At 37.7% G+C, this 288,358-nt stretch overlaps 5 protein-coding genes across 11 annotated transcripts; 2 read left to right on the plus strand and 3 right to left on the minus strand.

Annotated features, from left to right (window-relative positions):
• The first annotated feature begins 17,736 nt into the window (after window positions 1-17,736).
• CNGB3 (cyclic nucleotide gated channel subunit beta 3) lies at window positions 17,737-87,387 on the plus strand. The gene is made up of 19 exons (XM_062568369.1): window positions 17,737-17,850; window positions 21,840-21,915; window positions 33,544-33,655; window positions 40,006-40,018; window positions 51,691-51,838; window positions 53,194-53,379; window positions 54,005-54,213; window positions 56,099-56,149; window positions 58,145-58,231; window positions 59,852-59,916; window positions 65,301-65,423; window positions 72,537-72,678; window positions 74,673-74,832; window positions 75,242-75,339; window positions 76,125-76,208; window positions 77,859-77,977; window positions 82,587-82,733; window positions 85,776-85,950; window positions 86,951-87,387. Exons 1-19 carry the CDS (start codon window positions 17,737-17,739, stop codon window positions 87,194-87,196), a joined length of 2,355 nt encoding a protein of 784 aa, XP_062424353.1. The 3' UTR covers window positions 87,197-87,387.
• A 1,833-nt stretch (window positions 87,388-89,220) lies between these two features.
• Window positions 89,221-124,008, minus strand: CPNE3 (copine 3). Of its 4 annotated transcripts, none has more exons than XM_062570539.1 (17): window positions 123,938-124,008; window positions 123,094-123,278; window positions 113,907-114,046; window positions 113,147-113,326; window positions 111,893-111,967; window positions 111,220-111,291; window positions 110,326-110,409; window positions 108,720-108,809; window positions 104,006-104,104; window positions 101,577-101,663; window positions 100,916-100,975; window positions 99,891-100,024; window positions 99,420-99,474; window positions 99,270-99,321; window positions 98,713-98,846; window positions 96,011-96,247; window positions 89,221-94,567 (listed from the first exon to the last, which is right to left on the minus strand). In XM_062570539.1, exons 3-17 carry the CDS (start codon window positions 114,036-114,038, stop codon window positions 94,457-94,459), a joined length of 1,602 nt encoding a protein of 533 aa, XP_062426523.1. In that variant the 5' UTR covers window positions 114,039-114,046; window positions 123,094-123,278; window positions 123,938-124,008; the 3' UTR covers window positions 89,221-94,456. The 4 variants fall into 4 exon arrangements, with proteins under 4 accessions (XP_062426523.1, XP_062426522.1, XP_062426524.1 ...); XM_062570538.1 differs by lacking the exon at window positions 123,938-124,008 and adding an exon at window positions 123,548-123,592; XM_062570540.1 differs by lacking the exons at window positions 123,094-123,278; window positions 123,938-124,008 and adding an exon at window positions 123,548-123,589.
• On the plus strand, window positions 123,722-138,323 carry RMDN1 (regulator of microtubule dynamics 1). Of its 2 annotated transcripts, none has more exons than XM_062570542.1 (10): window positions 123,722-123,862; window positions 124,404-124,515; window positions 127,908-127,995; window positions 129,680-129,839; window positions 130,533-130,622; window positions 131,311-131,366; window positions 133,135-133,222; window positions 134,887-134,917; window positions 136,104-136,237; window positions 138,165-138,323. In XM_062570542.1, the coding sequence occupies exons 1-10, from the start codon at window positions 123,737-123,739 to the stop codon at window positions 138,201-138,203; spliced, it is 924 nt and encodes a 307-aa protein (XP_062426526.1). In that variant the 5' UTR covers window positions 123,722-123,736; the 3' UTR covers window positions 138,204-138,323. The 2 variants fall into 2 exon arrangements, with proteins under 2 accessions (XP_062426526.1, XP_062426527.1); XM_062570543.1 differs by having other exon boundaries at window positions 127,911-127,995.
• Window positions 138,324-140,317: 1,994 nt separating this feature from the next.
• On the minus strand, window positions 140,318-199,323 carry WWP1 (WW domain containing E3 ubiquitin protein ligase 1). 3 transcript variants are annotated; one of them, XM_062570535.1, is made up of 24 exons: window positions 199,185-199,323; window positions 176,715-176,805; window positions 172,773-172,911; window positions 170,235-170,359; window positions 167,118-167,255; window positions 166,951-167,014; window positions 164,668-164,843; window positions 160,960-161,302; window positions 158,739-158,834; window positions 157,963-158,137; window positions 154,929-154,983; window positions 154,751-154,835; window positions 154,524-154,652; window positions 153,397-153,469; window positions 153,235-153,306; window positions 152,486-152,574; window positions 150,709-150,868; window positions 147,769-147,902; window positions 147,540-147,680; window positions 146,181-146,301; window positions 144,917-145,021; window positions 143,972-144,068; window positions 143,603-143,675; window positions 140,318-142,464 (listed from the first exon to the last, which is right to left on the minus strand). In XM_062570535.1, exons 2-24 carry the CDS (start codon window positions 176,782-176,784, stop codon window positions 142,365-142,367), a joined length of 2,760 nt encoding a protein of 919 aa, XP_062426519.1. In that variant the 5' UTR covers window positions 176,785-176,805; window positions 199,185-199,323; the 3' UTR covers window positions 140,318-142,364. The 3 variants fall into 3 exon arrangements, with proteins under 3 accessions (XP_062426519.1, XP_062426518.1, XP_062426520.1); XM_062570534.1 differs by having other exon boundaries at window positions 166,951-167,017; XM_062570536.1 differs by lacking the exon at window positions 167,118-167,255 and having other exon boundaries at window positions 166,951-167,017; window positions 199,185-199,322.
• Window positions 199,324-220,700: 21,377 nt separating this feature from the next.
• Window positions 220,701-238,717, minus strand: ATP6V0D2 (ATPase H+ transporting V0 subunit d2). Its single transcript, XM_062568370.1, has 8 exons — window positions 238,494-238,717; window positions 232,606-232,777; window positions 230,581-230,759; window positions 228,516-228,595; window positions 226,569-226,646; window positions 223,151-223,327; window positions 221,657-221,734; window positions 220,701-221,117 (listed from the first exon to the last, which is right to left on the minus strand). Exons 1-8 carry the CDS (start codon window positions 238,621-238,623, stop codon window positions 220,956-220,958), a joined length of 1,056 nt encoding a protein of 351 aa, XP_062424354.1. The 5' UTR covers window positions 238,624-238,717; the 3' UTR covers window positions 220,701-220,955.
• Window positions 238,718-288,358: the final 49,641 nt, after the last annotated feature.

Below are 288,358 nucleotides of genomic sequence, written 5' to 3' on the forward strand. Positions count from 1 at the left end.
CTCAGCAGAAATTTTTCAGGATTATAATAGATATTACAGAAGGTGATCAAGGCAGAACTGCAAAACAACTGGAAAGGATTATTCAAAATATATTAAAGTGAAACACAAACTCTAGTACTGGGATCTATGCATTAGATGCACTTATTAGCTTCACAGTGCTTTCTTGTGTGTTTCTGAAATGTTGAAAGGTGATTTTATAAGTGGAGAGAGTACAATTTGGGGCTTTAAAGACACAGAGCCTCCTCCAAAGCCCAAATTATGATAAAAAGATAATGAGTTTAGGATTAACCCCCAGAAACATTGTTTCTCAAACACTGAGAAACAGTCACTGTTTCCTTGAAAAATAATAGCAATCATAGTATCTCTAAACGGATACATTTCTATATATAATTGTTTTTCTCAATAACAATATTGAAGCATGAATACCCTTTGGCCATCCAAGCTATTTCCCAAGAAGCAGAAATAATAGAAAACCTAGCATTCCCTGAATGTCTCTCCCACAGCATCTCTCCTAGATGTAGCTAATTGCAGCTCCCTCCTCACCTCCAGCTCCCAGATTTGTCCTTAAAATGATCCTCCTCTTTGCCTGAGCTCGAGCCACCGTGCAGCTGGTTGACTCAGAGCCATGGACAGACTGATAAGTATTCATAGACTTCTTGGCTGGCTGATTTCTCTTTGATCAGCTCAGGGCTAAAAATCTATCTGCGGCATCTGCAGGGGAGCAAAATTGTCTCTCTATCCAATTTGTGAGTGTTTTATACTCCTAAGATTTTGCCATTTTTGGCTAAATTGGCCAATATAAAAAATTACTAAGGGTGAACTAAAGACAGGTAATATCACTATATAGAGCCTTATTTTATTGAAAAGTCTTTAGATAAAAACATCATCACTTTGCTATTGTAAGTAAGCCTGTTCGGTTACACTCACCATCATATTTGTATCGGATAGTTTAAAGAATTTCAAAATCACAGAAACACTGAAAAAGAATATCCTGCGAATCATAGTGAAATATTTTTTATCCTTCTCTAGAAGTATGTTTGTCTTCTGAGTCTGCGAAAATTTTGCTTAGTGTTCCCGAAAGCTCCATGTACCTTTTAACTTAAAGCAGTGCAAGACAATGAAAATGTTGTATTTGCAGTATTACTTATCTGGCCTGAAAATGGCTTGAGATTTTATTACAAATATGAAGACTGGAGTTTTGGAAAAAGCTTCTAGTAACTCATCAATTTATCATCTTTGAACATGTGCTGTAAGGTAGAGATACTCAATTTATGTTTATTTTTTGTTCAGACTTGGAATCTTTCATGCTTATATTGGCAAGAACAAAATCACTTATAGTGGAAGAAAGAGCATCTTACCAAGAAGTTAAGAAATATACATAGATGAAAGAACAAGAGCAGTTACCTATAATGAAGTGAGTGTAGGACTATTATTACTTAATTTCACAGTCAGCAATGCCTTTGGCACAGAAAATATTATTGTTCACTGTTAGAAAATGGAACAGTACACATCAAGAAACTATATACCTGTGGGATAAGGCGTCCTGAACAAGAACAGTTGCCCTGGCATAGAGTAACCATCCACCTTGTCCAGCAGCGTGTCTGATTGTCAGTTAGTGCGTATTTCTTATGGGAACTCCTCCCTACACTCTCCTAAGCAATTTGGTTATATGATTGAGTGAGCTTTTCTTCAAATATTGGATCCTAACTCAGAGTAACCACTTAAAAGCTGCTGAATTACCCCTGCTTAGAATCTTTGCCATCCAGAGCTCTTATTTTAGGGGGAAAAAAGTGAGAATTTTTCAGCTACCTAACAGTAATCATGCTCCAGCTCAGGCTTAGGATGCAAGGGGAATGGTGTGGAGCCAGGGGAAAGGTTCATATTCCTACATAATGTAGTTTGGAGTTGCCCCCAAATCTCGCCAAAGTGAGAATATCCTTAGAACTGAATGGTTCTACTTGTGACCCTTTCTATTTTATACGGGTGATAAATCAAGTTACAAACGTAGTCCACTTTACCACTAGCCACCTTGTTAAAATAAATAAATAAATAAATAATCAGCCTCTCTTCGGCTTTCCTCTTGATGATAAATTCTATCTTTCACTTGAAGTCTGTCCCTTGTTAGAATTTTGTGCATTCTTTTCCAGGAAAAATTTAGTTTTGTTGAAGTAACATTTTCTGATTAAAAAATAAATAAATAAATAAATAAATAAATAATAAAAAGCTTTTCCCCTGGAAAATTCCCCACTAGCTCTAATTCCCTTCTTTGAGGTCATTAGAACAGTGCACAGCAATGGGAGGGACAGAGGGGGAGAGATTAATTTTTTTTTGATGTTGCTGACTCACAACTCATTTTCAGAATACATTAATTCCTAGTCTACTTCCACCACAACTTCAAACTAGATATGTAGCTATTCTAGAAGTATCGACCTGGATTTTTCCCTTTGCTGCCCCAGAGGTATTTGTCCATCTCCAAGCCAGTTCAGACTGAAGGCCTCACCTCTCCCAGTACTAAAAATCCTCAATACTAAAGGCCTAAAAAGCCACCCTTGGCCCATCCTTCCCCCTGAAGGGGACAGTGCAGCTCTCTGGCCCCTGCCATGGCTGGCACTGGCCATGACTGGTGCAATTAAAAGAAAGAGCATTACTAGATATTTGTTTCCAATTCACATTTTATCATTCCTCCTCATTCCAAAATAATAAAAAGATAGTATGAAACAGCACACAGATACCTCATTGTCCAAGTTCAAGCAAAAAGACAAGAAGTTAAGCATACAATCAGCAGCACTTTATCACTTTGCATAGTTGGGAGATATAAAGCTTGGCAAACAGTACTCAGTGATATATATGGTATATGTAATAAAATGCCATATAAAAGCTTATTTATGTGACAGTGGCCTAACTATACATAAAATGGATTTGACAAGGACAGACTTAATGATGTGGGTCTCTTTCATTTTAACTCCTATCTCAAGACAACGGATAAGAATTCATCCATCCTTAAATGGGTTCTTCTAGTAAGAACACCCATTAACCTCTCAGGAACCTTTTATAAACTAAAGAGTACTGAAAATGTTCTAAACCAGTAAATGGTGAAAATAGGAAATAAATGTTGCAGAAATACAAATCCACTGGGATTTATTCTTTGAAATCTTTCACCTTGCATGGGTTTGAAGACAAGGACTTTCTTTCTCTTCATAATAGGTATAATTTGAGTGATCGATTGCATGGTTGAAAATTGAATCTACTATTTTTGAAATATGCTTTGTTTAAGAATCCAATATATTTGAGCTTCCTTTTGTTTATGCCTCAGTAACTGCTCCACTAACTTCCTTCAAAGATGCAGCAATTTTTTGCCTCTACTTATTGTCAGGTTCTCTAGAAAACTATGCATCTTGCTTAATGATTTTTTTCCTCAAAATCTCTTTTAAGTAATTTACATCTCTTTTTATTTTGAATGAAAAAAATATGAAGAAATCCTATGAAAACTCTTATCTTAAGTGACTGCAAGACTTATGTTCCTCTCCAAATACAAATTCTGATCACAGACCCAGCTCATGATCCACAAATCCTATATTTAAAGAGCATTAAAAACATATACACACAGGCATATTTTTCCCCAGTAAAAACAGTCCAAGGGGAAACTACAGAGAACAGAGACCACTGTATACAAGTGCAAAACTCCAAAGTTTATGACTTAATAGAATGAGGCAGATTCTGTAGAGAAATAAAGAAGTGTTACCTATTTTATTTGCTTTTATTCCCAAAATGACACTTACTGGACAATTAAATAAAGCCGAGCAGTGAGGGAACCCATTCACTATTGCTCTAAAACACAGCAGAACTGGAGAGAGAATCTTCAAACTTAAGAGATATTCCAGCACTAAGATGCCACTATGGTCAGGTAAGAAGGCAAAGTTTCATTCTCCTCTTCTGACCTGTAGGGTACAGGGCATCTGAATTCACCGTAACTATGGCATCAAGTCACATTTACCTGGTTGTATTCACGTGCACCCACATATAATCATCATGTGCTCCGTAGAATACTGTCCCTTTACTATATGCAAACATCTCAATATTTTTATCTTCAAAATTCTGTGCAGATATTTCTTTTCTTATCTTAGATTTTGTTCTACTGAATATCCTCTTCCTGCTTCCAGGCAAAACAGCCACATTTTCAATAGTTTATTTAAATCCCACTTCTCTTCCCCTTCTTAATTATGCTATCTATGCTCAACCTATGCATGAAACATAACCTATTCTCTTCAGCTAAGCCATAGTTAAATCCCTGTTTCAAGTGAGAACACATCATTAAATTTCCCATATATGCACATATTTCTTATATTTACAAAAAAAGTCTTGCCTCCTTCATGCCTATATGTTATGCCATTAGCTCTTCTTAGCAGAGACTGCCTTTAATTTGTGTATTCAGAGTAGTGGAGTAAATTTCTGAAGTTGAATAAATATTTGTACTAAAATCATAATATCCTTTATACACAATAGATCATAAATGAACTCTGTATTTCAATGTCAACTGAATTTCTTGTATTTTTAAGCTTCATGTGTATATCTGGCACACTAATGTTAGGTAGGATGCATGATGCCTTCTGATAACTCATCTACAGAAAAAAAATAAGTGAAATAAAAATGAGTATTATGGGAAATCTTCTTTTTAATTCTAGTCAAAGAAACTGCATTTTGGAAGCCCAAGACAGCCAATTAAGAGCTACATAAACAAAATAGACAATTGTCTAGGATAGCATGGTGCTGCCACCTCTTACTACAGTAGGCCATCCTGATTTCCATAGGTGAGCAGCTGGTAAGGATTTACATCAGCTACTAGAGGAGTGAGAGGAAATCATGTTCCACAGAAACCTCAGCCCTTCTCTCTGTCCATCTTGCAGAAACAGCAAACTCAACTATCCAATGTGCTCTCATCTCAGTTCTCAGCCTTACCATGACAAACAGACTAGATTCTCTTCCCTGAAGGAATAAAATTCAATTTTACCTACATTTCTAACAAAGCTTGGCCAGCTGTTTCTACTGTTTCCCCCCTCTCATGTCAGATCTATCTATTAACAGTGCCTGATACCTAGAACACATCAATTAATTGGATTGATCTATCATACAAAGCCAGCGACTATTATAGGAGTATGCCTCAAACTGTCTACTCTAGTAGTGTAGACACTCCCAATATCTTCTCCTAAACCAGAATAGAGAAGGTGAGAGAAGGAAAACAAGTGAAAAAAGTCCTCACACCTCTCCAAATTATTCTGTGAATAATCTTTGCAGAGGTAAACAAAATAGCTAAAAGAAATAAAATAAAATTAATAAAATAAAATAAAAAATAATTATTAAAATAAAATAATTAATTAAAATAAAATAACAGCAGCCATAGTTTTCCAGGGTATAGAAAGGAAAAGGCACATAAAGATAGTGCAGGAGAACTACACTGGAATTTATGTTAGGAGCAGCACTCAGTGACTCCATCCAGAGCACAGAAAGTCTGTGTATCTTCCAAGACAGGAAGCAAACACAGAAGGACTCTGTCAGCCCTGGGTACCCCTGCAACAGTAACCCTCATGTGTTGTGAGTTATTGTAGGGCTAACATGGACTACTGCTTTCGAAAGAGGAAAATTTGTTGATTCATTAGAGAAGGACTCTTAAAATTTATATTCATGTCTCTGCTTTGCTGCAAGGTCTCTAAGTGACCATGCCAAGTGACATCTACAGGTCTTTTCCAGGCACTTATCTAAATTGTCCAGCTCAGAATCTAGTTGCCCTGGTTCCTTCTGCAATGTTGTGATAAGAAAGGCATAAAAGGGCTTAATCTGCTTTCAGGAGGTCTATTTCTTTCCCTAAGAATAGTTAGGATGAATTCCAGCCTCTGCACTTTAGTTCCCCAATGAGATAGTAGCACTACTTTAAGATACAGGAAAGAAAAGTAAATAAATGTGCTAAAAGTGGGCAGGTACTCAGATATTGTGATAATAGGATGACATAAATGCTGAGGAGGAGCAAATACAGGCCTAAGAATATTGATGACTTCAGGAGAAAGTTGTAAAAAGATACTGAGAAAACTAGTATGTAGCCAAAAAATGGAGGACATCAACAACAACATCTCCTCTTAAAGCAAATGTAGCCATCAGAAAGGAGTGATTTGCATTACTGAACTTTGCATTTCAAAAACAAATACATCTGAAGGCAAAAACATCTCCCTAGGATAATTCTGTCATTGTACACTGTGAAACAATTTCTTTTTTTTTTTGAAGTTTTTTTGTGACTACCAAATCAAGTGAGAAGAAATTTTGTTAGGTTCCAGAAACAAAATACACTATATCATATCAGAGATTTTATACACAGCACACCAACAGTTGCTTGTTTTCAAGGGAATCCTTTCCCAAACTGTCATTCTCAAATCCACTGAACAGACATATGACAAAGGGTAAATCGCCATAAAGAGAGGAGCAAATAACATACACAGTTGGATTAAGAAACAATTAATAGAATACAAAGAGTTGGCAAGAAAGGCACTGATGATTGGGATCCTGCTAATTATCAAAGTTGACAGCATGTTAGGTTGCCGAGGTTATTGTATTTTTCTAGCAGTAGCATCTGGCTCCTTGGCAGTAGAGTAAGTAGATCAAAGTCATTTGTAGCTTTGCACATGGTTAGACTACTAAACCCTGTGGGAATGTATAAACTTTTCTGTCTAGTTCTTCCTATAGGACTTATTTATCCAGCATTATTGTGATACAGAACCAATACAACAAATTCTGCTTGCTCCTACCCAAAAAGTAAACACTTAGAGAAATATCTGTTATTAAAATATTTGTATATTCAGTTTGCACTACTTATTTCATTTAAAAATAGCAAGATATATTTTTTCAGTCTGTATCCAAAGGCATTGTATAGACATGACATTATCTTACCAAACAGACTGTTCCTCCTGTGAGTCTAGGATCATATCTGCACATTTAGAAAAGAAAAATATTTGCTATTGCTTCTTACCTCTTTTTACCTCCCTTCGGAAATGGTACAGCTGAGAGCATATGAAAAAGATTTCACTTTGTCCAGCTGACAGTGGTGCAATTATCTGACAATTTCCCCATCATTTGTGCCTGAGGGCATCACTAAAGCAAAAGTAGTGCTGAAAGTAGAGCTTGGTTGTTTGTGAGAAATGGCAGAACAAAACAGTAGCTTAACTACAGACCACTCACATTTTCAGAGCAACCTTAGGGCAGCAGACGTGAGAGACAAAAGTTTGGCTAATGCCTAAGATGGAGTTTGGCTAGTTTCCAGGAGGTACCGTAATACACATTGCTAGCTGGGGTAGGGAAGCAACACCTGATGACACATGAAGCCATCTCCTGTACAATGCTATCCAGCAGTAAAACAAAATAAATAAATACATGAGCAGCTAAGCACTATCATGCAGGGAACTGGGATTACAGCAGGAGGCTCTGAATCCTTCTACGGCACCCTGGCTGTAAACTCCCTCCATCTGCTCCCCAAGCGTCAGAATAATATCCACAAAAGTTATTTCAGAGACCTTATACTACAACAGTCATTTAATATTTATCAACTTCAAAGGAAGCTAATCAGCGAAATAGCTCTGCAGATCCAGCACTTAGCTCTTATCAAACAGTACAGCACTTCTGATTTACTGGTATTAAAAGGATGCATGAAACCACGGACCCCAAACTTCTATCCAGGCTTTGGTGTTACCTTTATAACTGCTCGATGTACATAGGGGGATAGAGCAGGGCACAGGGCCAGGGTAATGGGAGGCGTGAATAGGTGTCATCTTCCACGCTCACACCCGTGCGTAGGTAAGGAAGTAGAACAAGGGTGTCCTAGAGTGCCTTATGCCTTACTTCTAGCTCACCTCCACCAGTCAGTTCCCCTTAAAAACAGAGGACCTAAGCTAAAGGTTGCGTATGAATGAACAGGGAAGTAGTAACTAAGAACAATTTTTCCAGGATTCCACCTGAAAGAAAACTGACTATTGGTCTGCTGCTTTATAACTCTGGAAAAACTACAGTGTAAAAAGACACACAAAGCTTTTGCTTTCTCCAGTAAAATCTACTGCTAGTCATCAACTGCTTAATCAGGAACTTAGCAGTGCTTTTGATTAATGGCTAGTGGCAGAAAAAAAGTTGTATTTTATCCCGGGAAGAAATGGCAGAGCTGTAGCTGTGAGAGCCATAATCAAGCTAACTCTACAACAGAAGGAAAATGGCTTCTTTCCAGCTTTTACAGCCCTGACTGAGCTTTTAAATACTAAATAAATCTTTTCTCACACATTGCTAAAATTTGCATTTTTTCAAGAACAAGCTTTAACCTGAGAGGATATCAAATACATTAGCTAGCCTAATATATGAGGGGGGGGGAAAAAAAAGTATTTTAACCAGTTTCTCTTTAAACTCTTCTTTTTTTTTTTTTTTTTTTTTTTTTTTTAATCCCAGCACTGGTGACCTTAAAAAAGCAAATATTTTATTGTACCTTACCACCAAAGAGATTATTCTACCTTTAGAATGCCTCTATCTAGGTTTATCTCCAGCACACGGTACTTTGGAGACTGAGAACATTCAAGTATAACTCCTGACACTTAAGACCCAGTCTTGCACAGGCTTACGGACATGATGAACTTTAAACAGAAAAATAATCTCATCAAATTCTTTTTTCCCCCATAGCTTTAGCAAAATAATTTACTTTTCTTTAACGTTAACCGTGTACGTAAGTCTCGGCAGGCCCAGAATCAAAGAGCATGATAGCTGATGGCTAAGTAGAAGAAAAATTACTGGTGGAAGTAACTATCTCCAGTAGCTGTTGCATTTATATGAGAATCAGTCCAGGGCTATGTGGAGATAAAGAAGACAGCTTCCACCTGTTTGGGATACCAATCCAGTTTCAGTACAACCAACTAGAGAATGTCAATATAACCTTCTACTTTGATAAATTATGTGACTGCTATGTAGAGGTAATGTTACAAGTAAAGAAAGATGTTTTTGTGGAGAGGTAGAAATACTAAGGTTAAAGACACGATCACCTAAAGAGAGATGAAAATAGTTAAGTTTGAAAGTATGGTTGTGGGTTAGTTGAGCTCCAATGGATTTTTTAAGCTTCTTTTTTTCATCTGCAGAATGGAAGACTATGAATTAGAATAATGATTTTTAATTGGGAAAGCATATACTACCAGTGTATATACAATAAATTTAAAGTTTTCAAGCAGGAGAGCTTTTAGTTCACATTGCCCTGAAAATTGAAGTAAAAAGTGAGCATGGATTCTTCACAGCATTACCTGAGCCTCAGTAACCCCTTCGCATGGCTGTGAAGCGAATACGGAAGGTCTGCCGAAACAACGAAGGATGCTTTTTCTGTGAAACGTTTTTCTCTGTAAACTCGTAAACGATTCTTAATGTTGAAATACTAACCTCTCAGTTCCTAAACCAAATCCAGCAGTGATAGTGTGGCCCTTGTGAGCTCTAAGCCAAAGAGGCCATGGAGCATTAAACAGGCCAGGTTTATTCTGCACATCTGCATTTCAATTTTCATTCTTATGAGTTTTATGCATTTTTTCCAGTGAGTGTCAGATTAAATTATTTGTATAGAATTCCTAAACAGTCCTATAGTAGTAGCTATGACAATGTTTTCCCCTTCCCAAATCAGGGAGCTACAGGAGTCATATGTCCTCTTGCTCTCCCTCTCCCCTCTGTTCCAGTCTGAGCTATAATCTATACAACAGCATTGATTTAAGAGGAGATGCTGAGAACAGCTGCTTTCCTTTCCTTGAAAGATCAACTTAGTGCTCTAGAAGAGTGGGACCTACAAATACGAATCCCCTAAAGTCAGAGATCAGGACCGAAGCCAGGTCATGTATTTGAGCTGGGGATACTACCCACTGGCATTACATTAAAATATTCTCATCACTCTTGACTGGTTTTCCATTAGAAGAAAGCAGCAGCCTATACAGCACTTGGTAAAGAAATTAATCATGTCAGGCATTACTTTACTGAACAAAGCTACTTACAGGAAAGTAAGGTGTTTGCTTAGCATCTGGTTTGTGTTGAGCACAGTCAGATCAGAGTAAACTGTCTTGTTAGTTTGCCTTGGAAGTACCATTAGTAATAGCTTAAAAATAAGCAGAGATTTCTCATCTAAACAACCAATTTGGTGTTCGTCATGATGGCAAAAAAAAAAAAAAAAAAAAAAAAAAAAAAAAGCTAGAATCAAAAACAAATAAATGGTCTGGATGCATGTGTAGCAGGGAAAGAAACCTCCTCCACCACAATTAGTTTTTCCTTTGGGCAAAGAAGTATCAAATTTTGAGGACTGGTTGAAACTGGGGTAAAGCCCAATTTAGTGCCTTATCAACTAGACCATATTGCCTTCATATTTAAAGAATTTTCTTTCCCTGCTAAACCACAGGTTCTGCAGCATTTGATTCGTTGTCTGTTGCTATGTTGTCGACTAGATTAGATCATTTGTGTTGGTGGCATGCTCTAAATATTTATGTTAGCAAAAACATAAGGCTTAGCATCACTGTAGTGGGAAGAGGATGCTTTAAGGGGACACAGAAAACATGATGGGTTTAGAGGAATATGTTACAGACTTCTTAGAGCTTTCATTCTTTTGATAACACAGTGAATTTCAGCTTTCCAGAAGAGATGCAATTTATAACCAATTTGCTTGGTATTTCCAGTTCCCTCAGATAGAAGTGTTAACATTATACAAGTGTTAACATTACTGGCATGAAAAACTCTAAATGTGTCACTCTCCCCTCCCCCCACAGTGATAATTTGCTTATAGGAGAGTGTAAAAAAGCAGTTACCACAGATGTTTATCCTCCCTGCTTATTTCTCCTCTTTCGCACAGGTGCCTGTCATGCACCTGTGCATCCTTTTTAATTCAAATTAAGCAATATGTCCATCTCCCCATGTCCTCTTCAAAGGATATATCAAGCTTTTGTGACTAAAATCGTTTGAAAAATAAAATACTTCTAGAGAAAAAAAATGGAGTATACCACTTAAAAATTATCACATTTGCTATTGTTTCTTAAACTTGACTTCAATCCTCAGTTTTGTTGAAAAAAGAAACTTGACACTTCTCAAAGTATAGACAAAACTATTTTCTCCTCATAAGTAAGTCATTTGCCCTCTTCTTACCAGAAGAGAATAAAACTGAGAAATGTTGACAAGAGATTAGTCACCATGCACCAGGAATAAGATTACATATTGAAAAAATTACAATTGAAAGAGAGTTCAATTTTTTTTAACAGAGAAAAATTCCTTCTTTTGTGGGGTCTGCTCTTCACCTCACATTAGATAGCTTTGAGTTCTTAAACAGAACAGGTGTAATGATGCAATGGTTCAAAAATATATCTACTTTTCATGGATGTTTTTCTGGTACACTGACAATTAAGAGAGTTAAACTCACCTGATGAGGTTTTTACGAGTTTCCTAAAAAATAATGAAGACCACTGTGCAAAGATAAATACTACCAACCTCGTCCACTATGGTCTTCCCATACAGACTGTACAGAAAGGCAGACATAGAATTACAATCTTCTTAGAGAGAAACAGCGATAAACAGCTAAGAAATTCAGTCAGGACCAGATGGTTGTGGGATCATATGAACACAGTGACTAGGTTAGTGACTCTTACATTCTAGCTGTGAGTAAAACGTTACATGTAAAACTGTGATTCTTAAGTGACTAGAGCTTTATTCAGTTGCTGAAATTACTACAGATCATTTTGTAACAAGATCATTACAGGAGTAGAGATTCTGCCTCAAGCAATGTGATAAATACAATTCTACTACTGACCATAATAAAATTTATGAAGGAGATATATTTTTTTTAAGAGCAGAGGAGCAAGATACATGCCAGGTTGTTACTCTTTCACAAGGGTTGAAATCAAAATAGCAGAACCACATCTTTCCTTCCAGGAGTCTTGGCAGCTTATTCAGCACTTCAGCAACCTACTATTTCAGTGTGTGCATACATGAGTTGGGAAGATCTTACTGATCCTACTAGCATTTGAGGGGGAAATGATTTTACCAGTGTGATTTGGTTTCAAGCCTCTTAAAATGTAAATAGAGTTTAGAGCAGTGAGAACAACTCATCTAGTTATTTGCAACCAAAATCCTTAAATTTGATGTCCAGCCAGGACAAGCAGGTTCCCTCTGAAGTTCATGTTCCAGTCCAGGAGATAGCCTTCTCCAAAAAGCACGCTGCCTGTCCTCCCTAGCTATCTTCTCCTGGGGTTTCCTAGAAGATCTTCAGAAGAGGAAGACTTGCCAACTTCTCTTCTGCAAATAGCTGCAGTCCGTATTCACTAAAAATGTAGCAGTACAGAACGAGTTTTGCTAACACACATTCAGGCTTAAAATAGAGGCTATTGACAGGGGGGTTTGCAGCTTATCTCACATATTTTAAAGAACTCCAGTGACCTAGTTTACTGTGACTCTTCAAGAACCTCATATACAGAGGACTTCACGTAGGAAGTATCCAAACCAGGGACAATGTACAGACAATTTCCCACTTAAAGAATGAGACAAAGAATCTCTTCCCATCTTTAATAATCCATTCCTCTCCATGGAGATGCACAAAAAATGCAAGAGAAAGGGGACTCTGGCCCCACTAGTATAAGTTGACTGTATGGCTAGATGTGGGATGAGAATGCTGCTTTCAGGTTGTTTTAGGCTATTCTGACATCAGCATGATTTCTTACACATTCCAAATCAGTGCTACTTACAAACTACGGTAAGAACTCCTCCTCACCTCAGTCTGATCCAAAGTTGTGTTAACTTGAGGTGGTCTAGTCATCCAGTAGGGATTACAGCAGATCTAGTTCTCCAGTGACCTAGTCTACAGCTTCAACTGCTCCAGGTAAGTCTCACAACAATCTTTCTATAGGGCCTTTGCTCCCCTAGGTATAGCAACTGCACAAGTGAGGAAGAGAGACCTTTGAGAACTATCCTAACTCACAGAGTGTTCTCATGAGATAACACTAGTCATGTGTTAGGCAACAACATGCTTTGCTCAAGAAACTCTACTCATAAGGATCCATAAAAAATATAAACACCCATTAGTGAGACCGTTTTTTTTCATAAAAAAGAAGAAGAAGAAGAAAGCTTAGAGTGCTTTCTATAGGTATACAAAAAACGTTTTCTCATCTCTCATTGAAACTGCATCCCAAAGGAAGTTAACTTTAAATATGAGCAGGCTTATTCTTTTTCTTCTGTCCTATATCCCATTCCTTTCTGATTCACACATGTTACTTTCATCAAAAAAAAAGATCGCTTGCAAGAGGCAGTATCAACCGTTGTAATTTTGGCAGGCAGACAGTCAAATTTTTCACCTCCTCCAACCCATCCATCATATTATGGTATGATAATGATAATGTCACACTCAGGGTCAGCCAAGATCTGAGAAAAGCTCCAAAAGATGCATCTTTAGGATACAGCTCCAACTTTAACTGATTAATTTTATATACAGAAATGTGAAAAGGAATAGAAAATATTAGCACCCTGTCTTTTCCAGCCTATTGCTGCAGAAGCAATTCCCATCTGTTTGTTCTTATAAGCTGATCGAATCCTGTCAATTAGATTTGACATATAGAACTGAATTTGAAAGGAAAAGGTAGAATTTACATTTCTAGAAGGCAAAACAAATCAGGATCATTGTACATTTCCAAATTCCCCCAGGCCATAAAACCTACTACGACTTCAAACTTGGGCTGTAGAGCCTGCATCTGGTACTTCTGTGCCAATATACAAACTGAAACACAAGAAAAATCTTATGAATTAGTGCAAAGACAGCTATATCAAAACACTGAAAAATCATTTTTAAGTAAACTATATCCTGACATATTCAGCTATAAAATGCTTCTAAGATATTTATCCTTATTATTTCTAAACACTTCTCTGAATAGTGATAGTACATACATCTGGTGATTACTGTAATAATACACTTAAAGAGATCTGTTTCTGCCAGACTCTCTGGAAGCATAGCCCATTCTTTTAACTGAAACACAATGAGTCAGATCATAGTCAGTGTCATCTGATTTTAGAAATGGGACAATGCATAGCTATTAAAAATCTGAGCTCCAGATCTTTTTTTTAATAATAAAAAGAGAAAAGTCTTTTAACAAAGTTCCCAAAGTTAAAGAACATGGATAATTGAATGCTGTGATTTTAAAAAATCCATAAAAATAGCTAAAATTGTCAGATCTTAAACTATGCAGAGGGAAAATCACGATAAATGTTAAAGATAACTTAATGCAGTTTTTGTCTGACTACTATTACATGGCTCTGAAGAAAGATGTCCTCATTTTAGTTGTCAAAATCCTTGAATCAATCCTTGAATCACAGAGACAAGCTTAAAATCAGATAGCTATGAAAAACACATACACATTACATTTTGCATCATGAAAAGATCTGAGTGGAAGTGAAACACAGGCTGTGACCTTTGTAACACACAACACTGATCTAATGCAAAAGAGAAACTTTGGATGATATTTATTGATCTACACATTCCCGTAAATGGAGCAACTGGCTGCCTGCTGAGGAACACAAAGCAGTCCTTGGAGTTCATGCTCACAGATATGCCCATTAAACACATTGGCAGTTAAATCTCTGCTTACAGGATTTTTGTGTATTTTATAGCAAATATCAGACAAAAATAGTAACAATGCTGAAGATAGGGTTCTCCCCTCCCTAGGAAGCACTCTAACTTTTCAAAGAAAGAAGCCATGCTCCTCCTTGTATATTCTAATGATTCAAGAAGTATTGCATTCTTTAGTACAGCTTCAAATGGCATAATGGGAAAAGGATCTGCAAGATTCAAAGCTGCATTAGCAGTGATTACAAATTAAGTGAATATTTGGTATATAAATAACCTCAGTTTATAAGATACCTGTCTTATTTCATGGGGAAATAATCTTTTGCACAAGTTCAGAACACAAGATCCAGTTTGTGAGTGTCTTCTTTGAAATTTACTCCATCACAAAAAAAAAAAAAAAAAAAAAAAAAATCCCAAATCCCTAGAGCAAAAACATTGACAAAAGTTTGGAAAACTGTGAATAAGCCAGGTCTTTAAATGGTGGAGCAACTAACATTTCTCTGAAACACAAAGTGGTCACTTCACTGGTTTCATGAAGAGTTAAAGTACATTACAGTCTTGTAAGTTTTTGAAGTAATCTTTGTGACTGAAGAGGGAATATCATTAACAAATACAAGATGTGTTCCATCTGTACCTAAAGAAAGCATGAGACACGCTTGAAATCCCTAAACCCTGTAGGTTTTGCTTTAATACAGCATATAGTAAACACTAGCCAGAGCCAACATAGCTAAGAAGCTAATTAGATACAGGCTATCTGCTTTGCGGGCTGTACTGTTAATCTTCTTACTTAACAGCACATCAAGATGTTCAATTAACTGAAGTGCTTGCAGCATGTTAAGAGGCTGATAAAAATAACTAAATATCCACAGTACGTAAAAGAGACACCAAATGTTGGAGCAGACTAACCATCCTACTGGACTCAGGAGGTGCACTTGTACCTCCGCTGGTATCAGTGTATCGGGTTTGTTGTGGTCTTCGTATTGTTTGCAAAGTGATATTGTGTCAGGAGGCTCCAAACATTTACTTCATTAGTTGCAGACTAAGCCAATATAACATTCATTAGTCATGGGTGTCAATAGTTATTAACAGGTTCCCAAAGGCGCTTTCCTTTTAATGTCTGTTACATTCCTTTTGCATGCCTTTTAATTATAAATTAAAAACCAGTGAAAACACTATAATAAAAAAGAACTCTCTATTGCTTGACATCTTTTAAAAAGGGAAAATTGATTCCAGAAATTCTTAACATAAATATATATTTTCCTCTAATAAATGTTCTGCATTTTCACTGTATTATGTTTTTATGCGCACCTTTATCATTTGACATAATCAAGGAACAAAGTTACCTGTTCTATAAATTTTTAGTAACAAAGAATTTTATTTTTATAATGAGATACTAGTTGCTCTAGAAGAGGTTCAGTCTGCAGATATATTTTGTATGTGGCAATTGAGTAAAGTTTCCTACATCAGCCAATTTAATCCATTATAATCCCACATAATTTATGTGAAAAACTAACTCATTTTTCCTGATATTTTTCTGCAATGAGCCAATGTACAAAGAGTATCAAGGCAGAATTACAGATCCAAAAGAAAAGCTCTCTATAGTCCTGACTTACATAACTAAGTGAAAATACTTCAGGTATTAACTGAGTCATTGCAAACACTAAGTTTCAGAACTTATCAGAAGACTAATCAGAAAGAATTGTGTTCCAAAGCAAGCCAGACAGCAGACCTCAATCAAAACAGAAGCTCAAAACTCTTGCTATATCTAACAACTATGAATTCATGCATGTGGGTTGTTTGGGTTTTTTTTCCTGTATAGGACTGAAGTCCAGCTGACTTTGAGGTCTGCCTCATAGATGTCTATGTAGGAACAAGGCTTGCAAATTGATTAAAGCCATTTGTTGGCTCATTCTTACAGATACTATCATAACAAAATAAGGCTTAGAGACCTGTCTTGACAGACACTAGAAACCCTAAGAAGGAGACAATGTTTGACAGCTACATGTAATTACTACATTTTCAATACTTTAATATGGTTACTAAATATGCAGTCATGGAAATAAATCAAAAGAGGAGGTTTTAGTTCTACATCATCTACAGTGGATGCTTTGATGACTTTCTAAGTGAACCATAAACTGTTAGTCCAAAATCAGTGCTTAAAGTGAATGGAAGGATCTGTAACGAGTAAAGTGAAATTAAGGACAAGAAAAATGAACCATTAAGTTTTAAAAATGCTTGTTAACCGGGATTGAATCAACACAGAGTTAGAGATGTCTAAAATTAAGTTTTATCTATAAGCCAAACCATGCTTAATTTTATAAAGAATTATACAGGATGATCCAAAGTCTATACAAACTCAAAATAATACTTTTATTATAAAAGCTCTAGAAAGTTGTATTTTATTAATCTGTAGGACATTCACATAAAACTTAATTTCATCATAATTATAGGTAAGACTTTGCATAAAATGTCTGTAAATACATTGGGAAATGAAAGATTAAACTAATTTCCAATTTTTCAAATAAAAAGAATGAATAAAAGAAAAATTAACTTGCTAGAAAAAGTACTGATGGAACACTTTTAAAGTGTCTTTTTTTTCTTAAAAGAGTACTTCAGGACTGCAGAGAAACTAAACCTCTGAGAGCTCAAATAATCTACAGTGTTAATGGTATAGTGCCAGGCTTATTGGCCGATTAACCTCTTTCATTTCCTGGTTAAACATTGGTGTTGTTAGGGTTTAAAACTCCAATTCTAAATATGAAGTTATAAATTAAATGTTAAATACCCAACACACAAAACTGGGCACTGATCTATTCTAGGCAGAAATTGTTCACTCTCCTCTGAATTTGTGCATGAGAAGTTGAGTCTCTGTACTTAGTACAACTACCCTAACCTTTAAGACTAGAAGCAACTTTACAACAAAAATACTAATGCTGAGAAAAAGCAGTGACTTGAACAGACTGTGCAGGGAATTGCTTTAAGGCATTAATCAGATCTAAACCTGATTAAAGGTCTAATTGGCTTGATTACTAAAGGCAAGAAGAAAACAAGTGCTATATCTGTTTATGGCAAAAGAACTGTAGAGGCTTCAAGACAGTTGAACAGGAAAGATGTTTAACAAAATAAAATTAATATTTTCTAGAGCAAAATTATCACCTGAGGAAGCAGAATTCAAAAATGAAGGCGTCCCTCCACCTCCTCAACCCCAGCTATCTACAGGCCAGGTACAGCCTTTATTCTTCATAGATTCAGTAATACTAGATTTTGTTTGGGAAGTATCTATGTAACTAGACCATAGAAGTCAAGGCTGATTTTCAAACAACCTTACAGTACTGCATATCAATCAACGTTTAGCTAAATCCGACAAATGCCTTTATTTCTTCTCATCCACCAGGCTTTTTTTTTTATGAAGAAAATACAGATTTACTTCTTCTGTGAGTTGCTTTCCAAATAGGACTAACCTGCCACAGTATAAGCTTGTGTGAGGTCTTGATCAGTATTGGAATTGAGGAATTAGAAATGCTGGTATGACTGGTTTTGACATGCTGATATATTCCTCTCCCGTCTTGTTTTCCTCTGACAGAAAATGCCAGTATATTCTTTCTAAATACTGAAATGGCACACAGTTGTATATCAGCCTGTTTCCCTATAATTATTGGAAAGGAAGAGTAATTTAGTAGGTTTTAAAATATTTTATTTGGTTTGTTTTTACTAATATAACTCCAGTTTGAAAAATACAAGTTGCGTATGTTAGCCTATAGTTATATTTTATTTTTTTATTTAGTGCTTCTTGATTATAAAAAGTAACACATTCTTTCCATATGAATTAATGGAGTATCTTAAAATAAGCCAGAAAGAGAGCTATTCCTTTACTTGTTAGCTTTAAAATCTTGTCTTTTCCCACAATGTCACACAAAATGTTCAGGGTCCCCCCCCCCCTTTTTTATAACAGCTTCCTAAGCCAAATTTGCAACAATGCAATTAACTAAATAATTAGGAAAGCAAAACCACAGTTTTTCAGAAGCTATATATTAGCCATGCACATGAAACTGGAGAGAGTGACCGTATGAGAAGGGGCATGCAGACATACATTCTAATCGACTAAAATCTCATAAAGAATTTAAAATAAACTATAAATATTGTGTGGGGAAAATAAAAGTGTTGAAATTCATCAGTCACCAGAATTAGATGGATATTTCCACTATTTTACAAAATTCAGTTAGTTATATTTATCATTAGTAACTGTACTTGGTGCTGAAATTTTGTTTAGCATGGCTAAATATTTTAGAAAATATTTTTTTTTATCGTAGCTCATTGGTTTTCAAGACAGTTTTGACTGCTCTCCTAATCTACTTTAAGCATGACAGAAGCACAATTCCTTGTGGGATGGAACAGCTTCACTTTCTGATACCAATAGCCTGAGAACTGCATAAAATGGAGGGACTAAGACATCAGCTGAGCTTCTACAGAATTGCACTAATTTAGGGAAGGTTTCCATTGCAAGATGCAATAGTTCTAGTTATTCTAATGCACATCATGTCAAGATTCCTAAGAGTAGAACTGTCTGTTCTTTACTGGGATTCAGAAGATAATGAGCTACAGGGCAAATTCCAGAGTTAACAGTGAAGGAGCTTCAAAGGTCCTAGAAAGTGTAAATTAGTACTGGTGAGAAAAATAAGCATTTCCTAACCTGGAAAGTTATTGCAGCTTTTGCCTCCCTCCTCTTCATCCAAACAAAAGCAAATGCTTAAATAGCAATTTAATGAACACTATTCATGCTTGTTTCGAGTTCTGCATATCAGTTTTCTGATATTTTTCAATAAAATATTTTCTTTAAAGAAGAAGAAAAATCCTCAATCTGAACGGCTAAATTCTGTGTAGTATCATACTTCACTTGGCAAACAAATTGGGTGTCAGGGGGAATGCAGGAGTAGGGGGATAAAACCTAGATTTCCCTAGAGACTTGGATAACTTTTTGCTAGAAAGATTCCATATATCCAATGCAATGCCCAGATCATACCCGCGTTAGTGCCCACCATTTAAAGATGTAGTTGACGACTGGGAGGGAAGGGTGATGAAGAAGGCGGAAAATGAGTCAAAGATTAAGGCATTCTGCCCATGAAGAGATGGCACTTTACCTAAAAAGAAAAGAAGGAATGGCCTTAGGAGGAAGCCTGAAATAGAGAAAACAACCTTCAAAACAAAAGTTTATCCAGATAGCTTTAGTATGCACAGAAATTCAATGAGTTTTTAATTTTATTTAAATATATATTAGAACTTCATTGTCAGAGAATAGAAGCAGACAGGAAAAAGGAGAAACACTTACAAAAAAAGACAAACCTTAAATTAATCTCAGTGATTCAAAAAAGAGAAAGATAATTCTGGAGAGGGAGAAAAAAGGAGAAGAACTGAAGTCTCCTGAAGTAAATTGATTTCCATATGCCTATTGTACCTAATATCTCCCTTATTAATCAGCATGATCAACGCCAGACACATTCATCTTGCCTGTGATAACAAATGCTCATGGGCTTGCCTAAGAAGTGTGCTGTCACACAGCACTGTGTACATGTAAGACCTACTGGACCTTCAGTCACAGAATCACAGAATCAGTAAGGTTGGAAGGGACCTCTGGAGACCATCTAGTCCAACCCCCCTGCTCAGCAGGGTCACTTAGAGCATGTTGGACAGGGTTGTATCCAGGCAGGCCTTGAATATCTTCAGAGAAGGAGACTCCACAACCTCTCTGGGCAACCTGTGCCAGGGCTCCGTCACTCTCACAGGGAAGAAATTCCCCCTCACGCTCAGGCAGAACTTCATGTGCTTCAGTTTCTGCCCATTGCCTCTTGTCCTGTCACACAAGGCAACTGAAAAGAGTTTGTCCCCATCCCCTTGACACCCTCCCTTCAGGTACTTATCCACATTGATCAGATCCCCCCTCAGTCTTCTCTTCCCCGGGCTGAAGAGGCCCAGCTCTCACAGCTGTTCCTCACAGGGCAGGTGCTCCAGCCCTCTGATCATCCTCGTAGCCCTACGCTGGACTCTCTCCAGTAGCTCCATATCTCTCTTGTACTGGGGAGCCCACAGCTACACACAGTGCTCCAGATGAGGAGGGCTGAGGAGAGGGGAAGGATCACCTCCCTCAACCTGCTGGCAACACTCTTCCCAATGCACCTCAGGAGACCATTGGCTTTCTTGGCCACAAAGGCACATTGCTGGCTCATAGTCAACCTGTCATCCACCAGCACCCTCAGGTCCTCCTCTGCAGAGATGCTCTCCAGAAGGTCAGCCCCCAACTTGTACTGGTGCCTGGGGTTATTTTTCCCTATGTGCAGGACCCTGCACTTGCCCTTGCTGAACCTAAGGAGGTTCCTCTCCGCCCAACTCTCCAGCCTGTCCAGGTCTCTCTGAATGGTAGCACAGCCCTCAGGTGTATCAGCCACTCCTCCCAGCTTGGTATCATCAGCAAACTTGCTGAGGAGGCACTCTGTCCCCTCATCCAGGTCATTGATGAGGAAGTTGAACAGGATGGGACCCAGTACTGAGCCCTGGGTGATGCCACTAGCCACAGGCCTCCAACTAGACTCCACGCCACTGATGACGACCCTCTGAGCTCTGCCTTTCAGCCAGTTCTCAATCCACCTCAGATCCTACTGTATCTTCTGCTCCTCAGGACACTCTGTCCAAGCCAAGGTGGACCAAAGTACATGCTACACATGAGAGCGTTGTTCACCAGTCTACCTCAGTGCGTGAAGGAGGCTGTGAAATTTTTACAGTAAAAGTTGACCTTGTCTGTATTTTGTGAAGATTGAATTGTGTCATTTAGTCAAAAGCAGGTCTATTGGCCCTGTAGAAAGTTTAGGCAGAAGACTAATGGGAGGATGCAGACAAGGCTCCCAAGACAATTTGAGCAGCAGCCCCAAATAAGCCAGCCTTGACAACACGAAGGAGGCTCTGGGAGCGAGCAGCAGCATAGCACCAGGATAACTAAGGTTGTGCAGTACCAGAGGACATCACTCTAACTTCAGCATCTAAGCCGCTTTGTGAACATAGATGGAAATTTGTGTCCAAGAACACACAGAATACCCAGGAACAATGCAGAGTATGTGTGAACTTGGGTATCTAAATTCCTATGCAAATACTGCAAGCATCAGCTCGTTCATATTCTCAACAATAAGAGTTCATATTTTTTAATATTTATGTTTATTTTCTTAAGGATGAAAAGAAAAGTAAAGATGAGCCACAAAAAGCTGAGGACAGGAAGAATGGAGGACTAGCACCAAAACAACAAGGTCAGTAAAAAGCCGTATATTAGAGCTCAGCTACTGTCTGGACAAAATATACGTATGGGATTTAGGGCTGTAAGTAAGATCATTCCTCCTCCAAATGCTATGCTCTGCCAGGTGCTGATCTTATACTTAATTTCTGGAAGAAATTAAGAACTCTGAATTCCCACTGACCCCAAACCAATAATTTGTTACAGGAATATCTGTGCTGTCCAACAATAATAAAGGAATATAAGCTCTCAAGTGCACAGTCCCTTCATCAGTTTGTCCACTTTTATCAGCTAGCCTAACAAAAGCTGTTTGCTTTTACTGCAAGTTTGATTTCATCTTGGAAAACTTACTATAAAATAAAGATGTTTACCAGCTTAAGAAAGAAAACCTGTATTTTTAGGTATCTTTTGGTTATGTTTCATATATCTATTATTTAATATATTATATGTATTCATATATATATATGAATTACATATACATATATTATATATATTATACATATACATACATATACATACATATATAATACATACATATATTGTATGTATTTATATACATGTATCAATTATATATTCATACATATATGGATATAGATCTTTGGGGTATGTTTGAGATGTGTGTGTATGTGTGTGTGTGTGTGTGTGTGTATGCATGCATGTATGCATGTATGATAAAATACTCAGAAGATACATTAGAGATATAGATATATACAACCGTTTAAAAGAGGAGACATTTTAACCATACGACACTCAAGTGTCGACAAGATGACAAAATGAGAAAAGTGACAAGATGAGAAAAGTGAGCAGTCATTCAAACCTTCCAAACACAAGTGCTTGTCATCACCATTCAGGAGATATGCAGGACTGGAACACAGGAACATAGAGCTCAGAGCAATAACACAAACTACTTATTTGCCTAAGCAACTGGTTGCTGTAAACAGCAGTAGCACAACCATGGCTATTTTGTCGTGTTCTCCCAATTGCCCCCCCTCCTTTTTTTTTTTTTTTTTTTTTTTTTTGAAACAGTCGCTCCTATTTTGCTCATGTCAGAGTTGAAAAAGCCAGAATGACTGCTGCAACAGCCACCAAAATGGAAGGCTAAGGATGGATGAGCAACAACTACTGCTAGGCCATGCCCTCACTATCCTCCCTTGGAGCATCAGTGGTACAAGCCTTTCCCTTTCCGTCCTCCCATACTGGCAAAAACACTGTGCCCAGGGGTTTCAGCAGCCCTTTTCTCTCTTTCTCACTTCTTTTCTTTTGGAGAACAGTTAAAGCTCTCCTCACCGGGGCAGCAAAGCAGAGGCTGAGAAACCTTCAGCTTTCTTTTGTAAAGATGATTTAAGGTGAGAGGAGCACTGGAAAAAAAACCATAAGGAAATTTGCATATTCCTTGCTGGCACTTTGTGTAATATTAAGTAGTATCACTATTCCTTTCCTGATATAGCCAAACTTTAAACAAAGTCCATTTAATGCAATTATCTTGTGCACTAAATCAATGAAAAACGAAATCTGACACGAGTTAACTGTACAATAAGCCACACACTGAAAAAACACATCTGACATGTTCTGTGGCTTTTTAACAACATTAAATCACAGATACTATCCCATGACAGAATGAAGTATAGTTATAGAAAATTCTTCTGTTGACATTCAAAATCCAATCTAATTTTTAGAGGTTAACATAACTGATGATTCTGTAGTTTGGAGTACAAATTTTTACTTCTAAAATGTAGAATAAGGTAAGCAGTGGCATAGAAAGCAACCACCTCATTGAACATTGAAGGAAAATATACTGCCACAGTTAAACTCCATCTTTCTTTGTTTACTGGAGGGTACTTGGAGTCCCATTTTCAGACAGCCACCAGGAAGTTTCTCCTTTTCCATGTGTGTATTAGTGAGTCAGAGAGTTTGCTATACAATCCACAGAACACACCTCAGGAGAAACCAATGGATTCCCTATACATAAATCCTCACTATCCAAATGGAAAAGGGGACTCCATTATCTGTTGGAAGAAAAGTAGGACTGGTCTCGAGCAGCTCACACTGTGGAACTTAGTGAGCTCTCTATCCTGGCCTAAAACCATGTGGGCAACAACTGAAAGAAGAAAAACAAGAATATCTACAAAGAAACAAATGACGGAAGACCAGGCAGCATTTTGCAGTGTACACACAAATTCAGAGAACGCTATAAACAACACAGCGAGGGCTCAACCAAAACTAGCTAAGGGAGACTACTTAAATGGAAGCGTTAAAGCTGCCTAGGCAGAGAAAAGCCTGTCTGAGATTTCTAAGTAGAGTCCCTCAGAATAAAACTGACCAGAAAGGACTCTAGTCACAGTCTGTCGTTACTGCTCTGCAGTCCTGAAGCACAAACCAACAGTTAGCAGGGCTTACCTCCACTCTCTTCCTCCTCCTCACATGGCCAAGACTAGCCATCACTTTCTGCTTTCCTGCTAGCGCTTGGTGAGGCAGTATGATGTTCCCAGCACAGATGAGAACTTAGCAGGAAGCAAAATTGGAATCTGTTAGGATAAAACTTAGCCACTTGCATCACTCAGAACACCTGGTACTTTTGGCTTCTCTGTTGGCTACTCATTGCCTCATCTCCACCTCCTCACTTACCCCCTCTCTCTCTCACTTGCTTACTTTGTGATTAATTCTCTGCATAATTATCTTACTCTGTAATTAATTCTCTATATTTTGTGGATTTGCTCTATAATGCATTCATTCTTTAATTTATTCCTTGTATTTGTTTACTTAACTAAATCTGATTCAGCTAATCACAGGTTCTCTGTGTTACTGAATGCTATCGCTACAGGGTCTTTGCATATATATTACCTCCTATAAATGGCTATACAAATGCTTCACTTGTTTTACACACAGTTGTTCAATAGCTCTGCTGATGGCTACACTATTTTGTGAGCCATATTAAGCCTCCACCTACTAGCTGGTGCCTGCTTTATCATTCTCTGTATCCACGTTCCTTTCCTCCTAACCGATCCTTCCTGTCCTTTTCGTTTGTGGTTCCTTCCAACTCGTCATTCTCCATCCCCTTTCTCTAAACCCTTCTCAGCTCCACATGTACATACTACTTTCCTGAAATCTGTCCTCCTTCCATCTCCTTCTCTGTTTGCCCTAACAAGAACCCAGCCTAACTATTCCCAGTCTTCTAGGGTTTGTCTTCCTACTTCTACTAAAACAACAAGTATCTCAACAGATTTTATCCATAAGCACAGATATATTTACTAAAACCCACACTGACCTAGCCTTGTTATTTGCACTACCTGCCTGAGAAAGCTAGACTAAAATTGTTACATGTATTTCTATCTATGCCACAATTACACCTCTGGATCACAGAGTGGACTAAATAATCTAGTTTAGGAGATTGCCGTGTTCATTTTCAGTGGTATTTCAGTCTCTTCATAACCTAAATGCTTTGGAAAATATTCAGAGGATATATAGAAGATTGTATACCTGTCCCAAATGAAATGCAAATGTCATGCTATAGCGCGCATGAGAATTTGGTGCATTTGCCAGACTCAGAAAATCTACATACTAGGTGGGAAGCTCAGATTCAGCCTGGTAAAAGGAATTCTAATTAGCATGTCTAAATGCCTAGTACCTACGAGGAACTTCACTCCTGACTTTTTCTGCAAAGACAAGTTATCATCTTCAGTTCTATTTAGATACTAACGGAGCACCAGTTTTCCACAGAACGGTTGGCCAAACAAACAAAAGAGGCAGACTCTGGTGATAGTTACTCTGGTGATAGTTTCCTTCTACCTTTCATACATTAGCCTAGTCGTTAAACTTCACCCTCCCATACTAAGGAAGTTCAAACCCATACCTTTCATGTTTCATCAGAGTGCCCTAACTACCCATGTGAAGTCTAAACTAGAGAGACAAGGGAGGAAATTCTTTAACCTTCCTAATAGTTGGGTCCCTGTGCAGAAAAGAATGTAAAAACCTGTGAAGACTGAGGAGATGGAGTGCAACACGGAGTCTGGCTCTAACCTAGCAATTAAGCACTAACCTTGTAGGAGGAGAGGTGGACTTTGATTTCATCATCTGTTTATATCACAATGCTGTTGAACCTGAGAGCAAGAGAATTCCTGTAAAAGGTGTTTGACCCTATACCAGACAAAGAAGGTCCAGAGCCAAGATTTCTTCTTTTCTAGATGAAAGCTTTGACCATGGACTGCCAAATAAAAGCAAGTCACTTTCTCCCCTTGCATTTAGAAATAAATCTGGTCCATCTTGTGAGGGGAACAAAATCCTGCCACTGTCAAGCCCCAGCTAATTTCTGCTATCTAGGCACCAATTAATTCTGCCTGGAGTAGGACCAAGTGAGTTTTAAGCCTCTGAGAAGGCATCTTAGAGTTAAGTGTGAACTTTCATGGCTGAAACCTGCCTGTAGTCTGCTATGAATCTGACTCTCGAACTGTTTTGTAGAATTTGTCCCTTGGCATCTCAAAATCTGGGGTTAAATATGTGGTTTGTATCTCAAGAGACTAATCAAGCACAGTATTTTGGCAGAATGAGCTGCGGCTGGATGAACAAAACCTGTAAATGCAAAGAGCCTTTTAAATAATAATCCTGATCCTTATCTTCTCATCCTTTATACTCTTCACTAACAATCAGTCAATATGGAACTATTATTCCCCCAAAAATGTATTTTTTAAGACGATCAAGAACTTGAATATGTTTAATCAGCTTGCTTCCCCTCCTGCTGTTGTGAAGCCTTTTAATTTCTTTCAGAACTTAACTTTTCACAAGTGACATGCAAAATGCTAGGAAAACAAACCCAACTTCTTCACATGATCTTTCTTTCTTTATGTGAAAAAACTACTTGATTATAACACTACAGTTTCCAACTAAAGATGAGGGTTTATCTTATCTTTAAATCTTAGTTAAGATTTAAGATGGACCTATTTACTGATTGTTTCATTTCAACCATATTGATTTTCAAAACATCCTTCCCTGCACAGAGCATCTGTTCAAAAAGTTTTACTTGAAAAGTCATGAAGGTGTGTAGTTTGTAATGTCAGAAATAAATCTTATTCTCTCCTTCTTCCATAGGTTTCCTATGTATTTATTTTTCTAGACATTTTTATGACTCTATAGCCACCTTCTGTGTGCATCTTTCAAGTATTTATGGATACAGTCCCAGAACACCCCTCTGAGGCAAGGACAATCAGGCAAATGATTAACTAATATGACAAAAGTAACTCAGGAAGTTTGTAACCCAGATCTCTCAATTTCCACGCTACTGCATTATCTATTCTTAATACAAGGTCATTCTTTACTCTTGCTGTTTAAGGGAACCTGTTCTTCACATTAGTTAGCAGGCGATAACATTTAAGAACCTCTTTGAGACTTTTAACCATAATAATGGTTTTCAGAAAGTGTAAATGAAAAAAAGCACCCATTTTAAGTGCTCAGAATTATGTTTCAATGGTATATATGTCGCTGAGCTAGCTGAAAAGCAGATTATTCAACCATCAGCTACTCCTAATACTAGACTCTACCCATTTCTTCATGCCATTTTCATGCATCTTCATGCCAGTTTCCCATTTCAAACAACAGTGTCTGTCCTCAAGTATTTCTATACATTGTTAAAATTGCCAGAATTGCTGTCTATAAACTAAAATAACTGTACCCTCTGAAAACAAATATTAAGTTACATAAGGTTTTCATGTAACTATTGAATCTATATATTCAACAGAAAAAAAACACAGGATTCCTCAAAGGATCTTGCATTTTGCTTTATATAGAGCATATTGGCTTTTTTTCTCCTATGACTATTACTTATGTAGCATGGTACTTAAATGCAGTTAGTAAGACATTATCATCGTGAGATAATGCAGGATTTCTTAAACACCAATTTCTTTTAGAACATTATTTAAAAAAAGTGACTAAAAAGTTAGTGGTAGAAGAGTGTATTTGACAAGTTTTACCTCCACATGTGCCAGGGACCCAACCGCCCCAGAAAGTGAAGGGAAGCCTAGAGAAGATACTGATCAGATTTGCAAGCACAAGGCAATGGAGCTGACTGGGAATTCTGAGGAAGAAAGTCTTACCTTTCTGAAGGTAGAAAGCTTCTGAAAAGCTAGAGTAATTTCTTTTTCCCGGACTCAGGAATACAGTTAACCAGTACAATCTAGCCCCTGGCATTTGTTCATATAATTATCTCTAAAAACGAATATATTATTTGACATTTTCCTTCTCTCTCTCTTTTTTTTTTTTTTTTTTTTTTTTTTTTTTTTTTGTAATAGGATAACTATTAGTGATGCTAGAGGCCAACTCCTATGGCCAAGGAATGCATATTTAGCCATAGCTGATCCAAAGATTATATCTTTTAAAGCTAGCCTAGCGAGCTATAGATATATATTTTATTGCATTTTGGGAAGAATTGGGAAATTCCTCTTGGGAAATGACTTGAGAAAGTCAGCCCTTTGGATTGGTTGACTGCTCCAGAATCTCGTCTCCTGATGCTGAGTAACCAGCAAGGCTGGTGATCTCCATAGCATATAATGCTTTCTTTCCTGTCCCTCAGCCTCCTGCTGCTATTCACATGCATACAAACAAGTGTCAGGCAGAACAAAAGAGACCACTTGCTCAGGCAACTCCTCCCTTGCACTGAACAGCAGGATGGCAGCTCAGCTCCTCTGTCCTCATACTGGCCTTGGCAGTGAATAAGGAGAAGTTGCTCTTCTAGTCAGCCTGAAGAGGTTATGATTGCTTTTTGCAGGTCTGGGGCATTTGAAAAACTCCAAGAACAGCAGAAATAGGATTTGAAATAAGAATTAATAATGAATTTGTGGAGAATGTCTGACTTAATCTGCACTTCTGTATGATAAGTACATATTATATTAGGTAATTATGTTACTCTATAATGATGGAAGGATCATGATAAACTTCATGGACACAAGCTAACTCATCCTTCAGAGGATCTATAGGGATTAGAAGTCTCTTGCTTGCATTATTTGTTGTCTAAAGAGAAGTTAACAATACCTCTGTCAAATAAGACTCGTGGCAGATTTCTGGATTTACATGTACTTATGTATACTCAGGACCGAACATTTAGGAAAAATCAAAACAGTAAAGAGGATGGGGGCAAGACTCTTTACAGTGGTGCCTAGTGACATGACAAGAAACAATAGGCACAAATGGAAATACAGGGATCTAAGGAATAACTTTTTTTACTACAAGAGTGACTGATCACTGGAACAGCTTGCCCAGAGAGGTTGTGAAGTCTCTTTCCTTGAAAATATTTAAAAACCATCTGGACACGGTCCTGGACAACCTGTTCTAGGTGACCCTGCTGGTGCATGGGTGTTGGACTAGATGTTCTCCAGAGGTCCCTTCCAAACTCAGCCATTCTGTGATTTTCTGCTTATGGTAAGAATGAGGATTCTAGAGGGATGTGTCCTGGATTTGGCAAATCTTCCTGTAGCAATGGCTTCCTTTATGGAGAAAGGTCCTTAGCACTACTGGCTGAGATTTCTGGACAATTTGTACAGTGCTAGATTTTAGAAACACAGATGTAGATCTGATCCAATACGAGCAGGTTTAAACTACAAACAACTTTGCTGGCTCTTCCAATGTAATGATTAGCCTTACAATATTGTCTTTTCCTTTGGGAGGGGCAGGAAGGAGGGTGAAGCCTGACCTCCTAGTTTCATGTGATTATCACTTAAAATTAAGTTTTATTAAAGAAAAAAATTCAGGTCTTGTGGGTTGCATTAAAAATTATGGATAAAATGTTTTAAAACTCAGAGATAAATACGAAGTACATAAAATATATGGGTTTTAAGCTCTCATTTTTTGCTTCAAAGAAAAAATTTGAAACATTCTGCTACAGAATATTCTGCAGAAGTGAGTGAGTGCCTGTGTTTGTGAGAGAGATACAGAAAGAGACAGATGAAGAGAGACAGAGAGAGAAGGTAAAAAAGGAAAATTGAAAAGATTGTCAAAACTCTCTATCCAAAACAGCGAAGTGAAAACTGAAGATAAAAATTATTTTATGAAAATGTGAACAAGAAGGTGAGCAGTATCAAATTCAGTTGGGTATGTTCCTTAAACAGGCAAAGATATTTTGGCTACCAAAACCTAATCCTGCAATTAGCAGGCCTTCTGATTTAACAAGGTACCTTTTTACGGTATTCCTTTGAGTAGTGTTTTGCCCACAGAGCTGTATTTTCACAACTGCCACTTTTCCATTCCATCTTAAAAGAGAATCAGTAACACATTTCCAAAATCAATTTTGAATTGATTATTTGATTATTATTCTAATGGAGAGTCCAAATGACCTACAATATGATGTGGACTGCATTCTTCAACTTCCACTCTTAATACAGAGGCAGCTTTAGCTACCCTTAGCTTTATTTCAATAGAGCAGGAACGGAAATCATTTGGAGAAAAACAAAAAAACTTAAATCTCCTGTTTTTCCATTCAGCTCTTTTAAAAACTGCTTTAGATGTTTGCACCTTGCCATAATTCTGTCTCCTTTTTCTCAGTCATGGCAATTTCTTTACCATAGCCAAATTTATGTAAAACCAATATAAATTTTATTTGCTGTCCTGTAAGCCAAGCAGTCTACCTGATGATAGTGCCTCTAGAAATAACTAGGTAAATTCTAAACACTACCTAAACAGTGATGCTTAAAGGCATTTGTTATGGTTGTTCCCATAAGTCAGAGAGGTATGATCTAAATTCTTTAAGCAGCAAAAAGAGACTAAGACTTTTTAAATGTGACAACACAGACAACCCTCCCAATTCCACATAGAAAGGAACAGCTACTACTTGACACACAGCTGGCAGTGGCAGTGATCCCAAACTTTGACATCCCAATTCTATGGCAAATGCCTTGTGCTGCTACTGGAGCATTCATGAATTCTAAAACCTATGGAAGTTTGAAATATCCACTGATTTAGTGTTTCCCATCAGTTTGAGTAGAGTTCTCAATCAGTGATCTGTGGCTTGAGACCTCAGGCTGAATGAACTTGAGAGCATCAATGATGCCATTACTAACAGGCTGAGATGCATTATTTTTCTGCAATGGGAGACAAGAACCATATGTTTTTGTGACTTTCTGGTCATCTTTTCCCACACCCACATTGTCATTCCAGAGACAGACTATCTAATTCAGAAGTCGGTTACTCTAAATTCTGTGTCCACACTAGCATATTACTTCACATGAAAATGTTTCTGAAGTGAATCTCCTGACTGTCCCCGTGCTGCATTTTGTGTTTTCACATGGGGCACTCTAAGAGTAGATAACTGGATTTCTTTAGGATAAAACCAAACTGGAAAAAGCACTCCACGATTATAGCTGGTATATTCACACTGCTGATGGACATTCGGTTCAAAGGATCACACTAGACCTAGCTTGAAAAATTGTGTACGCACACATCCCCAGCTGATATAGGGTGGATGCCAGGCCTTCAGCACCACTTCACTCTACTGACTGTTTGCTATCAAGTTGCATTACTCTGTAGTATAGATGTAGCTATGGGCAATTACAATTACAAATCTTCCCTGAACGTGTGCTTTCTGCACCTTGAAAATCCCCTGGATGGGGGAACCCTTCAGGCAAGATGAAGCATTCCCCAGGGTTAGATTACCAACAAACTTTTCCCTCAAGATACTACTGCAATGCCGGCTGCTACAGAAAGGAAATAAAAACCTGTATTTCCATTAAGTGGGCAAGATACCGTTACTGTTATCAACCTAAGCCATAACTCCTGATTTGGAGGATTTCTAGTTGAATATCAGAGTTTTAAATGAAATCCCTCACAAAAATCTTCTCAGCTTAGAGCTGACAAGTAAAACAAGCCCTGAAGACTGTCTCTTCATAACTTAGTAGTGCTACATTTCTCCCAGAGATCATTTGAAAATTAACCTATAAATTTGGTAATCCAAAATGCAGTCGGCCAGAGTGCTGGGGAACATGGATTTCTTTGCCTTCTCTTCAGTTCTTTGTCTGACTTTGGCTTGAGTCGTTCTGGTTTGTTCATACTCTCCAGGTAGAGATATCCACAGATACCTCCCTCTAGGTCTCACCTTTGATCCTGTTTATTAAATACATTCTTGTAAGAGTAGCAAGCCACATATGGGGCATTAGCTTTTCTTAATCTAAAAACTGAAGAAAAAAATAGCTCTAGCAGTACCCCACTGCTCTTATAATCAACTGTCCAACTGGTCAAAGTCTGATCAAGTCAGATTAGAAACAGTTGTGTATGCTCCTAAGCAATGCCTGGAAGAAAAAATTATCCCAAATCAGAAACAAATGGCAAAGGCAGGGTAGTTTGGCTTATCAAACTGCTGCAAACAAATTGATCCACTGTCCTTCCCCGAGTTCTTTTTTGGTTTTTTTTTTCCCGAAATACCATTTTGGGCAATCACCTTCTGACCAGGCAGCTTAACAGTTCGCTGTCACGACAGCTTGAACCCCTCTGAAATGAATAACAGCTCTCTAAATGTGGAGATTAACTATCAGAAAATTATTCTTATGCTATTTGCATGAAATACTCAAGGCTTGACTTCTTTTCAACTCTCTTGAATTTAAAATGCAGTAGACATAACAGGCTCCAGATTTATTTGCTATGATGTTTTGCTGCCAAGCCTTTTTCCCTATAATCATATTACTTAAAGTATTTATGAAGGATGGGGTTGTTCCTCCTTTATGCAAAGTGTCAGATTGATGACAGCTCTCCAATTATTTTTCAGCATGCAAATTTAAAGTAAAGAAATAAGACTAATTGGAATATTTAATCATATAAGGGCACTTAAATGGCAGGAGAGCATATCCTATGCATACAGAAAAGTGAAACTAGCTAGTCTATTTCTTCATTTTTGTTACAATTAACATTTTTAAAGAAGATCAGCAAGAAGTTTGTTTCACTTATCTGTAAAAGAGTTCTACATATCCACATCCCTAATGATATATCTCTATCATAATTTACTCAACAACGAATGGGGCTGTTGTGCCTTATATATAATGCAACCCAAACACTAGAGTAAAAATAATGTCATTAGCACACTTATCTGTAAAAGAGTTCTACATATCCACATCCCTAATGATATATCTCTATCATAATTTACTCAACAACGAATAGGGCTGTTGTGCCCTATAAATAATGCAACCCAAACACTAGAGTAAAAATAATGTCATTAGCATTTGCTATGCATAAGCAAATAAGCTATTCTTCATTTTACTTCCTGAATTTCATGTGATATTTCTGGACATCTATCTATCTGTCCTCTATCTATTTAAAAAATATGCAGATACACTAATTCTATAATATTGCATGAGTCCTTGTTTCTTAAAAGCCACAGCCACTGTATTGACCATTGTTGCCCTGGCTACAGAAACATCTACATTAAAAATCATGAGGAAGTTACGTCTTCTAAAAATAAACATATTCGTGTGTAGCACTATCAACATAAACATGTTCTGTACAGCTGGCACTGAAATACATTTATGAGGAAATTATTCAAAGCTCTGGACGCAGAATCTGTAATGTATAGTACTTGTCCATTGAAGATATAATGGCAGTAAAGCTGTGATTGTTCCAAAAGTGTTATCATAATTCTTTAAAAATTGATATTCTAAAATTACAACCTTTTCCTCTGCAGATACAGCTCCAAAAAAAACACCTGAGCCCTCAACACCTGAAAAATCAACTGAAGCATCTAAGACAACTCAAAAGGAACAAGGTCAGCTTAGTGATGGGAAAGAAGATGCCAGGTGAGTAAATTCAATTACAAACCACGAGGTTTTTTTCTCCTGACATATCAGAATAATTTTGCATTTTCATGTGTTCTTTAAAAGTCCCTCCTGCATCTGGCACACTGCAAGAACCTGAAGGGATTCTGCACATAATTTCAGTTCTAAGGCAACCACACATATGAGGTATTCATCTAGTAAGTGTTTTTGATAGGTTATTCTGTACCTCATTCTAAATTGCAGAAATGAGGAAAAGGATTTGCTCTGTCTACAGTGAAATACCCATATATGCTATTTCTAACATTATTACTGCTCAGTTATTATTATTCTGCTATGTAAGTCCTAGGACGCTGCCCTGAATAGCTGAAATGTTTGGTATATCATCTTGTTTTAAGAGGTTTTTACCTTGCATATATCTTTTGTTGAGTTATACCACTAAATAGGCATTAGTATCTGCAACTGGAGGATTAGGACTGTCTCTTCTCAAGAAGAAACAAACAAATGAAACTATAAAGGTCTTTCAGGGAATAATCTACAATTGTTCAACTTCTGGAAAAAGCTTAGGTGTCTATTCATTTTGCTAAAATAAAAATAAAGGTGAAATCCAGAAAACAATAATCTTGGAGTAATCTGTGCTCATTACAGAACCATAGATTCATAGAATATTTCATGTTGGAAGGCACCGCCAGAAGGTCCTTAGTCCAACCTCCTGCTAAAAGGAGAGCCAACTTTGAGCTTAGATTCAATTTCCAAATTAGATTAGGTTGCTCAGAGCTTTGCCTAGTCCAGTAGTGAATACCTGTCTCCAAGGACAGAGACTATGCACAAACTCTCTGGGAAATCTGGTCCAATTTTTGGCTGCTCTCATTATGAAACCTTACACTTAATCAAAGTTTCTCTCACCATAATTTGCTTCTGTTTCTTCTTTTCCTCTTGCAGTTCACCTCCAAGAATAGTTTGGATACATGTTCTGTATAACAGAATATTCTGCATAATTGTGGAACATGTATAACATGTTCCACTACCTGTTAGGTGGTGGAAAACTGCAATTAACTCTGTCTTCTCATTTCCTTTCTTTTACTAGGATAGAGTTTGTAGCACAATGACCAGGAATAATTGAGCAAAATACCAGTGCATACACCTCTCCCTAGAAGTAATACATGTGATAAAAATAATGCCTCCTTAAAAGACTGGAAATGTTATACATAATGCCTTCCAAAAAGACTGGAAATGTTATAAATAACTGAATAATCCGGATATGAATCAGTAGGTCAACAATGAAAACCCAGCTAAAGTATCTTCTTTATGCCATTCCTTGATATGTTGCTATGGTGAACTCTGTCGCTACGCTAAATGTAGTTGCAATGTACTTATGAAATAAAGGGGTATGCTGGTAACAGGGTCCATCAACAGGGCAAAGCGGTGAACCAGGCCCAAGGTCCATCCAGGGAGTCCAGTCAGGAGCAAAAGGAGAGCGGGCCAGAGACAGGGTTGAGCAAGGCTGTAGCCTTGCATGGATCCAAAGTCCAGACAGAGCCAACAATAGAACTGGAGACGAGTTACAACACACATGTGAGTGGCCTATTCAGGAGACAAGGCACCTACAGTACAGGTCCTAGGACTGTCCCAGGAGATAAAGCAGTCTGCCCACAGTTGGCAGGACTGCAGACAGGCACACCTACAACATTGCTTATGCAAGGAGTGAAGGTCCGGGCCTGAGCTTAAACAGAGCCCTCAGTCCCATGGGTAAAGGGTGTGGGCAGAGGTCCCAGGTGAGGCTGCTCTGGACCATTTAGGTTTGTTGCTGTACCCAAGGTCCTGACACTATGTTTTGGCTTATGTAAACTATTATCCTATACTAATCATTCTCCAAGAGTCAAAATTTAATAGAATGTTGCTTGATCTTCTGCCTAATAGGAAATCATCAGTATGCACATTGGAATGATGCCCACAGATCATCAGTGAGATCTATAGTAAGCGAAGGCTTGTGGGAGTGTATACATATCTGCTCACAAACCATATGTATCCAGAGCAGCTCAACTTTCATGGAAATTATGTTAATAGAAAATATTTGAATTTATGCTCTGCTACTGTAACTTAATTTTTTAAATTCATCTGCACAGGCTCAGAAATATGGGTGAAGGAAGAGAAAAGAAGGCAGGCAACGAGGACTTTAGTCCTTGTCACTATATACATTGTAAGGTGCAGCATTTGTTTCAACACAGTTGACGTGTTTTAAATTGCACACCTTTATTTCAGATCAGGTCTGTGTCTCTCCATACATAATTTCAGGGAGTGGTAATGAACTTCCACATAAGGAACCTAAATTCTTAAATCTTAGGCCCATGCCTTCAACTATGCAATCTGGCAATATGAAAAATTATACTAATGTGATTAACTTACTGAAATCAATTGGATTACTTATATGTATGACAGTTCATGAGACTGTGCGCTAACTGCAGCCACCCTCCAATTCATCTGCATTAGGCTAGCTTTTACTCCTGGTTCAACACTGCCTATATTATCTATTAACAGGAAAACAGTGTTGTGAATCTCCTCTGAAGGAACAAACCAATTTATTCTCTTGCTAAGTGAATGACTTAGCTTTGACTGAGACTGCATGTATTCCTGAAAATTCCCACAGAAACTGTTTATCTGCAAGAAAAAAAATGTTTTGGCTTTCCCTCTTAGCACTTTCTCATTTTTCAAATATAAAAATGCATCGTGACGGACATTAATAAAGAGCGGAGAGACATAACTCTGGTTTGCCTACAACCATCTGAACACTATGTCTAGAAGAGGAGACACGCTTGAATGGCTGATGGGCCAAGGCACCGAATTATGACAGAATGACTGAAACTTTTAATGTCTGTTTCCTAATGGCTTAGATAGGATTCCACACAGGTCTGCCTTGTTGTTTCTCTCCTCTATCTTTAATGATAATATAACAGAGTAATAGGTTATTTCCATGAATAGCTATCTGCTGAGCAATAATAATCTCTGTTTGAGAGGGAAGGCTAAGTATATGCAGTCTCTTCACAGCAAGAAATAAGGGCATAGAGGAACATTCACAACGTAATTTGCACTCTAATAGGCAGCAGAGGAGTCTTATTAACATGGTACCAACATAAAACATTAATTGCAGCCTTTTTAATATATCAAGATTACTTATGTTGGGGAAGGTTTATAAAAACATATATGCACATACACAATCCAATAATTTTTTTTAAATACAGGATAAAAATTGCATGAGAGATATTCGGTAGCAATTAGAATCATAGAATCATAGAATCAGTAAGGTTGGAAGGGACCTCTGGAGATCATCTAGTCCAACTCCCCTGCTCAGCAGGGTCACTTAGAGCGTGTTAGACAGGGTTGTATCCGGCAGGCTTTGAAGATCTCCAGAGAAGGAGACTCCACAACCTCTCTGGGCAACCTGTGCCAGGGCTCCGTCACTCTCACAGGGAAGAAATTCCCCCTCACACTCAGGAAGAACTTCCTGTGCTTCAGTTTCTGCCCATTGCCTCTTGTCCTGTCACACGGGACAACTGAAAAGAGTTTGTTCCCATCCCCTTGACACCCTCCCTTCAGGTACTTGTACACATTGATAAGATCCCCCCCTCAGTCTTCTCCTCCCCACGTTAAACAGGCCCAGCTCTCACAGCCATTCCTGATCATCTTTGTAGCCCTACGCTGGACTCTCTCCAGTAGCTCCATGTCCCTTTTGTACTGGGGAGCCCAGAACTGGACACAGTACTTGAGATGAGGCCTCCCCAGGGCTGAGTAGAGGGGAAGGATCACCTCCCTCAACCTGCTGGCAACACTCTTCCCAATGCACCCCAAGAGATCATTGGCTTTCTTGGCCACAAAGGCACATTGCTGGCTCATAGTCAACTTGTCATCCACCAGCACTCCCAGGTCCTCCTCTGCAGAGATGCTCTCCAGCAGGTCAGCCCCCAGCTTGTACTGGTGCCTAGGGTTATTTTTCCCTATGTGCAGGACCCTGCACTTGCCCTTGCTGAACCTAAGGAGGTTCCTCTCCGCCCAACTCTCCAGCCTGTCCAGGTCTCTCTGAATGGTAGCACAGCCCTCAGGTGTATCAGCCACTCCCCCAGCTTGGTACCATCAGCAAACTTGCTGAGGAGGCACTCTGTCCCCTCATCCAGGTCATTGATGAAGAAATTGAACAGGATGGGACCCAGTACTGAGCCCTGGGGGACGCCATTAGCCACAGGCCTCCAACTAGACTCCACACCACTGATGACAACCCTCTGAGCTCTGCCTTTCAGCCAGTTCTCAATCCACCTCACTGTCCACTCGTCTAACCCACACTTGCTGAGCTTCTCTAGGAGGATGTTATGGGAGACAGTGTCAACAGCCTTGCTGAAGTCAAGGTACACGTCCACTGTTCTCCCCTCACCTACTCAGCCAGTCATTCCATCATAGAAGGCTATCAGGTTGGTTAAGCAGGATTTCCCCTTGATAAATCCATGCTGGCTACTCCTAATCACCTTCTTTTTCTCCGTATGTCTGGAGATGGCCTCTAGAATGAGCTGTTCCATCCCCTTTCCAGGGATGGAGGTGAGGCTGACAGGCCTATAGTTGCCTGGGTCCTCCTTCTTGCCCTTCTTGAACACTAGAGTGACACTGGCTTTCTTCCAGTCCTCAGGCACCTCTCCAGTTCTCCAGGACCTTTCAAAGATGATGGAGAGCGGCCTGGCAACAACATCCACCAGCTCCCTCAGTACCCATGGGTGCATCCCATCTGTGCCCATGGATTTGTGGATGTCTAGCCTGCCCAGAAGGTCTCTAATCCCATCCTCCTCAACCAAAGGAAAGTCTTCCCTTCTCTGGACTTTCTCCCTCACATCCAGGCTGCAGGATTCCTGGGGGCTGCCCTTAGCAGTGAAGACTGAAGCCAAGAAGGCATTCAGTAACTCTGCCTTTTCTGTATCCCTTGTCACCAGGACCCCTGCCCCATTCAGTAGCGGGCCCACATTTTCCCTAGTCCTCCTCTTGCTGCTGATGTATTTGAAGAAGCTCTTCCTGTTGTCCTTGACATCCCTTGCCAGACTCCATTCCAGTTGGGCCTTAGCCTTCCTCGCCGCATCTCTGCATACTCTGACTGCATTCTTGTATTTCTCCCAAGTAGCCTGTCCCCTCTTCCACATTCTGTGTATTTTCTTCTTCTGTCTGAATTTGGCCAGGAGCTCCTTGCTCACCCATGCAGGTCTCCTGCCCCTTCTGCTGCACTTCTTACACATAGGGATGCAACGCTCTTGAGCTTGGAGGAAATGATGCTTGAATACTAGCCAGCTCTCCTGGACCCCCCTTCCCTCTAGGGCCTTAACCCATGAGATTCCACCAATTAGGTCTCTGAAGAGCCCAAAGTCCACTCTCCTGAGGTCCAGGGTTGCAATCCTGCTTGTTGCCTTAATTCTTCCCTGCCGGATCCTGAACTCCACCATCTCGTGGTCACTGTCCCAACCTTCACATCTCTAACCAGTCCCTCTCTGTTGGTAAGGACAAGGTCCAGCAGGACACACTTCCTCGTAGGCTCCCCCACCATTTGTGACAAGAAGTTATCATCTATGCATTGCAGGAGCCTCCTGGACTGTCTGTGCCTTGCTGTGTAGTTCTTCCAGCAGATGTCAGGGTGGTTGAAGTCCCCCATGAGAACCAGGGCTTGAGGCTACTTCCAGCTGTCTATAGAAGACTTCATCAACTTTCTCTTCCTGGTCAGGTGGCCTGTAGTAGACACCCACAACAGTGTCCCCCATGTTGGCCTGCCCTTTGATATTTACCCATAAGCACTTGACTGCCTCCTCCTCCTCCTCCCCTAGGCAGAGCTCGATGCATTCCAGTTACTCTCTCACATAAAGAGAAACTCCACCACCTCACCTTCCTGGCCTGTCTTTCCTAAAAAGCACATAGCCATCCATGGCAGCATTCCAGTCATGGGAGCTATCCCACCATGTCTCTGTGACTGCAATGAGATCACAGCCCTGCAACCGCACAAAGATCTCCAGCTCCTGTTTGTTCCCCAAGCTGCGTGCATTGGTGTACAGGCATTTCAAAGAGGTGGTCATGCCTGCAGGTTTCCCAGGAAGGGTGTACAGGGGTTGCCCATAGCCATGTCCCGAATGCACATCCCCAGTTGCATACACCCGTTGGAGGCCCCCCAACCCGAGTTGTGTTTTGTCATCTACCCTGTCTCTATGACACCCCTCTTCCCCCCTCCTACCTAGTTTAAAGCCCTCTTTTCTAGGCTGGCCAACCTGTTGGCAAAGGCAAATGTGCCCCACTTGGTGAGGTGAATCCCATCTCTCCCCACTGGTTGTTGGTCTTCAAACCATGTTCCATGGTCATAGAATCCAAAACCCTGTTGCCAGCACCAGCAGCGTAGCCAGCAAATGCTGAGTATTGTCAGGGAGCAGCAAGGCACAGGGGTTGGGGCTCTTGCTGAGACCTCCCCACAGCGGGTCTGAGAGCCTCTTCCCACCACCACCAAGGGAGAGGGACTGCCCACAGCTGCCCTGACTCTGAACTGGCCCTGAGCCCCAGCAACCAAACCTCCAGGAGGGGGAACAATCTCAGGTCCCTTACTCATATAACCTTTGCTGATTTTCATATTTTTTATTTAAAAGGTGCATTTTTTTCTCATCGTTTTAACCCAGAGAATAATTTATTTCCTTCAGTATGACGAAGATTTAAACTCAATTTATAAAAGCCACAGTCAGAGAGGCAATTGGTGAACAGTTTCTGGCAGTCTGAGATCATTCTGATGACTAAAACCTGATGCGCCTTTTCCCCTGGACATGTCTTCCCACGCCCTGTCCTGTGCTTGTGCAGCCATGTGGTCAGCTGGATCCAGTAGGAAAATAATCACTTCTCTTATGGGTTAATGCTGACCAAGGGCACCCCCAAAGCATGCGGGAAAGGTGGCAAGCAGCTGCTTCATCCCAAGTCAGCAGGATTGACTGGAGTATTTCATGAAACTGAAATCCTGAAAGTAATAGGTTGTGATAAATAGGACAGACTAGACGACGGTTTGTTCTGGTCATGAACTATAAGAAAAAAAAACAATAAAAATGTTTTGAAAGAAGCATTGTCAATATTATTTCTCTGCAATGAGAGAACTTGAAAAGTTCATACCTCAGCAGCTCCTAAGCTCAAGGAATGTTTTAGGTACCTGTAGAAAGACTTTACTGACTTTGGTGCAAGTTAAAACACCTCCGCAAGGAGAGAAATATTGCCATTTGTACAGGGGAGAAAACAACATAATATGTTCTGCAGGGGTATGTTTGGAACCTGAACTCTAATAAAAACTTAAAGGAAGACGCTATGATTCCAGTGATCACACAGGTGACACAGGAGAGACGAACGTGAGGTGCTTGTGCAACCCTGCACGGAGGGCTGGGAACCGACATACAGTCTGTGGCACGTGGCTGCTGTGTGAAGAGTTCTGGTGTGTAGGAGCAAAGGGGAGGCAGATCTGCAAGCAAGAAGTCGTAGGAACACCTGGTGTCAGGGGAGGAGGTGAAGAAGCTGCAGCAAGTCCTAGAAAGAGCAGGGGGTGAAAGAACGGTGCACAAAGCCTCCGAGAGCACAGAGCAGAGGAAACGGAGGGATACAAAGAGCTTCTCTGACCTGCTCTCTCCTCTGCATCTTTCCAAAGCCTTTAAGCCTGGCTAAAGGTGTAAGTGTATCATCTTCCAGATTAGCAAGGTGATTACAATGTACTATTAATAGTATGGCAGTATTCTGAAAGCCCAGTCAAGGATCATGAACTGTGAAATGCTGTGTAAAATGACAATCCATATTCACAGGCCACATATTTAAGAGTATGTAATGAAAAAAACGCACTGGGCAACTAGGACTTCAGGTGCTTTTAGATTTCTTGTCAATATCTTACATATTCTGGGTTATGGTTAGAGAGGAACAAAAACTTATAGCTCATATGCCACCTGCAGAATCTGACTGTTATGAATAAAACATGTTTAAATAAAATAAAATAAATGCATTTTAATAAAATATAATAATTCAATGAAATACATTTACCAGTCCCACACAGAACACACACGCTTCTGATTCTGCTTTTGCAAATTCAGAAACCCAACCTTCAACATTTTCAAAAAATAATAATAATAAAGAGAGCTCCAGTGTTGCAAACTGCCATATGAGGAAAGGTGATTCACATAGACTGAAGTCTGTGTTCATATTTTACCCTTTTCATAGACAAATCCTATTACCAAGCAGGTTATACCTGTCTTTCTCAGGCCCATAAAGGATATTTTTTTCCTCTCCAATTTGGCTAATAGCAAAAAAAAGATAACAAAACAAACAAAGATTAAGAGGCAATTTGCTCTGCGGTGCATAGCCAGGTTAATAAAGAGAACTCCTGCTGGTAGCCTGTTCTTAGTGAGTAATGCACTTCATTTAGCTCAATTTTCTTCAACCAAGAAAATTACCATGTTTATTAGTGCTTGCCATCCACTAGTTGCAACACATCAACCAACCCAGCAGATGCATCTTGGAGAGGCTAAGCCCTATCAGAGGATGAAATCTCAGCACCCTGGAGAAACACACTCAATATCAACCAACTGCAAAGACACCAGAATATCCTTATTTAGAGTAGGAACACGAGGGACTCATGGTACTAATTCCAAATGACTTGAGAGAAAGTAAAACAAGGCCAACGCTGAGCACTTCTGAAAGACCCCTGTTCAAATATAGCTACAAGAATATTTTATACAGAGACTAGTATCTTTCTCTAGATGTTTCCAGCTAATCACTACAGAAGTTAAAATTGCAAACAGGTGGATTGCATCTTGTACATAATTCTTGCCAGAAAGACTTTAAAGTATGAAAAAATCAAAATATTTTTCTTGGCACAAATATCCCACCTCCTTAGGTCTTTCAGAGCTTGTCACTTTTAGTGCCTGAATTTGAATTTCTGTATTGGATAAATTGAGAACCTGTAAATTAAATAGAAAGGTTCTGGTGTACAGCCTGTGCCAAAATGGATGAAACTTGCAGGAATCATACCTGAGATGTATTTTCCTACAGGTTTAAATTACATCTGTACTGCAGGATGCAGTTACACATGCTATTTAATGCAGCTCGCTTTGCAGGACAATCAGGTAGGTTGCCTGAAGTTAAAAAAGTAGAAAATTTCAAAGTTTGTCCTTGAGGGTTAAATGAAGCAAATAAAAGGACAGGAATGTCATTGTGCAGATTGAAATGTCATTTAGTTTTTTTTTTTTTTTTTTCTTTTCCTTTTAGTATTTTAAATTAAGCTTCAGTTATATATCTATTTCTGAGTGTAGAAATTGGAAAAAAAATCTTTTTTTAGAATCTATAAGAAAACAAGAGAATAGTTTTTCATACTCTCTTGCTGATTTACTTCTTTAATTATGAGCATTTTGTATAAATCCTTTGCTGATCTAACATTTTTAAAATAAAAAGATCTTTTTTTGTAAAGGAAGAAATTATAAGCTACTAAAAATATTCCCTGTGCTATTATTTGTTGAATCAATTGCTGAGAAACAGGCAAAGCAACGAGTACTGACAGATACACTGTGTGTGGTATAATTTCACTAAACAGTTGTAAATATATCAGTGTCTTTCTTGATAAAGCTGATAGGCATGTAAATCTAAGAAATAATGATTTACTATTATAATTTATTAAAGGAAAACTGATTATTACTTTATAAATTGTGTAAGTATTCATGCATATAATTAATCTTGTCTCACACTTTTTATTACTATCTTCTATATCCAGTTATTTACTCCTTTTCCAAATCTTAGCTATTTGAGATTAAAAAATCCCACAAGAAAAGCATCCTGCAAGAGGTGTGTTGGAGGATATTGATGTGAGTGCTTGCAAGAAGGAAATCAGAGTCAGAAAACAGCGACAGGTAGTGAGCGCTATGAGGACCAGATGAGAAGTCGGAGGAGTGTGGCACCCCAGCCTCGTTTAGTGACCGGCACAAATGGTACCCTGGAGATCCGTGATGAGACAGTCTGTTGCCTGCAGGGAACCTGCTTACTTTGTTGCAGAACTAGAAATGAGTGTGATAGAGGCAGCTCAGAGTGAGTATTATCTGCAGATAATAAACGGATGGTCTTAGGGGAGAGGCAGCTGAAAGTCCTCGTGGAGGGCCGGATTCTTGCTCTCTCCCGCCAAGTTTCTTTGTGATATATTATGAAAGCCACATGAAAGTAATTCTCGCACAGGCAGCTATATTACAATTTACCACTAATGAAGATAGGACCACAGCTAAATCGCTTGCCCCTAGCTAATTTGAATTTAGTGGCACAGGTAGCAAAGGAGGTGGCATCAACTTCAGTATATTGTAACCATCTTCCAGGGTTCCTAGCAGTGGAGCAACTTTAGTTGCCGCCTAAGCTGAATCTATGCAATCATGTCTTTATTTTCACCCTTGCTAGCTGGATTAAAGCTTACTGAGGTACATTTGAGCTAAAAACATTCTTATACAGCTCAAGCCTCTGTCCGCTGAGTACTCACCTCCTCCCACAGAGTGTGACAAATATTATTCCCATTCTCTGAAAAAGAAAGTACTGGAGCCAGTAATCTGTAAACTCTTTAAAATTGGCTTTTGGAGCAATGAATCAGGCTAGGTAAAGAGAGCTAGGAAATTGAGCAGCCTTCTTAGTCATCACACAATGAGGACTCTTTCCAGATCTTCCTTCTTGGCAAAAAAAAAAAAAATAAAAAAAATACAGGGTGTGGGGCCTGCAGTATTAAAGACTGTAAAGACTGTTTATTTTCTTTTATTTTACCACCTACTGCACATCATTACTAAATGACATGATTGTTCAACGTTTTTGTTCATCTGATTGTAATACCAAAGTGGTAACGAATCCATCATTTCTGCCTTTTCTGAGTTTTGCCATTTTGTACCCTTTCTACCGGACTGTGGGATCAAACAGAATCTACAGTCTTCCCAGCTGCTTTTTCTGATTTTATATCATTGGTGTATTTCACTCTCTACCCTCCCCGTACTGTGAGATCCAAGTTACATTTCCCCATAAACAAAATGGCCAAAGTTTTCCTTTTCTCAGACAAAAAGTTTCCATTGCACGTGAGCAAATCACTGACTTTCTAAAATCACTGTTAGCATTTAGTGTTAAAAAGCGTAGACTAAGGAGAGAGAAAATAACAACCTTCAAACATCTCAAAATAAAATAAAAAAAAAACTATATGTTTTCAACTATACATTTTTTCCCTCATATTCACAGTGGATAGGACAAATTGCATCAGAAAAGATTTCTGTTAGATAACAAGCAGAAATTCTAAGAGTGAAGATAATGAAGTACTGGGATAAATTCTTTGAGGAGATTATGAAATATCTATCACTAGACATATTTAAGAACAGATTAGACGAGAATCTGTAAGGAACGGCACAGGTACACCTTATCCTGCTGTAAGGTGTGGGAAATAGGATTATATGACGTCTCACAGTTCTCTGTAGTCCTACACTTCTGTGCTTTTTATGCTTTTTATGAAATCAGATGTCAAATGAAAACATCCATTGAAAATTAAGTTTTTGAAATTTATAACATTTTATTACAACTTTTTTTAATTCACTATGGAAAATATTATTGTGTTTTCATTTTATTTTCATTTCATTTCACTTTAGCTGTGATTTAGTGCTCATTAATAAATACGGAGAATGCAAAGTTTAAAGAAGGATTTGTTCTCCATGTTAGTCAATTCTATACAGCCCTGGATCATACTCTGATGAACATATTCTTTTCCTTAGTCATAAAATACGGTATGCTTAAGTAAATGATTAGGAGTTTGTATGTGTTTGAACATAACAGGCATATATATATGTTAAAAACTAACTTTAAAAATTCCTAGTAAGAGGCAGATGCCCCACATAGAGGAGATTTAATAATTTTTATGTAAGAAAGCCCTAAATGGTACAACAGCACCAGGCACATGAATAAGGAAGACAATCTTATAGCAGTTTTCTTTCCTATAATGTTATACTTGTTCTAAAGTAGTTAGTTTCAAAGTTGCTGTATTTTTTAAAATCACAGTAAATATCCAGTGCAATTAAACTTCTTTGTATCACTAGTTACATTAAAGAAAGGTGATTTTAAAAGTTAATTGATGCTTTCTACACTCATCCTAATTTCTTTGCAGTAGTCCATGCTGCAAAATTAGTAATTAAAAGAAAATATATTAACATTTTAATCTGGTAATTTAGGCAGAGTCTGTGTGTTCAACATTGAGACTGACTTCTCCTTAGAGAGTACTATGGAGAAGATTAGAGGAGCCGTGGCCTGTTGTGATTGAATGACCAAGAGGATTTTCAAAGAAGCTGCTGTGACAAACCTTTGAGCTGAGCAGGGGGAACCACATGCAGCCCAGATAATTAGCCTTCAGACTGCGCTGCGTGAAGAGGTTGGTTCTGAGTTCAGTGCCACTGGATAACTGAAAAGACAACGGCGTCCTTGAAGGTTGTTGCTTCTATATCCATTTTCCTATATGAATAAAAAACAAGAGAGCTGAGAAATGATCTCTACTTTTTACTTCCAGAACACTTGTTTAGGGCCAAAACCAACTTACAAAGACTGAACTAAGGGGAAGTCATCAATTGCAATGGCTGGCTTTGCTTACACACTGCCTATATGAAGCTTATTGATGCTTATGGCTTATCCTTGCTTGTACATACAACCAAAGTTACTTACACAAGTACAAGTCACCTTATCATTATATTTACATTAATCAAATAGCTAAGAAAATAGATAGTAGAATGAAAGTAACATCACTTTAAATTCAAATTCCATGGTGAAGCATAATGCTATCCTAAAACAGAATGAAAATAAAAACATATTTTATCCACTCTTAAAAAGTTACAAAGACAAGTTAACTTACTGCCATCATTCCAAAACATATGCCACAAATAGGGAAAGACATATTTTTACTGGATCACTGAAAGATCTATTTCTTCAGACACTTTCCCACTAGAAAAGAAGAAGAGATAGTGGGGCAGAGGAAGATAAAAGATATGCATGTTTCAAGAGTATTACTGAAAATTAAAGTTGAATTCAGAGCTTTCTGAAATTTCTAAGGACCTAAACCATCAACAGACTTGCTGACAGTTTAAATAACTACAGTTTGATAACTACAGTTTCTAGACTGTAAAATTTTATATATACATAAATATATATATATACATGTTAGAAACTCATTTCACATTGGTAGCACCTGAACTACTGAGACTTTGATAGTAGCTGATGTGGTGTCCCCTCTACCAGTAAAATTACTCATTCACTTCCCCCCTTTACATATTTCAAGTTTATTTGCTGAAAAGGGCTTCCTGTGCTGTCACATCCATTCTCTACATTCCCTACAACACTTTTCATGAACTTAGCAAATAATTTCTTAAAATCTGTTACGGTTGTTTCAACTGCTGCTCATATTAGAAGGCTGTCTAAAACCTCATCTTTGAAGTCTTAGAAATTTTCTTATGATCATTAATTCAAATTAATTCATGATATTTCTATTTACATTTGTTCCTCCTAAAATTCTATTCTTCATCTCAAATCGCTCTTTTCCCTCCCTGGTCCTCTACCCAGTTTTGAATTTGCAGTCATCAATCCAACTGGCTCTCAGTCTGCTTTGCTGGTTCTCTAGAGATCTGTCTCTCAGAAGACAGGTTCTCAACAGCCTTGATCATTCTGATGATAGACCTTCTCTGTGCTGTTTCCTATGTGAATTCACGTTTTGAGTGTAGCTGGTCAGAACAAGTCTCACCGTTGACTTGTATCCTCATATTAATATTTCCTTTACTTTACTGAGGACACATCTCAGAGACATTCTAGGGTTACATATATGCCACATTACGGTATGGCTCATAGGCATCCTGCTGTTGATTAAAGCCCTTGAATATTTCTCCTTCTGTTATCTGCAGTTTATGATCCCCTCATTCTCAGAAGAAATTCTTACAGTTTGTTCTTAAATGCATGACTGCATTATGTACCCATTAAGTTTGCCCTCATTTCTATTATTCAGTCCAAATAATTCCATTTTTTCCAATATAGAAATCAGTCCTACTGTAAAGTCCTGCTTTATAATCTTCCTAATTCTATGTCCTATCAAATGTCATTACCACACTACTACATTTGGTACCAAGGTCATTAATGAAAATATTAAAATACACTTTTAAATCTTCATAGGCTTCCTGTGAGGTAAGGAGAAGCGCAGGCTCATTTAGCAGGCAATTCAGAGCAAGAACTTAGCTCAGTCTTTCTGAACCTCTGCTCAGAAAAGCTTATCTCCTTCCTTTGGCTATAAAGAGAGCATGAGAAAAATTCGTTAGCCTTTCTGAATACCTCTGTTCCTCCCCCTCATAGATGACAAACGTTATTTTCCCTTACAGAACCGTGAGGTTCCCCAGTTGTCTAGGGTGTGTGATCTTGGCCTTGGAATGAAGGGATAGACACAGGGTTCGAGTCTCCGAACTATATCCACACCAGGATTATCACAGCATATTTGGCATGTGTCTGAATCAAGACCTTTCACTGAAGCCTAGAACTACATTCTGCAATCACACTGAAATCTTTTTCATCTATACCACCATGTTTTATGGACAGTTTTATAGCTATGCATTGTCATGTCCTTCTGCAAACTGATTATTTGGATGAGGAGTTTTACATAATTTATTAAAGACTGCAAATTATTTGTTCAAAACACAGGTTGTAAATATGATCATAAATCATAACGTTAGTGCTCAATAAAAGCATTAAAATCTCTACTGCAAGATGAAGAATTTTATTTGTAGGATCACAGGCAGACTTTTATTAAGTGCTGCAGAAAGAAGAATTGTAACTGAATTCAGTAAAAAGTGTTACGGATTTTTTCAGATAGCAGCATACATTTATGAAATATATTTTCTCACAGTTGAAATATAGGAGTTTATAAAACATATTTTGATAGAGCTAATCTGAAGTTTGCCACGTGGAAAAACTGCACACATAGTGAAAGAAGCTCCTCTGAATACAGAAAGAAGAGCAAAAGAGGAAAGCATCTTGGTCAGCAGGATGCTTTCAGACCCAGTAGAGGATGCAGAGCCGGACCTCAAATCCCACCGAGTCCTGCATGCACTGCAAGCCAGGTGCACGGCACTGGAGTCACCTAATCATGGTAAAGCAGCACTTAGCATGAGAGATGGAGTGCCATTTGAATAAGTTTCATTTGCTGAGACAAGTTAAAGTGCAGCTCCACACTGAGTACATGGATTATACACACCTTCAAGTAAGCCGTTTGCAACATGCAGCCTCTTCCATTTCCACTAGCCATAGAAAACCTAAGGTAAGCATTTATTTAGTAGAAAATAATAGAGGAGGAGATAATGCAAACCAAGTGGAAAGCAGGGCAAGTAAAATCAATTTCTCATCAACTATAGAGCATACAACTTTAATCAGATTCACGTAGCTTCAAAGCAGTACCAAGAAGCGAAATGTTTCTAGCTGCATCAGCCTATACAGTAACAATAAAGCAACAAATCTGTAATAGAGGAGACTTAATTTTGTGTTGGAAAGGCTATGAACTAACAAGAAAATGTCACACATATTTTGGCTTATCCCATAAGGATAGAAGAAGGAGCCTTTGACAGGACATTTGTGATAATTTCATTTTATTATAAAATAGTTAATGACCTGAATAAATATAGCAAAAAGTTAGAGTAAGAATTATTTGAAATTCTTTGCATAGAAACTGAAAGACTAATTGTGACATGATAGCTCAAAACAAGAAAGGATTTAATTGCTTCACAGATGGTCAGAGAAAAGGGAATAGGTAAAAGAAATTGTGATGAGATTGCAAAGTATATCAGAGTTGTCTGATTAATCTCTGGTTGGGGGAGTTTTAAGAAGTAAAAAAACAGAGAAAGCTTAAACTAGAGGAATGCTAAGCACATACTTCCAGATTTCTGCTGTTTCTTCTCCTAATGGTTTATCTTTATTTTCTCCAATACTTTATTTTTGATGGATTTTCACATCCTTAACTTACACTTCCTTAGGCACTGTGATATGTGTTGTGTCTCATAAAAGCTATGCTGCTCAAAAAGCTGCACGCATCCCTTTCCCACACTCTCCTCTTTTAATTACAGCTCCTTCTGTTAGGATCACTGAAGCAGTTTTAAGTCCTGAGGGGATATAGTGCTTTTTCAAAGATCACCAAGCAGTGTTTTTCACTTCTTCCCTATCAAGGGTGCTGTCATATTGCTTTTCTTTTCTTACTTTTAGGGAGGTTTTCTCAAGAAGTTTGACATTTCAAGCCCACTTCACTCTTGCTTTGCTGCTTTTCTCATTGTAACATCTACATCCTATGATATCTGGGACAGAAAGTCAAAAATCTTTAAGAAAGGAAAAACAATTCTCCTCTCTACTTGATGTATGGTGCAAAAATGGCAGAGTTTTCACAGCTGGGGCAGCAGTTGTGACCAGCATGGAGGGACCATGACGTACCCCACGTGGGTCAGAGTGGGGCCAGCTGGCTCTGACACCGCTGTGAGCACCCATCACCTGCCAAAGCCACAGCCACATAAGGGAGGCACCACAAAAAGGATCGTGGTGGCAGGGGACCCATGCTGGGGCGAGGACACCCTGAGGAACTGCAGCTGTGGGTGACACACCAGGGCATGGACACTCCAGAGGTGCCACTGCCAGGCCCAGACAGAGCCCTGGATGCCATGGGGCCACTTCTGGCAGGATCAAACTGAGTTTCACACTTTCCACCACAAGGTCTCTCCCCAGCATAATAGATTTTCATATTTTCTTTATACTTCTACTCACGCTGATTCCTTTGTTTCAAAAGTCTCTTTATAATTCCATGATTACTGTGCAATGCAGCCAATGATCATCATCCTTTTTAGCAGGATCAGTCTGGGGCAAACATCCTCTCAGACAGTTTTGGGTGCTCCATTCACATACGTCTTTGCACTCATAGTCTTATCTTATCAGCTGTTGCTATCAAGCTAATTTTGCCAGTGGTGGGTCCTGTGAGCTCTTCTACAGATCAGCAAACTAGTTGCTTAGCATCATGATCAAGATCTGATGCTTCAGTTATGCCATTGCACAGTAACATTTTAATCTTATTTAGGATAGCAGCAAGAACTGCTAGCCAGTTATATGTGTGTGAAGCTTTATTACCACTACATAATGTGGTCATAAATTAGTTTTTATGCATATTAACAATTTTGATTTTCATAACCTTATACTTCATAAAAAGGAACCACAATTCAGTTTTACAGAAACCATAATTTTTGTTTAATTTCTGATACATTTCCAAATCAGAATTATTTTATGGAGCTACAGATCTTTTTCTGATTCTCTAAGGCAAAAAATCATGCTAAGAAACACTTCCCAAATCTTACATCCAAATGTAGTACATTCACATCTGGACTCCACATCTGGAATTGGGCACATGCTCTTTACCTCATGTTCTTGTCTCCACATAGAAGTAGTCCAAACGCATGGCCGAGCTGCCAGCTGCTTGGGTCTCCTAAACATCTGATTTACAAAATCGTAGATATTAGATACATGCACATCACCACATGATAATAACCACATTTTCTTGCTTAGAACAGAAGAGCATACCTTTTCTCTCAGCCAATATGTATGTTAAGCTCTAGGCCTTACAAAGCTAAACTAGGACTTGGTGAGAATCACAAGGAGGAAGTTACTAGTGAAGTAGGCAGTAGGCATGGGGCATCCTGACTGCGTCTTCATAAATATCATGTAGGCTGCTGCACATAGCCAGCAATGATCAATTGATATAAGCAGAAAGTAACAGCAGACAAATTACAGTTATCTCATTTACTATTTATCGTAAATAATATTGTATTGTGAATGTATTGTATTTACAAATAAGCAATAAAAATTACAGTAAATTTACAAAAGAGATGCAGTCTTAATGTCTGACTTCTGCTCATATTGTAGCGCCGTTTTCTTCCATTGCTTTCCAGTATATCAAGCTTTTGGTTTTTTTTCCTTTTGCTTTAATTAGCACACAGAAGGCACCACCTCAAGCTTTCCTAACAAATGAGTATGCCAATGGCCAACTTCAAGAGATCGTCAGAAAAATGCGGGAGAGAACAACTGTCTACAAAGAAAAGCTGAAAGATCCAGTGCTGTCCTCGCCTGAAGGCAGTCCGACAGCTTGTAAGTGGTTTTAGAATGCAAGAAGTAGCTGTTCATTTGATGAATGTAAAGATGAAAATTCTTTGATGAGAAAAAATATGCTGGAATAAAATTTTCAGATAAGTATAGCATAGGATGTCAGATGCTCATCCACTGAAATAAATCACTTTGTGCCTGTGGAAGTCAATTTTTCCATAACAGGCTACAGTAAAGCAGCTCTGTAGGTAAAACTCCCTTTGAACCTCTTCAAGAATTTCAGAGCGAAATTTGGGACAATGTCTAGAACCATCCCTGTCAAATAGTCACTTATATTTGCTTCTAAGACACATATGTGTTTTTTAGCAATATAGATTCATCCCCATGAATCTGTATACCTAGGCACTATTTTAAATTATATAAAATGACTCAGAGATTAGATTTGTTGTATAAAAGTAAATAAAGTTTAATCTATGGCAGTAATCTCCCAGACACACTGAGTCCATGATTTGGATAGTGTAAATTCATCTGAAATTAATTAAACATATCTTTGACAACATATGAAATATCAAACAACATGTGATGTTCTTCCTCTTTAGAGGAAATTTGATTTTTTTTCCTTTTCACAAGAGATTGAACGTGGGGATTTTATACTCTACTATTTTTTCAGAAGCAGCCTGTCATTTACCTGAATTTTAATAAGCTAGAAAAAATAGTCCTTAAAGTATGATAAACTGTACCAACTGATAAAGAAATTCCATTTTTGTAAATTATTTTGCTAATTTACCTATTTTGCCCCCTCTGTAGAACTTGTGATCTTTATTTTCTAAATCATTATAGGCACAATTTTCCAATTTATGGCTAAGACTGTGTATCCTACTCAGAGGTAAAGCCACGAAAATAAATTGGAGCAATGTGTAGACAAAGTTATCCAGCACAAAGTTGGAAAAACTGGTCTCAAAGGAGTAACACGCGACTGTTACAAGCCTACAAACTTACAAAACCACACGCTTCCTATTAGTTTTACTTACAACTGGCATGTAAGAAGAAATGCCCAGGCACATTAATGAATGCTGGTTACCTTGCGGCTTGTCAGTCTTCTACGGCATTGGTCGTGTGTACTGTCTAAGGAAATACACTAATATAAGTATATATATTTCACTGTGGAGCATGAAGTGCCGTGTTAGTGACAGCAGATGTGCGTGATTATATCAGTGGTGATTTTATTCTCTAATCTGTTTTCTAATGCATTTCGTATTATAATGAATTTTAGTTGCAGTCACTGCCAAATGTTTTACTAGCATTTTTAGCCTGCTGAGGCTCTTGCATGTGTTGAAACTGGGCATAGTAACTGAGCCATTTTTAAAACGTTACCTTTTGTGACTTTCTTATGTTGTTAGCACCATCAAAAAAGAAGCCTCCACCTCCACCAAAAGAAGAAAAGAAAGAAGAAAAGAAAGATGAAGCAGAAGCAAAGCCAGAGGAGGATCATTACTGTGACATGCTGTGCTGTAAATTCAAAAAACCTCCACTGAAAAAATACAAGGCATATCTGCAGCTACCAGACAGCATAGACTCATACACAGGTAAATTAAAAGCCATGCAATAGCATGTGCTAAAGGAGTAATGAAATGACTTATCACTACACAGTACCTGCAAGCCCCCTTAGACCCACGTGCTGGTGTGCAACACAGAGGGAAACAGAGACTCTGCCTAAAAGAACATTCGGTCCAAACCATCAAAGCTAACATGAAAGCTAACAGTAGTCGTAAAGGCACAGAAATCTGTATGAGCAATTTCTCCAGTGCCCCGAAGCTGGTAGGTAAAATGATCACAATTAAAACCCTGAAGTCTTCTGATGCTTGAGCTGCAATTTGTCCCATTTGTAAGTGCCGAATAATCCGTCTGACACTTCTAGCATGCACCTGCAGTCCTTCCAAGCAACGCAAACAGTGTGAAAAATGGGGTTCCTTCCAATGGGTTAAATTCTGTATTCACTCATAAATCCTTCCTTTTTCCCTTTTGCAAACTCTGTGTATGACTCTCAGACCCAACATATATCACTTTAGGAGCCTGTGCCATTAAAAGAGGGAGAATGATAGGTTGCTCTGGACAGAAAAGTTCCCAGGCATTGCTCTAGACTAGTTATGTCTAAAAGAATGAGAAAAGGTTCTGATTTCATGCCTGACGATTCACTGTTTTGTCTTCCAGATCGTCGTTATGTAGCCTGGCTCATGATTGTGACAATCGCCTACAACTGGAACTGCTGGTTTATTCCCCTGCGCTTTGTGTTTCCGTATCAAACCCCAAGTAATATGATATATTGGCTTGTCATAGACATCATTTGTGATATCTGCTACCTGTGTGACCTGCTGGTTTTCCAGCCCCGAGTGCAATTTTTAAAAGGTGGAGATATAATAGTAAGTATTGGAAGTAGGGTTTCCACAGGTAGTAGTTGGGATTTGAAGTGCATTATAAAAATTCCTTAAACTCCTCGATACATTCTTGCCTACCATGTCACATCCATGTAAATTTTTATTTATCAAAGTATATCTATATTCTTCTTCACTGACCTCTCACGATTCTGTTTTGGAAGAAGGAAAGTGTCTATATTCTGCATGAGTCTTGCAAATCTAGACACAAAAGTCCAAAAGTCCTTAAAAAAGAAAAAGATTTAACAATAAGAGATGAGAGCAATCAGAACAGACATAGAACTCTCTCAGCAGGAATACGTTGATGCAGCTTCACTGAAATCAGGGGTTATATGAATACATACTCATACACATCTCTATACGTTAGTATACATGTCTGAAGTTTGTAGTCTTCCATTCATTTTGTAGAGAAATTGTAGCTGAAGACAGGACATATTCCACCAGGGCTGGGCCAGAGATGAATGTTTTCTTATAGATTGTGAGATCTGTGTTTTTTTGCCAAAATCAGAGAAAATCCCTGTAATTTCAAGATACTTAAAAACCATTTATTTGAGACATTTTATTTTGTGATACATTCATTTTTAATTTTACTAACATTTTTGTTATATTTTTATATAATAACACAAAATCAAATTCTAATCAAGTGTCTAAAAAAGTTCAAAGCTTTTCCTTAGCATATCACAAGGGCATCTAGAACATTGACTTTTCTTTAGAAAATTCCTAACCTTTGCTTCTTTAAAGTCTAGTGAAGAAAACCTAATGTGCAAAAAAATGAGTGTAGGTAATTTCAATATGACAGTACTGTGCCCAACAGACAGAAGATTCAAAATTATATATTCTCAGGGGTAATTTGGAACTAGCTTTAGTTCAGTGCTTTCAATGAAATGTTTTACACAGTATGAATACCTTTACACAGGGATCTCCAACAGGACTATATAAATGTAGTTCTTGTAGATATTAAAATGCAGTGCAGTATAATGTATTTTTTCCCTGCCAAACCATTCAGTAACTGACAATCTTGCCTAAATCTCACAAAAGTCAAGGTTTATGAACAAGGTTAAAAGTCTGACATAGGAAATTTATTTTTTTATTTCACTTGAAGCTATTTGTAAGATTCATAGATTTTAGTGCTTGAAGAGATCATCTGCAGCCTGATCTCCCACATTTATTTTAATACTTAAAATGATAACAATGAAAAGTTGGCCTGGAAATATCCTTATGATTTTAAAGCTATTTTTATAGTGTCCCTGGTATAAACACGGTAAGTATAGTAATAGATACATTTCTTTCTATACTTGTGATTAGCCTTTCTTATTAAGGTACTCGCATCAGTTCCCATGGAGAGCAATTTCCAAATAAATAGCTAATCATTTCTAATGAATGCAGTGTTGATTATTAAAATGCTAATGATAGCACATTCATTTAGCTTCCAGTGAGCTAATTTTGTACAGCACAATCAGAAATATTCTTAGTGTTTTTCCTGGAACCACTGAAGTCAAAAGGAGTTTTTGACCCTGAAGAGGAAGGATGCTGGGTCAAGCACCAACCTGTAGGGGGATCTCAAGAGTGAAGGGAAGATTTGTGGGAAAGTGCAACATACTCTAGTAGACCAGACAGGCTTGGAAAAAAACATACAAACCCCAAACCTTGTTTTTACAAGCAGATTTCATACAGGCTGGTCTTATATAGACTAGTCTAATAGAAAGCGTTACTTCTTCCTACAGGTATTTCTCCATTCATGCTTTTAGACCATTATTAATATAACTGTTATCATCCCCATTATCAGAAGAGTGCTGTTATTGCACATTAGCAGCCCTCATTGCTGACATATTGTTCTTAACTATGCTTTTCTCTCCTTTCATTGTTGCTGTAGTCAGACAAAGTGGAAATGAAGAAATTCTATCACAGCTCCATGAAGTTTCGGGTAAGTAGATTCCGTGTTATTGTAGTCATATTTCACTGCTTTGCGTTCGGGCCGTGGGGTTCCACACGGTTCTTCCATTCACCAAAATCATTCTTGATTTAAGAAAGGCACCAGAAGGCATATGACATGTCAATTCTCACCAGCTGAAGCTACTGTTGCCATCTTCATAAACGGTGTTTAGTTATAAAATAGAATAATTTTAAACACAACTGTAAATATTAATTTTAAGCAATAATTGTTGGGTAAAATAGTTGGATAAATTATTTAAATTCTTGATGCATTTCTTGCAGAGTGAGATCATCCCCATATGCACTGAAAGGTAACAGCACAGTTTGTCAGAGATTCATTAAACAAAATTAACAATTTAAAAAATAGATGATAATTCTGTTTGGTGAACTCTAGGAAGTACATTGAGGCAATGAACATGTCATTGCTCACACAGGTAAATAAAAAAAATCAAACTAAGTTTTTGATGCTCATTGCACTATATAAAAACAAAGATGCATTTCTTTTAGGAAAATTGCTCATTTTATTCCTAAATACTGTTTTTGCCGACAGAGGACAGGCACTCTACTGAAGTTCTGGTAACCATACATCTCTGTGACACAGAGCCCGCATCTTTTAAACTATGATCTTTGCCCCGCCTTCTGTGCATACTCTTGCACTTGTCTTTTTTCAGATAAAATTTGTCTATATGTGATTGACTGCTTGCATGCTTGAAGTTAAGCTATGCAAAAGTGCTGTCAGGAATCGAAGCCCAAGCAAACAGCTACAGGCAAATGAGCTGGAGAGAGAGTCAAGCTCAGATCAAGAGGATTAAGTAGATGTATCTGCTTTTATTTTAGGTTTCCTCTTGCAATATGTTTAGTACTCTTGATTTCTACAGAAACTAATGGGACTTAAGTGTTCTTACTAGACAAGATATAGATATAATTTGGGAATCTGTCATATAATTAAGTACTGATTAGCAGTAACTGATATTAAAACACTTCTGACTAAATTTTGCCTCCCCTTAGACATATGTCTGAAAGAGGTCATAAGAAGATTTTTGTTGTTGTTGTTGATTTTTTTTGTCTTGTTTTACAGAGTTTGGGTATTAACTGGGTCTTATCTGCATAGAATCAAAGAGTAGTGTTGCAGGCTTGGTTGCTGCCAACATGAGTTGTGTCTATCAGGGTATAGGCATTTCTGATGACAGTGAGGTAAAGCCTTCAGTTCCACATCCCTCTTTCATTCCCAAATCATGTCAGCAACAACAAATCAAGATGTTTCAGGATATGAAATGTTAAAAGGCAAAGCCAAGTTTCCTACAGCTTTCCTTCTGTCCACAGTGTTCCTGGAAAGAATAGCGTAGGCAGATAAAAAAAGAAAAAAAGTAATCACATGATTACTGGACTGCTAGAAGATGCTGCAAATGTTAGTGATATGGACAGGAGAAGCATCCAAATGTGGGGAAAAAAAAAGACAACATATTTTTTAAAAAAAGGTTCCATGAGACTATGATGTATGCACTACTATTGTATGCACTACATGGCTGGTGCAGGTTGGAAGCAAGGAGTCTAATTTGTCATGTTTCCCTAGATTGCTTCAGGGAACCTGGCTTTAAAAGCCATATGACTACTAAGAAGCGCTTGTGGAGTGCTTTCCCCACCTCCACTCAGCAGCCATACACATACCAGAGCACATTTTCGTCTCGACAGAACCATAACTGAAAGAACAATGCAATAATAGTCAAATATCTGAGATACTCTTAATAAGAATCCCCATGAAATAGATAAAAATCTCAGACAAAAGGGAATTAAAGTAGAACAGAGCAAAGCTGTTGACGTTTTCAAAGAGATAATCTTGCCTGCCAGTACCTTGAAAATTACGGGCATAGCATGCTGACTGTTCAGTGTTGATGCTCAATCGTGATTCAATCTAAGTGGGTTTCTGACAGCAAGTAACAGCATTATGATTTTTGTGAAGTTTAAATTGACTTGTGCTCTTCAACAGCTTGATGTGATATCAGTATTGCCGTTTGAAATTTTATACATCTTCTTTGGATTTAACCCAGCATTTAGAGCAAATAGGATGTTAAAGGTAAGATCTGTGTTTGTGATGGATGGCTAACCACACATAAATGCTTTTAAAATCGAGTGGAAATTTGTTTATAATATATAGGATTAAGGAATTCTGAAGTTGAAAATTATGTTTTAAAATTTTGAAGGTCTAAGCTACAACATCAGTAAGTAAACTATAAACAAGTATCAGATATAGTCCAGGTAGTTTAAGTCCTTTTTCTATATTTGTCTTCTGATTTTATTTTCCTTGTATTTTAAAAAGATATTTTGTGATTAAGACTGTTATACTTCCACGACATAAATTAATTTAATCTTAAATTACCTATTTAATTTTCAAAGATCAAAAACATTAATTTAAAACTAGTTAAGATCACTAAGTAATGCCAATATATTTTGCCCTTCTATTTCCCCTTCTGCCCCCCTTCACCTTCTGTCAGCATAACCCCTTCTGGTGACATTAAGCACCTCGATGGCAGCTGCTTAAAAGTAAAGGAGGGAATTGTAAGGACAATATAAACTGTGCACACTATATTTAATAAGCCCAAACCCACTTTTGTTGTTGAATCCAAGGACAGGCAATAGAGTGTGCAACCGAGGGGCTGTGCAGGGGAAGGACAACAGCTCTCTCCCTCCATTCCTCGCTACCTTGCAGGCTGCTCTGTGGCTAAATACGTTCCCCGCATGCAACCACGGTCTCTAGCTGAATTCTCCAGGATACAGTAGGCTCCACTTCATTACTTTGCACAGGTTAAAAGCTAAACGCTATCAAGCATCCATGTATTTTTGTTCTTTCTTCTTTTGAAAAACTGCCTCTGCATGAATCACTTGCAAAATAAAGTGTGTGAACATCCAAAGCACTTACTGATAGGAATGTGTAACAATGAGAGAGTCTGTTTTATTTACCAACCATTTAAGAAATTATGCTCAATATAGAACAATATGTTGCTGAGTCACATAAAGAACTGACTTTCAGCTAAGGATGAAGGGAGGAACAAGAATTCTGAGAATAAGATGACGATAGTTTTCAGTTCAGCTTTCAACAAAACTCCAAACTTCCACAAATCAGAACCAAAGCAGTATGAGAAAATGAAAAGTGAAGCAGAACTCAGTATGAGGCAAGCAGACATGTACGGCACAGAAACAAAGAAAAGGCACATGGGAATATTAAGAGCTAACACTACAAGTAAAATAGAAATTATTAATGGGAGAGATTCAGTACAGCAGCAAGTGTTACTACATGACACAGTCTAATATGTGGTTGCCGATAAATGTCACTAACTAGAGAATTACTGGAATTGTAGAATGAGAAAAAAGGGATTTTTATCTGTGTAATTTTCTCTGAAAAAATTGCCCACACAAATATATACATTTAAGGAAGCAAAGTCATTCATCAGCAGCAGTCTGACTGAAAGAGGAGGGTTATCTCCATAATCAGCTTAATGGGTCAATCAACACCCAAAAAATATTTATTTAAATTTTCATCTTTGCTTTGCAGTCTACCTTTAATGTTTAAAGAAAATCAGACTGCTGAAAAATTCTTTGCTTTCAAAATGTATATGTGAACTAGTGTCAGGACTATTAGAAAAATCTCTTTAGCAAAGAATCGTGGTTGGATTACTTTCATTTGTTTTCCATTCAGCATAACACATTCTTTGAGTTTAATGATCGGTTGGAAGCTGTCCTGGATAAAGCATACATCTACAGGTATGTGCTCAGTAAACCCCTGCGGCGTCCAAAGCTTGGCACAGAATGTCTTTCACTCGATCCATTGAGTTGTCAGTCAAACATTGGACTGAATATGATAAACCTTTAACTGATCTTTTTTGATTTTTTTAAAAAATATCTCTTTGTCTTTATTGTAATCTTGCGAATAATAAATGTGACATCTCACTCATCTATGAAATCCTGTTCAGTTCAGTTGGCCTGTTTGAGCATAAAGGCTACTTTCAGGTTATATCAAATTGAGAATACTGTCAAATTTAACTAATCAAAAGTATCAGACAGAAGTTTCTTTAATGAAGAAGAGATAAATGACAGTTTCTTAAAGTTGTTCACTGCAGTGCCAAATCATTGTCAACTCTGGTTTGTCCTATGCAATACTTATTTGTCCCCTGTTCCAGTTCAAAGGCATGTATTGCTCCTGCGTGCTGCTGCAACAGCAACAGGAATCTGTGCTTTATCACCTTATTCTGTTCCAGATATTATTGCACTTAACTTGCAGACTTGGGATTTATATGCTGCAAATGAAACAGTTTATAAGATTTAGAAACTGTAGTTAAATTTGTAAAGGAAAAAATCTAGTTTGTATTTTCTGATACTTGCTAATAAAACAAAACTTAGAAGTTTGAATTTCATCTAAAGTGTTTCTGATTTGCTAACCTCCACAAACATTATTTTTATGTTGCCATCTCCTTTCACTTATTTAAGATTTTTCTCTCTTGTTGTTACAAGAACAAGTTTCTTTGTAATTTCCACAACATGGGGAAATTGCTTTTTATTTCTAAATCACTGGCTTACTATTTTCTCCAATTTCTAATCTCATTAAAAAGAATGAGTTTTCTTCTTTGTTTCACTTATACTTTGTAATTTCTTCCTAATTACTCTTTCTTATTTTTATTTTTTTAATCCTATTTAGCAATAGTATCATGGATTGGATAACACCATATGGCATAGGTGCCTAGGGTGTAATAAATCTAGTTTTAGTATTGCAGATAGCAAAATGGATACAGAAAAGGTAAGTGACTTGTACTTAGAGTAAATAAAAGCTAGGTCTTTAAACACACTCCAGCAATTGTTTACCCATTTAATTCCATGTGGCCAATCATAAAAAATAATTCTCTTCTGTTGCTTAATCTTGTGGTGCTTAAGTTCCCAACAAACAGCTTGGTTTTAGCTGGTTGATATGAAGCTGTTTGAACTCCTGCCTGATGTTTCTAAGGGAACTTTAGTTCAAGTACAGGACCCAGAAGGCATGAAATAGGTTCTCAGTTAAGCATTCTCCAGTGTAGTGTGACAGCAAGCCTGAGCCCACACAGATATACTCACAACATATTGAGATTCTCTTTTATAAAGAGGCAACTGGAGAACAAAGCATTTGCTTTCATATACCTATGATTATCCAATTACCATGGACATGGATTTTGAACCCATGAATCTTTTATTCTGAGTCAATACTCCGAAAACTAGCTTGTGACTTATTTACTCTTCTTATTTATGCTATTTATCTCTCATCTGTGATTATATTACTCAACTTTCTCCTCTTTTTGTTTCAAAAAATGGAAAAAAATACTTAGGTGTCTGAGTTTAAAGGCAATTCATCCTATCTGGAAGAGATTGTATGTCTATGGCTGGGCAAGTCAGTCAGAGGTGGCTTCTGTGAGAACAGGTTTAGTTCCTACAAACTGAAGCATGATTATATGAGCATACCAAATACTATGATCTTCCTTCACAGATGTAGCTGGCTGTAGATCCAGTAAAAATCATTGTTTGAACTTCCACATGGTTTGAACTTCCTCTGCATTAAGTAGTCATCAAAATGGGCTGGTATTGACTGTAACTGGGATCTATGCACAGTGAGATTTTATTGGATGCCAAAGCCAAAATAAGTCAAAAATAATTGCTAGTTCATAAAATCCAATGATTCTTTTCACCATGCAATCCTTCTTTTGGCTAGCCAACATCATTTTCAACTATAGATGAAAGAACTCCTCTCTGTACAGCTGGTTACTACAGATAACAGTATTTGACATCTCACTGTCAAGCAGCTTTGTAAGCAAACTATCACAGCAACAGATTGTTTTTGCAGTGCAAAAGCACTGCAAAACTACTAGGAGTAGCAGTAAGTCCACCTGCAGCTGCAGAGGAAGGATGGGGACAAGGATGACAACATAGACTAGCTGTTCCTGGAGGATATTGTCTCAGATTAGCACCAGATAATACAGCGTTGTTCCTCAGCTTTTGAAGCAATCGTCGATCAAGGCAAGGATTTTGTTGCAAGCCTGTAATGAAAGAAACAAGAGGACTGGAGAGATCAAGAGTGAACTTTTTCTTCCAGTGGTCTGTGGAAAGGAGTTGTGTTAGATGTGAGTGAAGAGATGAAGATTAAAGGTGTATTTGGAGCTGTACTGCTGACATAGTCACAACAGGAGGCTGAAAGGGGAAGTCTTTAGGCTTAGCATGTGATGATTTACAAAGGAGGAGGAAGCAAAATGCGGATGAAGCACCATGCATCTCTCTTGCCCTATTGTGTCTTTTATCCTACTGTGTCCTACAGCACTGCTCCTTTTCCTGATCACGGATCGCTCTTTCTTTGTAATCTGCTTTTGGTTCTTCTCTTTCTCAGTGTTAATCCCCACTTCAGCCTAGCTTCAAGGAAACAGGTAGAAATCTGCCCCAAATTCATCTTTTGTTCCACTCTTTTTCTATTGTCTTCCAAATATTTGGTAGTCAAAAAAATCAATGTCCTTAAAGGTCTATTTTGCTTAGAAACATATTTTGTTTTAAATAAGGAAATTAACAAGTATTTTTCTTCATGTTTTGGGTAACACTCTTATTTCTAACAACTTTTCTGTATCTCCTGTAATATTTGCAATGGGTACTGCAAGATATGGATTATTAAGCAAGATGGTTTTAAATCAAGCAATTAGCTTGCATGTAACAATGATGTTGTGCTACACAAGGCTTTCAAAGAAAAGGGAGCAAACAAGCAAACCCATTGACTGGCCTTGATAGGCAGTCTTGCAAGAAGTAGAGTTTCACACTATATAGAGGTGTGGAATGGGAAATGATTGTTTAAAGTGACTGAGAAAGGGATGTGTACGTCTTTGAGAGATGTAGTGTTGATCTGTGTAGCAAGAAAAGAGAAAGAGCTCATTGAGAAAGGCTAAGACATGCACAGCAAGATCTCACTGGTCCTGCCTAATATTTGGAGTAACTGCAAAACAGGGCCAGCTTCTCTGCAAAGCTGTTCTGCTGTGTTGATTTGGACAGCTTTGTAGCATGGTATTGGTTGAGTGCCACCACTAAGAATTATTGCTTGTGTCTTTGCTTCCTGGTCACATCAAACCATTTGCTTTTTCCAGTATTAACCATGTGCAGAGGTGTGAACGCTATTATGAAGTGAATCCATTTTCTACCTCATCCTCTTAAGAGGCCAGAAACCTGAAATGTGTGAAATAGAACACTTTCTATAACTACAATGCAATTTCATATCTCCCTGACGATATACTGAAGAACCATGGTGAAGCATGTGGACTTCAATATTACTGAGCAAATATGAGGTTAACGTTATTGGTGCTTTATCATCTGCAGGCTTTTCCATCAGTGCACTGCTAGGGCATGCAGTTGAAAAAAATGCGAAAAATACTTCTGTGCTACCAAATGTCATACTTTGTATTTGAAAAAAAATCTATTAAATATTTCATGTTATGCTCTGATCGGATACTTTAAAATATACTTCAGAAAACACTGAGTTCTCAGTTCATGAGGCAGTCATCACTAAAAGCATTTTTATGGCAAAGTTTTTGTTTAATTGGCTTATCAAAAGACACTAGAGAAAGGAGAGGGAAAGAGAACAAATGGAGAAATAGCTGTACAGAAGACAACTGGAAATGGGAGCTAAGAAATATAAAATAAGAAATGAGGCTGTTTATACAAACCAGTGCATTTTCTTTCAAAGTAACAATGTTATTTTGACCTGCATTTCTGATATGAAGTCCTTTTGAGTTGTAAGGCGTCAAAAAAAGGTTCACTGCTATGCGTTGGGTGACGGCAAGATAAATACTGCACACAGCAAGTATATGAACCTGGATGGAGTCTCTTCTCAAACTCACTAGATCAAGCATGTGGGAAGAGAGCTAATAAAACTTACTACATCAAGTCTACCCGTTATGGTAGAGTCAGCATGTGCCTAGAAACATATATTGTAGGAAGGGCTTCTAGAAACTTTACTCTTCTCAGACATCAGGAGCCCACCTGCATGGATTCAAGCACATGCACAGGACCTAGCACAGTCAGTATTACCAAATTATTGGCTCATACTGGCTGTTTGCTGTTCTCAGCAGCTTGCAACCCTGAACAGACTAGTCCTGGAGACATACCAACATTTAAACAGTGGCATCCGTCTCTCATCATGCTGAAGAAGAAGAGTACATGTACGAGATTGCTCAATGACATGGAGGTACAAAGGAGGGCAGCTGAAGAACCAGCAAAGTAGTGCATAATACAAGCAAATAAAGAGACATTATCTCCCATTAACCTAGTTTATAGGTCTTACTAAGATATTAAATTTTCATATGACCACTCTCTCAGTTACTATGCATTTCATTTGCAGCAGATAAACTTACAGACCAACCTCTCAGTGTGTAGGCAAGTCCTGGTAGTTTTCCTACTTACTTGTCCCTCAGCTACATGAATACTTGAATGGAGAGCTGAATCCAAGAGATCTTTTCTTTTGATCTGCCTGGTTTGCACACAGGAAACACAATGAAATCGTTATTGCATTAAACAGAAAGCTGCCTGGTGCTTAAGTAGTTGATCATTGGCATTCTTTGAAGGATTGGCCCAAAGCATAAGAGCTCGGATTAAGAATAATACAAATCCTGCTATAGTCACTAAATCGTACTATTTGCCAGATCTACAGAAGGCTTTCTAACACAGCTCTTGTAAAGCAGTTCATTTCTGACCTCAGCCACTTCTTGGCTTTAGTTCAAAACAAGTTTAGAGTCTATCTTGAAGAGTTTGGTGAACTTACTAATTTGTACCCTCCAGCCTCATTAAAACAGTTTCACCTTTCTGTAAATATTCAATAGGCAGTTAAATAAGTGGATTATGGAATCCTCAGGGAAGCATGACCCTGTGTAAAGCATTCTAGGAAAGTTATTTATTTGACCTTGGAAGAACACGAGAGACAGGTAACTGCCAGCTATTTTTTTCACAGTTAATGCAGGTAGAGAACTACTTAGTGGATGCTTAATATAAACATTGTTGATCCAAAAAAGCAAAGGGTTCCATATTAAAAGAAGGGAAAAATACAAACTATTCTACAGGAATTCAGTCATCTGCAATTTGTAATCTTTTGACTTTTATAGAGTCATTCGGACAACTGGATACTTGTTGTTTATCTTGCACATCAATGCGTGCCTGTATTACTGGGCTTCAGACTATGAAGGACTTGGAAGCACTAGATGGGTGTATGATGGAGAAGGAAACATGTAAGTCCTTTCCTTCTAAAAGACCTTTGATTTGCTCCTTCCTGCCTCCCTCTTCTTTCCCATGACTCTGCTTGCAAGGTAAGCCCTTACTCTTACAAGTGCCTGTATAGCTAACTTTTAGCACCGGAACTGCCAATTAGTAGCTTTCATTACTAACAAATACTTGGAGGGCAGGTGCAGTAGATAATCAGTTTCTCACTTTTAGCTTTTATAGTTTTATGAGTCAGCACTAAGCATTAACCTAATTAAACATTTAGAAAGTATCAGGGGCCATAAATTAAACTTACTGATTACATATGCCCATGGGAAGTGTTAGAGGGATAGCAGAGCAACCCCTTCAAGGGCTCAGGGGTGGAGAATTTTTTTCTGCCACACAGCATTATTTCATTAAAATGCAGTATTTTATTCCCGCTAAACACCACAATGATCGGTCTGAAAAAATTCTACCCGCTGACTTTGATCTTTGGAGAAGGTCACGCTTAAACATGTGGTGAAGAAATTCTCCAGTGGGAAGGAGTGCATATTTGCACACTCTTCCACAATCTCCTCATGACAGCAATGGGTTTGGAGCCAAGTAAGAGACATTCCTTAAGATGATGGAAAGGAAGAAAGAAAAAATAGCAAAGTCATAACATAACGTGTTTAGGACATAATTACATAGGAATATATCTAGCAGGTTCAGCTGCATGAAAATATTTGCACTTCTTTCAGAGACTATAAGCTCAATTTGTTCATTAATTACATTCTTTGGAAGGGGACATATAATATAGTACTGGGGATATCACCCTTTAAATATTTTTTCGCCGTTCTCTTTTAATAGCTTAGAGATATATTTTTTTTGCTTATAATTTTGTCAGGCCTCATGAGTTAAGTGTAAAGTCACTATTTTGAAGGGAAATAAAACAGCCTTTGAATGTAAAATATGTTTTGTGTAAAGTAGCACCAATTTTTTAATAATTAGGTTCTCTCTCGAAAAATGACATGGTTGAAGTTTCCACACCCCAGAAAAATACACAGCTTGAGTAGTGCGATCAGATACCCATTTAAGCATGCCCATGGAGCTCAGTGGGACTACTTATTACACACAAGTATATACAAAGTTATACACAGGTAGTTATTTGAAAGCTCAACACTTCCATAAATCTGCCAAAAAAAAATGAGGGATGAATTTCTACTGTTTTCATTTTAATTAATACCATTCTTATATTCATTCGCTAGCTTCATAATTAAAAAAGAATGTAACTAAGTCTGAGAAACACAAAAGCACTCTGAAAGTAGGGTGCCTACTCAGTCTCTTTAAGATTTTACCGTTCAGAGCAGCCTAGAGAACAGACCAAAAAAAAAAGTCTTCCTGTTTCTCATGGGCAGGGATATTTTACATTTCATGTGGGGGAACCAGCTGGTAGAAATGATTTGCTAGCTTGATCACAGACAATGCAGTTGTGTCCAAAGGCAATCAATGGTCAGGTTGCTTAATACTTTATGGTACCTTTCCCCTGAGGAGACAGAAGAATTTTTCAAATGATATCACACAGAAATCATATGTGATTTAGGGTAGTATTATTATAAATAATAATAAACTGATAAACTGATAATTCAAACTCTACATCAAACTGAGATGTTGAAATAAAACACACATCCTAATATATCCATGCAGGCCTCATTAACTCATTAATCTGCCTCATCCTGACATTAGTTGGTAAATGCATGCAGTTAATGTTTTGCCTATACCTAACTCATACTAATAATAAATGATCTAATGTTCGTGGGATCCCACACATTATCATATGTTGAGCTGCACCTCATGAAATATATATCTCATGGTATCTTGTAACAACAAATGTCTTTGGCATGAGCTTATAGAATCAGGCCCTATATATTTTCTGGTTGTTGAATATTTGGAGATTTTTGAAATAGAGACATTTTGTAAATATCAGTTCTTACTGAGATTGACTGTGAATTTAAACACATTAGATAAGATACTTCTAGGTATCCTTGTCTCTTTGGAAAGCAGGAACTAAGAACTCTCAGGGAAAAATATGTTGGAAAGTGATCAGAACTGCAGTATGTGTTATGGTACAGTGACACAGACATAATTTCCTTTCACATAGCAAAAGGATTTGCCAATATTTGAAGCAGACAGAAGTAGAATGGGAACATGGATAAGAAAAACACAGTTTATCAGCTAATTTAAAAATGACAGTTAGCATTTTGATGAATAAAAAAAAAATTGCAGTGATCTCAGATTATACTGACCCAAAGCAAATGAACTGGCACTAATTTAGTGGCATTAATGTTTTATGTACCACCCCTACTGTGTCCATAAAATCTTGCTGGTGATGGCCAAATACAGTTCTAAAAAATTCCAACACTTCTACGGTCATTTTTTCCTTTCCTGGGCTAAAAAGAAGAATATACGTACAGCAATTTCCTTAATCAGTTTGATCGTATGCATGTTCCTGAACAGGCGTACTAACCAGTGAAATTTCAATTTATAACTAACAGATGTAGCAGAGCATTCAAACCACAAGAAAAATTAGCAAAATTACTGAAGTAGGTGTTTTTTTTTTTTTTTTTTTTTTTTGCAAATTATTGCTAGCTGTGTTCTTTTCCAGTTTGTGTTCAGACTCTAAAGCATTAGTCCAAAAAGGCTTAAAGCTTTGCTACGGCAGCCGTCAATCAAAGCCACCAAGCTGAGGTGCAGAGGACAGTCAGCTTCACCACCCTGCGGCATGACCAAATTAACCACACAGTACGTTCCCAACCTTAAAACTGCGCTGATGAGCTTGGTACAGTTAGGCAGGCAGACCTCAGATTCTCCTAATAAAGAAGAATAGCATTACACCTTTGCCACAGTGGCAAAGGTGTAGATCTTACCTGCCCAGAGCAGCAGGCTATTAAAAAGGTCTCCTAATTATAGCTAAGCGAACAATATGAACTCCGTTTTGGCCTGATTTAGGCACCTAAGGAAGAAACTGGTTTCCCTAACTCCTCAGAATAAGGGACAGATTCTCCAGAAAGTGATTCAAAGCAGGAAACTAATGTCATTGTTCTGAATTGTCCCATGGAATTATCTTTCTCTCTAACCACTGCTTATAAGGGAAACTAAGTGTAGGAAGCTGAAATTCCTCACCCAACCCCTTAAGCTCAACATTAAAATTAGGCACTACAAGTTGTTTCCTTTTGCTTACGTTTTATGAGTATATGAATTTCTGCCATTTGAAAGTCATCTACAAGCAGGCTGCAAAATTCATTAAAATTGAAATTTATTCATTAAAACATCCTTTTGCGTCCTTATGAATTTTCTCTGTAACATGTTGCCTTTCTGCTCTGGGCACAGACCTAGCAGACATCTGCATGGTCACTGTGCGTGCTTAGAGTGGCTGTACTTCTTTGGCACACATTGCCCAGTACTCAGTAAGGCTAGCGCATCTTAAAAGTGTCTCGTATGTGCAGACCTGTACACATGCGTACCAGCTAAACATCTTACCTGCGGTAGGTCTGATGCGTCGTGCTCACAGTGCTTGCTGTGCAGAGACAGTTTTGTGCCTGCAGAGCTTTGAATGTGCAGCCCAGCTCATAGATACGTCAGATTTGTTTCAAACCTGTTACTTGTAGCCACATTTTTTTTATATATAAAAGCTTTGTAGTTCACACTATACTGTTTAAGACCATCATACTCACAATCAACTGATGATAAGTCACTCAAGAAAAAAGGTATCAAGATGGAAGGAATTAGAATACAAGATCATAAAAGCTACCTCCTAACTCCACTTCATAACCATCCCAGTTGTAATCAGAGAGGAGTCTAATGTGACAGCCCTGAATTAATGCTTCACTGGCCTGAAACTAATGTGTGCATATCACCTTAAAATCTGATAGCCATATGCATAAACATTTAACTATATTAACCAAAACCATGCAAGAAATTTAGCTTATTCTGAAATGGACTTTTATGAAAAAGATATTTTCATTGGCATAGCATTACAAGTATCTTGTGTGCAGTGCTTTTTTTTCCCTACCTCAGACTTATTTCAGGGAAAAATCTAGTAGTTTGATTGCCTGAAGGATAAACATACCGCCTGAGTTGTACAGAGAGAAAATCCCTTTCTTGTCTCATGTTGTTTGCTTCAACAGTAATTTTACAGCAGGGTAGTAAGCTGTATGGCAAGCAATGATGGTTTCCAGACACTTTAACTATAGGAATCAGAGCTGCTAATACCACTGAAATTGGAATTTGTTTTTTTCTGGCTTTCTCTAAACAAAATTTACAATCTCATTTCTTCAATTCTTAGAAAAAAAACTGCCTTATATTTCAACTGTGTAACTCTTATTTCAAATTAAAATAAAAACAAAAGAATGAATAAATGGAGAAAATATAAAACCTGTGCCTAGGAAATAGTGAACATCCCATGTCTTTGCCAGCAAAAAGTTTCCTTTGAAATAAAATCAGTTGAATGCATTGTATTAACTATACCTTTGTAACGGATGGGTGATTCTGGAAAAAAACTTGTATTTTATACATGCATGGGTGCAGAGAAGACTGTCCCCCTGAAGTTCTTTGAGGAACTGTTTTGTTTCCCTGTTGATGTTCCCAGAGCCAAGATTATATTGTCTATCATGGTGACCTTAACAAGGTTGCCATCCAGGGCCGTTGGGAATTAAGGACTTTGTTAATTACTTTTATTTCCTGTAGTTACTAGCTCAGAACTAATGCTACTATCTTTATACTTCCATATTCATAAAGTCTTCATGTTTCAAGTGCCACAGCATTCTCAATTGTGGTGAATGAATATGATATTAATATGCTTTATCTGATGATTCCCCTCGGACGCAGTAGGGACATAATTTTATGCTTAAATATGAAATTTTCCTTAAGCAGATCTGAGGATTTTTCTTGCTATTAATTTATGTTACAGAATTCTGAAATAAGGCCACCACTTATGCATCCTTTGCTGGAAACATGCATAAGTGACAGCCTGTTTTCGAATGTGGGTATTATAGTGGTGTAATCCAGCTGTTTATTTTGCAAATACAACAGGCAAAAGTGACATGATGACACACAGGCAATGAAATTTTTGATTTGTGGAGGACTCTGAATAAAACTGCCAGTTCTATTTGCTACAATCTAAAAGCAGATAACTATAGTAAAAGTGATCATTATTACTGCATTTCAGGAATCTGAAACCAGGAGAAAAGTGACTTCCTAAGAAAAGCCAAAATCAATTGCTTGGTAAAGCCTAATCTTTTAAATGGAAGATCTGGAATCACTTTGAAGTGGTTTAAAATGAAAAAAATCCCCATTTGAATTAGTTGTTACTGGGAGTTCATTTTCTTATATTTGCAATAGAATTTAATCTCCTAATTGAACTGTTACTTGCACCATTTATTAATGGGAGTGGAATTCCTATCTTAAAATGAGAGAAGGTTAGAAGTGAGGGGTCACCAAATTAAAATGTAGCCTCAACTCTGCAAGCAGATCTGGTAGCCTCAAATTCAGGGCAGACAAGAGAAGATGCATCCTAGAGTGTCTATTTCAAAACAATCATCTCGAAAAGCATTTGCTCTGTTTTTTAATTCAAATTCAATAAATTCAATAGAACGGATCTTCATTGCATCAGAAGCTGTAGTTTTAAATGAAATAGAAATTCTCAGTGTACAATTAAGGGAAATGAACTTCCATTACAAATCATACGTGAAGCTGAAATGTGATTGTTCAGACACTCAGAAAGTTAAATTCTAATTAATAGGTGGCTTTAAAAATATTCCTAAACCAATAACTTGCTAGCTTAGAAACGAAGGAAACAATAGCACGTTCACGGCAACAATTAAAACTAATTAATCTCAGCTGCTCAGTATGGGGGATACCGCATTACTAGTGGTGCCACGTTTTACAATGGAATTTAAAACAGAATCTTAGAGAAGCTAAGGAACTTAATGTAAAAAATAGTGTACTTTGTATGATTATCATCACCAAATTTGAAAAATTCATTCTATCCAGGTCCTTTGTTTTTTTTTTCTAAGTTTATATTATGATACTAATAGAAATAACGAGCTGCTATATGGGCTATGATGTGCAAAGGGCTCTACTAACAGAGCAGAAAGACTCTGGGCCAGAGAGCTCAACTTTCAAGGATGAGCAGTGACGGACAGCAGAAGGGTACAGGGAAGGAATCCATATAGGGCCATATGATGGAGCAGAGTCTTAATGACTGACCAGTGCTCCCTACCATATTTGACTTCTAGAATAAGAGAGTTCTGAGAAAAGTGTTGAAGGATGTTAACAAGGTGCTTTTGCAGCTATTTATGGAAAGCTCTTCCCAGTCATGAGGGAAAGCAGTGAAGAAGGCAAAGAAATGTTTGTTTGTTATGGTAATAGGTAGAGCTAGAGGTAGAGGAGAAGATGAGCACTGAGGAAGACGAATACTGGAGTCAGCCCTTCAGTGCTGAATAAGAGAGGATTGTTATGGAGAAAATAAATTAGCCTGTAGCTTGTGAAAACAAGCAGCTTCTCTTTGATATAAAGACTGGAAACAGATCCAATGAAGAATGCTCAGAAGCAAAGCTGGGAGTGAGCACAACATGGTTAGCGGGGTGGGAAAATGATGCTTTGCAGCAATTTTCTGACTGGAGATGAGACAAGACTGCATCTGTCACGACCAGCAAAACACTTGACACTGCCATCATCAAGAAGTAACCATGAAAGAGACTTTCAGATGTTTATTTATCTAGTATACTATAAATATGGCCTGGGAAGTGTCTAACAATTTTTACACTACTTTCAGCATTACTGGATCTTCAAGTTTTTATGTTCCCCGTCCTGGCAATTTCAATTCCATGTTCTTCCATACTACTATGTAGCATTACTAGGCAAGACTGAACACAAACAGATGCATTTTCTATATATCCTTAACTTGCCGTCAGTGACAACATTCACCTCAATATGATCTACAAGATTGGATCATTTGTAAAATCATAACAATTTATAAAAATTTTTGAGAGCTTTTGGACGAAAAAGGCCTCACTGAAAGGTCCAATCCAGGCATGTATCTGCTTAGCTTCAACCACATAGGTACCTATAGTCAATAACAGAAATGCTGCCTGTATCCACAGGTATCTGAGGTGCTACTACTGGGCAGTTCGAACCTTAATCACCATCGGTGGTCTTCCAGAACCACAAACCCTGTTTGAGATAGTTTTTCAACTGCTGAATTTTTTCTTGGGAGTTTTTGTCTTCTCCAGCTTAATTGGTCAGGTGAGTCAATAAATCAATAGCTAGATATGTTCAAATTACTGTAACTCAGTGATAATGTATTCAATTTATTGTGATTTAGTTCTTCTGGGAAAAAAGACTAGCTTCCATAAGAATGTCCATTTTTTAACTATCATCATACATATTTTTGCTTCTGAACAAATAAATGTGTTTAATCAGTTCTCAGTTTTGTAGACTGTCTCCAAATTTGCACACAAGCTGATTTAAAGCCATGATTGCAGGACACAGATGATTCTTTAAACTTTTCCTCATAGCCAAGGAGACAGCTCCTTAATATGCACACTGTACTGTTAAATCTGGTATGAAACTTATAATTGTAGATATAGTCACATCAATATTTACAAAATTATTGAATAAATCATGCTTGATATTATCAGCAATAAAGCATTGTTAATGGAAATGCAATGATCTTTGCCAGACTAGTATTCTGTTCTCTTCTATAGGTTACATAATATTTGTTAAATTGAAAATTAACTGTTTTCCGTTTCTCTTGGTTCTCATTTGGAAGGAGGAAAAAAAAAAAAAAAAAGCCCATAGCAAAACAAATCAGTTATATTTCCAAATGAACACAACTCAGCATGAACTATTTCCAGATTGTAACAATTAGACTTAGGTTTTAGATCCAGAGGTTTTAAAATACTTTGCCAACAGAAAAACAAATGTCATAGTTCCTCTGTGAGATTGCATCTCATATTAGATTCCTATAGAAATCCTTCCAGACCTTTGAATTTGTATATGTATGTTACTGGGAGAATTAATATGAAAAGATAAAAAAACTGGTAACATTTCATTTTTATTTTGAGTACAGGATTTGAAAAAGTTCAAACAGCTAAAAAATGCACATACCTCTTGCTGTTTAAAAGTGTAAGAGAAGGTATTCAACTATAATGAAACAGACCCTTCCCATAGAATTTAAAATTAGGTCTCAATCAAGAATCACCAAAAATGCAGCAAAATACTTCTTCATAGAAAATATTTCTTCTGGCTAATTATTGAATTAGAGTATATTGGGTTAAACTCTGGAGTTTACATATTTATAAGCCTTTTTTTCTAAATTGATCTAACAGTCTCTGAAACCACCTTTTCACTGTTAGCTTCTGCAAATTAGCTTTTGCAACCAGCATAGTCAATTGCAGAAGCAAAACTTAAGTATCAATACAGAGCTTCATTGCAGCCTGTTTACAACTCCTGATTACAAAGAGCTCTTAAAGCTACTGAAATTATTAGTCCTGCTTTAGCACACTTATCTAAAAACTGTTATTCCTTGTGCAATCAGTTGTATCTCTGTAATAAGGAGTAGAATTTATCCCACTGATATACTAATCTTTGGCCACTGCAATATTAAGCCATTTTACTTAATAGATGTCTATATAGTTATGCTTATGAAGCAGGAATATCTATGAGCATTAACTCATCCTGCTTTTTAAAAATTAACTGACATTAATTCAACTACATTGAAATGTTAAATAATATTCCTGCACTAAAATCTTTAAGATCAACTTTCAGCCAGAACTGAATTTTTATGAGTGATCTAGACTCACTCAACAATTTAAACATTGGCAGGATCTTTGTTCTAGTGGTGCCAGCTGATGTTATTGCAGAAATTTAACCCAGTTTATTTCATTTCTGATTTGCATTGCATACCAAATGCAGAGCAGCTTTATTATGAATTTTTAAGAAATCATTATCTGTATTTTTCATCCAAGTGCAGAAATATGAGACAGAAGAACAAGCTGAAAAATACAAGTGATTCATTTAAAAATCACAAATATAGACTGCTTCTAACATAACAAGATTAAGTCATTAATGTTTCTGAAAAAGCGGATGAAGCAACTGCTCAAAACATACAGCTGAATATATAATACATCAACTATTTTGCAAACAAGTGTTTTATTCCCTTTATAAGTTGTTGAAAAGATATTCAAATCCAGACTGTTGCTGGTGAAATGTGTAGTAACAATGAATGATGTTTGCAGATGCGAGATGTAATTGGAGCAGCTACAGCAGGACAGAACTACTACCGTTCCAGTATGGACAACACAGTCTCCTATATGAACACTTACTCAATTCCAAAAGTTGTTCAAAATCGTGTTCGAACCTGGTACGAATACACATGGGACTCACAAGGAATGCTAGGTAAGGCTTTCAAACGCTACTCACATAGTAACTCCAAAGGCAGAATGCTCTGTATGGATATAAGATCAAATTCACATTTCTTCTCTTCTGAATTTCATGCAAGAGGGTGAGGAGGGTATTCAATTTGCTTCAGAGAAGCAAAATACTCCAGAGCAACATGATGCTTATTATTTCACAAATTCTATTAATGTATGCAATGTCTTGGTTACAACATTAGACAGAATGCAACTTAACTCAGTCTCTCATACTTTCACCAGAAAGGATGTTAGTATTTTCCTCATTTGAACTGATAAATGCTAGAATTACTCTACTGAGTTATTTTTCTATATAATGTTCATTTTTATGAACATTCTTCCTTTACATTTCCTAACTAACAGGATTTGAATCTTTTCTGTTGTTTATTCTGCAGATGAATCGGAGTTATTGGAACAGATGCCAACCAAAATGCAGCTGGCCATCGCAATTGATGTGAACTTTGCCATAGTCAATAAAGTTGACTTATTCAAAGCAAGTACTTTTACCCGCCGGTGCAGCAACGCGTGGTACTCGTGAGACAGAAATCTAGTTTTGTGCATTAAGAACATGTTTATTAGTATTCAAGGCAAAATAGGTCTAAGAGATATCTAAGTCAATGGAGACATGTTTGGACTAAGCCAAATGCCAGTCTTTGAATTTTTTGTTTCAGAGTAGAGATAAAGAGTGAACGAGATTAAGGTACTGTCTCATTACATCAACATATTAAAGCTGATGTTATGGACAGATTGTGATTGATTTCAGAGTATAACTGATCTCAAGAGTCAGGTATAGAAGAAAATAACTTTTAGTACAGTCTACACCGCTGTCTGCCAGCTAGCACAGCCTGAGAGATCACTAATGCAATCTGCTCTGAGAATACAACCTTGATACAGCGAATGTGACTGGTCAACTTCTGTGCACAGGAACTTTCTCTTTGATGTCATGATGGTTTTCCAGAGACATAAATTAAATGTTGATACTTAAGACTGTATTTTTAGCGCAGAAAAAATATATCCTCATTCCTCATTCCTCATGTCAAAAATGAGGAAAGGCTGCATTTTTGGAAATAATCTTGACATACAATTATCTTAATATTAATTTGCTTAGCTGTTTTCTCTGCTTTAAAAAGTGATCTTTCTGATGTTTTTAGATTGCATTCCACTTATGAATCCCTGCATCAGCAAACCCATGTGCCGTCGGGTTTTGCTGTCCAGTGTAAGCACTAATAATAACTTCAGTTACAGAATCAATGGAGCGCAATTTAATTATTTTAACAGGGGTGTGATACTCAGATGATCTATGACATGCTACTACGGTTGAAATCCATTGTGTATTTACCTGGTGACTTTGTCTGCAAAAAGGTGAGCATTGCTGTCTCTTTCAAATGCGAGATAATACGTATTGTAGAGTTCAGATATAGGTCACCAGTATACTTTAAATAAAATTAATCCTGACTGAATTAGATAGCATAAAAAATAATTATAGTATTATGTGTAATAAGAATAATAAACTCTCCAGTTTCAAGCTAGAACAAGACAATATGGATTTTATTACTTACGTTATCAAGCAAAACTGTGGTAGCCTGGGAAAGTATTTTATGTAAATACAGCATATCTACTGACACATTGTTAAGTCTGAATATTTAAAACAAGGTAAGTTCGATTTTTTTATAAATATATACATACAAACTTAGCCTACAGAGCTCAAGCTAGGATGCCTGTGAATACACAATGTTTCACTGTGTATCCAGAAGCTCTACATAGAATTATTTGCTGGAAAGCACAAGGCATCCAACACAGCTCTGTACAGCAGAGTCTGACCTTGCTGTACCTACACTTGGATCTTTGAGCCATCTCCAAGGTGCAAGCTGAGTATGTAGTTAGCTGCATGCTGGCCCTGTGGCTGGAACTGTGCCCTAACAGAGCTAAACAATAACAGCAACAGATTTAAGGTCTTGATCCTGCAGTCAGAAGTAAATAGTTCTCAGCAATGATGATTCCAAGAAATGGAAAAATCATTTTTTCCAGATTGATTAATTCCATTCATTCCATAAAAGGCCACTCAGAGCTACTATGTGGCCAACCACCATAGTAATGGTGTTAATACTGTATCATGCAGTAGTGAAACTCGCCAGAACTTGAGAACTGTGAGTTCATCCTACCTGGCTGTCCAGCATGCAGGCTTGGGGGAGCAAGTTAAGGGACAGAAAGAACAAGCCCCGTATTTTCAGCCCTGGTTGTGCTGCTATTGTCTATTCACTTTTAAGGTGAAGTTCCTGATTTATCTCAGTTACTCCAGATGCATGAGTAGAATAGTATTTACTTGTCCATCTTATTGAGATGTTGGGAGAACCATTAATTACTACATTTGTAAAGTCTATCAGGTTCTCCAGTCACCCTGCTTTTTGCAGAAAAGTTTGCATTTATACTGACATGTCACCCTTTTGAATCCTGACAAATCATCTCTAACATGGAAGATAATAAATAAGCTAATGATCTCTTAAGCCATCAAGTGATTACATAATAATAGCAAACTTCTGAATGGTTCATTATTCCAATTTTTTCTTTAAAATTAGGTAAGTGACAATTAGAAGTAATAGTGTGAAAACTGGTACAGGATTTTCCTTTTTTTCTTTTTTTTTTTCTTTTTTTTTTTCTTTTTTTTTTTTTTTTTTTTTTGCACCTATTATTAAATATATTTCTGCAGTTATTACCAGAATAGTCCATAGAAACAACTGATACAATCCTGATTGTTATGTAGTCTTCTTGTTTCAAGCTGGCCTGTAGAGTCTTACTCCTGCCTCACATCACAATTAGATCTGCCAGTTAGACCTCATGCTTATGCTCGATGCTAGGAAGGCAAGTACAAACTAACGTTTATTTCTCCATAACATTAGTAAATCTGTGTATGAGAAAGTATAAGGCTATTTAAAGAGGAGTTTGTTCAATTATTCTACTAAAAGAAACCCCGCTCGGCTAAAAAGGGTAATCTTTATATGTTTTTGTGCCCAGGGAGAGATTGGCAGAGAAATGTACATCATCAAACAAGGTGAAGTTCAAGTTCTTGGAGGCCCTGACGGTACAAAAGTCCTCGTTACACTAAGAGCAGGGGCTGTATTTGGAGAGATCAGGTACGTTTATCACTATTTTTAATGCTTTCCTTGGAATGTCAAATAATTAATGATTGTTTAACTTCTCACTGCTAAGCACGGCTGCAAAGGTTGGGTAGCATTAACCAAGAGGATATCAAGCAAAGAAATGTAGACAAACTAAAGAAAAATAAAGTGAAACATCAGAGACTAATTTGGAAAGATTTGAGATCTCCAAATGGCAAATAATCTGTTGTAAGTGTTTTGGGCAATGCGCTGTGGGTTATACAGACAGAATTTGCCTTCAGCATTGAGAAGATTTAACACATCTTCCTGCTCCAAGGTCTGCAATCTGGCAGGACTACATGTCTTTTTATCGCTCGTGTAGTGAGACTAGATGCCCTAGATGCCTAGATACACAGCAGATACTAAAAGTGATAATTAATTTCCAACAAGGGAGAGAAAATAAAAAATGAAACTGTTTCCCTCAGGAGCTGACATAGGGACTAAGTCACTAAAAATCAGGCACCCATAAATGAAAATGCATTTGTTTAAGAGAAATACATTTAAGAAAAATAAAATGGCTGACAAACCAGTTTTGGGGGTCTAAGTTTTTCTGGAGGAGAAAACTTTTCTCAGGTTGCTACAGATGTTTTTCCTGTTCCCCACATAGTTGCTATGCAAAATCCATTAACTTTTATGTGCCGTGTTCACCAGTCAGCCTAGCAAGTGCTGGATTTTAGGCACGGCATCCCCTGCTGAGGTTGGCCTGAAGAAAAAGTAATAAAATACATGTGCTGCTGCATGTGATAAACAGGGTCCTTGATTCCTTCCAGCTGCCTCCCTGTTACTGTTAATCCCCTTGCTGGTAGCTTTAATCTGCTTTTTGAAAAGTGGTAATCAGCACTGTGCCAGGTTCACGTTTATCTTCTACTTGCCCGTCTTTGTGGCAGTGGAAACATGCCAGCTTATGCAGTGATGTGTGTACAGAACTTGCTCAGACCTTCAAGGAGAAAACACCTGATCTATCGCATAGATACAGGCCTTTTTCATTGAGTGGAGAAATGAAAGTATATCAGCTGCTTGAGAGAAGGTTATTTTAAAAGTATTCCTCTGTGTGACAATATAATGTCAGAGCAAAGCCCCAGAACAAAATGCTGTGTTGTAAGCTATGTGGAAAGGCTGAGAATGCTCTGGTTTTCAATAAGGGATGGATACTGAAAAGATAAAAGAAAAAAGCTATAGCAGCTCAGATACATTACCCACCTACAAATTTCAATTATTTCCGAGTTCTTGATTTGCAGTGAGGACATTTTTTTAGAAAAACATGAGAAATGATAATGATAAATTTTAATGCAAGGAAGGGATTGTCAAGCTTTTAATCCAATGAAAGCGAGCATTTATTTCTTCATGAGATCCATACAATGACCAAAGTTTCATTCCACAATATATTTTACTCTGCACGTAATTGCCAATATGACCAATACTAGCCATATATCAGTAAAACCCTCAGCAATGCTAGAAGCCTTCTGCACGTCTAGTCTTGTTTTACTCATCATTTACTTACCATGTTGGTGGAGACAACGTGACATCCTTGCAAGAGTACCAGTACAGACACAGGTACTTTGGATGTAAGTGGCCTAATCTTGAGGACAAACTTGAGGAGAAAATACACAACTGGGATACACAGAAAATGCACAACAGTCTACAAAACTGAAGAAAAACAAAGGCCTGAACTATTAAGTGTGTTAGTAAAGAATTATCCTCCTTGTGGCAGTGTGTTAGAAAATAATGAGTTTATATAGCACTTCTCTGTATACGTTCTGTCAAGGTCTTTGAATAGTGCACAGTAGAAGAAAATGAAAAAACAAAAAACAAAACCCTCTTTAATGAATGAAATACTGCTTCACTTAGCACATCCAGGCTTTCCCCTCAGTATTCATAGCATGGCTATCACCACTGGTATCAAATTATCATGATTTACTTCTAACTTTTGATTCAAGTTTTGTTTAGAGAAATATGTCAGCTTCTTTCTCAGTGGTCTAACTATATAAGATACTTGCTAGTTAGTCTCAGTCTGTTCAAAATGCAAGTAAATCATCCTTGTCTCTATGGGAAAAAGAGCTGAAGAAAATAAAGAATTTTCATGCATTTCAAAAATTTAACAATGTTCAAAATGTGTTTGCCATTTTCCTGAATTATACTAGAAGACTAATGCAAGTTTAATGTTCATACCGGTTCTTTGCCAATTTCTTTCATGAAAATCATTATAGAAACAGACTAAGTCATAGAAGCTGCCTTCCATTTAACGTCTTATCCTCATTACTAGATAATATCAGTTTGGGGAAGCAAAATAATCTTAGAAGCAGAGGCAAACAGATTGCTGCTCTAATCTGTGCCTGTCTGCACAGATAATTGAGAAATTCAGGAGAGGAAAACTATAACAAAATACTTCATTAGCCCAGAGAAGTTTACACTTTAAGCCAGATGTCTTTATTCATCTGTTTTGTCAGTTATTACACTAGCACAATTTCCCATCAGAAAACAGTAATTCTGGAAAAATTAAAACATTTCTCTATTATGTATAAAATTTTTGACAGGATTTTCTGCAAAAGTTTGGTCTCAGCTTTAGCCTTTCAACAGTTACATTATTTTATCATCTATAAGACATGCAGAATATTCAACAGAATATTAAATGGTCTGAAAAATTAAATTTTCAGCTTTGGCCCCAAGTTTCCCAGGAGGCAGCAGCTGCTGCTTCTCGATGAGCTTTAGCATTTGACGTTCTGCTCAGACGCAAGATCTGGCCCGACTTCTCTTTTCCTGTTCTTTCCCAGTTCTGCCCGTACGCCCGCGAGCGCCGGCTCGGGAGCTGCGAGGCCGCGTGTTGAGCGCTCCAGGCCCTGCGCCGCGTCTGCTCGCCTCGGCGAAGGGCGGCTTCCCGCAGAGAGCAATTAGACCGGGGAAACTGACAGGCTGATTCATCACCTCGACAGCTGGACACTTCGAAATTGAAATTGCTACCATAAGAACTCGAAAGATAACCCTTCACGCTAATATTACAGCATTTTAGGTTAATAACTGAAGTAAAAAACATAAGGCAGAAAAAGTAATTTCTCTATTAATAAGGATATTATAGCCTCAAGAACTACTACAAGGTTCGTGTAGTTATTTTTAAAGATTTAGCCTATCACCCAACTGTTAGCATACTGGCCAGAGCAGACCCAGTCATGAAGTCCATAATCTTGTCCTTAGTCAAAGACGATTTAGTTAGAGCAAGGCCTTACTTGTAAAATTCACCTCACGTCATTTCTGTAAGGAAAAAGCTGATCTCTGTAGTCAGAGTCTGCCTCGATGAAACGAGTTTTCTCTTAGAAGAGCCTGAAACTGCGAGTTCTAAGATTTGTTGCACAGAGATTCATCAGAGCACAGGTGGTTGGAATTCTCTTTAGCTGCTGCCCCTGTTGTGCAGATGCCTGTTTTTCTATCTGAAGAACTGATACACTGGATTTTCAACTTGAGTTCATCTGTTGATTGCTATCTAGGGTCACAAAAACATGTGTGTTTGCACATATGTAAAAATAGCCTTATACACCTAGTTCTGGAGATCTCATGTTATGCTTCATAAATCAAGTATAATCAATATAATCCAATATTTATAAAATTTATGTATAAATATCCTTAAAACTGAAAGTAAATATTAATATATCCTTAATTAATATTAAGGTTAAATTTTAAATTGTATCTAATGGAAGATGGGTCCACATTTATCCTTTACAATTAACCTTTAAATTTGGATATTATTGAATTTTCTTTATAAACAATTCTGAGGAAAACAGTTAAGGGAAAAATTTCTATGGTAGATCTCCTTTAATACAGTGATAAAGCAGCTTTTAATACTAAGAATAAAATGCATCTTCTTTTGCTTAACACCATAGCTGAGAAGTGAGGTCTCTCTGTTTGTTTAATGCAAGATGAGCAACTTAATTGTTATTTGTACAACATAATTTTACATGGATATCATTCTTATGCTCAAGTACTGCTTGCTAAGACAGTCTAATGACAGTCTAATTTATAAAACAAAAAAGCTGCCTTTTCACACAGAGAGACCTGTCTGGTTTTAACTGTCAGGTTGAAAGACCTTCTCAACCTACATCATTCAACTTACCAACAGGCAAACGTGAGATGAGATATGTGAGAAGATCGAAAACCAGAGACCCACCAAAGTTACTCACTCAGGAAAAATAAAATTCTTGGGCTGGAGAATAATTCTTTCACTGTAAATACCTCTTTCAATAATATCAGAGGTGCACTGCTCTACTTCTCATGTGAATCACTTTCAACAATAAAACTGAGGGAATTCATAGCTCACCTGAGGACTAAAACAAAAGTAGTCCTTGCCCTGAACTGTGACTATCCAGCAAGACCTTTCACAATCCTTAGCCTCAGCACAGACCTGACCAGTAGCGACAATTTGCCTTCTTGAGGCAAAAAGATATTTTCTATCCTAACTGCAAAAAAAGTTTGCAGAATATCAGACATAGCAGTTGGGTAAGGGAACCTTGTGATGACTTTAGTGGCAAACACCAGCAAAGAGACTCCCCATGATGGCAAGAATCAACCTGACTGTCTATGTTTATTTTCATTCCAGCCTATTAGCAGCAGGCGGAGGAAATCGGAGGACAGCCAACGTGGTGGCTCACGGTTTTGCCAACCTTTTCATTTTAGACAAGAAGACCCTCAATGAAATCTTGGTGCACTATCCTGACTCAGAAAAGATTCTGATGAAGAAAGCAAAGTATGTCCTAATAGTAATTTTTAAATCAAATTGTTTACTTGTGGAATGAATAGTTGTGGCTTCTAGACAGATTTACACTCATTTCCTGGAAGAATAACAAATGTAAACACATTTGTATTTAGATGTCAATTTTTCCTGACAGCATTTAGTGAAAGCCATGGTCTTGGCAGGGATGACAAGAGCTGTGATAATGTGGTAAATAAAATGAAGTTCTGAATGCAGCCACCTTCCCCTTTATATTCAAGGTAACAAAACAAATAGGAGGTACAAATACATATCAGGACTCCTTATATACCCAAGAAAGACAGATATTGCCAGACAGATGTCAGGCAAGGAGCAGGTTTTCAAAGGTACAGCTGAGCACGTGCAATTAACTCTATAGACATAAGCTTTAACGTACCACAGACTTGCATATATTTCCAAAATCCTAAAGAGTAGATATGCATTTGAAGTACGGCCTGACAAGATCAGAGGTAAGTACACTGATCTGAGAGGTGTACAAAGGAATTATAGAACAGGATTTTGCACTGACACTGTTTTTCACCTTTCTTTGGCTGTAACTTGCTTGGGTGAGCTTCCCTGGGCTTTGTAAATGCAAAATATTGTAAGATTTTGTCAAAACAAAATGATGAAAATGAGTACCTTGCCACCTTTTAAATCTAAAATGTCCAAACACATGAAACAGTTTTTTCGTTATTAGCATAATTTAGAACTCTATTGTTCTGAATTGTTCCCCTGCATTGACATCAAAAGGTGGAAGACCTCCAAGATCTGAAATTCTACCACAGGAGACAAAACATAGTATAGGAGTGACATATTTAGTGAAAGTGCCATCAAACAGTTGTATTCAGCATGTTTCAACAATCCTGGTTATCTAATAGCAGTGTCAGAATCATCACTTTCCTGAGAAGCAAGAAACACAAATACAGAATGGGCTTATTGCCTAGCCCGAAGGGTGTTTACCAAAACGGTCTGTTGGACTCTTGCCCATGGCACTTCCTGTTCATGGTATAAGGTTTAGCAAGAGAGAAAGGAAATCTGAATCCATAAGAATATAATGAAGCCTAATAGCCAAAAACAATGAGGAGCTTAGATGCTAAGCAAGGGCGAGCAGAAGCATGCATGTCAGCCAGTCATTAGGAGGTTATTGACAGGGAGTCTGTGACATTAAAAAATGCCAGGAAAGGCTAGTCTTTCACCAACAGCAGTGTCCAGATGAACTGAAGACAGGGAGCTTATATCCAGACTCAGCGATGGATCCCTGAATGAGACAGGAGGGTTGATGTAATGCCTATGACACCAAACAGGGGAGCAGGAAATACACAGATCTTGCCCATTTGGTGAAGACACTAATGGTCTTCAGAGAGGCTGATTTTAAAAGCTGTCATCAACTGGTGGGAGGGTAGAACAAATCCACTGACTGATAGTCCCCCAGCAATTATACTTCCTACTTTGTCTCCAGCTTCATTCTATATTGGCATGACCAACTCAGCTTGTTATTTCAGCTTTTGTCTCTCACCACTTTCTCCTGTCTCCTTGCCCACCCCCATCTTATCCTGCCAAGCCATTCTGGATAGCCCTTCGCAGCAGCAGGAGCTTAATCATTAGCCACACGCAGCGTATATAGTCACATTTAGGCCCAAAGCCCTTTCTAGATACCAGCCTTACCTAAGGATATTGTCTGTAATTTTCAAAATATGTAGGATTATTTTTTTAACCATACTATTCTGTGCTGGAGGCCACGTACTGTGCTCACCTGTCTGGGCATCCATTAATTCATCCCAAAGCTCCCATGCACTGTGTATGGCATCCATGTGTCCTGAAAAACTAGGCACAAACCTGTGCCCTATTTTGATAAAGATTTGCAGCTATGTTCAATTTTGGAATCATGTCATTAGTTGTTCTGTCCTGAAAGGTTTACAGTGAAGATCTTCTCTGTGGAATAACATTGGCCATCTCACACCTGTAAAAGGCCTCTTGAAATAAACTACCTGATATAACTCAAAGGAGTTATTCAAGCAATGAATTTGTTCTGTTATCACCTGCCTGATATTCATTGCACATGTAAGTAATTAATCCATGGAAGCTGCTTAAGTGTACCTTCTTAATTTATGACAAAAAAACTAAAAAAAAACCAAACAAACAAACAAAAAAAAACCCCTTCACTGCTGAAATTCTCAAACTTGCAAAGTACAAACCACTTGAAAAAAAGTAGCAGTATTATGGGGTTTACCGTATTTTAGGCTGCCAGAATAGTCCTGGCTCACAAAAAAACTCAAGTCAGGACTTTTGCAAGGATAGAAAAGTTGCCTTGAAAACTGTACCATAACCTAAATGAAACTGAAAACATGGAAGTCTGCTGCTCTTCACTAGTTCTGTCTCGAAACTCTTGTCCTTAACTTCATGGTTCTTTACTTGTTGCTCTTATAATTGCAAATCAGGATTGTGTTGGAAGGGTATGAAAATCTAGTCTGTCTCATGATTGGCAGCACTAGTAATTTTAATATCTTAAAGGTAATTTACAGAAGACCAAAATAAGTGCCGCTCTGTAGCCTGAGCTCCGAGAGTTGAGCCATGCCGAAAGTTAGTGAATTGTTACCTCCACAAGCATCAGCTGGACTCCAAATAGGGCAGTAAACACACTCTGAATTTACATCCAGAAGGCCAGATAAGAGAGATGGTCACCAGGTTCAAGGCATCTCTCTCCCCTCACCTCTCTCCCCCCCAACAATTTTACACCTTATAAAGCTCCTGTCTTCTTTATGATACCTTAATCAGAGTCTGCACTTCTTTACTCTACAGGATATTGGTAAGAAATTCCAGATTAGATTAGAACAGCAGCTTCCAATTTTCTGTAAGATGTACTAGAGAAGTATACCAGGATAAAAGCCTTGCTCTTTCCAGCTTGTTCTTGGCTCCTGGAACTGGGATAAAAAATTGGCTAGAGAAGTTGCTTGATCATCATCCTTGAATTCAAGTTTTGCATGAACTTTTCTCAGTTTCTGAACACTGCTGTGTGCTCTCTTTCTTTCCTGTCTCCAGGGTGCTGCTGAAGGAGAAGGGGAAACCTGCTCCTGGGCCACAGCAGCCCCGGGGCTTGGCTGGCCTGTTTGGGCAGAAACAGGAAACTCCAAAACTGTTCAAGGCAATGCTCGGAGGTAAAGGAAAAACAGGCCTCACTATGCTGCTGAAGCTGAAGAGAGAACAAGAAGTTCAGGTAATGCCACAGAAAGCATAATAGATTCCTGCAGGGAGAAGCTAATGGGAGAACTTGGGAAGAGTAGAGGAAAATGTAGCCTTATCAGTGTAATCAATGGCTCAAATCTTCCTGGACCTGGATTCTATGTCAGACAGAGAAAACAAAAGCAAAAAAGATTCAAGGAAAAAGGAAAAAAAAAAAAAAAAAAAAAAAAAAAAGCCCATATTCTGTAAGGCAAAAATAGATTTTACAAAGACCTCCATCTGATCTTTTACTTTTATCTAAACAAAAGTAAATACAGAAATATCCTAACACAGTAATAGGATTCAGCTGACTCAAGTACAGAGTCGATATACTTTCCATCTTAAGTTCAGACCTTTCTTATTGCAAATCTTGAGGACAAAACTTTAAGTTTAGCCCACACAGCTAAACCTGATTCAGTGTGTAATATATTGCATTTATGAGAAAACTGTTATTACAGTTGATGGAAAACAATTCCTGCATTATCAACTCTTCTGAGAAATGTTCATGTTAGTAAGAAGCTACTCAGTTTTACACAGTTACCCAGAAGTGACAGAACCCTATTCTATCTTTAATAGCTGAACTGGCATTTTTTAAAAATTAAATATAAAATTTAGTTCACATAGGTTTCTACAATACTACTACTGAAGCAAAAACTTAAATATTTTATTTCTATAGTACACTACTAAAATAAGTATATAAAGGAAAGTAAGATCTGAAGAACGATTCGTGTGACCTAAAACACATTTCATCCTGCCATATTAAGAAGCAGACACTATCACTACCCATAACATTTTCTAGGTTTTATTTTGACATCTTCATTTTGAAATAACATTTTTCACTTAGAAGTTTAGTTTCAGTAGCTGAATGCAAAATTATGTACCTTGCATAATCTTAATCACAGTACCCACACTGTGCCTTACCACAACACACACAGAATAGAATTGCTTGAATTTCCTCTGAAGCAACTGGAAATGCATTAACTTTTCATTTCTAGGAAAATCAGACTAAAGCAGACGAGAAGCCTGAACAAAGTGAGAAGAAACCTGAACAAGAGGATAAGAAACGTCTGGAACCCCCTGTACAAAGGGAAAAGCTGAATGCAGACACTAAGCCCACACCAAGCGCAGTTACACACAGAGGAATCACTAACAAGTCTCTAATCATTAGTATGTCTCCTTCCCCCATAGCAGGTGAAGGAGAGATCCTTAAAGTTGAAGTTGAAGAGAAGAAAGAGGAATAGATGGGTCCTTTAGGCTGAGACCATTAGACCTTATCTGATGTCTTGCTGAAATCAGAGGACTTGCATGACCTTGCTTAGAGGTACAAAAGATAAAAGTAGAGACTGCTCAAGTGATAATCTACCCCAGCTCCTTTTCTTTCCTCCCTCCTCTCCCAAGACAACTGGATAAATTATTGTATACTTACCTTTTGACTTTGATATCGAAGAGCTCAGATTGTATTTCAGGACTTCTTTCTTGTTTTGTCCATGCTTTCTATTATCTCTTACTCTGTCTTGTTCCTGCTTCTCCTTTTCCCTCTTCCCTATTCTCTCTTTCCTGCTCCTCTTCCTATTGCTCAGTTTGCTTCTAATTTTCATATGTATTCTCTTCTATTTTATTCTCTGGTTTCCCATAGTTATCTTTTTTTCTTGTTACTGCATTACTGTTGCTAAGGTTGGCCATATTTCTCTCCATCCTTCTCTCTCCTCCTCTTATACCTCTAATTGGTGATTTGCTTTTGTGACCAGGGTGGCACAGTGCCGAAAACTGTTTGTGTTTGGATGCTTTAGCTTGGTAGAGGGCTACATTGACCATGCCTGCCCCCATCCCCCCTTCCCCCCCAAAAAAAGAAAACAACAAAATGCAAGCAGCCTGCAGAATTACTGACAACTTTTTCAAAGAAGGATCCTCTGCTCCAGTTTTCTCTATTGACTCTGGTGAATAAAACTGACTTTTTTGTTTGTTTGCTTTCCCCAGAAGTGACCTTTAACTTTGAGTTGCTGACTAATGTGTTTGATCTCCTTAAGGGGTTGGGCATTAATAATGCTCCCTGAAGACAGGACAAGCAGCTGATAACTGGCTTACTTTCTGAACAAAGCTGGTATGTGAACTGGCCACCATGGAAACTATAAAGGCAGGATTTAACGTTTTGTCTCAGTTGTGCACTGCTCCAGCCAATGCATTGACCGCTGCAATGGTTCACCTCCATCGCATGGTGCAAAGCAAGCCCTGTGCTTTACAAGGGCTGGGCTACGTCATACCTGTAAGCTGAAGTAAACCCTTTACCAGGGCCACAGCTGAAAGGGCTACAGCTTTCTAAGAGGCTCCTCCACTGTCAACACTCTGCATCAAACCATCAATTACCTTTGCTTTGTTCACTTACAGATGGTAACAACAATACACAGGTGCATCTAAAGAAACAACTGCTAGGATAAAACAAGAGAAAACCTCCTGCAAAGTGCCAGTTATCCTCCAAATCCTTCTGTTCCGCAACTTCGTGCTTCCTCTTTCTTCCCATCCACTTTCAGTTCCAAGAACAAAAGCTGTTTTCCAGAGACCAGCCAAGACATTGCAAGAGCAGGCTTCACAGCTGCTCAGCGGTCCAGCTGAGCAAGACACAGGTAAAGCACAATGGCGAAATGAAACAATTCACTGTGTAGGCTATATATGGCCCTATAGGCTACATATTATATGGGCCTGTTTTATAAAGCCTTTGCACTTCTCTAGTCAAAGGCAAAGGGATTAAGGATGAGCATCTCATACAAGGACAAGCTGGGACAGATCGAACTGTTCAGCCTGGATTAGTGAAGGCTCAGCAGAGGAGGGACAGGGCCAGACTCTTCTCAGTGGTTCCCAGTGACAAGATAAAAGGCAATGGGTACAAACTCGAATAGAGAAAATTCTACCTGAACACAAGAAAACATTTCTTCGGTGTAATAGTGGCTGAACACAGGAACAGGTTGTCCAGAGACTGTGGAATCTCCATCCTTGGGAGATGCTCAAAAACTGATGGGACACAGTCCTGGGCAACCTGCTGTAGCTGACCATGCTTGAGCAGGGGGGTTGGACCAGAGGATTTCCAGAGGTACCTTCCAACCCCAGCTAGTCTGTGATTTCACGAAAGCTGGCAAACCAACTAAAATCTGCCTGAATAAAAGCTAGATGAATTAATTTTGTATTCCATTCCACATGTTCTCTGGGATGACTAAAAAGCAATTCTCAAAACAAAATAAAAATTTCTGTTGCGTTAACAATGAAGTCAAGGTTTAGCTGCTACATGGTAAGATTCATCTTTATTTGCATATTACTTGTTATTTGGTATGTAAAAATAAAAAGATAACTTTTATAACAGAGGTGGAAAATAAGAGACATCATAAAGAATTATTCATCTATTGCACATCCAGAAATACATAGATACAATAACAAAATTAGAAATATTGCAGAACGCTTGCTTCACAAACAAGGCCTTCTGAGAGTAAGAAGGATCTATGAATACATTACAATATATGGCTCTTACATCATTTTTTGAGGCAGAGATGGCAAATCATTATGAAAGGGGAGAAAAGTACATAATTCTCCAAATTTAAAGATTTTTATATTGATAAGTGGAGTTCTTATTGCAAGAGATCTGACTCCCTTCTACCTGCACAAATGCTGCCAGTAACTTTAAAACAAGTATTTTTGCTGTTGGCATATTGAAGTTCATCAGTCATACACTGACATTACAAAGCAAAGGCTGACACTGCAGCAGCACATGTTACACTGCAGCAGCAGAGCATCCCATGTGAGTTATGCTACAGCTCTCAACAGTTCAGGTTTGCAGGAAAGGTTGTCAGTTCTGGCTTCAAAATTATTAACTTATGCACAGCTCTCAAGTTTTTTAGACCCAAAAGAAAGAGGAAAAATGTCAATGTTTGCATAAGATCATGGCTACCCAGAACTAGCATCCACCTGGTTTCCTCTGACTTCCTACATTTCTATAGTAGGAGTATTTTTCCCTTTACTTCCCAGAATTCCTCCAAGTTTTTTTTTTTGTTTGTTTGTTTGTTTGTTTTGGGGAGTAGGGCAGCAGAGGCAGGAAGGTGCCTACAATCCAATTATTTGCAGGATCTCCACCAAAAGAAATGGCACATGGCACAAGTAGCCAGGACACAGGAACGTTCTAGCACAGCAGAATCATCTGTGTAATCACATCTTTAGTCTAAGAACATGAGCATGCAGGTGAATGTATGTGAACACTGTTCCTGCTTAAATTGATACCACCCTGGGATGGCAGTAGCCTAGTTAGGAATAGTTTTCCCAACTGATCTGTACTGTCTTCCTTGCTCCTGCAGATCTAGATACCTTCCCTTGGTTCATCAGACACTACTGACAAAGCAAGGTATACAAGTTTCAGCCTCTTTAAAAACTGCTTTGAATCAGTGACAGATCAGGTGAGGAGTATTCAAGCTTTTCCTTATGCGAGAGAGAGACAGCTGAACCACAGCCTTTCACAGTCTGAGCTCTTACGTGAAAGTAATCAAGCATCCATTACTGAGTAAAACAAACCATCTATATTTGAGAGCAGAGGTGTTCTGCCAGTTACTAGCAGACTCTAAGCAGCTCATCAGAAGCCACTCCATCTGTAGCAGACACACTTTCCTTCTCCCCCTCCCCAGCGCCCTCCTTCTCTAGGATCCTATGTGCCAAACTCCTTCACATGGAAAGCAGTCATATAACAGAATAGAGAAAAAAAGCCTCATGGGAAAGATGATGGCTAGGTGCAGGACATTTTATGCATTTTACAGCCTGCTGCTAGGAGACATCCATATGTGAATACGCTACCCTCCTTGTTTCGGTGGAGCAATTTGTTTCTCACCCCAGTGGTAAAGTGGGTGAAGACGAACTCACCGGTGTGCAAGTATTACGTATAGCTTAAATTGTAGGCCAGATGCTTTAAAGAAATGTCAAGACCTACTGCATGTGTAAGATATATTAAGCTGTTCCAGAAACTAATTCTACCCTGTGGATTCCTGACTTGTGGAGATGTTGAGCGATTTACTGCAGTGCTTAGATGATGCAACTTGCGGTATCAAAACTCAGGTTCTCTATAACACCACACTCTCTCTCTAGTACCTCTCAGCTTCCCTGTAAAGTATCTTAGACTTGATTATACTTGAATGTCAAGATACTATGAAGGGTAAAGTAGGACAGTATATTTGAAAACTAAAAATAAACGTACAAACCCTCATCCTTCTCAAGAGTAGAAGCCTCTCTGAAAAAGGACTTGAAAAATCGACCATAACTGTATTGAACAGCCTGAATGGGGAAACTCTAATGTGGCAAGGGGAAGAAACACTCACTGCTAAACTGTCTGACCTCAGAACTCTTTTTTTGCCTAAAGTCAGTATCTTCTGCTTTATAAAATACACAGTGCACATTTGTAACCACTGAACAAAACAGGCATTTCCCCTCTCATCTGGTAATCTCTGTTACATATCTGAGCCATCTGAAGCTTTTGGAACACTCATTATAGCAACTGCAAAAGCATTGTTCACTGTTTCATAGAAAATGCTGAATAAGAAAGCACATCAGTATACTGAAATTACAGTTTTAATGCATAGGCATTGTAAATCAGTTAACTTCATCAGAACTGAAATACATACAGAAAGTACTTTTAAAAAATTCTGGTCATGGTTGGTTATTTCCTTACTGTACATATGCATATATTAAGACCATTAAATGGCAAAAAACATCTGATTATGAAGACTGCTATACATCATTTTTATCACAAGGTGGTGCAAGCGACCTACAAGCACATTCACTTTGCAAAGAACTTTGACAGCACTTGCTTTGTCACCATCAAGCTATTAAGGCATTTGTTACTTAAATATGTTATATATTAACAAAAGAAAAAAAAAAGGAAAAAAACAACAGAATAATACTCTCCACCCTGTGACTCACAATTTAGTGCATTTCTTGCCTCAGTATATTGTTTCAGCCAGACTGGGAAGTTTCCAAACTTTTCAACAGGCTGTTTGTTGTATACCTCTAAGAGAGGTATCATTTGGAAAATGGTTCTTGCTGCTATCAGTTCTGAAACTCTTTTACATATAAAGAGAAGCAGGTATCACTGATACACTGTCTACGTAATTCCCTAAGCAGGAGAAGTAAGGGCATACTTTCCAAATACAAATTAACTCTCTACTCTAGAAATCAATTTACATATAATCAGAATACCAACAAACCAAAAGAATTTTGTGTATTTTATATGCAGTAGAACTTTGACATAAAATACCTATTACCACCCTCAACTGCATTTAAATGCGCTTCCACTGCAACCTAAGACAGAACTGGTAAGGTAACTCGATGCAGCATCATTTTTTTGGCAGGCAGCTCAGGGAAACTTCAGCAGTATTCTGTACTCCTATGAGTAGCATATGTCCACTACAATGAATATAGATGAAGCATCGGATTCTCTCTCCAAATGGAACACCTGGCTGTGAAACAGTTTACTGCTCCAAAATCATATTATATCAATTTGCAGCTGTGATTCATATTTATTATAACTACTTCCTTGATCTTAATATTTTGTTGCATTTCTGACATGACAATTCATTATATTTTATGTATAAAGTAGTAACATATTTGCACTTCACTAGTAAAGGATGACTGCAGATTTTTATAAAAAATAAAAACATAAACGAGATTAAAAAAAGAAAGTAAGCTTGGCTTAATACGAAACAAAATCTTTTCCTCACTATTTCACTATCAGAACTATTTGGGAGCCTCCAGGGAAAAAGGGAGTGGGGAGTAATATTAATTCATAACTGATATTGAGGCAACTGTCTACAAACCATTGGGTATGCTTTACAGGATGTGTAAGACACAGCTATCAATATTAATGTGAATTCAGAATTTTGACAGGATTATACTCATATGGAAAAAGGATAAAACCAGACCAGCTCCAGTAACTAAAAAAGTCACATAGGCTATGTTCTCGTGCAATCTTGACTGCCCACAAAGAGGTTAAATTTAAGTGTTAGCTCGTTTTGTTCTAACACATTATAGCTAGATCATTCAAAATCAGATCAGCTGGATGATGTCTAATTCTAAAGCATTTCAAATACTTAAATGCAAAATTAGTATTTCGGATGGGAATTTTTGAAGTGATAAAGGAGACCTTTACATCCAAATATGTTACATACATTGACAGGATCAGAAAAGATTGCTTACAACAGCAAGCAGTAGTGCCGTTGGGAAACAAGAAAATCTGATCTGTCCACTAAGCAAATACATCACGCCATACTCTTTCTTATGTTCCATTCTGCAAGACAAAAATGGTGAACAGAAAACACAAGGCAAGAAGTTTTTTTAAAAAAAATGTTGTCTGCCCTAGAGAAAAATGGTAGGATTATAGGATTAGAATTTAGAGACTTTCTTAAATCTTCCTTTTGCGGGCAAGGATGGAAGATTGTTTTTTGCAGGCACTTTTTATTTGTCAGCTAATCAAAAAGATGCATGATTCAAAATACAATGAACCAGTAAAAAATATGTACTACTTTCAAGAACCACCTTTGCTTGATAATACGCATTTATAAAACCGAGAAAACACATTTTTAATTGTAAAGTGAATTCCCACTTCACAATAAGTTCCACTGAAGATCGATAGTCATATGTGATTGTTTTACAGAAGAAAAAAGGATGAAGGACAACCTGAAGTTCCCATTTTCCAGCATAGTACACACTCAAACGTATCTTACAGCCTCTACAGTGTCAGCCTTGAAGGCTAAGAGCATGCTTCTGAGATGTCTGAGGTTTGCCTCGACTCACTTCGGTTATCCCTGTAACACACTGAGAGACCGTATACTACAAAGGAGTTATACTTAATGACTTGTTTGGCTAATATTCACACAGCCCTGGATCCCAGGCACTGGCAAAAGGCACTAAAAAGGCAAATGTCAAGTATGCAAGCAAGAATGGCTTTTACACTCTGTTCTGGCACTAGTCTAATTCTGCCACTACTGTCACAAAATTCTGTTATGGTAGCTTAACAGAAACAGAAGCATGAAGCATTCCAGATTTGTTGAAGCACATACTTTTACCTGCTTGGTGTAGACATCCTCTTCTGCACATTAGCCCCATTTATAACCACTGAGAAATGGCAGTACTCTATGGAAATCCCCACTAAAATAACTGAATCATCTCACTGAACATATTTATCTAATAAATGTACAAGGCAGCCATTACCTCTCAATTGTTCTCCATGAATATATAACTTCTTTTTGCTGTTACTTTTCAAAATAAAACGCACCCACACAATTCCTTTTCCACAAATCAATAGTTAGAACAATTATAATTTTGGCTCTTAAAAAGGCACACTTGGCAAAGTACTGATTTGCAGGCAAAAGCTAATAGACATTACCATACAGGTTTGTGTGTATAAATGTATACAAAAGTATCTCAAGAACCAAAGCCAAGAAAAGAAGGCACAAAGTCTTAAGCTCCCCTCCTCAACCCCTTCACTTTGCAGCAGGATTCTTAGGAGGCTGAAGTTTGTAGGTGCTGAAGTAGTTCACCACTTGCTGAGGGACTTCTGCCAGGACACATTGTGCCAGAGCTTCTTTTGGAGCCTTATTAAAAAAAAAGAACAGGAAGTTTCAGGTTCCATTAACAGTCAGAGGAGATCCTAAGAGGTGCAACTGCAGAGGAATTTACACAGCGCCCGTGTCAGAGAGAGGGAAGTTTCCCTGCCATCTTTACCTTTTCACTCCCATTACCAGTGACCAGCTGACTACCTCTTTCCACCGAAGCCATACGAACTCGATGTCCGTAGTACTGGAGTATCTTTCATGACATAAAATTTATATATGCATGTATATGCACACACACACACACATACACACACACGTATTTGTCACATACACTGCAGACATAGAACTTAGCCATGTCAATACACTTCTCTTCAGCGGCTTGTCTAACCATCTGTCACCTTGGACCCCAGTTTTCATCCACTGTAATTCCATGGCTACGCAGCAAGTCCTCTGCAGAGACTCATTGCAAGACAAAGTATCCACTGAACAAAAAATTTCCCTTTTTCTAGGAAAGCATTTGAATATATAGCTTTATACTGAATATGAAGCTAGTTATTCTATATCAAAGGGCATTATTCAGTAAATATAGCTGGTATTAACTTTGCTCTCTCTCTCTCTCCCCCCTCTTTCAGTCTGCCTGAGTCACACCAAGATTACACAAAAAATTTGTATCAAAAGTGACAAGAAAGTATAAAAAGTATTATTAACTGGGTTAAGATTAAGAAACAACAAAATTAGAACACAATATGACTGATACTAAAATTATGAATCTTCAAGGTAGTTTATGTTGGTCTTATTTTCCCTACCTCTTAAGAAATTTTGAATTTTCTTAAAAATTAACTTTTTTCAGAGCTGTGACATTTAAATGGCAGACTGTATGAGACTGTGCACATATTACTGGGTTGTACAGCAAATAGGAATTCCATTCTTTTCACTTCCACTTTTTGCTATCTTTGCTTTAATGAAAATGAAACCTAATTCCATTGTTGTGGCCACCCACAATTTCTAATGATGACCACCTCCTTGGTTTAGCCTAGAACGTTAATACTGCTTGAAAAACTGACACATACAGTTGCCACCAATCCACATTTACAAATGGTCATGTCCACAATAAAAAAAATACCTTTTTGTAAGAAGAAAATCAGGGACACCCTCCTCTCAAATAAAAATGTATCCATTTGTTTAGGCTTAAGCAGGTGTGAGGGAGATTTACAAAGGTCATTCTCCTGCAACAACTGGTCAGAAATGTAGTGCAAAGGAGTCTTTTAAACTTGAGTCAGCTTACCTACTGGAAATTCTACAGGTGCCCAAGAAGTCTTTTGTTCCTTCTCCCCTCCCTCTCTTTTTTTTAAAGCATTTGATAAAGACGTATCTAAGACTTCAAAGCTCATCTTAAGGACCCTACAATGGCTCAGAACTGTATGGATGATAGTCTAGGATTCCTCTACAATATTTATCAAGCACACAATTAAGACTACTTACATTCTGGAACTTCCTAAATGGCACAAACTGGACAATGTCTCTGACAGCTGGTTCTCCTGATGAGGACCGAAGAACTCCATTGTCACCATCCAGAAACTCCATGGCATCGAAGTCTGCTCCTCCAACACCAACAATGATAATGGACATGGGCAATTTTGAAGCATTAACTATAGCAGTTCGTGTCTGATCAAGATCTGTTATTACACCATCCGTTATGATCAGAAGTATAAAATATTGCTGTCAAACCAATAAACACTGTGTTACAACAAAGAAATAAACAAGATAACATGTAGGCAACATTAAACAAACTTTCAAGAAAGTCATTTCTAAAAATCTTCCAAAAGCAATTACTCTTACCCTTCTTCTCTCTTACAAATCCCCAAAACAAATCAACAGTTAATTCATCTTCCCAGTATTTGCTCTAGGAAGAAAGCAGTTTATTGAGGTTTTGAACAAAACACATCTATGAAAATAATTTTTCTTGCCTAGTCTGTCAGACCAGAAGTCATACCCCTCACTTCATTCAGTTAGGAACAGAAGAACAAAATAGTGCTACCACGCAAAATGAGACAGGCCTTCATTTATTCACTGCATTTCTAAAATACTGAATATAGATTAAAATGCATCTTTTTGTACTGAAATAGAGCATGATCGCTTTCACACCACTGGAACCATTCAGGTTTCTTCCAAAAATAGTGTTTAACCCAGGTAGCATGGACAATTATGGCTCTGATATGCGGGGAAGGTTTTCAATGGAAATAAAAAGCTCTGTATACAGACAGATAGCTAATTGTTTCCCATTTTGAAATTGTCTGTTCAAATTCTTTTAATCATGCATATTAGTTGCTTTCTGAAGTTAATTGGCAAGGCATCTGAAATCACCTTGCAGTATTCTGGTAACTTAGTCAAGCTGCTTTGTAGTATTTTGGTAACTTAGTCAAGCTGCTTCTACCCTACTGCCAGAGCTTCTAAAAGTTTGCCTCTGTTCTGGATTGGAACAAATATCAAGAACAAACCTGGAGTATAAAATTCAGAAAATATCAAATATTTTGTGAATTTCTTGTCTTCTCTCACTTGGTTCATTTCAGATGATTACTAGGCAACATGGATTTAAGTTTCACTGGTACTCCCAGTATCCTTAGAAGCCTTCCACTTCAGTACTTTGCTTACCCTACCCCCATCCAAAATAATTATTTTTCCTCTTCTTCTCCTGCACGCAAGTACCACCTTTGCTCATTTCTTCCTACCACACCATTCCCTCACTCTAGCAAGAATGACTGCAAAGTAACCCTGACCAGGAGGCTGTGATCAGCAGCATGATAACACATGTCATGTTGGACTTATTTCTCTCCTCCTATATCTCTATCTCCAATATTGAAAAACAAGATCAAAACATCTACGATACACATTAAATGGCAAGGCAGCAAAATTTCTTAAATATTCCCATTCAGGCAGAAAAAAAAATCCTTTTTGTGGGTGTAATATGCCTAGCAAAAAGGACAGAAGATTTCTGCTACTGTCCTAATATAAATATTGTTTACAGTTACTAGCTAGGTGCAGAGTCCTGCACCTAGGGAAAAATAACCCCAGGCACCAGTACAAGCTGGGGGCTGACCTGCTGGAGAGCAGCTCTGCAGAGAAGGACCTGGGAGTGCTGGTGGATGACAGACTGACCAGGAGCCAGCAATGTGCCCTTGTGGTCAAGAAGGCCAATGTATCCTGGGGTGCGCTGGGAAGACTGTTGCCAGCAGGTCGAGGGAGGTGATCCTGCCCCTCTACTCAACCCTGGGGAGGCCTCATCTTGAGCACTGTGTCCCGTTATGGGCTCCCCAGCACAAGACATGGAGCTACTGGAGACAGTCCAGCATAGGGCTACGAAGATGATCAGAGGGCTGGAGCTCCTGCCCTATGAGGAATGGCTGCGAGAGCTGGGCTCTTCAGCCTGGGGAAGAGAAGACTGAGGGGGGATCTGATCAATGTGTACAAGTACCCGAAGGGAGGGTGTCAAGGGGACAGGGACAAACTCGTTTCAGTTGCCCCTGTGTGACAGGACAAGAGGCAATGGGCAGAAATTGAAGCACAGGAAGTTCTGCCTGAACGTGAGAGGGAATTTCTTGACTGAGAGAGTGACGGAGCACTGGCACATGTTGCCCAGAGAGGTTGTGGAGTCTCCTTCTCTGAAGATATTCAAATCCTGCCTGGATGCAACCCTGCCTACGATGCCCTAGGTGACCCTGCTGAGCAGGGAGGTTGGACTAGATGATCTCCAGAGGTCCCTTCCAACCTTACTGATTCTGTGATTCTACCGTTAGGACTACTAAGGAAAAACCTTACAGACTTCTCTGTGAATAAAAATCCACTGCTCTTTTCCAAATTGTTCTCCACAAGTACTTTAATATGTAAAAACTGCTAACTTTATTTCCAGTTTTCTTTGATATGTAAGAGAGAAATCCTTGCTGTGCTGAATGATTAAGAGCATATATTGGTTTAGGTTTCTTAAACCTGTATGGATTACTATTCAAGTGCTTAGGTAGTCAAAACTTGGTCTTCAAATTTGCTAATTCTTCATGTGATTAGCAACTCACATATGTGATTTGTAGTTGGGAAGAAGTTATAATGAATGCAAATGTATACAGCACACAGTTTTATAGTAAGGACAGTTCAATATATCAAAAACACACACACTATGGTAAAGAACTTACAGATGCTGTTTGCTGCTGTGTAGCTGCAGCAGCAAATCTTGCCACATGATTTATAATTGGAGAAAAATTGGTTGGCCCATATAACCTCACTTGAGGAAGACAAGCTCGATATGCATCAACAATGCCTTGGATTCCTAGGGAACACAAACAAGTTCATCTTAATTTTTCATATTAAAATTATCAGTGAAGTAGAATGAAGTGGTATGTCAACATGAGAGAACTGTTCCCAGCTTACCTGTACTATGCCCTAGCTGTTCAAATCGTTTCTTTCATGAATCATTAGAGAGACCAAATACTACTTCTAATAACAAAGGTATTTGATAAAGGACACAATTAAACTCCTTATCTATTTAATTAGATCAATATGTCAATATGCTTCACAATTCACCTTTCAAATATTTTTATCCCCTCACACCTATAGTCTAATAGGTTATATACTTTTTTCCAACATAAATTAGTATCATTAATATCATTTGAGAGTTGTGTTAGTGATGCCAGGAACACACAGGTATCCATTGCCTCGTATCATTTTAGAAAAAGTTAATTTTGAGACTTACCATTACAGAATGGGTTTGATGGGTTAAAATTTAATGGAAACTCATGTGACACCTGTCAATACATGAAAGACAATTAGGTCGGTACATACAATCTCCTCCTGAAGTAATGCTTTTAATTATCTGATGTAATGCATTTACATATTCCATTACCTGAAAGGAAGGAGGAACCTGTGCACCAAATCCAAAGGCTGGGAACATTTTATCTCTAAGAAAAGCAATTTAAAAGAAAATAAAGTGAGTGCTTTGCTTTAAAAGTTATCATAGTTCAGTAAATTGAGCTAATCAGTGCCTATCATTAAAAACGGTGTTTATTAAGAACTAAGAAGGAAAATTAAGTGCAAATTTCCTTCTGTAAACATGTCTAGGACCAAAAAAAGTCTTTCAACACCAAATCAACAAGAATTCAAATCTTTATTTAAATTAATGTGCTGTATACATCACAGATTAAAAGCCCTGCTTGTCTGCTGTTAAACACAAGTAGAACAGTGATTATGAAGCCCTTCATTCAGGTCAAAAGCTTTCATTTTGACACTTTTGTTGGTATCTTCCAAACTGTGGCCTATTTTAAAAAGTCACCACAAAACCATACATGCATTTAAAAAACAACAAATTAAAACTTACGTATCATAGTCTTGAATGACCATTCCTACCGACCAAATGGCTGTTAGGTATTCATTAACTCCATTAGGGCTGAGGTAATGCAGAGAGTCTGGGGAACGAGGATCTCCATTGGAGCCTGTAAAATCTATCCCCACCTATCAAATGCAATGTTTATTCCAAATTGTTGTTAGAGGTGAAACCATGCTTCTAATCTCAGGCAGAATTAAAGTGAAAGCCAAGAAAGTGTTAAAAACTCTGTTTACTGGAATACAAAAAAATCTAGCAGGCACAATACTTAAATGTAGGTTTCTTGGAATATTAACGTTTTTGCAACAATGCCACTACAAAAATATCAAAAGCTGTACATCCCTCAGAAGCCGTGGAATGACTTTCATCTTTCAACTATTCATCAGATTTGGCAGCTCTTCAATAGCTATGAAGTTAATGCCATTCTGTTTTTACCATACACACCTTCAGACTCATAAGATTAGCCAGACACCATAGAATAGTTTTTTCTCTGATCTCAAGAGATCATTTTCTCTGGGTCAATAACGAAGCACACTGCTAAGATGAAGAAATGTTACTTGTGCCACATTAGGTTTATGAATTAAATAACTTCAGGGACAGATCCCATATCATGGCTTCTGTGTATTGCTTTCATTATGCAAAGGGCCTTGAAAACCACCATCAAGTTTGAAAGAGAAATCTTAGGCACGGAAAAAAAATAATGAAAAGGAAACATAAAATAAATCTAATCACCGGAGAATTGTAAATTTCTCCTTGGTCTCCACCTACACAGCTCAGCCAGTTCCTACTAAACATTACTATAGGCTCAGAGCTTTGTACTAAGGGCAAAAAAATAATTTTTCGGAAACAAACTGGATGGACTCTGGAAAAATGGTTCCCCCTCTTTCCTCCCATGTTACAGAACAAAAGATATAGTAATCAGATAAAGAGCACAGCTCATCAACGGCATATTTCAGCTTGCTCCAAAAATTTAAAAGCTGCTTTGTATAAATATATATAGTAATATATAATTAACTTACTGTGAAATTCAGCTGGCACCCACCCATGATATAGTCAAGGAATGTGCATTCTACTATGATCTAAAAATAAAAATTAAAGACAGGAATTAACCTTTTTTCAGAGAGGAGAAAAATAGGCATTATTGGAACAACTCTTGAGGTCTCAGATGTACTGTCATTACATCAATGCACAGCACTGGTTTTACTCTCTAGGTTTTACCCCTCCACCACTGCAGTGAGGGTATTTACAGTGTATGCATCACACACATAACTCATCAGAATCAGGACTTCAGCAAAATTACAGGCAGATAACAAAGTAGCTCCAAAAACATCATCATTTTTAACACAATATATTAAGACAGACTTAACACATTATAACTCACTATACTATAGCGAGTTTGGAAATTCAGTGGTTCCAAGAATGGCCTTAAAATTGGTAAGCAACTTTTGCCATATGAATAGCAACTTCAAGGAAGTGGGAGGACAGTGGGTGATAGAGACACTGTTTTAACTGTCAAATATTAATCTGTCTCCTTATACAAATCAGGGCTATTAAATGTTCTTTATGTCTGTAACTTGCAGACGTTTTACAGTTGCAGACATTTTGAGGGTGAAGGCATACTAGATCAGACCTTTTTCACCGGAACACTTATAAACAGTCATACTAGAATATATTACTGACCTCACAGTGCTTAATGCTCACAATGCCAGAGTTTTTATAGCTTTTTTTCTTCTGTCTTTTCTTTTCATTTATGCATTCAAATTCAACCTATGTGAATGCAAAAAAGATAAAAACACAATAAATATCATTTATGCAATACATTCAGAAATTCTTTGTTCTAGGATTGATACTTTTGTCTGGTATTAAAAGTGCAGTTTATTACACTGTCAAAAAAAAGTTAATTCAGTAAACTCAAAATCAGAAAGGAAAAAAATCATCAGAGCAGAGAAAAATGTTAATCCTCTCTCTACCAGAAGCTTACAAAAAGTTTTATTCAGACAAGTGTATTTCAACCAGACGAAGAAATTCTGTACCATTTTCTTTCCGAGGATTGTGCTAAAAACTTTCTCTTTTGTAAAGGCAGAGTGATTCAGCTAAACCAACAGAACTCCAAGCAGCAGTGGCAGTAACAAATAAAATAAAAGGTACATATCAAAGTCTTCCAAAATCAGTTATTCAGCTTCATAAACTAAACCAGCACCTTAATCTAAATTTGGGATCAAGAGCTAACTAGGGCCTGTAACAAAGTACTGCTACCACGCAGTTATGATGGCATGTTATTTGTATGTAAATAGTTCAAAGAGGAATTCCAGATGCACCTTCTAGCTTGGAGTCAGAAAAAGGCCCTACTTTGTTTTACATTAAAGTAAGATTAAAAAAGCAATCTTGCCATTAATCTCAAGAGCAAAAAGGCACAGAACATACCAATAAGGTTAACATCTGAGAAGTCCGTATGTTTCTTCCTTGCCCTTCTAAAAGAACTGAATGAATTTCCTGGATATTTTACTACCTAATCAGCATCGCTTCCATTTCATGGAAGTTGTCTTTCAGTAACTTTTTCCATACTATAACAATTGCTCAGGTTCTCAATAATATTGGACACAAATATGTAGCAAACACATACAATTTTTCAAGTAAATTTCATAATCCTTTGATGGGAACTTAAAGCCTGGGGAAAATAAATACTTCCTAAAAGGAAAGAGAACAAAAATTCTCAGTAATTCTCCAGAAGCTTCCCATTCACTTCAGTCTTACAAGTAGATCAACATCCTGAGGACACATAGTCATACCCATGCTCACCTCAAGTAACTTCAGAGAAGCTGTGCCGAACTTCCCATAGGGGTAGTAGAAGTCAGAATTGTGGGAGTAACTAGAGATCACCCTTGCAGCCTATGAAGTCAAACTCTAACTTGCACTGGAAACATTTTAAAGACATTATCAAATGACTTGGATCATGTGGAATTACAGAATAGTTCCCTTTAAAAGTAGAAGAATTCTGCAGCACATTATTTATCTGTGTTGTTGCACATCTTTGCTCCATCCTACTGACACAGCTGAAGGTTACTTTGAACAGGTACAGCTACAATTCTCATGGAAACTTTCTTAAAGCATTTCGAAAACCAGCACATGAAGATTATAACTTAAAAAACATTTTCTTTAAATTCACAATACACATCACCTATTATGAGATCTCTAGGGGAAATGAAAACAGGCATTTGCATTCCCAGGGAGTCTTTATACATCAGGCTTTGCACTGCACAGGTACTTACAGCTGTGGTTCTAACAAAAAACATCTGTGCTGAAAAATATGAATGTACAGAATTCTGCCAGGGTTTATTCAGTTTATGATACTAATGATTTAGTACAAATACAAACTAAGCATTCAAGATCTTATAAAACTACACGCAGGCACTCGATATATCCCACTATTCATAATGCATGAACAATTTTTCAAATTTTACAGAATTAAAGGAAAAGATCATGAAATATTTAAGTAGTATATAAGTCCATAAAATAGAGATTTTTTGTTGAAGTTGCTATGCTGTCTTTTACTCTTGTAAATCTAAGTCCTTTTAATTAAAAAGTTTGCAAATTGTTAATGATTGAAAAAACACAATAATTTTACTTTAAGAGCCATCTAATGTAACACATCAAGTGGATTTCTGTGCAGTGGTAGCTAAATCTTGAAGTTTTTCGTATTCACTGAAGTACGCATTATAGTCGATGAGTGCTGCACTTGAAATAAGGATTAAGTAAAATCTGACAGAAGTACTACAAGCTTTGTCCTTTTAACTGCAGTGAAATTTGTACTGCATTCTTTATTCTGCTGATTTGTGTTTTCTGATTTCTGTATTTTTATAAATCTGTGCAATTTATTTGGGCTGAAGTTGGGTATTTACACATGTAACACTGAAAACTAACCAAGATCTTAACCTTAGGATAATGAATTCATAATGTAAATACCAAGTCTACCTCAACTATATTAGCATTTTAAGTTGTAGCCTAACACAACTTAGGTACTGGCAAACCCAGTGACGCAAGTTTTGCTCCAAAATGAGAAAGACAACGTAATAAAAACACATAAGCAGCTCAGACTATGCAAGACTTACAGGTGAGGACCGAGATGCTTCCTTCAGTTTTGACATTGTGGTTTGAAAACTTCCTATGAGATCATGAGACCCATCACCATCATAATCATAGCACTCTACCTAAAACGAACCATTATTCAGTGTTAGGAACAGCAACACCCCTATCAAAGTAATAAATATCAAAATGTCATTTTTAAGGCATTTTACAAACCTAAATATACACAGTACTCCTGAATCTCTTACACTGTGGAGTTTCCCATGTGCTACAGGCTTAGAGTGATACAAGCATCCAAAAGGCCAGCAATTTGGTAAAAGTCAATCTACCCAGTTTCAGATCGGATCTTCCACTGAAATCCAGGGGAGCTGCGAATACTCAGCAGTGCACAGGACAAGGTCTCATTCAGGTAGGTAACATCAATTCTGCTGAAACGCATGAGGTGCGGGAGGGGAGGGGGAGAGCGTAGGGAATTTGTCTCTAGGTCTTTTATTGTCATTAGGGATTATGAGACTTGATTTTTCAGAAGTATGAAAAACATTTAACTAGACATGAAATCAGACATAAGATTTTCTTAAGATTAGCAAATTTAAACAGCCTCTATGAGCCACTCTTCATAGATCAGAATGCGTTAACTAAAACAACTCTCTTCCTATATTCAACGTTCAATACTAAGGTTTTACTATTCAGCCAATTCATTTTTAAACATCCCAGCTCGCCAAAGGAGGAAGAAAAAGTTTAAAATAGAAATGCACCCCAATTATCCTTCTGAGTAAAAATTTGTGCATTTAACTACACTAGAATATACTACTTCTTTATTTTATTTCACTTTAGTATGACAGACATGCTGGTTAACTTACTTTAATTAATCAAATCACAGAAAAAAATTAACACAATAACAATCATAAGTCAAGGTAGGAATTCCCCATTATTTGGAATCAAAACGTAAGTCTTAAGAAAATTTTTCTTGAGTATTTATGACGTGAACTGAACAGCTCTCTTCATGTCCTTTTTTCCACTCTGAAGAAAATTATACTATATTCAAGAAAAATAGTTTGTATTGCTTGCCCATTTCATTTAGGAATAATATAGTAAAATGAATAACTGCAACATACTGGACCCTCTAAGGGAAACTCGGTTTCTGGAAAGAAACAGTAATGATGAAGTATACAGTATGTGTACCCAGTTCTACTCTGTGGGAAACATGCCTCTAAATGTTGCAGTGGGCACTGCTTCTACAATATCTTGAATACACTAATAAATATATAAAATGCAACCACATGCACAGATTATCAACTTAAATCGCATACAAGCAGCCACAATACCAAAAGATTTGATGAACATGCCAGATATGATGTAAATTCTTTCAAATGCTGTAAAGTAAGCCAATCAGACACTCAGCTGAGTGCTTCAGTACCAGAAATTCAAAATTGAAGATATTTCCTGAACCAAGAGCAGTATTTGTTCAAAATTAGCAGTTATTTATTTTTCTGGTTTTTTTGAAGGGTCAAAATTTGTCTTGCATGATATATTTGATCCATCTAACCCAATACACATTTCCAATATTGCATTTCAAATATTTAGTCCAGGCAAGACAAAAATATTCCTCTTTTTTTTCCCACATATGTTCTCTTGGACAGGCAAAAACACAAGGGAATGTGATAAAATTGCATGTATGCTTTCCTCAAAAGAACTATGCATGCTTGCTCCAGGAGACACTCACATTTTCAGCACACAAAAACTTCACTGACTCACTGCAAGCACACAAGAAATGTAGATATAAATTCAGAAGACATAGTATTATCTTGGTTTGTGTATTGCTCTGCATACACAAACTAAGCCATTTGATGGGTGAAAAGCAACTCATTAGGGAAAAGCCAGTAAGTGTTTTTACTTACTATGAAAAATAACCCATTTCGTACGCCACTGTGTGCATATAAACGTGTTAAAGTACTGTTTATCTGTTCAACAGTATTATAATATAACTTAATTTACATTTTAATGTTGAAGTGATAGTTCCCAGATTTCAAAGTTAAGATATGCCAGAAGCTGTAACTCAGCCTACTGCCTGCAAGCCCACAACTACCAGTAAAATCAGATTTCCTCTGGAAATAAATGCTTCTGAGGTAGGATTCCAAAGAACTGACATGATTAAAAGCCTAGACTGTATCTGGTCAGGTACTATGATTTTGTTTTGGATGACAGTAGAATTGAAAATCACTCAATTTTAACAGAATTATTTTAATCAAAGATCTATAGTTAACATGTTTCTTTACTAAAAAGAAAAAATATGTCCACAATATATGGAGAAGCAAGAGCTGTCCCAGCTATTTTGGGGAAAAGAGAAAGAAAGGAACAAAGAAGTAAAAGGAACAGAAGCAGTAAGGGCAGCAGCTTCTGAGGTTCTGGGTTTGTGAAGTTGTTCATTACTCTGCTCTGTAATTATGTATTTTAATCTATACAGGTGCTTGTGACACCCACATTCCTGTGGCTATTAAGCATTTTCCATGACTGCCTCAAGCCACACAACTAATATCTGTCACATGCAGCTCATGCTCTCATTTGTCCTTTCACAGAGGAATAACAGTTAGTGTAGTGGTTGTTTAGCTTTAATTCCATTCCTAAACTAAAGGAATTCCTGAACAAAATCATTGAAAAGAAACACAATTATTTCAAGGTAAGATTCGAAATACAGGTGTTAGAGACTAGCCCCAGTAAAACTATCACACCACAGATCTGCTTGATCCTCAGTTTTATCTGAGTAGCAAAGTTAATGGTGTACCCTTATTTAAGATCTTTTGAGAAAGGTAAATAGCTTGAGTAGATGGTCCTCGGTCTCTATACAGTCTTTCCAGGCCAACAGAACAGAACAGAACAAAACGGTTCAAGGGGCTCTTAAGGGAAAACATTTTGTTTTTGGGGATCTGGGCTATGAACAGAAGGGCTCTGTCTTCCTTTCTGCCTGCTTTTGAAAGTATTCTGAGCTAGATGTTTGAGAAGGAAGCCTGCCAATTGCATACAGAAGATTTCTTGACAGAAACTGCTGCTGACTCAGTCAGAACTTGAGACCTAAGCTTTCCTATCAAACCCACTTTACATCCCAGTTGCTTGAGCCAGTGTTCTACTGAATCACGTAGGGTCTAATTCTCAGGAGGCTCAGGATCCCAAGGGCAGGGAGGAACCTCTGTTTCAGAACAGCCTCGGTCAACATCACAGCCTTCAACCCTAACATGACTCATTCATAGGCTAGAAAAAAACCATAGGTCAAATTTACAGGACTTAAAGCATACAGAACTGAGTGGAAAACGCTATATTCCAGGAATTCAGCCCAGGCTGCTTGTTAGCTGCTGTGAATAGACAGATCCAAGCTCTAAGAGCAGCATTTCCAGATGACTGCAATACTCTGATATAAGCAAGGTGCCCTCACAGTTTAAGAGATGGCCAAGAGAAAGTCTTATCTGACTGAGAAATGGGCACAGACTTTCGTCCTTTTTGAGCCTTTTCCATAAAAATATCCAGATTTCCAGATTTCTCTCCAGAGCTCAATAAAAAGAGAAAGAAAAAAGAAAACATGATTGGCAAGTAAGGAGGAAGGAGTTCTCTGATCCTGAGATGATGAAGTTCTTGATTCTTGCCGTATAGGGGATAAAACCTACCTTCTGCCCCACTGTTCAGGAAGAGGAACAAGAGAAAGAGGAAGTAAAGATCTAGGCCCATAAAGATACTTAGATTCCAGATTTCAGCTCAGGTGCCTAAAGACTTGAGAGTAAATAGCTTCACATAGACAAATAAATATGCTACTTAGAAAACAGTTGCATTTTGACATGCTTTTCTGAACAGAAAGATATTACATGAACAGAGAGTGAGGCAGGGGCTTGCCTTCTGTTTAAAATGAGTATCTGTCAAGTATCAGCGAAAGATACCTTACTATGAACCTTCTAAACAAGTTCATATTGCCATGTGTTTAATCTTCACTGCTTAAAAGGTAATGCTTCACTTCAAGTATAAGTGTGCTTCATTCTAGAAGATTCATGATTCATATTATCATTAATTTTCTCCTGTGGTATGCAGCAACCAGGAGCATCACACAAATTTTATTCTATCATTCATGGCTAAATTAACTGGAGCTTATTGCACCACTGTTGCAAGAGGCTGAAAGATGATCAGCAGCTGCAACATGTGTTCAGGAGATAGTTAAAGACTAAACAAGCAAATACATTGTAATGTGTGACAGGCAAGCAAAGAAAAAAACAAGCAAGAATAAAAAGGGATGTTAAACACATTTAACACATGATCTACATCTGTCAGTTCTGGTAGTGTATTTCCATTCGTGTTACCTACCGCACCAGTAACAAGATGTTACAAGATTCATAAAACAGAAAAAAGTATATTCTAATCTTTACCACGTATCTTTCACGATACAGTTCAAACAACACTGTTTGATGCAACATTAAAACTGTATATCTAAATAAGAAACTGACCTGGAAGCTTCAAAGCTATTTATGTTGAACTATTTTCTCAGACTTTTAAAGACCAACTTTTACAGCATCACAAATTGGAAATAATTTTTTTTTCCAAGGCGTGCCTACATTTTTGTGAATTTCAAATACATAATAAAGAGGGGAAAAAAACCTCTCAATATAATTTGAAACAAAAAGAAATAACTAAAATAACACATTTATTACATTTTCTATTTTTTTGAATATATCCATAAGATTAGATGCATTTCTTATACATTACCTTGATTGACTTATCCATGTCACTGTAACACAGAGAATTGAGAGAGATTTTGAATGGCCTCCAAACCGGATTCAAGTTGTTTTTAATAACCTGTAAAAAAAGTCAAAATGGTAGTATTCACAAGAGTGAAAAATCATCACCATAACTTGTCCTACCTTCATGCCATGATTTTCATAAGCAAAAATTGTTGACTAATACCACTTTCCAATTCCTCCCACAATACAAATCCTAATGTATACAATTTAAAGCAAACAAAAAAAAAAAAAAAATCCTAACATGCAATATCATTGTCAAAACTAGATGACATCTTTTCAAATCAGTATTCTTTAGACTGCACTGTGATCTACTACATCATGCAGCTACTATTTTGGAAAGAATTTAAGATTTCACAACATTTATGTATATGCTGATACTGGTAGAGTCATCAGTGAACAGAAACATGACTTACAAATAAAAATATGAAACAAATTACATTGGAATTTTTGAATAGACCAAAGCTCTGGAGATTACATTTCACTCCAACCAAGGCTTATTCTGAAATGCCACTTCTGAAAACTATTTCTGTAAAAAAATCATGTTGTAGTTCAGTGGAAACAGCACATAAAAGGATATTCACTGCATGCACGTGTCTCACAAGCCAAAAGCTAAATTAATGAAATTTGGGAATAATACTGATGGATATGCAGAATTTGTCAATTAGAATACGTCCATAATATAAAACACCCTCTAACTTTGTTTGAAATCAGCAGAAACTCTTCCTTTAAAAGCAATAAAATGATTTCATATAGAAAAAGAAACCATACACAACAACATACCAAAAAACTTCCAGCACAATGAGATGGGATACGTGTGTGTTTCACAAAAGAAAAAATAACTATTTTGAAAAGTAAAATAGTAAATTATGTTAGCAACTTGAGAGGGTTTTTAAATTTGGTAATATACTGATGCTTACGATGCTGGAACAGTAAATTCTAGATTCATAATTTAACTTGAAGATGACTGGAATCATCATGAACATGATATATTTTATGAATGATACATTTTATGCAGAAGAACCACCTCATGAGAGAAACACTGCTTTTATAAACTTCACACAAAAACAATTTATTCTTCTTTGACATCAGGTGCTTCCTAGCTGGAAGTAGCAGCAATAGGCATGACTCGAGTACATTTTCTCTCAATGAGCGTGTCCCTGCTAAGCAAGCATTCAGCATAATTATTTTCGTTAGTGAATATTAGTGAGAAGTGACACTGATGTGAGTAGAACAGCACAAGCATGTCTAAGTTTTGCACACAGAGTAGAACTGAAACAACTGCTGTCTCTTTGCGTGCATTTAGTACCTTTTCAAAACATTTTTGTTTTCTACTAGATTTCAAAAAGTAAAACAATTCCCTTAAAAGAGGATGGCCTAAGACAGAAAAAGAGAAAGGTAGACTTGTTGTCATCAGAAAATCAGTGGAACATCTGAGATAATTCCTAACTCTGGTCTGCGCATCAACTAACAGACCGCTCTTTTATTTTGGAAAGCTTCTGTACTTTTAGCAGTATGACACACTGAAAATCAAATTACTTCAACTTCTAGGTTGTTGACAGAAAATATCCTACCTCTGTTCTGTGAACCATCACCCAGTTTCCATCTCCAGTCTGCTTGTAGAATTCCAGATAAGGATCTGACTTTCCAAAAAAATCCTGTATTTAAAGAACACGCAATTATCCCAGAACAGCCTGTGGCATGAATGTCATTAAATGCTAGTTAAATTTAGATTAACAAGAAGTAAAATAAATATTCAGGGAACAAAACTTGTTATTATTCAGACGAAGAAATTTAAGCCAGATTATATTAGTACCTGTGAAAGAAATGAGGAAAACAGGGCATAAAGTTCTGTAATGTCCATATAACTAAATACCTGACAGTTCAAGCAAATTCAGGGGAGTTACTTATACTACTAAGTTGGACAGTAAGGAAATTATAGATTTGCTCCAGTTCCAAAAGTCTTATTAAATCTACCAGAAAATACAAAAAAAGTAATACTTTTTTCTATTATTAAAATTATTTAAAAGATATTTTTAAATACAATAGTTTCAGCCAGTCCAAAACTATTTAACATAATAGATTCAGGCACTTTAAGAAACATCGCATATCCGTGTCTGTAAGTACACTTTTTATCATTTACTTTAATAAGCTTACAGGTAAGCAGTTACACAACTGCTCAAATTAACGGATATACAAAAACTCCCTTATCTTTTTAATTAAATGTGGAGATTTACATTTAAATGGAGAAAGGCCGCTCCAAGAGTATCCCTGCAATAGTTATAATTTATTTCAAAGCAGTCAATTTATTCTGAAGTCATCTTTCTTCATTTTTCTTCTAGTGTAAGCAAAATCTTAATGGACCTGATTACTTCAGCAAAACATAAAAATGAACATTTTTATATTTCCTCTTTTGCCAAGATTCCAATTTTACTGCTTCATCACAGAAACAGCAATCACTTAAATACCTTATTATCCAATTTCCTTGCTTCTACTTCCAATAACACTACTCTGTTATCCTTCACTTCTTCTGCTGTAATCTAGATAGATAAAGAAAATAACAAAGATTATGTATCTGGTGTTCAGAAACTACGTCATTTTTTCACACTTTTCACAACACTTCTACGACAGCTTCAAAAAAAATCATGTTTACTCAGAAATGAAGAATTAAGAAATGGGGGGGGGGGGAAGAGAACAATTTGGTTTGACATTGGGACTCACTACACATCACTGTCTGAAACACATTTCAATTCAGTACTCAAGAATGATGATGACAGCAATTAAATATGCCGCCCAAACAGTAGGGCATCAGTTGCTTTACTTTAGCCCTAACTGATTTTGAAAACTTCCCAGTACACTTGGAAGTGGTCAGGTGCACACTGGCACATGCACAGATACTGTGCCCAGAAGCTCTGTCCATTCCCTCTTGCTGTTAAAGATGCATGCAGTGAGTCGTCCAGATGCGGAAGTTGGCCAACCCTCCCTCTTGATAATGAAGAAATAATCAGTACAAAAAAATCCAGACTGCTGCAAGATATTCTTTCTAGCATTGTGGATTAGACATGCTGTGTTCAAGCTGCAAAATAAAACAAACAAACAAACAAACAAACGATCATTAAGGATAAAGAAGTATTGTCTTACCTGAATACTGCCTCTTCCAGCAGGTCTGCCATTTTTAAGTAGTAATGGTTTTGTTAAAGTCTTATTAGAAACTATCTGCCAAAACAAAAGTTGAGTATCCAGCATTACCATTAGAACAATCAAATCGTTTTTCAAACGTGTGAAATGAGATAGTGAGGTATTTTCATTTTAGAAATGTCTCCTTTGTCATGAAGATGAAAGCATTACATTTATCTCCTACTTTCTGCTACAGATAGATAGATAATACTTGATATATTTCAAAATTAAAAATAGACATATATACAGATGAACACATGCAGAGTTTCAGGAGCAGAAGAAAATAAAATGCCTTAAAGCAACATGATACACCTACATGGACAACAATAGTATCTTAAATTCTTAAGTTCTTCTTAAGTTTTTCATAAATACCATTTAAATACAGGCAAGCCACATTCCATAAACAGTTTCAGCAAACAGATTTTTAAATACAATGCATTTGTCATGCAAATAAACATCAGCTTCCTCCTGTAAGGTTTCTAGTTGATTTTGTTTTATTCTTTTCAGGCAATGCTTCCCCAGAAGACACTCTGCTCATTCTCTAGGTCTTTCTTTGCTGTAAGAATGAATGACTAATTATAAATTGTTAATTAATTTCATTTCACAATGTCTCCTTTTTCTTAATGCAGTTTAAATAAAAATAATTCAGACATAGAGGCAGAAAAAATGAGAAAATTTTCCTGCAAAGAAATTTCCTGAGAAGAATTCAAAAGATCTACTAGAAAGAACATGTTTGAAAAGAAGCTGTCTGAATGTGACAGCACATAGTGGAATCTTATAGCGAAACTGGGATGACATCAACACCAGGTATAACCAGAATCACTGCTTGCCTTACATGGAAAGCAATCATTATCAAGACTTATATAGCCCTTGTGAACACTCATATTTTGTCACACACTAATTCCTTTATTTTTGGAGCATACAAATAGGAATTTGAGTTTTAGCAATTATTACTTTGCGCATATTGGCAGTCCTCTTATTCTTAGATACCAATCTGGACAGTCACCATTCTAGAGTACATTTTAAGGTATCATTTCAAGATCTTTTGCAAATAGAAGGTATACACTGAAACGAGATTGGAAAAAAATAAATGGAAGTCTATTTTCAAATTACAATACCCTGTCTACACAATAACACCATGATCAATTTAAGATGAAAGTGATTAATGATTTGCAGTAAGCTTATATTAATTACAAAGGAAATCATCTGCATACTTACTTGCCCCAGCGTACATTCAAATTCTCCAAGGAAATCATCATCACTCAGATCAAAGGTCTTGTTGTCAATGTCATATATTCCAAATTTAAGTTTCTGAACAAGCTCAAAATAATAATCGATTAGGAATTTCTTGGCAAACTTTGGGTTCAAGGAATTCTTAATTCTTTCTGTGCGATCAACCTGGAGTTAAAAAGATATCACTTTACCCAGAATTTCTCTAGCCAGTTCAAACAACTACAGTAAGCACCCAAATCAAATGACTTATTATTAAAGGCCTTCAGAAGAATCTTCTTTGTTAAAATATAAAGACATATATTTCTTCAGGCCTTTTCATCAAATATAACTAACCACTGTATGTTGCAAAATACAATGCTGTGAGTCAGATATATTTGAGGAACTGTTTCTCTTTACTCTCTGTAAGAAGCATCTACTCCCAGGTAGGAAAGACCAACATAAAGGCAGCATATTTTCAAATCCAAGATGAGACCCGTTTTGGAGTACTGGATTTATAAAAGCACACTTAAGCACTGGAAGGCTTCTCTCTGTCCACATATGGTTAGGGAAAATAGTACTACAAATAGTAAACAGATTTAAGTACTCCTTAGAAAAGAATTCTTAGCGTGTTACCTGTATACTTGTTATAGACTTCTAATGAGAAGTATTTAGTGGTACTAGTAAATAATTGAAATATTTTAATGAAATTTTATGCTCTTGTGTTTGCGTAAGTTCAAGCAGGATCATGAGAAGCATCATACTTTACCTCATACCACTGCTGACCACTTGTATTCTGCAAAAGTACACACAGTGGGTCTGACTTGGAACCAACATCTTTATCCAAGAGATTTGTGCAGGCAACAGTCAGCTCGACCTTCGTCACACACTGTGCCGCCATTTGCTAAGCTAGAAAGTAGCAATAAGAAATCATCATTAAAAAATGGATTAAAAAGGAAACATTGGAAACCTCATAGTGCATTATTCCTCTGATTGATCATTAGAATCATCAGCTTGTCAGAGTGATATCTGAGATTCTAAAATGCCATCTTACAGATTTATGATGTACTGACATTAACAAGAAAGCTGCCACATTCTTAGCTTTATCACATAGGGACAAAACTTCACTTCAAAATCTGCATATAAGAAACAAGATCAGGTTTCTTAAAATGCCTGAGGACCCAAATGGAAAACAGAACACCACCACCAAGAAAGCACAATGGTTCAAACTATTGGCAATAAAGTTTGTCACATATTTGCATGTCAAGGCTTTTAGAATACCAAGTAAACTTTAAATTATATTCTGTAAAATACACATGAAGCTATATCTTACAACATAGCTATTAATAAAAACTGAATGAATTAGAGCAGATGAATCAGCAGATGAAATATTCTCCCACCAATGCTCTGTAATAAGCCACAAGTTTGGTGGGACTGGAAAAGTAGGCAAATGTTTATTGTGGGTAACAGGAACAGATGATCTTGCCTTAATTAATCTTCCAGATGAAATATAATTTTTGTAATAGGGATAAAAAACTCTGAAGTCAAGCAACAAATTAGGAGGAAGTGTTCTTTTTGGGGGCTCATAAAAAAAATAAAGGCTCACATTTTCTCTAAAGTATCTTAATCATTCTCTACTGGAACTAAGATTATACTAGTTGATAATTACAAACCTTTAAAACAACTTCATTATCAAGTATGAATCCCACTCTGGGATAACAGGCATCTTCAAGCCCAACTAGGTCTGAGCAGCAGATAGACATTTTCTATACATCCAGCATCTCAACTCTACTCCAAAAAAATACAGTTGATCCTTCCTGATACCTCTTTGGGAAGTGAACCTCTGCAGTGCAATTGCCGTTGACTCAGGGAACAGTACTAAAAGTTCCCAGAGATCCTCTTTCAGAAGCAACCTCTCTTGGAAGTTCCCAAAACTCTTTACCTTCATATTCTCCTTCTCTACAGTAAGAGCCCACAGTCGAGATCCTTCTGGATCAACTGACCTTCAAAATGCATCAGAAGACAAAAAAAGGGAATAAGGGAGAAAAGGCATCTCCTTTGATACAGCCAGTTCACTTCAATCACACCCATTGCAGTGTATCTGAATCTGAAACTGTATTTAGCCCAACCTCTCTCTCTTCTCTTCACTGTATTTAAATGATTTTCAGTGAAAAGGATTTTATTTTAGAGATGAAATGAGAAATAAATAAAGAGACAAGAAAGAGGAATACAAAACTGTAAATGCAGAAAAGAAAACACTGCAATCAGAGTTTCCTGAGGTTTCTTATATTTCACTTGGCCATGTTTCATATCTTGCCTCTCCAGCTCTGTTTTTCTGACTTAGAGATAGACCCTTTGAGACTGCTAATAGAATATGAATAATCTGTAACACAGCCACTGAAAGATCCATGCACATGCATTATTTATAAGAAGCACAGCAGATACACAGAAATCCTTTTATACCTCCCAAGTACCTAAATGTGATTCCATCTTTGTGTGCTCTTTCCGCCTATGACCTTACAAAGTTTTGGTCACAGTCTTTGGAAGGAAAAAAAGCTAAGCTCCAAGTATGTAAACTGTTTTTTTAAGCCAATGTTTTTGAGCCTTAGAAAGCATGTCTTTAAAAAAGCAGTCTGCTCCATTTTTCCTGGTTCTCTTTCTATAAGGTTTTCCATGCTTTATTGCTTCTGTGGCTGCCAGATAGAACTCGTTAAAGGTTAGTGGCCATAGGACCCAGTGCAGAGCAGAGCATAAACTCCTTAATGGCTGTTTCCAGAAAAGCAGCTTCACACTGACAAAATGCTGTTCTAATCTCCAGTAATGCTACAACAGCAGGCACAAAGGGCTTTCCTGAAATGAAAGAGAATTCAAACTTGGACTAGGACATATTCTGAAAATAGTCAAAATTTTCCTGCTCTAACTTTACTGAAACTCTAAAGAGTAAGGTAAATAAAGCTTTTTTAATGTTTATCTTAAGCTTGTAAAAAGATGCTTAGCCGCATTTCTTTTGTTAAGTACTGCTTCCAAAATCACTATTAAAGGGATAGCAACCAGTCAACCTAAAAATATGGTCAGTTTTTCTATTTAGCCTTTGTGCGTCCTTCTCCTCCCCATTTCTCTTATACTACAAGCTCTTTCTCATATGAATATTTTGTGTAACTTCCTCTCCTCCACATTTCACTGTTTCTCCCATTACGCATCTAATTTGGGAAGACAGCATTTAGCAAAAGAGGTGCTAACAGCATCCTTTAACACAGAGAGAAAGAAGGAATGAACAAACTGCTCAGTATCCCTTCACTGAAGCACAAATGTTAGAGACATAATTAGGTTGAGAGTAGCTAAAAGACACAAGTGCTTATAAGAACACATATTTATCTGAGTGGAGGATACTGAATTTGAAAGTCAGATATAAAAGCAAAACCTGCCAAGTCCTGAGATGATCCTTTACTCTGTCCATCCCCCATTCTGTAAAATGCAAGATGAAAATAATGCAAATTATTTTCCTCAGAGATTTTGAAAATATTAGGAATAAATATCTATATAATTGAAGAGGTCTATAATACTTTTAAAGCATCTGAAGGAATAATTTTATTATACTTGAAAAAAAGACAGTATGTTTCTTCGTAAAAATGTAAGACAGATGCTTTTATAGTACATGGCTGTACACAACCTGATTTTTAATAAAATAAACATTAAAAGATAATATACTTATCAATGAGAAAAAATTATTTCATTATTTCAAAATACAGTATTTATGGCAGTGAAACTTTTAATGCTGGTATAAACAACGGATATTTTTCTCATAACATTGCATGTTATGCAATTATCGAACCAGCTGGGATCATGCAGGCACTTCACATGTGCAAAATTAGAAGTCTTTTAAGAAGCAGTAGCTGTTGGAGTTGAATTCTACATATACTGTATAAAAAACCTCATAATCCCCTGTAAAAAATGTGTAAAGGAGAGAACAACCACAGCTTCACCCAATTCTTCTCATGTTTGAAAGCCTGTGTTAGCTGACACATGAAGGACAATAAGGTGACTGGGAATAGTTAGTGTGAATTAACGAAGCGAAAATCGTGCTTAACCAACCTGATAGCCTTCTACTCACTGGCTTGGCAAATGACAGGAGAGCAGATGATATCATTTATCTCTGCGTCAGTAAGGGTTTTGATAGTGTCCCATGACATCCTAACAGACAAAGTGATTAGTACAGGCTAAATAAGTAGACAGAGAGGTGGATTGAAAATTAGACGAAATTTGGGGCTCCAAGGTTTGTGATCAGCAGCACAAAGCCCAACTGGAGGCCAGTCACTAATGGAGTACCCCAGGGGTTGGTTCTGAGGCCAATATTGTTCAACACTTTCATTAATGACCTGAATGATGGGACTGAATGCACCCTCAGCAAGTTTACGGACAAGAAACGGAGAGAAGCGGCTCATACACCAGAGGGTTGTACTGCTAATCAGAGGGAACTCAACAGGCTGGAGAAATGGGCTAACAGGGATCTCATGAAGCTGAACAAAGGGAAATGCAAAGTTCTGCCCAGAAGGGAGAAATACCTCATGCACAAGTACAGCCTGAGGGTCCTGGGAATCCTGGTGGACAAGAAGTTGAACAGGAGCCAGCAATGAGCCCTAAGGACAAAGGCAGCCAACAGTATCCTAGACTGCATTAGGAAAACTGTTGCCAGCAGGTCAAGGGAAGTGATCCTCTCCCTCTACTCAGCCCTGGTGAGGCCACATCTGGAGCACTGGCTCCAGTGCTGGTGTCCCCAGTACAAGAAAGACATGGACATACTGGAGCAAGTCCAGTGAAGGATCTTAATCACAGAGGTGACTAAGAGACTGGAGCATCTCTCATATGAGGAGAGGCTGAGAGAGCTGGACTGTTCAGCCTACAGCAGAGAAGGCTCAAGGGGCTCTTATCAGTACTTACGAATATGTGGTGGGAGTTTTTAAGGACAGAGCCAGATTCTCTCAGTGGTGTCCAGTGACAGAACAAGAGGCAATGGGCAGAAACAGAAACACAAGTAAGTTCTGTCCAAACATATATATAAGAAAAGAAGCACTTTCTCTATTGTAAGAGTTATTGACCACTGATACAGGTTGCCCAGGGGGGTTATGGAGTCTCCATCCTTGGAGACATTTGGAACCTGACTGGAAACAGTCCTGGACAACCTGCAGTAGCTAACTTGTTATGGCAGGGGACTCGGATCAGATGATCTCCAAATGTCCCTTCCAGCCTCAACTAGTTTGTGACTCTGTGAAAACTCCAAAAGCAGATTTGGAAGTTGGGCGGTAGGATGCCCAAAGATGATACACATTTTCAAGATTCAAAGTCACTGTCAGGTAAGTAGGCATCCTCTTTTTGAAGACATGATGAAACACAAAATGTAGGAGACTCTATAAACATTTCAGGATAACTGAGATAAGGAATCCCTGCTGCACTAGTATATTAGCTCTTGAAATACTATTCTGTAACACACAGTATCAGATGCAAAATCTTTCAGATACATGACTGGATTATTTGCAGATTTGGGATCCTGGAATAATTTTAGATAGACAGATTGTATTGCTTGGGTTCTGGCAAGATAAGCCTTGACTTTGAGTAGGGAAGATGCATCACATCACAAGACACTAATTTATTTATTCAATTAGTTCTTACCATAAAAGTAACCTGTGCTTCCCCCAGATACATCTAAAACCTCTGCTTTTCCCAGTCCTTCAACTGTTTTTCCTCCAGGCAGGGTACACCAAAAAGTAAGGTAAAGCACACTGCACACTGAATTGGAGCCAGATGACAACTTGATATATACATATATATATATACACAAACATATACATAGACACATGTATTTTTTTTTAATGGAATAGTTTTTATAATCACAATAATGTATCAGGCTCTTAAAAAACACCAACAATTCTGGATACAACTAACAATTACTATACAAAGAGTATGGCGGTGCTGACAACATCCAGACTGTCAACTGCAGTAAACCTGTGGTCACAAAGGAGGTGCTTTGTCCTGATCCCGCAACAGGTCTGGGGCATTCAACAGCATGATTAGATCTGCTAAATATATTACAGGTCCTTCTGCTTCAGCTGTCATTGTCAAAAGGAAATTGTAAATCAAGGATTAGTCTTGTCTTGCACTTACACTGATCATAATGTCCTCTGAATTCTACTAATGATCCTATTCAAGACAAACAGCATCCACCAAATTACCTGGTAAATGTCAGCTCTTAAACAGAAACACATAGCACTCTGCTTGGAAAGGAACAGATCTCTTATCAGCACCTTCCTCTAACAGACCACTTCGGAACTGCCAGACTGTAATGTTAATCATGTCAATGCTGTAATGCCAGAGGAGAGTACAGGCTTGCCCAGATGACTCTCCAGGGTAGTACAATTATATGTTCACAGTTACAGCTGCTTAAGTCAAATCTGACAAGCAATACATAATTACATAAAGACAAAAGGCCTAATAATGCAAGCATTGCTCTAGCTCGGTTTGGCATCACTGCCTTTAGCAACAAGTCTCAAACATGTTCTGATGCAAGAAAGCTGTTGCTATTATAGTACATTTCCTGTCTCCTGTAAACCACAAATGACATTAGAACAATAATCTGTATTCTGTATTCACCATGGAACCCTGATGAACAGGGGAAAAAGTAAGAGAAACACTCCAAAACTCGCTAATACAGTACGTTTCTGATCAGTTAATATTCCAGCTACAGATGCTACAACACTTAAATGCATTAGGCAAATTGCATACTAGACTGAAAAAGGCAGTACCATACAGAAGCAGCGGTCTGATTCTCTCAGAAATACTAAGCATTTCACACAAACCTGGACAGATGACAACATGAAAATAAATAATGTAGATATACTACAAAAATGAAAGTCTTGAACCAAATCTAAGTGTGAAATAATAAAGATTAAGCTTTACCATCCTAACCGTAAAATGAATGCAATTGTTCAGCCTCTACTCTTTCACACAGGACTAAGTCACCACTTATTGCAAATAGCTATTTTTGTGGTAAATATCTCTAGGCCTGTACTCCTTGGAACCTCTTCTACTGCCTCACAGATGAAGCAACCACAAGACTTCTTGCAAGAGCCTTTCACAAAAAGGGTTCCACTGAGGAGCTGGGACAAAGGTAGACAAAACAGGACTGAAGAAAATAACCTGGGAGACAACATCTAAGAAACAACACCTGCAACAATACTCAATACATAATATCAGCACTGGCCTCTACCATCTCTTTGTAACTGCTACATATGCAAAGAGGCTAATCAGGTACAAGCAGAGAACAACAATATATGCCTGGAAAATGTCACTGCGGCTCTAAGCAGCAGACAATCAACCTGTGACAAACAAGGATGCCTTCCTCAACTGAGAGGCCTAGCAGCGACAATTTATAATATGACATTGGACTATGTATGTGTGTGTGTATAAACATGTATTCCCCCCCCCCTAAAAAAAAAAAAAAAAAAAAGAAGAAAAAAGCTCAATTCCTTATGACTAATTCCTAAGGAGAGAGACTACTTCACAAGATCTACTATTTAATATAAAGTTAAAAATGCCAAGATTAGTTCATAACCTAATTTCATCACTGCATTTGAATGTTAAAGGCTTCTCTAAGTGTCATACCTTTGAATAATTCTAGCTCCTCTTTTTCTCTCTCTTTACAGGTAACACAGCTGATAATTCTCCTGTTGCATTAGTTGATATGCTGACAAACTGATTGATAGAAGCTGAAGTAATGTGTCTTGAGTTGTTCCTCACATATTCTAAGAATCACACAGAACCTTCAGCATAAGTTGTATCTCATCGTATTCACAATCCAGCAGGTATTAAGGAACTATATTGTTCTTAATTGAAAGTGCAATTATGCTGATAAATATAAGACCCTCTGACCACACAACTCATTTTATTGTGGAATATTCCCAACAAAGTAAGAGCTAGTATTTAAAAAATCTGAGGCATATGAGTGTGTGAGAAGACAGAATTTGTTTTCTCTGTGGGCAATGAATCATCTGTTTACATAGGCTTCATCGTATTCATGCTGTTCAAATATTTATCTATTAGATCAGTAGCAACATCAGAGCAACAAGTCAGGCAACTATAGAGAGATTCTATATAAAAAAAATCTGTAATTAAGTTATTCTGCCAAATATAATTAAGAATTATAATTCCTATACTTTTGTATTATAATTCTGTATTTTAAAAAACCCTGTTGTATAGATCAGAAACTATTAATTTGACTTCCAGGACTCCTGTCCACACAGTGACTTAGAGATAGCCATTTCTGAACACCTCTTGCCTAGCCCTTTTATTCCTGAATACATATGTTCACCTATTCAGTATATATTTAATGCTGAGTGTTCTTTCCAGCATCAGCATCACACAAAAGCTTTTAATAAATTTGGATGATGTTTTGATCCAAGCTAGCTGAACCATAAAAGTTAGTATTCGGCCCTGCACAAGACAATTAAGAAACACAGCTCTCCTGGCTAAATACATTTTATTGCATTGAATAAACAGCATTCAAAAGAGGGGGAAAGTGGTTTTCTTGCACATATGTTTTATTGGTCAATTCCTTACTGAAAACAAAATCATGCAACCTGAACAGTATCTTCAACTTTGTCTTTTTATTGCAGTATCTACATGCAAAGGTACTGACTTACTTTACATAATTAACGGTAGCTGGAAGAAATAAAAGACAACCTATAACTACAACTTGCTGAGTTTCATTGCATAAAGAAGATGCAAGTGATCACATGTTTTAGACTAATCCTTCTTACAGTCCATTTCAAGTCTGGCATGTTGTGACCACACTTCATTGTTAAAAACACCAGTTCTCAAAAGTGCATTTATGATAACTTACTGCAGAGGTCTGCCTGGGCACCTCTCAGCAGAAGACTAAAGGTTCAATAGAAACATAAAAATGCAGAAGAAAAGGAAATTAAAATCAAGAATTGCTATTCCCACATAGCTACCAGAGTAACAGGGACAAACACATCCTCATTCTTATTAAAGTGAATACTTTCCTGTTGAACACTGTACATGTCCATGTAATGAAAATTTATGATAAACCTAGAGTCATTGACTGTTAGGGAATAAAGTACAATGTAATTCAATCATTAAAAAAAAAGCTCAGAAAGCAAATCTAAAGTTTTGGAGGTCTGGCAGTAATAACAGCTATGACAGTAGTAACTGCTTAGTTGTATGACTTACTGGGAGAGGCCTTCTATTTTCAACAGCTGAAGTAAAATTAGTCTAACAGCCACTTACTGTGGATTAACAGTGTAGATTAATAGTATGGATATTTGTATTGATTAATTCTGACATATTAAACACAAACAAGTTATTCTTATTGGACAAGCAATGAGTTTTCCCTGACAGTGACACAACACACACAAAAAAACTTCTGTCTTGTTCCTCTTGCTTCTCTATGTGTCTGTCTTGTTCATTTCTTCTTCTTCTAACAAATAAATACTTGCTTAGCATAGAACACTGCATGTTATGTATCCAAGCTTAAAATTTAAAACTTCAGTTAAAAAGAAAATAGTAACATCATTAAGGTTGAATCTAGTTACTTGCACTAAATACACATTTTTGTACTGCCACAGAAACATCTTTAACACTTAGGTTTTAGGGACATAAAACTCCTATGAAAACAAATGTAATATCCAATTCTGAAGGCAAGGATACATTACTAAGAGGATTTCTAGAGCACTTTGAGGATATGAGAATGAAAGAAAAAGTAAAGAGCTTTCATATTTTACCTTTACCAAACAGAAGCAAATTTTGACAATGTGTATGTCACCTAACTTTTGTCTCATGTAAATCTTGCGCTGCATAAAAAAAGGAAACATTCTTAACAGCTCAGTACAAACAGCTCAGTAAAAACAGCACATTTCCCTATAGAAATGACAGTAATTGCTGACCGTGTCCTTTCTGAAGACCGACCCTAATTCTCAGAGCGATGCCAGGCTGTGGCAGAGGCAGCGCAAGTCTGACTTCACCCGGGCGCCCCCGAACGAGGTGCTTGCCCCCTCGAGGCTCGCAGAAGTCGCTTTCCAAATCCTCTCGGCCAGCTGCGCAAGTCCTGAGGCGGGAAGTCGCCAGCCACCTGAGGGGGCGTTTCGCAAGACGGCGCCGTTAGGCCGCTGTCGCAACCGCGCCCACACCGCCGCCCCCGCACGGCCGCTCAGACGCGCTTCGCGCTCGCCCACCCGCCCGCCGCAGGCCGCCAGCGGAGCAGCGCGAGAAGGGGCGGGCGGCGGCCGCCGCCGCAGCCGCATCGGCGGCGCCGCCCCGCAGCGCGGAGGCCGCAGCCACAGGCCCCGCGCGAAAGCCTCATCCCCAGCTCCCCCCTCCCGCCATTCCGCGTCCCCTTACCTGCCCGGGGCCGCAGGCAGCGCGCAGGCGGCGGCCCCGCCCCGCCGCAGGGCGCATGCGCAGAGCCCTCCCCACTCCCGGCCGGGCGGGGCCCGCGGCCACCACCCCTGCTTCCCCCGGGCCGCGGCAGGGGTGGGGGACGGGACGGGCCGCGGCGGGCGGCGCCCGGCGGCGGCGGCGGCGGGCGTCATGGCGGCGCTGGCGCTGGCGCTAGCGCGGGCGCAGCCTTTGCGCCGCGGCCCCGCCTGCCTGGGGAGGCCGCTGCTGCGGGAGGCCGGAGGCGCCGCGGCCCGCCGCGGGGCCGGCGGGAGCGAGGTAGCCAGCGAGCGGCGCGGCGCGGCGGGCGGGACGCGTGACCCCCGCGGCGCGGCCCGCGCTGTGGGCCTCTACCCGTGAGGGCGCCGGGGCCGGGGCCGGGGCCGGGGCCGATGCGAGGCGAGGCGAGGCCGGGGCGGCAGCCGCCCTCCTCCGGCTCAGCGGGCGGGGGCGGCGCGCTGCGCTGCGCTGCGCTGCGCTGGGGACACCGGTCCCGCCTGCTGGTGGAAGGAACGCGCGGAGCCTGCGACGGGTTATTCCAAAATCTAGGATCTGCGCGTGCTTTTGAAAAATACAGGGTTTTTCTGTTGTTTTTTTTACCATGTGCTTATGACTTATTTATTTTCAGTCTAGTGCTCGGTTTATATTTTAAAGCATAATTATCAAGTCTCCTTGGTGGAAAGTTTGGAAAGAAGAATTCCTGGTTTTGTGGATTTTTTCCTTGTTGTTCTTTCTGTTAACTTATAAAAGCCCTTTCTGTATTTTAAACCTTATTCAGTATCATGGTGCTTATTAATATACATTTTATAATCCTCTGCAGGTGCTTGGAAAAAGCTTTAAAAGGGGGGTTGTGCTCTCAGCAGGATCCTTTCTGGTTTATGAAACTTACAGGCTGTTTTCCCACTTTGCTGAGGTTCATGCAAGCTTCAAAGGTAATATTCTCAAATTCTGAAGTGTGCAGGTCATTCCAAGGCAAAGTTGTCACTTTTAGTGCCAGGATCATATAGGATAGCTGTGTAAGGCTTTTAAGTTTCTCCACTGTATTCAGTGTGTTTCTGTAGTAGGATGCTTTTGAATTAGGTCAGAGTTCTAAAGTTTGGTGTTGGTTTAATAAGCAGTTCTTTCAAATGTCACTGAAAGCAGGTCCGGCATCTTGTCGTGGGTAGGATGGGACATGTGCACAAGGTGTAATGACAACCGTTTTGTGGCCCACTCTTTTTAAGAACAATACAGCTAAGGTGAGAATGCAGTCCAAACTTTAATCAATTTTTAGACTCTGTACTTAGTTCAGATTTTTAATATGAACACAGTGGAGTTCTTGTTTAGTGTGGTTGAGCAGCACTGTGATATTTTTTCAAACAAAAGTGAGAAATAACTTTCTTTTTTCAGTCACATTACAAAACAGGAACAAAAGCCTTGGTTTACCTGCCAGAAAAAGAATAGAGCAAGTGGTAAAATGTTCTTTTCAAGATCTGAATAAAGATAGTCTCTCTATTAGAAGAAAAGTATTGTTATCTTGAGATACTGTCACGGACTTAAGTTTCTTAAAACTCGCCTGTCACGTGGTTAATTAAAGGCATTACAGAGAATGAAGCCTAACTGAAACACAAAATGTATAGATAGTACTATAGAAAGTATTTGGGAGTTATCTTCCACCTCTACTTAGCCCTGATGAGGCCACATCTGGAGTACTGCATCCAGTTCTGGGCTCCCCAGTACAAGAGGGACATGGAGCTACTGGAGAGAGCCCAGTGTAGGGCTACGAAGATGATCAGAGGGCTGGAGCATCTCGCCTATGAGGAAAGACTGTGATCTGTGAGAGTGGCAAAGCATTGGAACAGGTTGTCCAGAGAGGTTGTGGAGTCTATGTCCTTGAAGATATTCAAAAGCTGCCTGGACGTGATCCTGTGCAACGTCCTCTAGGTGACCCTGTTTGAGCAGGGGGATTGGAATAGATGATCTCCTGAGGTCCCTTCCAGCCTCAGCTATTCTGTGATACTCAGTTTTGACTGCCTCTTTGTGCAAATTTCAAAGAAAGGAACATAATAGATCACTTATGCTTTTAGAAATAAAAATGTAGACAAAAGACTTCTGAAAGGATATTGAGCTATTTCTTTTACCATAACAGGAAGAGCTTTAGTGAGTAGATTTTAAGATGGCTACTGAGTATACAAATAGGAAAATTTAGTTTGAACATGAGGAACACGAATAATGTGAGAATTAAAGCACCAGAGGCCGCAGCAAACGTAATAGCATGATATGACATTTGCAGCAGTATTACTATGTTTTCCATGCAAGACAAGATATGGTCAAAATAAGAGAAAAAAGAAATACTTCAAAAATCCTCTTGGAGAAATAAATGCCTAATAATGTATAGGTAAAACACTTGGTGGGCAATGTTCTCAGAAGTTCTGAGCATTCACAGAGCAGTTGAGGTTGGAAGGGACCTAGTCCAAGCCCCCTGCTCAAGCAGAGTCACAAGAGCATGTTGCTCAGGACCACATCCAGATAGCTTTTGAATATCTCCAAGGAAGGAGACTCCACAGCTTTTCTGGGTAACCTGTTCCAGTGCTCAGTCACCCTCACAGTAAAAAAGTTAATTTCTATGTTCATATGGAACTTCTTGTATGTTAGATATGTTTCATTATATATGTTAATGTTCAGTGTGTCTTAAGAAGCAAGTAAAACAGTTGAGTGAAGGTAAAACTGAAGATGCACTCTGGAGCTAATCTTAAGTAAGACTTAGGTAAGTCAAGATAATGGTCTATCTTATCTTCAAAGTGGTTGAAAGAAGATACTTAGAGCTGACAGGGTAAAAAATTGCCCAGAATGCTCTTCTAATCTTTACTGTTTTGTACTTTTTGTACAGCTGTGATTTGCAAAGCTTTTTAGCTAGGGATGAGGGTTTTGTATTCAGTAGCCTTTGGTGGATTACTGTTCTGTAAATAAAACCGCACTGCTGTGAAACATGACTACGATATTCAATGATAACTTTTTTTTAAAAAAGGCAGGGGGGATTATTGCAAAGGAGGAATGGACCCTATGTTTAACTCAGACATTTAGTCACAGATGGAGTAATGCCCAGGAAATGATAAGCATAGTGATAAGCATTGCTGAAAAGTCTAAAGAAAACTAAGCAAGGCTTTTGACTTGTTAAAATACTCCTCTGCCAACACTAAAGCATTAAAAAATTACATTTAATAACCTTGGAGTTCTTTCTTCTATACTGTTACATACCTAATGGCATTATCTGTCTGCTTCCATTTGGATATTTCTTTTCTCCTAATTTCATCTAATCCCATGCTAGAATCCTGTATTGTATTTGATATTTCTGCTTGTGGAAGACTTATATATATATATATATATATATTTATATATATATATATATATATATATATATATAAAAATTATATTTAACCAATTATGAAAATCTTATTCTACCATTTCTGTTGTCAGTGTTTTAAAATACTCTCTAGAAAATTAAAATATCATAAGAACAATGTATACTTCATCTCATTAATACTCTAGAAAGCCAGCTTTTTTTTTTTTTTTTTTTTTTTTTAGAAGTTCTTCTTTATCTATTTTTGCTTTTGGTATTTTGAAAAATAAATGTTTCTGTAGATGAATTGTATTTTTTTGGAGTCATGAGTATTTGTGGAAAAAAGTGCTTCAATCAGCAAAATTTTAATGTTTAATTTTGATTTATTGAATAAGATATGGGCCTACATCTGCAGCACTATTTTGGCCAAACTATGGAATCATACTGAGAATCAAGAATGTTTTAACAAAACTCTTTTTTTAATTATTATTATTTCGTTATTACAAAACTTTTTGGATTTATTGTTTTGTTTCTTTTTCTTAATTGTTACCTCTAAATTCCATATACATACTAATGAGGGAGTCTCACTCCTTGACAGTCAATTGCACTTGCCTGCCTTGTTTTTTTTTTTTTTTTTTCTTACTGTTCCTTTTGTTACTTGGCCACTTGCCTAGAAGAAAAATTGCTTGTAATGTCTGATGCTTTGAGAAAGACGATGTAAATCCATTCAGTTTCTAAAGCTGTCTATAGCCAAAGGCTGTTTCATAGCTCCGTGAGAGAGAAGATCTACCCAGCAGTGTCTCTTAGCTGTTGTAACTTACCAATTCTGCCTTGCATGAAAGTTGTTTTTTGATTTAATCTTTAGAGTGATGGGCTAAAAAGGAACTTAGTTTATTCTTTGTGTTTCAGCTGGAACATCTTGCTTTTAATGTTTTGTTTATGCTGTAATATACCATTTACGTGTAATTTGTTCTCATGTTTTCATGATTCTCACTCCTCCTTAAGTAGAAGAAGTTATAGAGCAAGCAGACTACCTGTATGGAAGTGGAGAAACTGAAAAACTGTATCGTCTGCTGGTTCAACATAAAAATAGGTATTTGGTTGCATTGAATATGCTCGTGTTACTTTGACTTTACTGTGCTCTTCTGTATCAGGTTTTTCAGCTAATATTCAAATTGTGGTGTGCTGGAGAATCTTGCTTTCATCTTTATAAAAGTAGGAAAAAAGACTCTCAATCTCTTTCCTGCTGAGGGAAAAGCGGACAAAATGGACCTGATTGTTAGCTGAGTGCAGCTGTAGAAGCTGAGGGTTAACACTTAGTTGCCATTGCTGTAGGGGAGCAGGGTTTTGCTTTGCTATTTTAAGAATTCCGTAAAATATGATAGCAAAAATTCTGAATGTAACTATACATCAGTAAATAATGAAAGTATCTAAAATTCAGGTATTGAAAATTCTTGAGAGTCGCTGTCTTTTCATTGATGAACACTTGTTTTTACTTTGTTCCATTTGTCTCCTGTTAGGATTTGTGTCTGAATACGAAATATTTGCTTGTGTAGTTATGTCATAGTTGTACAAAACATTACTGAGGGTAGAAAATGTGTGGAAAAATTCTTTTAGAGGAGACAGGGCACCTTATTCCTCCTGGTGCATTTCTGGAGGTCTTTTGGCAGTTAGTTGTTTTCCATTCAGGTTTTCCATTTTTGACAGAGAATTGTACAAAGCCTGGAAAACAAAAGGACAATCCCTGTCTGAAAGAGACTTTATGTCATAACAGTACTCCTTATAGAATAAGGAGTAGTGATCCCAGGAGCTGTACTTAGCACTTTTGTGACTATGATGAAAAATGAATCTGCTGACTCTGTTCTTCCATTAACTAGAGCAGGACTGTGCACTGTGCATAGCAACTTGTTTGACCCTACATAGGGAAACTGTCTTTTATTGCTATTCTGAGCTTACAATAACTAGTTTTGAGCTCAGGTATGGGTTTTAATATTTTTGGTTCCAGCTAGTTTTGACTTCAATATTCCTGTTTCTAGGAAACAAATGTTTTATGGTGAGACCAAGAACTTCTGGAATGTTCTTTGAACTTAATTTTTAATATTAAAGTCTTTAGTGGTTAATGAAAATATAGTTAAGTTAAAGTGTAATGAAATGCAAATAGTGTTTTAAAGCACTATGTTAACAAAATAATAAAACTTCCTCTCTACAAAATCACTTATCCTTGGCTATAAAGTACCATACACCATTGCAATCTAGTGTTGTGTATAAATGTACAGCTTCACGTAGTGGTACAGCTGGTATATGTTTTTTCGCTGTTATTTTAGGAAGACTTTCACTATTTAAGTACAACAGTGGGGATAAAGATACATAATATTGTAAACATAGTAAACAGTAATGTCAAATCAACAGAATATTGGAAAAAATACAGTCTAAGAACGAAGGAGTCATTGTTTTCCTTGAATGTCTACTAGTACTGTTGAGTTTTTTAAATCTACATCTTCAAGAAAACAAAGTCCTTTCGTACAGTTATGTTTTCTCCATAGATCAAAGTTGCATGACAAAGGTATCATTAGACAGTCTGTGATGGAGAGCTTGCATCTGGGTTTTTTTGTTTGCTTGCTTCTTTACCCTGTGATTGTAGTATAACATGGTATCACAGATGATTTGCTGTTGTCTTCTCATCCACTCAAGATATGTGTTAAGAAATTGATTTGAGGTCTTTTGTTGCTTTGCTGCCATTATTATTTTAAAACATTAGTATTTTTGTTCATAACTAGTGAGGATGCAGAGCTGTTATGGAGGCTGGCACGGGCATCACGTGATCTAGCTCAGCTTAGTAGTACTTCTACAGAGGAGAAAAAGCAACTGGTTTATGAAGCCCTTGAGTATGCAAAAAAGGCCCTTGAAAAAAATGAATCAAACTTTGCAGCGCACAAGGTGAGCGAAGCAAAATAGCTTAACTGAACTCTTGTTATCCTTTGATTTCTGACAGTAGAAGCTGGGAACTAATGTCATGTTCTGCCTTTCAGCAAATTCCAGCACAGTTTATCATTTCAGTTGAGAGTGAGCGAGACTTAACTTTTTATTACCCACTAACTTGTTTTTAAGATCAGAATTTGGACTTTTGCAGATCAGTTTTCTGTATACAGGAAACAGTAATTGATTTAAGTGTATTCAGAACCACAAAAAGGTGACTAGTTAGCTGCTTTACTGCAGCTGGTCTGCTCTTCTGACATACCTTGCAAAACATTTCACACACCCAGCGTGCAGATTTATAGTTTCACTGAAAAGATTTCAGTCTCTGGCTTCTTTCTTCTTGTGTGTTTTCTTTGTCTCTCTGTCTCTCTCTTCTTTTTTCCTCTTCTTTTCTTCTTCTCCTTGTGCCTATTCTCTGGCCAGCAGAGAGGCAGTTTTGTTGGCATCTTGAGTAAGAGGATGTTGATATCCTCATCTGTGGAGACCAGCCACAGATGGTCTCTCTGTAGAGACCAGCCTCTGTCACTATTTAAATTGTTAAAAGTGTTGTTGTTGGTAGTAGTTCTGTTGTGGATTTTTTTTTGTTCTTTTTTTAAAAAAGTTCAGTATTTGATTATAGTGCTTTATTAAATATTTTTGTGCTTTCAATCATAGTGGTATGCAATTTGTATCAGTGATGTTGGAGATTATGAAGGAATCAAGGCTAAAATTGCTAATGCATTTGTTATCAAAGAGCACTTCCAGGTAAGGTAACTTGTTGTGGTGGTTTTCTTCTTTTCTTGGCAGTAAGATTAATCTCTAATAAATAAATGAGGTGTGAACTGATTTTCATGAAAATTTGCAAGTGTACTTTTGTTCCAGTCTCCTAATGAAACTTTGGTTTTCGGGTTATTGCATTAATCCTGGATACCCACAGCCACAAGGATTACAAATTAGCTCCTGCAGTTAACTGAGTCTCTATAGAAGAGAGTGCTCGAATTAGCTAAAGTGCTTCTGACACCTGTCAGGAATAAATAAAGTATAGCTGTGCTATGAAGAAATGGTTGTGTGACCATATCTGTAGCTCTGGATTGTGTGTCAAGAAAGAACAAATACTTGAGAGGAGAAAAGACTACTGACTCAGTTTATATCACCAGAAATTATATCAAATTGTAAACACCCAGAGTCTCATGCTAAATTCTTACTCCAACTAAATGTAAGTGCTTTAAATCCATTGGTGTCTTCACTTATTTGGAGGTGGACAGATTCAGTTGTGCATTAAATAAATACTGTACATCCTGAAATTCTGTACACAGTTAATCTGTCTCAAATAAGTTTTTTTTTCTTTTGTATATCTACATTTGTCTATAGAGAAACATATACATACTTATCTATTTTAATCTAAATGTGACAGAACAACTTTTTAACATCATTTTTCCCCTCTCCCCACTAGAAAGCCATTGAATTGAACCCAAAAGATGCTACATCAATTCATCTTATGGGCATTTGGTAAGATGTTGTATTTTCAAGCAAAAATTAGCTTACAATTAAAAAAAAAAAAAAAAAAGCGCCAGACTATAAAACAGCTGAGCAGTTTGGAGTGTGTTGCAGAAATACTTGGGATAATTCAGTAGCTTGTAAATAGTTGATGCAAATATGAAAACCTTTTGAAAGGGTACAGTAAGTCATGTGTTGAAAAGGTCTGGCTGTTCAGAAGATGAAGTTATATTTGGCTTTGTTTCAGTTCTACTGTATTGAAATATAACAACTCATTTTGCAGACTTAAGATTTCCATAGCATACATCAGAGATTGAATACTACTCGTTAGGTAGCAGGTGAAGAACTAGAAATGTAACTTTCCATTCAGACTATAACATACTGTGGAAGTAGCTTGGTTGAAACTGGTGTTTCTTACAAATGAATGAGAGACTCTAGGTGCAGCCTTTTCTATTGTTTATCTTTCTGAAAGAGGCCAAAACTTCCATTGTTTTATAGGATCTCTCTAATATGAGACTGAGAGGGTGAAAATAAAGAGACCAGAGGACTTGTGGTTTTGAAGGTGGGGTAGGAGCAGAAGAAATCACAGCCACCCTTTTTATGGGGTTTTCTGGACTCTTAAAAACTAGAGTAAACTGCAGTCTATTGCTCCAAGTTTTTTTGTTAGTCTGTGAAATTACTCACTGCATTTTTTGTCATCTACCACTCATTCCCATGTGACCTAACCACTACAGTAGTCCAAATATTTGTATACACATGTGCACTACCAACTGAATGAGCCTAAAGGTCAGTTTTGAGACAGGAAGCATGTTATTACCAAGGTACTTAAGGCATTGCTTTTAGCTTTAAAATATCTCTGTATCATACATTTGAAAGTACTAATTACTGAGTCCCAGGAATTCTTCATCTGAAATTGGGATATGGTGTCAACTGATTCTTGAATTTTTTCCATCATTCCACCCTCCATTTTTTTTCTATCTTTCTAGTATGTTGAAGATTTAACCTGTTGTGTTGGTGTTTCTGATAAGGTACACTTATACAAAACCTGATGGAGGAGGGAATTTCAACTCTGTTTGTATTTCCACCCTGCCTCACTACTTGTATTCCTTGATCTTTTACCTCCTCATATGCTTTTATGCGCAACTAAGAACCAGAAATACGTTTCTAATCACCATGTGAGAGTAGTAAATGTGAATAGCGTTGTTTTAGCATTTACCTTAGTGTGTGTTATGTATTTGAAATGCTTATCGAATGTTTAATCCTTTAAGCACCTCTAAGATAGGTGACTTAATACCGAATAGAAGGCACTAGCCTAGAACACAGTAGTTTGAGGTCTGTTTTCATTTCTGTAGATCAGAATCTTTCAGGAATATACTGTTGATCTGCTGTTGCATATTAATAAATGAGAAGAAACAAGGTAATGTTGAGGACAGATAATTCATTGCAAATGTCTTAATAGTAAATATGCAATAAATGGTTAAAACACTACAAGCAAAATGACTGTCTCATGGGTAATGCTTGAGTCTCCAGTTCTGTCTAATGCAGTAACAGTTTCCCCAGCAAGATGTATAAAAACTTCTTTAGCGGAATTTGGCTGCAATTTTGGACATCTTGCAGTTGTGTTATACAGTTGTAACAGCTTGTTTACAGAACTTGTAATATGGCTTCAGCTGTTGTTGCTCTTGGTAACAACAAATTATCTGACGTTAAGATCTGATATCTATGTCTGAAAGACAAGAAAAATGTGACATGTATATACAAATGTTTCCTTTTATTCCAGGTGTTACTCCTTTGCTGAAATGCCATGGTACCAAAGGAAAATAGCTGCAATGCTATTTGCAACACCTCCAACATCCACATATAAAGAGGTATAATACGAAAGTGTTTCACAGATTATCTCCTCCCACCCTAAGCCACTGGTACATGTTCACTAACTTTCCAGACAAAGTTGCCCTCACTGAAGTTCTTAACACAATGAGCAATGGAGAGTATTTTCTGTACAAAACAGCTAATGGATTGTGTGAATAGCTGACACCAAGAGTAGCCAAGAATTCTCAAAATAGACATGCATTTGAGAATTTACAGCTATTATTAATAAAATGGGAATATAATGCCACAGTGAGGGACATCTAAGAAACAGATAAAAATCCTGATTTTTTTTTTCCAGCTGTGACACATCCAGAAAAAGAATTTAATGAAAATGATTTAATGTAGTTTGTGCAGCAGAGATTAACAAGCTCTGTCTAATTTGGTATGTCGTCATAGATGATGTTTATCACATATAACAGGCAGTACCACTGCCAGTACTGATGGCTAGACTGGTGTTAGATCATGTACTTTACTGGATAGGAGTACTGTAATTTTCTTTCTTTTTTTCTTTGCATTTCACAAAAAGGAATAGCTTGTTTTCTTACTTTCTATGAACAAATACCTTCTTGTCCTTTGGCTACACTGTGGGGGCTTTTTATTATAGTTATGTGGAATTAAGTTTTTCTTTTTTTTCCCCCTTTTTTCCTTTTTTTCCCTATGAAGATTTCTAAATACTTACTGTGATCAGGCAACCTAAAACATACCGTCTGTGCTAGGGTATCTAATACAGTACATTTGTTTAAACAACGTGCACATACAAAGCTGAAATTAAATTGGCAGTAAGAAGGTTTCTGCAGCTGCTGCAGTCTTTGTTTGCTAATGGAACAACCAAGTATTCAGCCCACAATGTTTTGTCTTTTTTTTTTTTTTTTTTTTTTTTTTTTTTTTTTTTTTTAGTGTGTAGAGGTGAAGAGTCACTAGAAAGTAATTGTAGAAGACTGCTTGCCTTCCCTGAACAGTCAAGTTCTTACTGAAAAAGAAAGCAAGCATGTGAAGCATGTTCAGTAGAGTGCCTAAAGAAGCAAACTGGTCACAGAATTTGTGGTTGAGCCATACTGATCACAAACTTCAGTTTCTGTACAGACTATTTTGTAGATACTTCCACACTTAAACTGCTCTTTTTCCTGTAGTTAGTAACATCAAAGAGGTAGGATAGACTTACATTTCTGATGAAGAACTAGCTGGAAAATGCGGGGTTTTTTATAAACATTTATTCTCAAATAGGAGGATACTAACCAGTATTCCATAGGAATCAGTTCTAGATGAAGTATTTGTTTACACTGGTGATCTGAATGATAAAGATTTTATCTATTAAATTTATACATGAGAATTGGCTGTGAGTCACTGCAGATACACTGGAAGGTAGAAGTAAAATTCACAGTGATCTTGACAAGTGGAAGACAAAGTATGACATCAAAATTAGGGAGAAATATGAGGAGGAATAATAAACTACAAATACTGGCTGGGGAATAGCTGACTGAGCAGTAGTTCTGTTGAGAACATTTCTGTTTGATTGCATACTGAACAAGAACCATCAACAATATGCTGAGCTTCATGGACTGAAAGACAAGTCCTTCAGCTATGTTGGGAATCCGTAGGACTTTAGGTGGATTATTGTGTTCCATATGCTGCATTTTAAGGAAGACAACCTTACCTTTTACAGGCTCTTCACTATTTCCACATGGCAGAAGAAGGTAATCCTTGCAGTTCTGTTTTTATTTTTTTTTAATACATGATGACTTGAAATAAAACATTAATTAATGGACTTAATCTCAAAATTTGGTTCCAAATCTCGTGCATACATTTGACTGTAAAAAGATCATCTCAATTTTTTTTTTTTTTTGGGGGGGGGGGGGGGCTGACCTCAATGGGCCAAGCTCTGCCTCCTTTTCTGTAGCTATGAACCTAGTTTGCTGAATTGCAAATATCAGTAAGGTCAGAGTATAGTCAATGACTGAAAAAAAAAATTAGCAAGTCTCGTAGTGGTTTTGAAAGAATGATTGTAGCTCATCTACTTATCTACCTTCTGTCTACACATAAGTAATTTTGTTTTTAATATAGTAGTCTTATTAGCATGGGCAGATTTGGAGCTTATTATCGAAGGTAGTGCATATGACTACAGCAGGTCACAGGCCCATCGGTTAGGTGGGACACACACCACCACTGCTGCTGCCAGGCTCTCTCTCATCTTGACAAAACCACACTTCACTCAGCTAGGCATTTACCTGCCTTTACTGAGTACTACTTGGTTATTATACACATTTGTAATTAATTTGGTTACCAGCATTTTGACTCCAGACCTTACATCAAACAGAGAAAGCTTGTGCTCTAGTAAGTATGAACATTTGGCAAGACTTATAACAGCAGTCAATAACCAAAAACATGTTTCATCAAAGCAACCCGGTAAACTTCTCTGTACCCCCCAGCTTTCTCTATTTTTTAAAAAACAATTTTAAGTTTTTGCTTTTTTTTAATGTAACAAAACCTAGTATCATGCATGTGTACATGATTTGAAGCTAGGAGACATGCCCCTTTATTTTTTTTTTCAGACACTGGCTAAGCTGGCTGCACTTTTGGTTGTATGCATGATGTCCGAAGAAGATCAAAATTTAAAAAGAGAATCTGCTGATGTTATGTATAAACTTACTGCTTCTCTTTGTCACAGACTTGCTTTCATTTAGTATGTTAATTTGTTAACTACTGGCTAACATAGCTGTATTTAAGACTAAAGTTTAGCAAGCAAAAGTTTTACATTGGCTTCCTTCTAATCCAAAACAGTTTTCATCTTTTCTGAAGTGTTTAAAGGAGTGACAGTGCAGTCGTGACTTTGATAGTATGCTGCTCACTATCATTCAAAGCTTTTTCCATGTTTCTGTACAGCTGATCCCAATTTCTACAGCAAAAACTTGCTCTTTTTGGGAAAGACATACCTGAAGTTAAACAACAAAAAGATGGCTCTCTTGTGGTTAAGCAAAGCCAAAGAATATCCTGCACACACGGAGGAGGACAAACAGGTAGGAAGTTAAGAATTGTAACAGTGCAGTCATGTATTGTAGCCAACATGTATAACATCAGAGTAAAGTGTAACACAGCAGCTATTTTAGGATTACATCCAGATATAATAAACACCACTGTGTTGTGTAATCTGAACACAATGGTTGGAAGTTTTCTGTTAATAAAGAATTGTTATTCTTCCTTCTGCTTGTTTTGTTTTTTAGTGCTAATAATAATCCACCCTTAACTGTGTTATTCAAATTAAGGCAGATAACCTACGGCTATATAAATGCAGATCCAGAAAACTGGATTTCTGGATCTGTGATTATATAGCCATAGGTTATCTGTCTTACTAAAAAGGTAAATTTCATGTTTTAAAAGAGCTTAAAAAAACCTTTAGTGGAATCATAAGCATTATGAAGAAAGCATGGACGTATGAAATCTAGCGTTGCATTTCTTTCTAGGAAAGTAGGGAGAGATTCAGCCTATCTGAGTTGAGACAAGTGGAGAGAATACACCTTTCACATCAGCTCTTCAGTGCCAAATGCCATGAGACACCATTTTGGACTGCTCAGAAGGATCGTGTTTTTAGACAGACACAGATTTGTGTCTGCCTCCTGAATGCATATAGTGCTGCTAGAAGGCTATTAGACTTGTTCAGACTTAGCACCGTATTGAGTATAAAACAGAGTAATTGTAATCGTTTTCAGTAAACAAGCAATTTTGGTAGCATCAGGACTAACTAAGCTTGATTTCCAGTTGCTTTTTCTTATGGTGAGTTGACTCCTAATTCACTTACTTACCATAAGCTGCAGTGTGAGATCATGTACTGTTACAGCAGACATCCAAGTAAGTTGTGGCATTCTGAACATCCTAATTGTTCCACTGCAGTTGGATTTTGTACTTTAGGTATCAGAAAAAACACTAGTAAAGTTTTCCCTCCTTTGCAGATTCTCTTGTAAGACTCAAGCCAATTGAGGTTTCTCCCACAAAGAGCGAGATCCTTCAGTAACCTCTTTCAGTAGAAATATGAGTAAAGGTTCCTCTCTTCCACTATTTTGGAAGATGTGTAGGAATTCAGTAGCTTAAAGAAGTAGTGGTCTCAGGTATGTATGAAATAAGTCAGTTCCTTCAACAGTTAGGACCATATGCGATTGCTTGTTGCTCGCATGCATCCAGAGGCCTTTAGGATTCCCTTTAGGAATCAAGCAAAAACTAGTAGTGATTTTTTTGTGCAATAGCTAAGCTCCACTCATCCGCAGCAGCAGTGGTTGGACTCCTGGTACAAACTTGTTTCCTAGAAGGAAATGTAGCTGCTGAGACAGGTGGTACTCTCTCTATTCACCGAGTCACACTGCAAAATTCATTGGTGTCTCAAAGATGGGAACTAAAGTAACACAAACTTACATGTGAAAAAAAAATTGGAATTTCTGTCTCTGCATTTGACATATAAGCAGATACTCAGAACTTTCTTTATCTGCAGTGCCTGGCTTGCAGTGCACTGCTTTGTCAGGGCCCAAAGCTTTTTAATGTTGATGGTAGAGACGATATTCAGATTTTCTTAGGTTTTACGCAGAACGTAGGTTGGAGTCTCAGAAACAGTCTTCTCACACTTCTCCATTAGTAACTGTCTACTTCTGACAACCTGCTTCAGAAACAGGGTAACTCACAAACTACTCTTTGACTATAGCAAATTAAGCGCTCATGGTCTATGTTCAACCCAAATAAAATTACTGAAGTGAGTTACTACACTTAAAACTTCTTAAGCCAGTACTTTACTTCCATTCACAGTCATCCTAAACTGCAGTAAGGGAATCAATTCATCTTAAGAGGGTAGTAATTTGTAGACTGTTGTGAAACATCTGGGTGCTTGCAGGATAAGGTCTGCTAGAAGAGCCTTTATCTATACGGCATTGTTTTCTTATTACTATATTCTTTTCATTTTAGGTACACAAAGAAGCTTTGGAGCTGCTTAATTCTATATAACAAGATGCTGACAATTCAGTACCTCAGGTGTGACCAGCAAGGCAGGAGGGAGGGAGGAAGAAAAAATAAATGAAAAACCCCTACTTCTGTTGACTCCATTTATTAAAGATATAGCCTGAACTTGCTCTGCCTACCTCTAGTTTCGGTTGAACTGTCACATAGTTCTGCTTTATCTGATAGCCTTCTATGATGGAATGACTGGCTGGGTAGATGAGAGACGGGGACAAACTCTTCAGTTGTCCCATGTGACAGGACAGGAGGCAATGGGCAGAAATTGAAGCACAGGAAGTTCCGCCTGACTGTGAGGGGGAATTTCTTCCCTGTGAGAGTGACAGAGCCCTGGCACAGGTTGCCCAGAGAGGCTGTGGAGCCTCCTTCTCTATAAATACTCAAGGCTCGCCTGGATGCAACCCTGTCTAACATGCTCTAAGTGACCCTGCTGAGCAGGGAGGTTGGACTAGATGATCTCCAGAGGTCCCTTCTGACCTTACCGATTCTGTGATTCTATGATCCTGTCAACATATATGGGAGTAAAGGGCTTGGGTTAGGTTTAGCTCAGTTGGTTAGAGCGTGGTGCTGCTAATGTCAAGGTTGTGGGTTCAATCCCTGTACAGGCTGAGGGTTTGGACTAGATGATCCCCAGAGGTCCCTTCCATTCTATGATTCTGTGATTCATAGATGAGTAGTTGAGGAGAGACTAGGACACAGGTTGCACATTTTCACAGTTAAATTTCTACATTACTCGGCTGTAAGTTGTTAGGTAGAAGGAATAATAAGAAACAGGAACTTTAAAGAAAGGAGGTATAGGGCCACACTTAACTATAAAGCTTAAAGCTACAACTTACTTCTAGAGCATTGTCCTTCCTGTGTGATTCAACAACCTTTGATGGTACTATAATGTACATTCACTCTTTCAGATACCTTTGCAGGTTTCCAAGTAAGGTAAAGATGCACAAGCAAACTTAATTCCTGTACACTGAACTGCAAGAAAGGCTAAGAAAAGCAAAACAAGGAAACACAAAAGGTGAAGCAGGAACCACTTACAAATCCCATTGTGTCTGCTACTGCAAGAAGCTGTTTTTAGTGAAGTATGATGATCTGTTTTGCATTTTGAGAGGATGTGAATTCTGAGAGCATAGTGGCCAAACCGTGTCTGCTGAACATCCCTTCTTCCCCGAGACTATTATAGCAGCAGGAATGCATATTCCTAATACACCACACAAAGGTAGGGATAAAATACTGAAGGGCGTTAAGGAGTTCACTCGTAAAAATAAAGTTTTCATTTTTGCTAATATTTTAGCATGAATTTCCACCAAAATGGAGAAATTAAGTTAGATACCCAGCACAGAAAATTTGCATCACGAATTTTCAGGTATTACAGATCTTCCCCACAAAATATGCCAATTTACTAACAGAAAAATAAGACCTTATCATGAAAAGCTTGTTTTAATGAGAAGCTTGAATGTTGTGATCTATAGAGGAGGAAACAGATACAAATGTAGGGAAAACAAATTAGCTAGTTCATCATGCCAAGCTCATTCCAAGTCAGTAATAAAAATTCACAGCTGAGAGGCAGTCTAGTGCTTTAATTCTGGACTCAAATCATGAAACTAGTAGTCCAGGTATCAGGTAAAGATCTTTGGGAGCTTAGAAATGAGCAGCTGATTACTTGCTTGCAGGAAGAAAGGAGCAGGATGAACTGAACAGCTACAGAGTAACTCTCAAGTAGTATCAACTCATTGGTTCACTTATCTAATCCAGTCTTCACTGCTTTCCTCTCTTCAGGCCTCTCTTCCTCCCCCTCCTAAGTACACCTGAACTTTGAGAAATATGGATGGGAACAGAAAAAAAAAAAAAAAAGTTTCTATGCATAAAAGTTTCTATGCATTAAACTGAAATTTCTAGTTCCGGAATGTCCAACATACACAGGGCAGTACATAAATTTTCCCTTTCTTCTTAAGAGCCAAACTTTTAGTCAGTCCTTTGAAGCCAATTAATAGATAACATACTAATATACATGTACAGAAGACCACAGGTTACTACTCCTTCATATCCACAGGAAAAACTACTGCAGGTATAAGACAGCTAAAAATCACCAAGACAAACCAAGTACATTCTTGCAATGTGCTGTCTTGTCTTTTTTTCTTTTATTTTGTTCACTTACTCACAGATTCACAAGATTCAGCAGTTGGTAGTGGGTTACCAAGTCATTCATTAGTGCAAATTCATAGAGTTCAACTGTATGACATTTAGCCCTCTTAATCATTTTTCAGGTAAATCACACAAACTTCTGCTGCCCAGCGTTTGAGTTTTTGGTTTGTTTTAAAGCTTCCTCTGTTGTAACTGGCACAAGTGATAACTTAGGTGGATTTACACTTGAAATTAATTTAATGGTATATGCATGAAAATAGATTTACAGAATGTATTTGGTATAGTATGAAAAACCCTCAAATGGGGGAAGTTTCTGAAACTCTTAGGGAAAGTTAATGTAATACAGCAGTCTGTTGGGCCAGTTACACTGCTGCTGTTATCAAAGCTATTTACAAGTTTTCAGCTCCACAGTAAACTGCATTTGGAATGCAAAGCTGCAGACAATCCAATATGTAGAAAAATAAAATTTTGGCAGAATTCAGTTGCTGTTTGGAAAGATACAAGAACAGATATACCAATATTCTTTCTGAATTTACACTTTTAACAGTGCAATATGATATGTTACAGAAGTGTTTTTAATTATTCTAAGATCATTTTCATGTGTACAAAATTTTGTAAAAGTTAAATGTAATGAATTTACAGTTAATATTTAAAGCATAATACAAATGATAATTTTAAACATGTTTTTTACTTTATAATAGGAAGCACAGTTTGCTAAAAGTAGCATTTAATATAATTCACGAGTAAGGTTTTGTGATTTTGTTACACATCTTTGCAGTTCAGCAAATGCCCTCAATACCAATAAGATAAATTTTAAAATCATTTTATATTACTGTGTGCTTAGGACAAACTTGGCCTACATAAAAGAATGACAGGTTTTAGACATAGTTAATTCATGTACATCTGAATTTGTACAAGAACTTAAGAGGGATGGAGATACGTAATACTTAAAAACACTTTTAACTGTGCAAAGCTTATGTAATTTTCATTTGGGTTTACTAGATCCAATAATTGAAATTGAACATGAACACAGAAAGCAACGACGTTTACATTACCTTCTGTATACTTGTATATCTCAATTTACATTAATATTCTCTATGAAGTTGTAAAAAGGACATCACATTAAAAAAGGAGAAACAAAACAAAACAAACCTTGTAAGACACCAGACCAAAGAACAAATGTATAATAGTTTCTCTTTTATTATTATTTTTTACTTTAAAGATTACCTAACATCCTTGTGGCAATAACCCAAGGTAATATGTAAACAAATTTCAATGCTGCTCAAATGAATTAAAATATTCTGTTCAGCTCCTACAATAAGTCAGAACAGTGGCACCAATTGCTTTCAACATGAAATCACATTCATCTTATTGTACATGACTCTTGTGCAAGTCATAAAGGCTTTATTCATGACCTTGGCTACATCAGTGTAGTAGAGAAAGGGATATATCAGCTATTTATGTATTTTAAAAAATTAAACTGACAGAACATATTCTGTCATCTCAAATACCAGCAGCATCTTTCTACATATTTAGGATACATTTGGCCTAAGCCTTTAATTCCTTTTAGAACAGCCATGCAATAAAACAAACTCAGAGATGTTAAGAGAGAACATAGAGCAGTTTAAATGTCTTTCTGAATAATAAAGCCAAGATAAAGCAAATCCAGGCCTTTTTAAATGGCTGGAACACTTCATACACTTAAAGCTCTATAAAACTAGAGCCCATTAGTATATATATTTATATTTTTAATATATATCTTAAATAAGTCTTTTGTCTGCTTTCAAAATTTACGAGGGGGGTTTCTGGTCATTTGGAAGGGCAATAAATAAAAGTAGAAAAGGCTGAACTGTTTTGCATATCTTTGTGGAAGAACAGAGAACAATTATACTTTTAGAGTTCCAGAAAGATCACTGTACAGAACAAACAGCTTATATACAATTAAGTGTGCAATTTTAGTTGGCTGGGCCTTCTAATATGCAAGATCTCCTTTTTGACCAGAAGCCACTTCTACTCTTGACCAAATCCCTCTGTTTCTTCAATGGCAAAGAGCAGCTTCTCTTTTAGTTGTTCATAGCTCTTATACGGTGGCAAATCCAAACGATTAAAACTGAACAGAAAAAAACAAATACTTGGTAAGTCTATCTATCCCTGTAGAACATCACAGAACTCTATTACTATGGTAGAAGTTAAAATATTTTATCTAACAATTAGAACTTAAGAAATGGGAATCCATGGGATCTCACTGCTTTGTCATTTCTATGAACCCATAAAAACACATTTTAGAGGAATACTTTAAGGGAAAAAAAAGGCTGTTATCACACTGGATAGAAAACAGAACCTTAGAAGACTACAGAAAACCCAAGATACAGAGCAATACAGTATTCAGAAAAGGAAAGGTTCACCATGAAATTAACGTCATCCTAATTCAAGCATAAGCATGAAAAAGCCCAAGTTTTCTCTTCCCTACATATATCTAGGAAGTTTTTCTTCCTTTGACTTTGCCCTAACAAATTTCTGATACAGTTCTGTCTCATTGTCCTTCGTTTCCAAGGTTATCTTAGACAAAGATGTTTAACTCTTGTACTCATCACTCAGAAAATCAGCAGCAGTTGGAGAAAATGGTAAAACACAGGACCTTCTGCAGCAAACAGTTTTAAAAGTATTACAAATACTACTATCACAGGGTTGCCAAATGAAGGCATATTCCTCTTCAACAGACGCAGTATACATAGGAAGCCAATCACTGTATCCATTGCGTTAGTTTAGAGTACGAATGCCAAGCTAATAATCTGAAGTCTTGAAGGGAGCAAGGTCTAAAATGAAATTGTTCTGAACATTTGCTATGATTTCTTTCACACTAATTTCTCTCATGACTATATAGTTACATTTCACAATGTTACCATATAATAAACGTATCTAATAATGATATATAAATCTGACAACAACAAGATTTCTACTCAGTTATTTGATACTCTTTAAGTTAAATAATTAGGCAAATATCTCTGTTTTGTGCAAGCAGGATGTTATAATACTTTTGATGTATCTGATACTGACATTGTACAATGCAATAGCAAAACATAAGAACAAGGGAGCCAGTAGATCTTTCCATACCAGCATCTTAGAGCAGTCAAAGAAACTGAAGATGGAGATATCTGATTCAAATCAGATTTGATTTGATTTGTTATTATGCAAGACCAGAAGAGAGAACCACTAAAGGTACAGAAAGTCTATATATAACAACTCACCAAGTGTGACTTCTTGGTAACCAGGTTTCCTTACCAACTTTTTCAATGCAGAATTTTTGAGGACCATTACTTCCTGGAAAAAAGATTTAAAAAATGTTACCTGTTCCTTTTAAGTAGCGTATGTGACATAAGACATAGCTCAGATACAACAGACAGAATTCATTATGTGCTACTCAATATTTCACAAATGTGAACATTCATAGAAATGAGCCCCTTTCCTACTCGTTCATATATGTACATGGGACTTAAGATATAAGACGTAGATCAAAGCTGAGGTACATGAGGTGCCTGGTATCCATATATCTGCAGCATGGTTCTTCTGCAAGTGCAATAGTTGTAGTATAAACGTTCCAGTAACCTTTCACGTACCCATAAGTTCAGCAAATCCTCCCAGTGGTAATCGGCAAGTGCCAGTGACAAACTGCAAAAGTCGCATGCGAACCTCGTTGTCTGTCTCTTTTACAAACTAGATACAGAAATTCAAATTAGTTAATAAAAATCTCAGGCATTGCTTGAGAAAAATAGTAACCCCACAATATCTTTGAAAAAGTATGATTCCATTAAAAAAAAAAAAAAAAAAAAAAAACAGCACCATGAGAACAGCGCATCGTTCTCTATTCTGGTAAAATGGGGGGGTGGGAGGGGAAAGACACTGCTTTCAGATTATGTGCTATCAACTGTAACAAAGTGAAGACTGGCAACATCTCAGTACATAACAAGAATCTTTATGCTTATCTACTTCATTCAACACTAAAATATAAAGCATGGTCATAAATTAGTATTACCATTTGGATTAAACTCTGGGCATTTCAGGGCTTAAGCGCTCTCTGCATGTAACAGTCTCAGTGAAAGAGACCACTATTCAAAATAACTGATATCATTTGAAAAGGAGATTTACTGGGGGGAAGGGAGGAGAACGAAAAAAAAAAGGAAAACTGATAATATTTTAATAACAAAAGACAGCATCAATACTGTTAGAAGCTTGACTCAGAAAAGTCTGGATATTAAAATCAATATTTTTGCTTTATACATGTTGAAACCATACTCAGGTTACATGAATTTCTGGTTAACATAACTTTCAGTTACTTTCCAACAAGTTTGAATTTTTCTGAACATAAGGAAAAACCTTCATTGTGAGGGCAACAGAGCACTGGTACATTACTCAGAGAGGCTACGGAAATACTCAAAAGTTGTCTGGACGGGGACCTGTGCAACGTGCTCTTGGTGACCCTGTTCGAGCAGGGGGTTAGACTAGATGATTTCCAGAGGTCCTTCCAACCTCAACCATTCTGTTTATTCTGCTGATCAACATACCTGCCAGAACCATATGATCTGCTTGCTATTCCTAGTGTAATGACGATAAACAGTGTTCCGTTGCCAGTCTGCTAAATCAACCTCTTGCATACCACAAAGCATAACCTAGAAAGAGAATAATTTGACTACATACAGATCTATACACATATACTGAGAGTTAGTTCTGTTTTTATTACTGTCTCCCATAAGAGATACAGTGGTTCTCATTCCAAATGAAGAACTGCCTTTTTTTCTTTTTTCATTTTATTCCACAATTAGACTCTTCTTTACCTCCTTTAGAGAATCTTGTTTAGTTTACAGAAGACAAGAACTGTCCATGTTTTTAAGTGGTCTGAAGGCAACACACACCAGAAATTTCCGGTTTCTTCTGATTAATAATTCAATAATAAAATATATTAACTTCCCCATTAAAACCTTGCCTCATATTTTAATGTGATGACAACTACATTACTACTACCTCTACGTAAGGTAAAAGACACTGAAAAGTGCAAATCTGCAAAGTAACAGACGCAACAAAAGCTGAAGGTGATAAAAGCAAACCCTCCTAGAAAACTCAGCACTACATAAGCTAGATCAAAGTCCTTTCTTAGGCAAAATTCCCATTTAATTCAAGAAGCTTTCAGGACACTGTTCATTATACATAAGGAATTTTGGCAGGTCTCACAAAGCTAAGCCTAGCACTACAAAGCCTTTTGTCCCTGTTCCAGATCACAACACCAACACATAGCATAGGTCAGTAAACATGGTACAACTGACTCTTGTTATTAGCCCTTAGGTTAACACTTTGCGGACCTGCAAAGTCCATACGACTTTCTGTCCTGAAGTTTAATAACCCTAAGTAGCTATCCTGTGATAGCTATCCATGCGAAACTGAGCAATTACTATACACTAGAATCAACTTCTGTGTAATGTTAAAGGTAATTGTACTCATCTACCAGGGCAGGAAAAGTTTTAGAAAACTAATCAATTTATCTGTGATCTCACATTCTGATCCCTTAATGTAATGTTACAGAACACATTCCAGAACTGAGGATTGAATCTAAAATTCACAACTCCTGGACAACATAGAACACAGATTCAATAAAAGCACCAGCTTTTGGTCACAATTAACTCCCATCTCTGCTGTTAGACTCTTAATGTTCCACAAGCAGTCAAATGTAGCATACTACAGGCGAGAGATTCAAGCCGACCTATCCATTTAATCATTCTATATATACACACGTTCCTTCCCTAAAGGTAAAAATGCTGAAGAAAAAAACATCACCTCCAACTCCTTCTCATCAAAATAGTGTAGCCATTGTAGGGGAACAACTTCATTAAAACCATCAAGAAAAGCTTTGGTTTGTTCTCTAACTCCCCGAGAAAATCGCCACTCTGCCATTAACCTGGGAAGGGAAAAGCAAGCATGAATTAAATATCCACTAGCAGTCAATACAAAAAAATCAAACATGTATCACTGTGTATATGTTAAATTGAGGTAACATTCCCTCCAATTCTGCTTTCTTATATCACTATGATTCCATAGCATATTGACATTATGACAAATCTCCAAACTCAGACTAATAGTATCAAGATTAACTAATGTTAATTTCCACTTCCAAAAATATAGCCTTTTATTATCAACCTCTCACTTACAAGAATTAGCAATCTTTTAATAAGAAGGCTGCTGTTTGGGCATTATTATTTTGTTAGGGCAAAATTTCTTCTAGCTTAAAATGTGCATAATCTTACTGTTTTGGTGGAAGAAAAGTTTCCACTGATTTTAAGATATTTTGTTCTTGAGCAAAAAAGTGTAGACAGAAAATAATTTTTTAAAAATGTCGATTTTAATATCTGTTACTATGGTTGCTGAATACTTCCACAATTATAAGATTATTTCCAACTTCAACACAGAGTATTCCTTTTCTATTTGAACTATTTGAACATTTTCTATTTGATCTATGCTAAGATTCAGAGGAAGGAAGATGTAATGGTATTTTAAGTTCCAACTCAAATAGTCAAACTATTTCTGAATATAAAAAAATCTGAAGGTAGATATAAATACACACAGTTAATGATAAGTTAAATACTGTTAAAATGGCAATTTTATATGCAGCACAGGGATATGTATTGTAATATAGAAAAGGATCTAAGTACATGTGCTTTTGAGATTGTGCTGAATATATGTATCAGAAATATAAATTTGGGAAAGGAAAGGCAGTGGTAAGGATTAGGAGAGGAAGTAGCCAGACCTCAAGATCTGCATTTTAGTTTCTACAGTGACAGTAGCCTACAGAACAGCTGTGAAATCCACTGTCAAATTTATGTCTTCTGTCCAACTGAACTTGTGACCTTGAAGTTACTTAGCATCTGTTTGCTCATTTTCAGTTTCATTTATTCTGTCTCATTGTGTATGTAACAACACAGGTCACCATCTCCCTATCAAGTCTTTTTTCAGGGCATGGGACAGAGGGAAGGAAGAGGAGAGAGATCAAAATATATATACATGTCATGTGTTAATATACCACTCTATTCACTGTTCTAAAAGTTATATCATACAAAAACCCAAAACATACTGGGCCAAAAACTAATACAGCCACATAAGAAATACTGAACACTTTTTTCAGCATCTACATCTTCCTACCCAATATATTCTTCTTTGTTCTCCTCGGTTACCAAAATATTTGAACCTCCTGATTTCAGCTCATGTGAGGTTACTTTTCCTAAGAGCTCCATGTCCACACAGAAGTACATTTCCAAGTTACATTCTTCAATGTTGTTATCCCTGTAGGGTGGAAGAAAAAACAATAAATTCTAAGCAAGCAAACAAGTAAAAAAAGTTATAAAACAACAGCAAAAACAAATCTACAAACCTTATCCAAATCAGGGAGTTGTAAAATTCAGTATCGATAGATTCTAGGTCCTTAATAGTAAGTTTCTTGCTCAGCATTCGTTTGTAGAAAGGCAGAGAAAAACCAGTGTCAATAAATTTTCCATGAAACAATGCCTGTTAAACAGAAAGCAAGTTGTTTATATTGAATTGCTGAACTTACTGAATTATTTCAAGACTTTAATTCTTCTTATTTTCTTTCTCCTTTAAATAATAAAAAAGCACCAAGTAGCAGTAACAGCTTGGTATTTAAAAAGAATGAAATATAACAATAAATGGGAAGAAAGAAAATACAATTAACAAAATTAAGCTAAGCATATGCATCAATACAAATTAGAAATTCTTAGATTAAAAAAATATTCAAAAAAAGGATAAAGTCTATGAAAAGAGGAAATTACTAAGTTTCATCCTTTTATATGGATAGGGGTACATTCCCACTGTTATTTGATCCTAGTTGGGTAGAATTTGGGTAGGATTTGTTACTACATACAACCTTCTTGCAAAAATCATCCTTCAGACAGCGTTATTGCAGCTTGCAAAAAACAATTAAAAATGCAAGCACAGACTGCTTCTGAAAGAGCCCTGGAGATCATTTTCTTTATAGGCGAATTGTAACAGAACTGAGAAACAAAATTCTCCCTTCCATTCCAAAGTCAATTTGAAAATACAAACATTGGTCACACTTGTCTTACCACATATCGAAAAAGGATGCAATGCGCTGTATATACACACACATTGTTAACCTCTACAATACTGCCTCTGTGCTTCTGAAGTTTGACAGAGCAAGTTACCACCATGAAAACATTAATTTTCTTCATCCTGATCCATTATACATCATTCACTAGGGAACACCTTTAAAAAACTCATCCTAAACATAGCCTATGAAGTGCTTTTACTGCTTCTCTCTCCTTTACTGCTTCCCTCTCCTTACAGCTGAAATTTTATGAGATGATGAGTTGATCTAACAGCCCATTTCCTCCAGAAAAAGACAGTTTCCATCTTTTTTCCGCACTTCCCAATCTCCACTTTAGAACCCAATCTAGCATGCATTTCTTCTGCTTTAGAGAGTTAAAAAGGGTCCTCCAAAAGGCCTTTTTTAAATTTGTCTAGATTTCTGATGGAAGAAATAACTGAAGGAAGTACGTAGACAAACTACATGGTGAGTGTAGTACCCAACCATATGACTTTCTGCTTTTTTGCAAAGAGCAAACTCTTAAATCATGTCATTTAATATCCACAGTAATTTTGCAGTAAAATATCAAAGTTGCAACAGCCAACTCTGTTTACCAGCTTTTTTTTTCAAAATAAAGTAATATATTTAATCTTTGCATTAAAACCAGCCTCAGTGGCAAATATGTGTTGATATTTCAATGTTCAAAACCAGAAGAAATCTTTATGATCAGAGAGTCGTAACTGTTTCGTAAGAAGGCCAAGATCTACAATTCCATTTAAAAAGACAACCTAGAATCCTGAAAATTATTCACTCTTGCATTACCATCTGAGCTATTTTAATCACTATAGGGTATTCCAAAAAGTGCATACAACCTATACTGCAGACAGTATTATCCATTACAATCCATGAAACAATATATCCAGACTTTGGAACTGACCACATTAAACACCATTAGAATAATATCTCCCTCAGAGAATTTAAAATAAAAATACAAAAAACTTCAAGAGTTTGTCTTTTTAAAGACCTCAAACCATTTTAATTCGTTCTCCTCTACAATCTATACTTCATATGAGATAGCTTTCCTAAAGTTAACAGATAGGTGTAGTTCAGCTACGGATTTATCTCACTCCAGGAACAAAATCCTTGACTAAAATAAACAGGATTCACTCTAGGATGTAATTTGCTTTACCACAGATACTTGTCAAAACAGCATTACAGCAAGCTGTAAAGACAGGCTATTGGAGTGTTAACCCAGTGAAATCAATTTTCCATATAGCAGAGAAATATGGAACTTGGCCATAAAACTCTTAGTCAGAGATGTTACCACCAAAAGTGAACAATTTGTGTCTTACGAGCAGCTGTAAGAAAAGCCCTCCCTAAATCCAAAATCTAACTTTTTTTTAAGTCTGAAAGTCTTTTTTCTACTTAAGTTACACTTTGCTTGTATTTACTCCATCTAATTTCATGCAAGAAACCTTAATGACAGGAGAAGGAGTCAGAATCTTCAATCTGCAAACACACTTATCTACTCTGTTTGGTTTCACTGTTCACCGTGTTGTGAGATACCCCTGGAGGCTACCTGTAGGTACCATGATGATTATAGGGAAAGAGGACCGTATCAATAGATGTAAGAAAAGAAACATGGTAGAGCAAAACTCCATTATAGAAACTTGGCTCACTGATTGCAGAAGGAGTAATGATACAATATTCCTGTTAGCTTTTAGTTGAAGCAAAACCTGATGGCAGAGAAGCAGGAAGCTATCAGCTCCCTGCCAACTTCTGCTCTCCCCAATATCTGACCTTTGTGTTCAAGTACATGTGTTTGAACTAAGGCTTACTGCACTCTGCAAAACATTTTTGACTCAAGTTTTTCTAATAGTGTGATGTAGATACTAAGTTTAATTTAGGAGGCTTTTTGGGAAAATACTAATCACATTTTTCAGAGAATCAGTATTCAGACACTAAATCAGGCATAGAAGAAAACAGCAGTCTGCCTGAAGTACACGTATCTAAATGCTAAGAATATGTTGTTATATATAATTTCATGATATTTCATCATCATTCCAGCAAGCTTCAGTGTGTAAGAGACTTGATTCTCAGGAAACGTTCTAGGTTCAAAGCTTTACATACCTTAATCGTCTCTCCATTAAGAAATTAAAAGAATCTTTTTAAAAAAAAGTAAAAAGAAATATGACTCAGGAATAAATTTATAGTTATAGCGAACAACAAAATCTTTAAAATCTAACCTACCATGGCAATAAAGCGCCCAATGAAACAGAAATATGAAAGATGATCAGGATTGATTGTTGATGCTGGATTTATCTGCAGGCAATAGTTGCTCTTGCCAGCATATTCAAATAGGCAGTACATAGGGTTCAGTACTTCATGGGAAAGCAAGAAAAACCATTCTCTAAGGAAAAAAACATATATACACATAAAAACATCAGATACAGATGTTTATCACCATTCCCCTTGGGTAATTAGCAAAATTATCTAAACTTAAACTTAGAAAAAATTATAAACTTAACTTAGAAAAATTATACACTTAAACTTAGAAAAATAGTATAAACAGTTCTGTATTATTATCACAGAATAATATATGGAATCATATGCTTCTTAAATATATAAAAAAATCCATCATTAAAAATGTTAATGTTACAAATTCATGACCTCCAAAGTTTAGAAATTGTTTTTAAGACTGTCACCTTTAACATGTCCCTCACAGCACAGGTTTTTGTTGTGTAGGGTTCTAGCTAGAACTGGCCACAGGACACAGAATCAGACTGTTTTTCTAAACACAGGGTACCAAATTGGACAGAACACCGAGTTTAGCCTGCTGAAGACCGAAGGGCAAATCAGGTGCGTCAGCTTGCTATATTTGTATCAATGCACTATTACATTAGCAAGTCAATACATGAACACTTACTCAGTGTCATTTAACTGTTCTCAGCTAAAGTTACAATGAGATCCATGCTGCTTCTCAACTTCACTTCCAAACTTTAGCCAAGTCTTATTCCTAAGCCTATGAAATTATAATACAAACACATTTCTGTTATTTATTTATTCTGCTGAATTCTGTGACTAACACTGTTCAGTTAAATTCTTCTAGTGTCATTTCTCTGGAATATTTGGTTTCTCTGGAAGAAATTTCTTGAACTCTCTTGGTTCCCATCTTATGCACAGTGTCAGCATGATGGGGACACTAATCAACAAAAACCCATGGATTTCTCCATTTATTTATTTTTTGTCTCCATTTATATGTTAACCAAACTTCTTTTTAACATATTAAGTTACAGCAATGACAAAACATCTTTATATTAAGAAACAGGAAATAAAAAGAATCTATCATTTATAACTACTTCTAGTGCCCTGAATCTGCAGCAGAACTGAAATATTTGAGATGAGTAATTGGCAGCAGCAGTCAATGGTTATTCTCCATAATAACCATGGATGAAACACACTTTATGTATGATTTTCCTGTTATCAGACTTTCCTTTTGAGTTATATTTTAAATTTTGGAAAAATTTATGCTCTACTTCTTTCACACTCCTGTCCAGGCTACATATTCTGCTCATCTGCTGTTACTTCATGTCTGCTCTATGCTCTTCTTGTTAATGTCCTTTCTGCTCGTATCAGCCCGAATCTGGTATTTGTTCATTTATTTTTCCATAATCCCTGCCTCTGGAAAAGATGAAGTTTCTGAAACAACTCAGTTTAAAACAATTATTTTGTATTTAAAAAATCCAGTTTAGATATCAATCTTTGTCAAAGAACTGAACAACTGAGAACTCAGTTTTACCAGCGCAAAGCGTTAACCTGTAACAATAGGCATTGCTGCCAGTTCTTCGAACCCAATACATTAAAAGCAGCTAGAAAGTTTAGCCAGGTGAAACTGCAGAAGTTGTTTCTTTGCCAACAGAACGACATTAGAAATCAGAGTTGCAGTGTAAATAAATAAATAAGTCAGTGTATGTACATATATATATATATATATATATATATTTCTTTTAAACAAATTTTCTTTTACCTTGCCAAGCCACCGTAATCCAATCCTTCTTCTCCTCTGAATATAACATATAATCTTCTCCTCAGATCATAGGGTTTTAATGCCATAATCTATCCAAAAAACCCAAATAATTATTGTAATAAATTGATGGACTTTAAATGCAAATCCTCCTTCAAATTCAGACTTTATTAGATACAGAAATGCCATATATGCCAATGGTTTACGCACATTCAAAAGCAATTAGACTAACTCATGAAACAATCTGCAATCAACAACTACTGAATACAGAGACATCAACTCTGACTTAATATCTCTGTGCTGCACACTGCTAGCATATAGATGAACATATCTGGAACTTATCAGTATATGGCTGCTCCGTTACATTGCTCCCAAGGCATCCATTATAGGCCCCCCTAAAGGTAAAATAGGCTAGGAAGAGTTTTTCATCTGATATATTAGAGGGTTTTCTGTTTTAGGCAAATCAGAATATATTTTACTCCAATCTAAAATAAGTGTAATATATTTTCATTAATATTATTATTCTTCATTATTATACAGTTGTTCTTGCTTAGAGAATCCACTTCAAGAGGTTTTGATGGCACACAGAAGGCAAGGATTTTGATTAGTCTTACAATGTCCCCTAGAAATCCCCCTTTGGCTAATACCAGAGTAAGATTACTTTCTTTGAAGGACCATTAATCTGAACTGAGTACAGCCGTTTTTGTTCTTATGCTTTTTCTTGATAAACACAACAAAAACTGCAGTCTTACTTGCTGGAAAGAATCCTCAAACAGAGTCTGTCTGGATACATTGATTTTCACATGGCTCGGCAGTGCATTGGACTGTAATCATAAAGTAGTAATGTTAACAGGCAATACACAAAAATATTAGCTGAGCTAGCCCTAAAAAGTAAATAATTATTTATTCAGTACCTGACACAAGTAACGGAAGTGAGCAAGTTTCCACCTAAAGCTGCGTTCATAAGCGATCTGTGGCCCTTTATTTCTGTAAGGAAATATATTTGAGATGCATTAACTACACAGATAGCAAACAGTACATTCAACTCTAAACAACATCTCGTAGCTTTCACTAATGCAAAAACTTTGATCATAAGAAATGATCACCATGGAAATCTAATGTATACTCCCATTTCTTTTTGTATGGTTTTCCAAAGAAACAAAATGTAATTGATAGTTCAGTATATCAGTCTGCCACATCTTTCCCTTTTCACTCCACTTTCTTCTTTTTAAGGCACTAGCCAATTACTGAGTTTGAGAAAAGGGCAAAGATCTTGAGGATTTCAAATCCTTCAAATCCTTATCATTTTTTGTGAAAATTAGAAGCTAGCTAAAGGACAGACATCTAATTTATTGCATTACTGAGAAAGACTGCAGTACGAACTTAGTCACATTAGTCAACAAGGATCAACATAAGATATAAGGCTTTGTAAGTTTATCTGTTTGCAGAACTAGGAAGGAATTTATACTACAAGGAAGGAATTTAAACTACAATAATCTGTTAGCTCTTTGAATTAAAGGCCATCAACATGTCATCAGAAATAAATCTTACCCTACATAAAAGATGTTAAGACAGCAACCATCATTTGGGTGAATACTTCTGATAAAACTATTTAAAAGAAGATTCACATATAAAATTTTGAAAGTATTCAGAACTACTTTGCTTAAGTTTTAGTATTGCTATACAGTGTAACTACAAGGAATACTCTTTACAATCATTGTTTCCTTTAAAAATTTAACTATTAGTTATACTAGTTGAATTCATGTTTATGTCACTGCCCTTTAAATTTCTGCATTTACAGTCTTGGAATCTGAACACTGCACAAAAACTATTGAATCTTAAAGCAGTACCTCAGAGTGCTGCACAGATGAATTGATAATTAAATCTTAAAATTAGATAAATTTACAAAAAACAAATTTTTTCATAATTTAGAGATCAATTCTAACTAAAGTATAGAAGAAAGTATTGTCTTCCAGAATGAGAACTTCATCATTAAGATACAAGTTAAAACATTTAAAAATTAATTTAATTTCTCACTTACACAGAAGATTTCCCGGTACGAGGGTCATTGAAGGTGGTGGTTCTCATATTATGATCAACAAAGTATCTGACACCTTCTCTAGTGTATCTGATTTCCCAGCCCTCTGGAAGAGGGTCTTCATTTTGTAAACTGCGGAAGAAATTGTAGATAGTACTTTTTCCCCCACATCATGAAACTTAACAGTTAAGAAAGATCTTTTCATCTGCACGGTCAATATACACACCTACCCTTGGGTTCGAGGGTCTTCCCACTGTGTTGTCTTTGTGTTATGATTTACAAAATACACCCTATCATTTGAATCCACTCTCCTTTCTAGGGGAAAAAAGCAAAAAACAAAACTATACAACAATTGCATTCCAAATTCTGTAATTACTGCTTCCTGAAATCAACAGCTGATTAACTTACCCCAACCTGGTGGTAAAGGCCCAAGCGGATCATTTTCTGCTGACAACATTGAAGCCTATTTATAAACAAAACGACACTCAGTATTCATAACATTCGTATTTCTTTATCTTAATGTATTTTAAGATTACAACTAGTTCTGAAGTCTATCCATTCTGTAAAAACGTCATGCCACTTTTAGTCTGTTTTCATGGAGAAACATAGATTGCATGATAAGAATCATGATTTGTACGCTTGCGTCAACTGTTTCCAATCTTACATCCCTTCCTTTCCCTTCCTAAAGCAAAGCTGATAGACAGCCAGTAGTCTCAAAGATGTGAAGTTCATAAAAGTTTTGTGAAAATACGTGTCAGCAGATAAGCACAATGTACTTGTTCTTGCTTGATTTAAGAATATGCTTGTTCTTAAGTATGATCTTAAGTCTTAGATGACAGGAAAGGGATGTTACAAAAGAAATGACAATGAAAGTTTTTTGTCCTTTATGTCATAGCACATTCCAGAAAATTTACTCCCTAGTTAAGCTTTCCTATTTGCAGGAATCCTCTACTCTGAAGATAGTGCAAACTTCAACTGAAGTGAAAATGTGCTTAACCATTAATAAATACATTTCAAAGTATGCATGGAAGCACAATGACTATCACCAGAATAGGTTGTCTTTACTTCCTCTGAAAAAAGGATATGTCTTCTCTCAGTGTCTGGCTATTTTCAGATTTGGTTGTCTTTGGAAAAACAGTTGTGTTCCACTAAAATATTCAGATGTTTAAAATTATACAAGATGTATACCAACATATAGTAAGGTTAAAGAAAAAAAAATCAAACAACCTAAATTATTATTATAAACGATGCTAAGGCTGTATTATGCTGTAACCTTGCAGAAGCCCCCATTAGCTTCCAAAGGTACAAAACACAGGAGAATATAAAAGGCAGAAATCCCATAGACTGCAGGATCCATGCTCTATGTAAGAGCATCCTCACACCTTTTGGACACTAAAATTCACCTACCCAGTTATACGCAATTGGGTTTTTTATGCAGAATGAATTTTTGGTAACCAAAAATTTGGAAACTGGCAACCAATTTACACTTTCCAAAGAATATTTTAAGGATCACTTTACTACCAGTACTGCTTTGGCTTCACATAGTATGTGTAATCCAAAGATTTCAAACCCACTTAGAGTTTACAAACAGCAAATTCAGGCACGAAAAGCTACAGTATTTTCCCTGTTTTCCTCTGAAAGAATAATAGAACAAGCATCAGAAGAAAAGGCAGTGGTTAAATCCAAAATGAATCTAACTTTCTTTTTCTGGCCACCAGCTATTAGTTGCAAACAGAGAATTATCATCATTATTTCAGCAACAAATGAAGTTAACTTTTCTTGCTTTTAAAAACTATACAATTACAGTCATTTGTAGTCAAAGACTTCTGTGTAGTGAGGATAAAAAGAATAGTTCCTAATAAAAAAAAAAAGCCATCTGTCAAAGAACTGAACGGTGGTATGATCGGGACATTTCTGATCACCTTAGTTGGTTCCGAGAACTGTGTGTGTTCGCAGCTTAATGTACATTTAGCAGAACACAATGAAATGCTAGGCAGTTGCATAGCATAAGCCAGATTCAATACCAAAAGCAGTATGCTATATTAACCCGGGTAAAGTATTCATTGATAGAGTCACACTGTTTCTGCTACCTTCCATCTCTCACAGCTAATTCAGACATGATAACACATTGTGCAGGATGCATATTCTGCATATGGAAATTAAGGTGTCAAAACACTATACGTGCAGTATCCTTTTTCTTAATTAGTAACAAAGGCTCATCCTTAGAAAATATTTAGTAACTTTCAAAGATATTCCCACATACTAGCAAGCTTTGAGCTTTCAAAATGATGTGAAGTAACCATCTGCAGGATGAACAAGGCTGTTCTAACTAGTCATTACTACTTTTTCCATCAAGCAGTAAACTTTAATAAATATAAATAATAATGTTTGAACATTTTTAACATATGCATTATTTCATACATATTTTGTAAGAAGATAGTAATATTTAAAGAAAGTTAACTTAGTTCTTCTAAATTGTGGGGTGAGGGTAGTGTCTACTTGGATAAGTATTAATTTTCTCATGTGTTTTAAAGAAACTATTAAGTACAAGTCTGAACCAACTTCATTTAACTCCTAGGCTAGGACTCTCTGCATCCACAGACCTAATTTTCCTTTTAATTTAATGGGACTATTTTATTCAGGTACCTGCTTTGAAGTAAAGGATGCTACTGTGTTTTTATATATTTTCCTCCAAAAGAACAAATCTAGCTCAAAAAAATTCTTAGGACCAGGACAAGTGAGGGATTCAGACTGATACTTATTGATTTCTTTAAAATGCCCAAGTTTGCTTTGTCTCACTTATGAAAGTCTCTAGGACTGGATCTTTTGTTAAGAGACTAAATAAAATTCTTACAACCAAGTGTTTAGAGTGACAGTGACTTGCAGGCACCACCATTCTTAACTCTCAAAAAATAAATTATCGTTTTTATCCAACTGCATTTTTCAATCTGTCTCAAGTTAGTCATAATTTTTTCTTCTTGTTAAGCTTAAAAAGTGAGCAACTATCTGAGAGAAATTGAAAACCATGCAGGAAACTCCAGAGTTGAACAGATGCATAGGCTTTCAAAAGAGGTTTAAAGAAGAAATTACCACTTTTATTGATAAAAGATTCTGAATTACTAGATGAGCTCGAAATGCCCATAAATCAATATTCAAGTTCCTTTTCAGTTAAGGTAGTACTTTAGCTTTATCTGCTACTATTGCAATTTAAAGTCTTAAGCATCACACAATCCTCAATGTTCATGTTAGGAAACAGAAAGGAATAGGTTTGTTCTTTTTTCTTTGAAGCAGATTTCATTTTTCCATAGAACCAAAATTTAAATTACTGATATCAAACTTCTTAAAACACATACAATTGAACAATTATAAAATCACTTTAGAAAAAGTTCAACAAAAAATAGTATACCTCTCTACTAATTTCTACATATTATTTAAAAGTTACCGAATAGAGGTATCGTTGGTTAAATTGTTGCATAGCTCCCTGCAGTTGATTACGTTGAGATTGCCACTGCTCAAAGTTCCTGACTGATTCCATTGTTGGTCGCTGCCATGTTGTTGTTCTGGTATTGTGGTCCACATAGTAAACTCTTCCACGATCATCAACTCTTCTTTCCCAGCTAACAAGAAATAGAAATGTTAGCAGCTATGCATTTTTCAGTAACATTACAAAACTGATTTTTTCTTTATGTTAAATTCCAAGGCCGTATTTCAATCGAGTACAGGCAGTCACAGCCATGATTTTATTTTCTAAAGCATACAAAATATCACTGGTCTCCCTAGCTTTCTGTACAAAGACAATCATACTGAACAAATAGACCGCAGACAATCGCATGGTCCTCTCTCTCTGCATCAGTTTTATCTTTAACCATGACCATGAGCAATGTTGGGAGGTTTCACAGAAAACACTTTGCCCAAGAACCATAGTTTGGGAACCATGGTACTACACGTAATGATGCCATCTAAAAAAAGGTGGTAAAATGTACGTTATTTAATCCTTAGTGATCAGAACAAACATTATAGATAACACCAACATTTTTATGAAAACAGCTGCAATTAATATAATTCTAAATTGACTGAGAGTTAGAATTTCTTCCTATATGATCCTTTATACAGTCTTTATGAACTGCTTACTAAAAGTAACACTGTACTTCTTTCTGTACAAATATTAGAAAAAAATACAGTACTAATTAGATTTAAATCAAAGGAAGTCTACGTTACCCCGGAGGTAAGGGCTGAGGTCTTTCCCATGTTGTAGTTCGTGTGTTGTGATCAACGTAATAGGTTCTACCATGAGGATCCTTTCTTTGCTCCCATCTTTAAGACAAAAAGACTTTTATATAAGACGAATCTGCTTTAAGATGGGTATGTTTCACTAGGATTTAGCTCTCACTAAGCCGAAAAAGCACTTTGCTGTCAAGTAAGAGTGTTATTATCCAAACCTCACTCTAGAAGGCCTAAGACAGCTCAGACTGGAATACACATCATCTACTTCCTACCCGAACAGGTTTCACTGTAAAGACTTCTTCAAAGGACTTGATACATAAATGAGCATGCATTAAATATTCACAAACATTTTCAAGTTCTATTTAAAATATGTGAAAACACAGCCAAGTAAGTATCTGCTCAAGGTTTGGATGTTGAAAGAATCTCAGTCAAAATGCATTTAGAGATTCTTCTCCTTTCATAAAACACTATCCTTGTGATTCCTAACATACACTTCTCAAAAAAGAAAGGGAATTTACATTTGAAGCACTGTCTCCTACATGTAACAAACAACAGGATCTTTCAGAGTGAACCCGAATGTGTGCTAGCAGATAACTGTCTTATGTATCTATTTCCTGATCTGGTAAATAATTCTCTATTTGAAATCTTTGGGGATTATTTCTCTAAATTTATTAGCAAAACTCTTACAATGAAAATGGACAGAGGACCAAACATTATCAGCAATTCTAGTTTCATAGTGTTGAAGACTGTAATAATACAACAAATAATATTTACACATGGGAGAGGAACAAGAAGAAACGTTAATTGAAGAGCTAAAGGCCTTGTTTGCATTACACAAAACGTTTGCTTTTCTTATATGCGCAATTGTATAGCTCCTAAAAAGGTATGCAAGCTCCCAAAAATGTAGAGAGAACATTTTGTCTGCCACACATCGGATCTGATGTGAATTTCCTCACTAATATAGACTATCATATAAAAAAAAAAACTATAAAATGTATTCTGCATTTCAAAAGGTTAAATGCTAGCACCACAGGAAGACGGAAAGAAAAAGCAGCATGTAATAGACTAAGTCAGTAAGGCTAAACATAACAGAGACTCAATCAGACTGAGGAGAGAGGGAACCAGTGGTCAGGGAGAAATGATAAACTGAGGTATGCGGCCACAGTAGGTGCTATATCTGGAACTCATGTCCCTGTCCTCAACTGGAAAACATACACAAAAAAGAAAAAAAAGTGAGTGAATGAGTGTACCTACCAACATACCATAGGAATTCCAACCTACAAAGAACTTTAATTCTCTAAAGAACTGAAAATTAAAAGCTTTGTATCTCCTCCCTAAGAAAATACATTTAATATTTTGATTTTTCTAGATTCCTTGCTTTTGTGTTTTATCCAACTCCAAAAACTCAGCTGCAATGTCATTAATTACTTGCTGAACCTGCTTCAGAGAGAGTAGGTACAAGAGAGTCTCTCTCCAAAAACTTATCTACACTGGCATACGGTATACACACAGGGTAAGAAACAATTTCTACATTCAGAAACTGCTGCTCTAGATAATAGTTAAAATATTACAGAAATGTTAGGATTTTCAGTTAGTTACTGAAGACATCTTTTCATTCATCTGCAAAAATTAAAATCAATATATATATTTGAAAACAAAATATATTTTCAGTTGATGTCGCAGGACATCTTCACTTTTGTCTTTAACCTTTGAGACAACAGCAGTAGTTTCAAACACTGGTAAAATTAAAGGTTTCTAGCTGTTCTTAGCATGCACATACACTTCAAATCTATATTTACAGTGTTATTGGATGTATACATTGCAAGCACCTACAAGTATTTAGGGTACTTTACTCATTTTTCCTTCTCTGTAAGTTGAATCTTACTACATTCTTACTAGTTTAAAACCAAAGAAACAATGAGTTATGACCCAAGTATGAAATAAGTTTGAAAATATTAAATAGCAATCTTCACGTTCAGCATACCCAAGTGTTCCTCTATTAAATCAACATTACTATCTCAGTAAATCAATTGTTAGTTTCTCAGACAAGAGCTACTGGCCAGTCAGACTAGCACAGTATAAATTCTATTTAGATCAAATAATCATGCTTCAGCCAACTGACCTGCAGTTGGCAATCCAAGTAAGAAATAAAATTTCTTGCACGCACAGTTAGAACACCAAGTTAGAGTATAGCATTAAAAACAAGCCCACATACCCTGGTGGCAAAGGTTCTGTACTGGCATTACCAGGCTGCTGTCTTACAGATTCTCCAGATGTACTTGAGGAGGATTCCCTTGGTTTTGCTGCGTCTGCTGCTGTACTGTTTCCAGAACTAGGTGGAGCACAGTCTGTTGTAGCTGCAGCTTCAAGTCCAGCAGACAAAACAGGTAACGTAGAAGTGTGGCTTTCAGAACAACCAGTTGCTTCTGCTGTAGACTGAGGTTCTGCTGCAGCATTAGTGCAATCTGTAGACATGGGAGCTTCTTCAGAACCTATCTGAGGCTCAGAGACAGAAGAACTACCAGCTTCTGGTGCAGCGGAGGATGACTCACCATTAGCTGAGAAAGAAGAAATAAGAACATTTGCATATCAGAATCTAATGATTTTCTTTTAATTACTAATTTAAGGGTTAGCAAAGGAATAATAAATGTTTACATCATGCCCATCTATAATAATCAGTTTTTTGTTTAACATGACAAAAAGTCACAAAACACCAACTTAATTAAACCTGCAATTAAAACCGACAATCTGTGAACCAACAAAAAAATACATAGTGAATTTAGGTTAACTAAATAATCTCAAATTCAGTCACACTCTCTATACAACCTCAACCTTACTGAGGTAATTTCTTCCTTGCTTGCTATTTTGTTCAATTCAATGTTATATTTTGCTTCTTAGGTTAGCAAAAGTAGACATCTGCTTCCCAGAAAAAGTACAGCTTTGAGTTTGAAACCTCACAACTTGTATCAAAAAAATACTCTTCATTAGCATATGATGAAAGGAAAACATTAAGGAATAATTAACTATATGAAGTATAGTAAGTAAAAGGCAAATCTCTGCGGGGGGGGGGGGGGGGGGAGGGTCTCAGACACTGAGCTTTGCAACTAACCAAAAACCACCCACGTGTGACTTAAAAAAAACAAAAAAAAACAAAAAAAAAACAAAAAAAAAACCCACTCTCAAATAAAGGTCAACTGGTCCTAATAAAATTGTATTTGGTTAATACAAATAACTTAAATAGTCCAATGACTGAAGAAAATGGGTTTAGAACTATTAAGTAAGTTATAAAAATGGGTTTAGAATTATAAAATAAATTAAAAATTAACTAGTCTTTCTACAGAAAACATAAAAGCTATCTAATGCATAAGCTCATAAAAGGTCATAAAATCCAGCAGACATGGATTTGGGGAGTAGGGACTAAAGACTACTTTTGTACTCCCAAACCCTTGTGGTTAGCACTACATCAATCAGTCATTTGCAGAGCTTAACAGAACAGTTATCTCAGCACACCAAGATCTTGCCTCAGACAAATGAAATCAGGTGCTGTAGTCAGGAGGATGCCTGTTAAGAGCAGTGCATTGCTAACATCATTCCAAAGCTTTCCTTTTCTGTACCACTAATCAACATCAGACACTGATAATTCTATTTAATCTTGTCAGCTTGCAAGTCCTTTAGAATTTGTGCAAGACCAAATATAACATTTCTACCTAACAGCATGCCATTAGGTTACTGTTCTAAGGACTGACACGTAAGTGCTGCAATTGCTCTGTACTTATAATCTTACTGATACAGGTTTGTAAAATTTATCCCTAGACTAGTGCCTATACAGACACTATCCCATCATTTTAAATAGTTTGTTTATTTTAGTTTTGTATAACAAAATTTATAGAAACAAATGGCTGGATTCTACTTACTATTTGCAATTCTCTGTAAGGTCAGCAATTGCTTGCTTTCCCAGAAGGTTATAAAAACAGGTCAAAGAATTATGCTGTTCTAGAACTGCAATCAGCAGCACATATTGAAAAGCATGTATTAAAATTAGTACATCAGCTTATATATATATGTATGTTCTTTACATGCATAATATTGAGCATGATTTTACAGGCAGCAGCAGATCTGTAAGATCTGCAGAAAAATTGCTTTTTAAACACAACTGTTCCAGGACAATACATTACTACTTCCAGTCCACACTTTGTTGATTATTTCAAGCAAATACAAAGCATAGTATTTATTGGAAAAAAAAAAAAAAAAAAAAAAAAAACAACTGCAGACAATCTGCTCAGTTTCTTCACACTCCTGTTTTAATTAGGAACATTTATTTAAATGGGAAAAAAGCCAACTGAAATTTTGGCTCTCATAAAAAAAAAATCAATTTATCCACATAAAAAAGGAAATAGGATTACACAATGAAGTTAGAAGCAAAATAGCAGTGACAAACATCAGCTCTTTTAGTAAACTGATCTCCAAAACAGATCTATAAAATTTTACATTAGCTGATTAACTTACCAATTAGATCTAAAACAGCAACTCTGACAATATCACATGAAATTACAGTATTGCTAGACACAATAGTGGAAAAAATGGGTATCATCAACAAATGCTGGAGACCTGTTTTATGCCTTGCATCAAAAAATATCTCTATAACTATGTACAGTCATTGAAAACTGTGGTAATAGTGGATTAGTGAAAATTCAGTGAAAATTCCATCAATATTAGTATTTAAAGAAACCAATTATTTTTGCAGTTTCTCTATCCTACAGACTTGAAATGGATCTCAGTGATAAAGGGAAAATGGGAGCAAGGCCTAAATAAAGCATATGCCCTTTGGCCTTCAACTGAAAGTAGAGAGGAATCAAATTCAAATTCTCTAAATAGAGAAGAGCTTCAGAAAAGGCCTAATTTAATTTATTACCTTTTTAAGTTTATAATTGTTCCTGCCATCTTCCTGCCATTCCCACATTTCCCAATCCATTACAAAAAGTTTGACAATCTCCATTCTCTTTTTATTAATAGATTGCCTATTTCTGTTTAAGGGTATGTGTTTTATCTGCTATCACTATCATCCTTCTCAAACAGATGAGAAAAGACAGAAAGAGCTTAAACATAATCATGATTAGGCCAAAAGTTCTGTCAAAGAAACAACAATAAAAAAGGAAAATATTTTCCTACTTAGTGATACCGAAAGTTACTTGTAATCATAATCAATACCAACACTTTGTGCTTAAGAGGAAAATGAGATTTAATATTTGTCAATATTTGTTTTGAAACAGTATACCTTTTCAAAAAATGAAAGACTAGGAGGAATCTACAACACATTTCAACTCAGAGGCTGTCAGTTTCCCTGACAGCACTAAAAAGCAGCTTCATCTAATGGCAAAATAAACCTAATTATAGTTATTCAAATTAATGCTATGAAAACAATTTGACTCTAAAGTCTCACAGTGTTTTTATTACCGTTTTTTCCAGATTTGTGCTACAAACTATTTTGTAAGAAGAGTAGTTCCTTCTCTCCTTTATAATACAGAAAAGCTTAGTACACCATAGTCATTTTTTTTAAATGAAATTAAAAAAAAAAAAAAAAAAAAAAAAACAGGAGAATTTTATTTCTTCCTCCAGACAACCAGTAATGTGATTTGGTTATCTGGTAAACAGTAATGGATGTTTTGCATGCTTTGCATCTTTCCCATCAGTTCTCTTCTCTAACGAAGAAAGTAGGAAAAGCTAATGCAGTTTAAAATGGAAAAACTTCAGAAAAATAAAATTCAGAGAAGTGAAAATACAAGATTAGAAGTTCAAGCCCAGAAACATTCTTCCAGTAATTCTGAAATGTAACAACAGTGTACAGAAAAAGTTCTACTTCAGATTCTTTCAAGTAGACACAACAGCCTTACAGAACATGGTTTCATAACTCTCCCACTCTTACCAGCACTGTTGACAGGTTGAGCAGCAAGTGGTTTTGGTGTATTTTGGGGTCTGGCTGCAAGGTGAGGAGGAGATGGTGTGTTGTCTCCATTAACAGCTTCTATACAGAACGCATTCTGCACTACAGAGTTTGAAGGTACTTGATTGTCTAGCCCATTGGAAATGTCACAAGCAGATCTTGGCAGAAATAAAAATTCATTTTAGATTACAACAAATTAAACAGCAATGTAATTAAACCAAATCCCAAACTAAAATACTACAAGAATCAAATACAGAAACTGAAGTAAAGTCACAGCAGTTCACAATACTATGTTTGGAGACCTAGATAATAGCCAAGTTGAAGACCAAAGCAATTATTTGCAAAATGCAAATTTAAGTATCTGAAATCTTCAAAAATAAAAACTGAGGATTTTCCATTTTCACTTTATCTTTTACTTGTAATGACATTAAAATTGAGTCAAGCAGACTGATTACTCTGCCACATCTTCCAAAACCACCTTAGTGACTCTTCCAAAGCTGCAGCTATCAGCAGAAAAACTTCTCTTGTTTAGCAAGTGGAACAATTGATTTTGCCATATCTGCAAAAGTTATTTTAGTATAACTTAACGGAGTAAAAAAACTCTCCCTTGGTAAAAGGAAAATACAAGCAGCTTCTCTAAGCATAGGCAGGATGCATATACAAGCACAGGCAGCTTCATGTTTATAAGGCCACACAGAAACAGAAGTAGCATAAGGGCCTGTGAATGCTAAGCCCTGCTCGGTTTTACTATTTCTAATTATATCTATCCCAAAATGCTTGAAGCCATTCATGAGACAGAATCACATATTGTAAAACTTAAGTTTGATGCCAACTCCTCATCATTTCAAGAAGCAATAGAGATTTATTAAGGCAGAAGTTAAACAGATATCAAAAAACAGGAGAATGTTAGCAAATCCACTTTTCAGAGTGGGAAAAAAAAACACAGAATTTCCATGCTACCCTACACAACTCCAAAGAAGCAGTATTAACAGAAAATTAAAATATTATCCCTTTTCAATTTTACACTACAAATATGATTTTCTTCCTAAAGACACACACAGAAACTACCTCAAAACTTTGTTTAACTTTTTCCTGTTTAATTTTAAACTGTAAAGCAAAACTGCTGGATAGTTATATGGAAGATCTGTAATCAAGACATCAGCATCAACAGCAGAATCTCAGTAAAAGCTACTCCTGGAACAACAATAGTTGAACGGAAACAAATGATTGCTAGTAATGTTTCAAAAGACTATTCAGGTGCATTTCAACCCTTCTGAAATAACCGTGAGCAGTGACAAAGCCTTCTAAAGAAAACCAGGGAGAAATAACCTTTTATTCTCATTCCCTAATATTGTGCAGCCATGGGATTACCGGGAGAAAACTCCGTATGTTCAAGAAAAGGAAGTAGAGTATGCAAGAACAAACATGTCCCTGTCACTCAAACGCATAGTAGCCACTGCATCCCATGCCAGGATCTTAAAAGGGAAGGAGTTCACTGCAAGGTAACCAAGTGGGCCAGTAACACTAAATTGATACGAATATTGATCTACTTGACTCCTTTACTGGTGGAAGCAATCTATTCCTACTTTTCTCAAGGCACTCTCTGAGCTGGTACAGAGATAGAGGGCCAAGAATGAAACTTGAAATCGATCTTAAAGCTTTTTCTTGACACTTTAGGTTGAAGCAGGCAAACTACTTGTTCAATGCTCTGAATACTGCTTCCTAAAGTCAATGCAAGTCTGTTCAACAACTTCCTGATCAAGACTTTAAAAAGGAACTGGCTGAGTGGGGAAGTCATTATGCTCTTTCCTCTTCCTTAGATTCAGATGGTATGTTGTAAGACATTGTTAGAAATGCATAGAAATGGCTCTTAAAGAGCAGAGGAAAACAAGGGGACTAAGGACAAAAAAACACATTGATTGGCTTCTCTACTCATCTCTGCTGTAGCACTTAAAAATTCATCTGATTGGAAATCTGTTATGTTCAGAGTGCTACATAGCAAAAAGGCAAATCATAAACTACTGGAGACCAAGCTCTAACAGGAAAGAAATGACAGAGTTGTAAATATAATCCTATCAAGCTAAATTAGGCAATTATTATACAAGCAGTATTTCCAAAATCTGTGGTATTATAATTTAGGGCTTTACAGTCAAAATCTATCCCTTCTGAAATAAATAAATAAATAAATACATAAATAAATAAATGATAAACTGATTAACTGCTAGTATACTGCATACAGTCTAGAGTGCAAAAATAAATTCCAACCTGGATGTACTTCTTGCCGAAGCATCTCTGTTTTCATGTACAGCCTCACCATTCTGCTGAACTTCTACTGAACAGGAAGAAACAAATTCAACAGAAATACTCTATTATATCTGTTTAAAATTTTAATCAAAACATTAAATACTTTTTTTTTTTTTAATTTGACTTACTGGTTGCTGGTGAACTGAGATTTGTAAGAGATTCTTGTTCAACAACCAAACCATCTAGCACAACTGTCAGTTCACCTGTTTGCACCATGCCACTCTTGTTTTCCAGAGATAGTTTCAACTGTTCTTTCACCTTCTCCACTAAAAATGCAGTTGGAGAGGGTAAAGGGAGAGAAGGAGAGAAGGAGTAAAGGAAAGATTAAATTCTAAAAAATATGATTTATATTAACTTAGCTGTACAAAGCTGAGCATGAGATGCTCAGATGATTCAAAGCAACATAGCAATCACTAAGGAGCTATGTGAATTTACACCAGCTGTATGTAAGAGCACAGTTGACTATAAAAATTGTCCTTTTTCAAAGTATTCTATATATAAGCATGGGAGCCATACAGTTTTGGTACTGCATTGCTATAGATTTTCCAGGTTTGCTGTTTCTACTAAGCCCTTTAGAAATTGTGCAGTACTGACATAACACCAGAAGGCTTAAAGTCAAACAACTTCTGAATTACACATCTAAATATTATACTGTACATAGTCACAGTAAGCCTTATACTAAAACCAGAGCTAATGTTCATTTCTCATATCACCTTCCAAAACTAAAAGACAACTAGGAACAACATCAATTTGTGGAAGAAGTAAATAAAGAGACTGTATAGAGAACTTCCTAATAATTTTTTGTGAATAATTTTTAGTAAATCCTTACAAGTATTTTCATAGATCCCAGCTCAGAGGATTAAACATTAACAGAGAGGATACCTCAAATAATCAAAATCAGAAACTACCATCACCAAAACCAAACATTTTGTTTTGAGATATTATAGTACCTACAAAAAAAAAGTCTACATGGTCCAGCAAAATAGTTCTACATGACCAATAAACAATACTCAATACGTAGACAGACATAAACAATCCAGAACTAAGCATGCTGTGGCATGCATCATCCTCTCTAAATCAAGTGTTACTAACATAGCATTTAAACTTACAGGTCAAAAATCCAAACACAGTAAGAGGTCACATCAGTCAGGATAAAATGGTTAAGACCTTTCAGTATTTGTGGTCTCAAGTTTAGTTTTTTGAGATATGCTATCATATTTCTCTCCATATGATAGTATTCCAAGCTAAAGTTAAAACTCACTATGCACTAAACTAGCATTTCTTTTTTTTTTTTTTTTTTTTCATTCTTATCTAGACTCAAAAGTGAAAAATAAACACAAAAACAGGGAATGCTACCATGAGCTACTGCCAAATACCCCAAGATGTTACGGTCAATAACTATAACTTTTAACTGTAAAGAGCAGATTCAAAAGTACAGTGGAGCAGTACTTACTAGTAATACTTAATTTACCTACTGCTAAAGTAAGATGGATTTCACAGCACCATAAATCATTAGAGCAAACATCAAGTTGCCAAAAATATACATATGAAAGTTATCCTCAGTCTGTTACAAAGTTACTGGTCTAGAGGTCTGCATTTTAGGCAATTACACTACCCAAAAGAAGAGAGAGAAGGAATTAGTCCACAACAGAGCTGTTAAACTGCAACATATAAACTGCAACGTATTTGCAGTTTATATAATCATCGTTTAACATAATCATCGTTTCTGCAAAGGATGATCAGTTTACCATTTATTATTTTAAAAGGTTCCCCCCCAAAAGAAGATCAACAGTTGGCTGTGCTCCAACTGAGGTGGCAGAAAAGTAGGGATGGCTGTAAACAGCAATTCATTAGTGGTGCTAGTAAGTAGGAAAAATTAACAACACTAATCGTAAGGTTTCTGCATTGAGAGGACTTCGACTTTACACTTTCATCAGTAAAGAACGTTTCAAGTGCTGCGTATTAGCTTAGACCTCAGTAACTGAGCCACTGAAGAACGCAGATCAGCTTATTCTACCACTGAATGACTGAAGCATCCAGTGTCTATCAAACTGTTAACTTGCCAAAACAGGAAGCACTGCACACAAATTACCTTTAGTGAAATCTACAGCTAACTCAGTCAAGTATCCACCGAAAGAGTATGTCAAGTTGTTGGATCCTACACACCCCGGAATTACAGTTATAAAATCTTAACTATTATGTTAGACTGCTATTATTATTGCAACCCAATCTCTTCTAATATAGCTAAAGCATAAAGTTTCAGTAATGTGAAACTTATAGAAAGTACTATTACTTTTTCTTCTGTTAAAAAAACTAAATATCAGTCTTGACATTACAGAACTCTTTTACATAGTATTATACCTCACTATGAAGTATTTCTAAAATTCAGAAAATTCCTTTTTTCCCCCATTTTCAGAGAGTAAGTACTTTTTCCCCTTTACAATAGAATCTGGGGCAGAATCCTTGCAATACTGCTGAAGAAATTTCACTTGATTTTAGATTTGTTTCATTTTTTTGTAAGAATCAGAAAAATAACCTTTTTTAAGTATCCTTTCCTCCACCACCCCACGTAGAGTTCTTAGTTGTGTACAATATCTAGCTTGTGAGAAAGGTCAGAGAATGGTTTAGCTGGAATTCTAGTGCCACTCTGAAGTGGAATTTAAAGTGTGGATTCACCATCTTATTGTATTAACGAAAAAAATTAGAAAAACAAAATTAAAGAAAATTTAACTCTATTAAAGACAATTAAAATTAGAAGGTATGTAGACTAATGTACTAAAAGGAAGTTCTCAATTGTTTCATTCATTAATGGGTCCTACTGCTCTCTCGGCAGCTAAATTACAAGGGGAAAATATCCAGCCTTTCTGCTAAGGATTGCACAGAAGGAAAACTTGAAAATGATGTAGACACCTTTTCAGAAAGTTTAGACTTTCTTTTATTAAGTCTAAAATGGATCTTTTAGCAAATTACAAATTAGTACTTCAGAGAACACTGTATCATTTCCAATTTTACTTATTTTGCAATAACTCATAGTATAGCATTTGTTTCAATAATGCTATATTCTAGTGTTAGATTTAAATTGCTCTCTACAGCACATTTAGACATGTCCGGAAGAGAAAATTAAAGGCAGCAACTGAAAGTCAGTTGTAATAACATGTGTAGTTAGTAGCCTAGTTGCCAGTTTTGACATACAGATTAGTAATAGTAGTTTTACTTCACTCAAAATATCCTTCATGATAACTTACATTTTCTATTGTGTATTTCCAAAGCTTGTCTCAAGTCTACAGTGGCTCTTCCTAATAAAGCATCTGCTTTTAAAGTGTGATGGCTCCACACTCTAAATTCCAGCGTAGTCTGTGGAGTCACATTCCTGCATATAAAATACATTTTTAAAAAATATATACAGATTTTAAAGTATTCATTTTTGTTATTAGGAATATTTTATCTCAATTCACTTTCTCATATTTATTGTATTTCTTGATACTAATTAACTGAAAAAAGGTTTTGTGCTATAAGAGTTTGTTTTTTAAAAAAAAACTAAAGACTGTAGACACTAATATTTATACTTAATCTCAAGATCAAACTCAAATTGTATTACTAAAATAGTATAAGGAATCTTGGAAACATCAGAGTAACCTACACTAGGTTCAAATCTCAGTTATAGAACATTTTTTTTTAAACAAAACAATTATCCTTATTTCTCCATAATTCAAAATTCTAACTACAAGGGGGTGAAAAAGGAGGCAGTAAGTATATTTTACTTTTGTCTATCACTAGAAAGCGAAATACCAAATATTTACCAAAAAAAAAAAAAAAAAAAGGCAACTAATCAGTTGCCTGGAAGTAGGAAGAACCTTTTCTCTAGATGCTTATTATGAAACTGTTGATAAAACATTATTTATGAATCAAAAAATGCATATAAAACCATAATGCATACTCACAGAAATCAGAGGGGGAAAAAAAATCAGATGATGAAGGTAAAGTAAAAACTAGAGGGAAGCAGCAAGATAATGGAACCAAATACATAATGCTATGATAACTTTCAGCAATGATCTTTCCTTAGCTCAAGAAGGAGAACAAGAAACTATGTTAGGTCCTGGAGAGTAAGTTTTGTAGTATAGGGTCTACTACAGCAAAAGTGTTTCTGTGAGAAAAGGAGCAGAATCATGGTTCTGCAAGAAGTCCCACTCTACATACCCATCAAACCACTACTGAAAATAGCAAGTTATATCAGCATTGACAAAAACAATTTTTCCTGTCAGTAAAGCCAGCTTTGTAGTCACATGAAGGCGTTAGACAGTGTGGACCATTTCTGCTCATAACAATGAGCAAATGTGCTTTTGCATTCTGAATAGGTTGTATTTTAATTGAAACTTTTCCAAAAGACCAGTTTTAAATGAAAAATGAAAAACTATATGCATGCATGCATACATACATACATACACACACACAGAGAAATTAAAACTGGTACTCATGCAGCCCTACACAGCTCAGAGGAAGTTGGAAAGAAACAGTTCACTTATCCTCAAACAGACCAGGCAACTGAAGCAATGACACTATTCCAATACCCAGAGTAAGAAGGTACCAGAATACCTTATTTAAGGGGCAAGCCCTAAATAATACTGATGATAGAATGAGTGTGTTTGGTAGCAGTGTGGTTGGCAAATTACCTCATTTCTATCAGCTCACCAATTATTCTGCCAAATCTAACCTGTCTTCTCAAGAGCAACTCTTCTGGTTCTGGTGTTTGTGCTGGAACAACTCCCGGAAATCATTGTCAGGCCCAAGACACTTACCCATTTTTGCAATATTACAAAGAGGTAGTAAGTTCTACTAAACCTGAAGCATTTAAAAATGTGGTACAGAAACATCCTAACTGCTTCAGCCCAGATCTGGAGCTAGTAAGTATCAGTGGTGCCAAACAGCCAATTCCTCAAAGCTAGGTATGATGTACTTTCTACCGCATGGTTAGATATAGGAACCAGACGTGGGACAACAAAGTTATTTACTGCACAAAGGCAGGTCAGATGCTGTAAGAAGTACTGGGCCATGCTCAGTGCTGCATTAAAACTGCTGTGTTGTTTCTAGGCCCAAGTCTGAAGCAATACTATCTTGTTTTTGTCAAATAATGTATTCAAGCCAATTAAACAGTACAAGATTTGGCAGTTCTTCATGGAATTAAATCCAGGTATATCTGCACCTGTAGGACACTTAATATCAATCACATTAAACAATCCAAATATCAGGATAAGTTGCATGGTCATACTGCAATAAATGGTTCTTTTGACTGTACCATAACAGACTTCTTCAGGAAATTTAAAGGAAAAAGAGACCCTCCTCAACTACTACCTATCAAACTCAAAATTTCTTTTTCCTTTTAAATTTGAAATTGTTGTGGTAACATGTCTTAGAGAAATATCTTAAACTTGAAGGGTCCACAGTGCAAAGAAAAATATTTAGCTATATCTGAAAAGGTATACAAAATGTTAGTTATCTTTCTTCTCTTAGATTTTTATTTTTATATATATACAAAAAAAACCTTCCTTCTCTTCTTACCATGTGTATATCAACTGTACACAGGGAAAACTCAATCCGTAAAGAAATAATACTCAAAACTCATGAGCACTGGAAAATAATTTTCATTTGAGATAAATATCACCTTATGTGTGCATATAGTTATCAACAGCCAGAGAAAACTACGTATGCAGCCAGGTTTAACAAATATTTGCCTGTTGTGTCTGGTTAATAAACAGTATTAAATAAACAAACAAAAATCTACTTACACTGTCAGCTGCTCATCCCATTTTGGATTTGAAGAACTACTTGATTTTGCTGTTTTCTTGATTTCCCCATCTGCACTTAATTCCGTGTAGAAAGTTGTTCCAAACCAATTCTTTTTCCGTTTCAGTTTGGCACTAGAAACTAATAAAATGCATTGTGTTATCTACAAGAGCACACTTCTTGCTGGAAAACAGAAAAACTATTGCCTACACAATGTATGAAATATGGCATGACAATGGCATGCCTCACCTTTTCCGCTTCTGTTCTGTTCTGATGAACATCCGTGACTGCCTACCTGAATCTTAAAACTGTGCATAGGAAAGTTTCAGGCAAAAAAAAAAAAAAAAGGTTAAAAGGTCAATGCTATAATAGTAGCCTCTAGTTTCAGAAAGATACTTTATTAGGTAGTTAAAAACAAGTGATGCATATTCTCCTCAGCATTTATTTGCAGGTTAGAATAGTTTTACTTTCTCTCTCTCTAACCTAGGGGGAAAAAAAAAATCCTGTACTTTCTTTTTCGTTTATTCCCTCGTTCTTCCTTCTCTTCTTACTTTTAAATGAAAAATGACTAGGCATGATATATCAGAGAAATTATCGGGCAGATTTTTTTGCTCTTTTTTTAAATAGGAGCTTTAATAGTGCTTTAAATTATACATAGATATGGGAGCATACACAATTCAGGTGCAGTTCAAGATTTCATTCATTGAATAGCACAGACAACAACCTGTATGCAGAGCTTCAGCTCCTTGCCTATGCTACAATCGTGGTTGTACACATCAGCTTGTTAAAAGATAGAAATCAACTCTTACATTTCCCCTGTTTAAAGAGCTTTGCAGAGGAACTCAGAGTGTCAGAGTAGTGCAAATCTTCAATAATTAAGAAATAGCAAGTGACCAAAGAATCTATTTTTTGCCTCCAAATCACTGGCGAAGTTCTCAGTGCTCCCCGTAAGTCATTCTCTTACTTCCTCACCCAGCTGATAATGTTACTATAAAAACTAATAGTGGCCTAATTGCCAACATTTTAAATTCTATTTCAGGCACATCCTTCAGAAGATATCACTGATGAACTCACAGCCGTACATACCTGCTGACTATGCTTTCTCTCTTATGCCTCCCATACTTCAACGTGATTCTCTTTCCCTTCACTTTCAACTTAAAGCAAAGCTGAGTATTTTCAGCCACTTGAATAATCCTTCCCTGTTATTTTTGGAATAGCAAACACCATATAGAAAAGTAAGTGAAAGCTAAATAAACTGCCTGAAAGGAAGACAAAAAAAAAAAAAAAAAAAAAAAAAAAGGGCTGCCACATACTTCCAGGTTACAGAATTCCGAAAAGTATACGTTAGTTAGTTACTGAGATGCAACTATCCAAGATTCTAAAGACATGAGACAAACATTGCTACTTAATTTCCACTAAAAATTGTACACTTCCTTGCATTTGAAAATTTCAAACTAAGTCCCACAAGTGTCATAAAACTGGAATGCAGCCTTGATATCAATGAAAAATTAAATGTAAAAATTAAAAATATAATCCCACTCACAAAGCATATTTTTTCATCTGAAATTCTGGTCAGTATATCTTAAGTTGGAACAATCTCTATTTCTTCCACATTCATTTTTCTTCCATATTTTACTTTTTAATAGCAACTGCAGCATTTATTAAAATACAGTTATCTATTCATAATATATAAACTTTCCTTTAATTATCTCCCTTTTCTCTAACTATATTTTATGTCATGAAGTTTTGAGACACCAAACATGAGAGGTCAACAGTATCATTTCATTTTTTCAAAAATTAGAAATACTGGGCAAAAACCAGCAAAAGACTTCCAAGAGATTTGACAAGACATGATATCTCACTAAGTATATTTGAAAAATACTGATGGCACAACTTGTTGGCAACATGTTGTCAACTATTCAATCTTGAACAGGTCACTTACCACTCCACATGAATTTCTCTGTTTGCAAAATTGATGAAGGCTACTTGCTTCTTTTGTAAAAGTGCTTTTCAGTTACGGTTCTTGAAATATAAGTACAGGATCCAAAACAGTATAAACTGATCTAAGCATAAGCCAGCCTAAGTCAGCAATGCTGACCAAAGGTCTCCCTCCCACCTCTTCCATTGTACTGCCACTGGCATTCCCCTGATCTTGCAATAAAGACTGGTTAGAGAACTAAACCTTCAGAAAACTAACCCTAACAGATGTATAGCTTCTGTCAGCTTATACACCTGAAACAAGGTCTCTTGAAGTCAGAGAAATTCACGTGCCAGGAAAATAAAAGAGTACTTGCTAAGTAGCAGAGCAGTACAGGTTATCAAAATGATTGCCCCTTCACATCTCGTTCTGCGGGTATTAGGCATCTATAACTTAGTTTATTACAGCTTTATACACCAAAACTAGGTGACTCCACCTATGCTATTAGTTAGAATCAATTTTGATGATTCTTTACATTATCAAATTATGTGATTCGTATACGAGATTAATCGATTTTCTCACTGAAGGTTCCTCTTATATTTAATTTGATGGAACAGCCATTCTGGGAACTATCCATCGTATGCTTTCTTAGATAAGCTGACCATCTTTGGAAAATCCATCATGAAGCATCTTTCTTCAGATGCAGATTTTCTTTTTTTTTAGCCAGTGTATTTTACTCATGTTTTTCCAAGTTTTGTTCAAGATAGCCTTAATATATTCTTGTTTATGCATTCATTCTTACTTCAGGGTTCCCAGATTTCTCAGGATCCCTGGAAAAGTTCAAGTTATCTATCAATGGTAAAATAATATTTATATATGAATATGTGCATAGTTATTTACTTAAAACACTTTTCTAACTACTTGCTCTTAACATTTTTACATTTATCTAATTATAGCAGTGTTTTAGTAATTACTTGTTTACCTAAATTTATTTTTCTTCTCCTCAGACTACGACAGTTCTCTATTCTGCTCTGCCATCCAATAACAAGAGCAGCTAAAGTTGACACTGATCATCACATCCATCACCAGTTTTTATTCATGAATAGTAGAGCCAGCAGAGCTCATAACCTACTCAGCTTTGTCAGTATCTATCAAAAGAATTGTCACTGTTACAATTAGAAATTTCCAGAATTGTATGTACCCCACTGCATTTCTCTTCCAGTAGATATTGGGATGACTAAAGTCCATCTCAAATTGAGAGCCCACAGAATAAAAGGAAGAGAGGAAACAATCACAAGATGCAACACAGGAAAGTCCAATCACATGAAAAGAAAAACATTTTCATAATGAATGTGGTTTATCACTAGAACATGTTGCCCAGGAAGTTTCGACAATAATCCAAGCAATCTGATCCAGCTTCAAAGGTAGCCCGGCCTTCAGCATGAGGTTGGACTAGGAGCTTTCAAGAACTCCTTTCCAACATAAATGATTCTATATGGCTATATAGTACATCCTGCTGCCCTAAGGGTAACACAGATCACCTACATTATTCCCAACAGACGTTTGCCTGATATGTGACCAAAGATCTTAATTTTTTGAAAACTTAATAGATTTTACAATCTCTTCCTGTACTACTTTAGCTTCACTGTAATAGTGCACCCATTTTCAGCTTGCAATCTTTTTTGTGTAGAATTTCAGTAACAACTGCTCCCTGTATGGAATTTGTGCTATTAGTTAGTTCCCAAGTGAAGTCCCTTACATTTGCCCTTACTGTTGTATTAAATCTTTCTCTCTTTTTTTTTTAATTTGAAGAGATCATTAAACCCTGTTATTCAACTCACTACCTCAACTCTACCTAGCTTCAGTCATCTTTGTATGTTATAGTTATGCCCTTAATTATAATATTTGAGTTACTAAAATATTAACTACATCGATTTATTTTTCACACAACTTTTAAAAACAGCTTTGTTTTTTTAAGAATACATATTTCCCTGTAAAAATGGTAATGATTAAGATCACTACTTGCCTGTTACTTGCATCTGTAATCTTCCATTATGGTTGTCACTTGTATCAGATCTTGGTGAGGCTGTGGCCATGTCAAAAGTTGTAGCTTTAGCCTATAAAAAAATACACATGTAGCTTACTAAAAAGTACTTATTTCTGCATGTTAGTTACAAGTACTAAATAAAATGCTCAGCTAAGGAGCAAGTTTCTAAACATTATTTAGTATGGAAGAACACACAACTTCGTAACATCAGTTAAAAGAATAATTACTTTGCAAATTTATCACACCTTACCTTTGAGGATGCCAAGGCACTTGAGTAAATGTTAATTTACATAGTTTAGAACAACTGTATAAGGTAAGAAAAATTACACTTGTGAAAAAATCGTTATTCCTATCTCCGTAAGGAATGCTTTTGGTCCTGACTTCAGGGGTGCCAATAACTTCAAATGAACAAAATGTCCGAAATGCTTAGATGCCTGAAAATCAGATTACCACAGAAGTATGCAATTAAGCACCACAGTAAGTGATTCAGAACAAGAAGATTTGAATTCTGTTCCTAGATTTGCAGTCAGTGTTCAATACCACTGTTGCTTATTCACTAATCACGTTTTTTCATCTCTTGAGAGAGCAAGTGCTTATAAGGACCACCCCTATCTCACATTCATTCAGTGTCTCTAAGATGCTGTGGCTCTCAGCTATGGGAACCAACCACACCTGAAGCACATGCAGACAACATCACTCCCCCTCACCACCTGAAATAAAGCTAGAAATAAAACATATTCTCTGTTTTTACAAAACAGCTATCTTTTACCAAAAAAAGAATAATACATTTAAAATACACTTCCCACAGTCTGGACATATGTCCATACATTTATTTTTGTGAACTTCAACCAGTATCAATAATAATGTAGAAGACATTACAGGAGCAATACATACAATCAATTCCATGGAAAATAAACGCAATTTTTTCACAAGAAATCAAGATCTGCAATCTAGTTATAACCATATATGAAAAAATTAATTTAGGCATATTTTAACACTGATAAAATCATTGTTTTTACTGGGTTTTTTCCCTACTTTTCAACCTACTTAGGCCACAAACACTAGCTTTTTTTTTCTAGTCCTCAAACACACAGAGCAAGAAAACAAACAAGAAAACACCACTTTCAACGTCCCTCAGGTAGACAGTCCATTGCTTCATCTTCTCAGACTTCTGCTGACTTGTCTTCAAGACATACCACCTGCCCTAACCCGAGTTTCTGGCTCTGCCTGCTCCTAAACTGCTGAATGGACTTGGAATACATGTGGCTTGCCAATGTCCAGATAACAGCAAAGCGAGTGTACTGCACAGAGCTTTCCATCTTTCCCCACGAGCGAGAAATGATCACAATGGCAAGAAGATCCCAACACAGCAAGGAGATGAAACGAAGTTAGGCGTGTGATTAGGAGAGGACTGCACGTTTCTGGGACAGTTACTGAATGCATTCCACGTGAGCGGCACCACGGTGTTCTGTTTCTGCCCCCATGAAAGTGAATCCTACATTCCTGCTGATACGGTACATCTAGGTAGTTTTACAGAGCAATGACTGTAGTTCCTAATTTGTATTTGCTTAGGAGACTGTAAATAAAGTAAGCCATTAGCAGGCATGCAAAAAAATAGCATTAAGTTTTTCTTTTTTAATTAAACGTGTATTTCTACATCAACAATAACAGGAAGAAAGTGTTATATTACACTTTTATATAAAATGACTTCACCGAACAGAGTAAATCAGTTGAACTGATTGCTTCTGAAACTTTGAAACACAAGGTGATTACAAGTTGTAGGACTCCCCATCTTTGTTTTATTGATTAGAAATTAAGGGGAGAGAGAGGGACATTAGATTTTCTTTGACTGAATCGAATGGAGAAAATTAATCAATCATTTTTCTAGTGACCTCTTCTGCACGTGTATGTCAAAAATTAAAAAAGCTTAATTGCCTGATGCTTGGTTCACACTCTCATATCTGAATGAGTCTTTCCAGGCAAACAAAGTCTTCAGCAAGAAAAGTTAGCACTAAGTTACACTGTACAAGATGAAGGAGCTTATCTGGAGATTTGGACACCTACTACTCTCTGAAGGCTGTTCTAGAAATACAAAAGGCGGCAAATGCTGCTACACAAATAAAGAGGAGAAGCATAATCTGAAGCTTATTCACAGTCCCTCAGTCTTTGATAGGAAAATTACTGCCACGAAGCAGCTATAGATATTTAAAAAATAGTATCTATTAAACGAAGTGTTTCCAGTAGTCATAAAAATAGTATTAGTGACATTGTATAAATTCAAGGAAAGAATAGGACAAAAAAGTTCTACTGAAGAATGAAAACAATTAAAGATTAGAAAAAATATTTAGTATAGTAACAATAAAGACAAAGTGGATCTTATCACTGTCTATAAATTTATAATCAGGAGGATGGAGAAAAGAAAAGGCTAGTAAATAAAACAATAATGTTGATATAAATGTTTGCAAAAAACTTCAGGCTTCTGGAGAGGCCAAGGGCGCAACAGAATGAGCAAGCACCTTATGAAACTTAGCAAGGACAGCAAAGAACTCACACGGCAGAGGGACAGACAGACTTGCACTAGGATAGGATTACACCGACACTTTTCCACTTCCTCAGCAATATGTTTTTTCACAAGCTGAGAAAGATAATAATTCTACAACTGGAAATTCTTAAAAAAAAAAAAAAAAAAAAAAAAGTTTCAAGGACTAGCAGCCTATCATCTTTATGAGCCCAAAGTACCTAAGTTTGCAGGGCCAAGAATAACCAAAATTTTAACTAAGCAAGTTGTCTGATTTTGGTGAAGAATGGGAGGAGTTGGCAACCACAGGAAGTAATTAAAATGATGATACTCATCTGGAAGATTGAGAAGTTCTCCACAACCAGGGACAATGTCAAAAGTAAAATACTAGTATTTGCTTGTTCTAATTTGCAAGAAAATCAACATGAGGAAGAAAATTAGTTAGTGAAGAAACACTAAAAGATCCAGTAGTTCAATTTCCAATTGTGCAAGCTCCAACCTCTAATGGAGAAGAAACATTATGTCTTATGGGCACCATTTACTGCTTCCTTGCATCATGCACATAATTTTTTGTTTCCTCAGCCCTAAATCTCTTTTACTTGTTATTGAAAATAAATGACCTACCTATTAAACATGTTGAATAAGGGTTAATGACTTTGATGTTATCTGCTAAATAATCGTAGAAAGAGGATTACACACAGAAATGAAAGATTTACTATCCATGTAGTTATATTCTTCCTCAAAATCAGAAAATTAATTCTAACAAAAGCTACAGTTACAACATTCCTGAACAGAGCTTGCTACAGCTCCTCACTCAACTATCTAGGCTGAACTTCGTTGGTCAAAAGGGATGTGGAACTTTACATTTCAGAACTGTCTCAGTAACCCCATAGAAATTCCTCCACATTAAAAACAAATTAAAAGACAGTCTCAAGTGCCATGTGAAGTTCATAGTTATTACAGCACTTCTTTCTAAACCATCCTTATCATACATCACCAGTACCCCAACTAAGAGAGTACAATCTAACTACTACACAGCAAGGCATGAACAGTCCAGGAGGCTCCTGCAACGCATAGATGATAACTTCTTGTCACAAATGGTGGAGGAGCCTACGAGGAAGGGTGTCCTGCTGGACCTTGTGCTTACCAACAGAGAGGAACTGGTTAGAGATGTGAAGGTTGGGGGGCAGCCTTGGCTGCAGTGACAGAGATGGTGGAGTTCAGGATCCGGCAGGGAAGAATTAAGGCAACAAGCAGGATTGCAACCCTGGACCTCAGGAGAGTGGACTTTGGGCTCTTCAGAGACCTAATTGGTGGAATCTCATGAGTTAAGGCCCTAGAAGGAAGGGGGGTCCAGGAGAGCTGGCTAGTATTCAAGCATCACTTCCTCCAAGCTCAAGAGCAGTGCATCCCTATGAGTAAGAAGTGCAGCAAAAGGGGCAGGAGACCTGCATGGGTGAGCAAGGAGCTCCTGGCCAAATTCAGACAGAAGAAGAAAGTACACCGAAGTGGAAGAGCGGACAGGCTACTTGGGAGAATTACAGGAATGCAGTCAGAGTATGCAGAGATGCGGCGAGGAAGGTTAAGGGCCAACTGGAATGGAGTCTGGCAAGGGATGTCAAGGACAACAGGAAGGGCTTCTTCAAATACATCAGCAGCAAGAGGAGGACTAGGGAAAATGTGGGCCCGCTACTGAATGGGGCAGGGGCCCTGGTGACAAGGGATACAGAAAAGGCAGAGTTACTGAATGCCTTCTTGGCTTCAGTCTTCACTGCTAAGGGCAGCCCTCAGGAATCCTGCAGCCTGGATGTGAGGGAGAAAGTCCAGAGAAGGGAAGACTTTTCTTTGGTTGAGGAGGAAAGGATTAGAGACATTCTGGGCAGGCTAGACATCGACAAATCCATGGGCACAGATGGGATGCACCCACAGGTACTGAGGGAGCTGGCGGATGTTGTTGCCAGGCCGCTCTCCATCATCTTTGAAAGGTCCTGGAGAACTGGAGAGGTGCCTGAGGACTGGAAGAAAGCCAATGTCACTCCAGTCTTCAAGAAGGGCAAGAAGGAGGACCCAGGCAACTATAGGCCTGTCAGCCTCACCTCCATCCCTGGAAAGGGGATGGAACAGCTCATTCTAGAGGTCATCTCCAGACACATGGAGGAAAAGAAGGTGATCAGGAGTAGTCAGCATGGATTCACCAAGGGGAAATCCTGCTTAACCAACCTGATAGCCTTTCTATGATGGGATGACTGTCTGGGTAGGTGAGGGCAGAGCAGTGGACATTGTGTCCCTTGACTTCAGCAAGGCTTTTGACACTGTCTCCCATAACATCCTCCTAGGCAAGCTCAGGAAGTGTGGGTTAGACAAGTGGACAGGGAGGTGGATTGAGAACTGGCTGAAAGGCAGAGCTCAGAGGGTCATCACCAGTGGCACAGAGTCCAGTTGGAGGCCTGTGGCTAGTGGCGTCCCCCAGGGCTCAGTACTGGGTCCCATCCTGTTCAACTTCTTCATCAACGACCTGGATGAGGGGACAGAGTGCCTCATCAGCAAGTTTGCTGATGGTACGAAGCTGGAGGAGTGGCTGACACACCTGAGGACTGTGCTGCCATTCAGAGAGACCTGGACAGGCTGGAGATCTGGGTGGAGAGGAACCTCCTGAGGTTCAACAAGGGCAAGGGCAGAGTCCTACACCTAGGGAAAAATAACCCCAGGCACCAGTCCAAGCTGGGGGCTGACCTTCTGGAGAGCAGCTCTGCAGAGAAGGACCTGGGAGTGCTGGTGGATAACAAGTTGACCAGGAGCCAGCAATGTGCCCTTGTGGCCAGGAAGGCCTATGGTCTGCTGGGGTGCATTAGGAAGAGTGTTGCCAGCAGGTCGAGGGAGGTGATCCTGCCCCTCTACTCAGCCCTGCTGAGGCCTCATCTTGGGCTCCCCAGGACAAGAGAGACATGGAGCTACTAGAGAGAGCCCAGCGTAGGGCTACAAAGATGATCAGAGGGCTGGAGCTCCTGCCCTATGAGGAATGGCTGCGAGAGCTGGGCCTCTTCAGCCCGGGGAAGAGAAGACTGAGGGGGAATCTTATCAATGTGTACAAGTACCTGAAGGGAGGGTGTCAAGGGGACGGGATAAACTCTTTTTGGTTGTCCCGTGTGACAGGACACGAGGCAATGGGCAGAAATTGAAGCACAGGAAGTTCTGCCTGAATGTGAGGGGGGAATTTGTTTAGTGTGAGAGTGACGGAGCACTGGCACACGTTGCCCAGAGAGGTTGTGCAGTCTCCTTATCTGCAGATCTTCAAAGCCTGCATGGATGCAACCCTGTCTAACATGCTCTAGGTGACCCTGCTGAGCAGGGAGGTTGGACTCGATGATCGCCAGAGGTCCCTTCCAACCTTACTGATTCTATGATTCTATAAACTACTATAACAGATATGATAAAATTAGTATTACTTTAGTTTCAAATACCTTGGGTACAGGTCAATTAGGACAAAAATAAGTCCCTAGTTAAATAGCATAACAGCTGACATAGTATTCAATGGAAGGGGAAAAAAATCATAATTTAGGTGAATAAACAGTTTCAAAAAAGAATCTAGTTAAAAACAGTAATGATATTATTAAATTTATACTTCTGTGAAGCATTTCTTTAAATCCCAAACCACTACTAAAATGACAGAAATTTGGACAACTACTCTAGCAGGAACTCCAAGTATTTATTTTTTCAGACTTTAGTAAATGATTAATTTAAGCAGATAAATTTTGAATGGCATCACCTATTTGCTAATGAATGTACTTGTCTGGGACTTTGTACTGCTCTGTTCTGATACAGAAGACGGTATTTCTTGTAAAGTTGACAGCTAGAAGTATCACTGATATAGTAAATACATATTTAGAAATTCATTGGTGCTTTACATCCCCATAATTGAAGAAAATATTTTTCATAAAGGACTAAGCAATTTAGATATAGGAAACTATGTCAACCAACAGAAAAATACTTTTATTATTAATAAAAATACAATAGCACAGGAATGAATCTAGGAGGAAAAAAAAGGTTAAAAAGTTGCATTTAGTTTAAGATAACTATTACTCGATTATTTGTGATACCATCTCACAATAGATGGTCCTGTCACATGACACAGTTAAAATACAGGAACAGCAATAAATCAGCAGAAACAAAGATATGTTACATGAATTTTCAAATTAACTTTAAACCAAAAGATTCGCAAATGGGAAAAATATCAAGGAACTATCCAAGAAGCTCCAACTCAGGAGGATGAAATTTAAATTTGTTGCACTTGTAGTAACATGCGTATTTTGAACGTTACATTCATGCAAACTTCAAGGATGCCTTGCTGAGATGATGCAATTAATACAAGCTCTCTTGTTATATCGACAGAAATATGACAAGTTCTGATCACAAAACCAGTAGTAGGACTGCACACAAACACTCTCTACTTATACAAGGTCAGACCTCTGTAACAAATACTAACAAGGACATAGCCAGGAACTCAGAAAACATCCAAAAGCTAAGTGAATGAACAAGATAGATCTACATTTATAAAAGTTTTCCATATGTCAGTTTGGACTATGCCAGTTTTCCCTGATTTAATTTCAGACAGATCAGATACTTTTATGAAACTGTAATAAGAGCACTTCAGGAAGTGACTGCCGTTTCAGCTGATACCAGACAAAAGAGAAAATAAATATAATTTTAATTTAAAATGAGTTAAATTGAATCAGAGTGTATTTGCGCTCACTGATGGTGCTTTAATGAACACAGATTTCTTTTCTTGCTGATCTGACACTTCTGTTGTAGAGAAAATATAAAACATGACTGATGGCAAAAAGCAAAAGCAAGCAAGAGTACAGATTATACCACAAATGACCACTGGCAAATCAAGAGTCTTCTTATATTCCCAAAATCTGAGTAAGAAAACTTGAGGTCTAGCTGTATAATGCATTCAACAAGGACAAAGGGAGTAGATAAGCAAAGTACCTAAATATTAGTAATCTCTCTCCAGTGTCTTCCTTTCAATTGACTATAGTCACCATAATGCCATCAATATTTATTATTTTTCCTGTATCTCACCATATCCTCCAAATAAGCACGTAAATGCAGAAAAATCTTTTCTCAGTGATTTTTTTAAAGGAAGTTTGTGTATTCAAGACTTCCCCTCAATCAAAAAAGGACAGAAGTAAGGGGGGGGGCGGGAATAAGTGATGTGAAACCCTAAGAACTATGAATATTGTTCTGCGGGAGCCACAGGAAAACAACAATATTTCCATTAGTCACTTTTGCTTGTTACAAAACATAAACATGAACAAAAAAGGTTATATTATTTTGATTAGAAATTCTAGACATAAGAGATCCTTAAAATAGAAAAGAACAAAAATGTGGTTGCTTAGGATCATTAGCAAGCTATCTAATGACATGATCATACCTTTATCAATATTATTTAGCGATGGAATACATAGAGCTACCACAATACCATTACAATTCTATTAGATGCAAAACTAAGCAATATTTAAACTACCACAGTCTTCACAATACTGATTTCCATGCTACACTTGAATTATTCCCTTTGTGTTCTCCTTCCTCCACAAATACAGATTCCTGTTCCCAAGATGGGACAACACTGTTAGGAAGCCTTCTTGTTCCTTCAGTGGATAAAGAAGGGCTGAAGCTAAGAAGGCAGATGATTTCCTACTCTCTCTGACCCAGTGGGACAATCATCCCCTTACTGAAAAATGCTACAACACAGCTGCTCTGTCATCCTGTACCACAGGCTCCAAAGTCTCTCAAAAATCTCTCCCCCAGTCCTCACATTCCTGAAGTTTAGATCAGTTATTGTAGATGAGATCAGTAAATGAAGGTTGACACTTAGAGCGTTTTAAAATCAATAATCTCTTGTGCCAAACCTTTAATAGTATTGAAGTAATTGCTGTTTTCACAATATCAAAAATGCCAGCATGTAAAAGCGTGAAATGATTATACCTACTAGAGGTAGTAAGTGGTGGTAAACCCAGAAATAAAAGAATTTGAGATTTCAGTACAGTAGCTTTTAGGACAACACAATGCCTAAAACAGCAAACAAAAGCAGTTATTCAATAATCCAAATTAGGAAAGTCAGATTAGAAAAGCACTGAAATTGTTAACAGACCAAACGGAAACCACCTTTCCATGTCTTCTCTTTACTTCTCAAAAAGAGTTTACCTTCAAAGGTTTAAAAAGTAAATCATGACTCTTCTACAATGAAACCAAATCGTCTAATCTCGGAAGAAAGTTCTTGGTCTAAAAATAAGAACAAAAATACAAAAAGAACAAAGAACTGAACTCATTTCAAATACCAGCAGATTCTTAACTGATTCCCCTTCCTCACACCGGACTTCCAGTAAGATCCAACATTTCTATTCAGTGCACTTCTGATTTGAAGGTCTATTTCACTATTTATCATCAATGTGGTGATAACTGTTAGTACCAGAAGGATCATTACTAAGTGAATATTGTCCACATGAAGACTTGTGACATGTACATATAATCTGATCATGTATCTCTATCGAAAGAGATGATTTTTTTTTCTGATTTTGTGAATAACAAATTGAACACACTTCTAATTAACTGAATTAAATAAATAAATAAGCAAGTTTGATACCTTCCAGAGAGAAGCAGTATCTCTGTATTTTTTTAAAAAAAATTAGGATGTCTCCTTCTGACATTGGGAAAATTTCATCTTGGAAACTCATTCCATACAACAGAAAATAAAATAGGATTTTCTTCTTAAAACTGAACCAAAGACTTCTATATTATCTAGATTTGTCACTTATTTCCACAACAAATTTAATAACTATCACTCTTCATCTATCTACAACAAGACTGATATCTTTAACTCCATCATCAACAGCAAAAATTTACTTCACAGTACATAAGATGACAGAGAATCCACAGACGAACATATCTACCTCCATAAAGCAAGCACAGATTGCCAGTCCCAGTGTGGAGCTAGACCCTAGACATCAATTCATTCACACAAAAAAAATACATCCAATCCCTAAGTAATCTTAAGAGATCCTTCATTCAAAAGGCACTCTTTACAAAGACAGGTCACGTCTCTGAACAAGCCACAGCTGTTGAAGAACTACTTTCATACATTTATTAATAATAAAGAAAATCTCAGTTATCTTATGCCCCTGAATATCAAATTCCACCCACTCTCAAACTTCTGATAAAAGTTATGAAGCATTAAGAGGAAGATCTAATCTTGAAATAGATCTTGCTGGATCCATCCCTCTTAACTTTCCTAATATCATGAGAAAAATTCAAGTGGTCCTTCCTGTACTGAAGGGAGAGATGGCATCCTTGAGCAATAAAAGCAGAACTGTTAAAGTATCTCTACAAACATAGTAGATATCTTAACAAAAACATCAAATTGCTGAATCCAAAACATGCCACTGCTATGATATATTCAGCATGCCAAATGCTTAATGTACCTAGACAGATTAAAGAAAAAAGACAACCCAGCAGAATATATTACAAACCAGTCGTTACCTCTGTCTCTCAGGCCTTATGTTCACTGGAGCCCACACGACACTTTCAAAAGCTAACCTTGTGACTTAAAATATTGTTCATGCTGGAACCTACTCAACTAGGTATCAGAAATCACGCATTCAACAGATAGTTTTAAGGCATATCATAAATTTCCCTTCCCTTTGTTAGCCTCTTCATGCTACACAAGCCAAAAATTGCCTATCTTTTCCCCCCACCACCATATCACTTTCCCCCCCACACATATGGAGGTTGTGAAGTCTCCTCTGGAGATCTTCAAGACCCGCCTGGATGCAACCCCGGCTAACATGTTCTAGGTGACCCTGCTGAGCAGGGAGGTTGGACTAGATGATCTCCAGAGGCCCCTTCCAACCTTACTGATTCTATGATTCTACGATATCATGATTTTTACTCCACAGATAGATACCTAAGAGAGAAATAAGTTACTATCTAGTACATATATCTAAATAAATTCAAAGCTACTCTTCTTTAACATTAAGCTTTGAAATCTGACACTTTTGTTTCAGATCTGGAGAATACATATGCCTAAAGACTTTTTGGCCTTTATTAAACTGAGCAGGATAGATGCTAAAGGGCTATTTCTAGAACTCCTCTCTTGCCTCCAATAACTATCGAAAAACTTCTAAGACTTGACACTCCTTAAATAGACAACTTTGGTCATCAACAACTAAAATTACAACAGCACTTATACCCAGACAAATACAGAACTTTAAAATCAAAGCCCTATTTCCTTAAGCTCCACAAACAGGCTTGCTACTGTAAGAACTAATGGAAAGACTATATTTACAACAAGGGAGAGCCTTCATATGCCTTAAAATGGCCATATTAAAACCACTAAACTTTCTGCTCTATGGTGATAATAAAATCAATCTGATGTTGTTCACTTTAGGAAAATTTGATCTGTGCTCTTCCAGTTAAGACATAGGTTCTTTTAAGATCTGTTCCAGGCCAACTCAAAACGTCAGCAGCTCTATTCTCCCTCCTGGCCAAGCTCATGGTAATTAAGAATGTATTGTGAAGTAAAGTCAGTAGTTTGCTTTAGGTGTGATGGACTAGGGATACAGCTAAGAGGCCAAGGCATTAGGTTGTATTAACTAATAATTTATTGGTACGTGTGAGGAAAAAAAAGAAATCCTTTCCTGTAAACAGAGGCTTCCAGTGAAAATTACTAGGCATGGACATCTTGCACATTTGAATCAAAATTAACCAGTAAGTATTTTGATTAAAAGCTTTCAGTAGGATAACAGGATATAAAACACACACACAGCGTTTTACATTCCTAGTTTTTAAGTATAACTAATTAAATACTGCAAAATGTTGTTTTGACAAACTGCACACATCTAGAAAGTTTCCTTCATATACACACTCATCACTCCTAAGGAACCAAACTGAACACAATACAAACACGAAAAATAGGAAAATATTTTTAGCTATACAAACGTTTTAATTACCTCACTCTCATTATGCATTCTTCTGGCTAGCAAGTAGTGTTTAAAAAGGTTATATTTAGTTGTAAATCAACTTATTTTAATCAGTTATACAGCCATAACTAACTTTTCCTTGAAATTACTGTAAGTTGAAAATGTGAAAAAGATTATGAGCTTTTTTATTAGAATAAATATAGAGATGTCACATAGCCTTGATATTTTTAAATTTACTGGATTTAAGGCAAATAGAGCAAGAACTACAGACTAATTTGGCATCATTAAGCAGCAGGCCTTATTTCATCTCACGCTATATACTGAATGAAATAGTCTAGTAGGAGAAAAACAGTAATCAGCCCTGTGATCTGCAACTCTCATAAGGCATACACAAGGAAGACAAAGTCCAAGTTACACAAACAACTTTAACCTTTGTTTCCTAACCTGAGTGCGCTACACTGAAAGGACTGCATTTTTTCAATTTAACTTAACCAATCTGTTTATATGACATTAAATGTTAGCTCAAGTTCCTTGTCTTTTCATGTTTTGCTTTTGCCCTGATACAAGTTGTCATATTAATTCCCAAACATATCATTTTTTTCCCTCTGCATCAATTCAACCACTTCTTGGTTTTCAATCCCTTTATTTTTTCCCCTTACTTTCACCTTTACAATTTTTAACTTTCAGTGCTATGTATATTTTTGTATTTGATTTTCACATCTAAATTATTTGGAATTTTTCTGGGAAATATTTTAATTATTCAGCACAGAAGCACAAGTGAAGTCATGTGTAACAAGTTTAAAAATATATTTAAAATTGGAACCCTACATGTCTTCCATCATTTTTCTAGATGTATTTAAAATGATGTATCGTGAAGAAGAAAGTAGCTGCAACAGTACCAGTCATAACTTTATGACAGCATGCTCAAAGAAGGAAAGACTATTAACTTTAAGAACCCATGTGAGAACAAAGAAAGATACAGTCCTATGCCCCCAAAAATGTAAAATGTGAATGTAAAAAAAGGTAAAAAATAGCATAAGACTTATTGTCTATAAAGCTTTTTTTCATTTCAAATGTAAGAACTTTGACTAATCAATTTTGTAACATTTAGTGAGTAGTCTTAAATAGTGTCCTTTACCATGAAGTATCATTTTTAAAAGTACTAAAAATAGTAACTTAAATCAGTGTTTAATAGGTTAGAAAACTAAAAACTGAAAACAATTTACGTATTTCACTGATTGGTTAAAATAATATTGCTAAGAGTATAGGTTTTACTCCTCATCACACTAAGGAAACACATCACAGTACTTCTAGGATAGGACTGTTATGAGAAGACCATCATTTATTGAACAATATTATTATTTACTATTGCATCTACTACTGGTTTTAAACTTCAGTCAAACAAATACTTAATGGGCCTCTACCTTAATGGGAAAAGAAAGAAAAATCTCTCACACATTAACAATAATTCCAGAATATCATTTATTAAAATGAAAAATAAGCTACTTTCAACTATTTAACAAAATAACTATTCTGTTATAGCTGCATACCAAGATGAGAACAATCCTACAGATTCCTTTTCTAGTTACTAATAGTTTCCCCAATTCCTTAGGTATTGGAAGTGCTGAAGTCACTGGTGAGTTTAAAAAATATACATGTTAAAAAAAAAAAAAAAAAAAAAAGCAAGTAAGACTTTACTACCTAAGAAGTAAATACAATAAAAGCAGCAGTATTCAGACTTACAAATAATAATTACATAAACAAATAGATATGGAAGATAGGAAAAAGTTATAAGCACTGTTTCAAAACATTTATGTTTGTAGGATTATTCACGCTAATATTGAATGCTGTAAACTTTTTTTTGAAAGTGGTGCAATGAGAACGTGCTGTTAGCACCAAACATTCACCCCATGAAACACATTCACTATGTATAGTCCCAAATGCCTTGCTGCTTCCTCAAGAGCACTATTAAAACTATCTTCAGCAGACAATATCCCCTAGTCATTCATTTAAGAGCAGCTTATGGGCATTCTCGAAACAGGGAATTACTTGAGATTCAGAGGACTGAAAAAGGATCCAAGAATGCTAAGTAGCAAATCCGACTTCTACAAAACCAAGGAGGATAAAGCTGTGAGAAAGTTCTCAAAGTTCTCTCTCTCCCTCCCTCCTTCTCTTTAATCTTTTTATTATTATTATTAAATCACCAATAGGCTTTTCGGACTGAATCCTCAGAACAGGCAAAATAGTAAGAGACAGGGTAGTATTTCATATACATGCACCAATCCTATGGCCCAAACTGACAGGGATACACCACTAGCTTTCTTAGAACCTGTTTTGACATTAGTAGAATTTCAAGTTCAGCAGTCTCCTTTTGAAAGTCAGTAAGGCTTTGTTGGCAAGACTAGATCTAACTGATAGTTCTTCCTGACAGCTAACAGCTCCTCCAGAGATATTTCAACATTCCTGACAAGCTGCAAATATTTTGTTAGCAAGTTCAAAGTTGCAAACACTATAGCAGACCTACCCAGATTTGAACTGGAAGGCAAACTGCCACTTCTCTTCACACAATATCTTTCTTAAGTCAACCTATATTCATTTTTTCCCCATCAAGCAAAGAAACCTTGGTCCATTCATATTGGAAATGGGCATGGAGAGCAAGCTACATGTAACAAATGTTCTAAATATTCTTTTTTCAAGCATACTCATTGACTACTGCTTCAGAAAATTGAAAGTTACTGTTGCAAAATTTTTCTATGAATTAACTACACCACACTGCCAGCCTCATATTAGGATCTAACAAAAAACACTGTAAAATTACAAAGGTTTACAAAACATATTTTTTCAGACTATGTTATGCAAGGGGTCTAAACAAATCACGACTATGACTCCACTGCCGCATGTCCACCTCTTCTGTTTTGCTTTATGGATAGATGAGCAACTCTTCAGCGAAGACCTTTTTAACCTGGTTTCCAAGGAAAACATCACATGTATGATTCATACTGTCCAACTGTCTATCTCTTCCCACTCCCTTCCCCATCACTTTAAATGAATTCTTTCACTAGATTCAGTTAAATTTAACTGAGAGGTAATGTCTGCTGATACATTAAGTTCCCGCAAGCTTCATAAAAATCAACAGCAATATAGAGGAGAAAAACCCAAATCCTGCCCTGCTGAGCAAAGGGCTGCAGCATGAGCTCAAAACCATCCATTCTGCTTGGCTCAAAGGCCAAACTTACCTCAAGAGCAATCTAGTATACTAGAACACATCTCTAGAATATGGGCAGTTTTTAGTATACTTACACCACAAACAAACTCTGACTGCAGTCACACACAGGTGCTTCCCTGTTAAAACTTTGGCTAATGTATATTACAGCAATAAGAAAAACAGGTAGATATATGCTTCATAGCAGGCAAGCAGCCTGAGCACATATCCAGAAAGCTTACAAAACCCACACTCAGAGGAGTTCATGCCAGTCTGATGACCACCTTATTTGTCATGACAGCCATTACTAATTAAGAACATGTCTGCTTGTATCATAGCAAAACTAACAACTCAAAATATTCCAGCAAAACATAAAATAAAGATGTTAGATGTTAAGCACAAAAGAGGAAAGAGGGCACAAAGAAGCTACAAGTATCTACCCAATGTTAAAGGTTAAAGCAGTAGAAAGGATTTTTCCACATTTCTTGGCAGTAAGAAGTTTCCTGTGATCTACCTCTCCTCAGTGACATTATCTGAGCAAATAGTTCCAAGAGGTATATAGTAGTAGTCATTGTGAGTTCTCACTCTCTTTTCTCCTACTAGTTGCTTTTTAAAATGTATTATGCAAGCCTCCTTCCAGCTCTGCCTCAGCAGTGTGTGCTTGTAACATTAACACGTCTGTCCCAATTCCCTGCGCAGACCACTAATCTTGCCTATTACTGTCTAAGGGCAATCACTCAGCACACAACTAATTTGCTCTTACTTGGATATCTCTTATCAGCCTCAGTGTGCTATTTCCTATATCAGACTAGCCTCACAGCACCACAGAAAGTCAAAAACAAACAGACTGAACCTGTACGACCTTTTCAAAGAGGCCTTAAGTCTTTAAAGTATTGGAGAACTCAACTCAGTCCTCAGTGAGATGCTCAGGTGATAAATAATTCTCACTTCCAAAAACAAGAACTGCCTACTTCTGCTGATTATTTTAAAAGATAATTATAATCTGAATTTATCTGATTCCAAAATTTAACAAGTTTATAAGCAATGTTATCACACAAAAGGTAAGAAATGAAAATGAGTAACATAAGTCTTACCAGAAGGATCTAAAGACCATGAGCTTGAATCCTCAAGGCTCAGTGCTTGACCACATCAATGTATTTCACATTGTTTCATTCAAAGCTACAAAGGAATCAGTGGACCACAAGTACTTAAATTTTGTAGGACAGAAGCGTTTGAAATATCAGTCACTTTCACTTCAACAGAACAGATGGCATTCCTGAGAAATATAAGGATACATTGTCGCAAGGATCAGTATCTTGTCTGGTGCAAGGCAAAAATTGTGAAAGTAAAGGCAGTAACAGTTAATTCTTGGGATGAATAGTTGAAATATTGCCTTGAAATCAGGAGACTGAATGAACTTTGCTGTGAAGTTTTAGCAATTTCCTATTGAAGAAAGTAGATTTTCAGAATGATTCCCCTATTTTTGTTGATTTCAGAGGCATTTTTGAGGGGGAAGGAGGGAAGGGGAAGAGAAAAGCATTTCCAATATCCATTATCCACACATCCAAATTTGTATGACATGGTCAACACACCCTTCCTGCTGCAAATTATGTTTACCCCATAAAGATAGATAATTATAATATGAAATGCAAATTTGACTAGTTGAGTCAAGTTCTTGAAAATATCCCTTACTACGGACATTAATACAAGAAAATGCATCAATACATCAATCAAGAAAATACAAGATCTGCCTTTGGATTCAAAGGCTATAAAATATTGCCTTCAGCTACTCTGCAGCAGAAGAAAATCTGCAAAAAGTTTACAATACAGTTATGTAAACTTTTCATATGTACTTCAACCTGCAGTAAGGAGTTCCACACCTCACAAGCTGTGTGAAGAACCACTTCCTTTTCTTTTTGTTTTGAAACTAATGTTTAACAGTTTCACTTAATGTGTCCTTGTTTCTGTTGCTGTTTTTCTTTTAATTGGAAAAGACCCTCAATCAGGTCAATCGGTGGTTTTTTTTTTGTTTTGTTTGTTTGTTTGTTTGTTTTGGGGGGTTTTTTGTTTGTTTTTTTTTTTTTTTTTTTGGGGGGGGGGGGAATTGCCACATAAAATTTTAGGAGCTCTCCACTAATTTTTCCATACTCACTGAAATTCTTCTTATCCTCTGAGTTACATCAGGAAGACAAAATATGACTTTTATTTTAAACTAAATCTTTCTGCTACTATAATAAGACAGTGGTCATCTTTTGAAGAAATAACAGTGTAAGAATTAAGTTGGAAGCAGTGAGAAAGAGGGATTTGAGAAGAATGAAGGAAAAAAAATATAATTTGAAGTTATAAAAAAGCAACTTCCATACGTCTATCCTTGGGGGGAAGAGAAGTTTGGCAATCCTATCATTTTTCATCTTTTTAATTTTCCTGTTGCATTTTGTTTTGCTTTATGACTGTTAGGTTTATGCATAGATACTTTAATGTCATTGTGCATACTTCAAAAAGCAAGAGCTAATTTCAGTATACCAGTTAGCAAAAATGAAATCAGTTTTCCAAATGAATCTATTTCAATCTGCTTAGCAGTTTTAGTTCATGCTTACAAAAATAAAGAAAATTTATCCTTTACTGAATTTCACAGGAACTAGCAGAACACTGTTTCAAAACTGGACACGTGTTCCTTCAGTTCTGATGCCTAAATATATTGTGCAATTTTACAAATTATGAAAACTCTTTCCTGTTTACTTGTCCCTGCTTTAAAATTACAGCCCACTTGATTTGATTTATACTGAAAAAAATCACTAGTTACACGAAAACACACATATAATCTGAAATTCTCTCATATTTTTCACCCAAGTATACTAAGGGAGAGATAGAAGGTTTCACTCGTTTAATTTACAGGATTCTTCTGATAATCTGCTGCTATATTTAAATATTAATAGCACAAAAGTATAGTATAAATCCCAGTAACTAGAAATATGTACAGAATATGCTCAGTACATTTTCCTCTGTATTCACAGAAGTACAAATAAGAGCTCTCTCCTGCCTACTTCAGGTTGTAAGGTAAAGATGTTTGAATGTCTAAAGAGTTTGTTTTCCTTATTTATTTTAGAAGGGTGACTTCTTCTCTACATTTTTTCAGCTATTTTTTTCCCCATCCTCACAATGATTTTCAACAAGATAACACTAAAATCTGAGCAGAAAAAGTAGATGGGTTAATTCTGTACCTTTAAAAAGAACTTGAGAAAATCAGTTACAAATGTTTAAAGTTTTCTATGTCACTTATATCGAGAGACAAATAAAAAAAGGACACACACTGCTCTACAGATCTTTATATTCAGAATCATTCTCAAGTGATTTGAGTCAATGAAAAATTCCTTGCTCCTAGACAGATGCTGATTTCACTACAAAAGACTAACAGCTATACTAGTTACACCACAAATTCCTCTAAGTTAATATCCTTAACACTGAGGATGCCTATCAGGTTTTGAACTGGTTACAATTAAATATACTCAGACCCTAGCCGCTTGAACTAGAACATTAATATTCAAGTAACAAGAAAAATGTGATTAACAAAAATTTTTCAAAAGTCCAAATAGATAATCTGTTTTGCTAAAACCATGCTTCTCTCAGATTTTTATTGAAGACTAAGTCAAAAGTCCTGATAAAGCAGAACTACCATCTAAGTAAAATTCATTCATCCTTCAAAGGCAATAGAATTTATAAATTGAATCTCATTCTCTTTAAATAGTGCTTTTATGGCAATATTGAATTACTAAACCATACATTAGATGACAGTCTCACAGAACCCTCAAGATGGACCAAGGAAGGAAGGAAGGAAAACAGTTTGTTTGCCACATATATGCTTCTACAGAACCACACCAGCATACCACAGCACAAACCTATGATCATTAATGATTTCATACTGTAAGTCTAATAGCAACCTAAAATATAAGGATGAAGGTATGCTGAATATTCTGTCACAAATGCTAAAAAGGGAAGTGGGCAGTGGTGGAAATCAGTGTTCTCCTAATTAAATAATTCTGACATATTGAAACTATTCCAACAGTTGATACTTTCCCTAGAATTGTTAGAGTTCCTCCATAAAGCAACATCAGGTTTGCAAAACAGAGCTAAATTCAAGTACGCTTCTAGTCAATCTGTTATGTCCTTAAACACAGCAAAAACGTATCCTAAAAGATGGTAATTAGAACTTGTCACTGAAAGAAAAGAATAAAAAACAAAAGCAAGAACTCCCTCTAAAAAGCTACTAGAGCAGATTTCAGCAAAAACACATCATGTCACTGAACTAAGAAAAAAAGAAGGGGCATCACTTGTAGATTTGTGCTTTCCTACAAGCCTTTGTCTAGCTGCAATGGAATACCTTTTCCGGATCACTCTAACTCCTTTCTGCTGAGGAGAAAAAGGAGATTTCTCCCTCCAACCATATCCATTTCCTTCAAGAGAGTGAAAGTCAGATCTCTGATAACTTTTGATGGTCCTTAAACATGATCATTGTATGTCATTACAGTAAAACATCAGCAGAATATAATAAATCTGAACACCGACAGGAAAAAAAAAGAAAAAAAAAAAAAAAAAAAGAAAGTGGCCTCACTGACATTAAAACTTCTACAAAATAAACTTTTATAGGCAGATCTGGCCATAACCAACTGCTATTACCAAAGTTTGTATATAGCCCAAAGCAAGAGAACAACTCCACCAGCCACAGCTAAACTCAAAGATGAGCCTGGCAGTTCTGGCTTACAAATTTCATAAAGACAGCAAAAACAAAAGGATCCTGATTATGATGCTGTGATAGAAACAGGGGGAAAAAAATCCCACGGTTTTGAAACTTTCATCCTGGAAAACACATTGGAGCAGCTCAACCACTAACTTAGATTCTTATGCAATTGATACAAAGCTATATATTTTTTAAAATTTGAGGTAAACGTTACCCTGAAGAAGCAGGTGAGAAGAGTACTAACCTAGCTTAAAAGAGAATGTAGTATTTACCAGTAACTTCACCCCTCCTCTTCACCCCTTTTGAATAAGTATTTTTAACTAAGTTAAAAGTAACCTCCACTAATCACTTAAGGAGGGCTTGGAAGAGACATTTTCTAATGTTTGCACTTGTCTATCCCTCCATCCATTCCCCCTTCAAGCCTTCTTGCTTCATTATCTATGAATTCTATTCAAGTCACTTAAATTCTAAAATGAACTTCTGTTCTAGCAAAAGAGCCAACCATAATGGTCTGGCCTAAGTGCATAAACAGAAACCATTTTTAATTAATAAATATGGCTTAGCTCATGAATTTTGATTACAATACCTCTGTTTTAAATGCAGTGTTTTATTGGCATAGGAATTTGGGAGAAGAATAAAGAAACTGAATACAATACCATCTTCTGATCATAGATCTTGGTTTTTGGACACAGAATAGAAGAAGAATCTCTTTCCCACAACACATTCTTTTTAAGAGTAAAACCAGAAAAGTGACTGGGTACAAATTCCAGCTTACAATATTTGTATGGAAAAATGAGAATAGTAATAACAAAAAAGAAAAAGCAACAGAATTGGCAAGCATTGCTCCATCTTTTCAGAGCTTCCAGAGAATCAGAAAAGGAGGCTGGCTCTGAGCTATATGAATCCTCCCAAAATTTAAGAAGCACTTGAAGACAGGTGGTTATTTTAACTTTATTGTCAATCCTATAACAAAATACACAAAGTTCGTTTACAATATTTTGTTTGCTGATGTTTAGCAACAAATGCAAATTAATTTCACCAACAAAAATAGTTTATATTCTTTCGGTAACAAGATGTCCCACGCTAAATATTCACTCTTGAATATTTAAAACTGCCTGTATTATTTCAAGTATAATTATGTATTTAAGGGAATAATTCTATAGTATCATCAGAAAAAGACTATAGCTAGTAAGATATACTATCTAGTAGCATTTACAGGATCTGACATCTAAATGAAAACTTAAAATACAGCCCAAAGAAGAGACAAAAGGCTTTTAAAACCACAGATTAGTTTACAACCAACATTAGTTCAAAATATTTCCAGTTGTCCTATTTTAAAGCATCTCTGCCAAGTTCCCAGATAAACTGTGCTTTTACAAGCTGTGAAATCCTTCTTAAAAGAATGAAAAATCGTAACATTTTTTTCTGTGAAAATTTCTTAAATCTTTATTATTAAAATCAAGGAGAAATAATAGTTTAGTTTATACATCTATTAACAAGGACTCAGATAAGACAGCATATAAAATTAAAAAAAGCCGAAGTTAAGTGACAAGTTACCACAGATCATCACTGATCAGTTTGTTCCTATGTAACAAAAGAATTAAAGCAAAACATTAATTTTAAGTGGAGATTGTTATTGAGATTTATACACACACACACATATATATATATATATATATATATAAAACAAATGTGAAGGGCAGCCATATTTAACCCAACTGCCTGCATCCAATGATAGTATCATCTAGCAAGCCAGTTACCAAACTTGCATAATCTGGGTTTTTTTTAATACGAAACATCCTGATGACTTTCTATGAGACACAGGAACCATAAGAAAATATGGCTAAAATGCTAAAAGATCCCTTTTCAGAGTTTAATCCAAACACTGAAAGGCTCCATTAAAATGATTAGATAGTTTTGAGTCCTTTTCTCTCTTTGGCATACAGCTTAAACATTTATAGACCTGGAAGCAGAGTGAGATCACCATAGTTTAACTTGGAAGAGAACTAATATTGTTGCAAAAATAAGACATGTACAGAAAAACTAGGCAAATGCACATTCACACTAAGTTGCAGCATCGTGTCACAACATAAACGATAAATAACACGTATAGGTGTTTCAAGGTCTCAAATTCTCAAGACTCCTCCGCAAAACTTGCACTAAGAGGAGCAGACGGACTCGCAGACGCCTCTAACTCAGCAGTACGGGCGCTGACTTGGCGCCCACCCCGCACGCCCCCCTGCCCACGCCACATACTGCGGGGGACGGGGTTGCAGCCGCTCGCCGGAGCGGGGGACTGCTCCCCGCCTCGCCCGTTTCACCGCGGGCAGGCGAAGCCCAGAGGTAACCGTACCCCCGGCTCTGCCTCCCGCCACCCCCGGCGGACAAGCGGGCCAGGGCCGACGCCGCGCCGGCCTCGCTGCCTCCCGAGCGCTAACGCCTCTCGCGATCCACTCGGCCTTGACACGGGTCAGCACTCGGCCCTCGGCCACCGCCGCCCGAAAGGCCGCGGACAGGAATAAACAAGGTTACTCGCCCGACACCGGACACCCGCGACACTCCGGCCCTCCCGCCACAAGCCCTCCCCCCGCCCCGCACCGCCACAAGCCCACGGAAGTCGCGACCCCCCCACGCCGCCCCCGCCCGCGGCAGGTGTGGGCCGAGAGGCCCCGCGCAGACACCGCGGGACGCGGCGGCCCTCCGGCCCCCACGCGGGGCACCCGGGGCGGGCGGCGCAGCCCCGCCGCTCTCCAGCGAGGCCCGGGGGCCGCGGCGAGCTCAGCCGGCGGCAAGGGGCCGGCGACCGAGACCTGCCCCCGGCTCCCTTCGCCATTTTAGCCCCCACGCCCATTCCCCTCCTCCCCGCCTGGTCCCCGTCCAGCGCCCCCGCCCGCCCTCCGCGCCCCGCTTCCGCGGCCGCGCCGCCAGCAAGAGGGAGGGAAACTGCCGCCGCTTTCCTCCTCGGGCCAGACCGCAGGGCGCAGCGGCTGCGGCACCGCCTGTTTTGTTTCCTCACCGTGGCTCGCAGCCTCCTCCGCCTCCTTTCTTCTCCTCCTCCTCGCTGCCGCCGCGGCTCCTCACCCCTCCGCGCCGCGCTCCGCCGCCGCCGCCGCGCAGGATGATGCCATCTCACCGCGGCATCGGCGGCTCGCGCGCAACCAGCCCCCGCCCGCGCCCGCCGCCGCCGCGCGCCCCCAACGGCCGCGCCAGCCTCGTGCGCGCGCCCCGGGCACCGGCGGCAGGAACTCGCGGAGCCGCCGCCGCCGCCGCCGCCGCCCGGGCGAGGGGCCCCGCTCGGGACCGGGCTGTGCGCAGCGAGCGAGCGAGCCCGAGGCGAGCGGACGGGGCTCGCTGCGGGCGCCTGCCCCGGGCTGAGCCGACTCGGGCGCCGCGGCGGGGGCGGGGCGGGGCGGGCTCCCGCCCTGCGCGCGCGGCGGGGAGGGGCCTGGCCGCGGCGGCGGGTGCGCCCGCGCGCGGGGCCTGCTCGGGCAGGATAAGGGAGGCCGCTGGGCGTCACTGCGCGCTGCGGGGCGGCGCGGCGGTGTGCGAGCGATAAAGGCGCGGTGCCCGCAGGCCTCGCAGCCCGCTCGGCCTCCCTCGCCGGCGCCTGGGCTCGTCTCCCTCGCTGGGCGGAACCTGCGCTTTTTTTCCCGTGTTTTCCCGGGCGGGGGCGCCGGGCCCGGGTGCTCCCTGCGCCGCGGCCCTGAAAGTCCTGGTGCGTGCGGGCGCCCGAGGCCCGCGCCTCGCTGCATCGAGGGCCGCGGGAGCTGCGGCAGGGGCAGCGTGAAGGTCTGGGCTCGGGCACTGCCTTCGAGGGCTCGCAGCCGCCGAAAGTCCAGCACAGCGCTCAGTCCAAGCGGAGAAGAGTGGCCGCTAGGAGACCCTGAGGCAATTTCCCCAAAAGCCTGGCACTGTGTTACTTTTAAAGGACAGCGAGCCAAGAGGCTCATCTGGGCATGTCAGTTCCTGCAGGAAACAAAAGCGACAGGCTTAAAAATGCAACTTTCCAGCCTATTCATTCTTGATACAAAAATCAATTGGAAAACCACAAAGTCTGGGGAAAAAAACATTAAGTTCAGTTCATTTTTTTTTGAAATGCTTTACACTGGATTTTTATAAAAGGTAAACTAAGTCTTAATAAGTGCAATGGTAGTTCAGATATTCACATGCAGTAATTGTACAGGAGGTGTAAACTGCAGATTCAGAATTCATCACAGGCAGTAGGACTCCCATAACGGCCTCCTAGAGAAGCTCAGGAAGTGTGGGTTAGACAAGTGGACAGTGAGGTGGATTGAGAACTGGCTGAAAGGCAGAGCTCAGAGGGTCGTCACCAGTGGCGTGGAGTCCCACTGGAGGCCTGTGGCTAGTGGCGTCCCCCAGGGCTCAGTACTGGGTCCCATCCTGTTCAACTTCTTCATCAGTGACCTGGATGAGGGGACAGAGTGCCTCCTCAGCAAGTTTGCTGATGATACCAAGCTGGGAGGAGTGGCTGACACACCTGAGGACTGTGCTGCCATTCAGAGAGACCTGGACAGGCTGGAGAGCTGGGTGGAGAGGAACCTCCTGAGGTTCAACAAGGGCAAGGGCAGAGTCCTGCACCTAGGGAAAAATAACCCCAGGCACCAGTACAAGCTGGGGGCTGACCTGATGGAGAGCAGCTCTGCAGAGAAGGACCTGGGAGTGCTGGTGGACAACAAGTTGACCAGGAGCCAGCAATGTGCCCTTGTGGCCAAGAAGGCCTATGGTCTGCTGGGGTGCATTAGGAAGAGTGTTGCCAGCAGGTCGAGGGAGGTGATCCTGCCCCTCTACTCCACCCTGGGGAGGCCTCATTTTGAGTCCTGTGTCCAGTTCTGGGCTCCCCAGGACAAGAGAGACATGGAGCTACTGGAGAGAGTGCAGCATAGGGCTACGAGGATGATCAGAGGGCTGGAGCACCTGCCCTATGAGGAACGGCTGCGAGAGCTGGGCCTCTTTAGCCTGGGGAAGAGAAGACTGAGGGGGGATCTGATCAATGTGTACAAGTACATTAAGGGAAGGTGTCAAGACAATGGGGCTAGACTCTTTCCAGTGGTGCCCAGTGACAGGACAAGATGCAATGGGCACAAACTGAAACACAGGAAGTTCCACGTGAATATGAGGAAAAACTTCTTTCCTGTGGGAGTGACAGAGCACTGGCACAGGTTGCCCACAGAGTTGTGCAGTCTCCTTCTCTAGGGATATTCAAAACCCACCTGGATGTGATCCTAACATGCTCTCAGTAACCCTGCTTGAGCAGGGAGGTTGGACTAGATGATCTCCAGAGGTCCCTTCCAACCTCAACCATTCTGTGATTCTGTGAAGACTGTTTTCAATTAACAACCTAATCATTTGATTTGAAGAATTGAAGAGAGAAGAAAATTCTTTTAAGAAAGAAAGAATAAGAATTGAAGAAATAAGAAATAAGGGATAATTCTTAATGAGGGAAAGTGTTTATATTTAGGAACTTTTCCTTGAATACAATATTGCATTGCCAGGAGCTGATGACAAGTGAAGGTTTAAATTTAACAGGTCCATCATAGTTTACAGTAAGTTTAATTGCAGAGAGGATAGTGATTATTACAAGTTTCTTAAGGTGGATCAACTCTTTTGTAAAGTCAAGTCTTCTGTAAAGTAGAGGTAGGCTGAATACAGGGGGAAGGTGATTTGAAAGTATTTGTTCTGTGACTCTTGCTTTCTCTGATTCTGCTCTGCACATAAGCTCTATTGAAGTCCTCTTTCTAGGCTTTGCTTGTTGCTAACATAAGTAGTCTGATACTGATACTTGAAAAATGAATGTTATTTTTTGAATAGATTATATGTGTAAAATTGCTAGGTCCTTTTTCTTGCTTTATGAAGCATAAAAAGTGTGTGACATAATTTTGCATAAAATACTGTTTCATGGGCTTCTCTGGCTTGCCTATTCCCTTTTTTCAAAACGAACTTTGTCGTACATCCTGTCTCATCAAAGTATTATTCCCTCTTAAAAGACATTTGATACACTTAAGAGAGCCATATGTCCCAAGTTTATTAAAGCAAGTTTGGTTTTAAATGTTTTATAAAACCTCAAGATTCTTTCATTCCTCAATTAGTTTTAGGGCAATAGATAAAAAGTAATGTTATATGTGTAAGGGTTAGAAGCCATGCACTGAAAACTAACTAAAAACATTAAAGTTATGCTTTGTTAAAAATCTAAAAAAGTACAAACACAACTTTCTTCATTTTGTAAATAACTTTTTTTTTCTTCACTGTACTGTGATCAGTAAAGACTACAGGTTCTATTATACAGTGCTGAAGGCTAGGACAAATGAATGTAAATTACTTGTTATCTCATTAAGCATGTAAACAGCTATAGCCTGTTCCAGGTGTGTGATGAAAACTGATGCTACAAGAAAATAGGATTTTTTTTTCAGTTGCATGTTTAGCTGAAACAGTACTTCAAAGCTTTGTTGTTATTTAGAGGTTGAAATCTACTGCTGACCTTGGATAAGGTCTTATAAGCCGGTACTCATATCAACCAAAGTTTGAACTTTACAGAAGTGGTTGCATGAAGTTTTGCTTGAAATACAGTATAAAAAGCAGTTTCTCTACACAGTATTTTTGAGGTAGTCATTTAAAAATCCGTTTAAAGTTTTTTAACAGAGTCACCTTGATATCTTTCTGACTTTTTTCCCCCCTTTTTTGAAATTTACAAAATAGGCTGGAGTCTGTAGTGATTGTATGCTTAGATATTTGTAGATCTTTTTCTCTGACACAATTGAACAATGTACATTTGGCAAGCATGAATTTCACGATGGGCTTTTGCAAAATTTAGGCTTAACATGCTAGAGTGTCTACTGGTTGGAGTCGTATCTTTTTCTCTTCAGTGAGAACATTGTTGTTCCTTCACACAGAGGATAGACATTTCTAGCCTCTAGTTGGAAGGTATAGATGAGTGGCAATAGCTTTTCTCAAACTGTACTTCTGCAGAAATCTATAACTTAACAGGGATTAAACCTGTAAAATTCCAAATAAATATCTATACTAGCTCATAAAATTAATATACAATAACATCTATTTAAGCTTCTGCTCTTTTTTAATTTCTTAGCCACATTATAAAAGCCATATGTTAGACAATAACCTCCTTATGTTATAAATAGTGTAAGAATTGTATAGAAAAGTAAAAATTAAGTTTAATAATTAAAATTCCTTAATAATAACCTAATAGTAGAGGATGAGGCTGAAATCAAATCTTTCTTTCTCTAGTAGACTCAAACACAGGCTGGTTTCACCTGAGCACAGGTATGCAGAACAAATCTTTGTATATTTGTAATTCTGGTTTTTGAACTGAGCAAAAGGTTATAAAAAGGGATAAGGTCTTAAATGAAAGTCATTGGGTTGATTGCTTGTGTACAGCCCTATTTTCCAGCTGTGAAAAAGCCAAAAAAGAGTGTTTAACAAAAATTTAACAAAAAACAGTAAAGAGAAGATTTCTCAAGTAATTGATTATATATTTTGTATGGAGATTTTATACAAAATTCATACAGAATAAGAGACCCTTCAAGTAAATTTATTTGGACCATATCCAGAAAAGCACTTAAGTGCCTGAAATGAGATTTAGATAAAACTTGAAGTTCTACCTACAAGAGCACAAGACACAGAACCCTATACCTGTAGTTGCCAAAGTCTTTCAGTGGATGTAGTTGGCATCTGCAAGCACGTACAGTAAGTACCTAATGTCATGGTTGCAGCAGAAGAATTGATGCTTGACTTATGCCTGTATTTGTTTAGGATCCAGAAATCAGGTCAAGCATCATCTAAAATCCCCGCCAGGCTGGATCTAAGGAGCATAGTTAGAGCATACTCACCACATAAAGGATCTGAACTTAACAAATAATTCAACAGTTGTGATAAGAATAGAGGCAGAGGCAAACATCATAGCAATGATCACCAGGCTACAGTATCACCATGATTAGAGAATTTGGGACCTGGAAAACCTACATTCTATGCACTGCTCTGCTTTAGTAGGTCCTAGCTAGCCTCTCTTCCAACAGCAATACCATCACCAATAATTTTTTCTGATTTGGGATCAGAGAATTCTTTATCTCTTCTGTGCAGCCTGTGTGGAGCTTCACAGAGGCACATTGACAAAATGCAGGAGAGTATTGCTGAATGACCTAGCAGTTAAGAAACTTAGCTGGAATGGATGGAGAGTCTTGGTTTCTGGTCCCTCTTCCCACCACTGTGTACATATTTTAACCAATAGCTTTTCAATGTACAATGTTGGTTCCTGTTCCAGGACCATAAACACTCCCTATAGCAACTGAATATCTTTGGTGGCATGCTGTCAGTCTCATCTTTTAATCTGATCCCACAAGTATTACGTTTGGAAATCAGGCTGAGTAAAATATATATACATTTATACACACACACACACACACACACACACACAAATAATATGTGTATATCTGTAAAAGTACATTAAAAATACATCGTCATTACAAAACACCTCATTCATATGGGAAGTAAGGAGAAGATCTCTGCCGTAATGGTGGTATACGGCTTTTTGACATACATGAAGTAGAATCCTTTAGTCTTTTTTTTTTTCTGTGTATGTTTTAAACCCTCTCCAGTTTTACAATGATTAGGGAATTTGTGTGCTATAACTACCATTTACTTGCTGGTGTGTCTTCCCATCTCTCTGAGGTATGTATATGTTGCTTTTTGTTTAAGACATGAGATGTGGATTCTACTTCTATTGTGTGTGTAGTGCCCGACACAGTAAGGTTCCAGTCTCTGATATGGGTTTTTTGCATATATAGCAATGTAAGTAATGTATAGTAGTAATCACCTAGGATACACTTGCTGTAACTTCAGGCCAAGAATTTGTTATCAAGAGTGCATTAAAATGAATTTTTTTGTGCAGCGTTATGGAGAACATGAGAATGACAAATTGCAAAGGCTTATCTCCACTTAGTAGAAATCAATAGGATTGATTCTGGTTTTAGATGGTAATCATTTCTTAACCTAGAGATTTGGAAATCAAAGAGATTCTTTTTCCTAAATCTTTTTCCCAGTCCCCAAAGATTTAAATTGAAAGTGAGAGAGAATGAGAGAGGTAAAATCCACTGGATATAGCTACAGTTCCATAAAATGTAGGTTCTCTGTTTTCAAACATCTCATTCCAAAATGACCCTGTGTTTAGAGAGTATAATTATTTCAATACATTGATATTGTCATCTGTTCAGATTTGTTATTCACGCACTGGTGAATCAGCAATGAATTTGCAATTTTTTCATGTGTTGTTACTGTTTCTGGTGGGCTGTCTCTTAGCAGCACTGGATATAAGACTAATTTTGCAAAAATAAATTATTTACAGATCTCTGTGTCTCATCTCCTTAAAACACATTTGTTTTGTTTTAAATCCAGTACTACAAGGTCATTTCTAAACTCAAAAAACTGAATCTTCTTATGTGAGTATATTTGAAATGCAGTTAAAGCCTCCAGTATCTTTTCATCGGGAATGATTTTCACAGTAACAGTAAACAGTGTGTGCACTAATGTAAATTCACTTCGCTTTTGAAACTGTAGCTGATAAATCTTGAGCCCCGGTTTGAAGACATTGCCTGGCACAGGACTATTGTTTTGGAGCACGTCTGCACCTCTGGCCCAGGAGTGGGCCTGGGACAGGCTGCGGTTGGGAGCAGATAGTAAGTAAGGATGTGGCTTGGAGGTCTGAGGGGTAGAGTTAGGGCCCTCTTTGGGCACGTGGAGAAAGTGGGATTCTGGTCCATAGTTTATGAGGGTAAGTGATATGAAGCAGAAGAGTGCTGGGAGTGTAGCAACTCGGTTTGGGACTGGGGGAAAGAAGAGAATAGCGTTGTCCGGAAGGCATGATGTCAAGAGGGGCACATAAGTAAGGCAAGGGAAGCTGTTTGTTTTGTTCTGTTCAAATTTCAGTGGTGAGAATGTTTTTTTCTCCCTGATAAGTGAAAAATGAAGTTCAGAAAAGACAATCACAATATGGCAAAATACTGTTATTTTATCCTCACTTCCTATGGAAGCAACATGTATATTAAGTGAATGTGTGTTCACTGAATGATTTTGCCCCTACCCCTCCATAATAACTTTTGAATTCAAACATTCCTTACAAAAACTGATAAATTCCTACAAATGCTGAGAAAATAGGTGGCAGGATATAGTAGAAAGCTTCTGCAAATGTCCTGCGGAAGGGCTACAAACAAGAAAAAAAGCTACATCATTAAATTGCTCAGTATTAACCACCAGAAAATGACGAGCAGGGGAAGAAAGGGTAGGCATTTATACAGGCTGGCTGGCTTACTGTTTACTCTAACAGGCAGCTTCAGTTGGAGTTTGCATTCTTAAGCACTAAAGTCAATCAGCCATGCAAAACAAATCTTTAAGAGACCAAGCTTCATTAGTTCTAGTACTCACTGAGTGATGTGATTTAATTGCGGCACTATATAAAGCAGTGCTATACAGCCCATAGTCTATGGTGGTCAGTAAAATATCAGAAAGGAACTCAAAAGACAAAGTCAAAAACGAATAAAAATTCCTGCATACGCATACTCTCATTCAGGCAAGCAAAATGGGAGAATAAAAATTAGAATAAATTTTGAATCCTTGTTTTCATTTGACTATAAAAGAAAGCCATTGTGGCTGCTTGGCGAGGCAAACCCAAGAGGGTCCCTGAGTTCATTTTTTCCCAGAGGTTAAATGATCCTTCAGTTAAAAAAAGGTTGAGAAATGTAGTGGTACAGAGACCACAGTCAGAGAATCCAGGCCCTGTTTGTTGTACGAGGCCACGTGTCCTCTTCCCTTCCTTTGCCACTGACGCAGGGCAGCTGAAAGTTCCCAGCGGGACGTTGCCCCTGCTCAGCCGTTGTAATGCATGCCGTAAGTGAGCTAGAGCTGGGCATCAGTCTGAGCTGAGCTGCAAAAGGACCAGCAAGCTGCTCTTGGCTTCTCCTGATCGTTATTCTGATTATTACTGAGAGAGACTAAGAAATCAAAACCTTAAACTTTGGAATTCCTTGAGACTTTGCTGTCTGATTTTCATCTTCACATTATAACGTTATATATTCACGCTATACTGTTCGTGGTTATTTAAGAGCTGAGAGCTCTACGTTTAATATGGCATATGTACATATTGCATTTTTTTATTCTAAGAAAAAACAAAGATCTTAAACATCAGCTTCCTTCTGACCTGCATCTCTGACCTTTCGTGGATTCTTGCCTGAAAGTCTTTTTTTTTTTTTTCCCCCTCAAATCCTTGTACACCTTTTGTCTCTGAAAGTCCTCTTTTGCTCTGGAACTGGAGAAAATTAGGCCAAGGTGTCAGATAGTAAATAAAATAGACTTAACAGCTCTATGCAGAATTTTTAACAATTTGTGAGAGTCTTTTGTACCAAGTAAGATGTTTTGTTCCTCTATGCATAATTTCAAAGTTTAAAATAATTAAAGGTGTTTCAGTTTTAAGGCATTACCCATCCTTTGTAGAACATAATAGTCTTGGTGAACAGTTCCTTTTCTGACATTATAAACTGTTAATAAAAATAAACTACAAATTCAGAATTAACATAGAAATTTCTTTGCTACTTTTGACTGTCTTACTATTCTCTATTTTATTGCAGCGACAAGACATCTTCCTGATAGGAAGGGTAACTAGCAATTTGTGTATATTGCATATTTTAAAATGAAATTTAAAATTTGCATTTGTAGCATACTTAGTTTGCTATTTAAAGTCTTCTAGGCACAAGAAGGAGTAATTATACTCTTACATTCTGTTACTTTTAAAAGTTTTTTTTCTTACTCTGACTTATAAAATTGTATAGTTGAGAAATACCCATTTGAAATAACAGTCTATTTTTAACCAATTAAATATTAATGTGGAACAACACTTGCATGTTCATTGCAGAAATCAGTGTACTATTACTCTTTAAAAGTATTTAAAATATGTTGCAGTTTTATTTGCACATTCTGCACACTCAGTTTAAAATATTTAAAATTTTCAAGAGCACAGATTCTTGCATGCAAAGGTATTTGGAAGATATACGTGGAAGATAAGCTCAAACAGATTTTTTTTTTTGCTTTGTTTTTAAAGGGTGAGTCCCCTCTTGCACACAGTATACATCCCTATGTATGAACTGTGGGTGTCTTATGTGGCTATCTACCAAGTACTGAGTGAATTACAGAACTGACATGAGATACTGTGCACAAAAACTCTGCTTTATGAATACAGCCTCAGGGATGGCTCATATTTTCAGAGCAGAGTGTTACCCATCAGCTTTCTTACATTGAAGGGTGGTAAGCAAAAGAAAAAGAAAAACAAGGTCAAAAGGAGAAAGGGGATGGACCCATCATTTGAAATAACAGAAATCTACAAGGTTACTGTCCATATACCATTATTATTAGTAATATTATTATTATTCCTATTAACAATTCTTTCTAAATGTTGCTGAGGGAGAAACAGCATTTATCATATGGCAGTGAAACATGCACCACAACTGATGCACAGTTCTTTTGAAGATTTTTTTTCCCCTGTCTAGAATTAAAAGGCAAATACTACTTCTTTTTTTTTTGTAATGAATGATTAACTAGGAGAAGTAATATTTACATTTAATTTGTTAAATTTAGCAAGTGATACCTGCAAAAAAATAACAACTTTGGAACCCAAAGACATGACTGATTTTCAACCTTTTTCCAAAAAGTGACTAAAAAAAAGGTATATTGTTTAACATAACTATTTTCAGACAGTTAATTCCTGCATTTTCATCTATACAATGTTTCAAAAATTAATTTCCAAAAATATGCAGTGATATTTCTTGATGTCTACTTCCAGAGAAATAACATTTTATTTTGAAAATTCTGAAAAATTCCAATTTGTGTTGTATGCATGTAAGTAAAAAACTGTCGGTTAGCAAGACTGGTATCCCTAACAATCTTAAATATTTTACTGTGATTGAATGAAAATTACATTTGGAGGGAGAGGGTTAGCTTGCATTTCTCAAATATGAAAATCTTTTATTTCCTCCCCCTCTTTCCCAAGATATATCACATTAACTCTGATAAAGGACATACTGATCTGGCAATATTCAGAAAAGTCACAAGCCAATTTTATTGATTCCTCTTGGGATACAAGATTATGTTGGTATTTATTTTATGGCAGTAAAATACAAAGTAAAGAGAGGGAAGAGAGCAAAATGGTACTCAATGAAACATAAGCAGTAGAAGTTTCATACGGGAACAAAGTGAGAACTCATAATGATATGTAAACTTTCAATTTTTTTAATAATAGCTTGCCTTGAACCTGAGTGATTTTATACACTCAAGAAGGTTAAAGGCCAGCCGCTCCTATCAGAGAAATCAAGTCAAACGATCTTTATGAAGAAGTTAAATTAATTTTATAATCATCCGTTCAAGGAGTTGACTCTTTGTCCTAGGACAATCAGGGATTAAAATATCTTCTAGTCTTTAGCATTGTCAGTATTTTAGTTGTTAAAGCATTGGGGTTTTGCACTGCTAGTCTGAAAGGTCTCTATGAGTTTTATGTGTTATTTTTCTGAACACTTTAAGGTAAAACCTGCCATATAAAAATTTCAAATGCTAGTTCAATTTTTTAAAAGTTTTTCTCTTATAATTAGCAAGCTTCTGAAAAAATACAGTTATTAGATTGTGGAACAAGTATGAAGGACCAGAAAGAGTCACAGTATGGGAGTTTTTCTGTTGAGTTCAGTCATTCACACACTGAGGAAAAGTAATAAAAAAGCTGCATTAATATGGAGAAAAGACTGGTTTTTATTTCTGTGATGTTTGTAGTCCACTCAGTGGAATGAAATGTTGAGAGTTTTGTAAAGGGTCCTATAATGATTTATCAACATATGTAGAGATAGTGGTTTTGGTTTGCTTTTAATACTAAATTTCAATTTTCTGATTTTTTTTTCTGTCTATATCAGAGGACTTATTTTCTAACTAACATAATTCTACCTAACAGGATAGCATAATTCCTGAGCATCTAGCCTTCACAAAAGCTAACTGGGAGTCTAGGTTGGTTTAGAGTCATTAAGCCTTATATCGTCATTGTTTTATCTAAGTTCACTTTTAACCATTAATCTCTTTGCAAGGATAAAGGCTTAAAATATGATAAATTTATTTTTTTTATTGCTTTTGGAAGGGGGTAATACACAGCCTGGAAGCAGTTTATTAATTAATTTCATGTGGCTTGGAGCCTAGTTAGGGAAAGAAAGCAGGCACGGCGAATTACATTAATTAAAGAGCATACCTCATTGTGTTGGTTTCTGTTGGTAATGCTGACTTTTGCTTTAGTATAAACCACTAAATACCTGAATGTCTTAAACAGGGAGGAAATAAAAATTCCTTGCCATTGTTTTAAGGAGACAAAAACCAGCCTGCTGTTTACTTCACAGTGTAAGGTTCATCTTGACAAAAGCTTTGCTACTGAACAAGTTTTTCTGCTAGCAATAAATTTGTTACTCTCTAGTCATCTTTCTGAGATAAACTCCTTTCATTGATGAGTCTATTCCTAGAATCATGCTTTTAAGCATATAAGAGTTTGCGCTGCTGGGGAGGGCAGGAAGGCTGCTGTATCGTGCACCATGAACGTGTGAACAGATACATGACCATTTCAAATTGCCAAAACTCCCTTTAGTTAGTGGATCTCATTTGTAACAGAGAAGTGATAGATTATTTTCTGAAATGTTGGCATTAGTTAGATTAGGATTGATACGTTACTATGTTACAAATAGAGAAGCCATTGAGCTAATTGTAAAAACGCTGTTTTTCTCAGCTAAGGAGAAAGTACACCCAAACATGTATGTAGAAAGTATGTCCTGGTGTGCACTACTGCTTATCCGCTAAGAACCACCCTATTCCAGCTCTCTATATGTCACCTTTAAATATGTTAGCAGATACCTCATGAAAAGTAGCATTTTTTTGCCTTAAATTCAGGCACATTACTTGAAATGTGTCTCCAAGTAACATTTCTGTAAAGCAGGCTCTAAGCTGGTATCAGGGTGCCGTTAGATTATGTGGTTTCCCTTCTCCAGGCTTCTCTGACAGCTTTTGTATTGGTCTGTGTATTTCTGAGTTCCGATTCCACGCAGACAGGCTAGCTGTTTTTCTTCCAGTGGAATTAGATCATTGTCCCCATTCTGGATGCTGTCTGCCTTTGCCAGAATAAGCTATGTGAGTTATTTGCTCTTTCTGTGACTTCAAATACTGTCTGAAAAATAAATCGACTTTGTTTTCCACCACCCTTGAGTAGGTGATAGAATTGAATTTACGTTCTTTGGGGAGACTTACATTTTTAAAAGATTTTATTTGTTTTTCTTTCCACTTACACTGTGTACTTCGTAAGTGCACAAACTGAAAGATTTTGAGAGAGTTATTAATAATTATCATTCTCATTAATGTGTCTGGTGCTGTGCCTGAAACTAATCTGAACTGGAGCACTTCAGAAGATTGTACTAATTGGAAAGAGTCCAGAGAAAACCAGCAGATCTTATCAGACACCTAGAAAAATGTGATCTACAAGAGAAGACTGAGTTTATTTTTGTTGTTTAGCACAACAAAAGAGAAAACAGTATTTTCAGAACGGTATTCTTTGAGGAAAATAACTTGACCCATGAGGGCTGGGGGAAGGAGGGGAGAGGAAACTACACGTTATTGGTAACATTATTTGGGAAATAAATTGTTTAAAAAGAATCTTCTGATGGGAATGCTGAGCTAAGACATGAGAAATGTGTGTTCTGTTCTTGGCTCTTTAGACAAAGTGGCCTTGGGAATTCACTGTATTCTTTGATCTGCCAGCACGAACGTGTTAATAGTGTTTTCCACTCTGTATTGTTTATAGGGCTTCATCCAATTAGGACTTTGGCACTGAAAACATGACTGACATGTCTGGAGCTTCTTATTCTAAAATTGCTGCAAGCAAGCCTTGTTCAGCCTTTGACTCCTCCAGATGTCTAAATTCACCTGTTATTTGATTCCAAAGTTTTTGAGCTGTTTACTGGAGTTATGTCGCTTGCTTGGAATTGTTTCAGTCTGAAGAAGTTATTGACTAAATCTTGCTTATACCCATGTAGAGCAGGAACTGGTACAACTCCAGGTTATTTCCTGTCACGCAGAGTCACTCTGACCTGCAGTCTAGAGACCTAACATCCAATTGGCTACAGCACCTATTTTCATCTGAAAATATCTTTGACCTGCAAGTGAAAGCCTTTAAATCACACTGGAGAGGGCATTTCATTGAGCAGGGGGTGTTTGGCAGCCTACCATGACTATTTCTACTCTTTTACTGTTGTATATAGATACAGGAGTAGTTCTGGCAGCAGAGACCAACCACAGGTTCTTCTCTCTGCTAAGGACTTGGATTGCTAAGTTAATGCAGCTGCTGGCACCTGCGCTGGGGAGCAGCCTCCCTCGGGTGCTGGTCCCTGTTCCTCCGTGGGGTGGCCCACCTCTGCTCCTGACGGCTACGGATGTGCCTTGCTCAGCGTTTCCTGTTGAGCAGCTCAGTGTGCAGGTCTGTTTTGCGTTCCTTTAACTGTCCAGACCGTACATGGGAAGAAATAAATCTTAATGTTAGGACTCCCTGTAGTGACCATGTAGCTTCAGTAGGTTTAGCTGAGTCGATGGGCTCTTAGGGTGGGTGAGGGGACCCACGATTTTAAGTAAGAGCTGTAGGTATTATAATTCAAATCAAAACATACCTACCTACCTTGCCTATTTTGTAAGAAGAATCAAAAGGCAGAATAAGTTTGAAAGCTCCTGCATTTTAATTGCTATTGCTGCATTAGAATACGAGTGAGTGTTGTTTTGTAAATATGTTTTGTCTGCAGCATTTCAGAGGCTTCATTACTCATATGGAACTGCATAATCACTTTTGTTCCCTAACAGCACAAAGCCTAAGTAGAAAAGACTGCAATAATTTAAGTCTGCTAGGAGACAGAGAGCTGTATTAAATTTGTCCTCTCTCAGCATCTCCAGTGCACTTACCATATTATCAATTTCCACATTTAAAAGCAGCAACAGGTGGAAACTGATCACAGCCATGATTAAGATGATGCTGGTTATGAATGTATATGAAGGCTGCTGTACCTCTTAGGTTATTGTCACTACTTTAAACTCATCTTCCCACTTTTGCAGTGTGCGTAGCCAGAGTTAGGACTAACTGCAGCAACCACTTCAGCACTAGAGGTTTTATTTAAAGCTCTTCTGAGATAATAAGACATCCATTTATTTCACATCCAGAAATGAGACTCTCACTATTGTTCTTAGCTGCCATTTACAAAATTTAGTTGTCTGTTATTTCTCACAAAAAGGCAATTCACTGACAGTCCTGCTGCCAAGAAACTGTCAAAACATCAGATGAAGTTTATTTGGCCTAGTGGTCTGTACAGTCTCCGGTAGCGGTGAGTCATGGCCGATAGTGTTCTCTAGGTGACGTTTAAGAACAGTATGGATCTTCCCATAGCAGTGATTTTCCTCTGGAGATGGAAGTCCTGGCTATGCTTAAAGGGACTTCTGAAACTAGTCCTATACATGGTTATAGTGTAAGGAAGATATTTAAGAAGGTAGCAGGCATCATGTTTTTCAGATTTCTTGAGGAGATCATCAAAGCAGCATATGGGCTGTTCAAGGTAACCACGGTCAGTAGTGCCCTTTGGTAAATGACTCTTCACACAGTTGTCTTTGCGCTTGATTCTAGTATTGGGGCTGTCTCTGTGAGCTGAAGTGTGAACAGCCCAGTCCTGGAAACGTCCACACCAGCCTCACAGTCGTTCCAGTGGATATGGAATAGGGCAGCTTGCTTTCTAAGCAATACTCCTAAGAGAGAACTTTCTGGTTTCGTGACTTCCTACTCATTATGCTGTTTTCCTGTTAAATGTCAAACCCTGTGCAGGGATGTAAGCAGACTGTGCTCCGAGTTCTTCAATGAATGGTTGCAATCTATTTCAGTAACTGGTTCCAAGAAAGGTGAGGACAAGATGGGACAGCGAGATGGACTGTTTGTGCAAGATCTTGCCCACACCTGTGAAACACTTATGCAAAGTAACACTTGATTTGCTGTGAGACACTTAGATAAACTAGCATTTTGTGTGCGTGTGGTAAGAACGAATAGGTCTGATTGGAGAGGTAGGCGTTTTGATCAATGAGTTAATACTTTTGGCAAGAATTTGTTTAAATACAAAAGTTGGTAAGGCTTTAGTAAGGATAACATCTTGAGAGATTAAGGTAAGCTAACTGCAATTTTTTGTCATGATTCAACAGCTCAGACTAGTCTAAAAACCACAAAGGGAAAAAGCTACGCAGGTACCATTATTCCGAGACTGACAGCTACTCTTCCCTGCTGGAGGTTGTGAACTGCTACAGCTCCTTTTAAGAAACAAGAAAGTTAAAGCTTGCACATTCAAATAATACTGTCTTTGCATTAGAATAATGGAAATAAGGCTTTTGTGTATAAGTCATGACATACGACCCTCTTATGCCGTCACTTTCGAAGGCATGCCTTCGGCTTTCACTGCTTGGCGTGCGCAGGCTCCCACCCAGCAAAGCGAGGGGGAGCTTCCTCCCTCACTAATGTATTAGCTCCCAATATACTAAAAGGAATGTTTTAGTCAAACCGCTGTGTCCATACTGAAATGCACCTCCTCTGAAGCGGTCTAACTAGACTGAGAAGGCCGGAGAGGGGCAGCAGTGACAACAGCGGGGGCGGATGCGAAGTGCAGGCGTGTACGGAAGGGGCATATAGCCAGCAGCTCCTGCCACCAGGAGCGTGAGAAAAAAGCGTTCAGCGAGATTGATGTGATCAGCCGTCAAACACCGATTCCTCCACGGTCCGAAAGAAAACGTTAGGCCTTTCGGTGAGCTGCTCGGTGCGAGGCACAGCGGCCGTGCGGGTTCAGCACCCGCCACCGCCGCTCCCCTCCGCGTGCGGACTGCTGCGGGCCGCTGCACAGCTGCACGAACGGGCTCGGGCACCGCTCTCTGCATATAGCTCACAAAACCACAGCAATTTGTCCACCCTAGAGGTTCTCGCCCTGCTCACACTGAATTCAGCAGGAGCATTGACATGTTTTTTTGGGGTACGAGCAGGCTATTACCCGCAATAGTTTTTACTACATTTATTTATATGTTTTTGTAAACTCATTTGTTACATTTTTGTGCTATAATACAATTTTATGACATACCGTTTAGAGCAATTTGGAATTTGTTTGTGGTTTTCATACATCTATGAAAGTCATAATATTTGCTATAAATATACTTCATCTGTTTTATTTTGGCTTCTTTGGTTTCTGCACATTTGCAACAGTGTTGGTACTCCCTCCTCATGTAACAGATGATAGCTAAAACACTTCAGTTGTGCAACAGTTATAATGGTTCAATCCTATCTTTCATTTAAACGTATGCATTTTAAATAAAGCTGTTTCTGTCTAGGCTCCATTATAATCTCATTGAGGGGAAAGGAATTTTAAAGAATAATTTATCCTTTTGGAGATTTTAAAATTTCCTTACCAAGGGCAGAGAATATGTGCTCTCTGCTTTCTGGTTTATGCAGATAAGGTACAGCTTTTTTCCCTAAACTCTGCAGTACTGAAGCTTGTTTGGGTTTTTTGGTTAATACAGTCAGAGAATGTAAACTATGCATGCATGAGGCTCAGCTTAATTTCCTCTGAAAATTGCTGTTCCTATGCATATTGCTATACACATAAATAACTTGATTATTTGAGTAATTGTTTGAGTAATTATTTGAGCGCTCACATTGGCTTTTGCATTGTATGGTGTGAAGAGAATGCAGTACTTGTCCCCCGAAAATGGTCATCTAGATCACTTTAGTTGAAAATGAAAATAGAATTTCCTTTGCTGTGTTTGACTTAATGGATTTTAAGACTTTTGAATGATTTTGCTGCTCGCCTACCAAGGCTTTTAAATTTGCATACCTATATTGATAAAATATGCAAATTGTGTAAAGCATTAGGAATTATTTTGTAGGGTTTTTTTGACTTCACAAAAATCCTTCCTCAGTTCCTTAAAGATTAAATAGTGCAGTAATACATATAGACCAAAGATTTATACAACTATAGTGCTACTTTTCCTTAGATTGGACTGATCAGGTAGCGTACTGTGACAGCACTGTTCTTTGATGCAAGTGAAGTAAAATTATTCTCCAAAATAATTGAGTTGAATCTTGCATTTTATATCTGAGCAGTGGACACTAGAGCACTTCTGAGAGCTGAGTTTGGGTTTGAAGTCCCAGCTAAACCCTGATTCTATGGCACAGTGAGACCTGGGCCCACAGCACTGACCCTTTGCTCTTTCTCCACTCTACCATCCTCCCAGTGTATTTTTCTTAGGAAAAATGTGTACTATTAAAAAAAGAAGAGAAATGACTGAAACTTGTCAGCAACCAGAGTAACTAAAAATCATAGAATCACAGAATCAGTAAGGTTGGAAGGGGCCTCTGGAGATCATCTAGTCCAACCTCCCTGCTCAGCGAGTCACCTAGAGCATGTTAGACAGGGTTGCATCCAGGCGGGGCCTTGAAGATCTCCAGAGAAGGAGACTCCACAACCTCTCTGGGCAACCTGTGCCAGTGCTCCGTCACTCTCACAGTGAAGAAATTCCCCCTCAAATATGTCTAGAAATGAAAAAAACTCATTACTTTTAAATATTCTTTACATTTTCACTGGAAAAAATGCTACAAAGCAACATTTGTGAATTTTGTTGCAGTGGTTTATCCAGTGCTGATTCTAATGCTTTCTAACTTGGTCTAGCTGATGTGGGCCTCATGATAAAATTTTGCAGAAGGGGTTTGCACGCATGTGCATGTACGTGCGTTTTCATACAACACAAGTTTTAGGGGAACAATATTTCACAAAATGAAACTGGTATGTTCATTTTCAATACAGTGCTAACAAGATGAGAGTACTTAGTTGCTACATGTTGAAAAACAAGAAAATATGGCCTTATAAAGCACCCTGTACAATTCTTCTGCCTGTTCCTTCTCAAGCTCCGCCTGAGTCACTGCTACTTGTTCTGCACAGCAAGTTAGAACACGTGACGAATTTCCATAGATTATCTTTTTTGGGGGTGGCACTTGTAAGCGCTGTCAAGTTCCTTGAAACCCTGCGCCTGCAGGGTAGGACTCAGTGGGGATTTCACTGGCTGGCCCCAAGCTGGCAAAAGGGAGCATATGGCAACCTAGGTGGGGTGAGGAAAGGGGCACTTACATGGAAGGTTTACCTTTCTGTGGTAAAGACCATTCTCTTTCATTTTTAAAAATGTAACAGCTAAGTAGTCTCATCTTGCTAGTATTTTATTGATAATAAATAACCTATACTTATGTTTTGCATGATATTGTCCTCTTAAACCTCACTGCAATATGCAACTGCTGCTTGTCAGTATTAGGACCGAAGAAAGGTTTTGGCACACTTCATAAAGTCCTGAGGACAACAGACTCTGCCAGCCCCAGGAGTAAGAGCTGCTCCTAGATATGTCGTTTGATGGCGGAGAAGTAAAATGGCAAAGTTTGATGGCAAAGAGTTAAAAAATCTTCCAACAGAAGTTCTGGGATCCCTGTCTTCTCACAAGACTGTGCTTACTGTTTTTTTAAGGTCACTACCTCTGGCCTTTATTTGCCAATAGTCTCAAGCTTTATCTTTAAAGTTTCATTATAACAGATAAGTTATGCTATAAAATGGCACCTGCCAATAGGCTTGTGGCTTATATAGTTACACACCGTTGCATACTTTCAGAGCAATTCACTCTTCTTCCTGCAGCAGCCCTCACTAATAGGGGAATAAGACATTCATTCTTCTGGCTTCCCCACTGAGATGGGAGCACCAGTGACTACGTTCTGCGTTTGTAATGTTTCAGGTAACATTGCCAGCTGAGCTAACTGGCTTGCATTTTTGTTTTTTATTGAAAGTCACAGTAAATACGGATTCCAAACAATCAAACATTTTTCACTGTGTGCCATCATTGTTAAAACTTTTATCTGGGTTCCCTAAGAAGTTTGTCATGCTTTTCTTGAATTCCATTACCTACATTTTTCTCTTTGGCATTCAGAAGATATCCCAATATATTGAATCATTCTCTGTGTGTTTGGAATCAGTTTTTATTTCATATAAACTATTTTAACTGCCTTGTGGATATTATTGCCATTTATCTTTTTGTTTCCCCCTCCAATTTATATTACACCGTTTCTCCATGCTCTCTAATACAGCATCAGTTGTTGAGTACTTAACTGGACTTTGTCTAAGCTCATCTTGAATAACGTGTTTGAGTTGTAGAGAAGAATAAGGAATAGTAGCTTACTGCTACATGTTCCTCAATTCTACAAATTAATAATTAATATAGATATTATTTATCTTAATATATAAATATAAAAATAAGCAAATAATTATCATTAATAAGTCAATGATACTCATTGTAGTGATTCTGTGATCTGGATTTCTACTATAGATATTGCTAGTGATATCATATGAGCATATATATATATATATATACAAGCATGGAGACTAATTTACTAACAGAGAGTAACGTAAATTACACAATTTATACAAAAGTCTTAGTTGTGTGAGTACTTGAAACTCTCAAGTCCCAATTCCCTTCTTAGGCTGTTGCTTCAGAAGCAAAGGACAATTTCTGTTCATTCTTAAATGGAATATAATCAACATCTGCTACAGCCTGTCCTTAGCAAATATCTCAAACATTGTTTTGAAAAAAAAACACCGCACAACACTGCTGCTCTTCTTTCCATAGTCCAAAGACGAGTTCTGTCGACAGTGTGGTCTGCAACACCTCCCCATTTCTTTCTGGGCAACATTATCCATAGACTGTAGCAATAGCAGCTGCATATCTTCCCTGGCACAGACTGCCGTCGGGTGGAGAGCAGATTCTTTCCCCTTCAAATCACTTCAGAAATGACTTGGCAGGAAGCCAGCGCGTTTGTTTTGTGCAAGTAGGGAGGACTGGTGTATCAGAACAGAAAAGGCATTCTTACACAGTGCCGAACTGCAGGAATTCAGGTTCTGTCCTTTCCCTGTTGACTTTGTTATTGTTCTCCTCGCACCAAATTTTTTAACCCGGTTACCAAAAAGTAAGGGAAAAACTTAAATATGAGACAGTGTAGCTCTCTTGCTTTCTGCATTCTAGTTTGCAAAAAAACTGAGACTAGGTCTATATATAGTTGACTTTAGATCACAGATTGGATTGGGAAACTCAAATTAAGAAATGCAAGGTAGGCAAATCAATGCAAGGAAGCAATTCCACATTCCAAAATTAAACAGCATTCTACAAATCTTATAGTTTAGCGTCTAGGTTTTTTGCTTCTATATTACTAGGTTTACTAAACAAAGAAGCTTCAGTATAGAAATAAGATTTATATTATTTTCTTTTATCATTTAATTCTTTTTAGTCAGCACCTCTAAATTCTTAAATTATTTCTAAAGAAAACTGTCTTCTGAATACATTTTTACATAATAATGTATGGTTCTCTGGGTGAGTCATAAAGCAAAAACAGTTTTGAAAGTGTATTTATAGCTTAAAGGATGAATTTTTCTATTTTCTTATGTATGTATGCATGTATACATGTATATATCCCATCACGCCTACATATTTTCTGTAATTCTGAGATGTTGACATCAGATATATTTTATTTTTCTGTCAACTCAGCCCTTCAAGAAGTAGATTTTATTTCTGTATTATATTACTGGAGGCACATTCAGCTGAAGACTGAGGTCTGTTCTTTGTGCAGCCTGAAGCTAAGGAATCATGCAGAACATCAAGGTACGGCCTGTTTCACTGATAAGAGAGCAACTTTCTTGAGCGGACTAAAGGGCACAACATTGATGTGACTTTCAAAATCTTTCCTTTTTCCCCAGCAGAGTCAACCTTGTCCTGCTACAATTTGGCTTCAACTGTCCATTCTATTTTTAGTTACTGATCATAGCCAGGTCCTGAAATAGCTTAGACCTCATGTTGTTTGTGCCTGATGTAAAACTGATACAGAGCTGGCGGATATTTTCATTGGTGTTTCATAATCATCCTTAGCACATACATCAAGACAGTGTCTAGGTGTGGCAGGAGCAGATCTTTTTACCGCTGTGCAATGAGACCAGGTACCCATCGTCTGATACTTGCGGTGCCCCTCATGTGACCATAAAGGAAAAAGTGAAGACATTTTGATGCCATCCCAATTGCTTATTTTCATTTAACCTGAGAGATCTCTCACTACCTGCTAAAGAGAAATCTCAGATTAATCCTAAAGTTTATCTCCTGTTCATGTAGTAAGTCCTTCATATACCTTCATACCCTTGTATACCATGAAGAAGCCCATAACGGCAGTCTAAGGTAGCAATAGTTTTTTTAGTTGGCCATTTGAGAACACTGCTAATTCAAAAATAAGCCATTGAAGAGTTTTACAAACATCATTAGGATAGAATTTATTTCCACAAGAGAGAAAGAATGTGCATAAAAGATCATATAGGGAGTTTTTATTGATCAGTTAAATTAAAATGGACATGGTGGGGAACAAATCAACAAACAAAAATTACAAATGAGTCCACTAAATATTTCCTGATCAAGTATTCCTATCTGTAATTATGATTTTAGTTTTGTTATGCTGCTGTATATATGGAGGATATAATTTATAACATCCGGTAAAAGTTAACTTTTAAAATAAAATTTCTTTTTCTTTCATATGAAATAATTCTCCTTTTCAGGTACTCTAAGATTATAATTTTCAGATTTAGAAAATTGGAATGTAGTTGTTAATTTTGGTTCTATGTCTCTGAGAAATGCATTCAGCAATCCATACAATATTTCTGCATTCTTGTTCCTTCAGCTTTATATAGGCATAAAATACTCCAAAATGAAATTGGTTATTGAATGCAAGCACATTCAATTTTACCTGTGGAAGGATGAAACAAAAGTTACGATAGAATATTAAAGAAGACAAATATGATTTTTAAATGTTAGTTTTCATCATCAAATTTTCTATGTAGCTTTGCAACTATGGCAATATTTAGGGGTCTCTTCAGTAAAAACATAATTGAAATATATTCCCTGGATTAATTTTGGAAACAGACCACAGAAACATTATAGGTAAATAAAGAACAGTGGTGAAATATCCTCTTTAGTAGACTGTGCAAGGAAATTCCATTAAGTAGTATATTGGAGATTAATTTTATAGGCTATCCAGGTTGGCAGCTCTATAACTGCTCACCAAAACAATGTCCCAGGATTTGTTTTATTTAAAAAGTTAAATTCTTCTATTTTGTCTCACCCAAAAGTTAACAGTTATAGCAATACTTTGCTTGAATGCAAAGCTGAATGTTGCATCACGGTAGAGTCAACATGCCTCAATCTGAGAGAACAGTATTAATTGTTTTAAATGTTATTCCAGTGGGGTAACTTTGATTTTGAAATTTTAAGGTTAAAACCTCTTACCTCATGTTCAAAAAATGCATCTTCAAGTGTCTTTTCTCCGGCACCACTGCCTACACCTTCAAACAGAGCCTTGTATTCCTAAAAGCATAGACAAGTGCCCAATGGAAATAAGATGCTTGTGCATTTTGTTCAGCATAGTTACTTTACACTACTTTATGAATTAGGCTACATCAAGTAATCTTTTTAAGTAGAAATCATGCATAGATTATAGTTCTACCTAACTCAAAAGCATATATATTCATTAAAGGAAAAAAAATAGCATCTGTTCTTGCATTTCTTACTATCATTTCCTATAAAATAGGAACTTCAAATAATTTAATAAAGGCACGAGCAGAAACTGGTGTAGGATGACACATGACCTTTCACTTGTCTGGACAGAGGGTGCTGGACTTCTTGTACAGATAGTACCCAGCAGAGCCAGACTTGGAGATGGAGCCAAAAGCCTGAACTCTGATCCTCGCATGGTTGCTCATTTTACTTCCAGTAGTCAGCTGGATTTGCTTTCTCTGCATTAATGTTGTAGTTTAGTCCATAGCCTGATATGTCATCCCAGTACATTTTGTGCAGATATACTTGACTTAGTTTCTTATATGTTTTCTTCCTGTGTGATTTGCTTCTCTATATTTTTTTTTTTTTTTTTTTTTTTTTTTTTTTTTTATGAAGTAAGAGTGCAATGTAGGTCTGGTACAATTGTTCCCAAATCTGGTTAAATGTCTCACCATCAAATGAAGAGACTTACTTTGTCACGGTGGCACGGTTACTTTGACACGGGGGCATGTGCAGCCGATCTTTTAGTGTTCTGCTCACGCCCAGGAGCAGACATGCAACTAGTTTTGGTTCTTCTATGGAAAAGGTTGCAGGCTGGACTTCATTTGTTTTGCATACTACTCTGCGGTAGCTTTAATATTAATACTGGTCAGAGTGCCACCATTATAACACAGTGCAAGTATTTCATATGACAAATGTAAGGGATGAGTCACAACAGTGTTACCTGCACCAGCTACTTAATTGATTCAATCAGTGATTTAGAGGAAAAAGAAGAGAAAGAAAATGATTTTCAGAAAGCCAGCTTTCCTCTTATTTATAGTTCTAGCTAGAAATCAGGCTTGCACTCATCTGCTATGTGAATTGTTCGGTTCACTTATTTTAAAATGACTTATGCCTGTGCTCCAAATTCTTGGAAACAGCAGCTGTGAAGTGAACCTCCATTTTGGCAGTTTTAATTAAATAAGAGCAGTTTTGTTTATTAGAAAGTGAGCTGGTCATATTTTAACACTGCTGTGATAGGAAGGTTGTATTGTAGTAGATTTTAGTCTTTATCAAAGGCCTTTACCTCAATATCCTTCTGTATTAATCTTTTGTATTTGTATCTTTCCTGAATATTTTTTCTCTCAAAAATATCTTGAACTGAGTGCCTTTTAAAAATTTGCTGACATCATGACACGTTAAGTACTTGTATTTTGACTTTTTGTTTTAAAAAATTGGACTACATACTGCATAGTAATCTGCAACACACTTCACTTGCTCGTAGTCATCTGCTTTGGCCAACAGGTGTAAGCCTTCTGGATACAGTTTTCCACAGGTTGGATATAGCTTGTCTCTGTCATCTTTACTCAGCTCCGTGCCGAATGAATTGATAGTGATGATAAAGGCACGTCTGTCTGCTTCAAACTTAATACATGAAACAAAGAGTAAGCAGGTGTTGTCAGAGAGCCTCATTCTAAAGAAAAGGAAGGGAGGATATATATTTTTTCAGCTAAACTATGGAAAGTTTTAAAAGTGGGCTTCAGAGCATTAGAAACAGATCTGAATGAATTTATGAATGCTTGTTAGATTTTTAACCAGCAAATCCAAGAGAGTTTATGTAAGCTCAGCTTTTATTCTGTGATTTTTGAACTGAAAGTGTCATCTCAGCTACTTCCTTATTTCCCTAATTAGTTACCAGGATATTAACTACAAGAAAATCTCCTGACACACACCCTTTTGAAGTTATGAAATAATACTTTTAGAAAAAATAATGCACGAAGGGATCAAGAATCAATAGTATTGCTCTGGGGTCACTTAAAGAGTGCTGCTGATAGTAAAGGTTGAATGCATGTTTTGAGAAAAATAATTTCTGAATGCACATATTTAAAACTCTAATTTCAGGAGGGAGCTGTTTACTTGCCAGGTTAAAGATTTCAAGTCTTTCAAATAACAGTTAATTTTTAACATATAGAACAGAGGGCTGCATTTCTTTTAGCAGGTTTAGGTGCCTGTAGTATCCATATTTTCCCTGAAGCAACAGACTGAAAATCAGTCTAATGTCTAGATTTCAGGTTGTTATTTTGTACAAGGCAAAATTGCACCTACCATATTTACAGTAGGAATTAAAAAGATAAAAATAATTAAAAATAACCATGCTCGATTTTATTTGGGACAAATATATGCTTCTGATTTGATATCTAAATTGAGTATGAGTTTCTTTCTTTCTTTTATTATTAATTACTTTCACCTTTGAAGAGCAGCAGTGCCCTTGCTAGCGGTGGGGCTTGGACATGAAAATCTTCTAAGTGAAAATACAGCTTACACAGATTTTAGGAAGCGTGGATCGTTTCTTACGCTGTGAACTTTCAAACTGTTTTGAGCAGAACCCTACAGTTTTCTGTTGAGTAACAAGTTGCGGTTGCAACACTGCTCTGCAAATTTAGCAGTGAAGCACATACTCAGCGGTCTTACTCCTGTGTGCTGGAACCCACTGCAGCCGCCCTCTGGCCCCGACTTCGGAGTCAGGAAAATGAATAAACAGTGGGGAAATAATGAGAAGAAAATAAGTGTGCTTGAAAAGATTTCTAGCTAATAAGTAACAGAGCCAAATTTTATTTGCCTTATTAATATGAACAGGCATATCAACCCTGGTGAAACTGCTTTGCTTTTTTAACCTGTTAAAGACACGTACACTTTTAGCTGTTAGATTTGTAACGTTTTATTGGAAAAGTGTCCTCGGGCGCAATAACAACTAATGCAGCCAGGTTCGGGGCCTAACCCGTGTGGGTCCCACCTTGAGGAAATCTGAAGGCTCGCTCCCACGCGTGCAGGCCTCCCATTCCACCAGCCCCGCAAGGCTGGTTTCCAGCAGCCTGGGCCATCTGATGGCTGCAGGCGCAGGCCGGGGCGCGGGACGACCGTGTCCCGAGCGTGCCGCTCTCCGGCAGGCAGCCGACGCGGCAGGCCTGCCGCCGGGGAGCCGCCTGGGAACCTCGCTGCGGGCACAGCGCCGGCTCCTCGCCGGAGCGGGCACCAGGCGCCCAACGCCTGGTGCCCGTGGCAGAAGAGACACCACCAGGGCTTTCAAGGTGGAAGGTTCTGGCACCACCTTGACCGGTGGTCAAGCAGTTTGGAGGGAGCTAACTACATGGGTCTCGTTGCAATTAGTAATCTTACTTATGAGATTACAGCATAAATAGCAACTATTCTCTTGAATAGTTAATCTTCGGCTTCTCGCAAACCCCACAGTTAGCAACCTGCTGTACGTGTGTCTTCAGATTATTATAACATTATAGAAAACGAAATCTTCTACAGCGTTTATCCTGCTAGCTGATTGACCTTAGATAGGAATTTTAAAGCAGCTTAGTGTGGACCAAACTGTTGTCACTGATATAAAGAGAGCTCTACAACATGCTTAGACTAACATTGCTTAGTAATCTTCCCTCAATATGATTTTTTCCCTGAAAATGAATTTTCTGCAATCTGAATCCACTTGGGAGAACATCTCTGCCTTTGTCAGTCAATGTATTGATTTTTACTTTTTACAAAGGAATACCTTAAGTATTTCACTTCTGGTCTTGATTAAGAATATTTCCTTTAGAACATAAACTGAAACATTTTGAACTGTTTAAATAAAATATGAAATTGCATTCCCCTGTCAGGATATTGCTTCATAAAACATAGTTTAGGCTCATTCCTCCTTCTGGGATGAGCTCCCTGGCTGATTATCTCTCTCCTGCAGTGCGAGTTTCTAGGGCGATGTCGTAAGAGTTTAGTGACTCTTGTTCAGTCAATTTTGAGGGTGTAAGTTTTGCTTATCCAGAGTACGTGACTCATGGAAATGAATGGCTGATCTGGCTTCCAAACTCTGCAAAGAATTGCGATAAACTGTGTGAAAAACATGGAGCTGAATGCTGAGCACTCTAAATGAAGTGTTCAAAGTCATTTGAAAAGCAGGAATGGAAATGCTGTTCTAGGAACGTCTGCATCTTTTATTACAATAAAAGGTATGAAAATACTACGCTTCACCATGTTGCAAATAAGCTTGGGTGTGGGGAAAGGAATTTTGTTTTTCATGGAAAAAATAAATATTAAACTTTCCTGAGCTGAGAGACAAACAGATAAACCCTGGAATCTTGGACCTTTCCATGTGACACTAGTTCCAAAGGTCATTCAACTTTAATTTCAACCATTAATTTTAATAAGAGAATAAACAAGCATGTGATGGTGCCATGAAGTTTGAAGAATTTTGATTTTTAAAGACACAGGAAGTCCAGAGTGTAGCTACCCCACCTTTAATTTGGGGCTAGGAGGTGTAAAAACAATCCACTTTTAAAATTTTCCTACTTGTTACATGTGGATGTTAAAGGACAACAGTTTGAGATTAGTGAGCTATTTATTCTACTCTTCTCTCTGTTATAGAAAAAGATTAACTGAAGCTAACTTCTATCTGGCAATGGACTGGCTGCTTCTCTACTCAAAAGATAAAAGTCATCCTAGAATAAAGTCCTCAGTACATCTCAGTAAATATTTATCAGTCAGAGGAGAAGCAAACATCTGAAAAATAGCTTTGCAAACTGAGAAGGAGGAAACAGGAAAAACAAAGTAACTCGATTACAAAAGCATTTTGGAATACTCCAATTTACACAGAATGAACTTTTCTCACCTCCAGAATAGGTCTCATTATTTCTGCTGTAGTACCTCCTTGCTTTTCACAAAACTTATAGAATGCCTCAAGATAAGACTATATGAAAGAAGAAAAGAAATATTATAAATACTACTTAAGACCTGGTCTAGCACAGCACTTATCATTCCATTTTTAAATACTTCCATTAATGTTGATAACTTATGAATTTAAATTCAAATATATGCTCAATAATGTGCTTTGCTAGACTGGAGCTTGGAATATTAAAATGTAAATGGCTTGTTCTTACAAAATGAGTAACATCTAAAGGGTGTTATAGGATAAATCTTAGGCTTTCTTCACTCGCTAAAGAGGGAACTTCTTTAGCTCCATTGGGCTTTGCTGCATAGCAAGCAGACGGCTGAGGGAAACTCTGCATCGTGGTTGGAGGAGGGGTCTTGGGTACACGCCACAGCTGCCGGGCCAGCACTACGAAGCTAGACAAACTAATCCCGAGTGCTCTCCCCTCCGAAACCCTGGGCTAGATCAGAAGAGCAAACGAAGCTCCCGTAGGATCGGTCTGCAGAGCCGTCTGCTCTCGGGAGGATTCTGCCCTTTGCAGCCGGTTCAACATCCCTGCTCAGCGAGGACCCAAGCGCCTCAGAAACGCCCGTGGTACAAGCTGTTCCCCCTGCGCCTCCCTCCTTCCCTCCCACAACATACTGTCTTAGGGAACATTTACATTGTCAAAACACGTTTGCATTCACACAAGCTTATTAAAAGAAGCTCTCACTAACTGTGCAATTAGGGAAATCTTAAATATAAACATCACCGTGGGAATCTGCTGCATGGGATTTTGTATTACATTCTGGATAATGTTATCTAATAGTAGAGCTGAAATATAATTGATCACATTGGCAGCTGACACTAAACCAAGACGGAGGAGGAAGGAAATGTGAATAATTTAAAAGTGGTTGCAAAATGATCCCCTGATACATAGAAGAGTGAGGAGAAAAGTTAAAAATGAAATTTAGTAAGTGTAAATGTGAAGTCATCCACACAGGAAATAAAAATCAAAGTTGCATGTTATAAATGGAAACAAGTGGCAGGTTTTTTAGTAATGTAGGAGATTAGAAGACTTGGGCATAACTGATCTTGTTATGAATGACAGGAAGTAGCAGAATATTTAAGAAGTAAATATTCTCTTGGGGATTTATAAACATCACTTGTAAAACCAAGTGAAGAATTTTTGTCATTCACCCTGGTGCTGATCAGATCACTGTAAGAATACTGCCTGCAGGCTGGGGCACCCGCTGTGAAAGAAATACAACAAAGATTTCAGAGCGAATATGCTGGGAGGAACTATTAAGAGAATAAAACACGTATTGCCTTGAAAGAGACCACGATAAGAGGGTTGACCTGTGTGCTAATATTTTTAAAGTACTTTGAAAATGGAAGGCACACGTTAGATTCATATTCTACAGTGCTGGAGCAATGCTACAGATAAGGGGGAGGGGGAAAGAATGAAAATATAAGTGAAACCCTTAATTAAAAAAATGCCATCTAGACTCAAAGTAATTAGAGCTTTTCAAATCATATTTACCTTTTATAAATAAAAATAAATTTTAGTCCAAAGCCTGCTTAGCATCACTTAGGAGCTAACAGTTCTATGGCATTTTGTGGCTGAGTTATTCATAAACAAATGGATTTGAATATCAACCTGGCATCTAAAGCATTTTCACTAATGAGATATTAAATTAGAATTTGGAGGCAGCTCTAAATTTTGGAAAGTATCCAAAGACTGGAGTAGAACTCAAGGGAGCTGGATTTGATTCCTGGGCTTGTCATCAGCCAGGTGACCTTAGACAACTTGCTTCATCTCACCAGGCTTCTGTTTCCATATTCATAAAATAGGGATAACGATGCTGACCTCCTTTTCTAAGGCACTTTGAAAAACCCGAGTGTTACTGTTACATTGCAAGCACTTGCCTTGTACAGTTTGTTGCGCATTATTTCAACATTCATTTCATCCAGGTCATTTTCAGACAAGCAGTCTTGAAAGAAAGCAGCTGAAAGGAGAGTTTATTGTATTACAGTATAAATTTACATGCTGATATTATACATCTCTCATCTGTAGCCATTCAGCAGTATGTGACCAAGGATCTGAGGTTTCTGTTGTACGATAAAGGGTGATATAACTGTGAGGAAGAGAGATCTGCTTGATTTTTCCCCTTATCCTTCTACCCCCTTCCCTTAATGAGACTCTGCTGTGAGAGGACTCAATCAGTGCAGCAGCCGGAGTCCAAGTCTCCAGAGAGCACTGGGTAGGAAATGCTAATGAAGGCCCTAATCTTCTCTGAAGTATGTGGTTTGGGCATTAGGGAGATTTTCTAGTGAGGAACATGAAAGATAATTTTTGTCTTAAATCATACAAGTATTCTGCAATTTTTAAGGATATTCTCTTTCCTAGTTTACCTCTTCCTCTTTGGGTATATTTGTAAACTGGGGAAAGGCGATAGGATGCAACTAGTAAAGGGCACAAGCTTTAACCCTGACCATCTGTGCTTCTAGCTCCTCTACACAGCTGGCTAAAGAGCAGGCTTTTGAACAGGAAGGCAGGGGATGAGGTTCATTTGTGCAGTTGGACCTCTTAAAAAACCTATATTCTTAACTAACAAGGCTATGCCAATTCCTCACTGTTCGTTTTTGTTACAAGCTGCATTGGTATCATAAAGACTTAATAAATGCCCTGTTGGGACAGCCCAAGCTACTGCAGTTACAGCAGAATACTGTCTCGGGCAGTCAGAACAGGAGATAATATTTAGAGAGAGCATGCAAGCCTGGCCATGTTTTGTGGTCTGTTCCCGTTGTACTCTCCCAGTATCCACAATTTTTCTGTTAAGAATATTAGGAGGCATGGCCCTGACAGTTCCCTTCAGTATCTGTTTATAGATCTGTTGCCCACAGATTTGTATCATCTTTTTTTTTTTTTTTTTTTTTTTTTTTTTAATGGTACTCTCTGCCTTTACCAACCTCTGTAGCAACAAATTCCAAAAATTTACTACCACCTGTGTAAAACAGCATTTTGTTTTGTGTACTTTAAAATTAGTTTTCTGCTGAGATTTGTTCTCCCAAGGTAAACCAAAGCAACAGTTCTTCATTCACTTTATCCACTATCTTCGTGACTTTGCAGACCTTGGTCATGTCTCCTCAGCCTTGTCCTTTCCAAACTGAAGAGTCCAGTCTTTTTAGTTTTTCCTCATAAGGCATCTACATCCCCATGATCATTTTAGTTGCCCTGCTCTGTACTGTCTCTAATTTCACTTCATCCTTCTTGAGCAGCAGAACGCAAAACTGCGTGCAGCACTCAAGATGTGGGCACACCAAGGTTTCATATATCGTCAAAAGACACTTTCCATCTTATTCTCAGTACCCTTCCTGGCAATGCCCTACATCTTCTTAGTTTTTGTTTGCTTGTTTTGGCTATCGCTGCCATTGAGCACAACTTCATCTAATGTGATGTGATGATCCTAACCTTCACTCTGTTTTACCTTCAGAGTTCATCCTTCAGGATAGGGGAATTGTCTCTATCTATGTTCGAATCATTTCGAGATCCCAAGAGATGGATTGTAGGCTCTACCTACAATCTACAACATTTAATATTTATTAATAACTGTGTGCTTCTTGATCCTTAATGAGGTATCATTTTGCATTTTTTATAGAAGCAGATATTGAAATAAAAATTGTAGATATTCTAAGTCAATGGCTACTTTGGCCATGAAAAACAACCATGTACTTCTTGAGAGCAGCATGTTTCCCTGTGTCTAACTATCCAAGGCTGATATAGAATCTGTTAATAAATGTTATTAGAAAATGTCCAAAACACAACTTCAGAAGTGTTTGATACACATTTATTAGCCAATTATTCATAGGTTTTTGTGTTACCAAAACATAGTATATATGGTGGAAAACATGCTTCTTGATCTCAGATATTCTTAAGAAAACATGAAGAGGAGTTTCAAGAACCAAATAAGAAAGAATTTAATGTTCCTACCTAATGGCGTGTCAACCAAAATTGCGTTGAACAGCTCAGTGGGGTTTGAGGCAATGCTGACTGCTTCCATTTGCTCAAAACTCCCCAGTGGATGGCACTTGGGAACGAGTTCAGCGATTGGCCGCTGATGTAATGTGCCAGTTATTAAAAGAATTACATTGTCAATCATGTAGCTGTATCTGTATTTGAAAGAAAAAGTAGAAGAAATGAACCTTGTTTTTGTAATGAACTTTGCTTTTAAAAAATATAAAACAAAAAATATTTTGAAAATTAGTAATAAGCCTACAGTCAGAAATGACTGAAGTATTTGCAGGTTTATCAGTTCTCTGTATCAATATCATTTATCAAAAAAGAATGAAGGTTTTCAAATAGCAAGTAGGTAACATTACTAATTTTAAACCACACGATCAGTCTGGGAGAGAGACACTTTTAAGGGCGAGGAAGCTGAAACATGAATATAAAAAGCACATAGCTGTAAAATGCAGCGTTGATATAGTACGTGGCAATGAGTGGTATCAAAATGTAAATCACCTGAGCTAACAGCTTCTTCTAGTTTGGGAATTTTATTGTTTCATACAGAGCGTCTGTACAGAGGAGAAGTGCACAGGAATCTATGCACTAAAACTGCCGTGTTCACGCAGCTGGACCAAACTTACGGTTTTCTTCTCAGTCAGCTGTGAACAGATCCTCACAGATTTCCTTTTCATTACTACAGTAAAAGTTTCCCATCAGTTTCTGACCAGAGAGATTGATCAGAGTTTTGCCAGTAGCTCAGAAATGGAAATGTGAAACCCATTCCCTTGGGACACATAATATGGATGCAAATCTCCAGCTTGTGCCATCGGTTCAGAACACAGCTAGAGAGGCGCATAGGATCGGAAAGAGTGAACTATAGGCACGCAGGTGTAAGGAGATATGTTGTGATGCAGTAATTGTGTTAAACATCTTTAAAAAAGCCTCCATTAGTACGGAATGGTGGGTGCAGCGTGGGTGCACACCTGTTTGTACACATGCGTATCGATCAGTACGAAGAAAAAGCTGCCGTAATTTTCATATTTTCACTTTCATTTCTCTGAAGCATGAACTGTATGCTTACAGGTCATAGCTGTCCAAGGGCAGTCTTCAAGATCCTGAGTATATATTAGCCTAAAACTAGTCAGGTACAGTTGACTAAAAAATAAGATTAATGATAGTTTACTTTGCTGTTAAGAAAAAAATAGCCTCTATAAATAATCTGGACAGTCTAGTCATAATTATGACAATATCATATTATGACAATCTAGTCATAATATATTAAAAAGATACATCAAGGGGAGTAAGCAGTTCACTAAAATGATATTTCAGTATTCCATGTTGTTAAACTGTTATGAAGCAGATCCCTGTTCTCATTAATGTATTGTTGAGGTCATTTATCTACCAGTTTTATCTGTTTATATCTGTATTGAGAGCAGGTCTTTCTATTCATCTGACATAAGATAGCACTTGTGGTTTTAAACACAGCTACCTGGATCTAAGTATGTTGATATATACAACATAAAGTTGTTCCACTTTTTAGTATTGAAATAAAATGGTAGGTAAGTGGTTCAAATGGTATGGTAGGTATATGATGTGTTCTCTTTCCTCGTTTAAACAAAATCTAGAATTTGCTGCATGCCTAGGAATTTAAATCATGTATTATGCATTAAAATCATTGTACCGTAGACTTTAACTACCTCCCCAAATTTAATTTTTGCAAGTTCTCTGACTTAATATATTTGAAAATTTTAACTGTTTTTCTCAACCTATACCACTGCTTCTACTTTTCTTGTGTTTTTTAAAATAGTTGCAAAGACAACAGCTCTTCATATATATTTTTAAAACACGTATTAGTAACTAAGTTATGTAAGCATTACAGTATCAAAGAAATTTCACTATTTGTGAAACTTAATACAAATTCCAGTAAGACACATTTACCTTGGTCTTAACCCCTCATAGGTGTGCTTTTGCTTTGAGTCTGTAATATAACCAGATGGTAACATTACTTACGTGATAAAATTTAGAAATGTGGCAAGTGGTTCAAAAGCATGGTTTCTAAAGTAATGAAATTCCGTGAGCAGTTTAGCTTTCAATTTATCATCAATGGTGGAAATAGTGAGCGGGCCGGTCTCATTAGCCAAGAAGTTGCCATAGTCTGTAGTCTGCAGATGTAACTTCAGGTCTAGAATTAGATTCAGGGAAGATCATGAGAATAAACCGTCATATTATCTCCAAACCAAATAAAATGATACTTCAGATTTTTAACATTATATTTTCATATTAAAAACTTGATCCTACTCTAGTGAAAAGTTTTGGTCATGGATTTAACATAGACTTAATGCATAATTACTGCAAGTTCACTCTGCCTTTTATGCCGGTAAGGCTTGGTGGAAGCCACAGGAAAGGGCAGTTTACCCCTTTGTCAGATGTTTTACTGGCAAGTTTAATTTCCAGTCAGTCACGCCAGGCACAGTGTTAATTACAGGGGTCCCTAGCCCCTTCCCAGACAGGTTTGTTTGATGTTTTGATTTCACTGATTTATTCAGGGCATCATCACTGCATCACTATAATCTGTGCTAATTGTTTTGTGTCACACTCCTATGGACTGTTATATATCGGTAAGTATTATCCTGTAACTTTCTTAAGGTGTTAAATTTTCACATGAAACATTTAAATCTCATGTAAGACTACAATGTTATCAAGCTACCTGAAAAAAAGAGAGAACGTATCTTGCCTGGCTCAGATTCAGGACTCCAAATGAGCTCTGCAGGAGAAGGTGTGAAAGGGCACAATTACACTCTCCTAACATTTCTGTTTTGACTTTGTCTAATTTATGGTTGCTATTAGTGGATCCTAAGAAGCTGTTCCAGAAACCTGGGTTATCGTGACAGATTCTGTCTGTGCTCCCAGCACTGGTAACGGGAGAAAAAATGAGTTGATAAGACAAGGTCAGGACAAGCTTTTGTAAAATCAAAGAATTCCTTTGATAAGCTTCCTCTGCCAGTCATTTTCCACCATAAGGCAAAAGTAAAGATTGCAATCAATTCTTAGTGTTCAAAGCAGTTTAACATTTCCTGAAGCCACTGTTATATTGCAGAATTATATTCAAATGCTATATTAAAACTAGTGTAAATTATAGATTGGGATAATGTTATAAGGGTTTGGCATTCATAATGATTATATTCTCAAATAAAATCTGAAGTGGTAATTAGGGAAAAGAATAATAACCTCCTACCAGCTGAAATAAGGGCATGTCTGCAAGAGAAGTTAATGTGCAGTTAGCAAGAGCTGCATTTATTAGTGTGGTAGCTAATCTTCACTAATTCCCCATGTGGATACTTAATATGCGGTAAAGTTGCCTATGTTGAGACTTTACTCAGAGAGACTAGTAGCCTGCAAATTCAACATCTTAGGAATGTAACTTATTTAGATAGATAAATCCTAGAATTTTGTATGCGTGTTGGCTGCCACTTAAGCTAATTTCAGTGATTACATTGGCCCAGGCTTTTGGATGGGACAGCCTTACCCACCTAGCACTCTGGAACTGTCAGGATTTCTCTAGATCTCCTTGCAACAGATGAATACAATCAGTGTAAACTAATTGCTTCTGAAAATTATATAGGTCCTCAGAGCTTATCACAAAACTATTGACAAAGCAGTCAGGGTACAGGTAGTTGTCCTTTCAAAGGTTAGAGACAGATACTAGGAAACAGTCATACTTTCAGTGCATGCTCTTTTCAGGAAGAAGAAAAAGAATCCAAATATGAAAAAGAAAAACTGCTTAATTCAAGAAAAAGAGAAAGATAAGAAAGGTAAATCAATTAAAAACGCAGAATTATGCCTACAAATGAGTCTAAATGTGTAAATGTGTTTCTAAAAAACTCACTAATATTTTTATATCACACTACATTTCCTGTGAAAAGCGATCATTTTTACTTTCTCTTTTCACTGCACGAAAATTTGATATAGAGTGGGATTAGTGTACTCCCTCATCATATGCAGCGGGTTGGAATTCCAGCTTTTCTCTGTCTCTTTGCAAATGAGCCACTGATACTGCCTTAGAGTCACACTCTGTAAATACACTACTGACACGGTATCAACCCTATCTGATGAGCTTGGCCAAAATAATTGAGAAAATAGCAATCAGCAAGCTCCAAAATGTCAAGATCAAAGTTCAGACCGGAGTGCAGCTCAGAGGCTGCTCTGGCAGTATTAAATTATAGTCTCCTTATGGCAGTTGGCATAAATAAGATCATATTTCTGGAGAATTAACACAGTAAGACATACGTACTAGTGACATGACTTAGTGACTTAGTGACCTGGCAAGAGTAGATGGCTGAGCATTATAGTTTTCCTGTTTAGCAAAACTTTTTATTGCTAGTAGCTGCTCCCTTATCTCCAAAGCGTCTTGGAGACCTGTCGAAGACCCTATGCTTTTAGACATGTATACAGAATCCCTAGGAAAGACAGTTCTTGTATTTCAGCTGTCAATATTATTGTCATCCATCTCCATCATACATATGTAGGAAAATCATATGTAGGAAATTTATGACTTTAAATCTGATTTTAAATCACATGATTTTACTCATAATTAAAACAGGAGCATGCTAAAGGAAATTAACTCTCAAGTAGAGAAATGGAAATTAACTCTCAAGTAGAGAGAGGCTAGTTTAAGATGAATGCAGTTAAGACATGAATTGCATTGGTGAAAAAGAAAAAATGCTGCAAGAATTTGAACAGTGTCAGCCTGGTCTCCCACAGAGAACAAATGGTCTCTCAGCATCAAAGGCATCCAGAAACCTGAAATCTTTTCTGACTTCTCACTTGCATAACAACCTGGTATCAGTTTTCACCCAGCCACCATGTGCTGGCATGTTCTGGCAATGGTAACATACGTGACACACGTCAGTGGTGGTGGTGGGAGCAGAGCTGGGCTGCTAATCCTTCTGTGACTCCTTCTCCTCTCTGGTGGGAGCGGCGCTCCTTCCCTCGCCCAAGGAAGCCGGGAAAGAAGAAAGCACTGAGTGTGAACCCCCCCCATATTCAGCTCCAGAACACTGTCAGCAGGCTTCTTCTGGGGACCCCTTTCCCAGAAACAGATTGCCAGAGGGCCAGACTGATGGCACGCCAGATTGCAGAGGTTCCAGTGCTGCAGCCCGCAGGGGAGCTCCACAGAAATAATAATAATTTAAACAAGCCCCGAAGGATGTCTAAATTAAGGCCTCTTCTCCTGTGTGGCCCAGAATTGAAAGGACACGATGGTATCTTAAGCTGGTTTGCATCCTCCTTTTTTCTTTCCTTCTCACTATTACACTTACCCTGTTATTATCACGCAACTATAAAGTACTAATCTACAGCTTTTCTTGTGGTTCTTCTGTACTGACATTACAGTTTCCCCTCTAGAGATATTGAAACCACTTCGAAATTAAAAGATCTTTTAAATTCTATTTATGGGCTACTTGGAGTGGTTTTGCTTTTGCTTATTTGTTTTTCCATATTTAGAGTATTTTTAACTTAGGCCAGTTTCTGTGGCCTGGTACTATACCACAGAGTACACAGTGGAGTAAATTTATTACCTTTGAGTGTGAATATAGGGACTGAAGACACTATAGGAAAAGCACGATAACACTGCAGCACAAATGCACATGCTGAATGCTTTAATAGGAAACAAGGTACAATGTGTACGTATAACTTTATACTTACCTTAGAGGTAAGAGTAAGACTTAGACTGTCTGTCTTTTTGGTGCACTGTATACTAGTGATGCAAGTTCAGTGATCATATTTATGAACAGATAGGAGCATATTCAGCTCCATGTACAAATTCAATACTTCTAATATTTTATTTATAAATAATACATTTGGCATATTGGCAGGTTGGAACCTGATAGTTGACTAAAAGAAGCAGAAAATTATCCAATGGAGGCAGAGATGTTTTGTAGTTAAACAGAAAAAAAAGGAAATGATAGTGAATAGTAGGGATATGCTTATAGATGGGTTGATGAAGTCAGCAGTTACTGTTGCTGAAAAGCATTTGTATTCTAGACTAGGATGAAGATTAGAGTTAAGAAGGTTCAAAAATCAAGAAATGTCATTGTTCTTTATACTACAAATCTTATTTAGAAAATGACCTTATCTCTCTGTTCTGATCTGTCCATAAAGCACTGTGCATCCCTTTTAATAACCTTGAAGGTTTATATATCTCAGCAATATTTGAAAATCACTTACTGCTTATAAATGTCTTTCTTGTAAAATGACCTTTGTGTTTTATTCTGGAAAGCAGGAAGAAAAATCCTTTTTTTAAAAGATTTTTTTTTTTTTTTTGTAAATCAAACCTTTATTTTTTTCCCCTCTTATTGAGCAATAACTAGGAGGTTTGGGGTTTTCTTTAAAAAACTTTTTGGGATCATTGGTGACATTATCTCCTGAGTTGCTCTGCATAGGCAAATGGAGTGAGAGCAAGAGTTTAATGATTCCATCATTCTGTCCTTCACATGTCTCATAGATGTTTGAAGCTCTGTTAGCTGTTCAAGAGGAGCATGCAAGTCCATTACACACAATTTTTGACTTAAAAAATTAAATATAATGGCAATAATTTCCTTAAGTTCCATAGATCATAAGCACTGGAACAAATAGTCTACTGTCAGCTTTTGTCAAGCTGACATAAGGAGCATAATTCAGTTGTCAGAGAAAATGCCTATGTATGTCCTACATGTCTGAACCGCCTTTATACCAACTGCAGAGCTGATGCAGCAGATAGAGCTGATACAGCTCTCCAGTTCAGCTCATCAGCTGGAGTAGGAAAGTGCATTTGATGCACTAACTAGCTAGTAACTTGCATAACTTTTCTTTAACTGTGAGAGGAGTTTTATCCACTTCACGGGTAGATATCTACACATACCTATTTAAGTGCAGTTGTTTTAGTCTGCAGGATTAATGGCATACAGTCTTTCTAGGCTTATTAAAAGTTTAGAAAACCTCCATATAGTTTGTATGTGGATATCTTCAGGCCTTGCACTCCTCATGTCCCCGGTTCCATCACTGCACAAGCAAAGTAATTGATGTTTAAAGCAGAGTAAGTCTAGTATTCCTCCTTGCTATATTTTCAAATGAATCTACATATACTATATATTTTATAGTATATTCAGTGTACAATCATAGCTTTTATTTGGAGTAAAGAAAAAAATAACAAAATCCTTTATATTTCTTCAGAAAGGCAATTTTTTTCTGTTGCATTTTTTCCTGTCAAGTGTCTAGAGGTGTGTCATATGATTCTCTGTACAACTCTGCACCAGGCTGTGACCGGTCTTGGCCACAGAAAGCTGTTTTGGAAACAACTGTGTGTTCCCTTTGTGACTGTGACAAGGTCACCTTCAAAAAACTTTATAAAGTTTTAAAATAGTTCAGTTTTATGTTTGTGAAGTCTAGTTTTCTCTTGCTGGTAGGTAGAATATCCCCCACTGCCCTAAAACCCATGAAGTAATAAAGCACTAAAACTGTATCTTTTTAGAGAAATTTGATGTTGAATGATAATCTTTCAGTAAGATTTTGAGAACTATTTTATATAGCTGAACTGATATGAAACTTGTATCTTGCACAGTTCTACAGCATGGTTAAAATATGTGAGAAGATTACCAATCTCAGAGGGATTCACTGGATGAGGTTTCCAAAGTTTATCAGTAAATAGAAAATCCCTGCCTGCTTTGGAAACCACAACCTGTGTTGTCCTAGAGAAATTCCTATGGAAACCTATTAACAAATTGAGAACAATTCTTAAAAGGAAATGAGGGCTATCCCTGGTTTTGAGACAAAGTGGTCAATATTTTAATCTTTTACCTTCCATTCTTGAAAGGTCTAAGCAACAATATTTCCTCTGAAATAAGATAAACCAACGGACTTACCTTCTAGTGTCTCGCACTGTGCTAAGTTGACATAGTCTGCACTTGTCAAGATCCCGGCTTTGAAACCTCGGACCAGACCCTCCAAGTAGCCATGGTCCACGTTGAAGTAAAGCTCTGAGTATCCTGGCATGGAGGAAAGGAGATTTAATCTCTCTGCTGGATACTTGATGGTGCTGAATATTTACCACCAATTCTTATTCTTATTCTTCTCTTAGGAAGGAGTGACAAATAGTCACTGATTTTCAGCCAGCCAACGGCTGTATTTTACTAACTAATTTCTTCCTGTTTCTTGCTTCTAGTATACTTCCAGTATAGCTGATGCTTACACAACACCACTTAATCAGCCAGACAACAAATCTGACTCCCTCCTGTCAGAGCCAGAAAATGAAGCTGTTATCGTTGAAAGAGGGAAAAAAAAGTAAGATTTAACCACTGCTTACAGGAATGCTATGAACTTGATTGAAACTAATGAAAACATATTAAAAAGCTTGATGGCGTTTTCATATTTCTAAAATATATTATAAATATGGAGTTGTCTGTGAATACATATTGAAAAAAACATTTCTGCATTAAAACGGTGGAGTGTGGTAGAACATAGCCTATCCAAGGAACTTAGTTTCTGATTGTCTCTATTTTAAAATTTTTGATTACTGGAAATTATCTACTGTGTATCACTATCAATAAATATGTTTACAAATAATAAGAATTTTCTAATAATTACAGTAAATATGAGATCATGGCCATAGGTGTGGACCAGATAAAAGGTCTCTGAGGTGTTTGACTTTCACTAACCTTTAAACTGAGTATCCAAAACTTGCCTCAAAACTAGTTTGTCCAAGATCAAATCAAAATACTCTGGTTATAAAGTGGAAGTTCCTCATATTTTTCCTCTTACAAAATAAAGCTTATAAAATAGCAGTCTTAATTTCAATAATATAAATTTAGAGCCTTTTTAGAGCTTTCTGATTTTGATTGAAATCAAAACTTGAAAATGTGCTAAATCTATTAGTGACTTTTATGCTGAACTGGTAAGTCTACTGCCCTTCAGATTTAGATGTCTGAGAACTGACTGTTCAAGGTGGCGATGCTTCTGTATCACTAAAAAACTCCTTTTCTCCCTAAATTCATTAGCATATGCAACATATGTCTGTAAGCTTTGGCTAGAAGGAAAAGCCTTATAAGCTGTGTATTTGGGTGTATAGCTAAGTGGAGCTCAGGAGCACTGCGGTGAGGTGTCTGAAGGCTGTGATGTGGCTGGAGGGTTAACTCCAGCAGCAGAAACTGCAACAGCCGCCTGCATCACACGCCATCTCAGATGCCACCTGCACTCAACGTGTGGTGCTTTGAGCACGCATGGCGCGCCGTGCCGGCTGAAGACCTGCTGCGCGGCTTTCCTAGCGACCCGTCGTGTCGAAAGGGAGAGCTGCAAGTTGGCAGCCCCATGGCCACATCGTGCTTGTGAGCCATCGTGGGGGCTGAGAGCATGGTGATAGCTTGGGACTTGCCGGGTGATCTGTGTGCAGAGCGCCTTGCCCCCGGCCTCGGCGAGGCTCTGCAGACCTCCCAAGGAGGGTGCCTGGGCACCGCTGCCCGAACAGCCTCCTCCAGGAGGAAGGTGACTAGCTGGCTGCTTGGCTGGTGCCTGAGAACCTCCAATGGTCCAGAAGTGACTATGAGCCACCAGACCAACCAGGCTCAGCCACGATAGTGACCACAGTATTCCCTGGAGGTCACATTTAAAATTATTTCAGGTGGATGGTTAAAACTACCTCTGCAACCAGCTGCAGGGGATATGACAGCATCTAGACATTTAAAAAATCATATGCTCAGCTATGTGAAGTGTAATTATTTGGGAGTCCAAATGGTGCCTAGACTTTTGGACACTGCTTCTTGAAAATTAGACATTTTAGAATTTTAAATTTTAAATAAGTCAGGTTTTAGCACTGCAGATTAAATGAAGTTAAAGAGGAATGAGACAGGCAGATCCTACCATAGGCCTATTAAACCACAGAAATAAGACAACTCCTTCCCCCAAAGAATTTATTTTTATCTCCTAAGTTTGCATGCTCAGTGTTCAGAAACTCCTGTTGCACAGAATGCAAGAAGCTGCCAAAGAAGTTTCCTGGTAGTGTTTTAAAATACAGGGAGCTTTTTCAGGATGTAATACCACTGACTGTAATACCTGAAAAAGGGTGTATATGTCGGTGTATTCTTACTGAAATGCAGAGATATCCACATTTTAAATTAAACATTTTTTTTGGTGTGTTGTCATTGTTCTGGCTTATTTGGCTCGGCAGCCTCTGATATTATTTTTTTCAAAGAAAATAAGTGAGGAAGAGGAATTACATCACGGACTTATTATTGTGTACCCGACGAGCAGTACTTGTTTTTAACATGATCTTCTCTGAAGTGCACAAGCAATGTCTCACAGCAGCTAAATTCAGGCCTCCCCCAGCTGCAATCGCATTATACCAGACTAGGGAACATATCCAGCTGGTGGTAATCCAAGGTTATATTGCTGAAGAGCTTCCAAAACTTCAGAAGCAGAGCCAGTGCAGAAATGGCTTTGCAATATGTCCTAAATTTAGTAAGGTTTGGGGTCATGTGAATAATGGCAGGTGCAAATACCACCACCACGGATCCTCCAGGGAGAAAGTTCTACCGTTAGACCCATAAATATTACTTTGGGGAACATCACTTGAGGTATTATCACTGAGCAAGGAAGTTTCATGAAGTCTGGTTTTTTTTTCTTTTCTTTTTTTTTTTTAATGATTTCATGAAATAATGAAAACCAGGTTAAACTCTAAGTGATTTTATCTGCTGAGGGATAAGATGTCTCATGATATGATCTGGACAGAAAAACTTAATTCAGCAAAATCAAGACGTGCTCAGTTCTTTGATTTCTATTACAAGGACAATTTATGAAAAGAGACAGCTTCAGCAGTAACGTAGAACAAATGCATATAATTTAGCTAATAGACTAAATCTGTGCATGTTCTTCAATGAAAAGAAAGTAACTCCAGTATCTACAGTAATTTCTTATAATTAGTGGCTAGTAGCATATAATTTCCTTAACATTTTGTGGTTGATGGTTCTTATAAAACAATTATTAGCACATAGCTCTTTACATTCATGGACTTATCATTATTTATATAGAGCTGGGAACTGGCTTTAACTGGCTACCACGTGATGGTGCTTTCACTTATTAACTTTGCAGAGAGCAAGGGTTGAGATATTTTTAAAAGAATTTTTAGCAACAAGCTAAACAAATATTGATAGCATGCTTGTGAGGAGAAGTTAATTCAGGTTAAGCAGGATTAGCGACAGAAAACTGTTCAGCTTTAAGAGCAGAATTTAGCCTTTGACACTGAAAGTTTCTGAGAAACTGTGAAACTAAATGTATGTTATTTTACCACAAGAGGTCATTGTAACACTGCTACAAGCCAGCTTGCTTCAGTTTGTTCTCCTCCACTGAAGGAAATAAACTTGGAAAGAGATGTGAAAAATGAGCTGGGGTTCTTGATTTGTTTTTCATTAATCCAAAGTTAACAATAAAAAGCACATATTCTGGTTATCTACTGAGAAGTGGAAAACAAAATATTGTACATGCAGCCTTCAATCTACAATAGCTACAGATTTTTTTTTTCTGAGCTTCCCCTCTTTTTTGAGGGGGAGGGAATTTTTTTTTTAGCTCCTAGCCACAAGGTTTATACTGAGGAACAAATGACAAAGAATCAGCAGAACAGTGAGTAAGTGGTGCTTTCCCAGAGGAATGGTGATCTTCAATCACATGAATTCATAATCACTTTTCTTCATTAAAAGCACTTAAAGATGCTATTTATTCATCATTAAATGTCATTTAGGGGTGCATTTTTACACTTTAAACATGGCTTAATTGTGGGTTTATTTATCCAGAAACAAAATTCACTTGATTTTGCAATTGCTTACACACATAATTAAGGCTATGTGTGCCAGCTTAACTGTTATCTGTATATACTACTGTTTCATAGCGTGGGCTAAACAGATTTCTTCGTCAGTGTGTATTTTGTGCTCTAACTAGCCAGAACCGCGCTGGCTCGGGCGGCAGAATCTCAGCTGCAGCAGACAGGGTTACACCATCCCTCCTTGCTGAGCTTTGCTGAACCGCACTCGGCTGTGAAGAAATACCCGAAACGCAGTTAGTTGTGTCTGTGAATACTCAAAACGTATGAAAATTGACCGCAATTATAGTCTGTACCTACACAGCTCTAATCCAGCTGCCAGGCTTCCTAGCTGTTTTTAAGCACACTAAAGGTGCATTTCCATATAAAGCTTAGTGATAGTTAAGCCCTTCAGCACAGCAGGCAGTATTCCTCTTCCAACAAAAATGTGGTGCCTGGCTGACACATCCAGTGCTAATTAAAAAAAAAAAAAAAAAAAAAAAAAAAAAAAAAAAAAAGCCAATTTACACTGTCTTTGCTAAGCCCTCAATTATGTCCCCCAAGTTTCCTATCACTCAATTAATTTTTGATTAAAATTACATTAAATGTATCTTTTCTTCCTAGTCCTTGTTAGAAGTGTTGCTTTGATATCGGGTTCCCAAAGATCACTCACTGGCGATATAAAATGCCGAAGAGCTGCCTTCCCCCCCACGCCTTCAGCAGAGAACCTCGCAGCCTGGCGGGCCAGGAGGCCGCCTGGTTTTCTGGTTCAAGGAGTCACAGCCAGCGAAACGGGAAGGATTTCGTCGGGGAGTTAAAGGAGTCGCACTGCGGAGAGAAGCCAGGAGAAAAACATTATCCATAAATGTAAACCTAAAAAAAAAAAAAAAAAAAAAAAAAAAAAAAAAAAAAACAAGGGAGATTTGAGAGAATTTGCAGAGCTCTGGAATGCTTTCAGAAGTAAAGGTGGAATTTTAACAAGCTTACCTTCTCCCTTACAAAATTGGGCTGCTTCGGTGTGGGGTAATTTGGGGCTGGCTCTCACCTGAACTCAGCAGCCTTCTGCGAAGGACTGAAGTTTGGGCTAATTCTAATGAGGACTGCAAGAAATCAGGGCCTATCTCTAAGGTCCTTATGCCTTTTTCTGCATAGTATCAGGTCTTTTTTTTATGTTAATCCTAATTTTTAGTCCTCCTCTTGACAAGTTTCTGTGTATGTGAGCACCATTTTCTCTTCTTACTCACTGTCAACAGGCAGTGTTTTCAGATTCCTTTGGGCTATCATCAAGGTCTAAACCTTGATATATTCCGCAAACAGAATAAAAATGCTAAAACTTTTAAATAAAATGCACATACAAATATGAAACGCAAGCTGTCCATGACTTCCCCACAGCTTCAGCTCTGTGCTGTACCATCCCCGCTCACTCTGAGGACGGTAACTGTTCCCTGTTCCTCATCTCCGTAACCGTTTCTAACACAAATACACATTGTTGTCGCTTCAGAAGCTGTACACGAATGAAAAACCGCGTTCTGTTAACATAGCATTAAGCTGACTGTAGATTACGGAAGGATCCTCGTTTCTTCCTGCAGAAACGTAGCAACCCGCGTGAGCGTGAGTGCAGCAGCATCGCCCGGCGTATCCCGCCAGAAGCCTGCTAGCTGTCTTGTGGTGGCAGATAGTTGCAAACCTCATTAGAAGACAGAACTGGAACTGGAAAAAAGGACTATGCTGTAGTTTGAAAGGGCAGTTCCTTAAACGGTAGAGTTGCAAAATGTTAACTTTTGGGTATCATTTAAATGCATTTATACATTATATAAAAAATCTTCTTTTCACGTAAACTAGCAGGTATTGTCAAAATTCAAGTTTAAAATTGAACCTATGGATAATTAATTTTAGTAACATCTTTGGCATTTCTAAGCTCTTTCAGATTTAAACATTCATATAAAACATTTTACAAAATGCAGAACATTCTTGCTATTACCATAATTTGTTGTGTTTTGTTGCTGTTTTTGCTGTCACTGTCATCTGGCCAGATTCTTACTCTTTCCAAAATATTCCAGAAAACAGGGTAAAAACTCAAACTGTAAGATAGATGGGATCGGATTATGACTTGAGAGAAAAGCAGTAATTATAGAACATATTAAATATTCAGATACAGAATGAAAGAAAATAAAATTCTTTTTCCTACTTTCTGATGTCTTCTTATTATTCTGTTGCTTTAAACTTGGCTTCTAATCTACTGGATAAGCCACATGTTCCTAAATAAATTGGGTCCTTATTAAATAATTATTAAATAGGAAGCAGCAGCTATCTTTCTTATCCTAGATCCTGAAAAGATACCTCCTATTAGCTCTTCCCTCATGAAACCTAGGTTTTTTTCGTCAAGAACCTTGCACAGGTTCTCGCAGCATTTTATATTAATATTACATTCTGCAATCAGTTTGCACAAATGTACAATGCGTGACGTAAGCATAAGGACATGCACAAATGCAGGACGAATCTCTTCAGCCTAATAAGTATTGTGATTTAACACGTGACATCCAGAAATGACTTCCATTAACAGAAGATACATGATAGTCTCCCAAATGATATATTTTTAATTTTCAATGTTATTTAATGTACAACAAACAACAATCAATGTGGCCTGGAGCTATTGCTTCCACTTCCCAACTTTCTTGGAAATGGGACGCTCTAGGAAGAAAAAGAACTGCCTTTCTGGAGAGTAGGGTTTTCCAATATTTTTAGCTCTGTGGACCTTCCCACTGCTAATAAATAGGGATGATGTGGCTGTGTATGGATGGCAATGAGAAGCACAAATAGAGAAAATGAATGTGTGGAAGAGGCCATAAGGTCCAGGGATGGCTGTTACTGAAAATTGTGAGCGTAACTTGAGTAGGGCTCAAAAAGGGGAGCTAGGAGGAACAGGTCATAAAAAAAGAGCAGTATGGGTCAGAGAGGATTTTACTGTGAGAGAAAGGAAGTGGCAGATGGGAGGCACACTGGAATGACTGCAGTGATCGTTTAGCATGAAGAGCATCATCCACAGCCTATTTCTTACATACCTTCATTATAACTCTATTTTCCATTTGTGAGTTATATCTGAAAAGGTTCTGAATAAACTATAAATGCCGTGATATACTGCAAAGATACAATTCTATTTGAAATCAAGGATGAATAGTTTAGAGATTGGATTTTTTTTTTTTTTTTTTTTTTTTTTTTCTGGCTACATGGAGTCTGTGGATGCAACAAGTACTTTATTTGGCTTCAGACCTGAAGCTTGATGTGCTGGGAATAGTTCACTAGATGGAGCTGTAGTATGTTGCTTAAAATATTAGCAGCTCAATGTACTGGTGTGCCAGGACTGTTAAATATGCAAAGGACATCCTGACCTAAATCAATATACATTGTAAAAGGGGCATTTAACATGTTCATTTATTTTTTCCCAATTTGAATAACTTTATTCAATTTCTGTTAAGCATTTTGCCACCTCTTCTCCTAATATCTGTGAAGAGTTATTCAAATGTAGGTATACGAATTTTAGTTCTTTCTATATCCTCCTCCTCAATGGTAAATAACTGATGAAAAAATAACATTGAAAACAATCTAACAATTTAGTAGGGTTTTTTTATTGTTTAGTACTTCCAATCAGAAAGAAAAGAAAATCCAGCCCATTTATTGCATAGCTACTGGTCTAACTGCAATTCTCTAAAATGTCACTTCAAGTAAATGTAAATTTAGGCAATTATGTCTTTAAATTCTATGTGAAGGTCTCTTTTCAAGGTAGACTACTTTCAAATATAGTGGCAATTAAATTAAAAAAAACTTTGAATCATGATTTGTCTTCTCAAAGTTTTTAATTCAAGAAATCTTGGCCATAAGATTTAGAATTCCTCAGGATATGGCATTTACCACAGAGAGATGCTTTTCCTGGTACCTTCATCTGTAATGATTCTTCATGAAAAGATTCATGAATCTTTTTTTTCTACAGGATTATATTTTCATAAGGAAGATGACAATATTATATTACAAGAAAATTTCAAGGTAATATTTTTGCAATTTTTAATCTGTGCTCAATGGTATTTTTTATTTTGCATTTTAATTCATATATTTCAGCATACTGTTATGTCTAGCTTCAGATCTAGAAAGTAGTACTCAAAAGTGCATTACTCTGACAATTTATGAAATAACTGTTATTTTTCCATCTTGCATTGTTCAGTGTCTGATACTTCCTGCAACAGCAATTGGTCACACTAATGGACAACACTGAGTTATAGAATGAAATCAATATATATCAGAGAGTGATTTGCACCGAGGAAAGAATTTAGTTTGCTATGCATTTGTTTACTTCATTTCTTCATTTACCTCACTTTCTTCCATACATAGCAGGAGTAAAAGTTTGTTCATTTATGTAAATGGAATACAAAATAAATAACAAGAAGGACAGATAAGGGTGGCTACTGGAAAGACTGTATAAAAATAATCCTAAATTGTAGGAAGAAAGCACACAGAGATTATGATATTCTATTTTATTTTGATAAGTCTCTTTCTAGGTGTGCAAGTTCTTTTGCTGATAAATTGTTCCATCTCTGATGCATTGGAACCTCATCTGTAAATTAATCTCAGTCATTAGTAAAATCATGAAACTGTTTTTAAACAACAACTGTACATTTTTGCAATCTGGATGTAGCGTTCTTTGTCCCCTCCATTCACTCCTGGTTCAGGAGGCTGCACATCAGCACTGCTCAGGACCACGGCTGCCTGAACTGCCAGAGCCCGTAGTCATAAGAGTAACAGGAACGCTAGAAGAAATGCAAGTTATAACATAAAAATTCTGAATATCACATTTTCCTTCAAACCCAAGTAAACACATGAATCATGGGAGTGGGCATTTCCTGGCAGTAATTTCATTTCAATCTTTTCCAGTACACTTCAGTCAAAAAATTTAAAAATATTTAATAGTGATAGAATATTGCTATTAAATTTTATTTATAATATAAATGCAATAAAGATTCTGGAGCTGCCTCCTTGACTAAAACGCACTTGCCAAACCTTCTTTAATCCCTGGGCCTGGTTGTCCATGCTTACCGCAGGACACAGGAGGGACAGTAAAAATCTGCTGTTCCCTGTAGTTGGGCAGTTGGGATCTGATTTAGCGTTAAAAAGCACAAATGTGGATTTTGGTGGCTTCAGGCATCGTGCCCAGCAGCAGGAAGAGCGGAATACGACGGCCAGGGCTTTGCACGCCCGGCGCCCTCGCTCCCGGGCCCCGGGCGGCAGAGGACAAGGCGCCACGAGGAGCTACCAGACCTGCGGCAGCCTTAAGGGCAGGGCAAATACCAGCAACTAAACCAGAACTTGGGCTGGCTTCAAGCAGAGAAAGGAGCCGTGAAACCCAAAGGTCCTGATTTAATTGTCTCTTTTGAAACATCACCATTTTCTCATTTTAGGTAGATGAAGCAGTTGACATTGTCACAACAGTAATTTGTAATAAAAGCAGCGTGTCAGAAAATCCTTAGAATACGTTGAGGGCTACAGGTGTGAGCCACAAGACCAACACCCAGCAGACTCCTCCTGTTTACAGAAATAAAAACAGAATCACTAAACTTGAACTTTAAACCTTATAACAAAACGCCGTCGTTTTGTGCAAACAGCGGCAGAAGACAGGCAAAGAACTTGTTTAAAAGTAACACTACGAATGCCTGTTTAATTCCCTAATCTCCACCTGTTCTACGTGTTCTTTTGATCAAATTACATTTATAGTTCCTTGCTTTATTGTACAGTTTGGTATTATGAACAAAAGTGAAAAATACAGTGAAGGTTTAAGCTGGTACTGTAAATAAAGTCTTGGTACAGGTGTAAATTAGATATGTGATTAGATATGAAAAGAATTTCAATTATAGAGAAAATAATTTACTAGAAAAGGTTAGGTTGGGTTTATCACAGTTAAATCGCTTTAATTTATACTTGTCTGCATCTGCTGCCGCAGTTCCAGGTAAAGCTACTGATGCTAATGGAGTCCCATCGATTGAGCAAATACAGAAAGAAGTGTAAATAAAAGTTCTGTTGCATACAAAAACTGACTACTGACTTGAATTCAAAAACAAATTCCTAGGAAATATGGAATTTTTCAGCTTAGTCTGGGTGGTGATTTATTAGTTGTGTACATTCTTCTTACTGCTAGATTTTGATCCAGGAAATAAAATTTGACTGTAACCCGGGGAATTCTCAAGTGGTATTCACAAGGTGGTACTTCTCAACGACTTTGAATATTCACGACTATAAAACCAGACCCCATTCCAGAAATTACCATGATCAGTTTTCAAAGTATTAGAATTTTTGCCTTTTGAAAAATCTCCACGTTTTTCCCCTCTCCTCCCTCCCTTCTCCTGCAAAGCTGATAAATCCTAAATATGCGTTGTTCCGTTCTTTTCTGTTCCGTTCATGTTATCTGGCAGATTTCTGTTTCCCGATTTTTTCCTAACTCGTGATGCTCTGCGTAAATGCCCGAAGGGGTTCTGCAGTGATGATAGCACAGCTGGGCAAAGCTGTAATTGCTTTGGTTCTTCGGGGGTGACGGAAGGGAAATTGTCCCAGCTGGTCCGGCAGCCACGGGCGCTGTTCATCGTCAGGGGCGGTGCAGGCTGGCCTCCCTGCCGCTTCGCTGCCTTCTTAACTCAGTCAGTTTGCAATTTCCCACATCAGCTGTAACTCAAAAGGCAAGTAGACAGAACATCCCAAGCTACGAGAATATTTCTTGGTGCTTGCTCTTAAATTTGGGGTAGATTTTTTTGTTTGCAACACTGAGATTTTTTGATCAATTTTATCTGCTGCAAGACTTGAAAAGCTGAGCTTTTCTCTTCTAAGTTTTTATGCATGACAGTGGTCAAGGAATGGACAATTAAAATTGTTCAGGCAAGCCCTGTATTAATTGGAATAAGAACAGACCTTTTCATAAGAACAGTTTTAGCTTAAATACATATTTTGAACTAATTATTTCACAACTTCGTAATTTTCCTTTGCAATTAAAGCAAAGAGCTTACTCGCATTTACATGAAAGCTGCAAATAAACAGTTTAAAGTAATCTCTTTGAAGTCAGTAAGACTGTTCACTATATGTTAGCAATTATTTGAAATTGATAATTTACACATTAAAAAGAATGAATTTGAACACAATGAGTAGAATACATTAGTTCTTTATTAAATGATTGAAATTTGAGGTATGAATGTAGAGGCAAGGATTTAAAATGATGAATTAAAAGGTACTTGTAGCAATTATTTTGGAAGAAACACATTCCTTTCTTAACTGGTCTAAGTTCTTTAGAAGGAAGAAGCATAGACTACATAAATACTTAATTTAGAATGACAGAACCGTGATGAAGGACAGAGGACCAAAACTTGGGGGGAGGATGAGCTGGATAATCTAATACGTACTTCACAACTCTAGTATATCTAACCCAAATTCTTCCAAAATGGCCACTGATTTTTTTCTATACCATAAATCTAATTTATCTGTGGGTGCTGAGAGCTGTAAATGCTAGGTGTGCCTGGAAGTCTGATCCATGGAGGACAGTTCCAAGGCGAAAGGAGGAAAGAGTGGCTCATTTCTTGAGTTCTTGATCTGGTCTTCTTCCTCTGGCTCTGTCAATTTGGTCACATTCTGCTGCTTTTGCCAGAGAATAGGTGATAAAAAGTTGTCTGCAATTAGCAATAATACCACTAAGTTTCTTATGCAACATCTTTAATTGTTATTATAAAAACAGTTCTCACATTAAAAAAATAGATTCTGACGGGAAAGTTAAATTCATTAACTGTAATCAGAGGTCAGAACTATGGTGGAAATCTGCATGCACATTTTTGTGATCCTTGCTTGTGTGGTAGGTGTGGGTTTTTTTTCATCAACTGATTATTTCATCATTTCAACTATGTCTACTCAAAGTGAATTTCAATAGGAGTCTTAAATCTTCTGTATACCTATGAAATGTGGATTATTCTCTGGGGTATCTATTTTTTGTTGTTTAGACAAGTAGCATAAAAACTGAATTTTAAGTTTGCTATTGTTAGATGAAACGAGACCCATATTAGGCTATTTACAGCCTAAAATAAAAGAAGAAAGTGCTTATTATTAGAACGGATAACTGTTTCAGCTATAAAATCTAAATTTAGTCTAAATCCATACACCTTGCCTCAGATTACAAGTCACAAACAGTCTTATGTCTTTCCATGTGGACAGGCTACAGCATTACCAATATTTCACGTCGTCAGGTTCTGGTGCTGTTGGAGAATTAGGTATGCCACAGATCTCATGTTCCTCGAGATCTCATGTTCCCGGAGAAATAAAATACTCTCTAACATGCCATCTTTCTGTTTTGTAAAGCTCAGTAGAATTAATTTCAGATGAATTTGAATGTACTTGAATGTATTTTAATTCATTCATTTCCTTAACTCTCCAGATAATTTCTGTCTTAATCGTTGTCCATGCATGCAATCATGTATTACAGCATAAGTTTAGGAAAAATACAATCTCTCTCTTTTTTTCTCTCTCAGACATGTGTACAGAGAGTACATGTATACATGTATGCATGTACACACATATAGTTTTATTGCTTTCATTGGTTGTAGCCACCACACCTGTTGCTTCGAGACGTAACTGCTTAGGTAAAAGATTCCTGGTTCACTGTAAGACTTCTCTAGTGAAGCATCTTTTCCCATAATCATATTCTAGAAATCCTGTAGCTTGTTGTAACCTGCCTTCTGAAGTATCATTTGAGATAAACTTGGCACAAACTTGGCTTCATTGTTGTATTATTTCTTGCTATGAACCTTATGGTTTAATGATGCTGAAACAGGAGAGTAATTTGCCTACAAATTTATGCAGAGGTCGCCTTTATCTCAGCTAAGGGGATGGAAACGATGATAATGTACTTAGCACTTATATGGCAATTTGCATTAAAACCAGCAAATGAGTATCAACTATTTATTTCTCATAGCATCACAGTAAAACAAGCAATTATTAGCAATCCCTTTCTATAGTGAAAATGTTTTACAGAAAACTAAATCACTTGCTGAGGTCACACAGGAATAACTACTGTATTAGGCTCCCACCTGAAACAAACTGTTTGTTTTACCATTTTCCCTGAAGATGAGCATCAGCAACCTAAGCAAGTCGCATTAAAGAATAAACAGTGAAAATATCTGAAAAACATAAGAGTTGCCAATTCTCTTTTTATGGCTGTAATTGACTATTTAAGGCAGATGTCTCTGGGTAATGATGCTTCTCAATGAAATTTCAATTCTTTGCACTACACTAAACTGTTAAAATGAAATTGCTTTTTAGTCAGTCTTTATTGAAGACATTTATATAATGACTCCTTTCTCACGCATTATATGATTTTTAGGTTTAACAGAATTCATATGTGTGAGTTTATCTATTCACTTTCTCATTCTTGAAAGGTTTCTTAAAGGCCTCCATACATAAACTTCTGAGAAGATGACATTCTCACAGTTCTATGAACTATGTGTCTGACTCTGGTTACCGCCATTGGACCTGACCCTGGCTTTGATCTGCTGACCACCTTCCTGACTTGACCTCAGGCCTGCTTTGTCAGCATGACCTTGCCTGATGGTCTAGACTTCTGGCTGACCCCAGGTCTGCCTTCTTGGCCTCACTTAGGGACAGTGGGATGATGTCCTGACTGGCAAGATTACTGTTCTTGGTTTCTGGTTTCCCGTATATTAGGGAGCTGCTCCTGACAGTGGCTGTAGACTCCATTCCGTGAGACATCTGCTGGCCAGATCTGCTGTCTCAGGTCTTCTCTGGGGTCTGGATGTGGGATATTGCAGAAGGTTGCCTGTGCTAATCTGGCCCTTGAACTACTAACCCTTGCACACATGCATCCTAATGCTTGTGACACTGCTAAGGGAAACCTTGAGCATACCTAACATGACTACAGGGATATGGAGTGAGGGTGAAGAGCTCAGAGGCCCAGATGTTTCTTATCTTGATCCTGTTGGTTCTGAGGATTATCACCTAGATGATGCTGCAGGCAAAGCTTTGGTTTGTATGATTAAGGGATCTTGAGGAATGAGAACTGCTGAGGAGAGACAGACTTCACTGATGAAAGGAGTCAAGAGTAACTTTCCAATAGGATAAAAAAACCTGAGCAGGGACTGTCAACTAGTTTCCTCAGAGGTGAAGTCAATAGCCAAAGCAAGTGAAATCAGGGCCAAAGTGGGAACAGTACCCTGGTCAGCACAACAGAGGAGCCTCTTAGAGACCTCCGAGACAGAAAGCTACCCTGGGCCCATCTGAAGCGTCTGTACACAAATATGTGTAGCATAGGAAACAAAAAGGAGGAAGAAGGGGCCCCTGCACAGTCACGGAGCTAGGAAATCATTAGTATTACAGGGAGACCATGGGAAAACTCTCACTAGTGGAGGACTGCAGTGCATGGAGGTAGGTTCTTTAAGAGACCCAGACAAGAAACACAATGAAGGTGTGGTATGTATAAAGTGATTTAAATGCATAGAATAGTGGAAGACCTGTCAAAAGTTTATATGTATGATCACTGGAGGCAAATAAGAGGGATGTCAAGGTGATCATCTGCTGCAGACCATTCCCTCAAGAAGAAGAAGTCTCTGAAGCCTTCTTTAAGCTCCTGGAATAAGTCTCACAATCCTAGACCTTGGTTCTCGTGGGAGACTTCCTTTATGGATCAATGGTATCGAACAGGGGGGAACTGATATCACATGGGAGGATTGACAGCCAGTCAGAGAGATCTCAGTGGCCTGGAGGAATGGACTGGCAGGAACTCAATGACGTTCAAAAAACACAAATGCAAAGTCTTCCATCCACTAGGGCCACTAAGTCATTCAGCAGCCCAAGCTGGGGCCAACTGGCTAGGAGCCATGCTGCAGGAAAAGAGCCAGGGTCTGTTGAACTGCAAACTGAGTATGTGTCAGCAGTGAAGGCCAGCATGGTGAGGGGAATGTGGTTGCTGTCTTCAACTGTCTAATGGGGATTTATACAGAAAATAAAAGCAGATCCTTCTCAGAGGTGCACAACAAAAGACAAAAGATAATGTTACAAGTCACAGCAAAAGAAATTCTAATTGTATATAAAGATAAAAAAGAAACATTACAACAAACCTGTCAAAAACACTACATAAACGAATGAGATCTTGACTACACCTGCCCAGTTGTAATTATCTAGACTAATCCAATATGAACTGGCAAACAAAGAAGCACAGATGAACCTTGTTATGCAGTTGTTACTAACTTCACACTTTTTATAACACATTTGTGGCAGGAGACCAGAGGGTGATAGGAATCCTGAGGCAACCAGTAACTGACCTTAGATACAGAGTAAGTTAAAGAGACTGGCCCAGGACTGTGTGATTAGCAATGCCATTGACAGCTTTGGCTGACAGTCAAGTTAGCAAGCATTAACAGTTAAGACAATAACCCCTAGCCGGTGGGAAGAGAACAAAACGCCATAGGTGGATGTCCAGACATCGGTCACCATGCAAAAGGGAGAGCCGAAGGTGGAAAGGTTACGTGCCAGCCAGGAACCCACACGTTGTGTGGTCAGAGTGGGTGTCCTGTTCCCCTGGGTCCATGGTGCAGGTCTACACTGGTCTGGAGAGATGGCTTCTGATGCGTGAGCATGTGTAGGGCATTTGGTAGAAAAACCTTGAAATATAAGTCATTCTCCACAATTTAATAAATTTTAGATTATATGTGACTGATTTATGTGGTGCTGGTTTTGTGGCTACCTCACCCAGTTCCACCATGACATCATCCTTGGAGATTTTCTTTTCTTTTCTTCTGGACAAGGCCCTGAGCAACTTGAACTAATGTCAGGGTTGGCTGTACTTTGAGCAGGGCTTTGAAGTAGATAATCTCCAAATGTCTATTCCAATCTAAAGGATTTTGTGATGTTATGACTACAATTTACAGCTAAAATTCAAGTAGTGTATGTATTTCACTGAAAAGATGAATTAATTCTTAAAATATTTGGCTTTATTTCTTAGTCTAGCAGCAAACTAAAATTTATAAATGTAAATATTCTAGGATATACAGTTCTGACATGATTAAAAACACAAAGGAGTTAGTTTCTGTAAGTGTTGAAATGTTATTCACTGAGGAAGATAATACTAAAATTCATGTAATCTATATGAAATCAGTTTAAAATTTCAACTAAATTTTTTTTGCATATATGTGAATCTTAAGGTAGTATACAAACAGGAATCATAAAAGAAATAACAATAGATGGCCAAACGGCCAAATTCCTCTCCTAGACCAGTATGTGAACCAGTTTTACTTAAAAAAGGATCAGAGATAGATTTTGAAGAGTACTCTCTGTGTTGTTCGCATTTTCCCACAGTACCTCTCCCTTTTCTTTAAAACGTCAAAAAATTGGCCACTTAACTTGGGCTTTACTCTACAGCAAACTCTGAGTTTCATCCACTGTGGACTCTTTCACACAGCATTGGATGGAAATACAGGTGCAGGCACTGTGCAGCACAGGGAGCGTGGACCATCCAGGATGGGTACATCCAGCATGTGCCAGACAAACCTCAAGTCAGCTGCCCGCGGTTGACTCCGATGTGTTGTACATGTGTCAGTCTTGGTGCTTACATACCAATGACACACGCTCAGTGAGCCCACCGAAATCCAAGCATGGGATGGGGAGTCAATGCAGGTCTATGGAAGGCTGTTAATCTAGGATTTCTGGTAACTTTGCAACCCCATCAGAGTAACTGGTCCAACCTAGAGCACCTGAATATCCCTAGAAAATGAAGTTTTTCCTTCTCAGACAAAATTTCCTGGAGGGGAAAAAAAAAACAATTGCACAACCCTAACCTGTTTTTTCTTGGAGCAAGGAAAGGATCAGTATCTGTATCCCCTCATCTTTGAGTTTTACAATACTCACAGGATAAGCTCATGGGATGCTTCACTTATAGAGGATACCTTTAATGGAATCTTGATGAGAGACTTGATTTAAATGAGAATTCAAGGTGATCTATGCCTAATGAGTCTTGTTTAGAAGGAAATTTATATGAAATAAAGGCCTGTGGGATGACAAAGCATCACAACTCATAACAGAAATGTAAAAATTTCATGTCAAATACAACATAATTGTATTGTAGTCTGTGTATACATTTTTTCCTTCATCTTTAAAGGAAAAAAGATAGGAGACATGCATTTTGAAAGGAAATGCTAAGTTACTGTTTCTATGAAGTTGCTTACTTTCCAAAGTTAATCATAATTTTGCATTTCCTATCACTTAATGTTTTGTTTATTATGTTTCTTTCACATTCCTGTGGGGTTTTTTTATGATACTCTAGTATTTGATTAAAATGCTAGCTTCCCATACTACCCTCCCTACAATTTAGGTTAAGACATGATTGTATTTTATATAAAAAAATTCCATAAGATGATTACATATTCCAAAATCTCTAAAGATAAAAGCGGCTTCCATCATCAGTCAGCAAATAGAATATGAATAACTGGATCTGGAATCCAAAGGGGAAGTGACTGGTCAGAAAACAAGAATTACCTCAAACTCTGTGCACATTAATATTTAGAAAATTAAAATGTCATGTACCTCAGTGAAACTTTCCAAATAATCAACCTGAGTCTACATTAGAGTTTTTAACTGCAGTCTATTCCTAATAGTCACTATTGTTCACTCAGCTGCTTTACAGAAAATTACCAGTTTCTAGCCCTAATTATGCCCAAGTACTGACAATGTTGCTGCCTGTGAGATAAAAGTGTCTTGTAATAACAAATTAGAAGATCTATCCACTGTGAATGATTTAATTTTATGCTCCTAAAATCAAGTTAAATTACATTGTTCATAAGAAAGTGACTGCAGACAGAAGGTTATTATTTGAACAACCCTCTGTGAATGAAAGTTCAATGGCCAGACTCTCATTTGTCTGCCTAAAGATGCTGTTATATTTTAGGTTCACTTCATTCCGGAAAGCTTGACGGTAATAAAGACGGACAGCTTTAGCCGGAGCTCGTCTGGTGTAAAGAGGTCTAGTTTGTGTCTCCCTAATGTAGTTAGAACCACAGAGAGGAAAGGTTAATTCCAGCTGAACAATAGTAACTTTTGGCTTCCTTCCAGAGAGACTTTAAATAAGGTCTTCACAAAGTTTTGATGGAAGTGGCTTATGCCTGACCAGTGTCCAGCTGCTCCGCAGGCTGCAGGTTTGGGGTTGTGGTTCCTTCTTGGTCATCTCTGTGGTGGAGAGGAAGCCTTCAGGACAGCCTTCAGGTTGGCTCTGCGGCGGCGAGCGCAGCACTCAGCTCTGCAGAAAATGACATCTAGGGGAGCAGGGGAAAAGGTTTCCAAAAAGTTAGCCATACATTGTGCACAGAGAAGCGGTAGGAAACATTTCTCTGCTAATGGAAAACACGGCCGTGTGTGTGGATGGAATTGAGAAAACACATTTGTGACTAGAGCTGTGCAGACACCAGTTTGACAAACCTCACAGGAGCTTATTGGGAAACAGGACCTTCACAAATTACATATTATATCTGTAATATAATTAACAAGGCGAAGCAATGATGGAGGAATGGAAAGTTGTGGCCTATAGTTACAGATGGAAACTGATAGCTGGAGCTAGCTAACTGATAGCTAGTTTTTCCCAAATCAGCTGTGTGCATCTGTGTTTGGTGCATGTGTGTTGGGATGAGAATTAGGGAGAAAAAAAAAAAAGGTACCAAGTGCTCCTTAAACGCTTCTCACTGAACACGTGCAAGTGTGATTTATTTGAGAGTATTAAGAAATGGAGAAATGATATTACTTACTTTTCATGTCTTATATGAAAATGAAAATTTGAAAAGTTTGAATATAATTAATTCTTATGACAATTCTTACGACTTATGACATTATGTGGTAGTATACACTTGGGCAGTGGTAGTATCTATATAATAGTAATAACCTTTGACTGTACTGAACATACCCCATCCAGGTAAAAATCTAGATTTTTACAACTAACAATTCAAGTTCTAGGCATCTAAAAAGAGTAAACTTCTCTTTTTTTTTTTTTTTTTTTTTTTTTTAACCGTGCATAGCCTGGACTGCTAGATTGCTGCAAAAGGGCAAATTGCTGCCTGAACCAGCATAGTAAGAAATTACTGCTAATTAGGATAGGTTGCTGCTGAAAGCCATTAGAGTAGTCGGTGACACTGAAAATTTGTTATGAGTTCGACTTTGCCTTAAGAGCAATGGGTGGCACTGGAATATTTTTTGACAAGCTGTAATTCATAATATGCTACCTGAGAAGCACTGCTTCCCAAGCATAATGCTGTTAGCAGTTTTATGTTGTCTGGCATTATGATGTTGCTATTCGTTCTGTGTGTTAAATTGCATAATAACGCAAAATTTGAGACAGTCAACATACAACTATTTATGGCAATGTCCTGTTCCCTGTGTCTTCCTTTAAGAGGCATTTTGAATCTGCTGGACTTCGGTATTAATTCACTTTTTTCTCTTTAAACATTACTGAGTCATTATCATTTGGACTTTCTTGAACAAAAGCTTACAAACCAATCATACGTCCTTTAAAACGGAAAACATGAATGTTGCTTCTTGATGTGACATCCATTTAAGGATTTTCATCAAATTTCTTTCGTTCATCTATGGTGACACTCCAAAGCAATCCTAATTGGGAATGTACGTGACATTCATCACAGAGTGATGCAGACGCAGTATCTGGGTCTCTGAAACATGTGACTCCTGTGAACGCTGTACGGGTCAGTTGCCTTTTAATTTCTGTTTCACTCATAATCATAAAGAATGCCATAGGGGCTTTTAACGGGCAGTAACAAAGCAGTGGCTTTTGAAATACCACTCTCAACTCTAAATGGCTATGTCCGATGATTGAATTGAGCTGTGTTAAATCTTGGCTGGGTTTCCCATGTTTTCCTAACGACATTCCTCCATGCCTCCAACACCATGGCACTTTCTATAGAGTGGGTTTGTGCGTGAAGGCAGGCAGCTCCTCGGTGACCCTTCCGTCACCGCAGTGCAAACGGGCATATATATTAATCTATTGACTGCACAGAGCTAATTCCACTTGATCAGCTTGTGTGCTCATTAGTGGATGTAGTGCTTTGCAAAATTTAGTTAACAAAGATGCAAGATTACCTTTGCTAACCAGTAATATGAATTGTCTTCCTTATTGCACAGTAAGCCGGTTACATAAGCTGTGTACCTATTACAGATGCATACGTGTGTAGAATGTGTTTTACATTGTGATGACTTTAATATTAAGGACACAGTGATGACAGAACATACCAGTAATTTTCAAAATCATTTCCTTGCATGTGGGGTCAAAAGGGTAGATTTCACAGTCCACTGGGAATCTTTTTACGAGCACAATGCATAAAAAAGTGGGTTTAGGGACATGAGCATATACACATAAACATTATTTACTCACCTTTTTAACACATTAAGCTTGTTTAGGAATATTAAGAACTAATAGCAGTAACTAACTCACTACAAATGTGTGAAGAGAAAGCAAACATAATACTGAAACTGGTCTCACTAATCCAACTGGTGACTTGATAAAATATTTAGGATCCATGATACACTGATTCCAGCGAATGCACACTAACTCCTATCAAAGTATTATTTGCTATTTCATCAGGTCTTCTCATTCCAAGAGATACCAAGGCTACTAAACACGCTGCAGTGCAGCATACCAGCGGGCCCAGCTGTATACAAAACAGAGTACTCCAGATACTGTGTGTGTTGGAAACAGCACTGTTTGCAAGCGCTTAAACACCGAGACAAGTTATACTTGGGACAGGCAAGGCAGAGTATCACTTTGAGATGGAGAAAAATGCAAAACATAAGTGTATTTGGAATATATATTGGAAAATTTTTAAGTACGTGATTTACAAAGTCTTCAGAGAGCGCTTTCGCACTCTGCTGCACATATCCCAGTTTAGAACCCAGCACATCACCTGGATCAGAAGTGAAAAGGGGCCTGACGACAGGCTTAGATGGAAGCCTAGATGCACTGCAAAATACGAGCTCATCCCCACTGTCTGCAGGATTTTCCTCTCTCTAGCCTAACGTTGCACTTCGTGCTCTTCTATAAGTGTCTGGCTTTGTAAAGTGATGTCTATAGATAGATAGATTATATATTTAATATTTGTTGTTATTCATTGTTAATTTATTCTAGAGTGAGAACCTTTGAAATGGTGGTGACCAATGGTAAAATTCTTAACTCAATTTTGAATATTTGAATTCTTATGAGTATATTCTATTAGCTGTCGTTCTTATTTATTTACTATTTAATTGTCTATGCTAATTCTTACCTTCTAAAATGTTTTTCTATTAAAATTTCTGTATGTCATTGCTTGCTTGATCATGCAGTTCAAATAAAGCATTTTCACCAGCGTTAGGCCCCCAGCATGAATAGTGAGTTTAGCAAATGCTCCAATGTGACAACTTGTGGCTCAAAGCAGAGGGCACAGATGTGCGGAACCACGCTGAAGTCTGCACCAGCACATTGTCAGGGCCTACATTTACATGAAAATCAAGACCCATGCCCAAATTCTTTTTACTAAAAAGAATTTTATCCAAATTCCTTTACCTCCTACAGTGTGTTTACATAACTGTGATAAATGACCTTCATTCATAGAACAGGCTTTAGGGCATATTCCGATTCCTGCAGCCAAATAATTTGGCATAATCACAGCTCCTGTTTCTTGCTGATAATATTTCCTATACTGCGCTGAACATAGGAGACTATATTTCTCCATCATGTGGACAGTATCACAACTTTAAAGTTTTTCTCAGAAAATACTTTGTGTTTAAGTAAGCTTGTGTAAAAGTTCAAGGCTTTCTTGGTGGCTTTTTGTTGATGCAAAATGATATTTTTTATACCAAGAAGAATAAGTTTTTACACAGAAGGTTATTTTGTGTGCTCTTAATATGCTTATTTAAAGTTATTTTCAATATTATTATTATGTTAAATTTTTATTTCATATTAATGGATTAAACTATATAGTGAAGTGTTCGTACATGCTCGGTAGTCGGCCTATTTCCCTTTTCACAGTGAAATGATTCAATTAAACATGGTTTCAGAGTGGAATAAAATAAGGTCACTGCTGAAAGCTTACAAAAACCTCAGCTATAATGTTTGAACACTTTCAGCTTTCAAATTTGAATGACAGGGATAACTGACTGGGCGAGAGCGGGTGAGTGAGTGGTCAGAAGAGTATTTTTTAGGCATGAACTCATTCGCATTTCCCCAGTTCAGATCAAAAACGACCAAGGATTTCTGAAGTCCAGGTGGGGACTGGATCTTTGAACGTTTCTGATATTAGTATTTTTGCGTTCTTTTCCGCTGCGTCTCCCCTGCTGTCCGGCTGGTACAGCTGGCAAAGAAAGTGCGATGATCCTTCTTGGTGCAAAGGCAGCGCACGGGTTTACTGCTGCGGGGAGGGCAGCAAGCTGGGGGAAGCATTCAAACCGCGTTCACCTAGCGACGCTAAAATATTACCGTGCGTGGGGAGGGAAGAGAGAGGGCGGGAAGGTGCGGGCTGAGCCGGCCTCCCGCCGGCGCGCGGTCGGAGCGGCAGCGCCGAGCGTGCGGCGCAGGAGCGCAGCCGAGCCCGCCGCGCTGTGCTCCGATCCGCTTAGGAACCAGGTGGTGATGTGTGCACAAGTCACTAAAGGTTCAGCTTGTTGCGCTAAGATTTTGACACGCAATTTGCATTAATCATAATGCTCTATTTATTTACATATCACATTAAAAATGTATTCCTGTAAATGTTATTTTGCATACTTAACGTAGAGCCCTTTCACATAAAGTAAGAACCTGCAGTCTGTGTTCCCACTTCAATTGCAGAGAAAGCAGCGCCTTCTTCAACAATCACAGGATGTACAATATAAATCATATAAATCGTTAAAAATGTCAGTATCATAAATTTACACATTTTTTTCATTCGTAGATAAGAACACAAATTCTTTCCAGAAGAAATGAAATTTTAATGATTGAGAAAATTATCGTGGGATTATTTCAAAATATTCGTTCATTAAGACCAAGACTTTCAGAAATATATATAACATTTTTGATGTATCAGGAATTCCTGACTGAGATTCACCATCCCCAAAATATGAGGTGGTCCTGGTTGTAAAGACTTGCAGATTTAAAGGAGCTCTGCCCATTTGTGTCTGGGTAAATTTAAGAATTTCCCTTCCCAGCCGTGCACTCTGCTATGGAGGACACACTTCTGTCAGAGTAGAGAACTTGCCCATCAGTGTCCTTGTGACCTCCCCTTCAAGGCAAAGAGCCTAGCAGCATTTGTCACGTGAAGGTTTTATTCCTCAGGCTCTTCTGGCTGAGTTGTTCTCTTGGGACAAAAAAATCAAGTATTTCTTTGGCATTGGTGAGAAAGTCTGACTACATTGCCTGAAAAATAAAGCTGAGGAGTAACCAAGAGGTAGACTTGATCTTTGCTAAATCCTCACTCCTACCTTTCTCACTTCTATAACAAAACCTCTGGTAGTGGAAGCCTTGGGTGAGGTGACTTTGAACTGCTGTTGCTGGTCAGCTGTGTGTACATGGTTCCGTTCATGGTTCCCGCTCTCCAGGCAGGAAGAGTTTGGAAGGATTCATTGGCATTTGGAAAAGCTCATATCAGTGCTTAAACTTCTTTTGGAGAAAAAATCCATGGAAAATAAAGTATAAGGAAGACAATGAAATGTTTCCTTGTATAAGATTATGATTGCTTCGATATCCTTTCAGTTGAAAGTTGAAATGTTTTGAAAAATAGTACCTAAACTATGAATTTCTTTTGAAGAGGAAATTAATGAAAATTCAATTACCCGCAGTACCAAGACCTGCCAATCCAAGAAGAAAGCACAACCTGAGTATTGCTTAAGGAGGAAAACACTAAATAGGGGTAAGTATGCACAAATCCTACTGGCTTCTGCTCCACAGCTACAGGCATTACTACTACCAAGAGTGGCTGTTTGAGAAGACAGTCAGACTGTGTATTTTTTGTACTCCATACAAGTGCACCTGACTAACAGTATCGGTCAGCTGTAAATAAATTTATTTCTGTATAAAGTTTGCAATGATGAGGCTATTCCACAAGCCATAGTAGTGAAAAAAATGTTAAAAATTAATTAAATACCAATATTTAATAATATTTTAAAAGCTAAAGGCATACCGTGAAATAGCTTTATATCCAGGCAATTAATTGTTTGAAACAAGAAATAAATTATTTGAACCAAATTTTAAAGTCAGAGCTCCATCTTTAGCCAGGAACACACAGTCCCACTAACAATGAGCACTATCAGCTCACTGAAATTAAAATGATGTAATAAAAAGCTTGGTGAAAAGTACCTGAGCATCAGCTGTGATAGTAGTAGGTGGGATGAGCTGAGCTGTAGAACCAGAACGATGCCAAGAAGTTCTGTTCCTGCTCCTGTTGGGCAACAGCTGCGGGGGGAGACATAACTTTTTTGGGCTTTGTTGGTCTCGTAATATTTATGCCATTCTTCTTTCTCTGGCAGTAGAAGAAGATAGCATTCCAGTGATAGACCTTTCTAGTAACATGTTTTTATTTACAATGAATAACCCACTTTTTGCCAAACACCACCTCTAATGGTACTTAGAGGAACAAAGTGAAAGTAGAACAGCGTTGTCTGTATGCGGTGGTTTTGCATCTTAACTAAAAGTTCATAGACAAATACAAGAAGAAATCATGCTGCATTGCAAAATATCTATCAAGGCAATCAAATACTTGGGTCTTGCATTCACTGCTGAAATGGGGGCTGTTTAGATCAGCCACAATAATCCTGTTGTGCAGTGAAATTCTCCCACACTGTTTTCGTATTTTGAATCAATAGCTGCCCTGTAGTCAAGGTTACTGTGACGCATCACCAAAGCCAGGGGAGAAACAGAATCTCAGAGATAAAGTTGGTAGAAACTGGATAGGTTTGTGGTGCATTGGCTACTGGGATATAACCACCATTACAGGCCATGCATTTTATTGTGTGTTTGTCTATAAAAGGAAATACGGATGAAGATGTTATGTCTTTGATGCACGCATATTCGCGAAAGAACAGGGGTAATCTCATTGCTCATTTTGATCCTTTTTTTTCAGAATTTTTTATTTCTTTCTACTCACACTTGTCCCCTGCCATTCTTCCCATCTTTCTTTTTGTCCCTTATTCCTTGCAGATTCTCAAGGCTATTTGAGGCTTTGTTGTCTTCAGTGCTTCTGGTTGAACCTCTCAAGACTGCTTCTCTGCTGCTGCCTCTGACAACTGCAACAAGAATCATTCTGCAGACTAACAGCTGGTTCTTCATACCACCATGTGTTTGGGAAACCGTTCTGGTTGCCAGAGATGGACCCAAGTGTTCTGTTTCTCTCTCACTCTTGGATCCAAGACAGCTTCTCCACTTATATCATGTTAGCAAAAATTCTATAAGTACTCCATTCCTCTGGGCATCAGGGGAAATAAGGGCCTTGTCTCCCCTCAGATATGGATTATATGAAGGGAGTAGTGGCTTTCAGCTCACTACACAAGAGCATTACAGGCTTGCTGATTCTACTAAATTGACAAAGATGGTGATTTTTTTTCAAGTCGTGGTACATTTTGGAGAAATGACGGCATTCTTTATAAAACAATTCACCTACCATAAATAATTGAAAACATCCCACTTTTATTTCTGCCTTCTCAGGAGAAAGGGCTGAATCTTTTTGCGTGACCACTGAAATATGTTTTCCACAGATTTCGTTCTATATTGAACACGGAACCTGCAAAAGTTGCAATGATTTTCCAGCTGAGATATTTATTTCTCAGTAACTTTTCAATGTGACATTTCAATGCAGTACTTATATTTTTCGGAAAGCAGAAGCAGATTTTTTGGGGGGTAGAGTGTTAAAAGTTAGAAGAGCTAGGAAGACACTTTTTTCAGCTAAGGAGGAACATGAGGCAAAAAAACTGCTTGGCACCTTTTTAGAAATATGATGAAAATAATTTTGTTTCTTTTTTTCCATCAAAGTTTTAGGAAGAACTTTGGATTTTCTATGACATTACTTCCTCTGTAGCAACTTCCCACTGCTCTGGTCCTAGTTTATAATATTGCATATTCTTGTCACAAGGTCTTGTAGCTACAAGTGACTGATATCTGAGTGCTTAACAATTTTCAGGATTAACTCTCAGTAATTTTCCCCAACGACTGTTGTTCACTTTCATTTACAACATGTTTTTTACCTGTTTCCTGGGTGCAGCAGGGAGAAGAAGGATGCAAAAGGATCATCAGTGTATCTCAGCTCCAGAAATGCATGACGTATCTGTGTCTTTGGACCTGACTGAAGGGAGGCTATCACCCAAATTATTTTAAAGCATTACTTCTACACCATATGTAGTATTAGAAGTAACCAGTCTTTGACTAGATAAATTTCTGACTTTGGAGTCTAATGTTTTCAACTGTAATCATCTCTCTCTGATTTGTGGCAGATGTCAAAGAATGATACCAAGAGAATTTGTCTGTTTTTCATTCCTCATGTTTCATTAGCTGTTGAAAAGTAGTGAGATCCAGCATCCCAGCAGACAGTGCTCAGGAATGGACCTCCACAGTAGGTGGAAGCAGTAGGTTTTGGGGCTGTTTCAGTTTTTTCCCTTTTAGTTTAATTCCTTCAGATGATATTTTACTGAAGAAGTTAGACATGCACTAGAGAGACAGGTAGACAGGAACACAGAGCTAATAATTACTTCTGCAATCCTAAAATGCTGTGGGATTCAAGCAGCCCACAGGGACTTTAGGGTACCTAGAAAAAAGCCCTCAGAAATGGCAGTAGACTTTTGACCATGGTGGTAGAACAAGCGTGGTGTTGGTTGCTTCAGTTCATCTGCAACAGAGATGTTTTAGAAATGCTTATTTGTCTGAGCTTTCAAAATCACCACTGCTGTGGGACATATCATCTAGATTGGATCTTTGTTGGAAGGAAACATTTGTCCCAAATATTGGAGAAGCAGTAAACTAGATATTTTTGTGAGTGAAATTTTTTTCTGTTATGTTCTAATTCCCTTTGAAGGGAATATCTGACCTTTAACAGACTAATTTTAATCTTATACCAGCAAAGTGATCCACTGGCCACCAGCCGGGCCTGGGAATCAGCAGATAGGTAAACATCAGGGATTAGATTCTCCAAGGTATAATGGTGCTTTTATTCATTCTCTCTGCAAAAACATAGTTGTTCCAGACCTGGAGTTGTGTGACTCCAGAACACTCCATTATGGAAAACATACTGAATATTCCTTCCCTCACTGGGGAAAAAAAATTAAAAAGATTTTTTTTTAAGTTCCATTTTCCTTTATGTTTCTTGGAACTTCCCTGTAAATATCTATCATTCGGCATCTTTGGTAATCTCATTTCAAACCATGGAAAGGGTTAAGAATAATACTGGAGTGTATTTCCAAATATCCTTATGTTTTGTGTATGTGACATGTTGTCTTGTTTGTCCATCCATTAGCTTCATTTGTGTGTGAGTAATGAACTCATTCATACAGAGTAATGAACTTTTTCCTATTTCCATTGGCATACAGGAATTTTGCATTCTAAGATTTGTGGAGATGAATACTTTGGCTTATGGATAATAGGAGAATGTTCTTCATGGGCAAAGAGATGAAAAATGTTTTAGGGCTGCAACAAACATCATCCAGACATGTAAGAGAGAAAAGAAAAAGCTTTACACTTCACTGATGTTTGTAGTTCATGTTGCAACTTCAGAGACATCTGAAATTTTTAGCAACTAAAATTTTTTTTTCTTTTGCTACAAAATGAATAAAAATCAGTTGTTAGTCATGTTTTAGTTCCTGAAGTGAAGAAAAAATGTCTCCAAGTTGTTTTCAGATTACACTGTTCACACAGAAATGTTGAGAGCTTTTTGTTTTTCCTTATTTGTTTTCCCTTTGCAGAATTTGCTGTAAATTTTATTCGCATTAAATATACTTTTCCAACGAGACTATTATGTGAAACACTGAGTACATAAAACCATAGGAGAAATTGTGGGGAAGGGAAGGGAAGAGGAAAATACTCGGTTCTACTCCTGAAGAGATCACAGATTGGATTATACTCTCTGGCATACCATAAAATTTCTTTCGGAAATGGATATCAGGAAGATTACGCTCTAATTCTGTCATTTGATTTTAGCCACCATCGAAACTTCAAATCTTTTCTCTCATAGGACTTTTCTATCTATCTGTTGTATGTGCTAGTCCATGTAGTTGAAAGTGTGATTATAAGTCAAGCTAGACAAATTACCTCTGTCAATTGTACTGTAGGAACAGCTGTATTACTGCCTCCTCGAGTGGGAGCTGCTGCCCCTTCAGCGAGGGAACACGGAAACTCAACCCGAGTGCAGCAAATGGCTGAGCTCCACCGTCAAGGCTGCTGCAAAATGAAGTAGAAGAAATTCATTTCAATCACCCATGGGAACAGGAACCTGCAGCTGGCCAGCAGCGATGGCTCAAGTCCCTCTGTCATAAAAAGAAGTGTTTGTCACATCATATGCAGTATAAATAGCTCCATTTTTTATACCATATGAACTCTAGATTGAGTGTGATTGGGATACACTGGGATACACAAATACAACAGACTTAATTTGGAGAATATCATTATTTTACTTTTGGGGTGTTTTATGTTTGACACAATTCAGGAAAGTGTGCAGTGTGTGGAGTATATAAAATAGCATATGGTAGGCTAAAGCAAAAAAAGATATATTTTTTTGGAACAGCCTGCCCAACACATCCAAGGCTTTAAAGCTATAAATTATGTGGGCCATTCCATGTTCCTTCCAACAGAATGTGCGTATGCTCTGATAAGAAAAGCAATCCACTGCTTTTGAGTTCTCCAAATCTTGGAGCAAGATCTAACAACAGTTGATAACTCTCTGCACACTGGTTTCAGAATAACAGCCTACATTTCTCATTGAGTTGCTCCATAGAGTCAGTCCTTTTCAGACCCTTTACCTTCTATGTGTTCCTGCTAGTGATTAATTGTCATCTGTATCTATTTAAATTGAGACATAGTATGTGTTTAAAGTACTTCAACACTTCCATATCTAATTTGGACTAATTAGTTTCTACTTAAGGTTTCTACTTTAGGTCTTCCAGTAACGCTGCACTCAGGAAGTCTTCCATTTTTATTCTTTCTTTTGCTTCCTTGTCTTCTCGGTAGTCCCCTTAGGGAATGGGAATGCTTGTAAGGAGCTAGGAAAAGCAATTATATCTGCAGTGGTTCAGTGTGCTGCCACCCAGCCTTCACACAGTCTGCAGGCAAAACTTCTCTCCTCCTGTTTTACGAGACGTCAGTTCTTAATGGAAAGGTATTTATCAGCACACTGACAAAGATGAAGCAAAAAACCCATCTGCAGGTAGGGACTTTCTCTGAATGGACTGGGATGTCCATAACAGGGATAACTCATCAGAAGAAGAAGGGGATACAAGCAAGAGTTTTTTGTGTTGTATAATGTGGTGTTGTAGAAGTGGGTTTTGAAAGCCATTAGAAGTAAGGAGTTTTAGAGCAAGAAGAGGGAGGAAATATAAATCAAGACAGAATTACAATGTGCATTAAACAAAGCACTTTTTTTCCTTTTTTTAGAAGTAACTTTAATGTCTTTAACAGATGACTGAAATTCAACTTTGCTGATAGGAAATTCATGTGAAATTATTTACAGAGTACAAAGCCCCCCAAAAGCAACATGGTGGATGATCCATCTATGTATAATTATTTATTCATATATATAAAATATAGCCAATTATATCTACTAATGATTTTTAAAGCCATAATCATGACAAATCAGACTATGTTTTCTATGAAAAATGTCAGTGCGTTTCTCTAAGTGGAAAAGATATTACAGCTACTGCAAATAGAAACCTGTATGGATGATACAACACAAAAATTAAGGCAGAAAGTGCTGTGCCTCCTGGTTCCTAACATTTCCTGTAGTGTCCTGGAAAGGACCACTGCATAAGCACTTGTGCTCCTGCCCTTACAATACAGTGTGCCATCACCCAGCTTCAGATACTCATTTCAAAGCCACTAGATGGCAGCTATCAGCCACTTTATTTGGCTTATTCTAAGCACAGAAATGATGTAAGAAAAGATATATAGCTTATAGGAAAACAAGTGCTAATATGCATATGAAAATACTTAACAAATAGTTTTTTAAGAAAAAGCTTCTGTACTTTTAAATTGACACCATTGCCCAGTCAGTCCAATGAGGCAAACAAGACACTGAGGTTTGGAGAAAAGCCAAAGGCTTTATTCCAGGATTTATTTTTCCTTATAAGAGAATTTTACCTTCAATTTCTACACAAATGGAAGCCAAAAATGTCCCCAAAACACAAATAAAATAGCTGGGTCAATAGCTTTCACTGAACAGATCTTGTTGCTATTTATCCCTTGCCAGTTGTATTCCATTCAGTGTATGACAATGGTTCCATATAGAAAATCTGCTCATGTTCATTTGCTACCAGTGCTCTCATCTGAAAAATTACTTTAAATATGGGCTAGCAGAGCAAGTATTTACAACCTGACATATTTACCCACTGCAAATAATAATAAAGACATGTTATTACCTACCACAGTGTATTTTCAGAGGAAGAGGAAAAAAAAGGTGCCTTTTGTTCTTAGTTATAAATACCAGTGTGTGGAGATGTTGAGTTTATTACAATCTCCTGGACAAAAAGCGGGGTGTCGGGGGGTGATTGCAATTTTTTTTTTTTTTTTTTTTTTTTTTAGGAAGTTAAGAATACCATTTCTCAGATTAATCCATTGGTTAAAAGTGAAGCTTAGTATCTTGCACCAAAATATGTTCTATTTTATGGGTTTTTTATGTTTGTTGAAAATATACTCCTTTTGAAGTAATTGGAAGTTCTAAATTGGTTTCTAAACCCTTACTGTTATACTTGCAGAGATCTTTATTATGTGCAGGTAAATGAAATCATTCCCTAAATACCATGCTGGCTATTACTGATCACCATGTAACCCATTAGAAACATTCTCTGAACTACAATATTTTGTGCAAGGTGACTCCAAGGTGAACTCAGATAGACCTAACGATTACTCTGTTTCTTCCAGGCTCATCCTGCTGCCATGGAATATCCTCACTGTAGGATATCCAGCACTATATTGGAAAGCTAACTTCATAGTTAACAAGGTGACTATTTTACACTGGTGAGAGCGTGATTTCCTGAATGAAAGCTCAAAAAGCATTGAGAAAGGTACTGCTCCATCCTTTCCTTCACAGTGAAGCTGATACCACTGTAGCACTTCTGCTGGGACTTCTCTGTAACTCAAGAACCATTAGCTAAATGCGGCTCCTATCCTTTTGCCAAACTGCTTGGAATGAATAAGTGTGACCTCCTAAAAAGGGCTCACTAACCAGATGTTTGGAAATTTTGAGTTCTGGGCCCAATTCTGTCACTTTCCTACAGGGTGACTTAGAACAGTTAGGACTTAGGACAAGTTACTTCTGAAAATCATGTTCTTTATTAACATTGCTTTAAAAAAGAAAAAAAAAAAAACTCCCTCCAAGTTTGCCTTAACCTAGGAAATGCCTTTGCAGCTTCTGCAGGAATGTGAGTAAGGGTGTGTTAACTACAGTGACTTCAGCCAAACACTGACATACCTAGGCTATGTTTTAACTAGCCATTTGGGTACCCAATGTACAAATTCTACACCCAAGAATTTTTCCAGAATGAATTATCATGTAGACATATCATTGAGATATTATAAAGCAGCGTTCCAATTGGAATACAGTAAATAATTTGGACTGAAACAAGAATCCACAAGATCACGTGGTTTCAGGTCACTTGTGACATTTCACTAAGTTCACAGTTTTTTAGCAACACAGCATTTTTCAGTGAATCTGAGTTGAGTTAAGTCGAATTGAGTTGAGTTGAGTTGATCAGGCTTTTCTCTAGCAGAAAAAGTTGAGTTAGCTACTGTTTTATAAATACAATGAAATGTAATCCTACAGAATGAATATTTTTCAGACAAATTGGTCTGGACTGGTTCTGGTCCTCAAAGGAGACATGAAACATCTTCAGAAGGTGTTTGTCAGCAAGTGTGCCTCCAGCCCCAAGCTTCTCCGCCAGCACTGGTGCCCAGCTGTGCCGCAGTGCTGCCCTTCCCGGCCTGCCTGTTTCTGAAAAGCACCGTGTAAATGTATAGCATTGCATAAACGTGTTGCATTTACCCTCATCTCCCCCTGTGTTTCAGCTTTTCTCGCTTCCTGCTTGAGAAAGTGTCTTCAGTTAATTCTTAGTGTCTTTGCATCAGACAAACGCAAAGCTTGTCAGCCTTTAGGTTGCCAAATCTTTCATTGCACTTTTCACAGCGTTTGTAGAGGGGGAGGAGGAAAAAGTAAAGTGAGCAAATGCATAAGTACGGCTTGGCCCAACAGGCAAGTTGCTTCTGTCACCCTTTGCCAAAGTTCATTGTAGCCAAAACAAGGTGCGGTAACTTTTATGGGAATTTTGTTCTTCCGTGGTTACTGAATCTTTACCGGAAATGGGCCTAAACCGTGGGCTTTGGAGCAAGGACTGAGCCTCCCTCATGGCACACCATTTTTTCGTGCTATGTGTTTTGCTTTTAAGTGATGGATTCAAGTATCTGTACACACAGATGATTAAAATATACGTGTGCAAGAAGAGTTTATCTCATTTTTATCCATTACTAAAACTAATCACCTATGAGCTAGTTAATATAATTGAACAAGCTGCCTTGCACTTGATGTGGTGACATTTAAAAATGAATTTCCTTTTGTGGAAATATGTCTAATCAGTTGTAATGTCTTGCCAATAGGAAGGCTAAACACAGAAATTATTCTATTCTGATCCATTGTACAGTTGTTTCTTCCTCCCTATGATTCTTTTGATTAATCTCTATTTTTAAGCAGCAAAAATCTGGCATTGAGGTAGCTCCTTCTGATTTTTTACGTGTAATAAAAAATATCAGTGGGATTTGAGCTCTCGACATACAGTGTGTTTTCAATATTGTTCATATCTATCTGGTATCTAAATACATAAAGCTATATCAAATACGATAGGATGCTGTCTGAAGTAGTTTCTGAACTGCAATATTCAAGAGTACGTTTGAAGGAATATACCTGAAGCTTGGCAGACAGTCTGGATTAGTCTTGGAAGGCTGCTGGTGAATATTAGTATTCCAAGTGGCAAAACTATTTTTGACAGGACACAGGGAGTGGGTGACAATTTCATCAAAGAAATCAAGCTTTGGCCTGATACTCCACTTTTCTCAAGGAAAAAGTGTGTATGTATTGATTGAACTGATTTGAATAAAGTGCTAATGACTCTCACAAAATATTACAGTCATCCAGGCAGTTAATTTCATGGGACTGCTAAGAATAATGTAAGTTATATAACTTGCAGAGTCTGGGTACTAAAAATAATGTACATAGCTCTCTGCCATTTGATGAGGAGTCAGCATAGGCATATCATGGCCAGCAGGCAAGGAGAAAGGAACTATTTAATCAGCATATATTAAACTCCAGAGACTAGTACACACTGACTTTAAACCAGATAAATCTTGCCATTGCTAGGAGAGCCTTTGGTATGCCCTCACTAGGCAAATAAATAAATAAATAAAAGGGCTGAGACCATATGCTGTTCTCTTGCTGTTTAGAAATGGGCTGAGTACATACTTGTTGTCCAGCACCCACTAGGTTTGGCCGGGCAACGCTGCTTGCTTTTGCCACAAGGCACACGAGGAAACGTGGGAACGGAGCACAGCCCCAGCTAGCTCTGCTACTCGGGAAGCCAGCGAGTTACAGGCCCGTGGAGATATTAATTAAAAAATCAAACCTGCTGTTGCAAGTGACCTTCAGGCTCTACCTCTGAGAGCTCTCACAGCTAACAGCATGCACATGTTGCCTGTTAATGTTTTCTTAAAATCACGTTGAAGGATAGTTACAGCCCCCATTAAGGACAGCTGTGCAAGTTAGTTGCCATAATTAGTAGGCCAAATACAGGCCTTTTCAAGAGTTATCGTATATGCTTGTTATTTAAATGATTATTATTATTGCTAGTTACAACTAAACTAGATTAGGATTCAATTAGAGAGAAAGCCACACAGTTCAGCCAAGTGAAACAAAGACTAGAAGGTGACCTGTATTGCAATAATGTAGTCGAACTAGTTATTTTTGTTTAGCTCAACTTGTTATTTAGCTCTGGGCTCATGTTTTATTCTAGACCCTTGTTCTGAGTGCCTTTTTGCTCTTTATCACAAACTTGCAAATCTCCTCCCTTCTCCTGGATAATATTGGTTTGTTCAGCTCTCCCTAAGGTGGAAGTGTTTGCACTTGAGATGATCTTGTTTAGTAAGCACATTCAAAGTAAATTCAAGTTAGTGCCAGGCAACAAATGGCTGGGTTATCTTAATGGCTAGGGTATCTTAATCTGCTACAAGTCTAGGTTATTGAGTTTGCAGCTGAATTGAACAACAAGGATATGGCTGTTGGAAAGTCTGTTGTGTTAGATTATTCCAGAAAATACTCTCTTGGCTCATTATTATAAAAATACAAACTACGTCTAGTTTTGCTTATTGAAGCTTATTGAGAACAGCTTCTTTGTCAGGATCTACTGGAAGTCCTTTCTCATACTGAAGATTCCCATACTCACAGCTAAATATCTGAAGCTGCCTTCTGGAATGATGAGAAAAAGCATCAGCTGTAGCTGGGTGTGCTGATTTCCATTCTGCTAAGCACTAAAGGATCCATTTGCAATAATCCAGATTCCTTCACCTTTCAGGAGGTGAAAAGAGTGAAAAGCCATGTCTGAACCCTGCAGTACCAGCCTTTGGGCACTACACCCTATTTATTCTTTGGGCTGTACATTTTATAATAAAGGTATTCAAACAGGACAGGGCCCTTCACATGATGATGACTCAGGACAGCAGATTTTCGCCACTGAAAAATGGTCTGTCTTAAAATGCCACGGGTCTCTGTTAGCGGACTCACTTTGATGAGCATTGTGACCTTGGCAAGTTTATTTTTATGCCCTAACTGATCCAAATAAAGCATTAGAATACCTTATTTGTCACAGCTGGTTTTCATATTCGGACAAACCCTTCTGTCTGTAATGGTTCAGACTTGTTTTTTTTTTTGTTTTTTTTTTCCTTGACCCTGCATTTCACATAAGTTTTAAGTAGATATGTTCCTCCTGATATTTCTTTGTACCAGTTCCAGCTTTTACAGACCTAGTACCTTCAGGGTTAAACAGATGAATGGAAGGCTATGGAAAAAAGCCTAGTCAGACACCAAAGTGGGATCCAGAATCTGCTGCTTTCTGGCAAATTTAGCACATTCAAAAGTCCAGTTTCAGTTAAGAAATTCACAACTTGCAAAAAAAAAAAAAAAAAAAAAAAAAAAAAAAAGAATGCAGCTGTAGTATAGGCTGGTCTCACTCTTGGCCAGACCAGAGACTGGGAGCTTGAATGCTGTGGGAGGACCAGAGGGAGTGCGGCAGCGGGGTATCCTTCTGGAGTCCCCCTCCCCTCTAGAAGGCTTTAGAGCTGCCGATGACCATCAAGAGAAAGCAATGAGGACTGAGCTTTAGAGGAGAGAGGGGGAAAATGGTTGGACAAAGCCACGTCATCTCATATTGCTTATAATTCATTAACACAGTTATTTGAACAGTAATGGGCCCCTTGCTTAGCACTGCATTTGATGAAAATCAGATAGGACATAAAGCTATCAAAGTCAAGCTTCTTTAAAGATCACAGGTCAGTGAGCAACATAAAAGCTTCGGAAAAACAAAGCATATACAGCACTCTAGTCTGGTGTTCTGTACAAGATAAACTTCAGATAGTCTGTGCAGAAGTAAAGGCTTATTATGACAATTATTCACATCTATTCACCACACAATATTGTAGCTAAGGTAAAAATGCAAAATGTTTTATTTATGGAGAGGAAACTTAACAAATTTGTCAAGTCAGATGATTCAGAGCCACATTAAAGCAAAAAATGTAATGAATGAAAGCATGTGAGGAAAGTTTGTGTCCAGCTGAAGGTTCAGCTCCCACACACAGATACTGAGGACATCATATGTACTTACGTCCAGAAAGCAAGTTGACTTTGAATGCCCATGTCCGAGAAGCATGGCAATGCTTTTGCTTAGGTGAAAATTCATACTAAAAATAGATGATTTCCAGAACATCTAGAACACAGAGCAGATGTTTGGATTCAGATGCACAATCTGGTACATGCAGATTGTAATTGGCAAATACTTAAAAAACACAGAAATGTGTGTTTTACTGATGCACAGTTAAACTGTTAGATAATGTAAAACTCTGTGTAGATTAATATACATAATAAACACTATTGTCTATTCACAACATGTGAGAAGTCACCTGAGCAATGAGGAGGTAAGTATTCATCTTCATTAGCTGGTGTTATGGCTCACAGCTGCATGGATTTTATCAAGATCAAACTGAGATAAGATCAGTTCACATTCTGGATTTTAAAAGGGCAAGTTGGTCTTCAGGTGCTTGGTGCTTTGTAGCTTTCAAGTCTATTGAGAATTCAAACCTTTAGAATTAGGTGAATAATTAGATGAGAATGGTTGAATGGAAGTGAGTAAGAGGGTGAATTGTGGGTGCGGGTGTCAAGGAAGGTGAGCTCAGAGTAATACCATCAGGCTTAGGAGGCAGATCCGTCAGTCTGAGGACAGCCAGGAAGATAAACAGGATTTACAGTGCCCTTATGTAGATGAGTTTGGGAGCATCTTATACTTTAAGATGCTACAGATTACCACAACTTTAAGAAAACTGCACAGAATTGGTTTGTTCAGATAAAGGGTTTGGTGGTTAGTGCCATAGAGCTAGGTTTTGTAGGTATGGCATTAGGCTCTACTGCTGATTTTCTATATGGCCTAGGCAAGGCATATAACCTATGGGCATCTTGGTGTCTCTCTTCACAGATAAAACCTACTTTTTTCATATTTGTGAGCCTATTAGCAAATGAAAAAATGAGTAAACCTACTCTTTTGGCAATTAAAAAAATGGGAAAACTCAACTCTGGGGTTCCAGAGAAGTGAGAAAACTGTATTTACTTTTGCTCATGTTCCATCAGTCAGTTTGTGTTCGGTTTTGTTTCTCTTGAAAGCAAGGAAGTGTAAATGCATGTAGATAGGATACACATTTACTTAAGAGGTCCATGATTATTTAAAAGACATTCCAAATTGCAAAGTCTAATTTAACTCTACTATATATATTTGGAATCCAAAAAGTGTCATAGATTCTGTTTTATAGTTAATTTACTTTTATGCTATTCTGTTACATTTTTATGTATACAAAAGCATTACATCAAAGCATATGCTAGGGCTGTGCTAGATTTTATCCTTTCATTACACTTCATTTCATTTCATTCCATTTCATTTTATCCTTCACCAAAGATGAAGGCAGGTGCCTTAGCAGGCAGAAGGAAATAACTGCTATGCAAATAGACAGCAATACTAGATACAACACAGAGAAATCAAAAATCTCTATTGATCTGCACAGTTCTTTTCAAGCAGTTTTGTTGTGCTATTACTTGATTTTGTGTTCAGTTTAAAGTCTCCACTCATGTTGGCTTCTTCTGATTACGTAAAGTCAGAATGCACAGCAATGCCCTTGAGGTTTTGCCGTCATTTTAACATGTGTTACATTCAACAACAGCTGATGATCTTCTAGTATCTTTTATCGGTCAAAATACAATAATATTATTTCACATTCCACAAGGTGTTTTTTAAATAGTCTTCTGTTGGAGGAAATAACAAGTATCAAATACAGAAAATTCACCAAAGTACCAGCAAGCTCTGAACTTTCTGGTAGTGCTCTTCAAAGTCACAGGAGAAAAAGTTAGATGGAAAGGGCTGGGAAACCAAGCTACCTTTTACCCCTTTCTCTAGGTGCGGATAATCTCTGCAGGTCAGGGTTCAGCAAAGCGCCGCAGCAGGAAGGGGTTGGTGCGGGAGCGATAAGGCAGGCAAATTGTTAGCTTTGCACATGCTAAGAAATGTGTGCTCAGTAATTACAAATATCTAGCAGCAAAAAAATTATTCTCCGGCTCTTCAGCATAAGCAACAAAAAACTGCATAAGAAGCCTTTGCTGCTCTTCTCCCTCAGTAAATTTTTCTTTCTGCGTTACTTTTTTTTTAACATATACCCATAGGCCATTTTTAATGTATTTGCTGTCTGACAAAAGCTCAGTCTGTTTCTTTTGAAGTCATTGACCAAATTACATTTTTCAGTGAAGGGAAAAACAGAGAAAAATATTTAAACATCAACAGAGATATTAAATATATCTCTATAAATAGAGATGAATAATTAAATATTAATAAAGCTAAACATAACAGAAATAAAAACTTAAACGCAGCATTTTAAACACAGGTCACTGTGACTTGCTCTTGTTTCAGGGAGGAATGCTAGCTCCTGCAGTTCTGGATCTCGTCCATTGTTTTAAACGAGAAAACATAACAGAATAGAAAATGAAAAAGTAGATTTTGTTTATTTGAACATCAACATATATTCAAGCCACACTATTCACCAGTAAAATGAAAGGATAATTCGTATCGCCCTCAAATCTGTACAGTTTGTACATGAGCTGTCGTTCAGCCTGCCGTACTGTGATATATTTAAAGCAGACCTTGGGTTCAGGTACAGTGCACTGATTTTATCGAATCAAGGCTGCTGCCCGCTGCCTTCCTGCCCTCCCCAGCTTCCCGCAGCTCTTAAAGGTGCCGGCGCACCGGGGGAGCCGTGCCACGGCCGGGGCTGCGGGACGGCATCCCGGCCTGCCGCGCGCTCCCGGGCGCCCGAGGAGAAGGCTCCGACGTTTTACAGCCGGGATCTGAACGCAGCGAAACCGCACCTCTTCTTGCTGCCAGCTGAGTTCATTTCAAAAGCATGCAGAGCTGTCAGAAAGGGAGTGAAAAATATTTACTTGGCACATGAAGAGACAAGTCTGGAGTGAAGTCCATCTCTGTGCAAGCGGCAGAGGGATAACATTTAAATTTAATTTTCTTAATGGAATGAACAGAAATAAGGTGCAAGGAGAAAAGCAATTAAGAGTGGAGCCCTTTGGCAGGAGGAGCAGAGGTGGCAGAAACTTTCTGGAAGCAGAAGAGAAGAGGATATGATGCCATGAAAGCACGTTTGCCACTGTAGCAGTCATATTGCTGTGGATGGAGATAAGCTTGTGGCAGAAGTATCTTTAGCTAACTCCTTTCTACCTTCAGCAGCCTTATTTTTAGCCATGCCCTGTCCAGAACCAGCCCTGCTGGCTGGCCAGAACAGGAGCTCCCGAAAGCAACGGAAGAAACGTCCTGGGGGCAACGGGACAGGAAATAGCAGGAGGAGGGGGTTTTGCTGGATTAGATTAGATTAGTATAAAGCAGATGGCAGGATAGACACGGACAGGCAACAGGCAGGAGACATGTTAGCTTTAGGATAAGGACAAGACTCTGGATGGTTTAGACAGACAGGGAGGAGGTGATGGTAAGTTAGTTATGATAAGCCTGGGAACAGGGATAGACATATGCACTTAAAACTTTTCATATTGAAAAACAAACTTTATACGTGGTTTTTATTGCTCACTGTATGAGTTTGCTGTCTTTGTATTTCTCTTTTGTTCAGGCTTTTTATATTTTCACCAGTGCCACATACTTCCTGCAGGATTACGAATCACTTTGTAGCTCTGTCTGCCACTCTTTTTCTTCTTTAAAAACAGGAATGTGAAGGCAGAACTGAAAGAAGGATGAAGAGTGATTACCTTCAGTACAGGAGTGACATGAGCATTCATCCATCATTACTTGTTAAACCTTTGGAGGGAATGCTCTCTGCTCTCTATCATTACATATGAATTATATATAGGAGGGAAACAAGGTGATGATCTAAATTTTAAATGGCTTTGTGAAACTTTTAGAATGACAATTTCTCCAAAATAAAGGGGAAATTCCTAAAATCCCATTTAGCTGCCTGTTATTACATAAATACCGTGGTAGGAACAAGTATGTGAGAATTATGTCTTCTAAATATTGAGAACAGAGGAAAAAAAAAAGCATATAAATGCTTTCAATGCTCCTGAAATAAAGTCACATGCTTCAGTTTAGCTCCCCAACAGTACACTTTTTTTTTTTTTTTTTAAATGAAAAGAACCAGTCAGAAACATGGGGTTTCCAAGAAACTTTTCCAAGGCAGTAGGGTCCGGGCTATCCTAGTCTTAATCAATTCACTGGTTACTGAAAATATGTATTAGGGTCTTTGTAACTAGCAATGTCCCAGGTAAGGCCCACGTATAGTTGTGGGGGACAAGGGAGGGCATTACTGCAAGGCAGGGATTATTTAGAAGAGATGGTATGGCTAAGACCGTTTTGTTTTGGGGAGGAGGAAATGGGCTACATAAACATGAGCTATGCTGTGCCCTGTGCCAGAGCCAAAGACTGTGTCCAAATCCTCTTCAGTTTGCTAGTATGTACATAGTCAATGCCTCTGCAGACTAAGCTGCTCTGCGAGCACCCTTCACACTTGCCACCAGTTACTGTGGGCATGAAAGTCACAGCATGATGTCTTTCAAACAGGCAATGAGTAAAAACAAAATAGAGTTCCTAATAGTGGAGAGGAAGGAAAACATTAATGGAGACAGAGACATTAAAAAAAAAAAAAAGAAAAGAAAAAGTAGCGTGGATAGGCAGTATTGGGTATCTGCACATGCTACGCACTGTTTCTAACAAGAATTTCTAGAGCTACCTTAGATACCATTTCTGCAGTTAAACCAAGTTAGGTATTTGTATACCTGAAGAGTATATCTCTGCATGCTTCTTGGTGAAGAAACATTTGCAGGATGCTAGAAATCAAGGCTGGAGGCTAGTTGCTTCTCGAACAAAAGAAGAAAGGCCCCTAATCCTCCTGTAGACCTGGAGTTACAGTTGAAGAACAGGTTTAGTGCACTCCAGGATGAGGAGAATCTGGACATGACCTCAAGGGAAGCAACTGGGCTGTCTGAGCCTGTGCTTTGCGTGACCACTCGGAAGAGGCGATGGGTGGTTGTAGTGAGTGATTCCATGCTGAGGGGGACAGAGGTGCCTATCTGCCGACCTGGCCCCTCCTCTAGAGAGGTTTGCTGCCTGCTGGGCGTGAGGATACGAGATGTGTCTGAAAGGCCACCAAGGCTTGTGCGCTCATCTGACTACTACCCTTTGCTGCTCTTTCACGTGGGTGCTAACGATACAGAGAACAAACTAGAAACAATCAAAGAAGACGTCAAGGCCTTGGGCATGGTGGTCAAGGGTCTGGGAGCCCAGGTGGGATGCACCCATGGGTACTGAGGGAGCTGTTCAGCCTGCAGAAAACATATCACCCTTGTCAGAATTATTTAAAATATTTTTTCTCTTTAATCTTGAAAAAAACACAATAGTAAACAAACTAAATAAAACAGCAGCTTTAGTTACCAGCCATGCAAATTCAAGTCAAATTGTTTCTGAGTAGTAAATGGTGTTCTTCCATTATTTAAAAGGAAAAAGAGAAGTCCTACATAAAAGTTCAGTAACTTAACTTTGGAGAAAATTGCACTTCCTAGATGACTGAATCATGATGCTGATGAAAACATGCATGTTTAAGCAGACAAATATGTCTAGAGAAAATATCAATATCTGAAGGATTCAGAGATGTTTGTTTTGTTTTGTCTTGCTCTTCGGAAAGGTCTAGTCCTGTCAAATATAGATAACAAAAGTGTGATATTCTCTTGAGAGATCAGTATTTGAAAACTCTCTTTCATATGGAAGGACTGAAGCATACATGCATGTCTGACTTCCTTTCTGTGAGAAAAAGACTCTAAGGAATTTCATACATTAAATATAATATAATGGGCTTGATTCTGAGTTTTAAAATTATGTAGTTGTACTTGTCTCATTCCGTAGCAAGTAATCAACAGGTACTTCCTATATAAGAATATAATTTCATATTATCTAGGGAGCTAATGAGGAAAGATAAAATTTTCTAAATCAGATTCTCAGCAGAAATATTGGGAAGCAGGTCTGTAGTTCCCAAACCGTATCTTAGGATCTTTAGTATCTTGATCCTCATGAACAAAAACCAAACACATAAGATGCTTTCTTTGGAAATATGAGCCTTAAGCTGTCAGAGGTTTTATTTATTTATTTGTTTGTTTGTTATTATGTAATGCCATACATTTTCATAGTTCTTTGGAAAAATAAATACAAAACCAAATACAAAATCTGCCTTCAAATGGCCCAAAATCTGTATGCATAATTAACTGTCAGGATGAAACCTTACTGATTTCAGTTAATCTACATATGTTCTTCAAGATCAGCCTAAGCAAAGCCAATATATCAAAATGAAGATGTGAAGCAGAGGGAATAGACTGATTCAGACACATACTCTTACAGATCATGTGAATCTTATTCCATATTGAATGATTTGTTTATTCCATATAGCCTAACTTCAGAGATTCATCAGAAGACTGTGAGCTATGATGAAAAGAAAAAGTGAAAAGATTGTCAACTGTGATGAAAGAAATGAATTTGAAGCAGATAATGGGAAATGACACTAGACTACTGCAAAAAATAACTACTTATTTTGCTTGCGATATGATGGGATATAATGTAAGCCACACTTACATAGGCAGAAATTGATAAAAGCAGTTTGAACATGAACATACAATGTCATAAAATATACATGGAAGTGAGACAGGTCCCACTCATAAGAAGAGTAGCAACTGTGCTCACCAAAGCAGAACAGTCGCTCATGGGCTGCCAGCCATTTATCAGATCATTAACAGGTCAAAGTCAGTTCCGTAACTGTCTACAAACTTTTACTGAAATATTACCAAATAGGTCAGTTCTGTAATGGCTAACTTCAATGCTAAGACCAGGAATAACAGTAAACAAAGAAAATACCAGAGAAGCACAGCTGTGGATCCCAAAATCAAAACCAACTCAGACTCCCAGGCAAAGATAGCTCATAGAGCGGCTACAGAACTAAAGAGAGCTTCCCCCCGCTCTCTGCCCCTTCCTGTCCTTGCACTTCCTCATCCTTCCGCATGGATGGCTCACTACTCAGGCAAAAGAATTTAGCCAGCAAAATTTACAGTCCTGCTTCCTTGGGTAGCCTGATGTTGGTGTCAGCGCACCATTATGAGCCCATCTGCAAACAGCAGCGATACAGGAGCAGAACCATACCTGAACTGGGGAAAGGAATTACCATGAGAGGTTCAGGAGTAAAAAGTCACACAAACCACCTCAAAACAAGCTATTCCCTCTCCTGATAGTAGTGCTTATTAGCATTCCCACAAGGATAGCTGTGAAATATATAAGGAGCAGTTAGTAGTGCAGTAATTTCATGCTGAAATTAAAAATACTCTGTAACTGATACAGAAATTACATCTATCAGAAATGAACATGTCACGGTCCTGTCTGTGAGACAGTACCACAGATACTGCAATAGCTCTGGTTACCTGTAGTTATACCCCCAGCTGTGTGAAACTAGACAAAACAAGCATCATTTCTAGAGAAAATGTGATAAAAAAAGTAGTGGCAAAATTGTGCACAAAGGACAGTTAATTAAAAACAAAATGAAAATAAGAAATAGCTTGGTAGGATCCAAAAACTGAGAGGTGACTGTAACCTTCAGGGGTAATTGGTAATATCACATCAGTTGGTGGGTCTGTTAAACAAGCAGATACTTAGAGAACAGAAAGCCATGATCTAAGGTTTTCAAGAGGTGCTATGCAGGTTAACATAAAGAGAAACAAGGACATGGAAAAATCCAACTTTAACACATGGCAAAAGTCATCTTGCCTCACTGACAGCTGGAAGATTCAAATTTAAGATCCTGGAAAGTGCAAGGACAAATCCTCCAAAAATATGGGAAATCTGTAACTATGAAATCACTGATTAAATTCTAGACAGCATAGATCTATATTTCTGCCACCTTAAAAATGGTCGTGGCAAGTGATTCACTTCTGCTTTGAGTTTTTCAGTGGCTGAACTCTCCGTAATGCTCCGTGTGTGCTTGAGCTGCATAGCAGATTTCCAGTTGTTAACTAATCTCTGAAAAAGAAACGACAAAAGAGAAGAAAACCCCAAGCGTTCAGTGGGTTTCTGTATCTGTCATCTGGAAAAGGATGGGCTTCTTCCCCAGCGAGCTCGCACGCCTGCTGCCTGGTTCAGTGAGCGTCCAGGCGGTGCAGGCCACGGCCGCTACTGGATGTCCCCGGGAGAGGTTATTTCCAAGCGCGGAGGGGGCGAACGCGTGCCCGAGCTGCCAGTGCACCGCTCGGCTGAAGCAGGGCGATAGCAGGAACCTGGGCACTTCTCCCAGGCACCAAAGGCCTCCGTCAGCACTGTGCCACAGCTCTGCGCTCTTCAGGGCCAGGCTTACAAAAGGTATTGCAGAAGATCGCCACTGTGGTTCTCATACGTGAAGAACTGTGAATATTTTTGTCTGACTTCATTTACAAGGTGTAGAGTATGCTTAAGCTAAACCTTCAGAGATAGCAAATGGCAGAGACAGTCCTAATGTGGGTCTGCTAGGATGGAAACACCTGTGCATGCAACATATTTTACATTTCAAATCTACGTTAAGTGACTCGGATGCTGTATGAAGAAGATTTCCCCTAAGATATATGGTGTCCCAAATCATAGGGGCAGCGTGGATGGTAAAACAGCTGTGCTTTCTGGAGGCAGTGTTTGTGCTTTCTCACAGCTCAGACAGTTACTGTACTTCTCGTTCCCATGCTTTCTTGTTAGAAAAGGCTAGAAAATACTGCAGACTGTTTCTTTTATAAAAGAATCCATTGTGCAAATGTAGTAAAAAGGTGACATCCAATTTAGGTAGTTAATAGACATGGGAACTGCAAGACAGTGAAAGATGGGGGTCAAATAAAAGAAGGGAGAGAAGAGAATGGTAAAATTGGCAGGTTTTGCTCAGTGAGTAGCTGTCTTGGCTTTCTACCAAAGCTGTTATTTTGTATTTCTGTAGATTTCAGTGACATAGACATGCATCATGGATCTTATATGTCATCCTGACAAGACTATGGAGGACGTCTTGCACTGATTCATGCCTAGAAAGTTTTATGAGCAACTAGATCTACTTTTATTTCCTTTTGATAAAATGTAGAGGAACAAATGTGCCAGTGAGAACCATGGAGGTCATGTAGCAAGAACGTCACATGACACAGTTTTTCTTTTTTTTTTTTTTTTTAATGAACACATATCTTGATAAGGTCTGCACACAGGCACATAAATATCTCAGATTTACTGGAGATTCAAATACAATTTTCAGTGGAAACTTCACAGAAAATGTAACTGCCAAGGACTTACTTTTTCAATGAATTAAACCTCAATAGGTTTATGCAATTTTAAAAACTGCACTCAAGCTGCAGCTAAATCCCTCTTGAGGGTAAAGCAGCATGAATTGAGCAGTTGGCACTTTCCTTGAGAGAGTGCATTAGATATTCTAAAAGGAAAATAAAATGCTCTTTCCTTGACAGCAACAGTCTCTAGTTGCTCCATTTCCTGCCACACACAGTCCTGTGGAAGTCTGTATCTCAAGTTGTGGTGCATACCATTACTGAGTGTATGCAGCCAAAACCACCCCCAAAAAACACACTGAAGGAGGGTGAGCATAAGCAGACGAGCTGTCACGCAGAGAAGCGTGGAGGTGAAGGGAAGAGGGAGCAGGACTTGAATGCAAGCACCCGATTAAAGCTCCATGCCCTGAAACAAATCACCACTCTTTCCTTCAATGCTTTTAATGCTAAAGAAATTAAGTGAATGAAGAGCAGAGAATACACTATGGCCTGCGTAAATAACAGTCTCCTCACACTGCTCAGTTTTACTGACACGCAAGCAGCTGAGGTTGGGATGTCCTCTCTGTCTTAATGCAGCTATACCATTGCTATTAGTTGCAGCAAGACTCTTGTTGCCCTTTTTCAGAAACAGGAAATGGAGAAACACTTTTGAAGTCCTGATGAAGCCCAAGAAAAGGTCTGAAAGGAGCTGCTGTGCGATTGCTTTTGCATTTTAATGTCTACAGAGCTCACCGAAGAGGACTTTAGTCCTCCTAGTCCTTGCTCTAGCAAACACTTAATATGTAAACTATGTAAAATATTTAAAGTTCTTATTGGAGGAGGTACTTGTAGTCAAGTTTTCCCTTCCAAATCCAGTGAAGTAATCATTAAGCAGAAGAGCCATTCTCTTTCTGGGTCAAAAAATACCAGATTATGCTGTTAAAACATGGAGCTTACCCACAGCGTTTCCCACAGCAGATAGGGGTTGCTAAACTTGTTCTGCTGTTACCTGGAAGAGCTGAGTTCAGGTGTAAGAGAGAAGAGATTAGAAACTTGAAGCTGTAGCCAGACAGAAGTGATTCCAGTTTCACTCCCCACAGGATGTCATTTGTAGTGCTGCCTCCTAACCCCTCTGCATGCCCCTGGCGTGGGGATCAGGGAATGCTCTCCAGGGCACCCGACGCGGCAGCGAGGCACGAGAGCTGCCAGTGCCGCTTGCTTCCCGCTGCGCCTCAGAGGATCTGTTTCAAATGTGAGACAAAAATAAACATTAGAGGTCTGCCACTAATAATTCTCATAACGTGTTATACCTGCCACTGACTTCTGTCTCGATTTTCAAGGATGCCAAATCTCAGAATCAGAATTTTTTTTAATGTAGAAAATTTGTGTCTGTGAGTGAATTATGGGCCCTAGGCTAACGCAATGTCAGGTGAAAATGCTATACTTTTCTTCAAAGTGGTTTTTTTACTTAGCTTAACCTAAAATATTTGGATCTGCTTCGAGACTCTTGGAACAAGAGATGGAGACATTAGTTAGAGGAGAGATTCAGGCAACACTATTAACTGCAATCTAGGTTACAGCACCAGGCTGCATGTGTAATTTTACCAATTAAATACATATATATACAAATACATATATATAGTATATATGTACTGTGTGTATATATCCTGTATTTATACATAAGTGTATATATATATAGTATATATGTGTGTATATGTGCAAATAAACATGTAAGTATATGTATTCATATATACATGTGTATGTCTTCAGGTTATTGTGAAACAGACAAGCAGGACATGGTGGCTCATACTCACCTAGAAATGGTTAGAGCTGACAATTTAGAGAAATTAACAGCAGAACAGAATAACGGTTTGCCAGACTAAAAGGAATCCTAAGATCACATCACATTTCTTTAAAAAAATTAGCCAATGTGATTAGGTGGAAAGAGAATTCTATGGCATTTGACCTGAGGCTGAAGAACAGAAGGAGGTTATTAGCACTTTGATGCAAAATTATCAAAGAGGGAGATGAGCAAAATGAAGAATAAAAGATTAGAGTCACATGACTTGTTTGTACTAAAATCCTTCACAATTTTCCATAAACAAATGGTGTACGGCTGGTAAATTTAGACAGAAAATATAAAAATAAATACATTTTAATCAAAAAACTATATTAACCAGGTTCTTTGAAAAGTGTTGGATAGCTCATTTAACAATATAAAAATCTCATGAGTGAATACATATGCTGGAACTTTATTTGTGCAGGTAGAGAGTGAGTCACCTTTCCAATGAAGAAAATAATATTTCCAAGAAGAAAATAAATTATGAAATGTGGAATATAGCAAAATTCAATAGAGAATTGAGTGGAAATTATTTGTGCATATCCTTTATCCAAATTCAAAGTAGTATCTTTCTTTGATGGTTAAGCCAGCTGTAGATTTTAATATCGTCACAATAAAAAACATGGCTTAGGTGATATTTAGTTAAAATTTGTAATTTAGCATGTGTTTGTCACAGAGCAAGCTGTGAGTGAGTACTATTCTCTAAATTCATCAAAAAGACTAACTTGGAGCAATGTCCTATTCTTCATGCTTTTAGTTCTATTTTTTACCTTGCTATGCAGCCTAACAACAGAGTTAAGAAAAACTCAGCTGTGACAGTTCCTATCTGGGGATAAATGCATTCCCAAGGAAGCAGATGTTCCACTTCTGTGAGATGGAGATAGAGGTGACTTTGTAATCTTTCTTTATTTCGGGGGGATAAAAGTCAGTGGCAGGCGGCTGTCTTTCCCTTCAGCCCCTGGTACAGGAGTCTAGCAGAAGACACGATAAGCCAAGAAAGGCCAGCGCTGTTGGGGGCCAATAGGGTGTAGCGTGTACCATATGGTATCACACGGTACTCTGTGCTAAACCAACAACGTTGTAGACATTGTTAAGATGAGAGGGAAAACTCCAGCACTGTTCAGCACTAGAAGGATCTATTTTCTTAACATAATAGGCAATATATTAACATTTCATCATGCCATTCACACCAGGAATATTCAAATAATGGAAGTAACCACGCTAGAGCATGCGGCTGGGCTGTTTGATTTTATGTGCAACAAGCACCAGAAACTTTGGAGGAAGTTCTTCAGGAAAACTCTGAAGAGGAATAGACACTTCTTTAACCAACCAATAGACAATCTTTAACCAACATGACTTGGCTTTATAGCTGATGAATGAAATTTTTTTTAAACTTGTTTCTTAAAAAAGCAGCTTTTATCCTTTCTAATTTAATAGAATGGTCTCATTAGCTACATAAATGTCTAGGGCTTTAGAATTTGCTGGCTTTCATGTCTTTTTGCATTTTGTTTTAATCTAGTTATCATAGGCAGACGTGACGTGTAACACCCCCTCACTAAAATAAATGAAATGTTGTGACACAAACTGACAGAAGCAAGTAAGTCCCAAGACAGTGTTCCTCCCAGCCTCCTCTCTCGCAGCGCTGCTGAGACACTACGTAAAACCAGAATCTTCCCCCACGGTATTTACAGGCAGGAAGGTTAACACAAAAAGAGGTCAGAAGAGGTGATATCTTTATTTGTATTTTTTCATTCAAGAGCTCCACGAACAGCACGTCGTGCCAGGAGACTTACAGGGGCGCTGCAGGTTGTGACCTGGGTGACCAAACCTGTTCTGGGTGACAGAACACTGCCTGGGAAAAGGTCTCCGCCAGAGGTGGCTTTTTAAGATGGTAACAAAGTAACCAAACGACTACAAGACACCAAAACAAGAAAGAAAGCAGGATAAAATTTATCTATGCCTTTCTAGTATATTCAGTTGCATTTTGTGATATTAATGCTATTACACAGATCTTTGCTTTATTTTCAATGTACTTTTGAAATAGTTATAATAAACTCCACAAAGAGCTTTTTTTTTTTTTTTTTTTTTTTTTTTTTTTTTTCCTGGTGGTGACACAGAATGCCATTTTACTGTGGCTCCCACTGCAAGGGAAATGCATTTCTTGCACAGCTAAAATAGATGGTTACAATTTGACAAGATGCATCATTTCCAGATATCAAGCATGTCCAGAAATTTCCAAAAGACTACACAGTCTCAAGCATGTCACTGAGGGAAAAAAGTACATTCATGCAGAGATTGTTCTCTAATGTTCACCTTTGATATTCCCTGTAAATTGAGTTCAAATATATTTTCCAAAGTCAGGTAGCACTTCAGCTTTATTTGATATGTAAACATATCGACATAAAACATATGCACTTCAGGACTGAGCAAGGTTTACCCCCTACAGTGTGACAGAGTTTGTCAGAAATAAGTTGTACAGAAATTCACAGCTTCAAAATACAGTGCCTATGTTGAATTTTGGGCAAGTGAGCATGTTACAGGTGTTAGTGATAAGGAAGGAAGATGAAGGACAATTTTTAACATCCTGAGATGGAAAATCAAGCTGTATCTGTATTGGATGTTAGAAGGAGTCTATTAAGTAGAAAGATGAGGAGAAATTTGGCATTTTACTGACTAAGAGTTGGCAGGCCTCTGTAATTTATTTTTTTATAGGGAAAATTATAGTAAGTTCCAGTATAGGCAGCA

The sequence above is a fragment of the Rhea pennata genome, chromosome 2 (genome assembly GCF_028389875.1).
Source record: "Rhea pennata isolate bPtePen1 chromosome 2, bPtePen1.pri, whole genome shotgun sequence".
In the NCBI taxonomy this organism is placed as follows: Eukaryota; Metazoa; Chordata; class Aves; order Rheiformes; family Rheidae; genus Rhea; species Rhea pennata.

Excerpts from the sequence above, each read along its gene's own strand:
- WWP1 (XM_062570534.1), bottom strand. The coding sequence starts at position 176,784 with ATGGCCACAGCCTCACCAAGATCTGATACAAGTGACAACCATAATGGA. Across the intron at positions 167,256-170,234 it reads GGAAATACACAATAGAAAAT|TGGAGAAGGTGAAAGAACAG; the intron begins GTAAGTTATCAT and ends CTGCATTTTTAG. Across the intron at positions 152,575-153,234 it reads TTGAGGATTCTTTCCAGCAA|ATTATGGCATTAAAACCCTA; the intron begins GTAAGACTGCAG and ends TTTTTTGGATAG.
- CNGB3 (XM_062568369.1), top strand. The coding sequence starts at position 17,737 with ATGTTTAACAAAATAAAATTAATATTTTCTAGAGCAAAATTATCACCT. Across the intron at positions 59,917-65,300 it reads GATAAAGCATACATCTACAG|AGTCATTCGGACAACTGGAT; the intron begins GTATGTGCTCAG and ends TGACTTTTATAG. Across the intron at positions 85,951-86,950 it reads AGAGAGAACAAGAAGTTCAG|GAAAATCAGACTAAAGCAGA; the intron begins GTAATGCCACAG and ends TTTCATTTCTAG.
- CPNE3 (XM_062570539.1), bottom strand. The coding sequence starts at position 114,038 with ATGGCGGCACAGTGTGTGACGAAGGTCGAGCTGACTGTTGCCTGCACA. Across the intron at positions 101,664-104,005 it reads AAGCATCTCGGTCCTCACCT|GTTGAATTTGAATGCATAAA; the intron begins GTAAGTCTTGCA and ends GCATTCACATAG. Across the intron at positions 98,847-99,269 it reads ATCAAACCCATTCTGTAATG|GAATCCAAGGCATTGTTGAT; the intron begins GTAAGTCTCAAA and ends TGTGTTCCCTAG.
- RMDN1 (XM_062570542.1), top strand. The coding sequence starts at position 123,737 with ATGGCGGCGCTGGCGCTGGCGCTAGCGCGGGCGCAGCCTTTGCGCCGC. Across the intron at positions 124,516-127,907 it reads GGTTCATGCAAGCTTCAAAG|TAGAAGAAGTTATAGAGCAA; the intron begins GTAATATTCTCA and ends CTCCTCCTTAAG. Across the intron at positions 134,918-136,103 it reads TTTCCACATGGCAGAAGAAG|CTGATCCCAATTTCTACAGC; the intron begins GTAATCCTTGCA and ends GTTTCTGTACAG.
- ATP6V0D2 (XM_062568370.1), bottom strand. The coding sequence starts at position 238,623 with ATGCCAGGATACTCAGAGCTTTACTTCAACGTGGACCATGGCTACTTG. Across the intron at positions 232,778-238,493 it reads ACAGTGCGAGACACTAGAAG|ACCTGAAGTTACATCTGCAG; the intron begins GTAAGTCCGTTG and ends ATCTAATTCTAG. Across the intron at positions 230,760-232,605 it reads ACATTTCTAAATTTTATCAC|ATACAGCTACATGATTGACA; the intron begins GTAAGTAATGTT and ends TTTCAAATACAG.